This window comes from Xyrauchen texanus, chromosome 4 (genome assembly GCF_025860055.1).
Source record: "Xyrauchen texanus isolate HMW12.3.18 chromosome 4, RBS_HiC_50CHRs, whole genome shotgun sequence".
In the NCBI taxonomy this organism is placed as follows: Eukaryota; Metazoa; Chordata; class Actinopteri; order Cypriniformes; family Catostomidae; genus Xyrauchen; species Xyrauchen texanus.
Genome location: NC_068279.1, coordinates 47,842,596 through 48,130,953, shown reverse-complemented (window position 1 = coordinate 48,130,953; position 288,358 = coordinate 47,842,596). Strand labels below are relative to the sequence as shown.

Sequence of the window (288,358 nt, the reverse complement as noted above, 5' to 3'; positions counted from 1 at the left end):
GCTCCGCCCTCAGAGTCATCCATGACTCTGCCAGCCTCTGCTCGCCCCTCAGAGTCCTCCAGGGCTCCGCCTCTCAGGCCTCCCAGGGCCCTGCCTCTCGAGCCTCCCAGGGCCCCTCCTCTCGAGCCTCCCAGGGCTTGGCCTCTCAAGTCTCTCGAGCCTCCCAGGGCTCTACCCCTCGAGCCTCCCAGGGCTCCGTCTCTCGAGTCTTTCAGGGCTCCTCCCACTCTCAAGCCTCTCAGGGCTCCGTCTCTCGAGTCTTTCAGGGCTCCTCCCCCTCTCAAGCCTCTCAGGGCTTCGTCTCTCGAGTCTTTCAGGGCTCCTCCTCCTCTCAAGCCTCTCAGGGCTCCGTCTCTCGAGTCTTTCAGGGCTCCTCCTCCTCTCGAGCCTCCCAGGGCTCCGTCCCTTGAGTCTTTCAGGGCTCCTCCCCCTCTCGAGCCTCTCAGGGCTTTGTCTCTCGAGTCTTCCAGGGCTCCTCCTCCTCTCGAGCCTCTCAGAGCTCCGTCTCTCGAGTCTTCCAGGGCTCCTCCTCCTCTTGAGCCTCTCAGGGCTCCGTCTCTCGAGTCTTCCAGGGCTCCTCCTCCTCCTGAGCCTCTCAAGGCTCCGTCTCTCGAGTCTTTCAGGGCTCCCCCTCCCGAGCCTCCTACGGCTCTGCTCCCAGAGACTACAGAGCTTTCTAGGGCTCTGCCTCTCGAGCCTCCTACGGCTCCGCCTCTCGAGCCTCCTACGTCTCTGCCTCCAGAGCCTCCTACAGCTCCCCCTCCAGAGCCTCCTACGGCTCCACCCCCCGAGCCTCCTATGGCTCCGCCTCTCGGGCCTCCTACGGCTCTACTTCCAGAGCCTCCTACGGCTCTGCCCCCAGGGACTCCAGAGCCTTCTAGAGCTCCGCCTCCCGAGCCTCCTGCGACTCTGCCTCCCGAGCCTCCTGCGACTCTGCCTCCCGAGCCTCCTACGGCTCTACCCCCAGAGACGACAGAGCCTGCCAGGTCTTCGCCTCAGAAACCTCCCACGGCGCCACCTCCCTTGGCTCCGCCTCCAGAGCCTTCCAGGTCTTCGCCTCAGAAACCTCCCACGGCGCCACCTCCCTTGGCTCCGCCTCCAGAGCCTTCCAGGTCTTCGCCCCTAAAGCCTCCTTCGGCTCCACCTCCAGAGCCTTCCAGGTCTCTGCCTCTAGAGCCTCCCACGGCGCCACCGTCATTGGCTCCACCTCCTGAGCCTTCCAGGCCCCCGCCTCTAGAGCCTCCTACGGTGCCGCCTCCGTCGGCTCCACCGCCAGAGCCTTCCAGATCTCCGCCTCTAGAGCCTCCTGCGGCACCACCTCCCTCTACCCTGTCTCTCGGGCCCCCTATGGCACCGCCTCCTGAGCCCCCCGAGCCTTCCTCGGTGCCGCCTCCTCAGTCTCTCAGTGCCCCGCCTGCCGAGTCTCTCATGGCTCCGCCTTCCAGGGCTCCGTCTCCCAAGTCCTCCACGGCCCCGCCTTTCACGGCTTTGACCCCGGAAACCCTTCCTCACCTGGTTCTGCCAGCTCCCCCAGTAACCGTTCGTCTTCCCGGACTTCCTGACCCTCTTCCTGTCCTGTGGCCTTTTCCCTGGCCTCCTGACCCTCTTCCTGTCCTGTGGCCTTTCCCCTGGCCTCCTGACCCTCTTCCTGTCCTGTGGCCTCTTCCCTGGCCTCCTGACCCTGTTCCTGTCCCGTGGCCACCTCCCAGGTCTCCTAGCCTAGTCCCTGTCCTGTGGTCATCTTCCAGGCCCAGAGCCTTCCAGATCTCCGCCTCTAGAGCTTCCTGCAGCACCACCTCCCTCTGCCCTGTCTCTCGGGCCCCCTATGGCACCGCCTCCTGAGCCCCCCGAGCCTTCCTCGGCGCCGCCTCCTCAGTCTCTCAGTGCCATGCCTGCCGAGTCTCTCACGGCTCCGCCTTCCAGGGCTCCGTCTCCCAAGTCCTCCACGGCCCCGCCTTTCACGGCTTTGACCCCGGAAACCCTTCCTCACCTGGTTCTGCCAGCTCCCCCAGTAACCCTTCGTCTTCCCGGACTTCCTGACCCTCTTCCTGTCCTGTGGCCTTTCCCCTGGTCTCCTGACCCTCTTCCTGTCCTGTGGCCTTTCCCCTGGCCTCCTGACCCTCTTCCTGTCCTGTGGCCTCTTCCCTGGCCTCCTGACCCTGTTCCTGTCCCGTGGCCACCTCCCAGGTCTACTAGCCTAGTCCCTGTCCTGTGGTCATCTTCCAGGCCCCCGGACCCAGTCCCTGTCCTACAGTCGCCTTCCAGGCCCCCCGACCCTGTCTCTGCCCTATGGCTGCCCCCCAGATCTCCCGGCCACCCGCCTTTCCGCTATGTTCCCCATGACCTTGCCTTGTACTGCCCTACTGGCCCCGTGGACTGTTTAATTTCCCTTTGTGCCCTCGTGGACCTTCTTATTGCCCCTCGTTGCCCCCTTGGACTGCCTGTCTGCCCCTCGTTGCCCTCTTGGACTTCCTGCCTACCCTCTGTGCCCCTTGGACTGCCCTCATTTTGTTTTTGGGCTTTTGTGGGGTTTCTGTTCTGGGGTTTTGTTTGTTGGGATCGTCTGGTATCCGATCCCTTGAGGGGGGGCTATGTAACATTCACCTTGTCTCGTTTTTCCCTTACCTCTTCTGTGCCCATTTCGTCCCGTATTTAACTCCACAGTCCCTTTGTTAGCGTGCACGTTCCCTGTTATTAGTTTCACCTGCACCCGCCCCCTCTGGCTCTCGCGCTCGCTCATAATCACCAGAGTATTAGTTTCACCCGCACTCGTCCCAATCACTAGGTTATTCGTTTCACCTGCACCGCTCGTTTTTTCCCCTATATATATCACAACCCTTTCGTTTCATTCTTGTTGGTTATTGTTTCGTTTACCCCTTCGCTTTGCCAGCACTAGTTTCCCCTAGCTTCCCCTGTCTTTTCCTCTCGCTAGTCTCGTCTAGTTGTTTACTGATTTCCCAGACATGCACATATTGTCAAAATTGTGTGTTGTGCGTGGACACACACACATGCACACTCACAATGTTGATTTGACAATGCTGACAATGTATTTGCTCTACAATAATATATGTTTGTTTTGTTTTTTCAATACTCCTAAGGTTGTAGTGTTGCAGAATATAAACCATTATAGTGTTTTCTTTCAGACTAATTCAATTGTAATATGAGTATCAATTTATTTTAGGTACTGTAAATCCTTGCAGCAAAGTTAAAGATTTTCTGTATATCTATTGTTCCCCTTCTGTCACTCACTCGATGTTGTGTCGATTGTAGTGACACAAGGGGTCTCTTCCGAGAGCCTCATGTACCTCTGAACTTCAACTTGAGAAAAGGCCAATGTCAAGTTGGCAGACAGAATTTGCATCCCAGACATACGGGTATAAAGGGAGTTGGCAAGCGAATGCCTGACAGATTTTTTCTTCGGAGCTGAACGGTTGTGTGATCGGCGAGCTGTGTGACACACGACTGCTTCAGCCACCTCTGCAAGAGAGCTTGCTGTTGGATCTGACGATGCATTCCAGCGGCTTTCTCCTGTCTGCACGCCGTGCACAGCGCTTCTCTTATAAAAGATTTGACATCTCTGAAAGAGTTTATTTTCCTCTAAAATAGTTTGATTCTGGTAAAAGAGCAACATACACAAGCGAGAGTTGAACGTCCTTTTCAGGAGATGTCTCTTTAAAGATGCCCTTCTGCCGCTGTGTAGTTCCTGGATGCGGTCAATTTCTCTCCACTTCTGTCTGTTATAAAAGCTGTCTTGTGTGCCTGGCTGCGAACACACGCAGACAGTGTTTTATGAATGGTTTATGTTCTCAGTGCATAGTACGAGCTCAGGATGAGTGCGGCTCGCTTCGCAGCCAGCCGGCATTCTCCTTCGTGCCCCTGGAATTGGATAACGATTTCACTGCTGCATCGGAGAGCATCACAGCGGCGTCTGGTGCTGATGACTTCGGGTCCGCTCTGCCAGTCTGAGCCTGATGCACGGATGTCCGCAATGCTTTCCCGGGCTGCCGTGAGCGCGAGGCCGTCACCTGGCGGGACCGTCCGGTACTCCTCTCCAAGGCCTGTAGGACAACGTCGTCACTGACTGTGAAAGCCTACAGCGCCACTGGACAGGCCGCCTCCACCTTGCATGCCTTGGCTCTGCACATGGGTAGTCCTGATCCTGACGTGCTGCAGGAACTGCGCTCTGCCACCGACCTCGCTCTCAGAGCTACGAAGGTAGCACAGCACAAGCACTTGGGCAGGCAATGGCAACGTTGACAAAGCCCGCTTCTTCAATGCCCCCGTCTCCCAGTTCGTCTCCTCTTCGGCGATACTGTCGACGACTTCGCCCAGCAGTTCTCACCGGTGAAGAAACAGACAGAGGCCATCTCCCACATCACGCCGCGCCATCGTAGCGCAGGCCATCACCCGTCTGCTCGCCGTGGGCGTCCCCCTGCGAAAAAGCCAATGGCCGCTCCGCCTCAACTTGAGCCCAGTTCTCTGCGCCAGCATCGAACGCCCCGCAGGTGGCGTATGCCCCCCGTCTCCAGGACCCCCTCTAGGGTCTCTAAAACCCTTATGCGTTCCTGAGGCGGTGCACCCAGGGAGCCAGACGTTTCCGCCAGAGCTGGTAGCAAGACCACTCCATCCCCTGGTGGAGGGCCGGGAAGAGAATGGCGCGCGCCATTCTCACAGCACCCCAGCACCCAAACCTTGCCGTCCCGGCTCCCCGGACGCGGCCATCTCGTCTCCGGACCCACCACTGCCCAGCCCCAAAAGGCCAGCTGTTGAGTCTCGAGGACGTCCCGCTTTGTCTATAACCTGCCCCCTGCCAGATGCGCGGAGGGAGATAAGTGCTTTTGAGTTTTAAGACCACGACCAGGCTATGTGCCCAAGGATCCTACGACCCCCCTTCAGGGTTTAGGTTGTGAACCTGCAAGCAAAGCTGCCCCAAGAGGAGGCAGACCCAGCCTCTTCGTTGGTGTGTCGGTACGTGCTTTGCGTACCCATGTGGACTGCATGCAGGGCTCTAGATGCTCTGAGCAACACTTTGTCTGCTTTGGCGGATGGCGGAAAGGGAACGCCGTCTCCAAATAGAGGTTGGCTGGGCAACACTCAACACCTTTGCTAGGTTCTACAACCTCAGGGTTGAGTCGGTCTCGTCCCGTGTTTTGACAGGTCCGAGCCGGTAGAACTCGGTAATATGGAACAACCGACCAGGTGTTCCTCTTGTACCCTTCACCAAGCTGATCCAGTGCACCGTCTTTCCCAGGTGAGCCAGAAAGCTCTCGCTTCCTGGATGCTCTTCCTCCATAGCCCTCTGGCTTCAGATTCAGTGGAGGATTTCGCCACCAGACCCACCACGAGTTGAGTGCTCCGTTTTGGGCTTGGGCTCCTCAGGCATTGTTCCCGCTTCAGGCAACTCCCTGTGACGTATTTTCCACGGTACGGTCCCCCCACTGGCAGGTCCCACGTCTCCCTGGGGCAGTCCTCGCCGACCCCCAGTCGCCATGTCTGTAGCAACTCCTCCCTTGTCAGGCAGGATCTACCACTGCACCATGTCTATGGGTGGCTTGACAACCCCTGTATGTATTGACCACAAGTTACCTCCCCCCAGTTTGGGCAGGTCGTGGTCTCCGCTGGGCCTTTTCCCCTTGAAAGAATAGGAACAGGAAAGGACGCCTTCCCCGACGCATCTACAATCTAGCATTAAGATAGCCCCAGACACTTTTTAAATCTATGACGAGAAACATAGAGCGAGAAAAGGCGCGGCTGGCCGGCTGGATCCCATGCAAGTCATGTCGCCTGTTTCCGTACTGGTACGGGGAACCTAAGAGCGGTATATGACACCTTTTATTAGGGGCGTTGGGGAGGGTTAAGTGCAGCCAACCCAGCTGCTTCTAGCACGCAACAGCCTGCTTGCACCTGGCTTGGCAGCCATGTAACACGGGGTAGTGCAAGGCATTTTTAAGTGGGACCCCTTGTGTCACTACAATCGACACAACACATTGTTTTCCCCTTGCCACATCGCTATCTCTACCACTGTAAATGCGCTATAACCGTATTTTCGGCTCCCTTTATACCCGTATGTCCAGGGCGGGGCATGTCAAATTCTGTCTGCCAACTTGACATTGTTCTTCTCAAGTTCAAGTTCAGAGGTACACGAGGCTCTCAAAACAGACCTCTTGTGTCACTACAATCGACACAACATCTCGTTCCTTCCATTGGGGAAGGGAGGTTACAAGAGTATCCATGACGTACATGTGTATTACCACAACTCACAAATAGGTGGCTCTTTAAATTTAAAATGCTACTACAGAAGCCTTTATTCAGTGTGAAAACATGTAGGTAAGCCTATGCTAATTTTCATTATCATAATTTATATTTAAGTGTGCTGTAAATTTACTGAAAATCTATTGAAATCTATACGGGTCATTTTTGACCCAAACATCACAAATGTAATTATTTTTAAACATAACAGAAGGGTTAAATTGTCATTTTTACAGTCATTTAGTCATTTTCTATATGAGCTAACTAGGGCTGTCAATTGATTAAAAATTTTAATCGAATTAATTACATGGTGTCCCAATTAATTAATCGCGATTAATCGCGTATACAAATATTTGCTGAGAAAGCCCCTCATATAACAATAATTCAATACATAATGATGAAATAATTATACATAGTTATCTTTAAATATTAAAAATTATATATATATATATATATATATATATATATATATATATATATATAAAATAAAAAAATATTCAGATAATTAAAATGCATTCTCGAGTGACATTCTCTGCGCTGCTAAGCGCTACGGGGAACAACCCTAGCTGTGAACCGAGCTGAAGAATGTGTGCAACACGTCAATGAACATTGACCGGAATTTATAGCCTCGGCTGATGTAATCATTAGATGCACCTGCGGCCAGGCTATAAATGGATACATCACCAGGTGTCGTCAGAAACTCTTTTTTCAGAGCGATTCTGTTTCTGTGTGTTTCACAAACCCTGTCAAAACTTTCTTTCCTCTGTTAGGAGTTAGAATCAGTTAGGCAGTGTGCAGTGAACGTTGTTCTCTTTTCTCTTCTGTTTAGAAAATATTATATATATATATATTTCTAAAAAAGAAAGAAAAAAAGAGAGAATGATTGAAAGCCGCAAACGGTGCGTGTTCCCCTCGTCTCGCTCTATAGCTGAAGACGACACACATCAGTTTTTGCTCTGTTTGTTTGGGGGTAAGAGCACGCTGCTCTCGCGTTGCAGCAGGGTGGGTGCGAGCACTGCGATTTGCTTTAACAGGCAGAGTGCGTCGTGCTCGCCTCGCTTGCTTACGCATACACTCTCTCCCCTCAAAGCCTTGTAGGACAACCTCCACTTTAGTGGGAAGGGCTTTTTAAGCAGCAGGTCAGGCTGGTGCTGCTCTGCACACTATGCTGTTTAACAGGCGTACCAGGCTGACCTCCTGGACGACCTGAGTGTGGGTTCTGCGCTTGACGAGCAAGCCTCAGACCCGCCTCAGTCCTGACTGAAGGGAGGCTCAAAAGCAAAGCGTGGCGAGTCCTGCTCCTCCTCCCAGGGATTGGGGACAGTCTCGCCGCCCTCGCCAGCCCCCGAAGCAAGACCTCAGGACTATAAATTCTAGTAAGAGAAAACCCTGACGGTCTTGCGCCTAGATTAGGGGGTAGCTCCCCTCGGGACGGGGCGCATGCTTCACTTCACCCCTCCCGGTACCCCCTCGAAGCCCCTCCATTACCGCCACCTCTTGGTGTTTCGGGTTGCAGAGGCTTCCGTCAGAATTGTGTGTTTTCGCTGTTCCTGCACTTTATTCAGGACGTGAAACACTCGACAACCCCTAAACAGGAAGTGTTAAAATATAATACCCATCTCAGAGATCCTGGCAGCGTGGAAACTTCTGCTGGATATATTCTTTTCTGTGGGTCTTATAAGGGCGTCAGGATTTAATTCACTCGCCGCTTTTCCGTGTTTCAACGGCGTGTTCTCACTACCGTTTTATGTAAAAACAAAAAAACTCAATCTCCTGGTTTAAGGGGCCATGGTATGTGTTCCCCTTCCAGAGAGAGAGTTAGGTTATTACACTAAATACTTCCCGTTTCCCATGGAGGGTGAGGGGTGGCATCTGGCTTAGATCTTAAAGCTTGAACTACCCATGGGTGTTCAAGTCCAAGATGATGCCTGTCAAGACGGTCGTGTCTCAAGCCCTACAACTCGTTTGGCTGGTCACCATTGATCTTATGACGCACTTCTATACTTCATTTAGAAGTTCTTCCACATCATGGAAAGTTCCTGAGGTTCACTTCCGGGGGCGAAGTCTTCCAGGGTCAGGTTCTTTCACTCAGCCTAGCCCTTTTTACCCGCACATTCACAACGCATGATGTAGCGCTGGCTCCTTGCGACTCCGGGGCATCTGCATTCTGAATTATGTAGACGACTGGCTGATCCTAGCATAGTTCCAGGAACTGGCAGTTCAGCACAGGGACATCGTCTTAGCTCATCTGTTTCTCTGGGGTTGAGGCTCAACGCCAAGAAAAGCGTCCTCTCTCCCACTCAGAACACTGTCTATCGGGGCATCGTATGGAGTTCAATCACAATGCGGGCACAACTGTCTCCCGCTAGGATTGAGTCTATTCAGATCACCCTGAGCAAAGTCAGGCTAGGTCAAGGTTAAACTGTTATCAGTATCAATGATTTCCAGATCTCAGGGCGACCGCATCCACGGTGATCCCTCTGGACCTTCTGCTCATGAGACCGTTTTTGTTGTGGCCAAAAGCCAGGGGATTTCTTCCAAGGGCCAAAACCCCTAGGCTAAAAAGGGTTACGCGCCTCAGGCTTCGTTCCCTTTCTATGTAGTTCAGACCCCGGTTTTCTGCCTTGGGTCCCACTCTAGGTGCATCTTGTTGTCGCAGACTGCTAATAACAGACGCCTCCCTGACGGGTGGGGTAGCGGCCTTAAGTGGTCGTCCAGCTTAAGGGGATAGGAGGGTCGTCAGCTCGGTTGTCACAGTCACTGTATTTCTGGCCCTGAAATACCTCCTCCTGAGGCTGCCATGTCTTGGTGCGTGTGGACAATACAGCGGTAGCCTCTTACATAAATCATCAAGGAGACCCACGTTCTTGTCAGCTGTATTTCTGACATGTCGGATTCTCCTTAGGGCCCAGGGTAAGCTCCTGTCACTCAGGTCAGGTATATCCCTGGATGCCTGTATACGGGAGCAGATTTACGGTCCAGACAGAAAATACCAACGGGGGAGTTAAGAACTCCACCCTAAGGTAGTAGTTGCCCAGAGTTCGCCAGCAAGGGTTTTTGCCTCTTACTGATAGAATCGCGCTGGCCGAACAGGGCTTGGTTCTCGGAGCTCGACGGCTCGCCTTGGGCGATTCCGAACAGGAAGGATCTTCTATCTCAGGCACAGGGCAATATTTCACCCCTGCCCCGAATTGTGGAATCTTTCATGTTTGGCCCCTAAGGGTACCAACTGAGGGACACAGGGCTTTCTCCTGAGGTTATCGAGACCTTTTTAAATGCCTGCCTTTTTCCACTTGGAACAAGTTTGGGTGAGATCTTAGGGCAGAAGAGGACCTCTTCGCCTCTATGAATAGCGCAATGTCTCCTCTACTTCTCCCTGAAATCACCCAGCCCCCTTGGGTCTGGACGTTAAGACACATACATGACCCAGAATGCGTCTGTATGCATTTCTTTCCCCGGTTTCTTTGCTCCCGGGAGTCTTGGCGATGTTCACCAGCAATGGTCTTGCCTCCTATTAATGGCGCTGCGCTGGCCGAACAGGATATGTTTCTCGGAGCTAATTCCTCTCCTCGACGGCTCGCCTTGGCCGATTCCGAACAGGGAGGACCTTCTCATCCTTGGCCCGAATTGTGAAACCTTTCATGTCTGGCCCCTAAGGGTACCAAATGAGGTTCACAGGGTTTTCTCGAGATTATCGAGACCATTTTAAGTGCTAGGGCTCCCTCCACTTGGAACTGATCTGGGTAGATTTTACAGGGAAGAAGAGGACCTCTTTGCCTCTGTTGATAGCGTAATGTCTCCTCTACTTCTCCCCGAGTCGCCCAGCCCCCCCCCTCAGGAGGGGCTGATCGTAGTAACGCATACATAGCACAAATGCGCCTGCATGCATTTCCTTCTACTAAAGTTCTTATTACAGAACCAGCTTACTGCCAGTTTGCTTCAGTTCTGGATTTTCTGTAGAAAGAACTGTCAGCGGGCACTTGCCTCATCACTGCCAGGTTCTATGTGGCCACTGTGGTTTGCCACGGCTTGGTGGGCGGGGTACCCTCAAAGAGGCATCCTCATTATTGCCCGGGCCTACGAGGCGCGCGGTCAAGCTTCGCCAGTAGGTTTTAGGTCGCACTCTACCAGAGGGCTCTCCTCCTCTAAAACCTTGGCTAGAGGTCTCCCTCTGCAGAAAGTTTGTGATGTGGCAGGTTGTCCTCTCCGCACACATTCATCAGATTTTTATAGTTTGGATGTTTTGCCACTCCGGGCTCTTATGCCCTTGAGTCGACATCTCAAGCTCATGTCTGGACAAGTTTGTGATGCGGCAGGCTGGTCCTCTCCGCTCACATTCATCAGTTTTTATGACAAGTTTGTGTTGCGATAGGGTTCTCTTCACACACATTCATTGAACTTTATGGGCTAGATGCTTTGCTACTCTGGACTCTTATGTCCTTGAGTCGACATCTCAGCCCATGCCTAAACAAGTTTGTGATGCGGCAGGTTGTCCTCTCCGCACACATTCATTGGACTTTTTTAGTTTGGATGTTCTGCACTCCGGCACATTCATCAAACTTTATGGGTTAGATGCTTTGCTACTCCGGACTCTTATGTCCTTGAGTCGACATCTCAGCCCATGCCTAAACGAGTTTGTGATGCGGCAGGCTGGTCCTCTCCGCTCACATTCATCAGTTTTTATGACAAGTTTGTGTTGCGATAGCGTTCTCTTCGCACACATTCATCGAACTTTATGGGTTAGATGCTTTGCTACTCCGGGCTCTTATGCCCTTGAGTCGACATCTCAGCTCATGCCTGAACAAGTTTGTGATGCGGCAGGCTGGTCCTCTCCGCTCACATTCATCAGTTTTTATGACAAGTTTGTGTTGCGAAAGGGTTCTCTTTGCACACATTCATCGAACTTTATGGGTTAGATGCTTTGCTACTCCGGGCTCTTATGTCCTTGAGTCGACATCTCAAGCTCATGTCTGAGACCTCTCGCGTTTTTGTGAGTACACTGCACAACCGTAGGGGTCCGGACAGCCCCAAGTGCGGCGGCGTGGGTATTGTGTTCCCCGTAGCACTTAGCAGCACAGCATCGTAGTGAAGCTTTTTGTAAAGGGAACGTCTCGGTTTACATCTGTAACCCTTGTTCCCTGAAAAAAGTGGAACGAGATGCTGCGCTGCTTTGCCGCACTGGGACGTCCCAGGACTGCTCTTCAAAAAGAAGTATCTGACGACACCTGGTGACGTATCCATTTATAGCCTGGCCGCAGGTGCATCTAATGATTACATCAGCCGAGGCTATAAATTCTGGTCAATGTTCATTGACGTGTTGCACACATTATTCAGCTCGGTTCACAGCTAGGGTTGTTCCCCGTAGTGCTTAGCAGCGCAGCATCTTGTTCCGCTTTTTTCAGAAAACAAGGGTTACACATGTAACCCGAGACGTTTTTATTACTGACATTTAAAAAAATAAACATAAATAATCAAATAAACATAAAAAAAAAAAAACATGCCATGTCAGTGTTCAAATTTATATTCAAAAGGGAAGTGCTGTATACAAATTTTTTGACCTGAAGAAACAGGTTGTTTGGACTTTTCACCCTAAACAGAAGGGTTGATTCCAGGGGTGGGATCGGGTAGCAACTGCCACCATTAGAATAAGTATTACCTCCCCACTGTCATCTCAAATTGTAAAATATAAATTTGAGTATTTATTTATTTAATTTTTTTAAGGATTGCAAACTGGATGTGAGTGACACTGTCAGAGGGAAACCCAGTTCTTGTTTTTTTTTTCAACCACGACAATAAAGACAACATGGACAGATACAGGGAACAGTTAGGCTTAAAAATGAAATTCTCAGTTGTTTCCAACTGAGAAGTCTTCAGAGAATGATTAGAAATGATGCATTAATGCAAATATGATGTCAAAGTTATCCACAAAGGTAAAGTGTTAATGTCACTTTTTAATCTCATTAAAATGTTCTAAATAAAATTAAAATACAATTTATATCAAATCCTATAAATCTCTGTTAAATATTCATTGTCATGTGGTTAAGAGGAATATGTAATGCAATATATAGTAATTATAGAGGCCTGAGTTCATTCTTTATGATTAAACTTAAACTAGGAAACATTTATATCCATTCATATTATATTTTATTATTCCTGGTGCGCTGTATGGCCATTTCATCTCTGACTGCAATTATCTCTGTTTTCTATATACATTGTAGACTTGCAGACCAGTAGACAAAGCATTATGAGTGGGAGTGTGTGTGTGGGTTCTTGAATCTGTTTATCTGTCCTTTTAATGGATATCGCTGGCTTCACCTTGTGAATATATGGTGTGAAGTCCGTTTAATTTCAATGCTGTTTGTTAAACTCCCACCCACTCAACCAAACAACACCATTCCAGTCCAATAATTGACCAAAAAGTGTAAAATGAATCACATGCAAGCATACATTAAATTCACAAAATATTCTCAAAGCAATACAGATTTTGTTTCAAATTTAGAAGATGTACAGGACTGCATCTCAAAAAGTTTTGAAAAATGGGTTTGACCTACTGAACTTATAATGAACTCACCAAAAGTCAAATCAGTTTAATGTGATGTTGTGTAAATAAGAAAACGTCTAAAAATAACAACAAACACAGATGACACCAGCAGGAGCAATACTATCTTCATGTCAAAAATAAACAATGCAGAAAAGTCTCTATAAAGGGTAGATTTAGTGGTAAGTTTAGGGTTAGGAACCAATAAAAGTCAAAGGGATGTCCCACCATGATGTAAAAACAAATGCATTGGTTCACAAATATTTTTGTTGTTGTTGTTTTTTTGGGTGCAGTTTAATTTGTCCATTAGTGTGTTGCCATTATCCTGCTTGTTGCACATGAAGACATCAGATTATAGATTGGCTGGGGCATTCTTGCTGCATCAAACACACGCAGCCCATCTGCCCTATTCACAGAATCAAACCAAACCAGGGGTCGCTTAAAGAGACAGAGCAGCAAAGACATCAGGAAAGGAGTGGCATAAATTGTGCTTTATTCCTGGCAGTGGTGATTTCTCAGGGCCAGCAAAGCCTTCTCTGCTGGCATAGCATGTAATAAATATGAAGTATTGAAGTATTTTCAATTGCTTTCCACTCCTAATTCATCTACAAACGAATAGCAAAAAATTAAAATTTTATCCAATCAGAATTGATTCCTCGATGCTTATAAGCAAAGCATGCCCGAAGCCATGCTCCTTAGCCGAAGCAGCGCGTGAGTTTGATCTCCACACCGTCAGGCCTTTTTTTCATATTAGACCTCCTTGGTTCTAGCTTTCGTGTGTGGACGTGATTTTAAAATGTAAATTGGTATTATTAGTTGACTGCCATGTTATGTATGATAGGCATACGGTGTCTTATTCATTGTGAAACTTTGTTTTCTTAATGGCATGAATCGCACTGAAGGCCTAGACTTAAAATGCACGGGTTGCGGCTGATTCCTGGCAATTGCATTCAATGGATTATAACTTTTTTTATTTGTCATTTACCAATAAACATTTAGCGAATGCATTAAAGCAGTATCTATCAATCTATTAAATATTATTTATTGCCTAAATGTAACTCTATCTGTGAAATTCTGTACTGCACAAAAATCTGTGGCGCTGAATAAAAGTGGTCCATATGATTTATGCACTTACTGTGCATCTTACAAGTCTTCTGAAGATATTTAATAGCTTTATGTGAGGAGCAGACTGAAATTTAAAAGCCCATGAACTGGTAATCTTCCTTTCTGCTGTAGCTCTCAAATCAAATATGGAAAGGATTGTATTAGTCGTATTAAACTGATCTCACTTTAAATTCGGCAAACGTAGGTTGAAAGTTCTTCAGCTTAAATTGGTCTGTGCTCAATGAAATTTGAAGCACTGGCCCCAGTGGCCAAAGCAGGAAGTGTTATTGAGCATTTGGGCATGCGTTGGCTTTAGTTTCTGGGTAAAACGTCAACAGAGTGGCACAAAAGCGAGTTGTTTTTAGTTGTGAATGATATAATAAAGTGAAGAGGAATGCATATTTTACTAACCATATACCCCAACCCTAAACCTAACCATCAGTGGAGTAAAAATGTAATCTTGAATGGAAACTGCCACCTCTGAATCAAGCTGGTCATTGATTAGGTAAACATGATTAGTTCTTGGTTTCTGTTTGGTTGCAATATGTTGACTCACGTGGTCATATTGGTCTTATATGGACTACCAGTTCTTTTATGGACGTTTTATTACTAAACATCACTTAAACACAAATATATAAATATTTTAAGCAAATAATTGCTGAACTTTCTATAATTTCCTCATCGCTAATGTAATGATGGCTCCAAAAGACTTAACAGGTTGTCATTTTAGTTGTTTGTTTTTTTTTGTAGCTTGTGCCACAGTTCACTACCAAGTTAGTTTGCATGGAAAAATAGCACCTTGGACATTCTGCTAAATATCTCCCTTTAAATATCCCAATTTCATATAGGATATCAATGGACATTTTCTTTAAGGGGTCCCTTTAAAATCTATAAACATAAATGTATACTTTTAAGATCATATGTATCAATGTATGATCTCAAATCATAAACTAACCTCTATTCATCTGGCTGTAGCTTCATCTACCTTTAACCTTTGATGTCATATTTTTATTATATTTGCTGCATGAGACAGTTTCCCACTAACACACCCATAAATGACACCTAAATATTATTAATTCTCACTGTTAATCAAGGGTTTCCTGACCAGTTGTTACATGCATGATTTAACATTAACCTGAACATTAAAATCTTATTTTACACACAAATGTATTTTATATTACATACATGCTATCATATTACTAATTTATAAAAGAGGGTTTGTTTTTTAATACATAACAAAGCCACACTTTTCTACTATAGTTAGGCCTATAGTTAATATTTAGATTAAGTTTAGCTTCTAATAATAAGCAACTAATCCCAAAGCTAACAGTAAACTGTCACGTATCCGCTGGATTTCCTCTCCCTCACCGTCAGTCACTTGCTCTCACTCACCTGAGTTTCAATCACACACACCTTCTGCTCATTATCACCTCCTTTGGACCTGCACTTAAAAAGCACTCTCACCCTCAGTCAGCGTCTAGCCTTGTAATGAGGTACCTCGGAATTCCCTCTCGCTCAGCTGCAGTAAAAAAAGAAAAAAAAAGAAAAAATGGCTTCTCTGTGCTAATGACTTTTCTACAATCTGTTCTGGGAATTACTAGAGGAGTTATTTTGCGAATTTGGTAATAACACTTTATCTACTTACCTACATTATTCATCCCAGTTTGTCTACGATCTGTTCTGGATGTAACCAACATTTGACCCTGATAATACGGCTTTCTACTCCCCAGTGCCTATCTCACCTGTTTGTCTACGATCCTCTCCAGACACACAAGATAAGTGACTTTGTAATATTCAAGTTTACCGCATGTCTACTGAACTGTTTTAAAATGTACCTGTTCAACTACGTGCATCTCTGTATGCTCAGGAAATGTGACTTTGAGAACGTTGAGAATACTTTGTTTTTGGATATACTTACCTGCTCCAAGGTTTATGCACGTGACTCACCTGTGATCCTGTTTGATGTTTGAGCACATGTTATAGTAATCTACTCTTGTAGATTTGTGCCTTCTGCCTTGGTTCCCTGTCAGATCCTAGACTGCCTCCAAAGTCAGTGTACTATACCTGAACACTTACCTTGCCTGCTTTTTCAGTGTCCTGTCCAATAAACTTCTGCACCTGCGTCATCTCAAGCTTCTGAGTCTGGTCAATCCTGCTCCTTACTCTGAAAAATGAAGCCACTACATTCCTCCAGAGAACCAATGCCAGCTCTTGTTTGAAATGTATTCCCGGCGTTTCCCCACCGAGCGCTCCAGGATCGCCTACTTGATTTCCCGCCTGACTGGAAGAGCATTCTATCTGGGATCATGGAGGCTCGGTAACATACATGCTAGAAAAATTCCTAAGTCATTTTAAGTCATTACCTCCCTCAGGTGATTCTTCAGTGGCAGAGCAGCTTCATAGGATTTGCCAGAGAAGACGAATCTTCTTCTTCTTCTTCTTAACCTTTATTTAACTAGGAAAATCACATTGAGGTTAAAACCTCTTTTACAAGTGGGACCTAGTCAAGACAGGGTCAGATAGCAGGATTAAACAGATAACAAGCAACAAGGAACCAAACGCAACATCATCATTAGACAACAGCAAACACAGAAAAACAAGTCACCACGACACAATGTTATACAACACCGAAACACAGCATAACAACACAAACATATAGGTATTTCATAATACCCTACATGGTACTGTTCGCATAAATAACTACATTTGATCATAGGTTTAGTAAGGAGTTAAGTGGTGATAGAATTAGCAAAGCAGCTGCAATTATTATTATTATTCTATGTTTAAAATCATTTAGGGAGATGAGGGATTGTAGTTTGAGTTTAGTCTGTACATCATTCCAGGACCAAGGGCCGTAATGGAACAAGCTTAGCTTTCCAGCCTCTGTTCTAATAGCAGGCACTTTGTACTGTAGCCAGTTCTGTGACCTGAGATTATGACAACTTCGATATAATAAAAATTTCCTATTTAAATAATTTGGAAGTTTTCCTAAAATGACCTTATAAATTAAAATATACCAGTGTTCAAGCCTTCGCAGATGAAGAGATGACCATCCTACCAAACTATACAATATACAATGATGTGTCCTAAAACTAGAGTTAGTGACATATCTAAGAGCTGAATGATAAAGGTGGTCCAGTTTGGACAAAGTGGACAGAGAGGCAAACCTATAGATTGTATCCCTATAATCTATCTGTGACAGAAATAGGCCAGCAACTAGGCGTTTTCATGAAGCCAAGGAGAAACAGGACTTTAGCCTATACAGATAACCCAATATGAATTTTAATTTCTTTGCAAGATAATCAACATGGTATTTAAAATTAAGTTTTTTGTCCATCCAAATTCCCAGATATTTATAATTATCTACAGACTGGATACAGACTCCATCCCGTGAAGCGATGGAGAGAGGTGGCAACTTTAATCGCCCAGTATTAAAAACCATAACTTTAGTTTTATGTGGGTTTAACAGCAGCTTCAAATCTATTAGCTCATGTTGCAGTGTGTCAAAATCTGCTTGCACATTTGCGAAGGCCAACTCAGCTGTGGGGGCACAGGAGTACAGAACTGTATCATCTGCATAGAGATGATACTTACAAAATTTTTAATTATCACAAATATTATTGATATAAATTAGGAGAAGCAAGGGTCCCAAGACTGAACCTTGTGGAACACCCTTCGTAACAAAGACTGGGTTTGACAATTCATTTCCATTTTTAACCATTTGTGAACGATTGGACAAATAGCTATGAAACCATTTAACCGCATTACATCCAATGCCAGATCTCAGCAAGGTGTTAACAAGCAATGGATGGTCCACAGTATCAAAAGCCTTTGTGAGGTCTATGAACAGAGAAACACAAATACATTTTTTATCTATAGCCTCTTTTAGGTCATCCATGACTTTTAACGTGGCGGTTATTGTACTATGCCCTGACCAGAACCCAGATTGCATATCATTTAAAATGTTATGCGAGTGCAAGTATGATTTAAGTTGGATGGCAACTAATGACTCCAAAATTTTTGAAAGAACAGAAAGATTGGAGATAGGTCTGAAATTGTTCATACCGTATCGATCGCCAGCTTTGAATAGGGGTGTAATATAAGCTTGCTTCCAGATGGTTGGAACCTGGTTAAAACATAATATCATGTTAAAAATATAAGTAATAGGCTCAGCTATGACCGGAGCAGCCACCTTTAACAAAAAGGGATCCAGACCATCAGGTCCAGACGCCTTCTTAGGGTCTATTGAATTTAATAATTGCAGAACGTCTTGAACTTGAAATGCTTCAAAGTTAAATGAGAAAGCAGAGGATGAGGATGTACTAGATGTCAAAAAACATTTTGAACGATCAACTGAGATTGATGGAAGCTGCTGATCAAATAAATGACCTGCCTTCTCAAAATGATCATTAAAAGCATTTAATATGTTGTTTTTATCTGTGATAGTTACATTTCCAATATTCAATTGTTGTGGAAAGTCTGAAGCTTTTTTGTTCTGCAATACTTTAATTGTTTTCCAGAATTTAGATGGATTATTAAAATTATCATTAATTGAGGTAAGATAATAATTTGATTTAGAGGTCCGAATGGCTGAGGTACATTTATTTCTCAAAGTTCTGAAGAGTTGCCAATCTACATTACTCCTGGTCCTCCTAGCTAGGGACCACTGTTTATTTCTTAATTGAATTAACTGGGCTAGTTCTTGAGAAAACCAAGGATTATCCCTGTTCTTTATTCTATGCTTTTTGAAAGGAGCGTGTTTATTTGCGATCCATAGAAATTGTTGCTGAAAAAAGCAACAGCTTCATCTACGGTAGGAATCAGTATAACACGATCCCAATTTAGTCTTGCCAAATCAGATACAAATGCCTGCTCTGAGAAGTGTTTAAAATAGCGTCTTAAAACAGTGAGACCCTTAAGTTTAGGTGTTTTGATGTTTCTCACACATCCTATTACACAATGGTCACTCATATCATTTGCGAACACACCTATTGCTGTATATTTATGAGCCCTGTTGGTGAGAATGACATCCAACAGGGTGTCACTATTAGGTGGTTTTAGTCTGGTGGGGCTGTCAATAAGTTGTACTAAGTTTAAAGAATTACAGACCTGCTTAAAATGATCTGATTTGTCACTAAGCCAATCCCAATTTAAGTCACCAAATAAAATTATTTCGGAATTATTTAACCTAGACAACACTTCAGTTAGAGTCGACAATGTTTCATTAACAGCAGAAGGAGGCCTATAGCAACCGATGATAGTAAATGGAGCATTTGCTACCTTAATGTCTAAGGCAATAATTTCAAACTGTTTTGGGATTGACTGGGAAAATAAAACAGACGCAGGAAATTTTTGCGATACATAAATAGCTACACCACCTGCACGCCCTTTCCGATCTGTTCTATAAACATTATAACCACCAACACAAATAACATCATCAGGAACAGAGGGTTTAAGCCAAGTTTCAGAGATCACAACAATATCTGGATTAGCAGACATGAACCACGTTTTCAATAAATCCAGTTTAGGTAATAAACTTCTAGCGTTCATGTGTAGAAAACCAATTCCATGCCTATTAGCAAATTCAGTAGGCATTGAAAAATGATGTAAATTTAATGAATTGGACAGGGGGCCCGGGTTTACATTAACATTGCCAGAGACAAATAAAAGCAATAATATCAATGTTCGTGAAAGAGACTTATTAACATTTAAAGAAGATTTGTGATCCGAGGAAATCCTTGGGCAGCCGTAAGAAATAACTGTTTCAAACGCCAGCAAGGCATGAGGGAAAACGATCCTTATATGATCAATTATTAATACATTGAGAAGTTGATTTGTGGTAAAATTAGTCGCGAATTGCCGACTCAATGGAAGATCATAGACCTCCATAGAGAATGAACGATGTATACAGCAATGACATGACAGTGGCATACATGCAAGGCAAACAAATAAAATAAGTACGATCATAAATTTGACAGTCATTGTTAAAATCCAAAAATATCACATCCAACGTCCAGAGAGAAAAAAGGAAATCGCAGCAGAGGGTGAGAAGGGAGTGAAGCAGTCACCTGAGATTTATATCCAGCGCTAAGCCTCCAACGCCCCACGCCCGGAGTCAACACACAAATGCACAGCGGCCTTGGAACAGAAGGCGTAGTTGCTCTGACAGATCCTTTAAGTCCTGCGATCGAAATCCCGCGATGGGCCAGCTCAAAAGTAAGGTCTATCAGACAGATGAAAAAAAAAAGTCCTCCAACTCTTTTGCTGCTCGCACCATCATCAAAGCACCATCCTTGGAGTTGTTATGGGTGCACCCGGAATTTGCTTAGCCAGCTGACCCAGTCAGCGCACATTGTCACCCTGGCCGAACCCTCGACTGATGAAATTACTCCTTAATTTCAACAATAAAACTACAATTCGCCAACTCTCCAAAAGACCCTCAAGACATAAAAACGTTTAAAATTGCTTAAAACCCGAGAATAAACCCGAGACAGGACTCCCAAAAACAGACACGCACACCAAACTGCTATCGCACCGCCATCTTGATGCTTGATGATAAAGATGGAATGATCACCCCCAAGGAAAATTCCATCCCAGCGCTCTCCCCTTTCACAATGGATTATAGGAATCCTGGGCCAAAACCTGCATCCACGGCCCCTGCCTCCATGGTAACTCCTCTACATACATTCCTCATGTACACTGTGGGTTATGGTGGGAACCACGTGCCACCACCGCCCCCTGCTTTGGAGACCAGGTAATTTATTCCGTTATTACCTGCCCTCACTTCCAAGTTGAATGATCCCCCACTGATGTCAGTATGTGGAGCCATGAAGACCCTTCCTCACCAGTTATCAGTGACCCTGCCTGCCACGGTAAAAGAGCCGGTGCCCCTGCCTGCCACGGGAAAAAACCCAGTGCCAGTAGCCTCTACCGTCTCATTGCCAGTAGCCTTGACTGTTCCTGTAACAATGCTCCCTGTTGTCCGGAAGAAGAGGAGAAGGGCTCCTACTCCCAAGTCTCTGCCTATTTTTATGACCGAGGAGGTCGTCACCCAGTCGCTGCCAGTGCTCACGACCACTGAGGTCGTCCCCATTCGCTGCCAGTGCTCACTGCCACTGAGGTCGTCCCCAGGTCTCTGCCTGTGCCCACAACCACAGAGGTCATTCCCTAGTCTCTGCCTGTGCCCATGACCACAGAGGTAATTTCCTACTCTCTGCCAGTGCTCACGAACACTGAGGTCGTCCCGAGTCTCTGCCAGTGCTCACTGCCACTGAGATAGTTTCCGAGTCTCTGCCCACGACCACGGCGGTCGTCCCCAGTGGCTGCCAGTGCTCACGACCACGGAGATCATCCCCCAGTCACTGCCATGGTGGTCAGTTCCCTGTCATTAATGGCTCAGAATAAGGCTTTCTACTCCCCAGTGCCTATCTCACCTGTTTGTCTACAATCTTCTCCAGACACACAAGAGAAGTGGTGGTGGTGTAGTGGTCTAATGCACTAGACTGTTAATCAGAAGTTCGCTAGTTCGATCCCCACAGTCCCCACCATTGTGTCCTTGAGCAAGGCACTTAACTCCAGGTTGCTCCTGGGGGATTGTCCCTGTAACAAGGGCTCTGTAAGTCGCATTGGATAAAAGCGTCTGCCAAATGCATAAATGTAAATGTAAGTGACTTTGTGATTTTCAAGTTTATCGAATATCTACTGACCTGTTTGAAACTTGCCTGTTCAACTACGAGTGTTTCCATATGCTCAGGAAACGTGACTTTGAGAATGCTGAGAATACTTTGTGTTTGGATATACTTGCCTGCTCCACTGTTTATGCACGTGACTCACCCGTGAACGCACCTGGAAGGGCTTTTTGCAGTGAACAAGGCCAATTGCATGATTGTGTCGTGTGAGTTTAACTTGCTCAAGTCAGATATCAGCACCTCTGATTTGAAGAAACATATTTAGGTAAATTTCCTATTTCTGCTTACTAGATTCTGTGTGTCTATAGTGTAGCCAGTAATCTATCACTGAGATTATTGGGTTGCTGTGAGAGATTAGTGCAATTTTATCAATAGGGTTTATTGGAAAAAAGAGAGATGTCCTCGATGAAACTTTGAGTAGTTTTCTATATTTGGCCTGTGTTCATTACATAAATCACAATAGCAAGAGCACCACTTGTTGGTTGATCTAGATAAAATATAAAATATTTTATTTCCTGACGTCTGTAGCTGCATGCAAACAACATTTCCCATGCCTGCTCTAGGACATAATGTGCCAAGTGATACTGCTTATTTAGTATTTTTTTGCATTCCTTGCAATTTTTTAACATGTTTTATACACAACAATAACTCTCTGTCGGCATCATGGGAAATTTAGAGCCTACACATGAACTGATTTTAATGTAATTGTTTCATACATTATGATGGTGATAAGTGTATTGAAAATAACTTTATCTTTTCATTTCGGTTATCATGTCTCCCTTTTATTTCTTTGAATCCGATTCATGTAGTGTTTATCATAGATAAGTGATGTGTTTTAAAAGTTGGCATAGAGGGTTCATTATAATGGGGCATAGGTTTTGCAACTCAGTACTCACTACTCATGAGTACATTTAAATGATCTACTCTTTTACTCTTACATGAGTAGTTTTTAAGACGGCTACTTTTACTCTACTCGCACTACATTTTTTTTGGGAAGTAACAGTACTTCTACTTGAGTGTGATTCTTCAATACTCTTTCCACCCCTGGAACTTACCAGTGTGAGCACATGTTATAGTAATCTACTCTTGTAGATTTGTGCCTTCTGCTTTGGTTCCCTGTCTGATCCTAGACTGTCTCCAAAGATGGTGTTTTAAACCTGAACACTTACCTTACCTGCTTTTTCAGTGTCCTGTCAAATAAACTCCTGCACCTGGGTTCATCTCAAGCTTCTAATGATCATTACATAAACAAAATGTTTTTCAGTACAGAAGAAAATAGGATGTGCTATATGCAGCAATGATATTTCAGATTCATTTGGTATGTAATTGATTATTTATAATCAATCAGTAATCACAAAATGAACCATTATACATTTTTTTGACCATAGAATTGTGTAATCGACCTATCAGAGAGCCATGTAATAAAGACAAGAAATACAATGCTGCATGGAAATGATTAAACTAGGTCAGTTTAAAGGAATATTCTGTGTTCAATTAACGTTCAGCTTAATTGACAGCATTTGTGGCATAATGTTGATTACAACAAAACAGTTTTTGACTGCTCCCTAATTTAAAAAAAAGCAAAAAATCTGGGTTACAGTTAGAAACTTTAAGGAAGTGAATGGGGGTCATTCCGTAAACTTTAAAATACTGTTTCAAAAGTATAGACACAAGATGTACACAATATGTGTTAACATAATCAAAAGTGAGTTTAAATCACTTACCGTAATTTCCGGACTATAAGCCGCAACTTTTTTCCCACGCTTTGAACCTCGCGGCTTATACAATGACGCGGCTAATATATGGATTTTTCCCTCTTTCAAATTTTATAAAAAAAAAATTTAAAAAAACATTCTGTGACGTGCTCAGTTTTTTGGCGGCGTTAAGCTTTCATTAGACCAATGAAATTGCCGAACGGGTTAAGGTCAAAACAACTTTTTTTGTTTACTGTTTAGATTAAATCGAGCGCGCTCAAACTTCCCATCATTCTGATTATGGTAGTAATTTTGTCACCCTCACCATGGCAAAGACATGGAGAAACGCATATGATGCTGCTTTCAAGTTGAAGGCGATTGATCTTGCTGTTGAAAAGGAAATAGAGCTGCTGCACGGGAGCTTGGTCTTAATGAGTCGACGATAAGACGTTGGAAACAGCAGCGTGAGGAATTGACTCAGTGCAAAAAGACAACTAAATCTGAGGCTATTCAACTTCGACACCGAAGGAGATGACTTCAGAGGTTTCAGTGCACAGGACGAGGAAGATAGTGACCAATGACTTTCTTGGTAGGCTACTGTTTACTTCAAATGTTTTACTACAAGCGTGTGTGGCAGCGGGGGCGTGGTCAAGCGCCCGGGAGAGAAAAGCTGTAAGGGCGCTTACACCTGCGCTAAATTATGTCTAACACCGGTGTCTAATTTCAAGTGCCCTGCTTCACGTGTCCTTCTTGGGAAAACGGTCACACGGGCACCAGTGTGACAGTTTTCAGCAGGGCACATGATGTTCCAGGTAAGGCTTTTAATGGCCACAGCAATGTTTACAATCAATTTTATAAAGTTTCTCAATTCTTCTATGCGCCAACACTAGACTGACGTGTGTCACTCTCTCAGCTCTGTGGCTGCTGCCTTTTTATGCCGCTCTCCCCATGCTTACTGAAATTAGACTCCGGTGTTAGACATAATTTAGCTCAGGTGTAAGCGCCCTTACCGCTTTTCTCTCCCGGACGGGCGCTTGACCACGCCCCTGCTGCCACACCGTGTTTCGTTAAAGCCTATTTATTTTTGTTACAAGCCGTATTTCATTAAAGCCTGAGTAAAGTTCATTTGTTTCAATGTACCGGTAGGCACCTGCGGCTTATAGACAGGTGCGGCTTATTTATGTTTAAAATAATATTTTATTTAAAAATCAGTGGGTGCGGCTTATATTCAGGTGCGCTCAATAGTCCGGAAATTACGGTACTAAACTTCTCTTTGTACTGTGTTTCCATGATGATGTGACATCATAAGACACCTATAAAGATGATAGATTAAACCAATTTGAAGCACAAACAAAACACAAGTTTTAATAGAAGAATTAATTTAAGTGCTTTTATAAAATTATTAGCTTCACATTTCTGACTTTAAACCCCCCAATAAATGTAACCATTCACTTCCATTTTAAGCCTCACTGTAACCTCGATTTAAAGGGCCTTTTTTTTTTTTACTTTTAAATCTAAATGTTTGTCGTAATCAACATTATGTAACATGCTGCTGATTGAGCTTAACTTGTTTAGAACCCTGAATATTCCTTTTAAAATTTTGATTACCAAAAGAGTTTTGAAAAAGTAAATAAAGACCAAAGGAAGTACTGCATTCTGGCCAATACCCTGACTCAGTTAATAATCTATTTAATGTATACGGAGTGCTTTTTCAAAGGTCCATCTGATTTATTCCCACATGTAAACAGAGCCTTGGTTGCCCCATGTGTTCATCACTAATTTGATGCATACCTACTTGGAGATGCCTTCATCTCACTTTTTCTTGAAGTGAAATGCTTGGAGCCAAAAACAGTGCAGCCTGGCATGTCTTAACATGTACTTCAGAGCCCATCTCCCTCACTTCCTCTTAAGGCACTTCTTCCCTCCTATCTATCTATAATTCCACCACTCTTCCTCACCCCTGGCTGCATCCCATCCCTTCCAATTACAGGCATCCCACCGCCTTTAAATGCGCTCAGGGCAGACGGGAGGAGGCACAGAGGTCAGGCCACAGATGGAGAAGAGGTGGGGGAGAGAGAGAGAAGAAAGAAATGAAAATGTAAATGAAAATGTGAGACTGGAAAATATACGAGAGTTATTTGTGGCTTTGACAGGTCTGCAATTCCTTTGGAGCCTAAAAGTAAACGGTTTTACCAACCTCGTCTCACAGACAGGGGAGGGGGCTTGTGTCAAAGAACATTCCTGAAAATGGGAACTAAGTTCTTTTCAGTTGTTCCAGAGTAAAAATATTATTTTTAAATACTATTAACAGGTTAATACCATATTTCAATAAAAAAAAAAAATCTCAAAAGAACAAAAGTGAGGCATCTTTCTTTTTAGAAGAACAAGATGGTAAGCATGTGCTTTTCATTCTGAAGCAAACCCCTGAATCACTCATTCCTTTTCCTAAATGCATGTTGTGGATGTAGCCTACCGTAAATTGCATAAGAACTTTTGATCAACTACATAGACTATAATTAATAAATACACTATGAACGCATGGTTACTCAAGATGTTATTTACCGGCTTATCCTATTATGTGATGAATGCCCCTTCTAAGCTTTTATCATTTCCTCCTTTGTTGGCATTCAACTGATCATTGGTTGCATTTCCCAAAAGCATCATTAGCCAACTATGGTTGCAAGTTCCATCGTTACCAACATAATTAAACAATTTTGTATTTTCTGAAACTGTAGTACAACCAACATTTGCAGACATCATTGCTTCTTGTGGGGTTGGAACTACAGCTCTTTAACTGTGGTAGAAGCATAGTTTCTTATTAGTTTGCTGTGTGGACATAATTTGACTTTGTTGAGGCTTCTATACCTGTCATCACATATATACTGTATATTTCATTCTGTCAAGACTTTGACCACATTTACATTCACATAAGAAAACAACTCATTTGGGGCCTGGGTAGCTCAGCAAGTAAAGATGCTGACTACCCCCCCTGCTGTCACGAGTTTGAATTCAGGGTGTGCTGAGTGACTCCAGCCAGGTCTCCTAAGCAACCAAATTGGCCCGGTTGCTAGGGAGGGTAGAGTCACATGGGTTAACCTCCTCGTGGTCGGCATAATGTGGTTCTCGTTCTTGGTGGGGCGCGTGGTGTGTTGTACGTTGATGCCATGGAGAATAGCGTGAAGCCTCCACATGCACTATATCTCCGTAGTAGCATGCTCAACAAGCCACATGACAAGATGCGCAAATTGCTGGTCTCAGATAAAGAGGCAACTGAAATTCGTCCTCCACCACCCAAGAGTGATGCGAGTCACTACGCCACCTTGAGGACTTGGAGCGCATTCCTCACAAAGAAGAGCCAACCTCACAAATTGTCAGCGCCCAAGCCTGCCACAACGCCTGCCACATCCAACAAGTCTCTTCTTGAGAGCACCAATCATCTTGGCCAATGGAATTTGCATGCCACTCTCTGCCCCAGACATACGGGTATAAAAGGAGATTGCGTGCATCACTCATTCAGATTTGTTTTTCGGAGCCAAATGCTTGTGTGTTCGTCCTCTCACCTATTGCTACGTTGCTGGATTTTTTACGCCGCATATCAGCGGTCGAGTGTGGTGCTTCCCCTCGCCGTTAAAGGTCTGTGGGTGCTAAAAGTGTGGGGTGGGCTATAGGGATAAGGGCCAATCAGATACTGGGGAGTCAGAATGTGGCCTAACACCGGGATTGTCTTTTTTTTTCTTTTTGGCCGTCTGTCCTGGAAAAAAATAAAAATAAATGTTCCTGATGTAGTCACACATGTTAGCACTTGTGTACACTGTTCAAGATGAAGACACTGATCAAACGTGATCTAAACCGTGCTCCCATATTAATCTTTAGAAAGTCAGATTAAATCAGTTAGTTTGGACAAGTCAATTTATGTATAGGTCTCCCTCTCAAATCATGCAAAGGGAAGTGTGATTTATTGTAGTGAATCAGTTTGTTGAGAGTATTCATTTAAATGATGGTATTAAAGGACGATTCATTTGAGTTTCATGCAGAATACCCTTCGCATTTTTACTGTCTTCTTTTTGGTAGCAGAATATTTAGTTAAATGCTGCTCTTCACCACTGTTTTGATTAATTTATTTACATGGACGTTTATATTTATTTACAGACTGGTGTATCTGTTCAAATGCTGTTTAATACTGATATATGGTATATAATTATTTTTTTTTATTTATTTTTTTATAAAGATAATACTTCAATGCAGTTAGGCCCTACTGTTAATAGCTTGTAGTGCAGCTAACAATTTTGCTAAGAATGCTAGCATCAATTCAAAATAGATAAGTAAATACGTTTGTTAAACTCTCACGCCTGCTGGACCCCGTCCATTATACCTGGAATCTCTTCACTCCTCGCCTTCATATAGCCTCTGCGAGGCTCTTATCTGCGAGGGCAGAGGTGTGTTATCTGTACTTTTACTTAAGTATGGAAATTGACTACTTTTTCCATCACTGCTCCACCACCTGCTGAACGTCATTAATGACAGATCTATATTGTTGAACCAATGTAAATTAAACTATGGATGTGCAACATGGTTACTACTTTTTTGGGAAACAGTCGTGACTAGCTTGTTCATTTCTCAAACATCATATTAAGATACATTGTTGAAGTAGTGAGTTACATTTTGTCAAGTGACAGTGTTGTCAATTCCATCTGATAAGCAACTTTGGGCTTTTTTTTCATGTAGTCACTTATAAATATTGGACACTTATAAATGTCCTGTTATTAGAGGTTTTTCTCAGTTGTTTCAAAGTCTTCAGTGAAATATTGTTTTCAGATTCGATGCTGCTGGTTTTCGACTGAGAAGCAGAACTTTTATTAAATTATCTATACAATATATATTTTTAGGTCTTTGTGATTATATTCAGTTTCATGTGGCTGATTACAGCAAAGGCTAAACGCAGTAAAGCGCAGTAAAATTCTGTTTTCCCGCTGTGAGGAAGAGGCAGACGGGAAGTGCGGATCCAAACGCGGTTCTTTTATTGACAACAAAACACTGGAACCAAAATAAAGATCCAGAGGGGACAAATAAACTAAACACGGGATACATACAAAGAATGAACAGACAGCGAACATCTACGAGAGGGTAGGGTTATCCTCGAACGAACTTCACACAGCAGGGACCATGAACAAGGAACGTGAAACTTCAACATCCATGTGCAGTGCAAACAACGACCGACAAGGAAATGGAGGAACAAACAGGGTTTAAATACACAAGGACACAATAAAGACTAAACGAGACACAGGTGAGAACAATGAAGAGTGCAGGCAGTGAGGGAGGCCGGGAATTGTGGGAATTGTAGTTTTCTACAAGGACAGTGAGACTCGGGGCGGACAACAAGGAAAACGTGACATGGAATGTGATCAGTGAAGGGTGAAACGGAAAACACGGGGCAGACAACAAGGAATCGTGACACCCGCAATGTTGGTTACTGTTGATTCAGGACTTTATTAATTCCAGAAGAACTTGGCCTGTACATGCATTTTTTTGTGGGTACAATATACAATTTTGTACAAATATTTAAGGATACATTTATTGAAAATAAATTATTTTATATCAGCTACTGCACTGGTACTGTATATCACCCACTTTTAGCACAGAATACTGTCATTTTTAAAAAGAATGTTATTAACTGTTATTTTATTTTGTTCTAACCGGTTACATGTGGAATGCCAAAATAAGACTGATAATCAGGATACTATACCTACAGTTTTGAAAATGATTTTTATGTGGAAATATGGTGTGAACATACAATTCAAGTCAATTGAGTCTAAACTTTCAGTCTCTATGACGATAATGACTGCAAGCTCGACTGCACTTCCTAGCACATGATGCATGGCCAGGAAATGTAATCAAGCTTGAAATCATGATTGTGCCTAGAGACTGCTTATGTCAATATTTATAGTGAAAAAGGAGTTATATTTTGGTCCGTTCTCCCCTAAAACCGATACATTTTATAAGTGGTCAAACTTTTGATTTGATGGATGAAAAAATATATGGTTACAATGAAGGAGGACCCTGGTCACCTGAATAATATCTAGGCGCTAGAATGTCATAGACAATTTGGTGTGGGCACTTTTCACTTTGGTCGACAAAAGTAACTTCTTAGAACACCCTTGCACTGAGTTTAGTTTCTTCTGATAATGTAAAAACAAGATTGTCTTTATTTCTATGCAGTGTTGCAAACATCATACACCGTTGATAGTGTTGCTATTTACACAACTTCAATGTGCAGAGTAAAACCATTTATCACAGGCCTGTGAAGGACTTATGCAGGATTAAATGATGAATCACTTGTTCTAGAGTTACAAAGTTCAATGACATAAAGCTCAAACGTTGTTATACAGCACCACACAAACCTAGATAACACACCTGTACCTTCTGAGTCTGTTCCAACTCTTAAGACCACACTTTAGTGTCTAAGCTTTACAAAAGACTGAAATCTTCATAAACACATGTGTGTTGGGCCAGTAAAGACCTGCAAGCAAAGTGAAACATGAGCTGGTGACTCAGATGTGGACTGAAGGATTTAACAGTCTCACCATGGTGGTAACAGAGAAACACTCAAACACACAGTCCTGCATATACACAGAATGTTCACCATTATTTATGAATGTATCAAGGTAGAGAGTGGGGTTAAGTGCCTTATTCTGTTGAAGTGTAATTTGTCATGATGTTGTAAAAGTGCTGCAATGTACAGTTCTTTCTGTCTCTTTTGTCTTTCAATAATAATGATGATAATGAAAATGTAAAGGGAAGACACAGGGAACTTGATACTTTGACTCAAAGGTAAAACTTTTAATATCAAAACTCAATCAATCTTCAGTATCACACACATTAGCTTCAGTCAGTATGTTTCAGAGGGGTAGCTCTCTCTCGCTCTGTCTGCTGGAGGTGTCGCTCTTTAAAGCCGTTCTCCTTATGCTTACTGTAATTAGAGACATGTGTTAGACAATTTATCTCAGGTGGAAGCACCCTTACCACTTTCTCTCTCTTCGGACAGACATTTGACCATGCCCCTGCTGCAACATATCCCCACCGCCTGACTCAGGCCAGGGAGGCATCCGGCCTGCCTACCACTGCCCTATTTCTGGAAAGGAAATTGGCGGCAGCCATCTCCGCTCCCGGTCTGTAGACCACCTTGAACTTAAATGGTTGAAGAGCCAGATACCAGATAATCCATGCATTGGTGTCATTCATGCGGTGGAGCTATTGCAGTAGGGCGTGTTCCGAACATAGGGTGAAGGCCTGCCCCATCAGGTAGTATCGGAGAGTGAGGACCGCTCATTTGATGGCAAGACATTCTTTTTCTATGGTGCTGTACTTGGTTTCCCTCAATGAGAGCTTACGGCTAATGTACAGAACCGGGCGCTCCACCACCTGTTAGAGTACGGCCCCCAGCCCTCTGTCTGAACCGTCCATCTGTAAAACAAAAGGGAGAGAGAAATCGGGTGAATGTAAAAGCGGCCCCCCGCAAAGTGCGGCTTTAACGCCTGCTGACACTGCTCCATCCACTGGACCAGGTCTGGAGCTCCCTCTTTAGTGAGATCAGTCAGCAGGCTGATGATGTCCGAATAATTGGGTACGAATCTTCTATAATAGCCAGCCAGCCCCAGGGACTGTCTCACCTTTTTGGTCTTGGGCCTCGGGCAGGTCGCAATTGCCGCCATCTAATCAATTTGGGGACGCACCTGCCCCTGGCCCAAATGGAACCCCAGATACCATACATCCACCTGCCCAATCGTGCACTTCTTTGGATTTGCTATGTGTTCCACTAGTCACAGCGATCTCAAAACCGCCCCCCAGATGCTGCATGCACTGCTGCCAATCATTGCTGTAAATGATGATGTCAACTAGATAGGGAGTGGCTTAAGCTGAATGTGGTCTAAGGATTCAGTCCATGAGATGCTGAAACGTAGCCGGGGTCCAAAACAAACCAACCGGAAGTGTTCGAACGGTGTGGAAAAAGCATTTTTTTTCTCAGGACATTGGAGTTAAAGGGATCTGCCAATACCCCTATGTTAAGTCCAGCGTCGAGTAAAATTGAGCCGCGCCCAACCGATCGAGTAACTCGTCAATTCGAGGCATTGGATACGCGTCAAATTTAGACACCACATTCACTTTCCGATAGTCAACACAGAAACGGACCGAGCCATCGCTCTTCGGTCCCAGAACTACAGGGCTGGCCCAATCACTGAGCGACTCCTGTATTACGCCCATTTCGAGCATTGCCTCTAATTCCTCCCTAACAACCTTTTTCTTGTGCTCAGGGAGACGATAGGGCCGGCTACGAACCACCACACCTGGGGTGGTCTCGATCGATATGGTGTTCTACGAGGTTGATAACCATTCAATAATATTTTGCAGTTATATTTATGTGAGCACTCTAGATGGGACACACACTCTCTCTGCTGTCGTGCTTTCTGGACACTCTCTCCCCCTCTCTCGACACTTGGTGTCTCTTTAAACGTCTCTCTCCGTATCACTACAACAAGACACAGGTGTTAGAGATAATTACAAACCAGGTGACAAGCCTTACCACTCTTTCTCTACCGCAGACCAACACACGACCACACCCCCCCATGCCACACTTACCTAAACCTATGGTAGTATAGTAGAAAAAAAATCAATAGCCTTTCATAATTGTGCATGCACTTTGTGTAACATAATTAAAAAAAAAAATTACATTACATTTTCGTAATGAACAATGCCTGACAAATTGCATATACATCTTCATCATTATACCCCAGACGTTACATCCAAATTAACAACTTGCTTAGAAAGAAAGCGGTCTCTCAGGGGTTCAAATTTCTTTGTAGACGACAAAGAAAGCACAGTTGGTGATGTGAAAGATATGTTATGCTTTTGTCTTAATGCTTCTAGACAGCCTTCTGATGGAGAAATGCCTGACTTTCTATGGCACATATAAAAAAATCCTTTTGAGAGAAGTATTGAGAAGGAGGGTTCTATACATAAATAGTGTGGTGTCCTCGTGGGCACTGGCCAATGGCACCTCTCTAGCAGATATCTGTAGAGCAGCGTTCTGGGCGACACACAATACCTTTGCGAGATTCTACAATCTCTGAGTTGAGTCGGTTTTGTCTCGTGTTTTGTCAGGTATGAGCAAGTAGAACTCGGTAACACGGGACAGCTGACCGGGTGTACCGCTTGCACTAGCGCCTTTCCCCTCCACTGAAGCGAACACGTGCGCTTTTACCTCCAGGTGAGTCCACAAAAGCTTGCGCTCCCTGGATGATTGAGTGGAGGAATTCCCGATCAGACCCACTACGGGTACTAACTATTCTGAACTGGACAGGTTCTCCATAGGGTTTGGCCATCATGGATTAATCCCCCTGTGTGTATTTTCCGCGGTACTGTTACCCCGCCGGTGGACCCGTGTCTCCCTTGGGCAGTTCCTTCGGCCCCCCGGTTGCCATGTTTGTCTCAACTCCTCCCTTGCTAGGTAGGATCTACCACCGCACCTCTTCCACATGTCCACACAGGTGTTAGAGATAATTACAAACCAGGTGACAAGCCTTACCACTCTCTCTCTCTCTCCCACAGACCGACACACGACCACGCCCCCACATGCCACACTTACCTAATCCTATGGTAGTATAGAAGAAAAAAAAATCAATAACCTTTCCTAATTGTGCATGCACTTTGTGTAACATAATTACATTTTTTTTAACATTGCATTTTCGTAATGAACAATGCCTGACAAATTGCATATACATCTTCATCATTATACCCCAGACTTTACATCCAAATTAATAACTTGCTTAGAAAGAAAGGGGTCTCTCAGGGGTTCAAATTTCTTTGTAGACGACAAAGAAAGCACAGTTGGTGATGTGAAAGACATGTTATGCTTTTGTCTTAATGCTTCTAGACAGCATTCTGATGGAGAAATGCCTGACTTTCTCTGGCACATATAAAAAATCCTTTTGAGAGAAGTATTGAGAAGGAGGGTTCTATCCATAAATAGCTAACCCAGCTAAGATAGACCAGTTGTTGCGGGGGTCTCTTTTGACTGACATGTAAACTGACCATCTGCATCTCAAAGAACATCTTCCCACCTTTTTGGAACTACTGCAAGAAATACAAGATGATAAACAACAACTGACATGCAACTAAGTACTGGTGTAGCTAAAGTTATCTCGTTTGCATGCTACTAACCGCTTCAAATAAAACTTGAATCTCTTTTAAATATTTGATGCCGCGGGCCGTGCATTTTAGGTCTAGGCCTTCAGTACGATTCATGCCGTTAAGAAAACACAGTTTCACAATGAATAAGATCATACTGTATCATGTAATGCATTGCAGTAAACACTTTTTACATTTTCATGAGGGGTATAAAATAAAGGATCTCACTAAATCTTTTTATATTTCGGCTTAAAACAAGAAAAAAATATATATACGCTTGTTTCATGATATTCATGACACAAGTTTGCTTCTCAAGTGAATGTTTCTTATTTTAATCACGTTTAGATATTTGTACTGGAAAACAAGGCAAAAAATACGGATGAAGAATTACAATAAGGCTGAATTTGAAACATTAGCTAAATACATGAGTTATCATGAACTAACAATGAACAATACTTTTACAGCATTTATTAATCTTAGTTATTTTTAATGTTAACATTTATTAATATATACAAAAATAAATATAAATGCATGTTGACTACACTGAATTTATTTTTTAAACTTTAGTTAATTTGTATTTTTGTCTTGATCTTAACATTCTTTAAACAAGATATATTTACCTGACAAGAAAAATGACATCAGATATTACATCTTATTTTCAGAGAAATCGGACTAAATTTAGCAAACTTCATGCTTAAAACAAGAAAAAAATATATACCAATGGGATATGGGGGGAAAAAAGAGCTTGTTTCCTTTAAAGCTTTTCAGATTTCTGTTTTCATGTCGGAAATCATTCAAGTCAGACATCTTTGAAGTCGGTCACTTCTCATAGTTGCTGATGCAATGGGAAACCAGAAATGACTATCTCTAAAGCCTTTTAGAATTGCACCAATTTTATTGGCAGACAGTGCTTATCACTCCTCCCCCGATGTGCGCATCACATGAGCATATAGCTTAACACTCTGTGTACATTACGCAAGCATATAAATTGAAGCATGGCACTCATCAGATCAGAATTCCCTCCTTTATCTCTGCTTTGTTATCATATTCTGCACACCTTCACAGTGAGTGGATCGTTTTCTGCTTTCCTGTGGTGTTCCGAAGAACAAAATACACTGCACTTTGCCATTGAGCCTCCACATCTCAGGGAGTGGATTTTTTCTGCTCCCTGTGTTTCAGCAGACGTACAATCATTCACTTTGCCATTGAAACTGCACTTAACCAGCAAGTGGATTATATTCTGTTTACTGTTGTGCTTCAATGAAAAGCGCATCCTTTGAATGAAAGTGTTTCACAATGCTATTATATGTTGTGATTTCTGTATGTTACACAAGCATCTAAACTAGTTGTTTGCTTAACATCTTTTTCAAGATGGTGTTTCGCAAATGTTCCCCAACATGTTAGTTCACATACATGTTAGTTCATATATTCCCATGTCTGATGGGCACAAGTATTGTGTTATTTGCGTGGGCCAAGCTCACGCAGAGGTAGCCCTGTGAGACTAATTGCATTCAGTGTGAGCATTTGAAACTCAAGACGCTTTTCTCTCAGATTTCCTTCTTTCTGAAGGATGATGCTAGTGTCCTCTGCTCCCTCCATTATCCTTCTGTGGCTATCGAGGGAACACACGAGGGAGATGTGCGAGTACGGGATATAGAGCGCAGAGAGTTTGAGGATGATTTGTCACTTTGCATGCCACGCCGTCTTTATTTAAAACATCTGCGCTCATGGAGTATGATTCTTGATGACCTACAGGCCACTATTGGCGTGCATGGTGTGATCACGTTTGGCAGTTACAACAAAGATGGGGACACTATGCCAATTGCAGCATCTGAAGGTGAAGCCTGGTATCAGTCGGCCGATGAGTTCACTGATATTTCTCCCTGAGGGGATGAAAATTGTATGAAAATCTCTGACATTGAGCTGACCCTGGTTCTCTCTCAGGAAGTCGAGAAGCTCCAATTAGAGTTGCCCACTCCGAGTGTGGCTAAGCATTCTCGCCTCGATGATCAGTTTTACTCGAGATACATGAACAACTCACCAAATAGCAGCATTCGCTCTACTCTGCACGAATGCTTGTTAAGGGAGCCGCAGCCTTCACTATGCGTGACTGCCCTGAACAGTTGGGTTGTACTGATATTCCCCTGGTGGAAGAGGCAATAGTGACCCTCCTTTCCCACCTCTGCACCAGCATGGATCTAAGCCTGTAGACTAACATCTGCACTCTTAGGCAAAGCTGATGGAGCTGATGGGCAGGCTGGTTCAGCCCTGCACAACATGGCAGTCCTGCAGGCCCACAAGGCTGACCTGCTCAAGGATATGGATGCGAACGACTTGGAGCCCGAGTTGTGCCACTGACATAGTGCTCCGGGCTACCAAAGTCACTGTCCAAGCCATTGGCAGATTGATGGGTAGCCTAGTGTCTGCAGAGCATCAACCCTGGCTTAATTTGATGGAGAGATGCAACAAAGACTATACGGTGTTGCTCAGTGCCACAAAATTGTCCCTGAAGGACACAGGGGGGCTCCTGTGTCCTCTAGCCCCAGATTTGGACTAATGTTTGTCCTCTGGAAAGATTTGTGTCTACCTGAAAAACACATACTTTCATGTTCACATCGCCCCTTGGCGCAAGGCCATTCTTGTGATTCGACTGCTTACCAGTTAAAAGTCCTGAACTTAAATTTGTCTCTCACACATTCACAAAATGTGTCGATGCAATACTTGCTCCGCTGAGGCCGAGGTTTCTTTCTTAATAATGAAACTCGACTCGGCAACCATATCAGAGTGCCTGACCAAGGACTCAGTCGATCCTCCGGTGTTGAATTTCAATTTAGGTAGAGCTTTCCGCTGAAACACTTTCAGTGGGTGCTGGTGCTAATGGCTGATTTCCAAGCACTCCGGTTAAAACAAATAAGGCTGGGCATAGAAATGCATCTCCTCTTTGACTTCAAACTCTATAGACTTTCTGAAGTTCTGTTCTGTGGAATATGTGCAGCTGTGCTGTGTTCGGTTGTTACTATTGCTGTGGCAGACCTGTTTTAGATAAACAAACATGTTTTAGCTTGAACGCTCCATCTCACAAGCGGGGGCTGTGTATTCTGTTGCTCTTGTGCACTCATAAATGTGCACAGGAGAGCAAAGGTTGGTGAAGATTTTCACAAAATAATACATTCCTTTTGAAGCTTGAAGATATGGTCACCATAAAAAGTAATTGACAACTTTTTTTATGATGACTGACATATAATAACAATGACTGAATTTAAACAAACCGAACCTTGTTGTAAACACTGCAAACACTGCAAACAAAACACATATTTTTGTCTTGGTTTCCTGTAAAAAAATATTTTAATATACTTAAAACAAGATCAATTTACATGAGAAGTACAATTGCATAAGATATTTTGTCTTGTTTCCAGAGTATTTAGTGATGTTTATTGTAACATGAAAAAAACAAAACAAACCAACCAAAAAAAGAAAGAAAAGAAAACAATGGGATCTTTTTTTCCAATGGAGTAAGAAAGGAAACTTATTTACAGGGAAAACCTGTTTATTTTTCTTACCCCAATGGGTAATTTTTTTTTCTTGTTTTAAGCATAAACTCCTCTAAATTTCTTTAAAAACAGGACTTAACTCAGTGACGTTCTGCTTCACAAGTTTTGTTTTAAAGATGTTCTGACATTTTTTTTATTTAAGAGAAAATAAGACAAAAATACTGAAATTATGAGTATGCTCGATAAAAAATATTTATTTATTTATTTATTGCAGAGAAAAATTTTCCACTGAAAGGGATTAATCAATATATGGTTTACAAACTTGTGCCACCGCACATATTGTTAGAATTAAGGTGAAGGAGATCCCAGTCTCAAGCTGCTGAACATCTTCATCTACAATCCTGTACTGTAGATTCAATCAGGCAAAGAAACATATTCTTTAGAGACACAAGAGTGTGGCTCATGACAGCTTTATAGCCTTTGTTTCTCTCTCTCTCTCTCTTTGTCTTTCTCTCTTCCTCACCAAATCTCTGTCTCCCTATTTTAGATTCTCCCTGATCTCCACATGGTTCTCAGTACACCCTCATGTTCACTGGCGGCAGTGAGCAGTCACTCTGATATGCCTCGTTTTATGTTGGCTACCATTCAAAGAACAGTTGCTGCTGGGTAAAGCATGTGAGGCCAATGCCCTTCGATAGCAGGGCAACAGGCCTTGACATTGCTTTGGGGGGTACGAAGAGACTCTCTGTCTGTGTGTGTGTGTGTGTGTGTGTGTGTGTGTGTGTGTGTGTGTGTGTGTGTGTGTGTGTGTGTGTCCACACACAGCCAGCCAGCAGTCCCTACAAGGGAAATGGCTTAGTACACATACTTGATGATGTGTTTTGAAAATGTAAAAATGCAAAAAGGTTTCTATGAGGGTTAGGTTTAGGAGTAGGATTAGGGTGTAGAAATTAGTGTTAGATCCATACCAAATCTATAGAAGTCTATGGAAAGTCCACACAATGATATAAAACAAAACGTGTGTGTGTGTGTGTGTGTGTGTGTGTGTGTGTGTGTGTGTGTGTGTGTATGTGTGTGTGTGTGTGTGTGTGAAATTCATATTTCCCAACATGAAAGCTTTCTCACTTGAAGGGGAAATCGTGGTGGTGGGATGGAAAGGTAACAGTCTGCCATGGGCTCCTGGCATGTTGCTAGGAGACTCAGGGAGCTGCTCCTGAAACCCATATTATTCATCAAATATAAACCTTGCCATAAGCATACAGGTTTCTGTTGGGAGTCTAAACTGCTTAAAGCAGTACGACTGAAACACCTGTTTGCGTTTTAAAAATGATCTAATTTTTACCAAATGCATTCAATGAATTCAAATATATTTAGAGGCTTAAAAACACATAAGATGACGACGACAACATCTTTATCTTACAAAATGTTCAAAATCTTCTTTTCTTTTTAAAATGAAGGTTTACAAATTTAACATGGTCATATTATGAGGAAAATGTTATTTTGAATAAAAGTGTGTGCAAGCATACAAACATGAAATATTTCTCATGTTAGGTGGAAACATCAACAAGCACACTTCGATGATAAAGCATCACTGTGTCAACTCATTGTGAAGGATTCCATTACTTTACCTTTAAGTTACATTTTAAAATAAAATGAATTCAAAATTCTTTCATAATTTACTCTCTGTTTTACTATTTAATTTTGTTTTCAGAATGTTAGAGCTGTGGCTCAAAAATGAGAAAAGCACCATCAAATTATCATAATCCATAAAAGTAATCCATCTGTAATCTATTTGTGTGCTGTAGTCATGATCTTCCATGACATTATGATGGCTTTGTGTGATAATCATCATTCTCATCCTCTGCAATGCTCAAATCCTGCATTCATTATACATTCAAAAAATGTTGCCTCAAGAAGCGTTACAACAGCTTTGATGTCAGTGATGTCAAATGCCATTGGCTGTCTTGAGTCATGTGATCGACTGTGACATTCCTTCACAAAGAAGGAAGATTTTTAGCTTTTTTTTAGAAAAGTTTCACACTTTTCCTCAGACACACTTTTTTCCTCAGTAATTGTTTGCAATACTTTTATAGTTTTTTTGTTTTTGTTGATGTTGTTGTTTTTGTAAATAAATAATTGTATCTATACTTTTATCTGCTTATTACGTCTTTTCTATTTTTGAAAAGTGGTGAGGTTTAGGGTTTGGTTGGGGTCAAGTTTTCAAAACTATCTTGAGGCAAATCACTTAGTTCCAGGGAATGAGGAAGTGGGAGACTGCGTAGTCCATTCAAAATAACACAGTCTTTATTCACACACGATCCTCGCATTTCAGCGGAACACTCAAAAATCACAAACATGCACACACACACACAGTTTGAAGCTCTGTTCTCTCTCTCTTCCACTTTTATCTCTGTGTTACAGCTCACTGGGAATACAAACAGGTGTTAGCAAAGGTTTAAATCCTTAACCACTCAGCTTTCCCAGATCTCACTCTCCACAGATTGGCACTCGATCACACCTCTGCCTCCATATAGCCCCACCGACTGACTCAGGCTGGGGAACCATCCAGTCTGCTACCGAATGATCAGTCAGTGGGCTGGTGACATCTGAATATTTAGGTACAAACCTACGATAATAGCCAGCCTTGGATAAGCTACAATAGCTGCTAATTTATCAATTTGGGGACACACCTGTCCATGACCCAAATGGAAACCCAGATACCATACTTCCACCCATCCAATTGCACACGCCCGTCTCAGCGATCTCAGGACGGCTCTCAGCCTATGCAGCATGCCGGGGAAGGATTTTGTCCATGAGTCACAGAAACATAGCGAATGGAAGAGTAATGAATTGGTGTAAGCCAAAGGACTTACACCTGTGCAAACACCTGTTTGTATTTCCAGTGAACCGTGGTGGAGATAAAAGGGGAGGAGACGGCAGCAGGCGGGAGAGAGAGCTGGAGCGAGAGAGCAGGATTCATCAGCTCCCGGATCTGCCACCAAGTGGTCCTCTGCCAGCTGGACTGCCTCTTCCAGTGACACGGGATGGTGTTACTGGACCCACTCTGCCATTCCCTTTGGCAGACGGTCGATGAACTGCTACAGCATCACCAAGTTGATAACTCTATCTGTGAACACAGCACTGCAACAGCTGGCTGATCAGATCACAGACACAGAACAACAATACCCGGATTCAGTTATTATTATTTTTGGATTTTAACAAAGAAAATCTCACACGTGAACTGCCTGAATACAAACTGCACATTACATGCTCAACCAGAGACAGGAATATCCTGGATCATTGCTACACAATAATAAAGGATGCATATCACTCTGGCCCTAGAGCAGCTTTGGACACTCTGATCACTGTCTGGATCACCTTCTTCCAAACTACAGGCAGAAATTAAAATCAACCAAGCCAGTAGTAAGGACTACACAGAGATGGACCAATGAAGCAGAGAGGGAACTACAAGCCTGCTTCGATTTAACGGATTGGAGTGTTTTTGAGGCTGCAACCACAGACCTGGACTGGAGCTCACAGATACTGTTACATCATATATCAGTTTCTGTGAGGATATGTGCATTCCTACTAGCACTTATTTATCATTCAATAATGATAAACTGTGGTTTACAGGAAAACTCACACAGCTTCGTCATACCAAAGAGGATGCTTATAGGGATGGGGATAAAGTTTTGTGCAATCAGGCCAGAAACACGCTGAATAGGGATATCAGACTGTCTAAAAGAAGTTAATCTGAGAAGCTGAAAAACAAGTTTTCAGCTAACGACCCTGCATCAGTGTGGAGTGGTATGAAACAACTCACAAATTACAGGACTCCTACACCCAGCCCTATAGTGGACCAACAAATGGGTGACACCATGAATGTGTTCTACTGCAGATTTCAAAGGACCAATCCCACACCCGCTCTGACCTTCACTTCACACAAACTCCAACACTTCCTGCAACCCCCCTCCCCCCCTCCTTCTACTCAACATGCACTTAGGATCTGAGAAGATGATGTGTGCCAGGTTTTTCTGAAACAAAAGACGAGGAAGGCTTCAGGCACAGATGGCATCTCACCAGCTTGTCTTCGATCCTGTGCCAACCAACTGGCCCCAATCTTCACACAGATCTTCAATAGATCACTGGAGCAGTGTGAAGTCCCATGCTGCTTCATACGCTCAGTCATTGTCCCTGTCCCAAAGAAACCAAAAATCACCGGGCTTAATGACTACAGATCTGTCACCCTGACGTCTGTGGTCATGAAGTCATTCGAGAGACTGGTGTTGGCCCACATGAAGAACATCACTGGACCCTTTCTAGATCCCCTTCAATTTGCTTATTGAGCAAACAGGTCTGTGGATGATGCTTTCAACATGGGATTGTATCATATCCTGCAACATGACTGGAAAATCATGACAGACCAGGGACATTTGCAAGTATCCTTTTTGTGGATTTCAGTTTGACTTTCAACACCATAATCCCAGCTATACTCCAGAACAATTTCAACTCTATGTTCCCATGTCTGTCTGTTAGTGGATCACCAGCATTCTGACAGACAAGCAGCAGCTTGTGAGACAGGGGAAATTCACTTCCAGTTCAATCAGCACTGGTGCCCCCCCAGGGATGTGTACTGTCCCCAATACTCTTCTCCTTCTACACCAATGACTTCATCACCAAGGACCCCTCGGTCAAGCTCCTGAAGTTTGCAGATGCCACCACTGTTATCGGCCTCATCCTAGATGACGATGAGTCTGCATACAGAAGGGAGGCTGAACGGCTGGCTGCCTGGTGCAGTCATAACAACCTTGAGCTGAACACGCTCAAAATGGTGGAGATGAATGTGGACTTTAAATGTATATATACATTTTAAATATAGCGCCTTTTTAACCTTAGAGGTTACCAAAGCGTTTTACACTGTGTCCCATTGACCCATTCACCCATTCACACACACATTCACACTCATACACCAATGGCGGAAGAGCTGCCATGCAAGGCAGTAGCCTGCCATTGCGAGCAACTTGGGTTTCAGTGTCTTACCCAAGGACACTTCGGCATGTGGAGTACAACCGACAACCCTGCGATTAGCCGCCGACCCTCTCTACCACCTGAGCCACATCTGCTCCAAGGAGAAACACCCCAACATTGACCTCCCTCACCATTCTAAACACCACTGTGGCATCAGCGGGTTCATTCAGGTTCCTGGGCTCTACCATCTCACAGGACCTGAAGTGGGAGACACACATTGATTCCATTGTGAAAAAGGCCCAGCAGAGGTTGTACTTCCTTCGCCAGCTGAGGAAGTTCAACCTGCCACAGGCAGTGCTGATACAGTTCTACTCAGCAGTCATTGAGTCTGTCCTCTGCAATTCAGTAACTCTCTGGTTTGGTTCAGCTATGAAATTAGACATCAGAAGACTACAAAGGAAAGTTTGGTCTACTGAAAGGATTATTGGTTGCCCCTCCTTCAAGAACTATATAATTCAAGAGTGAGGAAAAAGGCTGGAATAATCACTCTGGACCCCACTCACCCTGCCCATTACCATTCTGAACTGTTGCCTTCTGGCCGACGTTTCAGAGCTTTGAGCACCAGACCAGTCAGGCACAGTAACGGTTATTTCCCTGAGGCTATCCATCTCATGAACAGATTCAATTGCCCCATTGAGAATAATTATGTTCAATACACAGTTTAGTCTTTATTATATTTATTCATCACACCTACCTCTTCTCTTCTGCTATTTCTGCCATTATATTTTCTTGAGAAAAAATAAATAAAAATTTGCACTGTACATAACAGATTTGTATTTTGCATTGTACATAACAGATAACAGATTTGTATTAGAATTGCACTATGGTGTATGTGTGTATCTATGTATGTGTGTGTCTGTGGTTGTATGTATATATGTGTATAATTCTTTTTTTATTATTATCTATATCTTGCTGTCATTTTTGTATTGTTGTGCACTGGAAGCTCCTGTCACCGAGACAAATTCTTTGTACATGTAAGCATACTTTGCAGTAAAGCTGATTCTGATTATTTGCACATAATTCAAGTCCCTTGACATGACTTTATAACCTATTCCACTTAAAAACAAATGGCATTTTCCATATTTCAAGCAGGTCAAATGCTTTATTTGTTTAAATTTGTAAGAAATTAAGAGCAGTAATTTAAAGACCCCATTTAATCACTTGATGAGTGCAATTTTCTTTGAAGTGTTGACATATCTCTTATTGAAACAGGGAGTTGTATTTATTTTTTTTAAGCCAATAGGATACATCCATCTTGCAAGATGAGTCATCAATATATTTGATCCATTTCCCCAGAACAGAAACACTACATTTTAAATATGTCTAAATCTGCTAAATCAATCTGATCAACTTTTAGAAGTACACTAGTATATAGATGACCTCACAGTTTTTTTTTTTTTTTTTTACTTTTTATTTATATTTTTCACAAAACATAACAAAAGAGACATTATCTGAGACAAGTGATAGAATAACAAGAGTAATACAGAGAAAAATCATAATTGTAATAAATAAAAATATTCTGTATATATATATATATATATATATATATGTATATATTCACATCTCAACAAACATGATGCAATACTATACAGCCATATAAATGATATAAAAAATTTATAAATAAAAAAATATATATAATAATAATATATATAAAAAAAAAAAAATAAAAAAAAAGTTATAGATTTAAATATTCTTTAACCATGTGCCACCTCTGATTAAAGAGGTCAGTTTTCAATTGTAGTGATGCAGTCATTTTTTCCATCATATAAATCTGTTTTAGTCTCTGTTTCCACTCAGATATAGTTGGTGATTTCACAGACTTCCAATTAGCAGTAATGTTTTTTTTTTGGCAATTAGTAGTAGTACCCATAAAATATATCTTTGGTCAGCATTGAACACATCAACTGATATAACACCCAGTAAGATAAACCGTACATCTGAAGGGAACTTCTCTTTTTACAATTTTCTCCATCTCTTCTTTAATATTTTTCCAATACGCAAGGATTACTGGACAGTCCCAAAATATGTGTATGGTCACCTGTTTTACCACATTGTCTCCAGCATAAAGCTGCAGAGGGGTCTTTTACAAACTTTGAAATAACCAGAGGAGTATGAAAATAACATATTTTAATTTTCCAGTCAAATTCCTTCCACTGTTGACTATTAATTCCCTTATGACACCTATAACAGAGTTTATCCCATAACTCCTCCTCTATTACTATATTTGCTTCTATTTCCCACTTTTCCTTAATATTATAAGTGTTTCCAACCCTGTCTATTGACAATCTTTTATAAAGATGAGAGACATGTTTTCCAACAGGGAGGCATTTTTCTGAAACTGTGATAAAATATTGTTCTATACCATTTGGGATTTTGCCAATTCTTTCTTTTTCCTTATGGTTTGTAATGTAATGCCTAATTTGCAAATATCTATAAAAATCACTTGGGGGAAGATCAACTTGTTCCTGAAGTTGTGTGAAGGACTTTAAGTGTGTATGTTCAAAGAGCTGATTAAGAATAAAGAGACCATTAATTGCCCATCTCCTAAAACCATGGTCACACATTGAAGGTGGAAAATCTGTATTACCCACTATGGGCATAGCTCGAGAAATTGTTCCAACATGCTTAAGCATTTTCTTTACCTCTGCCCATACCTTTATTGTATGTTTTATCCATTCATTTTCAATTTTCATTTTATTGACATGTTTTAGATCTATAAAGGGTAGGACCGACAATTGTACACCCTTAACTTCCCCTTGCTCTATTTGGGTCCACTTTGCGTCCTCATCTCCCCTGATCCAAGTCATAATTTCTGCTAGTTGAGCTACACAGTAATACAATTTTATATTTGGCAAAGCCAAACCTCCTTTATTTTTAGCCAAATTAAGTGTTTTAAATTTAATTCTGGGTCTTTTGTGTTGCCATATAAATTGAGAAATTAATTTGTCTAACATATTAAAAGTGGAAATTGGAACTCTTATGGGCAACGACTGGAACAGAAATAGGAAACGTGGGAGCAGGTTCATCCTTACGGTCTCAACTCCAAACTTCCAAACAGAGATAAAGGAAGAACTTCCCAACGAACTAGATCACTCCTTATTTGATTAATTAGCACCTCAAAAAGTCTTGTAGTTTCAGGTGTGATAATAATCCCCAAATCCTTGTTTAGACCAGTGAAATGACACCATCTTATTTAGTTGTTTAGGCCATATTCCTGATATCATCATTGCCTCTGATTTATTTTGATTAATTTTGTATCCAGAAATGTCTCCATAATCTTTTAGGCATTGCATTAGTCGAGGTATTGAAGTAAGGGGATGTTTTATAAAGAGCAGGATATCGTCAGCGAAAAGAGAAATTTTATGAACTTTCCCCCACCATACTCCACCCCCCCAATCTGGATATCCTGTCTTATTGCCTCCGCTAGAGGCAGGATACTGAGAGCAAAGAGAATGGGTGAGAGAGAATCACCCTGTCTTACGCCTCTCTCTATATCAAAAAAGTCAGAGCAATGTCCGTTCTTATACAACAGCCGAAACCAAAAGGTACATTTTTCACTGAAGCCCATCTCAATTAATGTTTGTTCTAAAAATTGCCAATCTACACTATCAAATGCTTTCTCAGCATCTAAGCTGAGAAGCATTGACGTTTGAGTATCCTATGCCATGAGTGACTCCAGGTTTAATGCTCTCCTTATATTATTTGTCCCTTGGCGACCTGAAATGAACCCCGTCTGATCTGGTTTTACTAGTTTCCTGATGTATTTTTGTACTCTAGTTGCTAAAATAGATGTTAATATTTTATAGTCCACACACAGGAGGCTAATAGGATGATAACTAGAACACTGCAGTGGATCTTTTCCTTCCTTATGCAGGACTGTGATGATAGCCTCAGACCATGACTCTGGAGGATTCCCTGAATTTAACACATAATTATATAACTTACATAATACCGGAGTGAGGTCATCAACAAACACTTTATAATATCCTGGCTTTTGACTGGCTTTTGTTATTTTTTAATTTAATAATTGTTTCTTTCACCTCCTTTTCTCTAATTGGCTCTACTAACGCAGAGGCTTCATCTGCCGTCAGCTTGTCTAATTTAAGATTTTTAAAGAAATCATGTATTTTTTCTTCTTTCAATTCCTGACGTTGACCCTTATATAATTGTTCATAATATTTGGCAAAGGTATTTGCTACTGCTTTTGGACTAGTTTCGACATCGTTGCAATGGGGTTGTTTAATTTTAGAAATTGTTCGACTAGCTTGTGCTTTCTGTAGTTGAAATGATAATAACCTGCTAGCCTTATTTCCCAATTCATAATATTTTCTATCGATAAACCTAAGGGCACCCTCTGCCTTATAGGTCAGAATCTCATCTAGCTTGGCTCTATTGTCTTTAAGTTTATTAAATACTTCTTGTTTTCCCCTTCGCTTATGTTCATTTTCCAATCTCTTAATTTCACTTTCTAATTCTACTTGTTTTTTAAGTCTGTCTTTCTTTAACTTTGATCCTATAGATATTATTTTTCCCCTTATTGTGGCTTTTCCTGCTTCCCATATAACCGTAGGTGAGACCATTCCATTGTCGTTCAAAGCAAAATATTCCATTATTGCTGACCTTATTTCTTCTCTTATATTAACATCTGTCAATAATGAAACATTAATTCTCCAATACTTCATACACGGCTCCAATCACAAATCAAGTGTCATTTGACCTCACAGTTAACAGATATGGGGCTCTATTTTCGAGATCTTGCTAGGCGCAGTGCTACGCTCAAGGACCATAAGCTACCTCTTTTCAAAATTTCCAGTAGAACTCTAATTTTAAGTGCAATTTTCATACCAGCAAAAGTGTAAATGGACGTGGGTGGGAGTGCATGCACATCTGTGGTTGTACGCGCACAATCTGTGGGTATATGTATGTTAACGAAGTGTCATAATGCTAGAAATAGGTTATTGCGCTAAGACGCCAGAGAAGCATGTATGTTGTCAGCGCAAGTCTTAAATCAATTCCATCTGCATTTGTAGTTTGGGCATTCCACCTGCAGATGATATCAAAGAGCTATCTATCACCTTTAATACTAACCACAATTTGTCTGTCAGAAGATCAATATGATTAATATAATAATTAAAATAATAATTTTAAGTTTATTTTGTATAGCACCTTTTCAAAGATACTTTATATACAGATCATATGTGCTACCAAATTTGTATGAACAGGTTTTCTTCATTTATATCAACGTTGCTTTACAGGGAATGGAATATACTGTATATTATGATGCAGATGTAGCAATAATCTGGAGAAGAACCTCACAATTAAACTGCACTTGACCAGCCCAGAAGTGCTTTGCGGAGGTGATTTCACCAACCCGCTTGTGCCTAGATGCTAAGTCTACATGCTTGCATGATAATATCAAAACTTCATGGCCATTCCCATTGACTTCGCACATATGCACTATTGCATAGTGCTGCGCTTAAGGCATAGCACTCTTAAAATGGGGCCCATGAAGTAAAAGTCACAAAACTCTTCAACACACAATTACCTCTTATCATTTTAAAAATAAATATACATATCCTTTCAACCTATCACACTTGTTTCTGCCCATGTAAACGTATTCTCTGCTCTGCTCTGCTGTGCCCTAGTAGATGGCAAGTGACAGTAGAGGTCAATAGCAGAAGAGAGATGAAGGCAAACTTGATTGAGGTTCCTCTTTATCTTAATTCTTTACACTTACGCTTTTGTTTCAAGGGCTTTGTTTACACCCAGCCCATTAATAAACTACTGGATCCTATCTCTTTCTCTGCAGGCAACACCCCCTTGAGCATTTTAAACAATAATGCCAAAGAACTGCAGTGTAACTCTTTCCTTTGTAAGCTTTTGTTATATGACTGACAGTGGGGTTGGGGATAATCAGTTGGTCTTGCTATCAAATCAGACTTGCCAAATAACGGGTTTGAATGTTTTTTCAAAGAGTCCAGTAATTTATGGTACTATTGTTTTTGCTGGTAGTATATATTTACAAAGCATTCTGTGTTAATATCAGGTTCACTGTAAAGGGCAGAAACTGATAATATCTAGTGTAGATATGTGCATATGACACCCTTTACCCACTCCCCAACATATTCATGCCTTTGGAAAGTGTGTGCTTATATGCATGACTCATATTTATTCTTTCCAGGAAGATAGCTTTAAAGCATGCCTATAATGTCAATAATGTTAGTTCCCCTTCTGTCGCTCTCTCCACGTTGTGTCGGAGAAGCGACACTAGGGGTCTCTCTTGAGCGCCGATATTCACCTCTGATCTTATTGAAAAGGGCCAATGGGAGTTGGCAGTCGGTATTTGCATACCCCGCCCCCGGACATACGGGTATTTAAGCGGGGCAAATACGGGAGTTAATTCAGAAAATTTCTTCGGAGCCGACGGTCTGTCTGCAGTTTGCTGCGAGTTACACGCCACTTAAACGTTCCTGTTTTCCTCTGACGATCTGCATGCTGTTGGATCTTGACGGCGCACAACAGCGGCTTTCTCCTTCTCAGTGCACGGCGTGCATTGTTGCCCCTGAGCGCTTCGACAGCGCAGACACGTACACACACTGTGTATTAAAAGAGTTTTTTACTAAAAGAGTAATTTTCTCTAAAAGAGCAAACACAGCGGCGTTGAACGTCCTTTTAAGGACGCGTCTTTTTCAAGATGCCTTTCCGCCCCTGTGTCGTTCCTGGATGCGGTTGAGTGCTCTCTGCTTCAGACGGCCACAGGCGCTGTCTCGTGTGTTTGGGCTGCGATCACACCGAGGCGGCGTTTGTGGATGGTTCATGTTCTCACTGCGAGAACATGACCATGACCACGTTGCGGTCGCGGCTCGCTTTCAACAGAAAGCAAGCCACCCCAGCTGCACCCCACATTGCTCCTTCTTCCCACGGGATTAAGGACGGTGCGGTTGGCGCTGGGGGCGATTTGGGGGCGGCAGCGGGTGCAATTTCGCCGGGTAGCCCCCCGCGAACCTCCCGTTCCCCGACACGCTCGCTGGTCTCCGTCCACGCTCGCGGCGATAGCGGCTCGCCTCACGGCCCGGCTGTCTATCCTCCCGAGTCCGAAGCAGATGAGCTCACTGCTGCATCGGAGAGTGCGGTGTCTGATGCCGAGGACTCCCCTGGACTGCCGCCTTCGGGCCAGCAGGCCCAGGCTGAGGCCGACGCTCAGATGTCCGACATGCTTGCCCGGGCCGCCTTGAGCGTGGGGTTGGACTGGAACCCTCCATCCTCCCCACAGCCTTCTCAGTTGGATGATTGGTTCCTAGGGGCAGCGCGCCGTTCGCGGCCTCGCATCCCCCCGGTCCCTTTCTTCCCGGAGGTGCATGATGAGCTGACGTCTACGTGGAGAGCCCCGCTCTCCGCTCGTCTAGGTGCCACCCGCTCCACTCTCTCCACCCTCGACAGCGGAGAGCGCCCCGGGTACGACGCGATTGATAGGGCAGGTTGATAGGGCAGTTGCGCACCATCTATGCCCCGGTAGCCCTACCTCCTGGCGGGGTCGCCCCGTACTCCCATCCAAGCCCTGTAGGACAACATCCTCGCTTAACGCGAAGGCCTACACTACGGCTGGACGCGCTGCCTCCGCCCTGCATGCGATGGCCCTCCTGCAAGTCCACCAGGCCAAAGCTCTCAGAAACATGCACGGGGTGGACCTGATCCTGATGTGCTGCAGGAACTGCGCTCAGCGACCGACCTCGCCCTGAGAGCGACGAAGGCCACAGCGCAGGCACTCGGACAGACGATGGCCACCCTAGTGGTCCAGGAACGCCATCTTTGGCTCAACCTGGTCGAGATGTGTGAGGCTGACAAAAACCGCTTCCTGGACGCACCTGTCTCCCAGATTGGCCTTTTCGGTGACACCGTCGAGGACTTCGCCCAACAGTTCTCCGCGGTGAAGAAGCAGACGGAGGCCATTTCGCACATCATGCCCCGCCGCAGACCTGCCGCTACGGGCCCTGACCCGTCTGCCCGCCGAGGGCGTCCCCCTGCGAGGAAACCAGCTCCTGCTCCGCCTCAACCCGGGCCCAGCTCTCAGCCCCAGCGTCGAGCACTCCGCAGGCGGCGCATGCCCCCTGTCTCACGAACCCCCTCCAGGACCCGGAAGGCTCCCAAGCGTTCCTGAGACAGCCGACCCAGAGCCGAAGATGTTAGCTCCGGAGGTGGTAAGACCGCTCCGTCCCCCGGTGGAGGGCCGAGAGGAGAATCCTTTGTTTTTTCATTTGCCACACCCCCTGACGGGGGCCACATTCTCAATAAAAGAGCTATTTCCTTTGCCTCTGGGTCACCTGGCCCGCAAATGCCGTTTTCACGGCAATGTGCTTTCAGATCACAACAGTCCTGGTACACCGGACGCGGCGATCCCGCCTTCCGCCTGCCCACAACTGTGCCCCGGTAAAGTAGTGCGCCTTCTTCCCAGGGCGCCCCACTCTGAGTCGGGCCCCTGGTCGATTCCTCCCCAGCCCTCCGGGTCCGCGGTTCAGCGGAGGAACTCGCCGACCCAAGCCCTGTACTGGTATAGGGTCTCCACAGGTAAAATAAGAAGGCCTCCTGTTCGGACTCCCCCTGTGTGTAATTCCACTGTTCTGTCCCCTTACGAGCAGACCCCCGTGTCCCTCTGGCAGTTACAGCTGCCTCGGTTGCCGTCCTGTAGCAACTCCCCCTTTCGAGGCTGGATTTACCACCGCACCATACTTTCCACACGAGCCCTAAGACGGCCGTGTGATGTGTCTACCACTTTTCCTCCACAAGAAAAAGGGCAGGTGTGGTCTCCCCAGGGTCTGGGTAAGACCCCCTTCCCTCTATGCGTGTAAGGGCCCCGGCCGTGATTGCTCTATGCGAGAAACATAGAGAGAAAAGAGGCCCAGCCAGGCTGGCCCGTTCCCATGTTGGCAAACATCGCCTTGTTCCCCTCCCAGGGTAACTAGAAGGACTCCGATGTTCTTATGGGGCATTGGGGAAGGGTACGTGCAGCCAGGTACAGACGATGCGTGGCACTGGATGAAATCCCTGCCCGCCTCTGTATCGGCAGTCCACGTACAAGGTTCAGCGCATGGTAAGATTGGAATGGGTCCCCTAGTGTCGCTTCTCCGACACAACGTGGAGAGACACGTTGTGTCTTTCCTCCGCCATGTCGCTGAACCGAGCCACCGTTGTGGCCGGACCATTTCCGGCTCCTCAGAAAAATCCTGAATGAACTCTCATATTTGCCCCGCTTAAATACCCGTATGTCCGGGGGCGGGGTATGCAAATTCCGACTGCCAACTCCCATTGGCCCTTTTCAATAAGATCAGAGGTGAATATCGGTGCTCAAGAGAGACCCCTAGTGTCGCTTCTCCGACACAACGTGTCGTTCCCTCCCTCAGGGAACGGAGGTTACATACGTAACCAAACGTTTCTGTTATGTATGACCTTGTCTTGTTTTACCGTTGCCCCTTTGTTTTCCATTTTTTGTCCCTTTGTTATTCCATAGTTTTCACTTTTGTCCCTTTTGTAGCTCCACAGTCTTGTTTTCCCTCGTGTTCACTGTTCATTGTTTTCACCTGCCCTTGTTAATTTGCCTTTTGGTTTCTGTTAATTACCTTGTCATCTAGTTTGTGTTCTGTTTGTTCATTGGCCCCTTTGTCCCATGTTTTTGTATTTATATCCTGGTTTTTGGTTCAGTCCTTGTCTGTCATTGAATGTTTGTGAGTGTAGTTAGCCTGGTCTGTGTTCCCTGCCCAAGTTCTCTATTCATGTTTATTATTTCCCCACTGAGGGTTTTCCTTTGTGTTTTGTTAATAATAAAGAAAGCTGCATTTGGATCCTCAACCTTCATCTGCCTTCATTGCCTTACACTCATGACAGAACGACAGACCACATATGGATCCAGCGGTACTACAGGCGAACTTCAGACTCCTCTGCCTGAAACAAGAGGACCGTCCTGTGGAGGACCACATCTGCGACTTCCTCGAGCTGGCGAGTGTCGCGGACTTCCCAGACTCCTCCCTGGTGGCTTTCTTCAGGGGCAATCTGAACAGTTCGCTTAAGGAGCGGTTGCCACCGGCGACGCGCGGCTGGACTCTCCTGGAATTCGTGGAGGAGACTTTGCTGGTCTGCGGCTCGTCACTCACTGTGGGCGTTGTTGAGGAGGACCCTGCCTCTCCTCCCGCAATGGTGACCCTCCAGTCGTCCATGGCTCGTCCTTTCACGCCTGCCCCACCTGCCAGCAAGCCAACCTCCACGCCTGCATTAATCCACGAACCAGCGTCGCCAGCTTGGTCCACTCCAGAGCCGGTGTGCCCAGCTTCCTCTGCTCCTGCACCAGTGCGCTCAACCTCGTCAGCCCGAAGGAGGAGGAGGAGAGCAGAAGCTTCTGCTCGCTACTCCACACCTTCCACGGCCAGCGAGCCAGAGCCCACGCCTGCCACGGCCAGCAAGCCAGAGCCCACGCCTGCCACGGCCAGCGAGCCAGAGCCCTCGTCTGCCCCGGTCTGCGAGCCAGAGACCTCGTCAGCTACGGTCAGCGAGCCAGAGCCCTCGCCTGCCCCGGTCTGCGACCCAGAGCCCTCATCAGCTACGGCCAGCGAGCCAGAGCCCACGCCTGCCGCGGCCAGCGAGCCAGAGCCCACGCCTGCCGCGGCCAGCGAGCCAGAGCCCACGCCTGCCCCGGTCTGCGAGCCAGAGCCCTCGTCAGCTATGGCCAGCGAGCCAGAGCCCACGCCTACCGCGGCCGGCAAGCCAGAGCCCACGCCAGCTACGGTCAGCGAGCCAGAGCCCTCGCCTGCCCCGGTCAGCGAGCCAGAGCCCTCGTCAGCTACGGTAAGCGAGCCAGAGCCCACGTCTGCCACGGCCAGCGAGCCAGAGCCCTCGTCAGCTACGGTCAGCGAGCCAGAGCCCTCGCCTGCCCCGGTCTGCAAGCCAGAGCCCTCGTCAGCTACGGTCACCCAGCCAGTACCTGTCACCTCAGAAGTCAGTGAGCCAGCGCCTGTAGCCTCGACCGTCCAAGAGCCAGTGCCAGTAGCCATGACCGTCCAAGAGCCAGCGCCTGTAGCCTCGACCGTCCCTGAGCCAGCACCTGTAGCCTCGACCGTCCCTGAGCCAGCGCCTGTTGCCTCGACCGTCCCTGAGCCAGCGCCTGTAGCCTAGACCGTCCCTGAGCCAGCGCCTGTAGCCTCGACCATCCAAGAGCCAGTGCTAGTGGCCATGACCGTCCAAGAGCCAGTACCCCCTGAGCTTTCCAGAGCTCCGCCTCTCGAGCCTTCCAGGGCTCCGCCTCTTAAGTCTTCCAGGGCTCTGCCTCTCGAGTCTCTCGAGCCTCCCAGGGCTCCGCCCCTCAAGTCACTCGAGTCTTCCAGGGCTCCGCCCCCATGCCTCTCGAGCCTTCCAGGGCTCCGCCTCTCAAGCCTCTCGAGCCTTCCAGGGCTCCGCCTCCAGAGCCTCTCGAGTCTTCTATGGCCTTTCTCCCCGAGCCTCCTGCGGCTCCCCCTCCAGAGCCTCCTACGGCTCCACCTCCCGGGCCTCCTACGGCTCTGCTCCCAGAGACTCCAGAGCTTTCTAGGGCTCCGCCTCTCGAGCCTCCTACGGCTCCTCTCTCAGAGACTTCTGAGCCTCCTACGGCTCCGCCTCCAGAGCCCCCTGAGCCTCCCACAGCTCCGCACCCTGAGGCCTCTGAGCCTCCAGAGCCTCCCTCAGCTCCACCTCCAGAGCCTCCCTCAGCTGAGCCTCCTACGGCTCCGTCTCCCGAGCCTCCTACAGCTCTGCCTCCCGAGCCTCCTACGGCTCCGCCCTCAGAGCCTCCCGAGCCTCCTACGGCTCCGCCCTCAGAGCCTCCTGAGCCCCCTACGGCTCCGCCTCCCGAGCCCCCTACGGCTCCGCCTCCCGAGCCTTCCAGGTCACCGCCTCTAGGGCCTCCTCCCAGGCCTCCTGACCCGGCCCCTGACCTGTGGCCTCCTCCCAGGGCCCCTGACCCTGTTCCTGACCTGTGGCCTCCTCCCAGGCCTTCTGACCCGGCCCCTGACCTGTGGCCTCCTCCTGGGCCCCCTGACCCAGTCCCTGACCTGTGGCCTCCTCCCAGGCCTCCTGAACCTATCCTTGCCCTGTGGCCAGCTCCCAGGCCTTCTGAATCTATCCTTGCCCGGTGGCCAGCTCCCAGGTCTCCTGAACCTATCCTTGCCCGGTGGCCAGCTCCCAGACCACCTGAACCTGTCCTTGCCCTCTGTGCCCCCCTGGACTGCCTGTCTGCCCCTCGTTGCCCCCCGGACTGCCTGTCTGCCCCTCGTTGCCCCCCAGGACTTCCTGCCTGCCCTCTGTGCCCCCTTGGACTTCCTGCCTGCCCTCTGTGCCCCATTGGACTTTCTGCCTGCCCTCTGTGCCCCATTGGACTTCCTGCCTGCCCTCTGTGCCCCGGTGCCATCATTTTGTTTTCTGTGGGTTCCTTTTTATTTTTGGTGTTTTTTCTTTTAGGATCGTCTGGGATCCGATCCTTAGAGGGGGGGCTATGTATGACCTTGTCTTGTTTTACCATTGCCCCTTTGTTTTCCATTTTTTGTCCCTTTGTTATTCCATAGTTTTCACTTTTGTCCCTTTTGTAGCTCCACAGTGGTGTTTTCCCTCGTGTTCACTGTTCATTGTTTTCACCTGCCCTTGTTAATTTGCCTTTTGGTTTCTGTTAATTACCTTGTCATCTAGTTTGTGTTCTGTTTGTTCATTGGCCCCTTTGTCCCATGTTTTTGTATTTATATCCTGGTTTTTGGTTCAGTCCTTGTCTGTCGTTGAATGTTTGTGAGTGTAGTTAGCCTGGTCTGTGTTCCCTGCCCGAGTTCTCTATTCATGTTTATTTCCCCACTGAGGGTTTTCCTTTGTGTTTTGTTAATAATAAAGAAAGCTGCATTTGGATCCTCAACCTTCATCTGTCTTCATTGCCTTACATTCATTGCCTTCCTATATTAATTGATTTTATTGTTCAGCCTGATCTCACAGTGAAATTGGAAACAGTAGGTTAACATTTCTTATGTTATAATCAAAATTTGAAACACTGCCCCCAATGGCCAAAGCGTTGCCTATTGTTGGCCGTTTAGGTATGTGAGCTCAATTCCAGATCTCCGCAAAAATGTCCACTTGAGATGCAAGTTGTGAAGCGAGCACTTTTCATCTGTACAGGGTGTACAGTGAAGGGTGATGCATATTTTATAAACTGTAAACCCCCACCCCAAACCTAAACATAACCATCAGCAAATTAAAAATGTATTGTTAGAGGGAACGTGCAATCACTGAATCATGCTCGTCACTGACTATGCAAATCCGATTACTTCCTGGTTTCAACGCTGCTGACGCAACATGCTTGCAGTCGCATCAAAATTGAAGTTAAACAAACTGGGGCAGATACAAAAATATCTGATGTGTGATGGCACTTGTCAATGAGTTGGCATAATATTGCCGATACTCGGGTACAGGAACTTTCGGATACAGAATGCCCACTTTCTGTGTGATCATGTTGTAGTGTTGGCTGCAAAAAAAATTGCTACTTCTCATACTTAGCCTTAAAAAATAGAGGGTTTTGGCAAACTTGTTGCCAACTTATCACACATTTGCCACTCATTATTTTCACATGCAAATGAGCTTTGCGGCAAACTCTTCATTGTCGCCAAAGGTTTGCTGCAGGTGAAGAGCTGCAAAATTCTCGCGAACAATTGTTGTGAAAATAATACGTGGGAAATTTGCAGCAAGTTTGTCACAACTAGGGTTAGTGATTGAAACAAACCTCTAAACCTATAAAAGTAACTTTGGCAAGTAAATCGTCCCACTCCATTTGTGGAATGGACATGAATGATACCTTGTTAAATGGTATCAACAATTATCAATTGTTAAATGAGGAATTGTCAAACCAAGCAAAAGTAAAATATGGAGTGCCACAGGGTTCACTTTTAGGGCCTCTGCTTATCTCCATGTATATGCTTCCCCTGGGAGATATTATCAGGAATCACTGAATATGTTTCCATTGCTATGCCGACGATACACAACTTCAAAACCTGATGAGATTTCACAATTCTCAAAATTTGTGAGTGTATCAATGAAATAAAAGATTGGATGGCCAGAAATATCCATATACTCAATTCTGACAAAACATAGGCACTAATTATGGGACCAAAAAAATTTAAAAATTAGCCACTACAATATAATTTTACTCTCGATGGATGTACTGTTACATCATCTTCAACAGCGATTAACTTAGGTGTTATATTTGATACCAATCTGTATTTGAAAATCAAATTACCAATGTTTGTAGAACAGCATTCTTCCACCAAAGAAATATTGCTAAATTAAGGCACACGCTCTCTGTTGCTGATGCCGAAGTGGGAATATCTCACATGGTCTTACCGAGTCTGTTCGGAAGCACGTCATGTGGAAGGGTCCCATGGTAGATCTTACCCGAAGGGGGAGGAGTTACTACAAACACTGTGACTGGGACAGAGAGGGGCCTCTGCCCAAGGAAGTCGTGGTTTACCAAAGGGGAAACCCTTTTGCCGAAAATGCATCACATGGTGTTATCAACAGGATAACCTACTCCAGTACAGGGCCTAATTGACACACACATACTGGGCCGGCGGTGAGTTCCCCAAAAACCCTCCAGCCATAGGGATAAGGAGGAAGGTCATCCAGGGTCCACACTTTTATGAATGCAACTGGGAGAAGGAGTGCACGTCTTCACCTCAAGGGAATTAAAAGGCGCTATAAACAATTAGTACACCTGGCCAGCTGTCCAGAGACTTTCCTGTTTGAACCTGACAATACACAGGATGAAACCGGCTCAACCCGGAGGTTGTAGAACCTCGCAAAGGTGTTAGGTGTTGCCCAGCCTGCTGCTCTGCAGATGTCTGCTAAAGAGGTCGCTACACTCCTGATAGAATGGGCACGAAGCCCCGCAGGGGGCGGCATGTCCTGGGCGTGATAAGCCATAGCAATGACGTCAATGACCCAGTGGGCGATCCTCTGTTTAGAGACATCGCTTCCTTTCCGCTGCCCACCAAAGCAGACAAAGAGGGTTCAGGGGGAGTGGAGGATTCCACTCCAGCCTGACACTCGCGGCTGCCCGGGCAAGCATGTCTGCCAGCTCTGCGTCAGCCTGCGACTGGACTACTACACCTAAGGTTGGGAGTCCAGTCGAGTCATCTGCGTCAGACATGACGAATCTGCTCTGCGATGCTGCAATCGACAGTTCATCCTCTTTTCGTGCCTCGAATTAAACCGCGAACCCACACTGAGACGGGCCCGGGGATCTCGTCCCAGAACTCAACCGGGGCATACGAGCGTCCTGGGGAATGGGATGTCCAAGGGGTGTTTCCCAGCGGAGAGGCTCCCATTGAAGTCCCGAGATCGCACCCAGTGCTAACCGACTCCGCCTCACACCCGTAGGTAGACGCACCGAGCCGGGGAGCCTCTGGGGTGGCTTTCCATCTGACGAAGGAAAGCCGTGACCGCAACGTAGCCATGGTCATACTCTCACAATGAGGGCATGAACCATCCACAAACTCCATCTCTGCGTGGATAGCACCCAAGCAAGTGAAAACGATCATGGCCATCAGAAGTGGAGAGATAGCGACCGCATCTAGGAATAACACACAAATGAAAAGGCATCTCGAAAAAGACACTTTCGTAAGTGCCACTCTTTTAGTAGGAAAATATATTTTTTAGAGCAAATATACAGTGAAATACAACCGCACGGCTCCGAAGAAGAAGTCTGAATGAGTGTTTGCATTCCAGCTCCTTTTATACCCGTATGTCCAGTGGAGTGGCATGCAAATTCCACTCGACAATTTTCATTGGCCTTTTCACAAAGATCAGAGATGTCTGGGGTTCCCAGGAGCGACCCATAGTGTTACTACATCGACACAATGTCGAGTGAGTGACAGAAGGGGAACTTTGAACTTTAAGGATTTACAGTACTTAAAATATACTGATACTAATATTACTTACATAATAATAAAGCAGAATCATGGTTCATATTCTGCACCAAATAAATAGTGAAAAAAAAGAACATACATTATATTATTGCACAGAAAATCATCAGCATTGTCAAATCAACATTGTGCAGTTGACCAACTACAAATAGTAAAGTCAGAGTGTGTGTGTGTGTGTGTGTGTGTGTGTGTGTGTGTGTGTGTGCGTGTGTGTGAGCGTGTATTTATCACCAAATGTCCCCGTAAGGATAGTAAAACCCGAAATTTTTGACCTTGTGGGGACATTTTGTCAGTCCCCATGAGGAAAACAGCTTATAAATCATACTAAATTATGTTTTTTGAAAATCTAAAAATGCAGAAAGTTTTCTGTGATGGTTAGGTTTAGGTATAGGGTTAGGGTCATGGGATAGAATATATAGTTTGTACAGTATAAAATCCATTATGTCTATGGAAAGTCCCCATAAAATATGGAAACACATCGTGTGTGTGTGTGTGTGTGTGAATGCACATTTTTGGCAGTATGTGCAAGTCTGTGTATAATATCTGCAAATATTAACCCTATAAACTGTGTGTATCATATTTCATAAACAATTTTAGAAAAACTTTAAATCATCAACATGATAAATATTTTGCGGAAACCCTATTTTATGCAGTGTATTAGATGTCTACTGCCTCCCAGTGAAAGTTTCTGTACTTCTGGAAGTAGAAGACCTTGAAAAATGGTCGCCTAAAATGATCACCATCATATTTTTATTCACATGTCTTTTTTAGGTGAAATCTTTGCTGTTCCCCTTCTGTCGCTCTCTCCACGTTGTGTCAGAGAAGCGACACTAGGGGTCTCTCTTGAGCGCCGATATTCACCTCTGGACTATGAAAAAAGGCCAATGAGAGTTGGCAACCAGTATTTGCATGTCCCGCCCCCGGACATACGGGTATTTAAGCGGCGCAAATACGGGAGTTCATTCAGAAAATTTCTTCGGAGCCGATGGTCGTGCATGAACTGCGAGTTACACACCAAGTTCCTGGTTAATCCTCTGACACTCTGCATGCTCTTGGATCTGACGGCGCATAACAGCGGCTTTCTCCTTCGTGCACGGCTGTGCATTCTTGCCCCTGGGCGCTTCGACAGCGCAGACAACTCGAAAGAGTTATTCTAAAAGAGTAATTTCGCTCTAAAGAGCAAAACACAGCGGCGTTGAACGTCCTTCTCAGGACGCGTCTTTTTAAAGACGATATTTCCGCCCCTGTGTAGTTTCTGGATGTGGTTGATGTCTCCCCACCGCTGACGGTCATAAAAACTGCCTTGCATTCCTGGGTTGCGATCACACGCAGGTAGCGTTTTTATGAATGGTCTATGTTTTCAGTGCGAGAACATAGCCATGACAGCATTGCGGTCGTAGGCTTTCTCTTGTAGTGAGAGAAAGCCGCTTCAGTCGCCCCCCGCGCCTCGCCTCCTTCCCACGGGATTGAGGAAGGCGCCGCGGGTGATGAAAACGATCTGGGGAAAATGACGGGCTCCGTTTCGCCGGGCGAACCCCCTCGAAACCCCCCGCCTCCCCGGCACACTTGCTTGTTTCTGTCCGAGCTCGGGATGAGCATTCTCTCCAATGGGTTATGTTTTCAGTGTGAGAACATAGCCGCGGCAGCGTTGCGATCTCTGCTTTCTCTTGTAGTGAGAGAGAGCCATCTCAGCTGCCCCCCGCGCCTCTCCTCCTTCCTACGGGATTGAGGCAGGCGCCGCGGGCGATGGAGAACGATCTGGGGAGAATAACGGGACGCTTTCGCCGGGTAAATCCTCCCGAAAACCTCCCGCCTCCCCGGCACGCTTGCCTGCTTCCCTCGAGCTCGGGATTAGTGCGGTCCGCTTAACGGCCTACGGTCCGGTCCCTCGAGCTCCCCAGCATTGGATGATGACATCACCGCTGCATCGGAGAGCGTAACAGCGGCGTCGGATGCGGATAACTCGCCTGGGCCGCCACCTTCGGGTCTCCGCCCAGTCTGAGCCTGACGCAAGAAGGTCCGCTATGCTTCCCCGGGCTTAAGCCGCTCACAGCCGCGCCCCCCCCTGGATTCCTTCCTGGACGTGCATGACGAGCTGAGCAAGCCCAGCTTCCTCGCTCCTCCGCTCTCGCTACCCTCGGTGGTAGAACGGTCCCAGACCGCTCCCCCCTGCATGCCATGGCCCCCTCCTGCAAGTCCACCGGGCCAGGGCACTTCAAAATCTGCACTTGGGTAGTCCTGTTCTTGACGTGCTGCAGGAACTGCACTCGAACAGGCGATGGCCACTCCGTGGTCCAGAAACGCAACGATGGACAGGCAGTACGGGAGGCAGACAAAGCACGCTTTCTCAAACGCCCCGTCTCCCAGCTCCGTCCATTCGGCGACACCACTTGACGACTTCGCCCAGCAGTCCTCAGTGGTGAAGAAACAGACGAAGGCTATTTTCAAGCAAAAAAGCATCCTGCCCTGCCGCAAACCTGCCGCCAGGGGCCATGCCCTGTCTGCTCGCCGAGGGCGTCCTCCTGCGGCTTTCAAGAAAGAAAGAAAGTGGTGCTCCGCCTCAACTAACAAGTGAGTGGGCCCAGCTCTCAGCCCCAGCGTTGAGCCCCCCGCAGAAGTTGGACGCCCATCGTCTCACGGACCCCCTTGAGGACCCAGAAGGCTCCCAGGCGCTCCTGAGATGACAGACCCAGAGACCGAGACGTTAGCTCCGGAGCTGGTAAGACCACTCCGTTGACCGGTGGAGGGCCGGGAGGAGAATTTTTTGTTAAATTCGTTACACTCTATAGAGCTATTTCCTTGTTGTCTCTGGGGTCACCTGGCCCGCAAATGCCGTTCTCACGGCACTCTGCTTTCAGGCCTCAACAGTCCCGGCTCCATGGATGCGGTGTCCCCACCTTCAGCCTCACGACTGTTCCCCGGCCGTCCGGTTCAGACGAGTCCAAAGGACGCCAGCATCAGACCTCCTCCTCAGTCACGAACCCGCCCCCTGCCGGGTGCGCGGAGCAAGGTAAGTGCTTTGAGTTTATTCTCAGCACCGGAGCCTCGGGACGCCACGTTGCCTCCCAACGCCGCGTTACCTGTTCCGCACCGCTGCGAAGCCCCGCCGGGTACGTCCAAAAAACTCGTCCCCTTGGTGCCCCTAGTGTGGAGCTTAGAGGCGTGGCTTTCACTGCCCAACCCGTCACGCTGGCTGCACCAGACCATTCGACTCGGTTACACAATTCAGTTTGCCAGGTCTCCGCCCCCCTTCGTGGGCGTACATTTTTCCGCAGTACACGGCCAACATGCCCATTCCCTGCATGAAGAAATCACCTCCCTTCTATTAAAGGACGCGATAGAGCCTGTCCCTCCAACCGAAATGCAGAAACAGCCCTTACTTTGTTGTACCCAAGAAAGGCGGCGGCTTACGACCGATCTTGGACCTGCGAGTTTTCAATCGCACCTTGTCCAAACTCCCGTTCAAAATGCTCCCCCAGAAACAAATTCTATCTGGCATCCGGCATCTAGATTGATCCGGCATCAGCGGTAGACCTGAAGGACGCGTACTTCCACGTCTCAATTTGCCCTCGACATCGACCCTTCCTACGGTTCGCGTTCGACGGCCAGGCGTATCAGTACAAAGTCCTCCCCTTCGGCCCGGTTCTTGCCCCGCTCCGAGTAGCCGGCATACGCATACTCAATTACCTCGACGACTGGCTCATACTGGCTCACTCTTGAGAGTTACTATGCGCACACAGAGACCAGGTGCTCAGGCACCTCAGCCGTTTGGGGCTTCAGGTCAACCGGGAAAAGAGCAAGCTCTCTCCGGTCCAGAGCATCTCTTTTCTTGGTCTGGAGTTAGACTCAGTCTCAATGACAGCACGTCTCTCCAACGAGCGTGCTCAGTCAGTGCTGAAATGCCTCGCTTCCTTCAAGCCAGGCGCCGTGGTCCCGCTAAAACGTTTCCAACAGCTCCTGGGGCATATGGCATCCTCCGCGGCGGCCGCGCCGCTGGGGTTGATGCATATGAGACCACTTCAGCACTGGCTCCAGACTCGAGTCCCGAGACGAGCATGGCACCGCGGCACACACAATGTAAAAGTTACTTCTGCCTGCCGCTAAACCTTCAAACCCTGGACAGACCTCTGCTTTCTAAGGGCAGGTGTACCCTTGCAGCAGGTGTCCCGACACGTTCTGGTCACAACCGACGCTTCTAAATTGGGTTGGGGCGCCGTGTGCGACGGGCGCGCAGCCGCAGGCCGGTGGAACTGAGGCCCGCTGCGCTGGCACATCAACTGCCTAGAGCTGCTGGCTGTATTTCTGGCCCTGCAGAAGTTTCTCCCGTTAACTCGGAACAAACACGTCCTAGTCAGGACAGACAGCACCACGGTCGTAGCCTACATAAACCGCCAAGGCAGAGTACGCTCCCCCCACATGTCACAGCTCGCCCGTCGTCTCCTCCTTTGGAGTCAGCAGCGACTGGAGTCACTGCGCGCCACTCACATCCCCGGCAACCTCAATGTGATAGCGGACATGCTGTCAAGACAAAGCTTGCCTGGCGGGGAGTGGAGGCTCCACCCCCAGACGGTCCAGCTGATTTGGGACCGGTTCAGCAAGGCTCAGGTAGACCTGTTTGCCTCCCAAGAAACCTCCCACTGCCCGTTCTGGTATGCCCGGACAGAGGCTCCCCTCGGGGCAGATGCGCTGGCACACAGCTGGCCCGCGGGGCTGCGCAAGTACGCATTTCCCCCAGTGAGCCTTCTTGCACAGGTGCTATGCAAGGTCAGGGAGGACGAGGAGCAAGTCATTCTGGTAGCCCCCTATTGGCCTACCCGGACTTGGTTTTCAGACCTACGCTCCTCACGACAGCCCTTCCCTGGCGAATTCCCCTGAGGAAGGACCTTCTTTCTCAGGGATCGGGCACGCTCTGGCACCCGCACCCAGACCTCTGGAACCTCCACGTCTGGCCCCTGGACAGGATGCGGAAGATCTAGCCGGTCTACCATCTACCATCGTAGATACAATCAGCCAAGCCAGAGCCCCCTCTACCAGGCATCTTTACGCCCTAAAGTGGCGTCTGTTCGCGGACTGGTGTTCTTCCCGAGCCGAAGACCCGCAGAAGTGCGCAGTTAGGTCAGTGCTCGTGTTTCTTCAGGAGAGGCTGGAGAGGAGGCTGTCCCCCTCCACCCTCAAGGTGTATGTCGCCGCTATCACAGCCCACCATGACACGGTAGACGGAAAGTCTCTTGGTAAGCACGACTTAATCGTCAGGTTCCTAAAAGGTGCCCGGAGGATAGCTCCCTCCCGGCCTAACCTGTTCCCCTCCTGGGATCTCTTGGTCGTCCTTACGGGACTCCAGAGACCCCCCTTCGAGCCGCTTGACTCAGTTGGACTCAGGGCCCTCTCTCTCAAGACCGCCCTGCTGATCGCGCTCGCTTCCATCAAGAGGGTCGGGGACCTGCATGCGTTCTCTGTTAGCGACGCTTGCCTGGAGTTCGGTCCGGCAGACACGTTCGTGATCCTAAGACCGCGACCGGGCTATGTGCCCAAGGTTCCTACCCCACCCTTCAGGGATCAGGTAGTGAACCTGCAAGCGCTGCCCCGGGAGGAGGCAGATCCAGCCCTTTCACTGCTGTGTCCAGTACGTGCCTTACGTATCTACCTGGACCGCACACAGAGCACTAGACGCTCTGAGCAGCTCTTCGTCTGCTCAGATGAAGACAGCAGAAAGGGAATGCTGTCTCCAAGCAGAGACTCGCCCACTGGGTTGTCGTTGCCATTTCCCTGGCTTATCACACCCAGGCCGTGCCCCCCCCTTTGCGGGTCCGAGCCCACTCCACCAGGAGTGTTGTGTCCTCATGGGCACTGGCTAGGGGCACTGCCCTAGCAGACATTTGTAGAGCAGCGGGCTGGGCAACACCTAACAGTTTCGCGAGATTCTACAATCTCCGAGTTGGGTCAGTATCGTCCCGTGTTCTCTCAGGTACCGAGCCCGTAAAACTCGGTGGCACGCTCACGATCTGACCGGGTGAATCGCTTGCACCTAGCGCCCTTTCCCCTAACCAGGGGAAACAGTGCGCCTTCATTCCCAGGAGATCTCAGGTTTGGGACACTGGTTGATTCCTCCCTAGCCCTCGCGGGTCGCAGTTCAGCGGAGGAACTCGCCGACCCAAGCCACTGCGGGTACCGTAAGCTACCCTGCACTGGTGTAGGTGCTCTGCAGGTAAGGCCTCCTTCGGACTCCCCCTGTGTGTAAAGCCACGGTTCTGTCCCCTCTGGCGAGCGGACTCCCGTGCTTCCCTTAGGCAGTCACGGCTGCCTCGGTTGCCGTGCTGTATGTTCCCCCCTCTATAGGCTGGATCCACCACCGCACCGACTTTTCCACATAGGCCCTAAGTCAGGCCTCTGATGGTTTTGCCACTTAAACTTGCCTCCCCTCTCGGGTAGGCGTGGCCTCCGCAGGGTCTTCTCCGCCCTGAATAAGGGCTAAGACCCCCTTCCCTCAATGCATGTAAGGTCCCCGGCCTAAGTTGCTCTATGCGAGAAACATAGAGAGAAAAGGACAGACAGAACGGGCTTGGCCCGTTCCCAGGTTGGCAGCCAGCACCTTGTTCCCCCTTCCGGGGTAACGATAAGGAATCCTAATGGCTTAAATGGGGCACTGGGGAAGGGTACGTGCAGCCTGATACAGTTGGTCGTCCTGCACGTAAGAATACCTGCTCGCTCCTGTATCAGCAGTTCACGTACACGGCTCAGCGCGTGGCGCTTTTATAAGTGGACCCCTAGTGTCGCTTCTCTGACACAACGTGGAGAGAGCGACAGAAGGGGAACGTCTAGGTTACGTAAACTCCGTTCCCCGATGGAGGGAACGAGACGTTGTGTCTCCCCTGCCACGTCGCTGAGCCGAGCCACTGTTGTGGCCGGACCATTTCCGGCTCCTCAGAAAAATCCTGAATGAACTCCCGTATTTGCGCCGCTTAAATACCCGTATGTCCGGTAGCGGACATGCAAATACTGGTTGCCAACTCTCATTGGCCTTTTTTCATAGTCCAGAGGTGAATATCGGCGCTCAAGAGAGACCCCTAGTGTCGCTTCTCTGACACAACGTCTCGTTCCCTCCATCGGGGAAAGGAGGTTACATACGTAACCTAGACGATTTTGATCAAGTAAATGTAACAATAATATTTATTAACGCTTTAAGGGAGCGAGAGAGAGAGTGAGAGCTACACCCTTCACTCAAGAGAAGCTTCAAGATAAGTGGCATTGAAACCGCTTATTAAAAGCATTTTGACCAAATTTAAGATTAAGTCTAGTTTTTTACTGTATTAAATTTAAACAGGTAAAAAAATTACTCTGACATAACAGGAGGGTTAAGGTAAATTTTTTAAGATATATCGCTTTGTAAATTAACAAAACTTACCTCCCTACCCTAACCCTGAAATCTAAACCTAACCAAGAGTGTCATAAAAAATATTGTGACATAAAAATGCAATTGCTGAAGCAACCATGTCATTTTGTGGTGCTTCTATGACTCTTTTGGCACACATGTCATCTTGGCCAGCAGCATGGTCTTCATGACTTGCAGGACATTTGCATCGCAAGTGCAAGTCTCTATCAGTTGACCTATTGCATTCGAACAAGCTTGTAAATGTAGTTGGTTATGCAATGCATGCATAACATACAGCAAAACTGATGTCTCTTTTTGAATTATTTACACACACACATAATATGCAGGCACAAACCTTCACCTTTTTTATATAAAATTATAGAAGTATACACAAACTTGTATAATATTGTCATATTTATATTCATATTTTGACAACTAAAGACCACTGTGTTGATTGATTGGACATCAGTATTCACAGAGCAAACTTCCTTCCCTAAGCTCTCTCCTATCAAAGAACACAAAGTATGTGTTAACAGACAAATTCAGTGATGTCGTCATGCTACAATGCCCCTAGGCAAAACAGGGCTCAATAGGTCTGCTGGCCTGGTCAAGCCAGTAGTTCAGATTTGTACTTGCTCTGCCAATATTTTTTCTGGCCCGACAACAGCATTTATGTTTGTCAGAAAGAAATATAATGTAATTTACTTCAATGATAATTTCTCTAAAAATAAAGAAAAACAAATAGTTAAAGGATTTATAAAGAGCTGGAAATTATAAAGCTGTAAAGTAACTCCATGACAGATATAAATTAACACACTATTTCAGGTAAATGATGGCATGCAGTGATTTTTTTTTAATCAACCCATTCTAACTAATGCTTCCAATACTATCAACAATCATTCTTGCAGATTCGATCAAATCTCATTTAAGCATCCCTTAAGCTGAAATACCACCAAATTGTAGGGATGATCCTGTAACTTGAATTTTTGATTTTCTGAAGGAAATGAGGTTGCCAGTGCAAAACTTGCCACCCTGCTGCTAGGGTGTGGTTGCCAGGGCATTGCTATGCAGTTGTTAAGGTTTTCTGAGGGTTTTTTATCCCGTTGCTAGGGAAAACAGTAAGTCAATTAAATAAAAGTTAATAGCACCTTTCCTCAAGAAGTCAAAAAAAATTTGAGGTATCATTAATTTACATAGCACAAACAATTTAATATTTGGAGTTAGGGGTTTGTTCAATCCCTTAGTATAAGCAACAGTTAGCATTGCTTTAGCAAGCATTACTAAAAAGAAGAGACTAAAATAAAAAGCATCGGCATAAAAGAAAATGTGAAAGATAGAAGCATGATAGTTACATGTTGCTTGTTTGTTAATTATGGTCCTTTTACTGCATATACAGTAATTTATCTACACGTCATACCATTCATAATTGCTGCTCTGCTGTGTATGTGCAGTGTGAGTGTAGTGCATTCACTCTCATAGAACTAATTAGTTACCATTTAATCTGTAGGGAAGTGCTGCCAGCCATCCCACAGATGCAATTATCTCCCCCTCACACACACACACACACATGTTGGTGCGGCTATCCTTATGAGGTCTCTCCATAGATATAATGATTTTTATAATGTACGAACTATAGATTCTATCCCCTAACACAACCCCTAAAACTACCCCTAAAAAAAAACATCTGCATTTTTACATTAAAAAAAACTTTTTGGAGCTTAAAAATTTAGCAAGCCGTTCACTTGTATTGTATGGACCTGCAGAGCTCAGATATTCTTCTAAAAATCTTCATTTGTGTTTAGCAGAAGAAAGAAAGTCATACACATCTGGGATGGCATGAGGGTGAGTCAAATTTTCTAAACTATTCCTTTAAGCAGCAATCAGTCTTCAAACAAGACGTGTTCCACAACTTTGGCTTTTGCTATTAATAAACCCAGATGCACAAATAATCTCAGACATCCAATATACAACAATCCTGACAGTTCACACAGGCCTCAGCAAGTGTAGGAAGAACTTGAGCCTGTGGCAATACAGAGCCCTCATTGCACTCAAGTAAAAAGACACTGATTCCTACCTTAGAAGCTGTTTCAAGTTCAAATGGAAGTTTGTGACAGGCTGAAGTTGTTTAAAACTATTTCTACCTATTAAATTACTGTAAGCACACACATACTGTGAAACCCAAACATATTTTGGACACACAAGTCACACTTAGGACTTAGGAGTGAATTGGGGGCCTGGGTAGCTGAGCAAGTAAAGACGCTGACTACCACACCTGGAGTCACAGGTTCGAATTCAGGGCGTGCTGAGGGACTCCAGTCAGGCTTCCTAAGCAACCATTTGGTCCGGTTGCTAGCGTGGGTAGAGTCACATGGGTTCCAGTCCAAGCCCACACTCACGGCAGCCTGGGCAAGCATGTCGGCCATCTGCGTGCTCGCCTCAGACTGGGCGGGCTGGCCCGAAGGCGGCAGCCCAGTCGAGTCTTCCGTGTCAGACGCCTGGATGCTCTCCGTTGCAGCGGCGATATCATCATCGAAGTCCAGGGGCTCAAGGGAGAATACCGGCTGGCTGTGAGGCGAGCTGCACTGATCCCGAGCTCGGACAGAAGTGAACGAGCATGCCGGGGGATAGGTGGTTTGTGGAGATTTACCCGGCGAAAACGAGCCCGTCGTTATCCTCATATTGCCAGCCGGGTTGTCCTCAATTCTGTGGGAAGACGGAATGATGCGGGGGGGGCAGCTGAAGTGGCATTCACCTTGAGGAAGGAGAGCCGCGACAGCAACGCTCCTATGGTCATGTTCTCGCAATGAGTAAATGAGCCATCCACGAACGCCGCCTCAGTGTGATCACTGCCCAGGCACACGAGGCAGCGTCTGTGGCCGTCGGTCTTGGAGAGAAATTGACCGCATCCAGGAACAACACCGGGGCGGAAAGGCATCTTGAATAAGACGCGTCCTGAAAAGGACTGTGTATTGATCTTTTGTGATTGGAAAGAAATTCAGTTAGGAGGAGAACACTCTTTTAACAGTGAGAAGCGCTGTTGAAGCGCCCAGGGGCATAGACTGCACAGCGTGCAGAGAGAGAGAACGCCAGCTGGAAATGCGCTGTAGATCCAACAGCAGTGCTTCTGGTGAAACAGTGAAACAGTGGTGAACTTCAGCTTGCTGTTGCACAACTGTTCGGCTCCGAAGAAAAATTCTGACTGGCACTCGCTGCCCCGCTTCCCTTTATACCCATATGTCCGGGGTGGGGCATGCAAATTCTCTCTGCCAACTTGACATTGGCCTTTTCTCAGGTTCAGAGGTACGTTTGGCGTCCCTGGAAGACCCCTTGTGTCACAGTGTCGAGTGACTGACAGAAGGGGAACAGAAGATTTCACTTTTCTTTAGCTAAAATTGGTCTCTGCTTATCAAAATTTGAAACAATGACCCAGTGGCAAAAGTGGCAAGAGTTCTTGGGCATATGGGCACATGTGAGCTCCATTTTACAGGTCAATTTTTTTCCACAGAGGTGTGCTAAAATACAGTTGTTTTCAGCTGTACAGACAGTAATACAGTGACGAGGAATGCTTATTTTATAAACTGTACCCCCAAATCTGATCCTAACCATCAATAGATTACAAATGCAATGTCACAGGGAAAATGCAACCTCTGAATCATGATCACTGATGTATACGTTATTATTTCCCACACTGTTGAGGCAATGCCACAGAGGAAGGTAAATACAGGAGCCAATGCAGAAGTGTCTGATAGGAGATTGAGAGTCGGCATAATGTGGCCGATCCTGGGGTACTGGAACTCTTGTGGAGGCGAGGGCATGTTCAAGCGTTTGTCTGGGGAGAAAGGAAGTGGTAAGGGTTTTCACCTGAGATGAATTGCTGGCAATTGTTTTTATATTGTTCACAGTGAGAGATGGCGGAAATAGAATGGGCCAGACCTCACAGTGAGGGAGAGAGAGAGAGAGAGACGAGCCTGCACTTGTAAGTATGTCAGTGCAGCCATCGTTTGAGTTGGAGTGTATGTCTGAAGCTTCACCGTTACGCAGAAAAGCAAACGTGTTTGTGTGTAAATAAATTTACCTTTGAGTTGGATTCACTGTCTGCCGCTTCCTCATTCCTCTAATCTGTTACAGTGTTTCTGTGTGATCATGTTGAAATGCATGAAATCCATGAGTGTTTTCGCAGATGGGAATGATTATTGTATAAAAACTTCAATTTAGGTTTGTTCCTCACTCAAAGCCATCACACAGCATCACCAATGCACAAATAGCATGAATTACTTTAATGATCATTGTTTTTATGATCCTTTTCTCATTTTCTGAGGTGCAACTCACTTTGTGTCCTGGCAAGCAAAAATAAAATGATAAAGTATTAAGTATATTCATTTTTTATTAAGTTAATTTTAAATATAGCTTCGGTTAAAGTATTGAAATCCTTTCAAAAGAGTTGAAAATGGCACCAGAGTCACATTTAAAATATGGACCAAGGACGATGTATTGGTGGTCCAGGTAAAAAGTTACTTGTTTTCTCAGTTTCAGTGCTGGCGTAGCTACGGTTTGGCTTTGTCGGGCAGTATCTAGGTTTGGTGTTTTAAGCTATTGTTAAAAAATGGACTGTTACAAATACAGTAGGTCTACAGATAATGCAAGGGCGATCAAGCTTTATATGGTATGTATTAAGAGAAGAAATATGCATCCATGCAGAATATTCTTTCAAGACAGGAATATGAAATGCATTCACTCTCTCTCCTCCAAAAATAAACTCTCTTTCTCTCTCTCTCTCTCTCTCTCACACACACACACACACACACACACACACCAGCATTGAGTAAAAACGTCTCGGGTTACATGTGTAACCCTTGTTCCCTGAAAAAAGCGGAACAAGATGCTGCGCTGCTAAGCACTACGGGGGAACAACCCTAGCTGTGAACCGAGCTGAATAATGTGTGCAACACGTCAATGAACATTGACCGGAATTTATAGCCTCGGCTGATGTAATCATTAGATGCACCTGCGGCCAGGCTATAAATGGATACGTCACCAGGTGTCGTCAGATACTTCTTTTTGAAGAGCAGTCCTGGGACGTCCCAGTGCGGCAAAGCAGCGCAGCATCTCGTTCCACTTTTTTCAGGGAACAAGGGTTACAGATGTAAACCGAGACGTTCCCTTTACAAAAAGCTTCACTATGATGTTGCGCTGCTAAGCGCTACGGGGAACGCAATACCCACGCCGCCGCACTTGGGGCTGTCCGGACCCCTACGGTTGTGCAGTGTACTCACAAAAACGCGAGAGGTCTCAGACACGAGCTTCAGATGTCGACTCAAGGGCATAAGAGCCCGGAGTAGCATAAACATCTAAACCATCCAATTTTGATGAATGTGTGCGGAGAGGACCAGCCTGCCGCATCACAAACTTGTTCAGGCATGAGCTGAGATGTCGACTCAAGGGCATAAGAGCCCGGAGTAGCAAAGCATCTAACCCATAAAGTTCGATGAATGTGTGCGAAGAGAACCTTGTCGCAACACAAACTTGTCATAAAAACTGATGAATGTGAGCGGAGAGGACCAGCCTGCCGCATCACAAACTTGTTCAGGCATGAGCTGAGATGTCGACTCAAGGACATAAGAGCCCAGAGTAGCAAAGCATCTAACCCATAAAGTTCGAAGAATGTGTGCGAAGAGAACCTTGTCACAACACAAACTTGTCATAAAAACTGATGAATGTGAGCGGAGAGGACCAGCCTGCCGCATCACAAACTTGTTCAGGCATGAGCTGAGATGTCGACTCATAAGAGCCCGGAGTAGCAAAGCATCTAACCCATAAAGTTCGATGAATGTGTGCGAAGAGAACCCTATCGCACCACAAACTTGTCATAAAAACTGATGAATGTGAGCGGAGAGGACCAGCCTGCCACATCACAAACTTGTTCAGGTATGAGCTGAGATGCCGACTCAAGGGCATAAGGGCCCGGAGTGCAGAACATCCAAACTAAAAGAGTCCAATGAATGTGTGCGGAGAGGACAACCTGCCGCATCACAAACTTGTTTAGGCATGGGCTGAGATGCCGACTCAAGGACATAAGAGTCCGGAGACTCTTAGATGAGGAGAGCCCTCTGATGAGTGCGCCCTGAAACCTACTGGCGAAGCTTGACCGCGTGCCTCGTAGGCCCGGGCATTAATGAGGACGCCTCTTTGAGGGCACCCCGCCCACCAAGCCGTGGCAAACCGCAGTGGCCACATAGAACCTGGCAGTGGCGAGGCAAGTGCCCGCTGACAGTTCTTTCTACAGAAAATCCAGAACTGAAACAAACTGGCAGTTAGCTGGTTCTGTAATAAGAACTTTAGTAGAAGGAAACGCATGCAGGCGCATTTGCGTTACTACGTTCAGCCCCTCCCAAGGGGGGGGGGTGACTGGGCGACTCGGGGAGAAGTAGAGGAGACATTGCGCTATCAACAGAGGCGAAGAGGTCCTCTTCTGCCCTGTAAAATCTACCCAGATCAGTTCCAAGTTGAGGGAGCCCTAGCACTTGAAATGGTCTCGATAATCTCAAGAGAAAACCCTGTGAACCTCATTCGGTACCCTTAGGGGCCAGACATGAAAGACGTTTCAAAATTCGGGCCAAGGATGAGAAGGTCCTCCCTGTTCGGAATCGCCCAAGGTGAGCCGTCGAGGAGAGGAATTAGCTCCGAGAAACATATCCTGTTCGGCCAGCGTGGCGCCATTAATAGGAGGCAAGACCCTTGCTGGTGAACATCGCCAAGACTCCCGGGAGCAGAGAAACCGGGGAAAGAAATACATACAGACGCATTCTGGATCATGTATGTGTCTTCACGTCCAGACCCAAGGGGGCTGGGTGATTTCAGGGAGAAGTAGAGGAGACGTTGAGCTATCCATAGAGGCGAAGAGGTCCTCTTCTGCCCTAAGATCTCACCCAAACTTGTTCCAAGTGGAAAAAGCCTGGCATTTAAAAAGGTCTCGATAACCTCAGGAGAAAGCCCTGTGTCCCTCAGTTGGTACCCTTAGGGGCCAAAAATGAAAGATTCCACAATTCGGGGCAGGGATGAAATACTGCCCTGTGCCTGAGATAGAAGATCCTTCCTGTTCGGAATCGCCCAAGGCAAGTCGTCGAGGGAAGAGATTAGCTCCGAGAACCAAGCCCTGTTCGGCCAGCGTGGTGCTATCAGTAAGAGGCAAAAACCCTTGCTGGCGAACTCTGGGCAACTACTACCTTAGGGTGGAGTTCTTAACTCCCCCGTTGGTATTTCCTGTCTGGACCGTAAATCTGCTCCCGTATACGGGCATCCGGGGATATAACTGACCTGAGTGACAGGAGCTTACCCTGGGCCCTAAGGAGAATAGGCGCGTAACCCTATTTAGCCCAGGGGTTTTGGCCCTTGGAAGAAATCCCCTGGCTTTTGGCCACAACAAAAACGGTCTCATGAGCAGAAGGTCCAGAGGGATCACCGTGGACCTGGAAATCATTGATACTGGTAACAGTGCAACCTTGACCTAGCCTGACTTTGCTCAGGGTGATCTGAATGGACTCAATCCTAGCGGGAGACAGTTGTGCCCGCATTGTGATTGAACTCCATACGATGCCCCGATAGACAGTGTTCTGAGTGGGAGAGAGGACGCTTTTCTTGGCGTTGAGCCTCAACCCCAGAGAAACAGATGAGCTAAGACGATGTCCCTGTGCTGAACTGCCAGTTCCTGGAACTGCGCTAGGATCAGCCAGTCGTCTACGTAATTCAGAATGCAGATGCCCCGGAGTCACAAGGAGCCAGCGCTACATCATGCATTGTGAATGTGCGGGTAAAAAGGGCTAGGCTGAGTGAAAGAACCTGACCCTGGAAGACTTCGCCCCCGGAAGTGAACCTCAGGAACTTTCCATGTTGTGGCAGAACTTCTACATGAAGTATAGAAGTGCATCATAAGATCGATGGTGACCAGCCAAACGAGTTGTAGGGCTTGAGATATGACCGTCTTGACAGGCATCATCTTGACTTGAACACCCACGGGTAGTTCAAGCTTTAAGATCTAAGCCAGACGCCACCCCTCACCCTCTATGGGAAACGGGAAGTATTTAGTGTAATAACCTAACTCTCTCTCTGGAAGGGGAACACATACCATGGCCCCTTTAACCAGGAGATTGAGTTTTTTTTTTTACAAAAAAAAAGAAATCCGGTTTACGGTAGTGAGAACACGCCGTTGAAACACGGAAAAGCAGCGAGAGAATTAAATCCTGACGCCCTTATAAGACCCACAGAAAAGAATATATCCGGCAGAAGTTTCCACGCTGCCAGGATCTCTGAGATGGGTATTATATTTTAACACTTCCTGTTGAGGGGTTGTCGGGAGTTTCGAGTCCTGAATAAAATGCAGGAACAGCGAAAACACCCAATTTTGACGGAAGCCTCTGCAACCCGAAACACCAAGAGGTGGCGGGAATGGAGGGGCTTCGAGGGGGTACCGGGAGGGGTGAAGTGAAGCACGCGCCCGTCCCGAGGGAGCTACCCCTAATCTAGGCGCAAGACCGTCAGGGTTTTCTCTTACTAGAATTTATAGTCCTGAGGTCTTGCTTCGGGGGCTGGCGAGGGCGGCGAGACTGTCCCCAATCCCTGGGAGGAGGAGCACGACTCGCCATGCTTTGCTTTTGAGCCGCCCTTCAGTCAGGACCGAGGTGGGTCTGAGGCTTGCTCGTCAAGCGCAGAACCCACACTCAGGTCGTCCAGGAGGTCAGCCTGGTACGCCTGAAAAACAGCATAGTGTGCAGAGCAGCACCAGCCTGACCTGCTGCTTGATAAGCCCTTCCCACTAACGTGGAGGTTGTCCTACAAGGCTTTGAGGGGAGAGAGGGCTTCTTAAGTGACGATGCCGAGCCCGGAGAGAGATAGCCCGCAAGCGTCTCTTCGACCGGCGGCATCACTGAATACCCCCGTGCCTCAGCACCCACGATAGTCGAATATAATGACGTCGAGGGTATGTGAACACGGGAAGAAAATATATATATATATTTTTTTTTTTTTTTAGGGGTTCTCCATGAGCGAAAAAGCTCTTCATGGAGGTTATCAAAGAAAGGAAAGGGGCCCATGAGGCATTCCCTTTCTTAGACTGGAAGATAAAATCTATCCCCTAATTTGGAGCGTTTGGGGGTGTCTTTTTCGAGTGGCCAGTCCAATCTGGCAGCCGCACAAGTAACAACATCGAGCAATTCCTCCGTAGATTTTTTTATCGCGGACGGAAAGCTCGGAGGCGGGAAGAGAATCGCGATCCACCACATGATCCGAAGAACGCGCTTCGAGATCATGTGAAGGACCAGCTGGGTTTGGGGAGAGAGTGAGAGAAAGGGGTCAACCCATCTCTTGCTCCTCAGCCAAATCCATGCACGAGCCCCACGAACGATCTTTTCGTGAGTGCTGACTCCCGGAAGCAAGCGAGGCGAGCACGACGCACTCTGCCTGTTAAAGCAAATCGCAGTGCTCGCACCCGCCCTGCTGCAACGCAGAGCAGCCTGCTCTTACCCCCAAACAAACAGCAAAAACTGATGTGTGTCCTCTTCAGCTATAGAGCGAGAAGAGGGAACATGCACCGCTTACGGCTTTCAGTCATTCTCTCTTTTTTTTTTTTTTTTAGAAATATATATATATATAATATTTTCTAAACAGAAGAGAAAAATAGAACAACGTTCACTGCACACTGCCTAACTGATTCTATCTCCTAACAGAGGAAAGAAAGTTTTGACAGGGTGTGTGAAACACACAGAAACAGAATCGCTCCGAAAAAAGAGTTTCTGATGACACCTGGTGACGTATCCATTTATAGCCTGGCCTCAGGTGCATCTAATGATTACATCAGCCGAGGCTATAAATTCCAGTCAATGTTCATTGACGTGCTCCACACATTATTCAGCTCGGCTCACAGCTAAAGCTGTTCCCCGTAGCGCTTAGCAGCGCAACATCGTAGTGAAGCTTTTTGTAAAGGGAACACTGAATACACTTAGAGTTTAGCCAAACAAGCCATTTGCACACCAATTGTTGTTTTTGTTTTCAGTGAAGGCAGAAAGACAGAAGGAGACCGCCCCTCTTCTTTCAGTCTCTCTCTCTCTCTCTCTCCCTTTCTACACAGACCCACCCTCCCTCCACTCCTCTACTCCTCCTGCTGAAGAACATGTGAATGGGGAGTTGGAATGAATTATTGAAAGAGTGAATGGAGTTAAGATTGAGAGGAAGGACAAAGAAAGTCCCCTAGATTCCACTGACATATGTGCTGTCACACATTTATATGCACATAGATAGACAAGAGATATAATAATTTTCAAGTCTCTTGACTTACACTGTCTCTTGACTTACACTGAAAAAATTTGAGTTGTGTTAATGAGTAAATATTCTTAAACCTGACAAGAAAAATGTTTAAGATAATTATGACTCATTTTAAAAAAAATGTATCTTGAAATTAAATGTATTTTGTGCCTTGGCATTGGCAGGTTTTTCTCCAGATACATTCTGGATCTCAGCCCAACCCTGTGCTCAAACCCCTGCGTTATGGACAGCAAGAAAAATATGAAAATTTGTTTATCTTGATGAGCTCCAGTTTATCCAGTGAACTTGTGAAATGCCAATTTGCGACAAAAAAAAAATGTCACCACAGACACGTAATTTTAGTGAGATCAAGCTGTACTGAGTCTTGAGTTATGCTTCAGTGTTTAATTCTTAGGGTTAGATTTGTTCAAATCCCTTACTCAAAGTACGAGTATTAATAGTAATAGTGCTGCTTGCATAGCCAAAAAAAAGGTCCCAAAATCATCAAACAACAGTAGAAAGGTAAAATGGAAAAACAAGCACAAAAATATGGGGCACCAGCCAAAGCAAACGCTGGTGTTCTCTTGGTATGCAGCACTTTTCCTGTGCTCCCCTTTCCCTCCTTGGGAGAGGAGTGTAGAGGAAGAGTCTACATAGGGTTGTTTAGGAGACATTTTCACTAGTTTTGATTTCATTTTCTTGTGATTAAATTGTAGAAGCTGTTGGAAAATTCAGCCAAACCAGCATCTGATGGCAGTTGGTTTTATATGGTTTCTATTTGGTCCAAGCTTGTCATTTGAAGTCTTTAGCTGGTCCAAGATGGTCTACATGGTTATTCAACTGTAATACCAGCTGATTTGGTTGAGGTCGGCATGGCATTGGTATGGTACTGCTTTTATTTTCAGCAAACTTAACATTTGTAAATATTTGTATGGACATAAAACGATTAAACAACTAAGACATAAACTGAACAATTTTCACAGACATCAAAATCAAAAGTAATAGTCAGTATCTGCTGTGGCCACCAGCTGCATTAAGTAATGCAGTGCATCTTCTCCTCCTCATAGACTGCACCAGATTTGCCAGTTCTTGCTGTGAGAAGTTACCTCACTGTTTCACCAAGGCACTTGCAAGTTCCCAGACATTTGTGGGGGGAACAGCCCTAGCCCTCACCCTCCGATCCAACAGGTCCCAGACGTAATCAATGGGATTGAGATCCGGGCTCTTCTTTGGCCATGGCAGAACAATGACATTCCTGTTTCGTAGGAAATCCATAGAGAATGAGCAGTATGGATGGTGGCATTGTCATGCTGAAGAGTCATGTCAGGATGAGCCTGCAGGAGGGGTAACACATGAGAGAGGAGGATGTCTTCCCTGTAACGCACAGCAATGAGATTGCCTGCAATGACAACAAGCTCAGTCCGATGATTCTGTGACACACTGCCCCAGACCATGACCTCCAAATCGATCCTGCTCCTGAGTACAGGTCTCTGTGTAATGGTCATTCCTTCAATGATAAACACGAGTCAGACCATCACCCCTGAGAGATAAAACTCGTCAGTGAAGAGTACTTTTTGCCAGTCTTGGCTGGTCCAGCGAAGGTGGGTTTTGTGCCCATAGGTGACGTTGTTGCAGGTGATGTCTGGTAAGGATCTGCCTTACAACATTTAAATACCTCAATGCCGACCCACTGTTTTCAAACACGCCAGCGGAACCCTTTGTCTGGGCAGTCAAAAGGGGAAGGAGAGCCGGCATTCTCATCAGACTAAGACATTGTGCAAATCGACCCCCGCAAGCCAGTATAAGTTCAGTCTCTGGAAAACAAGCTCTGCGAGCTGATCCCTTTCCAATGAGAGATGAGGGACTGCTGCATTATCTGCCTTACAGAAACTTGGATGTCAGCAGAGATTCCAGACTCAACCATCGAACCCATTCTCTGTGCACCAAGCGGACAGAGTGAAAGACCTCTCAGGTAAAAGCAGAGGTGGTGGGGTATGTTTTATGAGCATCAAATCCTGGTGTGATCAGAGAAACTTACATTCTATCAAGTCTTTCTGGTCTCCTGATCTGGAATTTCTCATGCTTCTGTGTCTATCATTCTGGCTACTGAGGGAATTTACAGCAGTCGTTATCACTGCTGTGTACATCCCCCACAAGCCCACACAGATTGGGCACTCATGGAACTATATGGGAGTATAAGGAAGCAGGAAACCGCACACCCTGAGGCCACGCTCATTGTGACCGGGGATTTTAACAAAGACAACCTCAAGTCAATAGCACCGAAATACTACAGACACATCAGTTTCAACACACAAGGGGACTGGGTTTTTGACTGTTGCTACTCTCCCGTATGGGATGGCAACAAATCCCTCCCCTGCCCACCATTTGGCAAATCAGACCAATCTTCCATTCTGCTTCTGCCCGCTTACAGGTAGAAACTGAAACAGGAGGCATCCACCCTCAGAACGATCCAGTGCTGGTCAGGGCAATCAGATTCTATCCTACAAGACGCGGACTGGGAGATGTCTGATGTCGACATCGAGGTCTACGTTAATAGCGTAACATGTTTCATCAGGAAGTGCGTAGATGATGTTGTACCGACTAAAACTATACAGATCTACCCTAACCAAAAAACATGGATTAATAGCGAAGTTCGTGCAGCACTTAATGTGCGGACCTCTGATTTTAATTCCAGGAATGCGGAGGAGCATAAACAAACCAGTTATGCACCCCATCAGAACAGCCAAACGCCAGTACAGTGACAAGATTTGATGGACAGTTCAACACTACCGACTCTAGAAGCATGTGGTAGGGAATTAATATAATTACAGACTTCAAAGGGAATAAAAACTCGTGAAAAACGTCATGAACTCTTCCTCTCTACCAGATGAGCTTAACACTTTTTATGCTAGTTTCGAGGGAAATAACAATGCCCTTGCGGAGAGAGCTCTCGTGGCTGAAGCTACAGAGGTTAGTTCACTCTCCATCTCTGTAGCGGATGTAACCCGATCCTTTCCGATGGGTGAATATCCGAATAAGCCGCGGGTCCATATGGCATTTTTGGCCACGTCATCAGAGTATACACAAACCAACTGGCTGGTGTTTTTATGGATATTTCCCTCTTCTTGTCTGTGGTCCCCACTTTGCTTTAAATCGTCCACCATTGTGTCTGTACCAAAGCAATCCAAAATCACTTGCTTAAATGACTGCGTCCTGTTGCTCTGACCCCCATAATCAGCAAATGCTTTGAGAGAATAATCAGAGATTACATCTACTGCCTGCCTCACTGCCTGCCTCACTGGACTCACTGCAGTTTGCATACAGCTACAGCCGCTCCACTGATGATGCCATTTCATCTACACTACACACTGCTCTATCCCACCTGGAAAAAAAGGAACACATATGTGAGAATGCTGTTTGTAGACTACAGCTCAGCATTCAACACCATAGTGCCCTCCAATCTTGATGTGAAACTCCGGGCTCTGGCCTTAAACAGCTCGCTGTGCAGCTGGATCCTGGACTTCCTGTCAAGCAGACATCACTAATCACTGACCCTCAACACTGGACCCTCGCAGGTCTGTGTTTTCAGCCCACTCCTGTATTCCCTGTACACACATGGCTGAGTGGCAACACACAGCTCCAATGCCATCATTAAGTTTGCAGATGATACAACGGTGGTAGATCTGATCACTGACAATGATGAAACAGCCTACAGAGAGGAGGTGCACACTCTGACACGCTAGTGTCAGGAGCACAACCTCTCCCTCAACGTCTGTAAGACCAAGGAGCTTGTGGTGGACTTCAGGAGAAAAGACAGAGAACACAGCCCCATCACCATCAATGTAGCACTGGTGGAGAAAGTCAGCAGCTTCAAGTTCCTCAGTGTCCACATCACAGAGGAACTCACATGGTCCGTCCACACTGAGACCATTGTGAAGAAGGCTCACCAGCGCCTCTTCTTCCTGTGACGGCTGAGGAAGTTTGGAATGAACCACCACATCCTCACATGGTTCTATGCCAGCACTGTAGAGAGCATCCTGACTGAATGCATCACCACCAGTAATGGCAACAGCATTGCCCTCAAACCCTGCAAAGAGTGGTGCAAACTGCCAGACACATCATCAGAGGTGAGCTTTCCTCCCTCCAGGACATGCTATATTCCAGGCAGTGTGTGAAAATAGCTAGGAGGATCATCAGAGACTCCAGCCATGGGCTGCTCTCACTGCTACCATCAGGCAGGCGGTATCGTAGCATCAGGACCCGCACCAGCCGACTTCATGACATCTTCTTCCCCCAAGTAATCAGACTTTGAACAGTTGATCTCTCACGATCAATATACATCAGCACTGCACTTTATTAATCTTATTAGTATCACACTGGACCGTCATAAATAATATTCTCTCTTAAGAACACTGGAAACTGACCATCAACTGACAGCCTGAATGTCAATACAGTGCAATAAAACCTACTGTATATTTTATACTGTATATATACTATTTTTATTGTATATTGTGTTCTATAATGTGTGTATTGTATACTGTACATTGTATATTATTATTTGTATATTGTGATGTGTGTAATTATGTGTACATTATACATAGAAATTGTGTTGTGTAAATCTGATGTTTATTGAAAATTGGTTTATGTCTCATCACTGTCATGACTGAAATGTTACTCGGAACTGCACCCAAGACTTTAACCCACTGTTGCACTTTTGTATATGGTTGAGTGGCAATAAAGTGATTTGATTCATTTTTATTTGAACAGGCCTACGAGCCCTCAGTCTAGCCCCTCTCAGCCTATTTTGGACTGTCTGAGCATTGATGGAGGGATTGTACGTTCCTGGTGTAACTCAGGCAGTTGTTGTTGCCATCTTGTGCTGGTGTTGTTACATGTGGTCTGCCACTGCGAGGACGATCAGCTGTCCTTCCTGTTTTCCTGTAGCGCTGTCTTAGGTACGGACATTGCAATTTATTGCCCTGGCCACATCTGCAGTCCTATGCCTCCATGCAGCATGCCTAGGCACATTCATGCAGATGAGCAGGGACCCTGAGCATCTTTCTTTTGGTGTTTTTCAGAGTCAGTAGAAAGGTCTTTCTAGTGTCCTAAGTTTTTATAACTGTGACCTTAATTGCTTACCGTCTGTAAGCTGTTATTGTCTTAACGACCATACCACAGGTGCATGTTCATTAATTGTTTATGGTTCATTGAACAAGCATGGAAAACATTGTTTAAACCCTCTACAATAAAGATCTGTAAAGTTATTTAGAATTTTCATCTTTAAAATACAGTGTCCTGAAAAAGAGACGTTTCTTTTTTGATGAGTTTATGTGTGTGTGTGTGTGTGTGTGTGTGTGTGTGTGTGTGTGTGTGTGTGCGTGTGTGTGTGTGTGTGTGTGTGTGTGTGTGTGTGTGTGTGTGTGTGTGTGTATACATAAACTGTATATATACATTTTATATACAATTTTATTGTGGAGAGGTTGCACTTTCATAGCTTAGGAGACTTAAAGGAATAGCTCACCCAAATATACAAATGTACTCATTCACTCACCCTCATGCCGTCCCAGATATGTATGACACTCTTTCTTCTGCTTAAATTAAGATTTTTAGAAGAAGATCTCAGCTCTGTAGGTCCATACAATGCAAGTGAATGGTGACCAAAACTTTGAAGCTCCAAAGAGCACTTGAAGGCAGAAAAAAGTAATCCATATGATCCCAGTGGTTACATTTATGTTGTCTGAAGTGATATAATCAGGTTTGGGTGAAAACAGATCAAATATAACTCATTTTTCACTGGGTATCTTGCCATTACTCTAGGTGTGATCATGACTTCAAGCTCAATTACACTTCCTAGCACATGACTCATGCACATAGCACTAAATTGCACTAGGAAGTATATAGTGCAATTTAATATCATGATCGCCAAGATTTATAGTGGATAAAAGGAGTTACATTTTGGTCTTTTCTCACATAAAACAGATTGGATCGCTTCAGAAGACATGGATTAAACCACTGAAGTCATATGGATTACATTTAAGTAGCCTTTATGTGCTTTTGGAGCTACAAAGTTCTGGCCACTATTACCTTGCATTGTATGGATCTACAGAGCTGAGATATTCTACTACTGACATACAGTAAGATATTAGATGCATACAATTTAAAATAATTTGATTTTGTAAGAATTTATTATGAAATTTGGAATGTTTGATTTCATATTGAAATCTCTAACTTTTCATAAATGACTTTGGCATCTTGACGAATCTGAGAAGAACCAGGATTTAGAAGCTTAAGCAAGTCTCAATTTGCTCTACATATAACCTTATAGCTGTCCAAGAGAAATAATTGGGATATTAAAGAGATCTTATTTATGATTTTCCATTCCAATACTATAGGTCTACACAAACAGCGGGGACCAGTTGAAGAGTGACCGACAGTAGAGAGAGAGACTGCCAAATGATTGAATTTGCAACTCAATTTTGTTTCCAAATGCACTGTCAAAACTCTGGGACACTAATGAGTTGCAATGTGGTTTGTTCACATGTGTTTGTCATCCAGGTAGCAGAGAGCGAGAGAGAGAAATGCACACTGACAAATACACATTGTTGCAGTGTTGCACACTACATTTATCCATTAAAGAACCAATGAAAGTGGTGGATGTATTAAGAGCCGTTCACTGCATCTCTGAGTGATAAAACTAACAGTTGTCGTCTCTCCTATGATCGCTAAACCGCCTTCGGTGCCGTCACCCTGTTCTCTCTCTCTTGTACTAACAGCACACACATACACGACCCCTCACAAACATACCCGCACACACATTTGGCGAACAGATAACTTGGCGATAGAGCCCAGATTTGTCCCTAAGTTATCGTACCAGTGAAGACACACATTAAACAGGCAGACGCCATTAACCAGTCTCTCCGACCACATATGCTCTGGAATGCTCTGGAAACCTTGTGTGACGTACTCTACACAAGAGCCACACATTTTGTGCACTCCTTCTATACTTACACACACACATACACACCTACACTACTCTTATGTATTATAGACTTACATGTTATCACATTTAATCATGTTACAGTTTAATATTTGGTTGGAAGTCAGAAGTTTATTGACTGCATTGAATTGATTATTAATTGATATTACTGCATCGTTAAATTTTGCTATACTTTAAAGAGAAGTGATTTGGTATTGTTCTGCATGCACCTGTGCCAAGGGCTGGCAGGGGATGTCAGTGCTTGGATTCAAGCCTTCATTGTTTACCTTTTAAATGTCGATGTTCTCCGGACTTCGGCTTTCCTAAGAGAACAATCCTATATTGAGACTGTTATACTGTTATTAGTCCCTGATTCCAGAGTGGTGCCTGGCAATATTAATACAGTACTGTATTAATATGTTATTGATTTTAATAATTAATAATTGTCTTTGATGGTTGATTTGAGGGATTAATAAGCTAATGTGTATTCTAAATAATGTTCTATTGATTTTAATAATTAATAATTGTATTTGATGGTTGTTGATTTGAGGGATTAATAAGATAATATGTTTTCTAATCAATGTTCTATTGATTTGAATAATTAATAATCATCTTTGATGATTATTAATTATTGCTAATAACCAAACCCGCTCCTGAACGAAGCCCCAAAATAATTAATCATTTTTTTTACATGTAGTTTTCATTTCAGTTTCTGTTAATGATGATTACACTGACTCCCTACTCTGTCGACTTAGTGGCCAGACATGATAAATCATTGCCAGAGTAGATGACATGAGGCGGCTTGAAAGCTTTAATCAGGCTCTTCTAATAGCCAGCCTGCTGTCAGTCACTAATTAGGTTTGTTTATGCATTTGTATTTGTGTGCGGCTTATGGAGACGGATGGAGTGAGGGTGGAGGGAGGGAAGGGTGTTGCTTGTCATCTCAGGCAGCCGCAGTCTGTGTTGTAGTGACAGCACAGTGACATGTCCTCCAGAAGAGGAGAGATAGGTATAGAAGTTTGAAATAGAGAAAGAATATTTTCCCAATAGTATCAGCCACCAGAGGCAATGAACATACAAGGAGAGGAGCGAAAAATAGAGATAAAATGTGTGTGTGTGTGTGTGTGTGTGTGTGTGTGTGTGTGTGTGTGTGTGTGTGTGTGTGTGTGTGTGTGTGTGTGTGTGTGTGTGTGCGAGAGAGAGAGAGAGGAGTTCCATTGGCAACTGCCAGCAAGAGAGATGAGCTCCTGATATAACATCACATTTTTGCCAGAGATTATATGTTTTTATGACTCAAATATTGTTTAAATAATTGTATACTACATTAAGAACACTAGAGGCATAAGACTATTAAGGTAAGACCTCTAAAAAGTCTTAGACCATCCTAAAAATATAAAATATAATCAACAAATCAAGCTAAATGCTAGCCAAGATAAGATTCCATGGCAATTAAAACTGTTGTTGAATCACAGACCTGTCAAAGGCCGAAGCATTTAAAAAAAAAATAAAGAGGAGCTGGAGATAATTTATCCAGCAGAAGTTAAATCTAGTAAAGAAAATAAGAAGATAAAAGATAAGGGCTTAAGAGAGAACCCAGAGGTTCTCCTCTCTGACTACAGTGGAGCAGAAGACAACAGAGTCTGCTTTAACCTGCTCTTCTTTACTGAAAACCCATCAGCCTGGCACATCACCCTCTGCTCTCCCATGACATGTAGCAGAAAAGGGGGTAGCAGCAAAGGCAGACAACTCAATCTGGAAGGCGAAGAAGAGATAAAGCTGACTGTGAACCTTTATGACAATGGTACATTCATGGTCCAGGGGACAGAGTCCAGCCTTAATGAATTTCACAGGAATTTCAGGCACTTTAAGATGGACTTTCAGAAGCTAAAGTCAAATCCTCAGGTGAACAGTAGTGCAGAAGGTTTGCCCAGTACTACATCATCCACCAGCACCAGCCCCTGCTCGAGCACCCCTCTAACAAAAAGACACACTGGCACTCCTGTCTCTCTCAAGATTAAGGCCCTGAGAGACAGCATTGATTAGTTGCAGGATTACTTATTGTTTAATGAGGAAACTACCAACTGCCTCTGCCAGCTCTAAATCCAGGCCAGCCACCCCAATATGCAACTACTTCAAAATCTCTGTTCTGCTGTCAGACAGCTGGAGGAGACCAACAACGGACTGCAGCAGGAGTTGAGGAGTGTGAAAGAGGAGGTGTTGAGAAGAGAACAGCACAGCCAGGAGCTGAGAAACCAGATACACAAGAACACAGCAAACTTCACAAACACAGCACAACATCAGCACTGTGTCAGCAAACAAACTTACAGCACCTCCACCCCTTCAACCCCTCTGGCTTCACTGAAAACCAATAGGAAAGACTGCAGCAGCAGGCAGAGCCATCCACCTACCACAACACCACTCAACAGAGAACAGAGGAGAAAGGACAATATTGTCATCTTCTGTGACTCCAGCAGCAACCACTTCAACCAGAAAAAACTGTTCCCAGGACTGTGAGGAAATTCTAATGTTCCACCACAGGCTTCGCTCTGAAACTGCTGAGAGAGGGTGAATTGGGCGCACCCTCTCATATCATACTGCACACCGGGACAAATGACCTCAGCATCAGAAGTGTGGATTTCAGCAAATTTGGTGTCTCTACCTCAAACCCTCTAGCCCTCAACTGCCCAAACTTGCACACCCATTTATGTTATAACCTTTGAACCGTGAGTCCTAGAAACAAAATTATTGTTTCTCTGATTCTTTGGCTCAAGATGATTCTATTGCACCATATGACAAGAAACATTTTCCACCATTTAGAATTTTCTGAAAAAACTACTTTTTCAAACTCGTCCTAGGCCGTAGGTCTGATTTGCACGTAAATTGGCCTTCTATTGGTCATCTAGAGGCATGCATGACAAAAAGCTATTCACAGAATTTTGATAAACCATACCGCTTTCGAAGGGCGCTTCATGAATTTGACGAAGAACGTGCAAAATTGAACTTGAGGTTGTATCTCCATAAAGCTTTAAGGGATTGGGATGGAACTTGGTACCTGTCATCACCATTAGGCCTTGAGGTTACCTGCAGCGTTTTGGCACACTGTCCCCTACTGGTCACGAGATATGAAAAAAGTACATTTATGCTTATAACTTCTGAAAAGTTTGTCATAAAATCATCAAATAGGTGTCATTAGATTCAGTGGGGTATAGCGAGTCCAGCGATATGAGAAATTCCTATGTCTGCCATTTTGGACGTCAGATATTTAGAATTTTCTGAAAAACCTTTTTCTAAATCGTCCTTGGCCGTTTCTCAGATTTGTACGAAAATTGGACGTCGGCCATTTTTAATTTAGGCATAAAATCTGTATTTTATGAACGACTTGGCGTATCGTTATGAAACTTGGTATGTGTCTTTGGCACCATGCACTGAAGGGACTCAATAAGCTTTGGGACAGATGATAATGACAGACGAAAAATGATAATGCTATTTCTAAAAATGCTAATAGCTATTGACTCCTTTTATTGACTCCTGTCATAAGACTTCCTGTCTGCCATTTTTAAATGTTTGAAAACCTACTTTTTCAAACTCCTCCTAGACTGTTTGTCCAATTTGCATAAAAATAGAACTGCATCATCTAGAGGCACTCACAACAAAAAGTTATTCACAGAATTTTGATAAACAATACCGTTTTCAACAAATTTCGATGAAGAATGCACAAAGTTGAACTTGAGGCTGTATCTCCATAATGCTTTAAGGGATTTGGACAAAACCGTGTCATCATCATTAGACCCTGAGGTGGCCTGCAGCGTTTTGGCACAAGGACCCCTGCTGGTCAGGAGATAGAAACATTGCTATTTTGGCTTTTAACTCTTGAACGCTTTCCTGCATGATAACCATCATGCCCAGATACTACCTGAGCAGTTTCAGAACAGCACCACATACTGGGCAAAATTTCTAAGAACTATCTATTTTTAGCAAATTTTTTAATATTTTTTTTATAATTGATTTTTCTAACTCTTCATACACTGTTCATTGGACTCCAACCAAAAACATGTCACAAAGCTTCTAAAGTGGCTCTCATGGTGCCGATAATTGGCTTGACCCTGGTTTCGCTCCTTGCAGCTATATTTCATTTTAATATTATTATTTTGTAATGCATTTTAGTTGGTTCACTATATTTGAAAACAATATTGGGTCGCAGAATCATATATTATTCTTTCTGGTGAATAGAAAATGTTGAATGTCTTCAATTAAAATAACATGCTACAACATTCAGGGTATGTTCTCTTCATCTTTTTTAGAGAAAAGCCCTTACCTTTATTTTTTAAACATAACAGATTATAGACCACAATAAGATCAACTACTTCATGGTGATGTCACAGCTTCCTTTCTCATATCACAGTCAAATAGTCATTAGTCTAAATAAGTCAACAAATCTTCTGATCAGAATTTATATTGAATTCCCTCCATACCGAATTTATATGGACAAATTACAGTCCTGCATGGTATGATGGCATTCATGTTCAGAAAATGATAGACACATTTTCTTACTCCAAATTTGGACTAGACAAGAAAAGTATCGATTTGTCAGTAAAAAATACATTGTCAAACATCAAGAATGGAATTATGATCATTGTTAAACATAGTGACCCTGCAAACCAGTACTCACAAACCACATACCATCAAACCCTTAACATGTACAAGTCACTACTAAAAAGGAAAAGAGCTGAACAAATGACAGCAAAGCTCAACAAGATCAAAGAGGCTGACAACAAAAGATAATTTTGGGAATAATGGAACAATTTAGATAAATAAATAAAAAGTCAAATCCATCTGAGCCCAAAACTCTGAACAGAACATTTCGGAAACCTCTATTCACAAAATGAACCAAACCTCAGCCAAAAACATTTGACCTCCCAACTAAATAATCTGGAAAGATCAATTAATCCATTTGGACACCCCCATATCATTAAATTAACTGACTGAAAAGATGAAATCCCTTAAAAATAAAACATCTTGTGGCTTGGATGAAATATATAACAAGATGCTGAAACATAGTAGCCCCAAACAGAAAGATGCTTTTCTTAATTTATTCAATATCTTATTAAAATCAGGACACTTTCCTGAGAATTGGAAGGAAAATCAAATAAGTGGACAAGTATAACCCAAATAACTACAGGAGCATTACAGTAACCAGCAACCCCAGGAAACTATTCTGTTGCATTATAAATACAAGTTTAGTGAATTTCATTCAAGAACACAAGACTCTAAAAAATGTCAAATTGGATTCATGCCTAAACAGAGAACAACTAATCATATCTACACAATCCACTCACTTACACAGAAATATGTTTAGCATACAAAACAAGGCAACATATTTGTCTTTTTCACTGACTTTAAAAAATCCTTTGATTCTGTTTGGCATAACAGACTCTTCCTTAAACTCATCCAGAGTATAATAGTAGGAAAGACATATGGTATCATAAAAGACATGTACAAAGACAATAAATGCTGTGTGAAGAATATTGACAAAAGGACCAATAATGTCAAGGCTCTAACCTCAGCTCAACTCTATTAATTATTTATATAAATGAATTGGCCACAACCCTTCAAAAGCCACCTTGCCCTACACTGGTCTTTAATGGCAGAGAAATCAAATACCTCCTTTACGCTGACGACCTCCTGCTGCTGTCAACTAATGAAGAGGGAATACATGAAAGCCTCTCGATTTTAGAATAATACAGCAGTGATTGGGACTTACCAATAAACAGGAAGTTCAAATTCATGATTTTTCAGAAAACAAATCATATTATGAACAATAAATGTATTTTTACCATTGGGGGGAACAATTTTCATCATGCCAACTGCTATAATTATTTGGATCTCACAATCTCTGCTTAGGGACAATTTGATTTGGCAATAAAAGATCTGACTGGCAAAGCCCGTAGGACATATTAGAGAATCATTATTTAAATTCAACCCCCACCCCCATTAAACTGTGGCTGAAAATCTTTGACAGCATCATCAGACCTATACTTCTATATGGCTGTGAAATCTGGAGCCCTAAATATAAATTAAATTATGAATCCTGGGATAAAAGCCCTGTTGAAAGTTTCCACCTAGAATTCTGCAAAAACATCCTGGGAAATCACAGAAATGCTCCAAGTCTGGGTTGTAGAGAATGCTCCAAGAACTGGACCGGTTTCCTCTCCTCTCCTCTCCGAAATCCAGAAGAGATAAGCTAAGTTCCGGTTCCAGTTGTCAGACACACCTCCAGATAACTACCATCACTGTGTCTTTACACACAGGGCAGGATAACAAGAGATTAACCCTATGCACTACTTAGTGGGAAAATATCAACTAAATTCATCCATCCAGTTCAGACAAATAGGATATACTTCTACAGAATCAAGACTGATTATGAATTGGTACCATATTTGTTCAATATTAAAGACTATCGACAAAGAAAGATACTGTCAAAGTATTGTCTGAGTGAGCACAGTCTGTCCGTAGAGACGGGTCGACACAGGCAGAGCTGGAGGCCTAGAGAGGACAGACTGTGTTCACACTGCACTGAAGGAGTCGTGGAGAATGAGCTGCACTTCCTCACTCACAGCAGTAAATATGAGACAGTTAGAAACACTTACTTTACACAAATAGCTCATGTTCTACCTAAATTCCAGGACATAATTGATTCAGACAAACTCTCATATCTTATGGAAGAGTAAGTCGTGTATTCAGCTGGCAGTGCTGTATGTGTCCTCCTGTCATCATATGAGGGAGAGAGGCTGACCCCTCGTGATATTACAGCTCTGTTTTAATTTCCTTTTTTCTTCCCTTTCTTGTTGCTCTCTGCATTGTACTTTGTCATGTGTTTGTATTTTATTTTATTATTGTATATTTTTATAGTTTGTATATTATTTATTTATTGTATATACAGGTACATATTTTTTAAGTTTGTAATACATGTATTACTTAATGCTTTAGCAACATTGTACACTGTATACAGTCATGCCAATAAAGTTAATAGAAAGAGTTTAGATGAGCTGCTGTTTAAAGATGAAAAGAAAGCCTGGATATTTTGTCATTCCAGTTCCAAAGTTGATTGTATCGATGAGAGCAAAAGAGCAGAGGAGAGGGAGAAGGAGGCAGGCAGGAATAGTAAGAAGGAAAAAGATGGAACATCAGCAGGAAATGGGTGTTGGGTATGTATGATCAGCTGCCAGTATTACTGACATTGCAGTTTATTATTTTTGATATAATAGTAGGGGTGTAAAAAGGCATCCATGCGATGAACATTCAACACATCGATTGTGGAATTGAATAATTGATTATAATGACTATAATAATACTCAGTGTGTTGAAAAGCCATTCATACAGTAACGTGCTGAGGCGATCAATGCAAATGGTAAACGCCCTCGACTGTGCCTTAAAAAAACATCAAGTTCGTTCACTTTTTCGAAGATTGCACGATACACAGGCGGGGACACACAGACTTGATCCATCCGAGGATACAATTTTGTATGAGTAAGTCATTTAGTTTTAATGACATTAGTTGACATGCTATTTTATATAAAAATATACATATTTTACTAGTGGGACTGTTTCCAGACTTGCCAGCCAGGATTCAGAGTATTGAAATATGACTCCTAATAAGCAAGTTTGAGTTACATTTAAATGCTGTTTCGGCTAAAGCAGGCATTTAAATTGTATTGTATGATATAAATATGATATGTAATATAATATAAAAATAATATGAATGTTTAGATTATATTTTAACTAGTGTTTATGCTGCTTCATTATAATTAACGAAGCTTGTGCTTGCAAATATGTGTTTGGCTGTAAAATGTGTAAAATGTGATGTAAATATGCCCATATTACAAAATCAGCATATTATAATGATTTCTGAAGGATCATATGACACTGAAGACAGTAATGATGTTTAAAATTAATCTTTGATCACAAGTTGCATTTTACAATATATTCAAATAGAAAACAGTTCTTTTAAATGGTAAAAAGAGTTCACAATATCACTGATTTTACTGTATTTTGGATCAAATAAATGCAGAATTGGTGAGCAGAAGAGACGTCTTTTAAACAAATGTGCAGGTCTAAAATGAAGTGAAGTCTTTATGTAAAGAAAATGTAGACCCTGAAGGACTGATGAGGATGGGGGAACGAGGGATTCAACCTCCTGGCGCCTCTCAGGAACCTGATGATCAGGTCATGCTTCCCTAAGGACTTACCATGCACTGTGTCATGGTGTGCTACTATACCGGCTACATACAACTTCAAGGTGGAGGGGGACAGCTGTCCCTCCAACCTCTCCTGCAGGAAGGAAAGCACCGGTCCGACTGTGCATCTCTAGGGGTCTTCACGTCAGGAAGAACACTACTTAGCAAACATGCCACTTCAAGGCATACAGGCTCCTCATAGAGGAAGCCTAGCCTGACTGATTGTGTCTATCACGGTGGGTAGTAGTAAACTGCCTTGATGGTTGATGTAGGCCACCGTTGTCATGTTGTCTGTCCGCGTCAACATGTGCTTGCCCTGGATCAAGGGCCAGAACCTCTGAAGAACGAGCAATATTGCCAACAATTTGAGTCAGTTGATGTGTCAACGTAGCCGTGGGCCCGTCCAGGAGCTGGTGGCTGCGTGCCCATTGCATACAGCGGCCCACCATCTTGGAGGTATCCGTCATAACCACAACGTGCCTGGAGACCTGTTCTAGGGGAACACCTGCCCGTAGAAATGTGAGGTCGGTCCAAGGGCTGAAGAGGCAGTGACAGACCGGTGTGATAGCCACACGATGTGTCCCGCAGCACCATGCCCATCTCGGGACTCGATTCTGGAGCCAGTGCTGAAGCGGTCTCATATGCATCAACCAGAGCGTTGTGGCCACCGCTGAGGATGCCATATGACCCAGGAGCCTCTGAAACAGTTTCAGTGGAGCCGCTGTCTGTGCACGCTTGTTCGGTTTCGGTTTGCATCGTCAGACATTACGGTTGCCACCCATCCTGTAAAATAAGGGATCATCATGTGTCACTCATACTGATATGTGTGTGTGTGTGTGTGTGTGTGTGTGTGTGTGTGTGTGTGTGTGTGTGTGTGTGTGTGTGTGTATACAGTATATCAATATATATATATTCAAATAGCTCTGCCTCTAATTTATCTTCACATATGGTGTGATGTTCGAGGGAGTTTGAGGGATGGTGTAAGAATGCCCAATAAACGTAAAAAAATAAGTAATTGAATTAGCTTGTTTTAAAGATTTAAAAGATTTTACATTAAAAACAGGACAACGTTTTTGTATGGGTACTTTTTAACTAATTAAAAGACTGATTAAAACCAAAGTCCCTTTTAGGGCAAGTCAGGTCAGGTCGGCTGCTATGTTCATAATGCCTTAGGGCAGCAATTTTTTATGGATACAAGTACAGTTCCTTCAGTATCTTCTTAAATGGGGAAAGACAGAAATATCCAAAATGGTTGGTGACCACAAGATCAAGAAAAAAAGCTGCCATATTCAGCATCATGATTTCTCCCATTCATAAGTCTATACCATTGGTCCATCTCATCCTGTACTGTCTCTGTTAAAACGCAAATATTTTCATGAAATCCAATCAATTTTGTCCTTCAACATGCAGTGTAAACACATTGCAATCTGTGTTGCACCAGATCAGACGTCCCTGACCACCTGCAAAGGCAGTTGAGTGATTGAATTTGACCCCATATGCACTTGCATTAGCACTGCCCACTTGTGATAAGATCACACAAGACTGATGTTAATAACAGGTGTGAATGAGGATAATGTCTGGAAAATGTGCCTTTTTCTTCATTGAGTTTATGTTGTGTGAGAGAGTACTCAGGCCCAGCAGGTCTTCAGTTGTCAGGGGAATAAGGATGGTTAAACAGCCTCTGTTAAGTATACAGTGGTCAGATGACTCAGGCACCTGCTGAAACGCTGGCCGCCAAACCAGACTCTACCAGCTGCTGCTACTCACTCCACTAAACACATAATCAACCGATCTCATACCAGCCAGAAGTCTGGTTTATTCATTACATATGCTGTTGATGGAGCAGGAAGTAAAGACAAAGTTTCTTCAATGGTTCTTTGCAACATCTTAGGTTGAGAAAAGAAACTTCTTCTCAGTTATATTGTTATGCTGTATAAGGCTCTTGATTCTTCACTAGGGCTGTTGAATAGTGGTGTTGCATTATAGGTTCTTCTTACATATTTGTTACTGAGTTTGATCTTCAATCATTTATGCTGCCATATTGTGAATTTCAGATGTTAGCTCTTACACAATTTCTTTTTTTTTTTTTTGGAGCACCTTAGGTCAAGCAAAGAATCTTTTCCTATCAAGAACCCTTTTCCACCGTATATTGTTCTTAAGTTGGCTATAGGGTTCTTTGATGATTACAAAATGTTTGATGTTTCATTATAGGTTATTCAGATAAGTGTATTTGTTTCTTAATGGGTTCCAATGCATGTTTTCTTAAGAACTAGAGAATTAAAGGTTCTTAGTAACACGTTACCTCAATATTACCTTCGCTAAAGGTTTATAAAGGGGTTTATTAAAGACAAATAAGTCATTTACAAATGCATTAATTTGTGGTTACAACCAGGTGGGGGGCATTGTATTATAAGGTTACATTTGTTAACATTAGTAAATGCATTAGGTATCATAAACTAACAATGACCAATATACAGTATATTTTTACAGTACTTAATATTCATAGTTAATGTTATTTTTTTTTTAAATAAATGTTCATTGTTAGTTCATGTTAGATCATAATATATGAACTAAATTTAGGACATATAACTTATCATTTAAATGAGTATTAGTATATGTTGCAATTAACATTAACCATGATTAATAAGTGGTGTAATTTTATTGTTCATTTATAGTTCATGCTAACTAATGCTGTTAACTAAGGTTAACAAAAGTAACCTTATTTTAAAGATTTACTACAATATGCATAAAAGGTTGACATTCATGCAATACCTGCAAATAAATGAGCAATTTTACCATATATGTTATAAATGCTTAATAACACTTAAATTCAAATTTAGTAATCCTTCTTATTATAGTGAGAATAAAAACCTCTTATAAAACCCCCCATATAATCTCACTACATTGTGACATAATTTATAAATTAGTGGATTAAATTGTATTAAAATATGTAAGAATCAGTGTATTTATTAAGCATTTAGAACATGTAATATAAAATGCTCATTATTTTGTATTTCATGAAAGTCGTTAATGTTGTTATAACAGAATATCAATGATGTATAATGCATTTGTAAATGACATATAAGTCATTAATGAACCCCTTTATAAACCTTTACCAAAGGGAACATTAATGTAAAAAGTTACCAAGTTCTTTGTGGAACCTAAAAATGTTCTCCTGTGGCACCAGGGTTAAAAGTAGTAATACTATAATAAGGTTTTAGAGCAAGCTAACATCTGTGGATACAGGCTCTAAGTCATGTGGTCTGAAACTAGTTAATTTTTGAAGCCCAAGTATGAATTTGTGGTTCTCATGGATAGCTGGGAGGATCTGTAAGTGTGATTAAGAAATTAAAGATAATACAAGCAAAAGGGAGAAATACAGAAGATCACCTACACAGATCTACCACACACAATCATGCATACACACTGAAAAGATAGAGGAACAAGGCAATACTGACAACTGTAATACAGAAGATGAATTGGACAATGAATTAAATGGTTCAGAAAGCTTCAGATGAATCCTCCTCAGACATCACAGAAAAAAACATGCACAAATACACAGACACCCGGGGGGGAGGCAGTCATCTCTGCTCAATCAGACAGGGGTGGCAATATGCCATGGGGTAAAAAGAGCACTACCCACACCCATCACATCCCATGCACTCTCTTACAACCTGGGGCTCTTTCCTGAATTAGCCCCCCATAGGGTAGAGAGAATTTAGAATAGGAGTAGGACTAGGACAGCTACACACACACATGCATTTTTGTGTCATTAAGTGTGTAAACACAAAGCGCAACATGGGCACTATATTTAGACAAGGTTCATGTACTGTATGTAAGAGCACAATCAGATATTCAGCTGCACACAAAACACTGTATAAGATAAAAATTGCATAAGAGGTCTTTTTAAAATCTCAAGTGTTTCTCCTAAAGAGAATTGACATCAAATGGAGAGCAAATGTTGTTGTTGCTTAAGTCTCCTGCTTCTCAGGTGTGCCTGATCTCATGACAATTACCTGACTGTGGTGACGTTTTTACAAAATGATATTAAACTCAAAAAAAGTTTGCTCCTTGTTGAGTTTAGTTACTTATAAGAGCTAGAGTAAAACAATTTTGTCATTTTTTTGTCACAACTTTATGAAAAATGGAAGTTCACTTAATCCATCTGCATTGGGACAACTTAAATGATTTTCGTTGAGCATAACCAGATTTGCATATGATGCCAGGTTCCCAAAATGCACCGCAGCATGAGTAAAAACTGTGAATGATTGTCTTAATATTTTCTTCTTATTCTTATAGTATTTTCACTGGTGTTGTTGTGTTTGTTATCCCTTTGGGTTTTGTGTCACATGAGTGCATTTTTTTCCAAATAAATGATTGTTGAGTGTCACTGTCATTGTGGTTTGTGTGCTACAAGCTTAATTAAGTTGCTTCAATGTTAAGTTGCCTAATTGACTAAGAAGTACATCTAACAAAATAAATGAGTTAGTAAAACAAGACTTGATCAAATTCAATTAAATTAGTTTTTAATGAAAATAAAATGTAATTGTTTGCAAAAGCATTCCTTAATATTAATAAGTATTAATACGTTTATTGAACAATTTTATTTTTCATTACACATATCACAGCTAATCTGAGGGGAAATGTCCAATTTGTGCCACTAAAAATTAGTCTTTTTCTCAAGCAGATGAGATTTTTCAGGTCATTTGTCTATCGATCTTTAAATCAACAAAAGCGACCTCCCCACCCTAAACCTTAACCGAACCGAAATTGTCATAAAAGCAAATGTGTGATGAAAATAACATTTCATAGAAAAGGTTATTCCATCACAATAAAATCATGCTAGCATGCTAATTTTTTATGTCTTGTGGCTATACTTTTGAAAAAGTGAGTATTATAACATTCAAAAATTGTCCACATTCACTTCCATTGTAAGTGCCTCACTGTTACCCAGATTTTAGCTTTTTTTTAAAGAAAAGGAGGGGCAAGTCAAAATTAACTTTTGTGCATTCACAAATGCTGTCGATTGAGCTTAACTTGTATTGAACCAAGAATATTCCTTTAAACAAGCTTGTAAATGTAGTTGGTAATACATGTATCACCTTACAAGTCATGTAAGTATAGTAAATGTGTTTCATATTCATATTCATAAGGTAGCATTGTGTAAGGAACAGGGCAGTGTGTTTTTTATTTAAATTTTGTATTTATTTTTGGTCCAGGAAAGAAAGTCATTCGGGTTTGGAACAACAATTGGGTGGGTGAATGATGACAGACTTTACATTTTTGGGTGAATTTTCTTGCACAGATCTCTGATAAAAACACAACAAACCTGCTTGCAAATCTGAAGTCACTGGAAGTTGATGAGTGTGTGTGTGTATGTGTGTGTGTGTGTGTATGTGTGTGTGTGTGTGTGTGTGTGTGTGTGTGTGTGTGTGTGTGTGTGTGTGTGTGTGTGTCTGAGACATTTTAGCCAAAGTCTGAGCCATGTGCTATACCCCTCTGGAGTCAGCCAGGGAGGGAGGTAGAAACAAAGGATTAAATTATAAAGAATGAACTGCAGGTGTGAATGTCTGAAGATATTTCTTTGAAATTGCAATATTTTACTTTAAAAGAAGAATTTAGGTTTACCGCTTAAATAGCAGACTTTGGGAGAGAAATTAGGAAAATACATTGTAATAAGGGACATCTGGTTATATTTTAAGATAGTCCTGGGCTGGCTCTGAAATCTGTTTGGAGGGGTCATGTTGAAAAAAACTGTTTTACAGTGGAAGGGAATGGGACCAATCTTTACAAATTGAAATACTCACTGTTTCAAACAATGCCATAACCATATCTTTAACAATGGGGCGGATAAAACCACTTTGGGGGTGAGGGGTTGCGGGTGTCCTCGGTCCTTTAAAAGACTAAATATGGTAAATGTAATAATTTTCTGAATAAAGGCTTTTTAAATGTGACCAAACTTTGATATTTTTTTTATTTAAAATGATATGTTTTTAACTTCACACAGTACAAGACAAACACTGTGTAAGCATTGCTAGCAATTTGCCAATTTCAGTAATTTCTTCTTTCTTTTTTGTGCTGAATCAAAGAAAAGTCAAATATAATTCAAATTTATTTTAATATGAATTTAAAATTTGATATGACGTCAGCTTGCTTGCAAAAAGAAAATACGTAAAATGATTTACTCTCCCCAAGTTGTCCCTTTCCTTCCAGTAGAATCTTAAAACAATCTTTTCTTCAAGAATTCTATCGATGCTCTTTTACATACAAAAACACTTTATATTGATCATTGCTGTCAAGGCCCAAAGATGAAAAAAAAAAAATAATAATTAAAAACCATAAAAGTAGTCCATACAACACTATGCTTTTCTATGGCCCCAGAAAGCTTGACTACTTTTATGATTCTTTTATACTGAACCTTTTATAAATATTTATAGTATTTGTCCTTTTTGAAGCTTGACAGCCTCTGCTCACTATAAACTGTTATTCTATGGAATAGAGCTATGTATTGTAGAATTGAATTATGACAGTACCCCCCTGATGTCCCTTGTGGAGAACCAAACCTTCTGCCTGGTCCGAAACTGGGGAGTGTCTGATCGCCAGGGATTTTTTCTCGAATTATGGAATTATGGCTCGCTGGATGTGGACATGAGTGGTGTTCCAGACCCTCTCACTCTTCTGGAACCAGTGGTCGACTGCCGGGACTTCTGAAAGCTCTCCCAACCAGGGAAACAGTGGAGGTTGGAATCAAAGGACACACTGAAAGGTTTGAGACCAGTGGAAGGGTGCCAGAGGGAGTTCTGGGCATACTCTGCCCATGGAAGGTATCCAGTCTTGTTGAAGATCGTGGCAGTATGTTCGGAGGAATCATCCAACCTCCTGGATCATCCTCTCTGACTGGCCATTGTTTTGTGGATGATACCCTGAAGAGAAGCTGATAGCAACACCTAGGAGGTTGAAAAAGACCTTCCACTCTCTGGATATGAACTGAAGACTGCGGTTGGACACTATGTCTTCCGGTGGGCCATAATTCCGGAAGACATGATTGAACAGAGCTTCCGCTGTCTCTAGAGCAATGAGCAGTCCTTTCAGAGGCACCAATTGACAGGGTTTAGGGAAGTGGTCCACTGCTACTAGCACGCATGTTTGTCCTACAGATGGGGGAAAAGTCAGTGATAGGCGTTGTAGCACTGGTAAAGGTAGTAGTTTGCCTCCAAGTAGGCGATGGGGCTCTTTAGCCATAGTAGAGTCTGGACAGGCACGGACAAAGTTGTGGACATTGCAGGAGAGTTGAGGCCAGCAGTACTTTTTTATGTGTGAGAGTGTGGGAATCTCCAGGATGTTTAGAACCAGGAGAAGAATGTAGCCAGTCAAGAAGTTGGTTCCAGAGAGGTGCTGTAACATAGGTGCATCCAGGAGGGCATTCCACTGGAACAGGGTCATTAGTGGTGGCCAGAGCGATCTGCTTATCAATTTCCCACTATATCGAGTTAACAAGAATGGATGGAGGAAGGATGGTTTCAGGCTCCAAGGTGGAAAGCTCTGGAGAATGAAGCCTGGAGAGAGTATTGGCACTCATCATATCGTGCTCCTTCAAGCCAGTGGCGCCATTCCTCAAGGGATAACTTAATGGCCAGTAACTCCCTGTTCCCTATGTCATAGTTACGCTCTGCTGCAGAATAATTTCTCAAGTAAAAGGCACATGGATGGAGCTTGGGAGGATTGCCTTGCCTCTGGGACAGAACAGCGCCAATGACGGTGGTGGAGGCGCTGACTTCCACGACGAAGGGTAGTTTTGGGTCTTGATGCCTGAGGATAGGCACCAAACTGAATGCTTTTCTGAGCTGCTGGAAGGATTCTTTGGCTTTGGTTTGCCAAGGAAGGTGCTTGGACTTGCAGGTCATGGTTTCACGAAGCTGCCGAAACAGATCCTCCTTAGAGAGCGCTGGTGATGACTGGTTTGATCCCACTGGGTTCATTTCGAGGTCTAGTCTTCTGTTAGGCAGATGATAACATAGAAGAGTGGAGAGAACCAAATGGTTTGGAGGTTTATTCAAAACAACTGAGATCAGTGGAACAATCAAAAGTTAAGTAATACACAGATGATGGAATTTAACAGCGTTGAAGATAAATGCTTTCAAAGGAAGAAAGTCACTACAATGGAAAGCAGTGCAGTCTAACAAGTCCAAGATTAGACTAAACAATGAGTCTCGTCTCAGCAGAGTATATATAGGGATGATAATTAAGGTGGATTGAGAACACGTGTATGATTAGAAGGCTGGAGTGTTGGGTCTTCATGTATTGGCATACTTCCAGTTTAAGCACTGCCCACCAGGGACTAAAAACAAATCGTTTTTTATTTCAGTTCAATCTGAGCACAAACTTTTTTTATTCATTCTGGGTCAGAAGTTCCAGAGTCTCCTTTCCAAAAAATGACTGAACAAAATAAATGGTTAATAACTTTATTTTTAAAATGACAGTACTCTGTGATAAGGGGTGGGTGAAATACCAACAGTAGTGTTACCAGATCTCACAAGAGAAACAAGCGATCTGGTCTGGAAAAACATTTTTCTCCTGTGTGGTGGATTTATCGGCATAGAAATCATAACAAGCAGGTAATTAACAGTTAAGTTATCAGTTGCTTCTGAGTCAAAACACAACATGCATCATATCTAACAATAATTCAGTGAGGAAACAACAGAGAAATTTACTTTTTACCACCAACAATGTTTTTATTGCATCTGGATTAGCCGTGCATATACAGTATATGTAGTAATTATACACAGTCTTCATGCACAGAATGCAACATCCACAATTAGGCAAAGAAATGTGTGATGCAGAAGTTTCCTTCAGAATTAAAGCACATGTTAATTTTTTTCGTGCAACGTGAAGTGGCGTAGTACCAAATATTACTGTGGTAAACCCTTTTGCCTTTAGTTTCATGAAAAAAATGTACCGGTTCTAGCCATTTAAAAATAACGATTTCAATCCGGAACAATTGAAAATCACTTTGTTGCAGACAGAGGTGCACAGGTTAATCAGTATATCATGTAACAACGTTTTGTTCAAAAGTTACCAGGCTGCTCCAACAAGCACCTTTGAGGAAGAACAAGTAGAAAACTATTTAATTTGCCAAAGTGTGTGTGGCGAGTGGAGCAGCAAGTTTGATACAGCAAGCTAAGATGCCAGGTCATGGGACTACGCCACCCAGGGAACTCTTAACACAAGACCAAAAATGTAAAAGTTTCGTTCTACATGTAATAAGGACAAGAGACGTGGATTCCAATACCAAAAGATAAATACTTTATTTAAAAACACAAAAAAATTTATAAAATCAGGGAGGATTCAATCCAGTAGTGCTGCAATACTTGGTAATTGAACATGCAGTATTTAAGTAGTCACATGTCTCATTGAGAGGAACATCACCAATAAAGGTGGAAAAGGTAGAAACTGCCACTCTACCTTGGGCACACAGCTCCTGCAAACAAAAAAACTAATTGAAATCTCACAATAAAATCAAGACCTCATTACAAAATTGGGGGACACTTTAACTGATCCAGGACATAGAGCAGCTATGGCATGTGTACACAAAATAATATAATTCTACAAAAAGGGGTTGGGCTCAGATGGTCTAAATGTATTCATCACTGTATACAAGCCACAGAATACGAGGAACACATAAACCATGGAGGACTCTTCGAAGATGTTGGAATAATGACATATGGTGTTTTTACCACATGATTTAACTTCATTCATGAGTGATGAATGGTAATGAATGATGATGAATGGAAAACTGGTGTCGCATGCTTTTGGTTGCTGCCATCTGACCTGGAAATATAAAATTCCATTCGCAAAATGTCCTAGAATTTGAACATTATAGATATCACATAGCACTTTTTACAGTGCATCCACCTCTGACTCAGCATTACTTATTGTACTGAACTTATTGTACTGTATATGAGAGTCATTTATATGGTTTTAAAAATAACAACATGAATGGGTTGCATTGTATAAGATAAATGGATTTGATTTTGCAGTACTGTTACTTAAAGGGGTAGTTCACCCAAAAATGAAAATTTTGGGATGGCTTAATGGTGAGTAAATTATGAATTATTATTTTGGGGTAAACTATTCCTTTAAGAAGTATTTTATTGGATGACTTTTACTTAAGTAATACATTTGTGTGTTATCTGTACTTTTACTTAAGTATGGTAAAAGAGTACTTTTCCCACAATTGTTAAGTGTGCGGAAACGACCCAAATTTAAGTAGTTATTTGCTTTTAATCTCCCCCTTCCGTATGGTTCCTAAGTTTCATATTCAAAAATGATGAGTCAAGACGCATGATGAGTCAAGACCCATGTCCACACGTGCACATTTTCGTTTGAAAATACATAAATTTTGTTACGTTTAGGCCTCTCATTAACACTAGAGTGGTATTTTTCTCCAGTTTCGAAAAAGCTCTCCATAACAACACTTTAAAAAAAAAAAAAGCAGTTGTTTAAACAAAAAAAAACTGGCAGCTGTGGTTGCCAGATTAATTATGTAAAAAATAAAAATACAGTTAAAATGTAAACAACTTTACAGAACAACCTGTAAATTTTACAGTTAAAAACTGTTGTTTTTACAATATATGTTACGTTGCAGTTCAGTCATTTATATTATTAAATGATAAACTTTAATATATGAACCTTCTGAAACTGTACAAATCTGCTTTTCACTTTATTATGTATTATTAATCACCGTAGTATTTACAGAAGGGCACACGATGAGATGAAGTTCATCAATAGTGTCCCTTGCAGGAGCAACCACCAATAAACATGTAGCAACAGTGCTCAGCGTCACTCACACAAATACCATCAGGGTAACACATGTGAAATTAATATTATGCAATAAACATTAACAAATCTATGCTAGAGGTGGGGGACTCGAGTTACATGACTTGACTTGACTCTGACTTGAGTCGCAAATTTAAGGACTTTTGACTTGCTTGACTAAACGAAGAAAATGACTTGACTTAGACTTGAGAACCTGCGACTCGAGACTTGACTTGACCTGCATGACTCGACAATGACTTGAATGTTGTTTATTATTATTATTTTCAATAACTTATTATAAACTGTAATGAAATGTGTTTAAAAAAATATTGTGACATAAATTAATTCATATGCAAAAATGTAAGCCTGTCAGCACCACTCGATCTGCATCTGCGCAGTTAACGCTGCGCTCACAATGTGCCGAAATGACAGATGATTGTCGAGTTCCAAAAATAATCTTCTTTGGATATAAAGATTTCGAATTGGACCGTGTGAATAAAAAAAGATTTGCCAGATGCACAATATGCAACGCAGAAATATCAGATACAACCACCACAACCTCGAATTTCATCAGACATTTCAAAAACCACAAGGAAACACATTTAATTATGCAGAAAGATTAATATGAAAAATTACTATTCAAATATTTGAGGGTTGTCAGTAAATAAAAATTATTCACGATTAATCTCATATTTTGCAGCACGATAAGTTTGAAATGACCCGACATTGCCTCTAAATGTGTGTGCCTTTTCTAAACCTTCTCAACAGTCAACAATATACATAACCATTTGTTGGCAATATAAAAACATAACAGGCAGATTTGTAGTCACACTTTATTTAAAACTTGACAAGTAGTATAAAATATACAGAATGACTTGTGATTAAATCAAGTGCTCTCATAGTGATTATGACTTATGAAGACTTTAATTAAAGCCCTTAAATGCAATACTTTTTTGACTATTTTATATAAATGTATCTTTGAAGGGAACTGACTGTCTTCAGAAAAATGTAGATGGCATAAAATGTCTTTCCATCTTACCTCCATTTAATGCCTAGTGAAGTATTGTTTATAAGAGCAGGGCTGCTTTGTATACAGGCATTACCAGGTTAACAGCTATATTTCTGCTGCATAAGCGCCACCTACTGTCAGAGAGCAAATTTGCATTTTCATTCAACCCGTCTGTTGTTTTTGTTAGATCAATGTGAAAAGACTTGCTTGATTTGTCTGCACTACACTTGAGACTTGATTTGAGACTTGATGGTTAAGACTTGAGACTTGCTTGTGACTTGAACATGTGTGACTTGCTCCCACTTCTAGTAATGGGTCACGCAGGGAATTCTGGGAACACTTGATTACAGATTTTTATTGTAATTTTAACAATAATTTACTGTAAAAAGTACATATACTCTCTTGTTCAACAGTATACATTTTAACTGTTATTTATGTCATACTGAAAATCATACTTTTTATATCTAAACATATATATTTTTTACAGCATTTTACCATAAAACTACATGTATTGCCTTTTTAAATATTTTTAAAAAATTCTACATATATTTTACGGTAACTCCTCGTTAACCAATTCGTTTTTATTGTATAATTTTTAGTCTTTTACTGATAAAATTATAGAAATCTTTTTGCAGTGAAACTGTGTTTCAAGCAAAAATGGTTTATCGGGTACTTTTTAAAAACTTTTTGCAAATTGACAACCCTAAAGCCCAAAGTATACTTCGGTCAGTGACTGCGCAGAGACCGACTTTTCTAACCGCACATCTTTGAATGCACAGAATGCACATGCGCCTGTAATCATTTGCACTAATTAATGTGTCCACAAGTTAGCAATACTCACATTTGAGCCATTGCTGTCACAAAAAAATGCAACAACCGTGGATGTGCGCATCAAGAGCGCATGTGTGAGGAAGTCAGGAGAAACCTGTATTTGTTTAAATCGAGTCAGAAAGAATATAAATACACCTTTATGGGGCTAAACTCCTAAAAAAAAAAAAAGACTGGTGCTCCATTGCAGTACAGCACATGCATCAAACACTTGTGTATGCACACAGTCAGATGGAGTATATATTGAAAGCTTGCATTTGACTGTGTGCAGACTCTGAGCATTCGTGTCAAAATCAACATATACTTTTGGCTTAAGTGCCCATTCACTTCCATTCTATGTAAAAAAGCAGCCCGGACATTCAGCAAAATATCTCTTTTTTTTTCTCTATGGAAGAAAGAAAGTCATGAGGAAGAGTAACTAATGACAGAATTGTCCAGATGCCTATAACAAAGAAACATCAACCTACAACTGGCTTACTTGATGATTGTTTCGTTATGTTAATCTGGGATAGGAGGAAGTATTTTTAACATCCAAAAAAATTATACACTTCACAACACCCCAGATGTTCTGCTGCAAATCAAAATTAATTTAATCACACAAATTCAGTAATTTTTCTTTATGTGTCTTGATAACTTAAGGAGAGAGACTTCCATAAAACTCTCACATTCACTTGCTCAAAAAGTCTCTCAAAGGGTTGGATCGAATGAAATTCTTCAATCTAGTTTCTAGAAGAGGGAATAAAATTCCATTCAGACTTTGAGTACTTTGTGAATGCCATTGTGTTTTAAGAGCTGTGAGAGCCTCATTTTTTTTAACTTTATTTCTTTTCTGACTTCTCTTTGCTTCTCTCCCTCTCTATCTCTCTCTTTGCTCTTTATTTAATTTTAAATTCAGTTAAATCGGCTCTTTAAATGACAGGCCGCGTGAGTAAACTTCTCTGGATCTTCATAAAGGGTTGGTGGGGGTCAGCGGGCATAAAGAGGGTGTTTTTGTGTGTGTGTGTGTGGGGGGGTTAAGGTGGAGGCAAACTTAAGTCAACATTGTGGTATTTTCCCAAAGATGCATATCTGCCCTGAACAAACATGCTGAGTATTTGTAGAAATTCAGCATCCAGCTAAAGCTGCATGGGGACAATTGGCTTTTTCTATTTGCCATGCTGCAAAGCTCCACAGGGGGTTTTAATTGAGTGGTTTACATTATACAGTTAGACTCACAATGAGAGGTGCCTTCGGGTGGAAATAAATGAAAGGATAAGATACTGAAAATGAGAACAGCTCACAGAAAACCAAAAAGCTGTTAAGCTTATATTGTAAATACAGGCATTAATAAACAAGGGTAAGGCGTGTAAGATTCAGTATTTTTTCCATTCCCAATGTAATAAGTAAGCCATTTGTAGGTTGATTTCCCGAAAAGTCTAACACATGTGGCTCTTTGGCGCTATCAAAACATTGCTCTGTTTGTTTCAACAACCCAACCAGTCTGACATAGCAACATTGGCTTAACGGATAAAATAACACAACGTTTTCAACAAGGCATGTTAGTTTTTACAGTACAGACAGCAACAAATGAATCTCTGAACTTTATAAGGAATTAAAAGAAAATCAAAATAAATCAAATTAAAAAAATGATGAGGGACAATACCACAATAATACAATTCTAATTTACTGTTAAATTGCTACATGAGCAAATGGTTCCTAATTACTTAAAATATTGTTATTTCAACTTGTCATCTTTAAGTTTATTTCATATTTGAAAGAGCAAATATTCCTACCAAAATATGGAGCCATTTTACCTTACTAAAAACACTTATTCACCATTAGTAATCTATGAAAATGTTCCATTAGAAACCTATACATATAGTTCAGCAAGATTGAATGGTCATCGGCATTATTTTATGATATACACTGTGAATGACCATCTGTGATGAAGATCTGAAATGTGTTTTTGAAGAGAACTTTAGGTAACTACAGTAGGACTAGTTAAGTTGGGACACCACTCAAACCATTCTGTTGACATCAACGTGTCAAGGAAAGTGAAAACACGTGCTGCATTTTTGACATAAAACATATATTAGAGCATTCTATATTAAAATAAGTATGAAGGGCATATTAATACCAGTATGAATAGGTTTGTTTATTAAGCATTTATAGCATGTAATGCTCTCTATAGGGCAAGATATAAGGATAAAAGTTCCCTTTTAATGCATAGTGTTATAACTGCATATAAATGATTTATAATGCATTTATAAACAAAGTATTAGTCAATTATGAACCACTTTATAAGCATGTAATAAAGGGAACATTAAAGTAAAATGCACTTATGTTATTTAACGACAATTGCTGCATTAGTAGGGAGAATTGGGAATTGGCATTTAAATATCAATACAAACATCTGATATTAAAGTATGTATAAGTGTGTTTATTAAGCATTTATAACATGTAAGATAAAATTCATTCTATATGTCAAGTTTGGATTCAAGTCTTTTTTTATGCATGTTGCTATAACCGCATATAAATAATTTCTAATACATTTTTATACAACTTATTAGTCAATTATGAACCCCTTTAGAAACATTTAACAAAGGGAACATGAAAGTAAAATAACACTTACTAAAATATTATGATGTTGTCTATGAACAATTGCTGCTTTAGTATGGAGAATTAGGAATTGGCATATAAATATCAATAAAAAACATATGTTTTGCAAAATGCCTTATATGACTATAAATGTATTATTTTCTCATGAGAGTAAAAGTAATAGGCTGCTACAAACAAAACTCTTTAAACTATAACCATCACCATTAACATCATATTTATTGTTATTTAGTTACTCATTAAAACATATACATATATATACAATATGCAGGAAAACAGACAACTGCAATTTACATATTACCTTAAAAATTGAAAAGAAACAGAAAAAAGACCAAAAAAAAAAGAAAGAAAACAATGACCTCTACAAGTTGCCATAATGACCATCTAACATTGTTTTCAGGTTTTCGAGGTCAACTTAAGCATTTTTCTAAAGAGTACAAGATTGCCTAATACACAGCAAAAAGAAAATATTTTACATGTGCAATACCATTATTCTGTTTTCTATTTGTTATCCATTTAACATCAAAAGGTTTCCTCTCTTAGCTGTGTGTCATACCAGTGTTGAAGCAATCCTATGGGCATTTCAATCCAAAGTGAGACATGGAAAATGCTGTAAACCTGATATACAAGTAATAAATGAATCAGACAGATCATACCAGAGTATCAGTGTGGTGAAGGGGCATGGGTAGACTTGGGGGAGGTGTTGGACCATTTTAAGAAGGCTTGAAAAGATACGGCCATCACTGAATCTCCCTGAAACATCATCTAAAAGGATTGGCCCCCTTTTTCTTGGTTCCAAAGAAGCCAGCAGGCAACATGCTTACAAAGACCAAATTTCAAAGCACTGTAGTATCTCTCAATGACAATAGAATTACCTTCCCCGAGGTTGACGAGGTCTACCATATGGACTAGGGTCAGGAAAAGACACTAGATCGTATACAGTAATGAGGGCATTTTATAAGGAGCAGGAATAATTATTTCTAACATAGAAGGAATGAGACCCCCCAGAGAAGAAAATAAGACAGTAAGGGTAGGAGCGAAGCATTGAAAATGAATGAACTGAATAGCCATCACATAGTGCATAGAGATATAAAGGAATACTGAGGTATGGATTGAAAAATAGCATCAGTACTGGTACACCATCAATTAATCTTAAATCTCCCAAACTTCATATACCATCCTACAGTATGTTCAGTGTGATAGTCCTAATTGTCTGTGTGTGTGTGTGTGTGTGTGTGTGTGTGTGTGTGTGTGTGTGTGTGTGTGTGTGTGTGTGTGTGTGTGTGTGTGTGTGTGTGTGTGTGTGTGTGTGTTTTATACAAAAAGAGAACAATTTTCCTGACAAAGAAACACTGATTTATTCTGTCTCCATATAAAAAATTATAAGTCTTGTTTCATTATCCTCATACTGGTAGATTTCTCAAGTTCTGCTTCTTCAAGTCAACGCAGCTACGAACGTTCCGAAACGGTTCGAAATGTCTGAGTGAATGGAACGCCAGGATGGGACAGGCCCACTGCATCCCTTAGATTCCCCAAGTTCATCTGTGCAGTGGACGGAGAGGCATTGGAGATGAGAACCCGTTCCTCCGGTGGTCCCCGAGGAACCTGCTCCACCCGTGGTCTTGCTCGGAGAGAGATCCACATCTGAAAAAAAACAAATAAATGTCAGTATGTTGATGGTTATAGACATGTATTGATGGCTTCATACAGCAGTCTGGGCCTTGAAAAGTGGTACGGTTTTATAATATCTTGTGTAATGATCAGTGATTGACCACCGTTTCAGCCAAGACAATAAATCGGCCACCATTTTGCCATTTCGAGATCATCAACCATGTCCACTAGGTTGATTAACAGAGGTTTTTGTCTCCCCACTTTGTCAGTTCCAAATTGTACTGACAGCTTTTTCAATGTATAGTAAAATATTTTATTTAATAAGTTATTTTTTAGTAAAAAAAATAATTGAGTAGATGTTGTAATAATTAAATTGTATACATCAGAATTATACCGGCAATCGGGCCACCATGCTTTCTAAATATCGGTATCAGCAGTGAATATTTTAAGCCTATTGCCGATTTTGAACAATATTGACGATTATTGGCAAAACAACATATTAACTTAAAAATCACAAAAATTTTATTTATTCTTTGACAATGCTTTCCAATTGGCAAAAATTATGCCCATTGCCCAAAAATCAGCCGATTAATCAGCCTTGATGATATATTTGTTGACAGATGATCATTCAAGCTTGTCTAATTAAGTGATTATTTTCCAAAATCTACAGACAGCTTTTTCATCATATATTCATGATTTCTGTAATTCCATGCACGTCTTATGTTGTATAATCAAATTACATTATGCATTGACCATTGTCCAATATGTGTCTATCAATATCAGCATCAGCACTGGTAATAAAAATTATAATAAAAAATTATAAAAAACTCATTAGTCGACCACTAATATCGTGTATAGAAGCACTGGCCTTTAGGCCATATGTGTGAATAGTTTGACATTGTGTATTTGAAAGTTGTGACCTTTAATAAAATACAGCAAAAGTGTTTTATTGCATAAGCCTTGCAACAACAATTAAACCTTTTCCAATTCTGAACCCTTGATCAGATTTGGCCTGATCCATTTCTGTTCCATCAATCCAGATGCATTAGCATTGGTTTAGGAGCTATTCACTCCTGTTCACCCGTACAAAACAGAGTGACCCCTCAGTCAAGGAGTCACAAAGCTCTGGGGAAACTGACCTTTGGCCCTGTTTGACCTAATATACCTGCACAATGACCCTGCCAAAGCACTGACCCAGGCGTCTCCAAAGTCTCACCCCCCTGCCCATCCTCCCCATCTTATTCGTTGCAAGAAAACAAAATCCATAAACAGGTTTATAAGGGTCATATCTAAAATGTCTATACAACGAGTGATAGAGAAAAATGACATCACAAAATACTGTATTCGTTACTTTTTAATCAGTCTTCTTCGCTATGAGCCAAAAAAGAAGTTTGAAACAGCTAAGCAAAGACATACTGTTTCATCCATACATTCAGACCCGCTGGGGGAAGCGTTTAGAGGTACATTTAAACATGAAGACGCTCAAGACAACATGTAAGTTATCAACAACTTCATGCCTCATTCTATGAGTAGAATTCACACGAGATTAATGACCCGAGACATGTAATAGTGTTGCACTTCAATAAACCTTTCTGATTATTTCATTTCTTTATAAGTTTACTTTCACAGGACATTTATTTCTTATTATAAGACAAATTACTACTTTATTTATACAAATAACAACTATTTCACCTTGATTATCAGTATTACATATGTGTGTATATATTTGCTACTCAAGGTGGCACTGTTGTTTCAGTGATTGATTTGATAAACATTTTACATTGTCAATGATGAACAGTATGACATGTTTATTGCCATAAGGAAATGAACTGATATTAATACTGATATAAGTTGTATGTCTATTTAGACTCGATAAGTGCCTGTCTTGAAATGTCTTGAAAATGCTTTGAAAAGGGTTAACCGACACCGGTAATAACTGCTGACATATGAAAGATGTTTGAGTGAAAATTTGAAAGCTTCAGGCTAAACATTTTCTGTATAAATGATTAAAAACCAAAAGGTGTTACAAATATTCTGCTCTCTTCTACAGATGAACAATTACACACACACTAACTTGAACACACAGGGCCATTTTGCGAGACAGGGCACCTAGTCTCGCCTTTGAGCCTGTCTGGGCCACAACTGCAGAAAAATGGCGAGATGTGGGGAAAGTTCAATAACCCGACCCCATCCCCCAAACCCTCAGGTCAGGGGGATAAAAAGAAAGGAAGAAAGCACCCAGAGAGGGGAAGACATGGTGAAAGGCAAATGTGGGACTGATCTTGAGGATTAAATCATTGCAATGTCATTTTGCGATGTCATGATGGTGCATGGTGTCTTAAATGATTACACGGTAACACTTTACAAAAAGTAATTGTGAAACAATATTTTATTTCACAGCATTATTGAATCTGTATTTATAAATGAACTATTATTCATATTTAGTTCATATACAACTCTTACTGTAATGTGAAGATTTTATAAGTATATATAAAAATGTACATTAACCAAAATGTATATACTCTGTAAAAGTATTTTTCGTTCTTTAGTCATGTTGACTATTGCATAAACTAATGTTTACATACACAACCGTATTGTAAAGTGTTACAGATTACACTATTATATATGGGGGCTATTTGAATGGGTGTAGATATTCACACATATCCAAAGAGCACCCCATCTCCATGTGCCTTAGGCACTAACACACATACACTCTCTTTCTCACGAACACACACAGTCTTTTTCCCTTGTCTTGTGTCCTGCAGATTCCTGCCAATAGTCTGTGGTAGCTGGGCACAGCAGGCTGCGCTACGGCCTGGAAAAGCAGCCAAGCGTTCCCCTGATGCGCGCACACACTCACACACACACTTTAAGGTGCCGGCTGCTACCCCCAACACACACAATGCAATCTGACAACTGTCCAGCCCCAAGCCACACACACACAGGCGAACACAGCTATGTATTTAAGAGGGCCGGTGTCTATCTTAAAACACACCTTGGAGTATACACATAACACACTCAGATTTAAAAAGCATTTTTTTTCCTGATAAAAAAGGGTAAACATGCCCTTCACAACAACAACTACAAAACTGTATAATTATTAGTGTTAATGCTGTATATTAAGATTGGTCTTTAAAAATGTCATTATCATGAATTATAATATAAAATATGAGATGCCAGGAAAACGTTCCTTCTAACTTTGAAGCCTTTTCATTTATTTATTTATTGGAATTAAGCCAGGGATACTTGATTCCCTCAGACGTTTGCACTCAAAGTCAAAGTCCTGTTCGTTTCAAGTTACGCATTTAGAAAACAGGTCCAATGACATATCATTTTAAGGTTTTTCTCAATTAAACATCACAATTTAAAGGAACAGTTTACTCAAAAATAAAAATAAATTCTCTCATTTACTCACCTTCATGCAATCCCAGATGTGTATGACTTTCTTTCTTCTGCTGAACACAAAAAAAGATTTTTAGAAGAATATTTCAGCTCTGTAGGTCCATACAGTGCAAGTGAATGGTGACCAAAATGTAAAGCTCCAAAAAGCACATAAAGGCAGCATAAAGGTAAATCATGTGACTCCAGTGTTTTAATCCATGTATTGAGAAGCAATCCAATCGATTCTGGGTGAGAACAGACCAAAATGTAACTCCTTTGTCACTATTAAAATTTATTTCCAGCTTGATTACACTTCCTAGCGCCATCTAGTGCTCTGTACATATGTCAAGCACTAAGAAGTGCAAATGAGCTTATAATCATGATGGTGCCTAGAGACGGCAATGGTAAGATGCACAGTCCACTGGCACCATATGGATTACTTTTAAGTTGTCTTTATTTACTTTTTGGAGCTTCAAAGTTCTGGTCACCATTCACTTGCATTGTATGGGCCTACAGAGTTGAGATATTCTTCTAAAAACCTTTGTTTGTGTTCTGCAGAAGAGAAAAGTCTTACACCATCATACAAAGTCATCCCACATCTGGGATGGCATGAGAAATTTCTATATTTTTTGTGAAATTTCAAATGTGTGTATTGCACAAAACAAGCTGGTGGAGTTGAACACAATATCAGTGAAATAAGAAGGCTTCATTGGAATTTTAAGACAAATTAAAAGGAACGTAAAAAATAACAATAATCATTTTTGGAACAGTGGAACACAAACAAAAAAGAGCACTAATCAAAAGAACAAAACAACTAAGATCTGCAAAGACATTTCGATGTGTCTGTGTGAGAAAGTGTTACCATGTCAACATGTTTGTCAAAGCGACCTGTTGTGCAGCAGCAAAAGGCTCTTTCCCACACCGCATAATTCCTTGCATCTGTTCCCAGTTTCTTTTCCCCTTTGTCACTCTGCTGTGAACTCTCACCTTTAAGGGAAAAAAATGCTTGTGGCTTCTAGGAAAAGTCGACTCTCAAGGGCTGATCTGGAAGTACCTTTTCTTTTTACAACTGCACTGATCCAAAAATTGCAAGCTCGACACTTGATCTACAAGGTGGCTCTTTAATTGCTTTTTGCAAGAGAATTGGCAAAAAGAGGGTGTTCTAGCTTTGAATAGATTTATAAAAAGTTTAAAAAAAAATAAGAAAAAGTGTGTGATACAATGCTAAATAAATTGGCATCCTCCTTGTGCCCTTTTAGATACATTGTTGTCTGTCAGTGAAAAGAACATCAAAATGTATTTCTGTCATTATGAACAAGAGATGATCTCAGCTTAAATTCCCCTCCCTGCTGGAGTCTGGGAGAAGGTTTGAATTCTCTCTCTTTCTCTCTCTCCCACTCTCGGGTAACACAACCCTCCCTTTCCTCCACAGGGCCACAACACATACTTGGGAAACTAATACACACATCAGCAACACGGCAAAGTGATTTACTGCTACAACACATAAATCTCTGGCGAGTCCATCTCCTGTCTGACACCTCAACTGAGGAAATTACATAAACGTCTGTTTATATTTTCAAACATTAAGATTAAAATGAATTGCTTTACAGTAATTGTGTACATTTATTAAGCATTTGTATTTATTGTAAATAATACAAAAATATTATTATTATAATTATTATTGTTATTTACAAAATAAAAATACTTATTAAAATGTAAACAATTATTTTAATTTTTTTAATTTAAATTAAATTTTATAATTCATTTATTTGTCAGATACTTTCTTAATAGTATTTATTTTTAATAATACTAGTATGTAGATTGACTCTTAAAAACACTAAAATCAACTCTGTTTTGTTTGGTTTGTGGGAGTCTGAGTGGTATGATTGTTATATGCCCAGGGGCTCATAAAATCTTTTTCAAGATTAGAAGCAGATTGTTAAAGTGAGAGGGAAGGAAGAAAAAGAAAAAAAAGAAAGAAAAATGAGAGATACTGGCAGTGGTTTAAACACTTCTTCAGCATATAAATTCCACATCAAAATCAATAATAATGTCGGTCAGCATTTTAAACCCACATATTTAACATGAACAGTATCAATCAAATATCATTATGCTGTTAAAATACCAATAAACAACACAAAAGCTGCCGGCTTGGTCATTTTTAAGTAGTCAGTATGTATAGTAGTACATGGAAATCAAATAAAGCATCTAAAACAGTTTCTTTCTCTCTTCTAGGAGTTAGCAGCTCTAAGGTCACAACCCACTTGTTATTTCTCCCCAAAATGAATTACGACTGCCAGACTACAACCTGCGTCCCAAATGACATAACTCCCCCTAGCTGTCCAGGATCACTTTCAGACATGCACACAGCCAACAAGAGGCCTGAAGATTCTGCGCAACAGGACAATTTGGAGAACACTAAATTTGACAAAGGAGAAAACTGCATTTTTACACAGAAAAAAAGCAAACCAAAGATACCTGCTTGCTAATACCTTCCTGCTATTAATTTATGCCTGAAGAGCTTATTATGAAGACCATAATATTTGCCATTTAACTGACTCTTAAAAAGTCTTAAGGCCAACCTTTAGGTTTAATATTGATACTCAAATCCTTATAATTCCACTCTCTAAAGCATTTCCTGCATTACTAGCTTAAATACATCAAGAATGGCAATACATTCAGGATTCTGGGGGACCAAATGTAACAATTTAAGCATCAACTATTGAAAAGCACATCGGTAGACAACTTACTTGAAGACTTATGTATTTGGGGGTTAAGGCCCTGAAATAAATATGCTTATTATTTGAAACCAATCATTGATGAATTGGTGAATATATACATTGTAGAGGAAGTCAATAAGAAGCACATCATTGACAGATTGGGAGCATTGGCTGCCCTGAGCTGTTTTTCCATTTGACACCAAATGTGAATCATGGCTCTGTTCTGATTGTTCGAAACTGAATAAAAGAACAAATTAAGGCATGCAAGGAGCATAATAAAAATGACTAATGTTTTGCAACTTGTACCCAAAAGAAGTGTCAATAACATAATGTCTATAATACCCAGCCATCAAAAAGAGGGAATTACACTCTTTGTCTTTGTCTAAAAAATACTCCCTGTTTGGTGACCTGTCAGTACACTCCATAGATATATTAAAGAATATTTTAATAATGATTCTGAGCACATAAGAGGTATAAACACGTTTGTAGAATGTGATTTACCAAGAGAAATGTAACACATGCAATGAAAGGGGCCTTAACCATGACACTTGCGGTTTACCATCACAACACCTATAGAAAACCTCAAACAGCTCCAACTGGTAACAAATCTATAATCAGACGTTAACATTAAAAAAGCTGATCATTGATTGATTCAGCATTATCAAGCCAGCGTGTGACTAAAAACACAGAGAGAATGTAGAAAAGAAAGAAACAACATAGATAAGCAGAGAGAGAGAGACGTGTGTTCCTACTACTAATAGTATGCGTGTATTGATTGTGTATTGAAAAAGTATTGATCTGAATGCTTTACTCTCTTTACTTTGAATGATTACTTTGTGTATAGTTGTATATGGTCTGTATTTATTGTCCTCATGTGTATTTATTGTCTATAACATGTGTGGCTTTGTGGTTGCAGATATGTTTCTTAAAGGTGAAAAATTGCGCCGTGGTTTCTAGAGAAACTGCATTTCATATTTCTTTCTTCTCTGCAAAGGAAAAATTACACTAAAAATGACTCATGCTCAAGAATGCAGTAGTGCGTGTGCTCCCAATCTTGCGTGGTCTTCTCACTTGCTATGTTATTTATCATGGCCACAAAGAAGAGCTAAAGGAGATTCATGAACAGTCCAGTGGGGGTCATTACTACCATTTGCAACACACGCTTCAGGGGCCCGATGGGAAATCCTCAGCAGCAACAGCTGTAGTGACTGATCACAACTGAAACTCTTTCAAATGCAGATATGCAACAGTTATGTATAATGTATTTACACTTACTGTACACCATCACATCTTAGTTAAAGAATTTGGTATGGTTAAGATTGGGAAATATAGCATGTTGGGTGACTCCAGTCAGGCTTCCTAAGCAACCAATTGACCCGGTTGCTAGGGTGGGTAGTCACGTTGGGTTAAGCTCCTTGTGGTCGCTATAATGTGGCTCTCGCTCTCAGTGGGGTGTGTGATGAGTTGTTTGTGGATGCCGCGGAGAATAGTGTGATCCTCCACATGTGCTAAGTCGCCGCGTTAACGCGCTCAATAAGCCAGGTGTTAAGATGCGCGAATTGAAGATTATATTTATCAAATATAACTGTTCTATTCTCAAATATATAAAACAAAATTTTATTTTTATTTAAATATATATATATATATTATCTATCTATCTATCTATCTATCTATATATATATATATATATATATATATATACTTAAAAATCTATTTGATATATATATACTGTATATATATTATCAGGAAGTGGAAGCTACATCAAGCCACCCTGACATTACCACATAGCCACAGAGGCTACTGACCGCTTTAAAGAAGTTACAGATTTGAACACCAGTCTCCCATATAAAGTCACAAAAGCACAAAATAGGCCAATAATGACCACCTGAAAGTACCTATCGGGTTTGTTGAAAAGCATAATTGTGACACAATTGCAATGTGAGAAATATATTGTGAACAGATGAGACCACACTAGTGCTTTAAGCCAAAACACTGCCCACTATACCTGAAGAGAAATGTGCTGGTGCTCTAACATCCCGCATGCATGGAGCTGATGTTTATTTTTTAAACAAAAAGGATAGATGGTGCAAAATACAAAGAAATACTGCAAAAGAAACCGCTTCTGCTAAAACCCTGGCAGAGAGTTCAATGGACAATGATCACCAGCACAAGCCAAATTAAAACTGGTTCAAGAACAAATATAAGTAGACTGCAGCCCAGTCAAAGCCTGGATGTTAATTAAATAATAATAAATTAAACAAATACTGCACACAAGTATTTGTCAATCCTGAACAACCATGAGAAAGTCTATCAGGAAAATAGCCCAAAAGCACATCCGAAAACTGTGCTGGTATGTGCATACTACTTTCAGCTAGAAATAAAAATCTTACCAAATATTAAAAATATTTATCAGATTCTCTCATTTGACTACATATTCCATGTTGTTGTTTTATTCACCTTGGATTTATGCAAATAAATATATTAAATGAACCAGTCAAGTTTAAATTCAAATATGTAAAATGTGTCAAATCACACATACGTGGCCCCCCCAAAAAAAGCATTTAAAGAAGCTTTAGGCTACTAGAGATTGCAGCTGAATGTGTGTCTGTTCAATTATATAAGGTCATATATATTATGTACAAACATTTTATTTGTGTTGATTATATGAGAACAGCACAACCTAAATAAAAAGACAGACTATCCAAAATATTTCCAATTCTTCAGCGTTACATAGTGAACTAATGCTTTATATTTAATCTTATACGCTGTAAAAAGACAGATAACCTATAAAAGAAGGCTTCATGTGCCAACATTTAAACAAACGTCTTTATTCATGAAAAAAAAAAAAGTCATTTTAAGGGTAAGATCAAAGAGAAATAGCTCCTGAAGTTAACAACTGCATATTTTCTTTTACCACTGTGTAATTCATTTCAATGCCTTGAAATTATTTAAAGGCTCATAAATAAATTACTGTACCCTATAAATCCATATTAACAATTTCCTATATTAAGCACCTTGGTAACCTTAATAAAATGACAAGATTAATTCCTATTCTTTTAAAAGTTGAGTGTTACAGGCCAGTAAAAATGATCTCTTTTAGCATTTTTAACAGTCCCCTTGCGTTCTGCAGTGCAATGCATCCGATGCAATTTCACAAGCCGCAAACACCTTGTAACCCTTCTCTCATCTCTGCTCTCTATGCCACTCAAATGAAAATCTGTCAAGGCTTGTGATTTGTGCTAACTAGCTATCGATCGCACCAGCGCGACGTGCGTTTACAGCTCCGGGGGCTGAATGCGAGACGGAGATTGAAAAAGACAGAAAACGCGCATTTGGTGGGGGAAAGGAAAGGAGGGAAATGCTGAAAGAAAAAAAATACAATGTTTTGCATTTGATTTACATCGAACGCGCAGACAGATGCGCGTCAAATCCATTTGGCTATGTGGTGGTGGATGCGTTCACTTGTCTATAACGCGAAATAAGCGACGAGAGATTGGGATGGTGTGCTTGACAACACGGAATGTTAAACAATAGGCCTTGACTTGAGGTTGCCTTCTCTTAATGCCCCCTTGCACACACACACCCGCAGTTAGCCCGAACAAAGGGGCACATAATGCTCACCGGGGGCGAACTATTAACGTGTGTGAATGCGCACTCCGGCCGTGGCGATTCAATTATGTGTGTTCGTCCCGCTGCCTTTTCAGTATAGACAATTACCGTTTCATACACTAATTAAACTGAAGGACAAGTGCCAAGAGGAAACACACACCACATATATAAGCTCATGATTGAATTACATTGCTTATGTAAACGAGCAAGAAATTATTTTTATAAGTGTTACAACAGGTCTATCACGAAACTTTATAAACGAATTGATTCGAATTAGAATTGGTCATTCACCAGCAAACACATAATTAAAAAGGACATAATTATTAATAATAATAATGCAGTTTAATATTTTAGCTTTATGCAAATTGAATTTAATGTGTTACATTTTTTACATAACATCAATATAACATTTTTAACAATTTGTTTATCTAGTCATAAAAATACTGCAACTCTGCGAAATTATAATTAACATTATAAACTTGTAAATGTATGAAAAATTAAGAAACTATTTTAACAGTCAATTGGCATGCCGAAGTGCGGCTGAGGAAATGCCATATCCTACTAATTCAGCTCTTGTTAAATTAATTAATTAAAATAAAATAATAACAAAAACATTTCTAATAATTCACATCATAATAACAATAGGAAAGGGAACATCCAGTGGCTCTCTGTTATTATGAGTGAAAAATCGAGATGAAGAGCGACAGGAAAATATTTCTTTAACTTTCGCGACTCTTTTGAAACCCGTCTTTGTGGTTTCTGTGGACGCATAAAATTGCAGAAATCCCTAAATTAATGTTCATGTTGAAGCTGAAAGTTCGTCGTCGATAATGGCTAAGCTTTTTAAACAAAGACTCTATTAAATGCCTTTAAATAAAACAGTGATAACCTTTTTCTTTCTTTTGGTTATTTGTACTCAGTTTTTACAACATTTTAGTAGCCTAATTTAAACCTCAACAAATCCGTTCTTGAAGATTATTTCCACATTTCTGGTGTTCTTTAAATTTCAAAACAAAGTCCTACTTCCATTTAAAATCTATATAACTAATAACGAAAATTAGACAAATACTCAAAAAAAAGTAATTATCTTTGCATAAAATATTAATCATATGAAGGAGAACATTCTTAGTGTGTGTATGGGGGGACTTAGAGAGAGTGTGGTTGAGAGAGTGTGAGAGAGAGAGAGGTGGGGGAAACTTAGAGGTATTTCTTTGAATTTATGCCAAAGAAATCTTGTTGTTGATAGGAGAAGCTGCTCAGTTTAAATGTAACAAATATCACCACTTCACACACTGCATGTTGTTTAACTCAGTAGTATAATAATAAATATTCACCTTCTTTGATGGTTCCCTGCGCTTTGTTTTTCCCCCACACAGCCACAGACTTCTCCTCCTCTGAATCTTCAAGCAGAGACTTGTCACTGGGCACATACCAGGTGGCATGCTGCTCAGCCATGAGTGTGTCCAGGTCAATTGTGCCCACAGAACCCTTCTCAGCATCTGGGCTACAGCTAGCAAGCTCTCCATCTTCGTTCTGCCCACTGCAGTCACTACCTTTTTTGTTGTTTTTTACAGCTAAAGGCTGGTCCTCTGAAATGCTGAATTGCTGCCGCTGAAGCTGGATCTGAGCTTGCAGAATCTCTAGAGGGTGAATTTCATCCTGGCCAGACGTACTGGAGGGTGTGCAGACTTGCTCTATGCCCGGTGTGCCCGGATGGCCTACTACACCAAAGCCATCCGAAGTTGAGGTAGTGTGATTGGAAAGGCCCAAGCCTTGCCCTTTCTGCCCACATATTAGTCCATTGTCCCTTTGCAACTTGGGCGAGCCTAACAGAGGGCTGCAGCCAGCCTTCACAGAGGCTGGAGCGTCTGAGCTTGACACCTCATCCTCATTGCAGTAATGTGTACCAATGTCCTCAGTAAAGTCCATGCGAGGTGAACAGCCATCAGACTTTGATACACTCAGGATGCCACTGTCAAGAGATGATAAAAGGTCGGCCTGATCTCCCAGTATCAGATCGCCCCCCTTTCCCCATGAGGGAGAGTTGTGGGGCTTGTCTTGAGGTGTGCCTGAACTTCTCTCCTTGATGCCAGCTGCTGGGGCCACCTGCTGGCCAGGACTTACAACAGGGTTATTGTTGTCAGAGGGGAAAAAAATGCCAGGGCTCACATGGCCACTGTCTCTTTTTCTCCTCCCTCTCCCTCTCCCACTCCCTGCTGTCGCTTTCCCCTCACTGCAAGGCGTAGCGTCCATATTGTAATTTGGGGAGAGGGTGCTGGCTTCCCCCTGAACCAACTGATTTTGACCTGCTGGTTTAAGGTTGCTATTTCCAGCACCAGGCATCTGCCCACTTTGGGGGGCAGAAATGTTTGGAAAATATTCGGTTCCAGCATTACCAGTGCCATTAACTGAGCCATTATTAATTTCCTGCTCTGTCTGACTCAGCTTTCGTTGCCCTTCCCCCTGAGTCTTCTTGTTAAATGTCACATTGAGGTTAGGAGCCCCCAGGCTGGCAATCATGTTCTGACAGGCAGTAGAGAGGGCTGCCAGGCAGCTCTGTCCAAAAACATTGTCCTTACCACTCGTTTTGCTAAAATTCCCTAAGGAGAGTCCTCCAAGTTTGCTGACTGATGAACGCTGGCTAGTGGGAAAGTCTGACTGTGATGTAAAACTCCCTGGTGAGGTGCTCACCCCTTGAGAGTTGTTATGAGGGGCTCCCTGTCGATTAGAACCTCCATAGGAAAAAGAGGGTGGACCACCCATCGGTGGCCCAGAAAAGTCATTGGGGCGCCTTTCTGATGGTGTACTGGGCAATCCCACACCTGTGCTGGGTGACTGCATCTGTGAGAGGTTCCCCATACCACTGTTGAACTGTGAGTGGATGTTAGGTGAATGTAACGGCTGCACATGCCCCTCCCCCGGTATCCTCATAGAGTCCTGCAAGCTCATTCCATTCACACCGTGTCTAAACATTATGCCAGGACCATTTTGCTGCATTTCATGAGCCCCCACCTCTCCACCTGGACCCAAGCGATGGCCCAGCATTTCCCCGGGTGGATGTGACCCAGGAAACCACCCACTCTCCAAAGTCATGTGCAGGTTCCTTCCATCAAAGTTCATCATCCTCCCACCGTTCTCTCTTTCCAAACTTGATTGGGGCATGCCTCCCACAGGGCCGCCATGTTCTAGGGGCCCTTGAGGAACATCACTGTGGTGACCCAGCTGCTGCAGATTGGGTTGTCTCATCCTCTGCTGCTGACTTCGTGAGGCTATTTGCTTGATCATCAATGCTGCATTTTGCTGCTGCTGCACTGACTGCTGCTCAGGCCCTGCATGCTGCAGCGATGGGCCTGGTGTAAAGCTATCTGTCACAGGGGGGGTGAACTCTCCAGGCAGGCCAGGGTAAGCTGATGGAGAGAGGTGATTCTCCATACCAGGTGGGTTATGCATGCTACCGTTCCAATTGCCACAGCCCTCCCCGCTGTGTGCGGTATTGGGGAAATCAAATCTGGGCCTCTTAGCTATATTTAAATAAGGAGAATCAAAGTGTTGCAGCCTTTGATTGGAAGGCTGCTGAGGAGGAGGAGGCTGCTGCTGCATATTGAACATGGGGTCGACATAGCTATGCATCCCTCTGTTCTCTGGTCTGTGAATAGGGTATTCAAACTGATTATGCTGGCTAGGCATTATGACGCCGCCCTCCTGCATACTGGTATTGCTGGACCCTGTCTCTAATTGTGGAGGTCTTGGGAGAGATGCAGAGCAAATGTTCTGTCGGCCAATCAAGCTGGGCTGCTGGTGCATGTGAGGATGCCTGGCACTGGGCTCTATGCCCACTGGCATTTTGCATCCACCCCCAAAACGTTCAAAGAACACACTGTGCTGGGTGGAAGGCTGCTGGTGATGGGGGGCATGGGGGTGTCCTTTAGCAATGCTCTGCATTCCAGGAGCACGAGACAAGCCAGGGTTTCCAGAAAAACTGGGACCAGGCACCTGCCCCCCAAAATGGGAAAGCTGAGAGTCTGAATTAGAGGGGGAGAACACAGACACTTCAAAATTTCCAGAGGACGGCTTATTAGAATAGTTGTAGTCCAGACCTTCAACACCACCTGGTGGGGGCATTCGCCTGGGCTCCAGATTGTGATTTTCTGATGAGGAGGATGATGAAGCAAGGCCATGGAAGGAAGCAGCGCGATTAGGTGATTGGTCCAAGGGGAGACATGGGGCAGGGACAGGGTGATTTCCACTGGAGGGTCCATGGTGCTGAAAATCAGGCATGGAGCCTGGCCTTTGTTGCTGCTGGGACTGCTGCTGAGAGAAACCATCTGCTGGCTGTCCCTCAGAGAGAGGGTCAAAACCCTCTGTGAATCCCATACCACTGGTGTATCCTATCATCCTACCACCATGTAAGCAGGAGGACCCAGGTTCAGGTCCCCCAAAATTTCCCCCAAAGTGTTGATGGTGTTGATGTGATTGTGCTTGATGTCCATGGGGGAGATTATGAGGTTGAGCATTAAAATATCCATGCATTGAGGCCTGCTGTTGCTGCTGGAGATTTCCTGCATGCAATTCTGAGTGTCCTCGCTGAAATCCACCATACTGTTCTCCTCCATTCATGTTCATGTTCATCTCAATCACAGGAGGCTCGTTAAGTGGGCCCATACCAGGCTCAACTGTCCCTTGAGGGCCTCCAGCATGAAAACCTGGGCTCTTGTAATGGGAGCTCATGCTTACTCTTGGCTGGTTAAAGTTTTTCTCAGTGTGGCCAGAATTTCTGTTATTAATCTGTGGACCAAATTGTTCCAGCCCAAACATACTTCCCACGATCAATCCTGCATGACAGCGCTTGACTGGCTCCACACAGCAGTCTCTGCCGTTTTTATTTTTTTTTTCTTCTTCTTACTTTGGCAAACTCAAGTAATATAATACATGGAAAAAATCAAATAATGTAAAATCGCCATCAATTAAAATAATGATTGTGTTGAAAACCCAGTAACTAATAATTAATTGTTAAGAAGCCCATTATAAATTAACATAAAATAAAATGCACTTCAAAAGCGGTCTAGTTAATAACGGTCTAAGTTAACAATTTGTTTCATATGTTTTGCTTTGATTTTAAAAAGTAATATAATAATAATAGTAATAATAATAATAGTAGTGGTAACAGATAAGCAAAAACTGAATTAACTATAAAAGATAGTTCTGTCTTTAGGATTAGGTCCAATAAACGTATTTTTATGCGACTTTTTTTCTAAAGCACCGCAAAGTAAGGATTTGATAAAAAAATAAATAACACCCTTAACGCAAAAAATTCCCTAATCAAATTAGACGACACATATAACAAATATATTGACCGTTCCGATAAACCATTGTCCGCAGATTATATTTCCTGAGGTAAATATTCATTTCTGTTTAAAAATAAATTTTGAACGCATATCAGAGTAACATTGTGTCCTCATGAAATCCAGAACAGCGTATTAGTAGGTATCCTCTTTCCTTTCAAATGCGTCCGACTGTTTAAAATTGCATGAATTGAAATAAAATAGTTCCCTTGGGTAGGACTGGACAAGCGATTAAACCGAAGTCAAAGAAAGAACAAAGTCCCGTGTATCAATGAGTGAACCAGTCTTTGTGAGACCGTCTTTTTGAGCTCCAAGCGATTCAGGCAGCACATGCACTATCCAAAGCCCGCCACTACAGAGCTGCTTGGCAACACAGTCCCATCGGTCCTGCTCATTTTCCGCGTAATCGAGCAGCTTGACTGTAATTTCAATTACAGCCAACACTTCCACGCGCACATTTAGAATCCTCTTCCAATCGAACCAGTTTTGAGCTTTGCTCCACTCCAGCTGGAAACGATTCGCTCATAGATCACATACTGATGTCCGATGCGCTCAGCACTGCGCGCACCGAGCGCGACAACCAGCAACAAGTTTTGCATTTCTGCAAGATACTCCGCTGCAAAGATCAGCCAATCGCATGCGTGCCGAGGGAGGGACGATCTCTTAAGGTAGTCCAGGGATTTGTCAGTTCGTGTTACGAGAGGAGATTGTCATCCGCTTGAAAGAAGAAGAGAATAGAAGAAAAAACATTTAGTTTGTAAGATCCAGATCAGATCATACCTCGAGTGATTACGCATTTAACAATATGATTTACAGTTGCAACTGATTGAACTGATCTGTCTGTTTCATGATGCTTTGTCTCTTGTTGTAGACTTTTTGACAAGTGTCCATGTGAAAACAGAAAGTTGGCTTGCATTCTAAATGTTCAATCGCAGGAACAGAGCCTCAGTCCATCCAAAAATGCTTAACAAAAGCGCAAAGGCGCGGCATAATCACCACCCCGAGTTTGTATTGTTAATGCACTCAAACAGCGAATTATCATTTCCATTTAAATTTACTGATCATTTTCCATAATTCTGTTTACGTTAGAAATTAATCCAATTAGGTTTATTGGCGGTGGTTGACGCGTAGTTGCGCACATAATAAAGAAGGGGGTGATTATTATTTAATTTATGTTAATTATTATTATTTTTATTTTTTTTAACAGGCTTTGGCGTATGCGTAGTACATATTAACCGATCAGGTATATTGTGATATAATAGGCGTTTTATGTATCCAAGCATGGACATGGCAATATCACATCAGCCTACATTTCAGCAAAAGTTCTAAGTTGTATTAACTCTAATTGATAAAACAGCACTAGCTACACAACATCATACTTAAAGTATCATGAAAAGTATTCGAATCACGTTCCCACATTTTAGTTTGTATTTTAACTTTGACGATTAGCCTAACTTTCAAATGAACCATTTCAAATGCATCGCCCTATTTAGAGATCTTGATTTCCAGTTACATTCTCAGTCACTTCCTTCATCAATGTTACATCTGAAATCTCATTAAAAGGCTATGCGTTAAAATACTAAATGTTATTTATACATATTAATCTTAATATGTAAAGATCATTTAGTTATCTCATTCCACCTGATCCCAAACAATCCCATTTTTGATCAGTTTTACCCAAAATAAATGTTATCAAATAAGAAAAACGGTTTGCTCCGAGGGGGTATCCTTGCACATATTACTACAAGCATTTGATACTCAAATGATCTTTGGTTTCATCCTAAAAACACTTACTTTGAATTAGAAATAAACACAAAATGTAAAGAAATGAGTCATTAGTGACAATAGCCGAAATGTAAAACATATTATTCTGTTAATGTATGTGTATATATATACATACATATAATGTCACGAATATGAACTCGCAATGCAATAGGAGTTGGTTAAGACACTCGTAAAATAAATGCTGTTCTTGATGAGATTGGCTCTCATTCTTAGGCAATAAGTCTCCTATGAGGCTCGTTTGTAAAGCGCTTTCGCAGTCGATATTCGGCCAAAAAGACACAGTGCCATCTAGCGATTCAGAAATGCCATGCAATGCGTTAGTGAACAAAACAGAGAGAGCTTGATGACAAAAAGTGAGCTCCTCGGAAATAACCACATGTGATCATCGCAACACCTAAACCCATAAATATTCTTCAAAATGTCTGAATAGACATTTGATAAGGGATAGATTAAATAAAAGGGTTCGAAACTATTAAAAACTGCTATTGATTCCTTGTGTTTTATAGTGCATCTTTATAAAATATGTGATCAAAAACGTTGACTGAAATATATTTAACTTAAATTTAGTGGGCATTTCAAATCTTTGAAATCATTAGTAGTATAGACAAAGATTGACAGGGTTCTGGAAAATGATACACTTCCACTGTATTTTCTGCTTGATGGAATCTCTCACAACCTGTTTAGCAAGTCAGTTATACACTACATATTCTCTAATTCAATTATATTGTATTATACTATATTACAGAGTAAAGGGGGGCATCAAATTGGGAATATAGGAGACAAACTTTAAATAACCATCACATGGCTACATTCAATGTGTTGATTTGGAATTGAGAATGTTGTTTTGTACCAGGATTTAATCAGCGCCAAATGACAAAGCAGTCAAAGCCAGTGTGACAAGCTGTTGAGGAAATAGAGAGGAAGGCATGGGTGGGCGGATGGAAGAAAGAATGGGAGAGAACATGATGAAGTCAGAAACAGAAGAACAACAGAACTACAGTTTTTTTGTTTTTTTTTCCATTGTTATATGACAGTAAGGAATGTGGCAAAATAAGGGAAGGACTGAAAGAATATGACTGAGAAAAAATAGAAATGCAAAAATGCAATTAAATTCATCAACATCTTAAGAACTAGGTGCAATAAAACATGGAGAAATGAAAAGAAAAGTTGAACTCTACCCATTTTAAAAGTAACGATTATAGAACAGGTGATGGAGAAACTGTCATCAAATAAATTGTAAAAAATGTTTATTGGTAAAATAGAAAGAGAATAGAGAATAGAAACATGCTGGTGTCACATGTCATTGTAATAACTACAACAGTTGCATTACTGTAAATGTCTTTGGCACATTGTTAACAAACACATCCTAAATAAAATAAAATAGATAATTAAACAAAACAAAGGGATTTTTGAATGTGTAGAAGAGCACAAAAGGTGAAAGTCCCCTGAACAAGTAAACATTTGAGGATTTTGAAGGTCTTCGAGGATCTGAAGTGCTTCTTCATAGCTTTCTTGAAATAAAGTTTTGTTTCCTTTTTAGTGTACTTATACACCTTTTGGTTTATGACATATATTTTATTTAAAAATAAATAAATACAATCTATTGATTTCACATTCAAAACTTTGTGTTTCTTTGAATTGTGAGTTTAATTTGATGAAGTTAAAGTTTTTTTTAATTATTAATGTAATTTTTTTAAATTATGAATAAAAAAGTTATTCAAAAAATGACAATTTATGGCAAATATTGTATTCACAGTGTCAGCTTCACAATGTTATGGGAAAATTATAACAGGGAGATGAAAAGTGGGAAAGTAAACAATCAAAACAAATAACTTGTTTTTAACAAAATATTTATTTTTTTCACCTTTTTTATGTTAACATGAAAGTTAGCTCAATTGAATATTAACTTTTTATTTCAGAACTTTATTTCAGACAAATATGGTAAATACTTTCATGCATAAAGTTGAGACCGTTATCTCATTATATGGCCCCAAACCTATTTTGACACTTAAAAATGTAACATGTAAAAATACATGAATATCATTGGAATAGATTGAATAAAATTCAAACCATCTGCATGGAAATGCAAACAGACATTTTCTCAGTACTAACTTAGCTATCTCAGCCATTTTTCCCAATTGTTTTTAATCAGCTGGACTCTGATTGTGATTTTAGTTGTAAGATGTAATTTACCCTCATGTTTAGACAGGTAGGCAGCTTATCACATTAATAAAGCACATGTTCCAAGTCTGACAACCACAAAGTGTAGGCCTACTAATACATTGTTTATTCATTTTGATTAGCCTATTTCACAAAAATGGCCGCCGAGACCGGAAGTAGGGTAAACTATTTTCCGGTGAACGCGCTAGCAGCAGCAGTCGGAGAACAATGGCGGAATCTAAAAGCAGTTAGACATGTTGCGCACCTTAATGTTTCAACTCGAAAAAGAAACAACCCTATTTATCATTTCACAGCTTTCCTTGCGATGAAATGTTGAAAAGGCGTTGGATATGGGCTATACGAAGAGAGGAGGGGCCGACGTTCACAGTGAGGAAAGGCAGTACTTTTTTGTGTGCTAAGCACTTCACGGAGGACGAAGTCTGTGTTAGAGAGTCCGGTCGTAAGTATCTTACACCGCAGGCCGTACCTTCTCGGTTTTCCTGGAACAACTGGGGAGAAGTTAAATTACGCCACACACTGACGGCAAAAAGAGGTGTCTGTTGTGTACTCGAAGAAGCAGAAGTGGAAAGTGCTGATGCCGCGCTGCTGGTGCAGGAGCACGATTACGACAGCCGCGCTCCCCCGGGTGAGTGTAAAATGTAATATCATTAGTGTAAAATTAGTTTTTTATTATTTATTTGCCTTAATTTCATTATTTCATGTTTAGATAAAATAGCAAAGTTAAATTAAATTTACTGTAAAGATGTACAATTCTTAGTTTCATTCATGGTGATGACATGAAAATGAGCCATAATCTAGTGTAAGATTGCTGCACTCTCCTGGACAACTAAATAACATGATTTTTTTTTAAAGCCACTAGATATCACACATACAATCAGACATCATTTCTATTTATTTATTGATTTTGTGGGTGAAGATTGGTATAGTAAGTGTCATCAAGTGCAATGCCATTTTAATGAATGTAACATTGTTTTGTTTTTTCTAACTATAGCTGCTGACGTTACTATTGATACTGAGACAAGTAGAATTTATCTTGGTTATCAAAAAATATACCATTCATCATTAGCTAAATCCAGTATGTATTTACCTTAAGTTGATGTGGTTCCTCACGCTTTCTTAACGACCTATAACATCTGGCCCTAATTACCACTGTCCCTGCAATAATATTTGAGACTGAAGTGTCCAAATACACACAAACATGGTTAAAACTCGGTTTTTTTATTACACCACTTTGAAATTCATCGATAAAACCAACAAAAGGTAAATCGCCTATCGTAAATAATACATACCTTGGTAATCAAAAATAAATTGCTCAAAAAAGAATTTGTAACCTTTGTCCAATTTTGATCGTTTCACATCTCCCTGAAAAATGTCAACAAAACGGACAACATCGGATATATGTACTTTTGGCAAGTACATGAATGACTGAGAAAAAACACGCTGTTCACAGTCCATTTTGCGAAGAATGTCCAAGAATGAATGGGGATCGTAGAGAGCGGCGACGCAACCGGAAAAATCGTTACCCTACTTCCGGTTGCGGTCGCCATTTTGTGAAATAGGCCTATTGCCACATGTAATATAGGTCTAAGGTGTCCCCAGAATTAGACGGTGGGCCGAGGGCCCGTATCTGCTTTACTTTTCGAAATGGATGATCCCCATGGAGGGAGAACCTGAATTTGTAAAGTTGGGACGGTTGTTTTATTCTCAACGATATGAAAAGTGTTGCCACTCCCATTTATTGCACATTTTCCCCCGAAATCATAATGCACGACCGTAAATATGCAGGCAAACGCGGTTGCTTACTATATCAGTCGAGCCAATAGCGTGGCAAGATACTGACATATGATTTTATTAACCAATCAGATGTAGCTTATTTAGAACAGCTGTTACACGGAAGATCAGGGTTGCCAGATTGGGCGGTTTCCCGCCCAATTGGGCGGTTTTGCAATCTTTTTGCGGGCAAAAATGGGTTTGGGCGGGTGGATAAAAATTGGGCTGGTTTCGGATCAGTTCGGTGGGTTTTTGTAGCCGAAACATCGGTACTTCAGATCCTTCTTTCGGCGACTATCTGTTCAGTAGCCTACTCTCACTCACTCACTCACACACACACACACACACACACACACACACACACCCCACACCACACCCACTACAGGTCTGGCTGACGTGCCCCCTAAACTCACAACAGACACTCCCTCCCTTCAGCTCACGTCAGGCACGCCGGCACCTCCCCTCAAACACACTTTTGTGTGTTTGTTCTATTATGCACATTTATGTAATTTATATTACTGTAAAACATAGTACTTTCTTAACCCTTGTGCATCCTTGTGGACATTTTTGGCTTTTTCAGTTTTTTTTTTTTTTATAACGTTGTCTGTGTTAATGCTAACTGCATAACATTTTCCACAGGTGTGAATTTTTATTGGAATTTTAATATTTCACCCTATTTTCTTTAAAAAAATATTTTTTGCACTAGTTACACAAAATACTCCCTCTTAGCGTCGTTTTGGACAAAAATGGCACATTGAAACCCATTAAAACTGCGATTTTTAATCCCAGTGCCATTTAACTATAAAATTATGCAATCTTGTTTAACATGCTTTCATTATGTTGGCAAGGCTTCAAAATTTACATTTTAAATATTTTTTATCAGATCGTGCCATTTTTTCAGGTTTGGCATATCATCACTTTTGTTGTTGTTTTCTGCTGTTTTTGGCTTATGCATATTATAGAGCCAATTAGATACATTATGAATATATAATTGTGTGAGTGTGTTGGTATGGATTTCAGAGTGTGGTTTGTATGTGTCTGAGGCTCTAATAATAAAAATAAAAAAAATGCTGTTTAGCATTTATTAAATTGAAAATAATTATAATTATTATATTTTTTATAAAAAACAACAGTGGCATTATGTAAACAAACCGGCATTCTGAAAATAAATGAATGTTTGGTAATTATGATTAGAACTGATGCTGGTTAAAATATAAGTCAGTGAAAGTAGAAAAAATATTATTCTATAATATTTTTATGACACTTTTTGACATGGCCATTTTTGTCCATTATGGACCTAAGTGTTAGCTTTTTTTTAAATCTGATACTGCATAAAAAATATGAAAGCATCAAAATGAATGCTGTTGTTAATCATTGACATATCCGAGGCTCTAATAATCAAAGAAAAAAAATTCTGCTTAGCATCTATTAAATTGAAAATAATTACTATTTTTAATTTTTTCCTAAAAAAACAACAGTGGCATTATGTAAACAAACCAGCGTTTAAAGGGTTAAAATTCTAAAAATGAATGAATGAATGTTTGGTCATTATGATTAGAGCTGATGCTGGTTAAAAAAATTATTTCAGTGAAAGTGGAAAAAAATATAAATCTATAATATTTTTATGACAGTTTTTGGACATGGCCATTTTTGTCCATAATTAACCTATGTGTAACTTTTTTTAATTGATGCACAAGGGTTAAATGTATACTACTGTCTACACTGTACCGAATGTCTTAAACTGCACCACCTATCTATACAATATAATACTGCACTGTATGTCTTTTACTGCACCTCCTGTCTATACAATATAATACTGCACTGTATGTCTTTTACTGCACCTCCTGTCTATACAATATAATACTGCACTGTATGTCTTTTACTGCACCTCCTGTCTATACAATATAATACTGCACTGTATGTCTTTTACTGCACCTCCTGTCTATACAATATAATACTGCACTGTATGTCTTTTACTGCACCTCCTGTCTATACAATATAATACTGCACTGTATGTCTTTTACTGCACCTCCTGTCTATACAATATAATACTGCACTGTATGTCTTTTACTGCACCTCCTGTCTATACAATATAATACTGCACTGTATGTCTTTTACTGCACCTCCTGTCTATACAATATAATACCAACCTTAATTTGCAGTTTCTTCAACTAATACTGCCTTCTCTCTTCTCCTTTGTGCTCGTTCTATCTTCGTGATATTTGTGAAATGGCTGTAGCACTCCCTGTGGTAGCCAATGTTAGCTGGTTTGACTAACTGGTTTGTAGGTTCCTGGCTTTGTAACTTGTATGCCTGTACTGCCTCTTCTGCTATAATACTTTCTCTGCATTCAAGGTCTTTCCACAGAAACACCGATTTAATAAATTTCTCCCAACTTATGTCTGTGAAGGGAATGGTGGGTCCTTTTCCCTCACATATATGCATGCAGCACTTCATGTTTTTGCCATTTCTTCCACAGTAAAAATGTGCGGGAAAAAAAGTATTGTCTGGCTCGTTTTTATCATAGACATAATAAATACATAGACGCCCAATTGCCCACTGGAGCGTACGTCAAAGGTGCCGCCACATTGCGGAGGGCAACTTTCCCATAAAGTTCATAGCGGGAATTGAGAAAAATGTGTTTCATGTGCTGCTTGGGGCTGTACAAATCGCCACACAATTGAAAACGGGTCTCGAGGAATTACCTTTCACAAGCAAGACTGAACATTTGTTTCTGGTTGTATTTGGCCATTATATAATTAGTAAATAATTCGAAATTTCAAAATACTACTGTTATTGTGTCATGAAATGTAGTTTTAATAGTTTTTCAGTCGACAATGTAGTTGTCTAAAGCTCAAATCTATGGTTTATTCATAAAGATAGAGCCTATTTAAAATTTTGATCTGATGTTTTCGGAGTGAGAGATCCAGGAGCTCAGCGCTCATGTACCCCACCTGGAACAGCCTTACCTCGGCTAGTGCTTCTGACGTTTGCCGCTGGATCTGATGGCTAGTGGTTAAACATGAGATATAATTCGTCTTGTGTATATCTAACGAGCGATCTTTGGTCTCAATCTATAATTTGTTCCTTGGCAAATAGTTTTGGCTGAGGGAAAAGTGAAGTTTCATAACTTTATATTTAGAATATTTTAACGTTGTATCCTATGGTTTTTATAATGTTGTGTTTCCAAGCAATACCATGGATCAAATGTGTGAAATCAGAACGGTATATTTATTAAAGATTACAACAAAATGACAGGACATCATATGACAAAAGATGGTTACATAAAATAAAAACAGTGAAAATGCATAACGTTACCTCTACATTCACATTTTGTGTCAAACTGAATATGTAGCATAAGTGGGCAAAATGAGTTAACAAGTTCAATCTTTCCTGGGCTAAAAGCACTTCTCGAAAAGATGTGCACAGACAGCAACTTCATATCAGCGGGCCAGTGTGTTGACAAACGCGTCACCAACACCGACACTTTCCCACGCACGCTATTGGATGAAGGCAGCAAATACGTCATGCATGTCGGACCCCACACATAGCCGCCTGCTCTATTCGCCGGGAAAATAACCTGGAGAAAGTTACCGATATTTTAGTAATGTGCAAAGTATGTGAGTGGCAACAATTTTTATTTGCTTTGTTGAGAATTGTAGTGGTTATATATAAAAAAAACTGGGTAATCCATCCCCAGAGATCGTCTGAAAACACGAAATCTCCCCTCGGCCCACCGTCTAAATGTGTCTGTGAAGTTTCAGCTCAAAATACCCCACGGATCATTTATTATCCCATGTTGTAAATGCCTCTTTTTGAGTGGAATCAAAAGCGCGCTGTTTTCGTGTGTCACTTTAAATGCAAATGAGCTGCTGCTCCCCGCCCACGACATAGCTCTGGTCTCCGTGAATACAATCAGAGACAATGGTAACTTTAGCTGCATTAGCCATGAATTCAGCTAACAATCACATTCGGAAAGGTGATTTGCAAACATTCACAAAATATAAAGTGTGATAGTTTCATCTTCAGGATATAAAGCTGGAACACGAACAGCTGTTACTAATCCATGCTTGAGAATCACATTTTTGAAACCAGGCCGGTGTAAAATGATTTGCAGAAACACATATGAATTTGTGTATGTTTTGGGGGCACATTTCCTTCAAAAACAAAACTTGACTACTGTGGCTGTGATGCCGGGAGTACATGAAGACTCTTATGTTCACTTTTACAGCCAACAACAGAACACTTATGACGCTTACGAAGCTGAGACATTATTCTTCTCACTGTAGCTGCTACAGCGTGGAAAAAAATGCCGGACTGTGTGTAGATCACTCAGGGGAGGATCTATGATAATAAGGTAAAGTCCATCACCAGTCGTGGGCGAGGCCTGCTATAACGTGACGTCACTTTAGAGCAGAAACGAAAACCGTACATTTTGACACTGTTTTTGATTAATAGAAATATGAAAAAGAGGAGTGGGTGGACTTTTAACATTGTAAAAAGTTGTGTACTGCCGACCCACATTTATGTACAAACACCATGTAAAAGTTAATTATAGGTCCCCTTTAAAATAAATGCCACTTGTTTTGATGTTGTTATCTAATAAAATGACATTCATAATTTTTCCATCACCTATCTCCTGGTACAATAAGTCATTCAGTTCAAATCGTTGTCTTGGAGGCCACCGTTTGGCCAAGTTTAATTTGAAGTTACATATATTCATGTTTTCGTCTGACATGCTTTCGACTGTAATTTAATAAATCAATAGTGGCACACTACAACGCTTAAGATCTTGTTCTTGTACATGAGTTGCCTGTTTTAAAAACTGATGACATCCACAGAGAAAGATCCTTTCAAGCATTTTTGCTTTCCTCCTTTGCAGAGAGGATATTGGGCAACGCAGCCCTCTCTCTGAAGAATATCAAATCCTGTCAGTCAGTAGTGGCCAGTTTAGAGCTATAGTTCAAGGGTTTAAGCAGCATCTGTCATCCAGAGGAAAATGACTGTTCAAAGAGGGGAGTAAAGGGAATGGTGCAAGTCTTTGATAGTACAATTACAATTCATCAATGTAGAGTCAATGTAGAGTAGTTATACATTGGCCCAAAAAAGTACAGTTGGTTACAAATAATTGTAAAATAAAAATCATTTATTTGCAGATATATTTTGTTATCAAATGCAATGAAAGTGGTTTCAGTGTCCAAATACCTTTTTGGGTTTACTGTGTGAAGGGCTTTAGGGATTTTACACTGGGTGGCAGTTAGTGGGGCTCCAAATGACATTAAACTACAAACTATCCAAAGAACTGAACTGTTTGGAAATACTTTAGAAACCACCTTTCTAAAGTAGTTGGAACTTAATTTAATTTTTGTTTCATATTCTGTTCCCCTACCATTCAGGAAACGTTCTCTGGGCCCTCGGTCTGTCCTGTATAGGACTGCAGGAAGTGCCTTGTACATCACAGCACTAATACAGAGGACCAAATATAGTTCCACCGGGGCAGGCTGAGGGCCTGAGGTGGACAAGTTCAGAATCTGCCATTTACAGTTCTGTTGACTACTGTAATGAGTGTGTAAATTACAGTGACTTTTAAAGACTCTAGTTAATTTTTAGTTGGGGGTTCAAAGCTAAACCGGTGGGTCAGAACTTCCCAACCCCTCCGTAATTCGCACCCTGGCTGTAACTAGTAGGTCCAGTCAGCTGAGGAAAATAAATTTTCTTGTTTTAATTCCAATTTGAAATGTATTATAAATAATACACTTTTTTAAATAAAAATATAACGTGACGCCTCCTTTTGGTGTTTCGATATTAGAATGGCTCTTGACATACAACACATAGGCCATGTTATTCATGTTCATAATATTAATGTGACTTTGTGAGTTTAGGCAGAATTAAATAGTATAATAGAAATGTCTTTATGTCAAATTCTGTCCAATAAAGAGGTTTTAAAGAACTACAATATGTTGCAGCAAGAGCAGTCATGTGACATAATATCAAGTACTGATTTTGTATATAAAGGTTCCCTTTATTAACATTCATTTTCTGCATTTACATTCATGTAATTGGGGGTTGAAAGGAAGGCAATAATACTATTATTCTGTGTTCGCTAATTCTTAGAATAGTTTTGGGCAGGTGTTTTCTGTTGCTGTTCATCTACATTCCACTTTTGGGAAAAAAAAAAAAAGCAAGCCCTCCATCTGAATGACTGTTGTACAGCAGATTTCTGTGTGACAGAGGTTGCTCTGCCAGTCAAGGGACAGCAATGATGCAAGCCAGTAGATCTGTGATGCCAGACTGAGCATTCTTCCTGCTTGTTTTATGTCAGTTTTGCAGCTCTTATCATTCTGAGCACTGGGATGTACTGTATATGACTCTGTATATGAATATGATCTGACCACAGCTGGCCAACAGTTGGGATATATTTACAAGATTAGCAAAAATCCACGCACTTAACAGAATAATGTTGTACCCTTTATTTACATTATTGAATTATGAAAAATTGTGTTATTGTGCACATAAAATCCTATTCAACCAAACACAGTAAAAAGGAAATTTGGTTGAATATTTGAAATAAGGAAAATTATGGAAAATGAAATGAAAACAAAAAATTGTAATAATGATCAAATTAATAGTAGTGTAAAAACCAAAACAATTATATTTTGCAATTTGAATTAATGAACTATTTTACTTTTAGATACATTTGTGTAAGGGTAACTGAGAAAAAAGGATAGCCTGAACAAAACCTGCCTTTTCATAAATATCCAAAAAAAAAAGGTGGTTATGGTTAAAGGGATAGTTCACCCAAAAAATGAAAATCCTCTCATCATTTACTCACCCTCATGCCATCCCAGATGTGTGTGACTTTCTTTCATCTGCAGAACCCAAACAAAGGTTTTTAGAAGAATATCTCAGCTCTGTGAATTGTGACCAGAACTTTGAATCTTCAAGCACATAAAGGTAGCATAAAAGTAATCCATAAAACTCCAGTGGTTAAATGTCATCAGAAATGATATATGTGTGTGAGAAACAGATCAATATTTAAGTAATTTTCTACTATAAATTTCCACTTTCACTTTTACATTATTCTTTTATTTTTTGGCGATTCACATTTTTTTGTGCATATTGCCACCTACTGGGCAGGGAGGAGAATTTATAGTACAATCAAATGACTTAAATATTGATCTGTTTCTCACCCACACATATCATATCGATTCACATGACATGGATTTATTTATGGATTACAATTATTCTGCCTTTTTATTTGCTTTTTGGAGCTTCAAAGTTCTGGCCATCATTCACTTGCATTCACTATGGACCTACATATCTAAAATATTCTTACAAATCTTAATTTGTGTTCTGCAGAGGAAAGAAAGCCATACACCTCTGGAATGGCATGAGGATGAGTAAATGATGAGACAATTTTCATTCTTGGGTGAACTATCCCTATAAAGCCCATAAAAAAGATATTGGAATTACTTTCAACTCAGCAACTGAAAACATGTACATTATAGATGAAGAGTATCATGTAATTGATTAAAGAGATATTTTTAATGTAACATTTTACAGAGAGAGAGAGAGAGAAAATGCATACAGTAGATTTGCTTTAAATATGGGCTTTCTGACAAGCTTCTTTTTCTTTATCATATTAATAATGATGATTAAGAGGCATCAAAATGTCAACAAAAATGTCCAATGTTCCAGAATTGTTTTTCCAAACAGCCCCAATTTTGAAGCTTGGATAAAGGTGCTCAAGAGGGGAGGGGACATATTATAATCCAAGATAAGAATTACTGAGTGAAAAGCTGCATGTACAATGAGGGAGAGAAAGTGTACACAGAAAAGTGCTTTGGATAGTTTGAATAAGAGAGTGTTCCACTGGTGAGGTTCATTGCACATGAACAATCTGATGATCACCACAGCGGGTAGTGCACAAACATTCACAAATAAATTCCTAAACAGCAAAGGCATAAGTTCAAACATGATCAAATCTTCAGATAATGAAAATATGAGTAATGCTCGCCCATGCTTACAGGCTACCATCAAGTCTTGATGATATTCTGGTCCCTAGATTTGGCTCAGGTCCTTCAAAATAAATCGGAGATTTAATGGAAATTAATAGAGCATGCTTGCATTAGCACAAACCACAAATGAAACAAGGACACATAAATGAGAGTTTAAATTTAATCAGACCTTAATATTTGCACATATTTATCACACGCACATGCATGCATGCACAGAATGTTAAAACCACAGCTTTAATTCAGATTCAGAAGTACATTTAAAACAACACTTTTATTCCTATTAACATTTAACAGTTGATTTCTGAAATTATCTCAAACTTTTGATTAAATTTGATATCTTCTATAAACCAGTCCCAGTACATAACTTGCCCTTTATTCAGGCTATTTATTCAAAACTTCAGTACTATATGATACCATAAAAATTTTTTGCGAGTAACATTTTACTGATTTATTCTCTTGTAAACAGGAATGTAAAACATATAAAAAGCACAGAATGTATTATCGAAGGAGTACATTTTATAGCAAGCATTTGTAGAGTTCAATAGAATCACATTAAATAATGTTAATAAATCAGATGACATTTTTAACATTAAACTATACGTTAAAAACAAAATGTATAACGAATCTAACAAGTTTGAAAAAACATAATTTGGAGGATTCAAAGTTTCTCTGAAGTCATTATTGCTCCCATTTTATCTGAAAAAGAATTGCTTGAGAAGACATGTCGACAACTGACATTAATGCTACACATTTCAAAATTTTATATAAAATGCAACCAATTTCCTTCTTTTTAGCAGCATTACCTTACAACAGATCAGGGGAAAAATTACTTTGAGGATTGGCGGCATTTTTAATGACTTCTCTGTTGACTGCATTAAGGCAACACAGATGTCAGACGGTGAGGTAAATGTTAAGAATGGACAGACAGTAGAGCAGACACAGGAAAATATCTTAAGCCAGGGGGAAAAACTAAGGCAGGGCAAGTCAGTACAAGTGTGTAGGAACCCGTTCAGAGGTTAGTAACGTTAAAGCAACAGTACCACGATAAGCACAACACTGGGTATTTTTTAACTTTTGGTAACAGTTTTGTACGTAGTGGTTTGCATTGCCTCACTATACCTTTAATCATCCATTATGAAAATTAACCATGTACAGTAACACTATAGTATCTGTAGTAAAATTACAGTAATTATACCATTGACCATGTTTTTACTACTGTAATCATGATATTTGTGGTAAAAACTAGTTAAAAATACAGGATAACAAAAACTATGATGATAATAATAATAATAATAATAATAATAATAATAATAAAACATTAGTTTTTCTATAGTAACATCATGATTTTTATGGTTTTTAAAACCATGGTTCTTCCTATAAAAAACGGTTACTTCAGGTTTCCTATAGTGAAACCATGGTTTATTTTCTTAATAAGTTTTTTTTTTTTTTTTCTCGTGGCGGTGGAAACCATGGTTTTAAAAACCATCCTTGTACCACAATTTAATAAAATACAATTTTGTTACTATAGTAAAACTGTAGTAAGCATGATTTGTAGAAGCATAGTTTTGGTTTACATGTTTCGTTATGCAGTGGCAGTTCTAGCTTGTATGGCGCCCTGGTTGAACCCCCCCTTCAGTACCCCCTGGGCCGCCCCCAGCAAGAGACCCGTGTTGCCCCTAACAAGATGCCGCCCTGGGTACTGCCCGAGTTGCCCATGCCTAAATCCGCCACTGTCATTATGGTTTTGTTGAAATATAGTGAATGTAAAACCATGGTAAATTATGATGATTGTGACTGTGGTGATTACTATGTTTTAGTACAAATACCATTTATGGTTACTAAAATTAACAATGGTTTTACTACTGTAAGGAATGGGTAAATGTATTGCAAGGAAACACAAAACTATATTTACTCCCTATCCTCTATTTTGGGGGTTTATCTGCCAGCCATTTTGTGTGCGCGTGGGTGCATTATCTCCAAAAAAGTTTGTTAAAACATGACTCTAAGGGACTACTGCAAGCAAAAGCATCAGAAAACTGGTTGTTTTTAAACTTAAACTGTGCCTTAAAAGTATTTCATAGAATAGTTCACCCCAAAAATGAAAAGCTTCGTCATCGTTTACTCACCCTCATATTGTTCCGATCCGGTGCTATTATTATTATTATTATCATTCTGACACAAAAGTGTCTCAATTACACTGCCAAGCTCCAAAAGAGAAACATGAAAATATAATAAAAGTAGTCCATTTGACTTCCAAAGTCATCCAATATCGTAAACTTTGTGTGAGTAAGCGAGACATGCAAATCCATCCATAAATGGCTAATGAGAAACTTATCACTACAAAGTAATTCACACCTGGGAGTATTTGTGAGTATTTGTGTGTTCTTTGGAGCGAGGTGTGTTGGTAAACGACTGGTACTGCAAGTTCTCAATATTAGCTCTTAATATAGTCCAAGGCAGGAAAAGACAAGAGCAGAGGAAGCTAACTGTCAGGTTTGGCCCTGAGGGAAACGTCCGGAAAACTGCTTCCATTGAGCAAATGAATGAATAAGAAAAAAAAAAAATCAGAACCTCAGTTTTAGAATCTGCCAAAACGACAGCCTGCCAAACATCGAGAGTTGTTTTTCTTTCATAGACAAACTTTAAACTGCTTCTAGAATGATCCTGATTGCATTTAGGTTTCTGTGCTTGAGCATTTGTGATGAAGGCACTTGGGGAAATTTTTCTCTAAATCTAAAATATCAGTTACATAGTTAATATAGTGTCCATGATTGAGTATATCTAATGGGACTGGTTCTATTGATTGACTTTCCTGAACCGTTCTCTTTCCTGATTTAGAGAAAGACGGGTCAGAGTGGCTATGGATGTGGACTGGTTTGCCGTTCCTCAACCGTCTCTGTGGTCATGGTGGGAATGTCGGTCTCATTCATCAGCAGCGCTAGTTCCTCGCACTTGACCTTGTTTGCGAAGCTGAGAAAAAGAAACGATAGAAAGAGGCATGTTAAAAGAGAAGAGAGGAACATCTTGAACATCTTTAAGCTGTAACTCCTTTTACAGGCACCATGTGTATCCTATGTTTCATTTTTGTGTTTGGAAAGAGTAATACGGCCTTAACTACAGATCATATTTGTATATGGAGTTGCCTTAAACATCTAATAAGAAGTTCTCTTTTCCATTCAATGTAAGAATATAGTGACTAGGGGCTGTCAATTGGTTATTTAAGTAGTTCATACCACGTGTGCACTATATTCCAAGTCTTCCTAAGCCAAACAATAGCTCTGTGTGAGGAACAGGCCAAAACTTACAGAAATATTGCAAACCATGTTTGACGAAAATTATGTCTCGTAACAGATCATACCACGCCACATTTTGATATGAGGAAGCGCAAATTCGATTTTACAGGTACAATGAAGAGAAAGACCTTCTGTTCTAGACCCGTGCTGGTATTCAGTAATACGGCATACCACGTTAATGAACATGCACGGTTATATTATCGTGGATACTTCAAAATAACGTAAAGACAGACATCTCCTGGTGCAAATCACAATAACAGAAGACGTCCATCTCACATCTCACTCGCGCTATTGATCACGTCATTAACAACTACACTCACCGACCAATTTATTAAGAACACCTGAACACCTGCATATGCATGTGATTATCTAATCAGCCAATCGTCTGGCAGATCATGCAGATGTGGATCAGGAGCTTCAGTTAAAATCCTGATTCACACCAACCATCAGAATGGGGAACATTTTTTATCTCAGTGATTTAGACCTTGGCATGATTGTTGATGCCAGATGGGCTGGTTTGAGTATTTCTGTAACAGCTGATCTCCTGGGATTTTCACACACAACAGTCTCTACAATTTACTCAGAATGGTGCCAAAAACAAAAACATCCAGTGAGTGGCAGTTCTGTGGACAGAAACACCTTGTTGATGACAGAGGTCAAAGGAGAATGGACAGACTGGTTTGAGCTAACAGAAAGGTGAGGTTAACTCATAACACCTCTGTATAATTGGAATCAGCAGAATAGCGTCTACGAATGCACATGTCGAACATTGAGGCGGATGGGCTACAACAACAGAAGGACCAAAGTGTTCTTAATAAAGTGATCAGTGAGTGTAGTTGTTCAGTTCAGTTCTGTAAATACATACTGTGTGGAATTTATAAAAATGCGGTTGTCACTCCAGTAATTTACCAAACTTTGGGTGTACAGAAGAATGGCCATCTGACAGCCTAATTTAGCTGCAGTGTGTACATGGCCTTTATAACAGCCTGCAAGACAATAGAACATAATAGAAGTCAAAGAAGTGTAAGATTGGTACCCCTTGCTTATGACCCTCGCTGATGTAAGCAACGGGAGCCATTCAAAATAAAGGCATTCAAACGGTCCAGAAAAGTAGTATTTGGAATGAAATCAGGGTGAGTATATTATTATTATTTATTTGTAAAAACATTTTACGTTTCACAAAAATCCATGAATTGTTTCCAATGTAAACCTAAATGCATTTCAAAATTCATATTAGACTACAGGAGGAAATACCACACACTTTCTGGTCTACCCTTAGTAAAACACACAGCACTGTAAAATGCAAAGCTTTCACATGTAAATGAAGCAGTATGGAAATTCAAAGGCTTTTTTTCTAATATCTTTGTGTAAATACATGTAGAAGGAACTGATTTTACTTCAGGACCAGCAGCTCAAGTCCAGACAACTTCAAGAAGCCAATTAGTGGCTGAAATTGGTGGAGCTCTGAGAGAATTCTTAAACAGACAATCTTTAATAACACCTGAGCAGTAAGCAGAAGGAATGAGCCCCTCCGTCCTTCATTTGCAATCAAGGCACAGGTGCTTTTCAAGCACACAATTCCATTTGTATGTTAATGAGCCCTCGAGGAAGTTGAAGCACACATGCACGGCCACATATAACAGAGCAAGCACAGACTTCATATGATGGAACCCCAGTAAACCGTCGACAGATACTGTTTTCACACAATCAGATATTTGGATGGTGTCAATGACAATTTATTATTTTCCAGGTAATGGACCAGAACTTCAGCCAATCATCCATTCAATCTCCAGCGTACAGCAACTCCTCGCTGAAACAGTTACATTGCTTTGTAAAGGGCTTTGAATATTATAGGTGGAATCCTCAATGTGATTGGATACATGCATGAATTCCCTCTTGTTGCTTGTTAAAAGATGTTGAAGAAAAGGGGCGGCAAAAGCGAGTGAAATGGTGTCCTAAACACACAAGATTTTTAAGGTGAATTTTGGATGGAGGTTAAACATAGTAAAATGTACCTATATAAAATTAAACCTAACCAATAGTGTCCTAAAAGCAAATGCGACATGAAAAGCAAATTTTCTGAAGCAACCACGTCATCTTGTGTTCGCTTCTATGACTCTTTCGTCTCACGTTTCAACTCACGTGCTTGGCTGGGCTTGGACCACACTCTCAGATGAGCTATGCAAGCTAATCACATTGAAATAAAGAGTATAAATGTAATGCAAGCGTTAAAATGTCTTTTTTTAAATGATGCATTGGAGTAAAAACATTTCAAAATCATAACAGTGTGTGAGTAATAGTGTGAAATACACTAGTAATGTTCATTCTATGAGACTAGGTTGTCAAAGTCAGGGTGGGGGAAAAAAGTTACTAGGTACAAGTTTCCAGGGGCCGTATTCCAGAAACATCCCAACTCTACAATCCATGGTAATTTCAGTTAGGATTTGCATCTGAATTGGCAAAATAAAATAAAAGTTTCTTTAATATGGCCCCAGGTTGCTAAAATAAATGTTTCGAAAGAAGAACCAGTTGCTTTCATTTTCATGATACATGTCATCACATCTTTAAAAGACATTCAGAGTTTGAGCCACACTGAAGTAAATGGGATATTCTCAAGCACAATTGTATATTTCAGTACTATATACACATGAAAAAGTCAGTGACATTGGAAAGAAATTCTGACCTCAAAGTCTACACCCACCATTTCATTCTTTCTTTCCGATTCTTTATCTCTTCTTACCCTCTCAATCTTACTTTCTTCCAGCAATTAATTATTTGTCAGTGGATGGCAGAAGATTATTTGGACTGCACTTCAAGAAACGTGCAAGCACGTAAGGTTCAGATAATTCTATTTTGTTCAGTTTGAATAGATATTCAAGGGTGGTCCTAGGCAAACGATCAGAGGCCAGTGTGCAAAATCGGGCTTTTTACAAGCATGAAACCTATTCAAAGCCAAGAAAGAGTTGGGCTGGATAGCAAATGAAAAGCACCCTTTACTATTCTAAAATGTGAATAGAAAATAGTAATAATAAAGAATGAGCAGGTGTGTCCAAACGTTTGACAACAGTGTTCATATAGTCAAACCTTTGTTGAAAAACCTCTAGTTAACCCAGCTTTTCAACCAGCATGTGCATTTCCTAGGAATTCAGTGTGGTCTGTTCACTAACATAAAGAGAATGATCGTTCGCCAGTGCAGCCCATTACCAAATTAAAAACACAAACACACAGTGAGTGCACCCTTTCTACAAAGGTAATAGCCGTTAGTACATTGAATGCACATCGCCAGAACCGTATAATACTCAGACAATTGAAAAGTGCTGTTACAACAACGCATGTGAAAATCCCACACCTGCCGTTGAACACAACCACCAATAGAACTTACACAGCATTTCTTGACGTTACACTGGATGTAGCTAGTCCTCTACTGCCTTTGTGCCATGCACTGACCCCTTTTTACGTGTCTAAATATAAAACAATAGAATTAGCTAACAAGGGGCATGATAATCAGCTATTTCCTGTTGTTTTATGAATGAATGAATGAATGAATTCAGAAACGTGATCCATCAGATTTACAATGTAAGACAATGTTATAAAACAGAGATATTTGCACATCAATGCATGCTAGATATAAGCAACAAACTAATGGCTCTATGTTGAATGGTTCTGGCTGCCATTCAGTTTGCGGCAGCTGCTTGCTGAACGGCCAGGTCCTTCAGTCTCTACGTGCACCCGCTGGGTCCCACTCGGATGAAGTCTCCATTCTCTGAACAGTAAATCCACTCCAGTGTTTATTATGCCTGGGACATGTGTTGTCCTAACCCTGCCCCCCACCCTAATCTGAGCCTGTAAGGCTGATTAGCCTGCCAGGAACAACTCGGGACACCTTTCTCCCATTGTGCGAACTTTCAGGCAGTAAAAAAATGCATACTGCACTAATTGTACAAACTTTTTATTGTGGTAAACAAAATATTAAAATCGCAAAAATTAACGCAATAAATGTCACAGTGGCAGATACTGAAATGGAGAGAGAGAGAGGGAGAGCAGTGGTGGCTAGTGGTTTTCAAAAGAGGGGAAACACAGATGTTGGTCCAAAAAAAAAAAGTGTACTCCCATATTTTTCATTTGTATTATTGTTATTATTTTATTCTTCCTTATTATTCTCCACTAAGGCAACTTAAATGTCAAGTCTGCTCTCCTTTTGTTTTTGGAGGAAAAGGTACATTTTGATTTGACTGATTTCTCCAAAGTCAACAACAGTTAGCAGTGTCTGCAATTTTGCCCCCAAAACCAGCCATGTTGCCACTTGCCAATCTCAAAAAACTATTAACTAGTGAACTTACTCAAATGTATGTAATGTGTAAATTTGTGTGTGAATGCACAAACCTCCTCCAGTTCTCTCTGGGTCTCCTCTTCCATCCTTCTGATGTCATCCATGTTGAGCTCCACCCACTTATCAATCCAGCAGAAAAGCTGTCGGTGGAAGTTGGTGAAGATTCTCTTCTCTTGCTGACAATTGAGAGCAAAAACCACATAAATACCTTATCATTCCATAGAAATGTAACCCTAACACAGGGTTGGGAGTTAATTCCAAAAATAATCTATTCTTCAATTGTAAAAATACTTCAAACAGTTTCACTGTGTAGGCGAAATGGTGCTTGCAACCTTTTTTGCTGTAGTTCTTCAGAATACAGGCGCATCTGCTCCGTAAACCTTCCTTCAAATGTATCATATGGGACTGAAACATTGCATACTGGGATGTACATATAGACCCATATTGTTTTTATACAATAGACTGATAAAGAGAAAATGTCAAGATGTTTTGTCGTTCATCATAAATAGTGTAAAAAATGCTTTGTCTTTTATCTTGCACTGCATAATGAGATTTAAGTTTACCTTTCTTTTTTTCTCTCCCATTTTCACCCCAATGTGGAATGCCCAATTCCCAATACGCTCTAAGTCCTCGTGGTGTCGTAGTGCCTCGCCTCAATCTGGGTGGCGGCCTCCGCGTCTGAGACATCAATCCATGCAACTTATCACGTGGCTTGTTGAGCGCGTTACTGCGGAGACCTGGTGACTGGAGGCTTCACCACATGCCCCATAGAGAGCGAGAACCACATTATAGCGACCACGAGGAGGTTACCACATGTGACTCTACTGTCCCTAGCAACCGGGCCAATTTGTTGCTTAGGAAGTCTGACTAGAGTCACTCAGCATGCCCTGGATTTGAACTTGCGACTCCAGGTGTGTTAGACAGCGTCTTTACTTGCTGAGCTAATCAGGCCCCACCTCTTATTTGTAAAAATCCAGATAATGAGTCTATAATGCACTCTTGGAATTGATTCCATCGATTTATAGTTGGAGTTGATTCCAAAATATCTGGAATAAAACAGCCCAACATTTACTTATTTCTCTTCAGGTTTATACATTTACAATTACTTTTTGCTTAGAAATTTAGCTTTAAAAATGTACAGAGGTACAAAAGTCCTTGTTCTAACAATAAATAATTTCCATAGAACATGGACAGAATCAGAATGAAAGATAAATGCAAGATAAAAAGATATATATATATATATATATATAAATAAATGCACGTAACATGTTGATTTGTGTGGGAGGAAAGGTTATTTTGCACTGCTAAAACATTTTTTTTTTTGCGGTTCACATTAAAAATGTGAGATTCATGGCGAAAAACAAAAAACATGACATTAATTGCGATCTTTTGAAAGTTCTATTTTCAGTAAAAATTTTATCATTTTAATAGCCTTGTTTAGGGACACTAAGGTGTTAAAATAGCATTACTTTAAATGTATCTATGAGGTTGTGAGATCTTACCTTGTGAATAAAGCCTTCTACTCTGTTCTGTAGGCCCCACCATTTAAATTTGACCGTCACCAGCTTGTAGGCACACATTCGTGGGCAGTCAGGGTTATTAACCAGTTCCTTCTGTTTGTTTCAAACAAAAATAATGAAGTTGTGAAGACTCTGCACATATTGAATCTAACTTAAATATTACTGCAGTAAAGAGGTTCTAAAATAGCTATCCAATGGTATGGTTCCTTTTCTAGGAACTCTCAACAATTCGGAGCAGAAAATTCTTTACAAATACTATTTACATAAAAAATATATACACGGCTTATTTTTATAACCTGTATATAAGGTTTTATAATATCATCATTGCACTTAAAAGATTATTCAGGGTTCAATACAAATGAAGTTCAATAAACAGCATTTGTGGCATAATGTTGATTACCACACAATACATTTTGATTTGCCCATCCTTTTCTTTAAACAAAAGGAAAAATGGAAGTTACAGTGTGGCACTTACAATGGAAGTGAATGGGGCCAATTTCTGAATGTTAAAATCCTCACCGTTTCAAAGGTTTAGCCACATACAGTAGCCTATTTTTGTAAACACAATTTTAGTGTGATAAAATCACTTATTACTTCACGGCTCTCTGAAATTGGAAAAATGGCTCCATCTAGCAATCAGATATTGTTCTGTAACAACTGCACATCTGGGACATATCAGACTACTCATCTAGGTTCTGCAAGCCGCTTCTCGGTTCACACGTGCAATCTCTACAAGTAAGCTAATAAATTAATTTTAACTCAAATCAATGTTTCTTGTGCATTTATTTATTTATTTACTTATTTATTTATTTGGCAAGCAGTCTTGTAATAGGCTGAATAATGAGGAGTCAGATGGTCATTTTTACAAAGTAAACACCAACAGAACTCTCAAGCAAACCGGAGGTTGATTTCAGCTGTTCAGCGATTTCTTCTCACATAATTACAAAATTTCAGCGCAAACCACTGACTGTACACCATCCCTTACTTACTAACCTTTTCTGCGTAAAGTTATAGCAAATTTTGCCATGACAATGTAATTTCAACAAATCCTAAAACCCCAAAATGACTGGAAACATTACCATTTAAACAACTTTACAGTTCAAATAATACACAAAATAAATTTATTATTTAACAGAAGAATTAATGCAAGTGCTTTATAAAATTATAAGTTTCACATTTCTACCTTTAAACCCTCCAAAATTAGGCCACATTCACTTCCACTGCCTCACTGTAACTTTGATTTTTGCATTTTTAAAGAGTATTGATGAGATAAAAGTCATTTTTATGGAATCAACATTATGCCACAAATGCTGTCGATTGAGCTTAAATGTGCACTTAATGACTTTTTGTTTGTGTCATCTTGGAATTTCAGTGACACTACGTGGTGTGGAAGCAGCATTCTACAAAATCAATAGTTTTCAGTTACAGATGCCATTGTAGAAATTCACTATTCACAATCAGCTATGATTCATTTATTCCAAGAGTGAAAGTGTCCAATAACAAGACGGTTACTGAGATTAAGCGAGTAGTATTCAGCTGGTCATCTGATTTTAAAATGGCAGGACCCATGTAAAATAAAAGGGCTTTTTTTTTTTTTTAACCCTAATTTGGAATGCCCAATTCCCACCACTCACGGTGGCATGGTTATTCACCTCAATCCGGGTTGCAGAGGACAAGACTCAGTTACCTCCGCTTCTGAGACCATCAATCTGTGCATCTTATCACGTGGCTCGTTACCCATAACACTGCAGAGACTCCGCATGTGGAGGCTCATGCTACTCTCCGCGATCCATGCAGAACTTACCATGCACCCCACTGAGAGTGAGAACCACTAATTGTGACTACGAGGAGGTTACCCCAAGTGACTCTACCCTCTCTAGCAACCGGACCAATTTGGTTGCTAAGGAGACCTAGCTGGAGTCACTCAGCACACCCTGGATTCAAACTCATGACTCCAGGGGTGGTAGACAGATTTGAAAACTTATTTGATTTTTTATAGAATAAAAATATACTTTAGATGAGTATACAAGTAATTGTTTTGTGCGAATTGCATTTTTAATGTGTTTTTATATATCTACATGCATCTGATAAAAAAATTAGTATCATGTAATTGACCCACATACTGTACATAAGCCACACTTAGGAAAATGTATGACACCCCATTGCATTAGATATTACTTAGTGGGCATCCTGGGACAACGTTGTCAGTTGTCTCCCCATCCTTACCTTCCAATTTGGCCCCAGTGGTCCTCTGCCTGTCTTGACTGACTTGAAAATAGCTGGATCCTCATCGGCCTTGTAGTCCTGCATATTAACACAAAGCAATGGACCTTGCCATGAGTTTGAAAAATATAAACTTGGTGAATGACACTCTAATGAATAACATCAATGAGTTTAAAATAAACCTTCACCTCTGAGCGATCACATTCTTTTCACAAGGACATATCTTAAAATTTGGAAGGCTGATTCAGAAAAAAAAAAAGCATTTATTTGCAACTCTAAATGCAATTTTTAAACCCTTAGTGAGCAGGGAATATGTCAAGACTTGAGTCATGTACGCCCATATAGACTTAAGCCTAATAGAACCCAAGTCATTAAAAATGATTAGAGGACAGATGCAGTGAGGTAAGGAGAGGTTGAGAAAAGACAAGGAACAAAAACTCGACTTAATTAACCTGAGAGCTGGAGAAATGGGGAGAGCTACGGGTAAAATAAACAGACGAAAAGCATTTCATTTTAACTAGACCCCCAGGGCCATGCAATTGTAAATAAATCATGATTTGCTTCCAGCAAAATAACAACTTCTCAGTTTCTGTATGGTTAGTGAAGCAAACAAGCATCGAGGGCTTGAGCGCGCACAGACACACATATTCGACAGTCGCACAAAGAGCAAACCAACTTGTTTAATGCCAAGTGTGCTGTCCGGAAGCCAAGGCGTGATGATACAGTAACAATGCTTGGTGTGAATTCATGTAAAGCAGGGGTTTGTTTGTGTGCCAGGCCATATAAGCCCTTAATTACTCGAACCCAATGCGTGGATCTCAGCACAACGCCTGCAGTGATGCCTGAGGCCAGAGCTTGGTAAGGTCCAAAGACACAGACAGGCAGCACACCAGAGAAAACTGCTTCATTAGAGCGTAATCCCTCTTTCCTCTCACACAAACACTCTTAACTAGCTAATCAATGAAGGAGAGCAGCACTACATTATTAAAGTGCTTTTCCAACTTTTACGCACATTCCTCAAACTGAAGAACTCGTTCATTTGGTCTTGCTTCCTCATTTACCTTCACAGATGATATTGAATGCATTTGATGTCATAATTGGTAATGAGGTTGTGGGTGAACAGTAATTTTACCATGGGTATGTGGTGATCTTAGGCACAATGTGGAGTGTGGTAAAATTACTGTAACACACTCTTGATTGGCTTATTAGTTTAATTACATGACATCCAGTATGGTTAATAAATTGGTTAATAAATTGGTTAATATTAGCAAGAATGATGTCACACTACACTGTAAAAAATATAAGGTAAGAATATATTTAAAAAGACAATGCATTTAGTTTACAGTAAAAAATTAAATAATTGTTTAATATATATATGTATATATATATATATATATATATATATATATATATATATATATATATATATATATATATATATATATATATATATATATATATAAAAATGTAAAAAGTATGATTTTCTGTATAATTGACAGTAAATATGTATATTATGTTTAACAAGAGAGTACATGTACTTTTTACAGTAAATTATTGTTAAAATTACGGTAAAAAAAACAATAATCGGGCGTTCCTAGAATTCCCTGCGTGAATTAATTTCACTATATTTTATGTGAATAGTTGTTTCTTCTTATTTGTAGTTTAGTTAAGGTTTATTAAATTATTTTAATTTCACATGTGTTACCCTGATGGTGTTTAGTGTTTGTGTGAGCGACACGGAGCACTGTCGCTACAAGTTTATTGGTTATTGCTCCTGCAAGGGACACTATTGATGAACTTCATCTCATTATGTGCCCTTTTGTAATTACTACAGTGATTAACAATACCTTATGAAGTGAAAAGCAGAAGTTTACAGTCTCAGAAGGTTAATATATCAAGTTTAATTATTTAATAATACAAACAATCATAATGCACCGTAAAATATACAGTTCACAATTACATCCCGTAAAGCCTGAAACATGGTTAACATATTTTTTAAGGTGAATTTAACAGGAAATTTTTACAGTGTACGTAAATGCATCAGAACAGCTTTGATTTGGGGGAAGCAGGAAATAGGTTAATATTACGGACGTGCAGACGGAATTTATATATACACTCACATGAGCAACTCGTATGGCAACTCATATCATTTGTTGTAGTGTTGTTAATGTTTTGTTCACTGTAATAAACTGCGCGATGCTCACACAGCTGAAATTTCACTTACTGTAGGTGGTACTACAAGCTTGAATCTCACAGGAAAGGATTGTGATTAAATGCGTATTTTTTGTCAAATTAATCGCACGTTATTAACGTGTTAAATCGAAAGCCCTATTATATTATATATATATATACCCCGTGACCCGACCTCGAATAAGTGGTTGAAGATGGATGGATGGATGGATATATATATATATATATATATATTCACACATATACACACACACATATATATATACATATATATATATATATATATATATATATATATATATATATACACATACACACACACACACACACACACACACACATATATATATATATACACACACACACACACACACACACACATATATATATATATATATATATATTACACACACACAAATACTATACACACAACAGTTATTTCCGGTCCTCGAATCTAATTGGACGAGTGACGTTCCACGAGCACTGATGGTCTGACACCAGCACTCGAACGCTTCACTGTGTAAGAGCAGTGCATATGTGTTAAGAGTTACTATATAAGTGTCTCTTACATGTATTCTTTTTTTTTTTGGACATTACATACGTTAGCCAGCAGGTGGTAGCAAAAGATCATTTTTGTGTGTAATATGAGCGTCATGTTCACTGTTGTCTTTTATTTTTGTGCTTTTATGTTGAAGTTTAGTTTAGTTCCTGTTTCCTGTTTGGGTTTTTGTAGTCCTTTTTTAGTTTCTTTTATTCTGTCATGTTCACTGTTGTCTTTTATTTTTGTGCTTTTATGTTGAAGTTTAGTTCCTGTTTCCTGTTTGGTTTTTGTAGTCCTTTGTAGTTTCTTTTAATGATTGGTTTTCCCCTGATTGTTTCTCCTTCCCTGATTGTTGCCCCAGGTGTCCCTCATTCCCTTGTTTGTTCCTTTGTGTATTTAAACCCTGCTGTTTCTCCATGTTGAACTGCTAGATGATGGATCTAGCAGTTCAACAAGCCAACTACCGGCTGCTCTGCCTAAAGCAAGAGGACCGACCGGTGGAAGACCACATCCACGACTTCCTGAACCTGGCGAGTATCTCGGATTTCCCGGACTCCTCTCTGGTGGTCTTCTTCAGGGACAACCTGCAGAGTTTGCTGAAGGAGCGGTTGCCGCAGGCGACGCGCGGCTGGACTCTCCGTGACTCCCTGGAGGCGACTTTGCTGGTCTGCGGCTCGCGGTTCACCGTGGGCGTCGTTGAGGACCCTACCTCTCCACCCACGGCGGTGACCCTCCAGTCGTCCCTAGCGCTCCCCGTCATGCCAGCCCCACCTGTCAGCGAGCAAACCCCCACGCCAGTCGCTTTCCATAAGCCAGCGCAGTCAACTTCGTCTGCCCGGAGGAGGAAGAGAAGACGGGCTTCCGCCTCCCGGCCCACGCCTGCCCCGGCCGGCGAGCCTGAGCCCACGCCTGCCACGGCCTGCGAGCCTGAGCCCACGTCAGCCACGGTCAGCGAGCCTGAGCCCAAACCAGCCACAGCCAGCGAGCCTGAAGCCATGCCGACCACGAACAGCGCTCCAGCGTTGCCAGTCTCATCTGCCTGGAGGAAGAGGAGAAAGGGAAAGGCCTTTGCTCCCCAGCCTCTGCCTGCTGCAGCTCCGTCCCCAGAACCCCCCGCGGCTCTGCCCTCAGCGTCCAGCGAGCCCAAGCTAGCGCACACCACGGTCAACCAGCCAATGCCCACAGGCTCAAACGTCAGTGAGCCAGAGCCTATAGCCTCAGACGTCAGTGAGCCAGCGCCTGTAGCCTCGACCGTCTCTGAGCCAGCGCCAGTGGCCTCGACCGTCCCAGAGCCAGCGGCCTCGACCGTCCCAGAGCCAGCGCCAGTGGCCTCGACCATCCAAGAGCCAGCGCCAGTGGCCATGACCGTCCAAGAGCCAGCGCCAGTGGCCATGACCGTCCAAGGGCCACCCAGGACTCCGCCTCTCAAGTCTCTCGAGCCTCCCAGGGCTCCGCCTCTCAAGTCTCTCGAGCCTCCCAGGGCTCTGCCTCTCAAGTCTCTCAGGGCTCCGCCCCTCGAGTCTTCCTTGGCTCCGCCGCTCGAGCCTTCTAGGGCTCCGCCTACCGAGCATCCTACGGCGCAACGTCCCTCGGCTCCACCTTCAGAACCTTCCAGGCCTCCGCCTCTAGAGCCTCCTACGGCGCCACCTCCCTCGGCTCCGCCTTCAGAGCCTTCCAGGTCTCCGCCTCTAGAGCCTACTACGGCTCCGCCTCCCGAGCCTTCCACGGCTCCGCCTCCCGAGCCTCCTACAGTGCCACATCCCTCGGCTCCGCCTTCTGAGCCTCCCTCAGCTCCACCTCCGGAGCCTCCCACGGCTCCGCCCCCTGAGCCTCCAGAGCTTTCCATGGTTCTGCCTCCCTCGGTTCCGCCTCCCTCGGCCCCGCCTCCTGAGTCTCCCTCGGCTCCGCCTCCTGAACCTCCCACAGCTCCGTCTCTTGAGCCACCTTCGTATCCGCCTCCCAAGGCCCCGTCTACAGAGCCTTCCATGGTCCCGCCAACCACGGCTCCGCCTCCGGAGCCTCCCTCGGCTCAGCCTGCCTCTGCTCCGCCCACAGTGTCTCCCACGGCTCTGCCTGCCTCTGCTCCGCCCCCAGGGTCTCCTGCGGCCCTGCCTTCACCTCCATCGGCGCCGCCACCCAAGTCTTCGACTGCTCCGCCTCAGAAGTCCTCCTTGGCTCCGCCTCACACGGCTCCGCCAGCCTCCCCAGTGGCCACGCCTCCTCCCAAGCCCCCGAACCCGACCTTGCCCTGCCCCTGGGACTTCCTGCCTGCACTCTGTGCCCCCTTGGACTGCCCTCTTGCCCCCCCTTGGACAGTCTGTCTGCCCGCCCGTTGTGCCCCCTTGGTCTGTCTGTCTGCCCCTTGTGCCCCCTTGGTCTGTCTGTTTGCCCCTGGTGCCCTCATTTTGTGGGTTTTTTGTCATTTATTTTTGTTTTAGGATCGTCTGGAATCCGATCCTTTGAGGGGGGATTCTGTCATGTTCACTGTTGTCTTTTATTTTTGTGCTTTTATGTTGAAGTTTAGGTTAGTTCCTGTTTCCTGTTTGGGTTTTTGTAGTCCTTTGTAGTTTCTTTTTATGATTGGTTTTCCCCTGATTGTTTCTCCTTCCCTGATTGTTGCCCCAGGTGTCCCTCATTCCCTTGTTTGTTCCTTTGTGTATTTAAACCCTGCTGTTTCTCCATTCCCCTGTCGGTCCTTGAATGATGTTTGTTGATGTTTGCTCACGTTTGCCCTCGATGTTTATGGATGTTAGTTCTATGTTACCTTGCCTTCCGTGGATGTGTTCTCAATCTGTGTAACCCCTGGATGTTCTTTCGTGTTTTTGGTTTGATTTTCCCATTGTGGACTTTTCATTTGTTCCTGTGTTTGTCTGGTTCTTGCCTAATAAACCGCATTTAGATCCTTACCTCCCGACTGCCTTCTCCTGCCTTCCTTACAATCGTAACAATGAGCCAGTTCGGTGACATGAAGTGAATCCGCATCAGTCATTGCTTACACACAACAGCTCTTCATGATCGTTTGTATTAATACTACACAACTAAAGCTAGAAAATAGCTTTAAACTCCTTTAAACAATCAACTTAAGCATTAAGGCTCATCACAGCTGAGAGACACAACAGACTGATTAATTACACAATCTGAAGGTGCTTACCTCTTACTGGAGTTTCCACATTGGAGAAAAAGTACTGTTCAAAATGGCAGAGAAGACCACGGTTTCTATAGTGAATGACTCTTGCACACTGGCTACCGTGAAATGGGGAGTAATACCCCCGCTTGGACGGCTATTTTTCCACTGAGAAAGCTGATCTCCAGAAAGCTGACAGCATCTCTGCCTGGGAGTGGCAACAGGTGATCGCACACACTCCATCTCTCTCTCTCTCTCTCACACACACACACACACGCTCTCTCTCTCTCACTCTCTCTCTCTCTCTCTCGCATGCTCACTCACTCACTCACTCACTCTCTCTCTCTCTCTCTCTCTCTCTCTCGCTCACGCTCACTCACTATCACCCATCCTTGTTTATCCAATAACTTGTTAGAAACAGCACAAGCCATGATACTATTTCTAAAATTAAGTTTTTTTTTATTAGTAACAGAGGCTTGGACGCATCATTTTGTTTGAACCAGCAATGGCAGATTCTGATCCATCGTGTAATAAAGTAGTTCCATGCACAGATGCGTTTTTATGACCATTTATTTTAAATTGAGTTGTTCATTGAACTGTTGTATATAAGCAATATCACAATACCTGTGGCTGAATCACAGCAGTGCTGATGTAGGGCCATATAGCACTCTTGCTTTATATTTATATATTTATTTTTTACCCCAAGTCATGTCAAAACACTGCATGTTGGAATGCATGAAGCCTTAAAAGAAACGTAATTCTATTATGTGAGATTGAGATTGCTAAAACAAAGTTTAATGTAGGACAAGTGTAAATGGGAGATGTATAAACAGACATGTGCCATCTCATTTAAAGTCAGTTTCTGCTACAGAACTGCATAATGAGTGCTGTGTTTTCCAACAAGCTCCCACATTTTATTGTGACAGACAACGCATTGCATCACAGATCAGCCTCAAGGGGCAGAGCAATGCAGCTTACTGACCATTCTGTCAGTTGTGCCTCCACATTCAAGTCAGTCTCTCTGCTAAAAAGCACCTCTCACAAAAATGTTCAGAACCATCATATTTTACTAAATTCTACTGAATTTCACTCGTTTCTATTATTTAGCTAAAATACCAAAGTGACATGCAAAGTGAACAGCTTTATTTACTTGCCTAAGACAATTTTTATGCGAAAAGGCCAGAATTACTCAGTCTCATTTTCTATTTCTATCAGGGAAAAGAAAACAAGTGAGTGTCCCACCTCCATGAAACAGTGTACTTACACCAGGGGCTACTTGTTCTCTATCAGCAATGTCAATGGGTGTGACCTCCACAGACCTCCATGTAGAACTGTCCAGTTTATGAACCTGTTATTAAGGATTTCAAGCATTTATGATCAAACCAATAGATACAGTATGTCCTCTAACCATACAATGAAAACATGTATAATGTAGTTTACTCCCCACCCATATGACCACTGAATGCACACAACCACACTTACATTCTCTAGTGTTCCGAGGTCAGGTTTGTGCCAGGTCTCAATCTTGATAAAGAAATCGTCTTTCATGTACTCATTCTAGGAGGAAACAGGGCATGTAAAGCTTTTCTTATGTCTACAGGCTACTGTACCATAAATCACTGTAGGTCTACTTCCATTCAATATAAAATATTACATAATACATTTAAACATTCCTAAAGAGATCATTTCTAAAGGAGCAAACATGTTACATCCAATAAATGTAACACTTCATTGCAACAGCACAAAGAAAGATGTCTGCTGTTGTGCACTTACCGTTACAACTGTGGACGACAGGGAGAATATACAAGAGAAGAAACACATATGATTAGCTGATCCACAAATTACCTCTCGTAAAAACTGTTGACTTGTGACGAAGTGCCAAAGGGATAGTTAATCCAAAAAAGAAAATGATCTCAACATTTACTCACCCTCATGCTATCCCAGATGTGTATGACTTTCTTTCTTCCAAAGAACACAAGATTTTTATAAGAATCGTTCAGCTCTGTAGGTCCTCACAATGCAAGTGAATCGTGGCCAGACATTTGAAACGAAAAATGCATTTTGAAAAAAGCACAGAAAGGCAACAAAAAAAAAATGTCATCCATAAGACTCCAGTGGTTAAATCCATGTCTTCAGAAACAATTAAAAAAGTATTCCAATAAAGAGGTGTGGGTGAGAAACAGATCCTTGTAGAAGTCCTTTTATACTATAAATGTCCACTTTCACATTGTTCTTCCTTTGATTTTGGCATTTTGCTTTATTCAAGCATATGGCAGGCTGCAGGAGAATTTATAGTAAAAAGAAAAACACTTACATATTTGTGGCAGCGGGGGCGTGGTCAAGCGTCCGTCTGGAGAGAGAGAAAGCGGTAAGGGTGCTTACACCTGAGCTAAATTAAGTCTAACACCTGTCTCTAATTCCAGTGAGCATGGGGAGAGCGGCATATAAACGGCCACGTCCCCGCCAGAAAGCGGGAGAGAATGACATGAGTGACCAGTGACTGCCGTGCTTTGTTAAATGTTTATTGTGAACCTGAAGAGCTATTATTGTACAGCTGTAAGCGATGCAGCGTGTCCATTAAAAAGCCTCACCTGTGAGTGGAGCAACTCGCCTTCCGTGTCCTCCTTTCCGTTGACCTTTACAATATTATATTGCTTTAGAAGACATGGATTTATCTGCTAGAGTCGTATGGTTAACTTTTATACTGCCTTTATGTGTGTGTTTGTTTTTTTAGTGTCCAAGTTCTGATCACCATTAAATTTAATTGTATGGGCCAACAGAGCAGAGAGATTCTTTGAAAAACCTTCATTTGTGTTCAGCAGAAGAAAGAAAGCCATGCACATCTGGGATATCACGAGGGCGAGTATATGATGGGAGCATTTTCATTTTGGGTTAACTATTCCTTTAAAGGGACAGTTCATCCAAAAATGAAAATTCTCTCTGACTTGAATTATATAGAAGTAATCTCACGTTCTCCACTCGGTTGAGACATCCAGGAAAAGCACACAAATGCACAATTGAGAGTAAAGAAACAGATTAATACAGATACCAATACCAAAACCAATCAAGCTACTGTACAGCATTCCTCCTTCTCACTTGTAAACAGCACCGCTCTTCCGGCTGTGATGCAGTTGCCTCAGTTCTCGCGCGTTTCAAATGCCAATGCGATTTCGTCACACGCACGTAACGCTGCTGACCGGTAACATGATTTAGACGTCAAAAAATTACTTTAAAATTTATATTTTTCACACCAAAAGAGAACGCATCACTTTAGAAGGCATTCATTTAAACGCTGGAGTCATATGGATGATGTTTATGCTTATTTTTGGAGCTTTAAAAGAGAAATCTACATTCACTTGCATTAAGGACCTAGTGAGCTGAGATATTTTTCAAATTTTTTTCAAATGTGTTCTGGTGAAGAAGAACATCATACACACCTGAGATATTATGAGGGTGAATTAATAATGAGAGAATTTTCATTTTTGGGTGAACTATCCCTTTAATATCCAGTAAATTTGCAGCAAACAAAACAATGTGCTGCAAATTATTGCCAGAAGTTTGCAGCTCGTGTGGTCGTGGCGAACTTGCTACAAACCTTTGGCAACAATGTACAATTTACCACTACTGGCAACCACTTTTATAGCAATCCTGTGGCAACAAATGAAGAGTTTGGCCCAAAGCTCATTTGCATGTAAAAATAATGAGTGACAAATTTGCGACATGTTTGCCACGGAGGTTGGCAAACTCTAGATTGTTGTAGGTTTATAGCTCCCCTAAGAGATTCAAGTACATCAATAAATCTATATTTTTAAGTAATGTTGATGTTGTGAATTTAAATTCTTAAAGCCTATAAACTGAAACATGGTTTCCTGTGCATCATACGATGGAATAAACAATAAGCTTCTTTAAATGGTTAGTTCTGTACTCACTTGTCCTGCAGTAAGGGAAGGCATTCCAGGCTTTTTCATGGAAGACCAGAGAGCCTTCTGGAGCAATCACCTTTACAAAACCTGGTACTTTACTGGACAGCAGAATGTACAGAATGAAAAAGCTTATATGAAGTTTGCACTATACTGTAAGTATTAACCAGGGTTGTAGCCACCATATTCAGATGGATTTAAAAACAAATAAGGGTTTTTTAGAGGTTGATTTTTGACTAATTATATTTGCCCCTCCACTCTCATCCTGAATATGGTAACATCCTTGGTAGTCACTTAAAAATGTACGTAAAAAATATTGCATGGGCGTTGTACAAGTACCTCTTTAGATGGTAGATTTTGTGTGTGTATTGCCCTTTCTCGCCATCTTTCTCATATGGTTCATTCTTCAATATTTCTATACCCTCTCCTCCACCAGTCTCTTTCTTACTGGCTTCTGCCACTGAGTACAGCTGCCCCACTTGGTACTGAAACAAATCCGATACCACAAATTGCTAAATCTGAGTATTAATTTACATTTATGCATTTGGCAGATGCTTTTATCCAAAGCGACTTACAGTGCACTTATTACAGGGACAATCCCCCCGGAGCAACCTGGAGTTAAGTGCCTTGCTCAAGGACACAATGGTGGTGGCTGTGGGGTTTGAACCAGCGACCTTCTGATTACAAGTTATGTGGTTTAGCCCACCACGCTACCACCACCAGCATTGAATACTCAATGCTTGCGGAATATCTACATACTGCAAAAATAGTATGACTAGTAAGCCATTCCAAACACACCCATATTTCTATTTAAAATCCAAATATCAGCTATATAATTTCGGACTTAGCACTGAGAACTTAAGACACTAAGTTGCAGTAATCTTTTGAATTACAGCGGTTCTTATTAATAATATTAATCGTATCCTCATAGCTTAATATAGCAAAATGCTTTCAGTCCAAATATGGGGCTACTTCAGCCATTCACCTTCATTTGTTCAGAAATTTTTGGGAGCTTACCATTAAAATGCACAAAAAAAAAAAAAAAAGAAAAAAAAAAATTGTAAGAGAGAAAGACATACAGGTTTGAAGTGACAAGAGGATAAATGAAAAAATTACAAGAACATTTACATTTTGGGGTGAACTGTTGCTTTATGTAAAAGAGAGGAAATTCTTAAGCAAGCAAACAACATAAGCATGTACATTACGCAACAGACTTGTGAGGATCTCAGTCCAGGCTTGCAAAAGAGATTACTTTCTGAATGATACACACACACACACAATCTCACAAATGTGAGTACACCCCTCACATTTTTGTAAATATTTGATTATATATTTTCATGTGACAACACTGAAGAAATGACACTTTGCTACAATGTAAAGAAGTGAGTGTACAGCTTGTATAACAGTGTACATTTGCTGTCCCCTCAAAATAACTCAATACACAGCCATTAATGTCTAAACCACTGGCAACAAAAGTGAGTACACCCCTAAGTGAAAATGTCCAAATTGGGCCCAAAGTGTCAATATTTTGTGTGGCCACCATTATTTTCCAGCACTGCTTTAGCCCTGTTGGACATGGAGTTCACCAGATGTTCACAGGATGCCACTGGAGTCCTCTTCCACTCCTCCAAGATAACATCACAGAGCTGGTGGATGTTAGAGATCTTGTGCTCCTCCACCTTCCGTTTGAGGATGCCCCACAGATGCTCAATAGGGTTTAGGTCTGGACCATCACATTCACCCTCAGCTTCTTTAGCAAGGCAGTGGTCGTCTTGGAGGTGTGTTTGTGGTCGTTATCATACTGGAATACTGCCCTGCGGCCCAGTCTCCGAAGGAAGGGGATCATGCGCTGCTTCAGTATGTCACAGTTAGCGTTGCAACGGAATGAGATTTTCACGGTATGATAACAGTCTCAGAAATTATCACGGTTTCACGGTATTACACAATTACTATTATCAGTGAAAACAGAAGGGTTATTTATTTTTTTATTTTTTTGAGCAAACACTATATTATAATTGAAACTTGAAACCATTTATTTTATTGAAGTATGTGTAAAAAAAAGTCTCCCTTTTGAAAATAAAATAAAGCTAACAGAATTATAATAAACAGAATTATAAACATGATAAAAAATAGCATGTAACTATAACATGTTATCTAACTAAAGCATGTTAGTTTATATGTTAAATGAACTACTAAATGAAAAATAACATCAGCTGTGTGAGCTTTTTAAATAATGTCCTATGATTATTAACAGTTATCATATTCTGTAGGTGTGCGACAACGAGGCCAGACTGCTTTTGTCTGTACCTTTATCTCAGTGCTTGTCACATGACACCGGGGAGGGAAAATGGCTAATTGGGCCCAATTTGGACATTTTCACTTAGGGGTGTACTCACTTTTGTTGCCAGCGGTTTAGATATTAATGGCTGTGTGTTGAGTTATTTTGAGGGGACAGCAAATTTACACTGTTATACAAGCTGCACACTCACTGCTTTACATTGTATGAATAATATATATATATATATATATATATATATATATATATATATATATATATATAAACCATGAAACTGTTTTACCTCATTAAGGGTTTGATAGTTTTGTGACTTTTCAAAGATGCAGCTGTATCAACTCGGCAGTTTTGAAAAATTTGATTATTCTCCTTAAACACACAATTATATTAGGGAGATAATAATTTTAATTATTTTACCATCTTGTCACTTAAGGGAACAGTACATCCCAATGATCATTCTCTCATTATCTACTTACCCATACCCATCCTTACCCTTATGCTGTCTCAAACTCATATGAGTTTCTTTCTTCTGAAAAACACAAGCAAAGATATTTTGATAGCTGTCAAGTATGTTTATATCCATACAATGCAAGTCAATGGGGTCCAAAAAGTTTAAGCTCCAAAAAAGGATATAAAGGCAGCATTTATTGCATATCTTCTGAAGCGATACAATGGGTTTTGTGAGAGAAACAAACCAAAATGAAGTCCTTATTCACTTTAGATCTTCACATCTGCAGTATCCTTGGTGTATTCATGACAGAAGCTGGATTACACGTCTTTGCACTTGATACATGCGCATAGCAACCTACATGCACTTTGCGTACGTACACGCTGTAGAGCACTCTGCGTACAGTGTGCATAAAGTATGGATTACTTTTATGCTTCCTGTTTTGTGCTTGAAAGTTTTGGACCCCACTGACTTACATTGTATGGACATAAACGCATCATAAATCTATCAAAATATCTTTGTGTGCATTCCATAGAACCAAGAAAGTCACAAGAGTTTGAGACAGCATGATGTTGAGTAAATAATGAGAAAATTATCATTTTTATAATATTCCTTTAAAACTAGTTTGCTTCCTAAATACTTTGTTATATAAATACCCTAAAATGCTACTCAAGCAGAAATTTTAAGTAATAATAAACTCACCTCTTCAACGGTGCATGGCAAGACAACACGGCTGAAACAGAAAGATTGTTCAGAGATTTACATACAGAAAAAAATAAACAATGTATTTGTAACAGAAAATATAATTAAAATATCTCACGAATACAACAAAAACATTCCGTGTTTAAGATGTGAGTAACTGATGAACATAAGAGACATATAAAGACAATGGGGTATTAAAGGGTACCAAAAAATATATTTAATCTGAATTAAAAACTATGTAAAAAGGGCAATGTTATAGGTGGTATCATAACTAAGAATCTTCAGCATAATAAGCTTTTAATAATAAATAAAAAGCAAAATATTCCCCATGAAATGGTTTGAAGTGCTCATTTCTCTTTTCTGTGTTGACGTACAATATTTCCAATTGAACTGGAAGTTATGGCAGAACATTTTAACACACACACTTTACTTTTTCTTTTCTTTCTTTTTTGTAAATAGCCAATAGGATTTAGTTATGTCCAAGGCTGGACTGGTAATCTGGCATACCGGGCATTTTCCCAGTGGGCTGACACACTTTTGGGCAAATCAAGGGAGGACTGGCCATCAGGAGAACCGAGGGGTCCGGTGGGTCGGCCGCAAAACGGGCCGAATGGCCGCAATAAGCATAAATGAGCCGCCACGTTATGCAGAACGGACCGCAAAACGGCGCCGCGATATGCAGACAGCGAACAGCCCCCCCAAACAACTCTTGGCTCAGTTGGGCCAGTTGCTGTGTAAAACCCCTGATTTCTCTTCCCAGTCAAGCCCTGGTTATGTCACTACCATGAGCCACGATTTACCACAAAAAAAATATTAATTTCATGAGGACTGTAGAAGGAGAGTTCAATGTCAATTCCACAACCAACTTCCTCTGCCCTAGCACACTTATCACCATAAGATGAGGAGAACAAAAATTGCATAAAATTAAATTGGTTGTTGTATGTGTTCTGCAAGTTTCAACATGCAGAAGTGTGAATGAGATTTGTATCTTGAGCGCGAGTGGAAGATTTTCAGTGAATAACAACTTGAATATTTATAAATAACAAGTCTCTGAAAAAGAGCAATTATGTGTGGTAATTATGTGTCCCTAAAATAAAATTTTCTCATCATTTACATAATTAAAAGTAAAAAAGGAAGTCAATTTTGTTCTGTTTCTCATCGACACCAATCAAATTGCTTCAGAAAACATGGTTTTAACCACTGGAGTCGTATGGCTTTTTGGAGCTTCAAAGTCTGGGCCAATATTCACTTGCATTGTATGGACCTACAGAGCTGAAATTTTCTTCTAAAAAGCTTTGTTTGTGTTCTGCAGAAGAGAGAAAGTCGTACACATTTGGAATGGCATGAGGGTGAGTAAATGATGAGAGAATTTTCATTTTGGGGAGAACTATTCCTTTAAGTGAATGCAATATTTATCCATTATTGCACATGTATTGTGTCAAGCAGTCCAGTAAATTAGGTCAGTGGTTCTCAACTGGTGAGTCACAACCTATTTCTGTTCCGATTGGGTTGGGTAGAGCAGTGAAAAACAATGCTAAATGATCATAATAAATGTGACTATCCATATTCATGCCATGCATAGCTAAGATATAAAAATAAAGTTTCCCCTATGTTTTGTTGAGCAAAACATACAGGACTTTTGGCAGGTAAGTGTCTAATGCAGAAGAAACTTCTCCAGTTCTTTAGTTTCCATTTAATTCCTGTGTGTTAGAATAATTTGTTACTGCAAGTGACGTGTGACCATGCATCCATGCACATGCTCTACTCGCTCCCTGTTCCCAAAGCTAACGCTTCTTTTAAGATAAATTGCAAAGCAAAATGCAAACAAATATGTCCCAACTCATAATGATATACATACACTGATTTACTGATACAATCTTGGTTTACTACAATAAAATATTAGAGCAGATTAGTACCTGGAACATCATGTAGTGGGGTGAAAACTTATGAACATAACTATTTATACCTAATTGATCATTATATATTTAATTCAATTATTGTTACCTGAGGGGCTAAGACACCCCTGAACTTTCCAAAGTTTAGTAGTCCTGCTCTATGGTATGATGTTGGCATGACATGTTTTTCTTTCTTCCAACATATAATGTTCCTTAAATTTCTCGCTCTTCACAACAGGTTACATTTTTGCGATTTAAAAAAAAATATTAACTAGTGCCGACCGATATTATCGGCCGATATTAGCCTTTCACCGATACATTGGTATCAGCGTATATGTTTAACCGATATGCGCAGATATGAAAACTTTTTTTCAGAACATATAATGCAGAAAACAATGCTTTAGAATTGGTGTCATAATGTAGTTTGTCCAGCAGAGCGCGCTCTGACTCCATTGTTTACAGAGCTGAGCTGACGGTGGCTCTGCAGACAGGGCGGAGTTAAGCAGTGCGGAGTTGAGCAGTGTCTTCTCGGTAAGTTGCTAACTAGTTTGTGAAATACATACTGGAAAAGTTCAACAATGACCCATCATTTTCCCTTTTCAATATAACTAATATAATGTTAACCCTGTCCCTGACAACCATGTTTATCACATCTGTTTGCTATGTTAGCCAGCTATAGTTTGTCTGTGCAGTAAATAATGTAGCAGATTGAAAGGAGCATCTTTTTGCAGCTCAGCAGACAAAGCTGCGGTGGTGGATTGTGTCTGTTGAGTGTTGATTTCACGCTACATTGTTACCTAGTTGGTGATATGCAATGCTGGAAAGTAAATATACAATGTCCATCTTTTACTCTCTGTGACCACAAGCTTATAGCTAACCACGTAGCTACTTTCATCGTGTGGGAGACCCAGGTTTCGGATCAAGCGTTAAAGCTAAAAATGTAAGATTTTTTTGTTAGCAAAATTTCATTTATGATCAAGTATACCAACAATCAGTCTTTCAAAACATGTATTTGCATACCCCAATTCACTAAGGTAATAATTATTTATATTTAAGAGCTGTCGGGACAGATTTGGCAGGAAATTGCTTACCTTAGTGAATTGCTTTCCATCAGTCGTCTGTACGTGTTACGTCATGTCCATAAATAAAGAATGTCTGGAGCTACTACAGCATGTGTGTATGTGCAGTGAAAGGTTTGTTGGTAGTTTGAAGCTGAAAGCTTGTAGCATAAACAAACGTGCAACACTGACCATGGATCGTTCCAAAAGGCAACCCTCTGGAGAATAACCCATTTTCAAAATAAAGAAACTGAGAAGAGTCTGCGAGCAAAAAGGGGAAAGCGACAGAGCCTGTAATGAAACACAAATCAACATCGGCTTCGCTTTTTCTGAAAGGATTTAGACCCAGAGATGCAATTTTTCTAGCTGGACAGGGAAGATATTTTATTGGTCCTAAAAAACAACAACTTTATGCTGGTAACAACCCCAGTCTCTAAACCAGTTACTACTTTGGTCTATTTGCCCGCTAGCAAAGTTATAATAATTCCCACCATTTGACCTTATCTGATATGACAAGCAATCGTTATGTTGAATGTCAGCGTTGCCTAACTTTTGTAACGTTAGTTATTTTAAAACAATTGTTTTCAACATGTCAAATCAACAGCGGAAGATATGCTACTTACCTGCTAATAAGACATATTTTCAGATGTCTTTTTCTTCCTTTCATTTATTCAGTTTATTTATTAAGGGGAGGGGGCGAATTTTGTTGTCGTTAGTGACATTCGCTTCTATACGTTGATCACCTGTAACCATGGATACACCGGTACTCCTCAAACCATCAGATTCATCTGTGCAGAAGACTAGAGCCCAAGCCCGACTGACGAAATTACCAAAACAATGTTCCTCCGCAAAAAACTTGTAGTTCTATATGTAAACTGCTAGAGGGCCAAAGGTTACATAGTGTAGCTTCAAAACCAGGAAGTAATCTTGTTCTCATAATCAGTGACGAGTGCGAGAGTTTGCATTTCCCTCTAACATAAAATTTTTACTCCGCTGATGGTTTAGATTTGGGGGTAAAGTTTATAAAATACGCATTCCTCTTCACTGAATTACAGCCTGTACAGCTGAAAACAACTCGCTTTTGATGCCCATTTGTGGACATTTCATACGGAAAATGGAGCTCACACTTGCCCATGCACCCAACAACACTTTCCGCTTTGGCCACTGGGAGCAGTGTTTCAAATTTCAGTGATCACAGACCGATTTTAGCTAAAGAAAAAATGTCAACCTACGGTTTCAGATTTCATTGTGAGATCAGATTGGCTTTTCCTAAAATCTCCAGTCCAACTCATCCATTATTATTATTATTATTACCATCATCATCATGTTCTTTGACTAAATTATTTGGCAAAAAATTATATTTTACTACAGAAATCATTTCAAGCATTTAAACAAGTATAGAGATCAAACTATATTCTTCCAAAACAAAACAAATTCAGTTGTATACAAATTTTGACTAGTATGGAAAGAGCAAAAATAATTGGCCCTTACAGTGAGGATAAGCAAGGATTTTAAGAACAATATTGAGGGATAAACCTGAGTTTGTAGATCCAAGTGTATATAAATGTATCCATCGATTAAAAAAAAAAAAAAAAAAAAAGAAGAGAAAAGTGAATTGAATAAGAGGAGAAATTGGTCTTTTTTAATTCAAATAGGTTTTAGAATATTTTCCACTGTGGTTGCCATTTTCATGTCCAAAAATCGAATTGAAGGAATATTCCAATGTTAGAACATAATGCGTTCAATACAGGGTTAAACAGATCTTCAAACGTATGAAACACTCTAGTACCTCACATATTGAAAAAGAGAATATCAATTCTGGAGAATAAAGTTACTTATTGGCACATTAAATAGAACGGCGGTTAGAACTCGCGAAATGGTTTTATACTGACTGAGTATAGCAGAGTACGCGAAAGTTATCATCACCTGCATTTCTTGAGTTTGCTGTCAAAGCCGGTAGGCCAGACCTGAGTTCACCCAACCGCATCCTACTCATCATCACTCTCACGCAACATGCAAAAGTCCATTCAAACTCTGTAAAGACTGCAGCCGCACAGGTAGAGCGCAGTAAAAGCCGTTCAATCAAAGGCGAACCAACAAAACCGATAAACAAACAAAGTTTAAAAACTGAAATGTAACACTCACTATTCCTTGACGAGCACCATCTTCACCTCCGCGGCTGCGCGACGCCACTGACGTCACATGCATTTATAAACGCTCTGCCTCTCCCCGCCTACCGAGTTGCGGTTTTTTCTTCTTCATTATGTAAAGTGCTACATTTAATAGGCAATACTTTACCCTTTATTTAAGAGGTTCGACGTACAAACGACGAAACATCATCATATATCCCAAAACACTAAATATCAACAAAAACTACCACAATACTTTCTTAAGCACACTGTTTGTCACTATGCACTGCAAAATGTTCCTGATCCATGAGATCATCTGCGTATAATGAATAAAGTTTGATTTAGAGGCATTTTGATTAAATATATATTTAATATGTGTGTGTGTGTGTGTGTGTGTGTGTGTGTGTGTGTGTGTGTGTGTGTGTGTGTGTGTGGCTAATGGAAATCCCCCTGAAATTTCTAACATTTATTTTGAGGCAAAATACTTATTTGTTATTTTCAGTTTTGTTCATGGTGATTAAATAAAAATATATTAATAACTGTGTGTGTGTGTGTGTGTGTGTGTGTGTGTGTGTGTGTGTGTGTGTGTGTGTGTGTGTGTGTGTGTGTGTGTTTCTTTTTTTTTTACAATTTTACTCAAAACAGCCATTTGTTATTATTCACTTTCAGCAAAAAAAAGCTAATTTGCTTTAAGGTGTGGATTTAGCCTTGTTGTACCTTACAGGTTACCCTTTTCCCCTTATTTAAATGGTTCAACATACAAATATTGACAATTTCAAGGAAAATCAGAGTAAAAAAAACATTGGATGACAGGAATACATACAAAATGGAAAACTAATTTAACCAAACAAATGGATGTAAACAAAGTATTAAAAATTAGAAATTGTATATATATATATATATATATATATATATATATATATATATATATATATATATAAATGATGTATAATTACTTCATGGTGTTTGGACATTTTGACAATGGAGTTACCCAAATAGTAAATGTCTTGAAGAAAGCTATGAGAAAATTAAATTACATTAAATACACAAAAAGTCAGTTCTTAAACAAAAATTGTGTCCTTGCATGAGAGAGCTGTGATATGTTAAATGTGTTGTCATTCATTTCATTTTTTTTTTTTTACAAAGGCAGGCGAACTCGAAGCCATTTAATTCACGTGTTAGGGAGCTGGTTGTGTTGTAGGGTTTATTTTCTTTGTTGGATTTAAGATGTGGAACTCTAAAGAACAAGCTGTTTCTTTTTTATTAAGAAGATTATTGTGAGCATAAAACAGAGATTCCTTTGTAAATGGACACGTCACCATGTGGCGCAGGAACAGTGTTTGGTTTTCTTGTCATTCATGCCCCCCCCTTCACTCAGGCACAGGACAAAACACAGTACTATCACTACAGTATGTGGGGCACATGCGTACACTTCATTTTCATGTTGTTATCGTTGTCGTCAATGTTTTTCCATTGATAAAAAAGTCATCAGTTAAAAACTATTGAAATCTGTACAATATTAGTGGAGTGGTGGTGGCGTAGTGGTTAAAGCACAGGGCTGTTAATCAGAAGGTCAGAGGTTCTAACCCCATGGCCACCACCACTGTGTCCTTGAGCAAGACACTTAACTCCAGGTTGTTCTGGGGGATTGTCCTTGTAATAATTGCACTGTAAGTCGCTTTGGATAAAAGCGTCTCCCAAATGCATAAATGTAAATATTAAATCTACTGTGTCAACTGTATTCTGTAAAGAAACTAATGCTGTAAATGCACTTAGCTATCCCAGACTATTTACCTTAGTCTTGTTTATACCTAACTCAAATATAAAAAAATACTCACTCTAGAGCCTTTATAAAATTCATGCTTATACAGGGGAGCTTTACAGCTTAGATCAACAAGGCAGTTTGGAAACTACTCATTACCCCATGAGGCTAGGTAAGGGCAACAGTGCTGCAGCCTTGTAATACGGAATTAACAGATTTTCTAATTCTTTGTATTAACATATCTTAAACATTCACAGTAGGATTAGCGGTTACTATGCAGGCAATGGAGAATTTACAATTATTTAAGTACCAAGACAGTCTGGTGCACTCAAACACACACACGATGAGAGAAAGAAAGCCCATTGCTATGTTCAGAATAGCACAATACAATTCTGCATTATATAATTTACAGTATGTACTGTATACTGTGCAGTTTAAGCACATTCTCAGTATGCATGGAATACCCAGAGAAACATACATTTGTCATAATGTGCAAGGTACAACAGAGCACACAAAAGTGTTTTAAAATGCAAAATTGGTATTTTATTTCAAATGTAGCCATTGGTTATGAGCATAATAGTATTGATACGAGAGTATGGGTAAGAAATGTGGATGATAGTTGAACTTTTACTTTTATAAAGGATCCAAAAATGCACTTCTCTCTTAAAGGAATGTGTTGGGTTCAGTACAAGTTCATAATGTTGAATACCACAGAAACTGATTTCGACTCCTTCCACGTTTATCTAAAAAACAAACAAATTAAAATAAAATCTGGTTACAGCACATACAATGGAAGCTCATTGGTCCAGTTCATTAACATTAAAGGACACACTGTTTTAAAAATATAGCAACAAGACAAAATATTATAGGCCTACATGCTAACATGATTTTAGTGAGATAAAATCACCTAAACTTATCAGTGTGAAGCCAAAACAGCGTTCTTTCACATACTTCTGTGCAAATATTCAAAATATCGAAAAGCACTGCCACGATGATGCAATACCGGTAAACAATTTAAGTGATTTTATCACACTAAAATCATTTAGAACAGATATTTAATCACATTAAAATAACTTTAATATGTATGATGTTTACGTCTTGTGGCTATCCTTTTGAAACAGGCCCCATGCACTTCCGTTGTACTGTAAGTGCCTTACTGTAACTGTTATATTTGGTGGAATTCAACATTTAGCTACAAATACTTGTTTTGAACCTGGAACATTCCTTTAAGAAGTAACACTTGTCCTGTCATAGTCCAATTGCTGATATTTTATTTAGTAACTAGTTCGAGAAAGTTAAAATACAAACAAACAATAATAATAACCCTGTCCAGTTGAACGGGTAGCCCATATGAACTGCTGGCTCCTCTGAACACTCTATATACAGTATCTTCTGTGAACGCCATTTAAGAGGGCTGGACATGCATGAACACTTCGGAGGCTGCAGCGAGTGTCCGTCACAGAGTGCCAGCTGGCAGAAACTCCTGCATCAGGCCCACCACACCTTCAGATGTCACTGCACTGGTGAATTCCTCATGTGGTCTTTGAGAGAAAGGTTTTGGAATGTGACATCGTTGTTCATACTAATATCACCTTTTACTTTCGATAATAATATTCTCTAAATGTTAAGTGTTAATTTCAATACATCACAGCAAAATGAGTTTGTTTGGCTAAGGAATGCTGGAGATCTGTTACTGGGTCTGTAAAGAATTTGTACATAAATGGTTGAAAAACAAAAGCTTTTCGGTGGCTAAGATAAGATCTAAGAATCTGGAATGTTCTGAAGATGTCCTTTAATCCTGAATGTCCTGCAGATAGTTTCCAATAAATTTGTTTGCAAATTGGGCATGACTTGGCTTGCTATGGGCTGGCATCCTGCCAGGTTGGCAAAAATGCAAGCCTCCTATTCTGCACAGGGCATTGCAGATGTGGGTTATCAACCACCAGACATCACTCATGGAAGGGGCAGCTATACTACAGCACACTTGGTCTGCCGAACACAGAGAATCAAGTCAACAAATTAAAAGGAATCATGTTATTTGAATCAATGTTCAAATTATATTAGCTTTTCATTCAAGCAGCTGATGCGGGAAATAGGGAGTGAGGGATATCATGATTATATATTATTTTATATTACATTTATAATACATTTTGTAGGTCTTATAAGTCAAAATATATGATTTGGATTTATTAATGATAATTGTGTAATCTATCACAAGAAAGACAATCACAGAGAGATTTACTTTTGATACACAATTTTATCCACAAGAGGGCAATGTAGACTTTCATTGGGTCAACCTCCAGCTGAACACATCTAGGTGCTCACAATAACTGTGAATTAAAGAGGTCAAAACACATACTGTACTGTACACTCTCAAAACATTCATTCAATAACATTCAAAGTTTAGTTTCAGCAGCATATACATTTAAAGACATTATAGCCAAGGGGATTAGCAAATGGGTTATAAAACCAGGTAAGAGGTGATGTGAGAGGTCAGAGGTAAAAAGAAAATATATATACACATGTATATTTAATCATTCTATGTGAAAAAGTTACTTCTAAACTTTTATGTAATTTTATTTCCACACCACATACTCAAAGGCCAACTGCTATTATTATTATTATTATTATTATTACTATTATGTCTCAGGTGTAGCTATTATTGTGTATTAACAAGACTGTGCATTAACATTCTAGTCTCAGCTGTGACGTAGCACTACAAAACCATCTTACCATCATATAAACACAATTATGTCACAAAAAGCTGAGGCTATGCATAAATGACAAATTACAATGTACTGTAAATCATAATAGCCAGCAATGACATGCACGGCAAAAATTATACCGTAAGGCGTATAGCTTGTCACTGGGGCACTACCCTCAAAGTTAAACTCACTGCACCTTTTTTTTTGTAACTTTTTCATGTAATTTAGAATGTATTTGTACCTTATCTGTTAAATCAAGGTACATATTAGAAACTTAAATGTGTATATTATTACCTTAAGGTGTAAAGGTTAATTGGGTGTTCCTTTGAGTGTACTGTCCCAGTGACATCCTGTTGTACCCCTTAAGGTGACATTTTTGTTGCACTTCATTTTACACTATGTGTACTTTCAGTGTACTTACCCAAGAAATTACTGAATAATATTAGGTAACTACATGTACTTGATAAGGGGTAAGGTTAGAGTTGGGGTTAGGTATATTGTAAGTGCCTAGTAATTATGTAGCTGTTGTAATTATATAGTAATGTAGAATTAAATCTACTGTGTCAACTGTATTCTGTAAAGAAACTAATGCTGTAAATGCACTTAGCTATCCCAGACTATTTACCTTAGTCTTGATTATACCTAACTCAAATATAAAAAAAATACTCACTCTAGAGCCTTTATAAAATTCATGCTTATACAGGGGATACTCAAATATAAAAACATCTATAAATGTCTTACTTTCTGGCTTAAGAGTAGCAAGTGAAGCAGACAACTTTGAATTAAGTTGACTGATACATGCTTCCATCACGCCATGAACATGATCCAAGGCACAAAAATAAAGTCTGCGTCTCAAATCCACTTCAGCACCCTCATCTTGCCACCAGATGTCTCTGTCTCCTGATTACTGATCACATGGGACCACATTCGTAGCACCTGTTGCTCATTCTCTAATCTCTAAGAGTTTGTTTGTGTGTATACAGTAGAGTATATACTCAGTTCTCACTAGCATTCATTGCTGTATGTTTCTGCGCTACAATTTCTGAGCGGTTATCCCTGTTACTCCAGATTCCTGCCTGGATTTTGATCTTGTCTCCCATACTGGTTTAGTTTATCCTTCTTTGGACTGGTGAACTTTTGCTGTGTTTTAGGATTAGATCTTAATAAAGTACTCCGCACATGGATCCAACCCCTTCACCTGTTCTCTGATTTACACTGCATAGCTCTGTTTTATAACTGATGTCGGTATCAGTTGTTTCTTCAAACTACAAATACAATTAGGTTTCTATTTACCCTGTCAACTGTTGTACTAATGCCAATTGTTTCCCAGAGAGTGCAGAACTAATCTTCACTGCAGAGATGCCATGCACATTCGGCAGCTGAAGATACAGGTTTTTAATGCCAAGCTAAAAGCACTCATGATGCTGTTTTTGTTTGCACTTCTTTTGGACTGGTGCTTGATATTTTTGAGCTTTTGTACTGTTTAAGAATTTCATATTTGTCTTTTGATTTACCATGTTGTTATTAAAGTACTCAAAAGCACATGGATCTAACCCCTTAGCTTCCGTCATCTGACTTACAGAATTCATTACAGACACAGATCCAGTGGAAAATGCTGTTCTTGCCTCTCAAGCTCTCTGTCACCATGTGGAGTTAGTAAGGCTCTCCATCCTTATGGAGGTGATCCTCAAAGTTGTCCAGTCCACCAACCAGCAGACCGCACCTGTAACAGCTGCTACCGCCCTGCCAACAGAGCTGCCACTTGCACTCCCACCTCTTCAGGTAACCCCCATTTGGCACTGCCAGAAATATTTTATGGATGTTTGGATCAATGTTGAGGCTTTCTTTTGCAATGCTCCATTGAATGTATATTTCTCAGCAACCCCAATCTAAGGTGGCATTTATCACTTCTCTGTTGACTGGCTCTAGAGTGGGCTACAGCAGTCTGGGAGAATAATAGAGAGCTCCTCTGTTCGCTGGAACTTTTCACGTCCCTCTTCAAAGCAGTAATTGACCATTTGACCAAGAGGTGGGGAGCACTTACTAAACATTAAGCAAGTTTGGACCGTCTTTTAGGACCCCAGCTGCTCGGAGTGTTTGGGTAGATTAAATGTTAAAAGTTTTATTTAGCAATGGATAGTGCATTACAGTCTAAGCTTGCCTGCCAAGATGAAAATCTCTCCTTGGACCAACTATACAACTGTCAATTAAGATAATGTTTTCAGAGACTGCAGACCCTCTTACAACCACAGCACATCCATTTAATCTCTCCAAGTGATCACTGGCTTTGAGCCAATGCAAGTGGGAAGAGCTTGTTTGAGTGTTGAGGAGCAACAATGCAGTAGGCGTCAGGGCTTATGCTTGCGGTGAAGCTGGTCATTTCCTCGCATCCTGCCCTAATCTCCCTAACACTCCTACTAAACCCAAAGCGATAAGTACCCAGGCATCTGTCATGCTAGAAAATAGACATTTGTCTGTTCCATGCAACATTCAATGGAAATGTAAAGACCATATCAATCTCTCCACTATTTGATACAGGATTGGCTGTAAATGTCAATGACAATGAACTTGTAAAACACTCTATCTACCATTTCTTGTGTGCCTCCTTTTTGTGTTTCATTGGCTAGATGGCCAATCCCTGTGCTCCGGTACAATCCAACTTTACACTGTCCCCTTCACTCAAAACAAATTGGAGCCTTGCACTTTGAAGAGATTCAACTTCTGGTTACTCACTCTCCTGAGAATCCGCTTGTTTTAGGTTTTCCATGGCTCTCCAAACAAAACCTGGAAATCTCTTAGAGTTAGGGGCAGATTTGGAGAAGGGGTTTCCTTTGTCACCAGTCATGCTTATGTCATGAGGATCTTGCTCCCTGCCACTCCGTCTGTAATGTAAATTCAGTGGATGATTGTAAGGATAACATACCAGGTAATGCCCTTTGGGCTTGCCAGCTCACCTTCAGTGTTCCAATCATTTGTCAATGACATCTTCAAAGATAAGATTAATGGATGGGTAATCGTTTACAGTATATTGATGATATCCTGATCTATTCTCCCTCGCTCTGGTCTCACACCCAGCATGTATGGCAGGTTCTTTAGTGGCTTATCAACAATCAGTTGAATGCCAAGGCAAAGAAGAGTGAATTTCACAAAGATACCATCTCATTTCTAGGGTACATTCTAACTCCACAAGGTGTAACTATGGACAACACTAAGGTGCAAGCAGTACAGAACTGGCCTCAACCCAAGTCTACTAAAGAGCTGCAACACTTTCTTGGCTTTACTAACTTTAGCTCCATTGCAGTACCACTTAAATCTCTTTAAAGGGCCAACCCAGGGAATTAAAATGGTCAGAAACTGGCCCCAAGCCTTCGAGAATCAGAAAATGTGCTTCACAAATGTGCCCATTCTAAAACACCCCTACCACATTGCCCTTTGTTGTCGAGGCAGATGCTTCATAATTTGGAATTGGAGTTCTGTCCCAGAGACATGGATCTCCACCAAAAACTATAACCCCTGCAGTTATATTCTATTACCCCCAGGTACATGTGTCCATTTAAAATCTTCAGTTACTGGCTAATTCTCATTTTTTCCCCACCTTTCATGTGTCTCTGCTCAAACCTGCAGCTCAGGAGGGCCTCAATGCACACCAGGATTCCTCACTACACCTCTACTTATGATTAACGGAGACTCTGTCTTCCTGGTCAGAGCTTTGTTGGGCTCATGTCAGAGGGAGTGCAGAATGCAATACTTGGTGGACTGGGAGGGGTATGGACCAGAGTAAAGTTTTTGGGTTTCAGCAGAGGACATTCATATCTCCTCCCTCATTTCCGACATTCACAGGGACAAACCATGCTGACCATCACCAAGACATCCTGGTAGACACGTATTTTTTTCCCCCACCCGTATTCCGGCAACTCCCACTAGTGATATAATTAGATGTCAAATGATTGGACGAAAGTTGTCTATACGTCACCAGCTTGACGACGCCTTCTGATTGGACGGTTATCTTATGTGGTTAAGAACGAAAACAGTTGGAAGACAATTTATGTTCCATATCTTATATTGAGCTCAGCTGGATGGAATATACTGAATAGTAAATAGGTTGTATATCAGCTGTATAGGGCAAAAGAGAGTAAACACACACACACACACACACACACACACGTTCATACCCTGGAAAATTCATACATGCATGTGATACTTTTATCTTGTCTAATGTTAACCAATTAAAATTTGCATTGAACTTCGAACTTAGTGGTAGGTTGTTTTTCTGCAAGTTATGCGATATTATGTCTCTCTGTTTACTATGGGTATATGAAAGGCTTCTCAACTGGCCAATCACAGACCACTTGTAAGTAGCTCTTAGTGGGTTTAGTGTTTCTACACTTCAGTTTCTGAATGTTTATCCTTTATTTTTGGATATTTCTGCCTATTTTGATCTTGTCTCTTGTATTGGATTTGTTTACCTTTCTTTTGGACTGGTGAACTTCTCAACTTTGTGAAAGACTTGAAAAATATCTAAATATGATGACTTGTTAAGCAGGTCAAGATTTTACAACATCAGGATTGAGGAAATTTAAGGCAGTCAAACGACTTTGTTCATTGCACAGATGCTTCAATATGTCCTTAAACACGGCACTGAACCTGTTATCGATCATGCTCACCATACTTTCCTCATTACCTAGAGGGTGGAGCAAGGAAACGAGAATGCATAAAATAAAGAAAAAAGCAGCGGTAAAAATCTACAGTGAGGCACTTACAATGAAAGTGAATGAGGCAAATGTTTAGCGCGTCTAAAGGCAAAAATGTGAAGCCAATAATTTTACAAAAGCACTTACATACATTTGTGTGTTGTTTGAGCTGTGACGTTATTTAAATTTGAACTTTTACAGCTGTTTCAGGGGTTTACAGCATTAGGCCTATGTCATTGTAATGCTGTTGTACAGTTGTAAAACTTTATACACAAAAGACTAGTGAGTGATTTGATCAGTTAAAACATGTTAACATGACTCACGTTGTTTACGTCTTTTGGCTAAAATTTGAAACGGATTATTTTAACTTTTACGTATTGGCCCGATTCAATTTCAAACTGTAACACAGATTTGTGGTTTTATTGATGAAAAGGAGAGACAGATCGATATAATGGTTTGTGGTAATCAACATTATTCCACAAATGCTGTCGACTGAGCTCGTATTGAACCCTGAATATTCCTCAAAGATTAGACAGAGAAAATACAATGTTTTAATAGTGCCACTCTTACGCCGGTTTCACACTGCACGCGTTAGCAGCGCGTATTTTTTTCGGCGCCCATGTTAACAGATTAGAGCATTCACATCGCACGCAGAGGCGGCGAGGCAGCGCGTAGGAGGAGCAGAGCTGGAGCAGCAGTGCCGCTGATCGTTTCGGCGTCCTGTCTATTTTTGCCGCGCGGCTTACGCTGAATTAAAGTGACAATGCATTGATCATGGCAAAAATACACAGCAGTTACCAAAAGCGCATTGATGATATCTATTGTGTTTTAAACAGTCAATCAAATGACCTTCATCAATTTAAAAAGAAAACAAATGTCCAAAAACAAACTTGTTGCCCAAACTACAAAAACAAGTTTAAATAATGTATACTGCCAGTTTAGTTTAAGTTAGATTAATTTAATGTATGCACTATATATATATATATATATATATATATATATATATATATATATATATATATATATATATATATATATAGTGCATATACACTGTCATAAACATTGTCATAAGGATGCCATGCTGATATCATGCTGACAATCAAAAACAAAAGCACGTGGTGTCTCCTTCGTCGGTTCATGGAGTGAACCCAAAGTCTGCGTCTTTTCCGTAGTCTTCGTAATAGCAAATACAGCGCAATGGCCTTCCTTCTATCAACAACTCGCACTACACGGTCAACAAAAACAAAGATGAACCAAAAGTTATATAATATTATATTAATATTATTATAATAATATAATATAAATGTATTTGAAAACGAAATAAAGCAATGCCAACTTACCCATAGCCTACTTTGTCTGTAAACACGCCGCGCGCGTCAAACGCTGCCAGTATGAAAGCAAAACGCGCGTGTCCTGCTTCCGCTCACCATACGCACTGCTAACGCGTGCAGTGTGAAACCGGCGTTATGTGCAATTGTTGAGAATCGGTTCCTTTCTATCTTTACATATTTAAAGGGGTCATGACATGGGTTTTTTTATTGTATTATTATGTTCCCTTAGGTGCAATTATAGTATTAATATATTTTTTTTTAAGAAAAACTTTTAAAATCTAGTGATTTATGACCTTTTCCCACCCTGTTTCTCATCCTCTGATTCAAACAGTCTGTTTTGGGGGCGTTTTCCATTTAAGACTTCAGTGTTAACGCCCACTGTTATGATTGGCTAACGTCAGTGCCTATGTATCAATTATTGACGCTCCCAGCCAGAACAATATGCAAGTGAACTAAGTAAAAACACTGTGATTATTCATAATGAATGAAATTGCGCTTTAAAAAGTAGTTTAAAGTTTAAAATAGATTACTTACAGTTTGATGCCGTCGTTGTTCCCAGAATAGTCGGCACGGACTTATCTTTGAGCAACAGTTTTCTGGCAAAGCCAGCATCATATTGAGATTTGTTCTCAAAACAGTCATCCTTAAAATGTACAGAACAAACGCTTAAGTTAACACTGCAGTGACTGGGACGTCCGCAAAAAATAAACTCCATCCATTTTTCCCTGACGTCTGGATCTTTCGGCAGCTTATTCAGAGGTTTTGTTTGACCACAGCCAGGAACAGCACATCTGTGTGGCATCGTAATTTTCCTGTGCACAAGTACTCTCTGTCAGAGCTCGCTGTCCATCGACTGAACACTTGTGAGGCGACGGCGATACTGAAATGAGCGTGAGTTGTCTTGCGCTTAAAGCGTAGTTATCTTGTGCTGGAGGCGGTCATATGCAAACGCTGGTACGTCACTTCTAACCATGAATCCAGAACGAGCTGTATTTTGAGCTTGATTAAATAAATGTTTCGTTTAGAATGGGGAGGACGTCTTAAAATATTAAACTTGCAGGACGTTTTAATGATACAAAGACCTCTTATATACCAAAAGATCAAGGCAAATTTGGTTTCTCATGTCATGACCCCTTTAAAGGATAAAAAAAATACAAGAATATAGATTCATGCTACAATAACATTTGTAAATGGACAAAAATGTATGCAGTCTTTATTTACCCAATACAATATTGTGCAGTGTTTGTTAATATACATTCATTAAAAAAAGAGAAAAAAACTATACAAATGTACAGTTTCCTAATGTACATCCCCATGCATTTGACCCTAGACCATAAAAACAACTTAAAAAGATATGCAAGTGTATTATGTACAAGCAAACACTGGACACAAGGACAATTGTTACAGAGCGTATAACTGTGCGTAGTCTTTTTTTTTTTTTCAATGTAAAAAAAAAATTACATTCACCATAAATAATGACATTTAAATGGACTCTTTAAAATTGTGGAAGACAAGGCTTTGTCCTCTTCAAAAATACATACTTCCATTCGCACAAATATGCAGGCTACAAATGAATTATGAAATTGAGGATTAATGTTGGTCACATAAGATGCAAATGATGGCCATAGAACCATTAACAATACTAAACAGTTTTGCAGGTACATTTCCAGGTCACGTCTGTTTGTTAAAAACACCAGAAAAATTGGAGGTTCTGCATCTGAATTCCTTCGTAAACGGGACACAGAATGTTTGCCTGGTGCTAGTGGCCATCCTTAGTCTTTCTTTCTACCACTTGCCCCGCTTGCTCCAGTCTTTAGGGGTGAAATGCAAACATTTAGGGTCAATGCGGAGGTGCCGTTTGTGCATGGCCCGCTCATGACCGTCCACTATGTCTTCTGATAGGGTGAGGATATACTGACCCTGCAAGAGAGGGTGAAATCAATCACACTGAACGGATCCCACTTAAAATGTATGTTAGCAATACATCTATGAATATTTCTCTTTCATCACATGAAGGTGAAATCTGAAAATGAGGAAGGAAGCATCTTTTACCTTATAATAATTGATGAGGTTGAGGTATTGAAGAGTTGATATCACATCCTCTTTCTTGACACTGGTGATCTCACTAATTTCACTGAGAAAAACAAAAATAGTCATTTATTACAACATAACTAAGGATTTAAATGTTTTAATCAAATGAATTGCATGACATACCAATAAATTAAACACTATTAAATGGCATATCATTATTTGCAGAGAAGGCCCCCAAATAACGAATTCAATATGAAAAAACAAATACTGTATTGTAGGGCCAATAAAAAAAAATATATAAATTCAGATCGAAATATACTACGTTATTGTGGCAGACGAGTAAAGCATGGATTCGACAATACAAAAAGTAGCTTTAAAAGTCACTATGTTGTTTATTCTGAGATCATTCAACATCTTGAGATGCGTTCTGTTGTTCTTTGCCCAGCAGTCAAGAACATGTCCTGGGTTGTGTTCCACTTCACGTTTAATATCCACTCGCTAACTCCCCAAAGCACCTTTCACTCGGGGGAATTCCCACCGCCATTTTGGAAGTACGTTCCACTTCGTTAATTGAGCGAGGGAAGTTTCTGTTGACAGACCCTCAACCCCTCGATTTTGACAGAGCCTTCTCTGAAGTACGCTTCAGGCAGATCCATATCGCTCAATGCAACTCAATTGTGACGTGACAGCAGATTGCACTTCACCAACCCCAAAAATCACTAAATAATTCCACAAATTGACATCAGCCTTCAACATGCTCCAAGTGATCAAGGTTTAAGGGTGTTCCAGTTAAACCAATTGCAAGTCTTCCACCAATAGGACCAGTGGACACTTGCGCAACATAAGCGGTGATGTACATCCGAGTCCATGAGATGGAGTAAAATTTGCGAGGGAAGGGGATAATTTTTTTAAAAATGGAACAAAGCCGTTTGACACATTTTTCATTCTGTGGTAGTGCCGCTTGTGAGGCGCGCTTATTGCCATCTGCTGACGTGGCTTGTAAAAAAAACAACATTTTATTTATTCCTCCGATGCTAGCAAAATACATACTTTTATAACAGGATTTACGTATGGGTCAGGAGGTGTGGTTAATTGCGTACATTTTTGAATGCATTATTTTTAAGTAATCGCAGTAAATTAATACATTAAATAGACTAAATGTAACATTACAAAAAACATACAGATGCCTACAAATTGATTTATTTAAAAGTTCTACTCAATAAAAAGAAAAACACAATTTAGAACTGATTTTTGGTGTCATCAACAGCACTGATATTAATAATCATTTTAATTTTAGCCCATTTTATATGGACTAAAATGGCATACAATTTTAGTCAACAAAAATAATAATAGCTGATAAAAATGTCCAGTAATATTATTCTTAGACTATTTTACATGTATTTCTCTCCACAAAAATAACAATAGGTGATGTCTACATTCAAATTTACAAAATGTAAGATTTTTTTTACTTTGTTATCCTTCAATTAATCCCGTCATCAATGAATATTTTCAATATTTAAATTAACACTGGACACATACTTGATGGTGATCTGTGGTCGTTCTCCATTCTCTGATTTGAGGTTCATAAGGATCTCCAGTATGGTCTGAGACCAGTATGAGCGGTAGGAAAGCAAACCCAGATCAGACAGAGGCTTCTCAGGTGTACCAGTCTTACCTTCCACCTTCGAGAGCTCATAACCTGAAAGACAGACATTAATTTTTAAGATTGTGATGAAGTGAAAAAAATCTAGTCCTTAAAAATTTTGCAAATTACTCACTGAACTCTATTAATAGCTTGCCATAGCCTCGTCTCTGGTAAGGAGGTAAAGTCAGAATACAGGCCACGTTATAGTCTTCTGTTGATTCCTTTTCCTTCATTGATTGGAAAACCAGAACACTGTTAAATACACTAGGCTTACAGTCTCAATACAAAAGAGGGAACAAGCTAAAATGTGGAGCCGCAATGTACCTTGGAGAAGTAGCCGACTATGTGGAAGCCCTTAGAGTCATACTCTGTCATAACATAGAAGAGGAACGGATCTGTGTCATAGTACAGGGTCTTATGGTCCAGGAAGCATTTGGCCAATAAACACAAATTTTGGGAATATGACTGTAGTGAAAAAGAGTCACAGAATTAGCAGATCAAACCACTGAATTCAAACAATCAACATGTTTATTCTGTCATCATTTACTCATATCGTTCCAACCCTGTATGATTGTCCTTCTTCTTTAGAGCACAAGAGATATTTTAACATATATATTTTGCAGAATGTTCTAGCTGCTCTTTTTCATACAATGAAAAGATACAGTGGCTGTCAAGCTCTTAAAACTACAAAAAATAGTGTTTGTAACAAAGGTTAGTAACAAAAAGTGTTCAAGCAACAACATTCAAATAAGCAGTATTCAACCCATTTTGACATTATTAGCCTTGGAATAAGTTACTGTTAAGCTAAACTCTACTTATCTTTACACACTACATTTGACTTTTTAAAAACATACTACAAATTACCCACCTTGTTTTTCCTGCCATCAATTTCAAAAAAGGAGATTGTTCCTTTGCGATAAATCTCATTTCCTGGGGGATGCCGAAGGTTGCATTTTGTCTGTAAAGATTATAGACAGATGTGGGATGGGAGTTAGTAACAGTTGTTTTGAGTTGCTTAGAGACAAAGCATTTGGACACTTAAAAGAATAGTTCACCCAAAAATGACAATTCTCTCATGTTATCCCAGATGTGTGATTTTCTTTCTTCTGCAGAACACAAAGATTTTTAGAAGAATATTTCAGCTCTGTTGCTCCATACAATGCAAGTGAATGGTGGTTAGAACTTTGAAGCTCCAAAAAGCACATAAAGTCAGCATAACCGTAATCCATAAGACTCCAGTGTTTAAATTCATGTCTTCAGATGCGATCCAATCGGTTTGAGGTGAGAACAGACCTAAGTGTTTTTGATGATCATTTTCACTATAAATCTGGACATCAGCAGTCTCCTTGGTGATCATGATTTCAAGCCTGATTACACTTCTCCTAGCACCATCTAGCGTTCTGTGCATTCATCAAACACTAGGAAGTGTAACCAAGCTTGAAATAATGACCATGCCAAGAGACTGCAATGGCTAGATGTATAGTGAAAAAGGAGTTATATTTTGGCCCGTTCTCCCCCAAAATCTATTAGATTGCTTCAGAAGGCATTGATTAAGCCACTGGAGTCTTCTGTATTACATTTATGCTGCCTCTATGTGCTTTTTGGAGCTTCAAATTTCTGTTCACCATTCACTTGCATGGACCTACAGAGCTGAAATATTCTTCTAAAAATCTTTGTTCAGCAGAAGAAAGTCATACACATCTGGGATGGAGTAGATGAGAGAATTAAAAATTTTCAGTGAACTATTTCTATACACTAGCTTTAAAAATGTATGAATGTACTTGCATCAAAAACAAAATATCAAACCAAGTTGCATTTGCAAACAAATGATGCCAGAGCTTTTCTCAGTACTATGTTCTTTTCTAATCTGAACTGGTGTCAAGGTGATTTTTTTTTTTTCAATGCATGTATGAAAGTCATGTAGTTCATCACATTCAATTTGGCCATGTTTCACTAACGTTTGACAACCAGAAAGAGGCCAAATATTTATTTGTACAGTATCTGATGTTTTATCATTTTAAACCTACAATAAAAAAATTATTGGGTTTCTACGTTCTTTGGACCACATAGTGTACTTTTTAGAGCCACTGTATAAACAGTCCTGAAACGGGTCTTACCAAGTGCCTCTGGAGACATTTGAGGCTTTTGAGGTACTTGAGACAGAATTCACAGAGGTAGAGGATGGGAAGTGTGGTGAGCTCCTGTGGGTATGGAGAAAAGTACCAGGGCTTCAGCCTGTGTCTGCCCAGCTCAATACAGTCTATGTTCTTCATTCGTGTGACAATGTCATCGTGACTGCGGTCCGACACCAAGCTCCCAGTCATGCGTGGGGCAGAGGGGATTCCATCAGAACTGTCCTGTGAATCCTAAGACCAAAGAGTAGAGTTAGGGAGATGATTGATGTTGTAACAGCAATAAATGACAAAACTGAATGTGGTATACATCCAAAAATCTCTGCACTTCATTATATACGTAGAAAGTCTAATGGGCCTTGAGTAGTCTTTTTGTAGTCAATTGTTGTGTACAGTTGAAGTCAGAAGTTTACATACACTTAGGGTTGTCATTAAAACAAAATTTTTAACCCCTCCACAGATTTAAAATGAACAAACTATAGTTTTGGCAAGTTGTTTATGACTTTGTTCATGACACAAGAAATATGAACAAAAATTGCTTACAGACAGATTGACTCACTTAATTGACCATATCACAATTCCAGTGGGTCAGAAGTGAATATACAATAAGTTAATTGTGCCTTTAAGCAGCTTGGAAAATTCCAGAAAATTATGTCAAGCCTTTAGGCAATTAGCCAATTCGCTTTTGATAGGCTAATTGCCTAATTGGATTCAATTGGGGGCGTACCTGTGGATGTATTTTAAGGTCAACCTTCAAACTCAGTGCCTCTTTCCTTGATATCTTTGTGCAACTTGTGGCGTGTATGCCATGCACATATCAATGCTGCCCTGGAATTGGAGCATATCATCCAATCATCCCTGGAATGTGGGCGCAGATTGGCCCCACCTGCGAACAATCACCTGGAGCGGATTTAAATGCCAGCGGAAGAGGAAGACGGTGAGCCATGACTCCAGAGAATACCAATAACCCTCTTCTCTGTCTCGCTTAAATCTGAGGGTCCAGCAATGAGTGAAGGCCAATCAGAGCATGGAATTCGGGAAAGCTACACTGCACACGGAATTCACAGGCACAGAGACCACGGCACGCCCTCCTCGCCCCAGCACCGAAGACACAACGCACCAAGTTTCATTCCTTCAGTATTGTTTGCGGTGTCAATAAAACACCCCATTCGTGACATTGCTTTAGAGAATTGTCTGTCTATGCCTCATTCATCCTGCCACAACCTCCACAAGACTGGTTCAACTTTGGGAGCAATTTCTAAATGCCTGAAGGTGCCATGTTCAACTGTACAAACTATAGTACGCAAGTATAAAAACCACGGGACCACGCAGCCAATATACCGCTCAGGAAGGAGACACATTCTATTTCTGAACGTTCTGAGATGAACGTAGTTTGGTGCAAAAAGTGCAAATCAATCCCAGAACAACAGCAAAGGACCTTGTGAAGATGCTGGAGGAAACAGGTAGACAAGTATCTATATCCACAGTAAAACTAGTCCTATATCGACATAACCTGAAAGGCTGCTCAGCAAGGAAGAAGCCACTGCTCCAAAACCACCATAAAAAAACAGACTACAGTACAGAAAATAGATAGCATCATGAGGAAGGAAAATTATGTGGAAATTGTGAAGCCACATCTGAAGACATCAGCTAGGAAGTTAAAGCTTGGTCGCAAATGGGTCTTCCAAATGGACAATGACCCCAAGCATACCTCCGATGTTGTTGCAAAATGGCTTAAGGACAACAAAGTCAAGGTATTGGAGTGGCTATCACCCTGGCCTCAATCCGATTGAAAATGTATGGGCAGAACTGAAAAACTGTGTGCGAGCAAGGAGGCCTACAAACCTGACTCATTTACACCAGTTCTGTCTGGAGGAATGGACCAAAATTCCAGCAACTTATTGTGAGAAGCTTGTGAGAAGGCTACCCAAAACATTTGATCCAAGTTGAACAATTTAAAGACAATACTACCAAATACTAACAAAGTGTATGTAAACTTCTGACCCACTGGGAATGTGATGAAAGAAATAAAAGCTGAAATAAATCATTCTCTCTACTATTATTCTGACATTTCACATTTAAAAAATAAATTAGTGATCCTAACTGACCTTAGAAAGTGAATGTTTTCTACGATTAAATGTCAGGAATTGTGAAAAACTGAGTTTAGATGTATTTGGATAAGCTGTATGTAAACTTCTGACCTCAACTGAATGTGTTAGCAATGTTGCTCCCAAAAGCTACTCAAACTATGACATTTATTAACTAAAAAAATTAAATAAGTGCAAAAACGTTTCATGTTTCATCAGATCACAATTAATTGCTCCTGTATGTTTTCAACAGTGGTGCTTTTACATTTCAAACACTGTCAGAGGTTAGGTTCAATTATAGGTTGATTGCTACAAAGTCCAGCCCATTTGACAGTTTGAATAATTAAAGAGAAGCCATGCTTCCGGGCATGACAAAAATGCATTGAAGGCTTAAAAGAGATAGTTCACCCAAAAATGAAAATTCTCTCATCATTTATTCATCCTCATGCCATCCCAGATGTGTATGACTTACTTTCTTCTGCACAACACAAAAAATACCTTTTGAAGAATATTTCAGCTCTGTAGGTCTATACAATGCAAGTGAATGGTGGCCATAAATTTGAGGATCCAAAAACAAAATAAAGGCAGCATAAAAGTAATCACTAAGACTCCAGTGGTTAAATTCACGTCTTCAGGAACAATATTATAGGTGTGGGTGAGAAACAGATTAATAGTTAAGTCTTTCTTAAGTTTTTTTTTTAAATAAATCCTCCTTCCTGCCCAATAGGTGGTGATATACACAAAGAATGTGAATCACCAAAAACAAAAGAAGAATGTGAAAGTGGAGATTTATAGTAAATATAGAATCTGTTCCTTACCCACACTCACCATATCGCATGGATTTAACCACTGCAGTCTTATGGATTACTTGTATGCTGATTTATGTGCTTTTTGGAGATTCAAAGTTCTAGTACCATTCATTTGCATTGAATGCATCTACAGAGCTGAATTAGGACTTCTTAAAATCTTTGTTTGTGTTCAGCAGAAGAAAGAAAGTCATACACATCTGGGATGGCATGAGGGTGAGTAAATGATGAGAGTATTTTCATTTTTGGTTTAAGTTGGCGAACCTTCAACTTAATTGTAATATATATATATACATTATTTTGACATGTATTTATCTTGTCATTGGTCACATTTCTGATTACATTTTAGAAAAAATTAAGCTTCTTGTGCAGCCTCTTAGTGGCAATTGCTAGGCAAGCAATCAAGTAATGAATAGTACTTAAGAATATAAAATTATTTATGTACACTCACGTATGATACGTTAAGAAGTTAAAAGCTTAATGAATGCTTTTTATTCCATTGGAGCAAATCACCTAATCTGCGCTACCATTTTGAGATCAAATAACCAGCTGAATACTTCTCACTTATATTATTATATTATATTACACATTGCTGGAATAAATAAAATACTGCTGACGGTGAATAGCGTAAATAAAACTATTGCATTGGCATGATGCTGAATCTACACTGCTAGGTGTTAGCACAAAATTACTGAGTGCACCTTTAACACTGTTTGGAATTACTTATAACCTGAATTAAAAAACCCCAAAAGTTAATGGCTACGTACTTGTGAATTTAGCGATTAAGGTCACTGACACCTGAGTTTCATTGCATTTACAAGATTCAGAGGATTCTCAACAAAATATCTGGAGTCTAAGCTTCACACCATTCACTGAAACCCCTACGCCTCCAATTTAGTAGACACACAACAAAGGCAATGTGAAGTAAATGAGCCGGACCTCTCCTGGCAGCAAATAGATGGTGGAGCTGCGAGGGCTGTTATTCTGGAACACCTTTACCATCTGACAGAAAAACACAAGGGGTTGCAAAGCTTTGGGACATTTGATTTTAGAATGAAAGAAGACAGGTGAAAGTACACAAATATCAGCATTTTTTGTATTTATTTTAAAGAGAAACTAAACATTTGAAGTATTAGATTTTTAGGGGACATTTAGAAATCAAATAACAACACTCTTGTGATTTATGTTCGTATATATTCATTTAACTTAAGTGAAAATGTAGTCTGTGTTTAAATGCTATGTGGGGTGAAATAAACCCTCACATTTCACTGGTTATATGATGTAAACACTGATTTGGAGCGATCATCCATCCATCCATCCATCCATCCATGTATCTATCTGATAAACATGTACATCTAAACATAGGCCAGCCCAGCACCTTTCTCAATAAAAACAGATTTATGCAAAGTGACAGGGTATGCTACCCTATGGCAACCACTTCTAGGCAAATAACATTGAAATGTGAAGATACAAATGTTAGATTAGCAAAACATATGATATAAACGCAGGATTTAACAATTCAAACAGATTTAACCAGCTAAGAAAGCATTTATAAGGTGAGCTGCAAGGCCTACCTCATCTGTCCCGCCACAATTTTTCCGTTTTCTCCCCGGCTGAGAAGGAATAATACGACGAGCTGTGCCATTCTTCCAAGAGAGAAGGGGGTGTACCAAAACAGGTTTGATTTCCAAAATGACATTCCAAAATAAAGACACAAGACAAGAAATGGGCCAGCTCTTTAGTTACCGCAAACTAACTACTGAACTTCGATTGAATTTGAAAGACAATCTTTAATTTACTGTGGTGAAAGAGGTGAGTTGCTCATGTTCTTCTCTGGACTTGTTGCTGAAGGAGGCATCTCTCATTGCTGGATAGACCGCGGCCTGATTCGCATCTGCAGAAGCAGGAATTGAGGGCACAGGAGTCGCTGCAGTCACTTGTGTTGCCAAAGAGACTGATTCTACTTTTCTCTTCTGAAAGAGCAATCAGAAACATGATGGATAATTGTTTTCTCCAAACAGAAAATTAGTGCAAATTTCTTCAAAGCAAATGAATTCACAATGTAAACCTTCAGCTGCTTACCTCATGTAAAAAAACAGACAGGCGGTAATGAGTTTGATGGTAATGAAAAAGGTGTTGAAATTGTTACATACAGAAAATAATAAAATGAACAGATTTTAGGAGTAACAAAACATGCAATTTTAAACGTTCCCTTCAAAAACATTAACTATAAACCAATGCTGTCGAAGTGAAAGCGTTATTAACGCGTTAACGCAACATTTGTTTAACGGCACAATTTTTTTTAATGCCATTAACATGTAATATGACTCTTTGAATAAACCGTAGTTCATGAGAAGCGAGTCAATTCGCACAAACGCCGCTAATGTCTAATGCATTGAAGTCGGGAAAACAGATGGTGGGAGACATTATGCCGATACCTGCGGCAAGACAGCTGCCATTTGAACACCAGCCTTGCACTGCGAGGCGTGCGGCAAAAGATGCAAGGCGTGGTGCGAGCGTGAAATGGTCGTGTTCCGCGACCCCTACTGGGTCCTTGAATAACGTATAACATGCCAGTAAAGGCAGCCGGTGGAGTTTCTGGTGCCCCCCTAGGGAGTTGGTGCCCAACACAGACTTCATAATGTGTATAGGTAACGGCGGTACTGATTAGCAGCTAAAGGAAACTCTGCTGCTGTCTCCAAGGTTCTGTCACAGTGTCTCTGTTTGATAGTGCTTTAGTGCAGAAGTTGGAAACATTGATGGAACCCTGCAGGTAATCTACACAGTCACTGTAAATGGGTTAACCCAATTTATGTTACAATTGTGACATATATTGCATCATAAAACACTTACAATTACTAGATTTTGTACATAATTTGAATTGAGTTGTGTTCATTTTCTGTTGTGTTGTGTTCATTTTCTGTTGTGTTGGTGGGGTAGGTTTTGTGTGGATGACTGAAAAATACATTGGGATGAAGCATATTTTGTCCAATCATTTTCATAAAGATATTATGCGATTAAATATTTTAATCGTTTGACAGCCCTACTATAAAAATATCATCTTGACAGTACCAGTAAAACTTTGGTCACACTTGTTTGAATGGTTGAAACTTGCAGACAAATATAAATTGGGAGGTTGTGCCTATATCTGTAATGTTTTAATGAATGAGTTGCATCCAGCATACATGGAAGAGCCTTCAGTACTGGACAGTATTAAAGCATCCCAGCATGCAACTCATGAAGTTGGTTGAAAGTATGCAGAGCTGCAATCCAAATAAAGAAGTTCAAATAAGTGTTTCTATTTGTTTTTACATTTTTGGTCTAAGTAATTCCCATATATCCATTTGTGCTAAATCATAGTAGGGCTGTTAACAGGGCTGATAAACTAAATTCAAATTTTTCCACTGAAATGTTACCATAATATGAATTATATTCAAATTTTAAAGACATCATTTAAAATAATGTGAAAAATCTAAAAGACATCTGATTTTTAAATTAATGTTGTCTCCTGCATCCACAAGCACTGTTATAGTGATTGTTTATTGCAAAGAAATATCTGGCTGTTAACTAATGAAAGTGTCCAATAGCAGAGCAGTTACTTTGTTGGCCACTTCTATTAAAATTCATGTAATATTTGCCTTTTTTTGCCAATGTGTGAACAGCTTGTAACGTAATTAAAGCCTGTAGACTGATATTAATGTGAAGGTAGCGGGTCACTTTTGCTGGGAAAATCCAAAGGATGTGACATTTATGCGTGCTCCCGAGAGCCTTGCCTCAGACAATAATAGCTTCTCTTCTGCCATTAAACAGTGACAACAACCTGCAACACTAGGTAACGTTAACTTAGAGATGGAATCCAGCAAACGGCCAGCTCCCAGCACAACACTGACTCCTACACAAACTCAGATTAAGCCCAAAAAAAAATCAAATGTATCTTCTGAATCCCATCTGGCTAAGCTGGAACGTGATCGTGGTTGAGGAACGTGATAGTGGTCAAGCGAAAACTAGAGTGAACATCGGCATTTGATTCCTGGAGGGAACTTCGTTTGGTTTTGGGGATCAAAACCAACCCTGAATTGGTGTTCTTCTTATTGGACAGGTAAGCTTACATAACTGCAAAGCATGTGAAAAATCTAGCTAACAGCAAAGCTGGCTAGCTAGCTAACGCCGACATAGGCTATCGTATAAATGCAGTCAATGTTTCATGCAAAGAAAAGTGATTACTTCAAACTACAGTCTCGCATAGTCAGACCTATATCCACACTTTGTTTTAGCCCTGCTCCAGCACCGTAGAGTCAAATACAATATACAGTCTCAATGTTTGTAGTAAAAGAATCATAACTGTGTAATTTTAATTATGCTACCGCATGATGCCAGTGAATCACGTTCAGTCTCTTTGTATGTTACGTCATTGTTTTGGTCGATCCTCGTTCGCTCGCATCCCTATGGAGTGTGTGCACGAGTGCGAGCACAAGCAACAGGTAGCTGGCTGCAGTTCACTTAATGGCCACAGGTGTCATTACTAATAAGGGTTTCTGAATCTTAAATACTGCACTTTAAGTTAAAAAAAATTATAGACAAATTATATAACAGAATCCCAGTCAAAGAGATTAATCTAAGAGAAAAATATATACATTCTATGAAATATCATACAGGTCTATAAATATATACATATTTACTTTAGACACCCATATTTTTAATTGAATGTATGTTATAACAGCAATCACATGATTAAGGTTCCCCATCTCTGAAATCTCAATTTAAAAAATGCCATTTTGAGCGTGCAGAATTTTGGCACATATATAACTCCATATTTTATAAGATTAATTATATGACTGAACTCTTCATCTTACATGAGTGGTCATGATTTTGTATGTTTTAAAATATTCAGTTCTTTAGAATTAAAACTTTATAAATGAGAAAAAAAAAATATTACTGAGTGCACCTTTAACCAGTACGGTAAGTAAAAATGTTAAATGAGAAAAGTAATGCTTCAATAGAAGGTTCTGTATTAACTAAGTGCACAGTAGTCTATACCAGTGAAATAATACCACCACAAACTCAAGCTTCATAATACCAGCCGTACCACAGTGTTTTCATTACATACAGTTGTATGTACAGTACGTTACTAATGATTATGCAGCGAGATGCTAATAAGAGAGCAATGCATAGTCAAGACACAACCGGCAAAGTCCTTGACCTCGGAACATGTCCTTCTTTTACTAAACGCAAGATGGACGTCTTTGAATTGAGTCATGTCTCGCTGTTTTTTCAGCGTCTCATGTGGTAACAATGCAGTTTTTGAGATGCTGTGTCAATTTACAAGGACATTTTACAGAATGAAACTGCTTTGCACACATTAAAAATTAGACTGTTCATTTTAGCATTCGAGTGTGCATTTGTATCTAAATTGAGATGAATATTTTAATTTTGATTTGACAGCCTTATTTTATAGTTTTGATGACTTCACTATTATTCTAAAATAGTAATCATTTGAAAACAGAGATAATAAAGTACAAGTGTCCAATGCTTTAAATCTGGGATGTCGATTTAACACGTTAATACAGAGCGATTAATTGCATCAAAAAAATAACGTGTTAAAAAAATTTATGAAATTAATCATGTCCCCGGATTGTAATAAGGAATATTCCTGCCATCAGAGCAATTCAAGCTTGAAGTACCACCAGTTTTCAGCAGGGGAACAGGGTTGGGAGGGTTACTTTTGAAAATGTATTCCATTACCTATTGCAACCTATTGCGTTAGATTACTCAAGGTCAGTAATGTATTCTAAATACTTTGGATTACTTTATTTTTTCACTTGTTTTGACTAAATAAAAATCTGCAAGTACAGTAAAACAAAATACACATGTTCAAAATACATTCACTGAAAAAACTAAATATCTTATGCAGTGTTGTATCTAAAACAAGATAAAATTAACTTGATCTAGTTTTATGGATTTTTTGATATTTTTAACCTGAAAACAATACAAAAATTATCATCAAGAATACTATTTTTGCTCTAATATCAAAGGTCTTTCTAAACAAAAGAAAATTATGATCTAACGTGAATTTTCTTGCTAAAAAAATATTATTGTGCATTTTAATTTATATACCCCTGCTTTCCAAATTGCAATGTAAATTTAGACGAGGCAAAAATTGCATCCCTCACAATTGTTGGAAAGTGTGACATGAGCTAAATTCAGCCCATTCATTTTGAGCACTTGCTTGAGAGATTGAGTTTTATTTGTGTACAATGGGCGGGTTTGTCTGTACCGGTGTGGGGAGGGTTTTGCCTCTTGAAGGAGCTGAAGCAGACTGAACGCCGAGATCTAGACTCTTCCTCTGAATTTGAACAGAAAGGAAGAGAAGATGGTAAAGGATTGCATAGCATGAAAACAATTGTGTATGACAACTCTTCACAATGAAAGTCAACCACTGAGGTGGGGATGTGACACAAATGATACATCAAAGAAATCCAATCACTGTCAGCAGATTTAAAATGATAGCATATCTCTGTAATGACAGATTTGAAATGTAAAGGGAATGACAAAGTAAATGGAGGACTAATTCTCTTACCACATCTCTTTCTGGGGAGCTGGGACGAGACCCAGACAGACCATTCTTTGTAGGGGTCTTGGCTTCCTTGGGAAACTGGAGCTTCTTCAAGTCCAGCCGGTCTGGATTAACCCATTCGTCCAGTCGCTTATTGACTATATGACAAACAAAACAAAACAAAAAAAAACATTTTAGTTCAATGTTCACTTTGAAATGAAAGGCTGAACATCAAATTGAATCACATATTAAAAGACCAATTATGTTCTGGTGGAAAGAATGAATAAACAGCCATATGTATTGAGTTGTCAGGTGATTGTTTAATACTCACAGTCAATATAGTGGACATAATAGAGCTTTCTCCCAGGAATCTCTTTGACACTGAGAATTTCAGCCAATGCTTTGAAGAGATAAAACACTAAATTACACATAGATGCACACAGTTAAAATTTAAAGGGATAGTTCACCCAAAAATACTCTCATCATCTACTCACCCTCATGCCATCCCAGATCTGACTGACTTTCTTTCTTCTGCTGAACACAAACAAAACATTTTTAGAAGAATATCTCAGATCTGTAGGTCCTCACAATGTAAGTGAATGGTGGCCAGAAATGTGAAGCTCATAAAAGCACATAAAGACAGCATAAAAGTAATCCACAAGACTCCAGTAGTTAAATCCATGTCTTCAGAAGCGATATAATATGTGTGTGTGAAAAACAGATCAGTAATTTAGTCATTTTATACAATAAATCTACACTTTAACTTCCACATTCTTCTTCTTTTGTTTTTGGCGATTTGTATTCTTCATGCATATCGCCACCTACTGGGCAGAGAGGAGAATTTACAGGACTAAACTATTGGTCTGTTTCTCACCCACACCTATCATATTGCTTCAGAAGACAAAACCACTTGTTGTATGAATTACTTTAATGCTGCCTTTATGCCCTTTTTGTAGCTTCAAAGTTCTGGCCACAATTTACTTGCATTGAATGGATCTTGAGAGCTGAAATATTTTTCCAAAAATCTTGGAATTCTGCAGAAGAAATTAAGTCATACACATCTGGAATGGCATGAGGATGAGTAAATGGAGAATTAATTTCCATTTTCGGGTGAACTATCCTTTCAATCGGATCATCTGATAACCAAAAAAAACAAATAAAAAACATTTGGAATTTGCATGTTTCTCCTCCTGGATATGTGGGTTTATGGAAAATGGTACCTGGATTATTTCTGGTCCAAGGTGGTCTAACAGCCATAACCAATTTGACAAAGATGATAAACCAATACAAATATATTTATGTAATAAATGGCACTCTCATTATTACTAATGACATGCGTTGATATCAGCAGCGCATCACACACAGGTTTGCTCTCTCACCAACAAAATAGTACAAATCGTTTTTCGAACATGTACCATGACACATATCATGTTTTCTGGACATGCACCACAGTATTCTTTGAAGTAACTTGGAGTGCCATGTTAATTACATTCTAAATGAATGTGGCATTCATTCATTGTCGTGGTATGCATCAAGTACCAAGGCTTTACCATCATCATCATCATCATCATCATCATCATCATCATCATCATCATCATACCATCATGCTACCGCCACAGTACGTTTTTGTAAGGGTGATAACTTGGAAGTCTGCTCCTAGTCAAGTTAGGAGGCAGGTTAACACCTGAGTGTAATGTCTTAAGCAGTGACATGTACGTGAGCGTAGCTGCGAGTCTTTTGTTTACATTGTACACGCAGCTCTCGGCTGATACTCACGCCATTCGTCTTCATTTTCTTGATTTTTTCGCAGCACGGGAAGACGACAGCCTTCGACGACATCAACCTATCAGAACATAATGCACTCATAAACTACACCGACCAAGAACAACTGCGAAAATGTGATTTAATTAGTAAATAAAACAGACAGTCGGCTACTCACCGAGGGGTCCGCCATCGTTGTACGCCTTCAGCACACAGAATTGTGGGCAAATACACAACTCCGTTCGTGTTCGTGTTGTCCGCCAGGCGGCGCTTGAACCCTAATTGAACCAGATATTGAACCGCACTCAAATCTTAGGATGTTTTTTGTTCCGTTGGAGACGTTTGTATGCAAAAGTATACGCGTTTAAACGTATTAATTCAAAGGATTCATACCTGACATACAAATGCAAAAGGAAATCCTTATCCAGTAATCTCAAACGACTGTGATTGATCCATCCTCACCAGCGCTGAGAAAAGTAACATGTACCACGTGACAACTACACTTTAGGCGAACCCAATCGAAAGTGATCATCCCTATGCCCTACTCACTACACAGGACAAAGCTCTTGATGTGGGAGCTCTAAAGAGAGCATGGCATTACAGTTTGAATGTACCCTTCACTAAAAGTCTTGTAGAAGGGCCCTTTATGGAGTAAAACTTTAAAAAAAAAAAACTTTCTTACTTCTTTTTGGAACGACTGTGGTTCTAGTGGCGTACCCATCCCGAAGTGCACTTCAAGGGCGCAAAAATGCCGTTTGGATATTCCCTGTGTGAAAATGGGCGAACGAGAGGTGTGTAGGCTGTGGGCAATAATTTACACCTGAATAATGATACTAAGAAACTTGATAATGTATAAACTGAAATTACACCGTGAAGAGTTGAAATAATCAAGTATTATTGAGGCCCTTGTCTGCACAGCTACGCCTCGCCCATTTCAAATGACCATACGGTGTTGCTGGCAAAAGCGGTTGTGTTGCTGTAATGATTACATGACAAAAACGTATATATATATATATTATCTATCTGTCTTAGATAGTGAGTAAAATGAATATTTTTGTTTTATTCTATAAAGTAATGACAACTTTTCTCCCAAATTCCAAATAAAAATTTTGTCAATTAGAGGATATATTTGCAGAAAATGACAACTGGTCAAAATAACAAAGAAGATGCTGTTTTCAGACCTCGAATAATGCAAAAAAAAAAAAAAACAAAAAGGTTCCCTATCGAGAGGTCTCTCCTATTGCGTAAGTAGCTTATGCTATGGGAAAACTCAGTTTCTCGAGCAATATTGAAGTCTTTATGTAAAACGCATTGCAGCTGCACAGCAGACAGCGATGAGCGAGGCAGCTCGGTCATTGGCTGTGCCGCGGCAACTGCTCGAACCAATGGCGGGGCGACTCGCGTTCGCGCGCTCAGAGCCTGCCGAAATTAGCATAGGCAGGCTATATAATGGGCACCCCGTCATGCGAGTTCCTTTAGATTTAATCTCCTTCAGCGAAGACCTTCTCTTCGCTGGATCCTCCGGATTGTTGGAGTCTTTCGCCACCGTTGACAAGCTTACAGCGGGACTGCTAAGAGGACGCCGGTGCCTTCAGCCGCCTTCGAAACCTTCTGCTACGCCATCCGGCGCGCATCGCATATCCTTTACTGCAAGCGCTCGCCCCCGCAACGCTTTTAAAAGTAAAAGAGTAATTTTCCAAGGCGTTGTTTCAAATGCCTTCAGCCTGCGCCTCGTGCAGGGGCCCTCTTCACGACAGAGATCGGCACATCATCTGCACTCGCTGCCTGGGTCTGGACCACGCAGAAGCTTCACTCATTCAGGGCGGATGCCCCGAATGCGACTCCTTGGGCCTCGCCGAGCTGCGCGCTCGCTTTGCCGTTTTCACCGCAAACGAGCCGGCTTCCACCATGCTGCCACCTCCGTTCGAGACGCGCAAGAAAAAGCGCCGCTCACAGAGGCTGCCAGAGCACGCCGACTTCGGTGACGTCACACCGGCCCAGTCCCCGCGTGCATCACCGCTACCAGAAATCTCCCCGCCGCCAGTCCATTTCACGAGAGCGGACCTGCACCCCTCCAACAAAGCGGTGGGTCTCGTCTCGTTCGGCACATCAGGGGACGACGATGGAAAGGATGACAGCCTCTCTCTTGACGCTGCATCCGACGACTGGCCGAGTCCATGCTGGTGCCCGCGCTCGTGTCCGCTGATGTCGATGGCGCGGGGTCGAACAAGCCCGGGCACCAGCATGGACTCGGAAATCGTCCGTATCCTGTCAAAAGCCGTGGAAGACCTCAGGCTCGACTGGTCTTCCCCGGAAGAACCCGCCCGCAGCCGGCTGGACGAGTGGTTCCTGCAGGGGCGCCGGCAGGCCCCCCGACAGAGACCCTCTCCTTTCTTCCCTGAGGTCCACTACGAGCTCACAAAGTCGTGGAAAGCCCCGCACTCTGCTCGCCTTAAGCCTTCTTTTTCTTCCTTGCTCTCCTCAGTGGACGGCGCGAGAGAAAGAGGCTACGAGGCAACTCCGTCCCTCGAGGAGACCGTGGCCAACCATCTATGCCCACCTTCCACCGCTGGATGGAAGGCCACAGCTTCTCACCCCTCGAAGCCCTGCAGAACCACCTCAGCTCTCGCCGGTCGCGCATATGCCGCCGCCGGCCAAGCTGCGTCAGCGCTGCATTCGATGGCGGTCCTACAAGTTTTTCAGGCCAAACTCCTCCGCACCATGGACGAGTCTGGACCTGAACCCGAGGCTTTCAAGGACCTGCGCAACGCTACGGATGTAGCCCTGCAAGCCACAAAGGCCACCGCCCAATCCATCGGCCGGGCCATGGCTAATTTGACCGTCCTTGAGCGCCATCTGTGGCTAACGCTAACGGAGATGAAGGACGCGGATAAGGCACCATTTCTTGATGCACCTGTCACTCCAAGTGGCCTGTTCGGACCGGCGCTGAGAGAATTCACTGAGCGCTTCACTGAGGCTCGGAAGGATTCGCAAGCTATGCATCACTTCCTGCCCAAGCGCTCCAGCTCGTCTCAGAAACCGCCCCAGCAGCAGCAACGAGCCAGGGCAGAGCCGCCCGTCTCCCAGCCGAAGAGCAGACCTGAAAAGGACGCTCGACGCCGCTCGCGTTCCGCTGGCCGAAGAAAGCTGCACGAGCAACGAGGTCCTCGGCCCAGAATCACTTTGAACACGGAGCCTCGTAAGTCTTCCTAGCAACAGGAAGAAAAAGAGAGAGTACGTGTCTCGCAAAAGCCGGACCGCTCTCTCTCAAACATCTAAAACATTACCCAGTCCCCTTACAGGCGGCTGGAAATGTCTATACAGCAGTCAATGGGCCAGTCATAAAACTCGCTCACCTGCAATCAAACGCCGTTTTTACGGCGACACACAGAAATCACGAAAAGAATCATTTTCTGCTTGTGTCACTAAGGGTTCACATGTCCACACTAAAGTGCGCATTCCCACATATCAATACTGTCCAAACAGTGCCAAATACCTCCCCAGTTCAGGCTGGATGTCCCAAAAATGTAGATCGTGTGCCTATTGTCATGTATGCACCACTACACACAAGCACTGTTCCCACAGTTATAAACACTTCCCCAGTAAAAACGGGAAATACTATAAGTGTAGCGCGCGTGCCTGCTGTACTGCACGCACCCCTACACACAGCTACCCATACAGTTTCAAACAGCTCTCTATTTCATGCCACAAGCATCACAGATGCAATGCGCGAGCAAAGAAACTCCCCGCTAAATGCGGAAAGCTTTATGAATGTGGCGCGCGTGCCTATTATGATGTATGCACCCCCACCCCAAAACACTGTTCATACAGTTTCAAGCATCTCTCCGACTCATGCTGTGAGCATCTCGGAGATAGCGCACGTGCCTGTACTCTCACACGCACCCCTGCACTCGGTACTCAATAAGGCTGCTCAGCGCGCAACTGCGCCTCTGAGAGCCGTAGACTCTGTGTTAGCACAAAGCGATTTGCCGGTGGGGCCCATACGTCACTGCGACACGCCCCCAGCCAGCATTCAGCCCATATCTGTGCGAGCAGAAGCCTGGGAAAAAAATCCCCGACATGCCGAAATGGGTTTTGAACATAATAAAACACGGATACTCACTTCAGTTCGCGCGCTCTCTATTCGACGCCTTGCAACATCGTTCAGAACGGGCGCGCACGCCCCCGTCAAACGATTTCAAAGAATGCTCGGTCTCATGGCCTCGGCATCAGCTGTACTCCAGCTAGGATTGTTGCACATGCGTCCTCTCCAGCGCTGGCTCAAGAGCCGTGTCCCCACTCACGCATGGCGCTCGGGCCACTTTTTGATCAGAGCGAATCACGGCTGTATAAAAGCCCTGATGCCCTGGAAAGCCATCAACTGGTATCAAACCGGCGTGAGTCTGGGCGTGAGTACGCGGAGAAAAATGATCATGACAGATACCTCCAAAATAGGATGGGGGGCCCTTTACGAGGGCAGGCCTGTCTCCGGGTTTTGGTCAAACCCAGAAAAGCGCCTACACATAAACTGTCTGGAAATGAAAGCGGTCGCCTTGGCTCTCAGAGCCCTGCTTCCGTACCTAAAAAACGAACACGTCCTGGTGGACAACATGACGGTAGTTTCGTATATAAATCGCCAAGGTGGACTCAGGTCGAGCTCCCTGCACTCTATGGCCAGGGAGCTCATCCTATGGTCACAACACCACCTGTGCTCGCTAAGGGCAGCGCACGTGCCAGGTGTCCTGAACCAAGGAGCGGACATGCTATCCAGAGACAAGGTTCTCCCAGGAGAATGGTCTCTCCACCCTCTGACGGTTCAGTGGTTATGGCAAACCTTTGGCGAGGCAGAGGTCGACCTCTTCGCCTCCAAGGAAAACGTGCACTGCCCTCTCTTCTTCTCAAAAAGCACGGACACGCTCGCCCAAGTTTGGCCAAGCCGCCCCTTGTATGCTTTTCCCCCGATCGCGATGCTACCTCAGGTCATCAGTCGGATCAGGGAGGTGAAATGTGCAGTGCTCCTGGTAGCCCCACTCTGGAAAAACCAGACGTGGTTTCCAGAACTGATACTGATGATGCAATCTGCCCCATGGTCGATTCCGCTGAGGCAAGACCTCCTCGGACAGGCCAGCGGGATGATTCTTCATCCCCGCCCCAATCTGTGGGCCCTCCATGCATGGCCCCTCAACGGGTTCCCGAGAACCTCCCCAGTGGAGTTTTGAGAACCGTTACTGAGGCGCGAGCGCCCTCTACGAGGCGCTTGTATGCCCGAAAGTGGAAAGTGTTCAGTGACTGGTGTGATACCAAGAGTTTGAACCCCAAAACGTGCGAGATACCAAGTGTACTCGCCTTTTTGCAGGAGCTGCTGGAGGCGGGCCGCACACCCTCCACGCTCAAAGTCTATGTGGCTGCCATAGCGGAGTCACACAATCCTGATAAAGGACATTCATTAGGGAAAAACGATCTGATCGTTCGTTTCCTAAGAGGCGCTAGGAGGATGAACCCTCCTCGCCCACCTTCGGTGCCGATCTGGGACCTGGCCACGGTCCTGGACGCACTGAAGGGTGCCCCGTTCGAACCTCTCCGAACCGTGCACCTTAAGCAGCTCTCGCTCAAAACCGCGCACTTGCTGGCGCTCGCTTCAGTTAAAAGAGTGGGTGACCTGCACGCGCTGTCATCAAGCGCTGCTTGCCTGGAATTTGAACCTAACGACTGCAGAGTTGTCCTTAGGCCAAAGCACGGGTATATTCCTAAAGTGCTCTCTACACCCTTCAGAGCACAGGCGATATCTCTGGCAGTGCTATCGTTCCCAGCAGACGAAGGTGACGCAAATTTACTCTGCCCGGTCAGGGCGCTCAGAGTATATTTGGAACGTTCTGCCCGGTTCAGACAGACGGAACAATTATTCGTATGCTTTGGCGGCCGAACTAAGGGTCTCGCTGTCTCAAAGCAAAGAATATCGTGCTGGATAGTGGATGCTATAGCGCTGGCTTATGAAGCCAAGGGCCTTCAATGCCCCTCAGGCATCAGAGTTCACTCTACGAGGAGCATGGCCTCCTCGTGGGCGTGGTCGAGTGGGATACCCATTGAAGATATTTGTGCGGCGGCAGGCTGGGCCTACAGGTCCCCTCATTGCATTCCAACATTCTATCAGCCTGACCATAGAATGGAATAGAGTGTGTGTATGCTGGGCATCGCCTCCTCCCTTATAAGGTCCGTCTCTGACCGACTTAGAGGATTTATTATGCGTACCAGTACATAAAAAGCTCAGTACATAAGATGTGCGCTTGTGTTTGTACAAAGAGCGCCCCGCCTTGGGCAAGGACGCTCTGTAATATCCCAGTATATAGCTCGCCGTTGGCTGGCTCGGGGAATAATCACTTTGCTTTAAAGCTCAGGCACCTGCCTCTGGTTTTATAGAGCGAAGTCAGCACGCACGGCGTTTTACATGGTGTTCCCATAGCGTAAGCTACTTACGCAATAGGAGAGACCTCTCGATAGGGAACGACTCGGTTACTAGCGTAACCTCGGTTCCCTGAGAGGAGGGAACGAGTATTGCGTGAGCTGCCGTGCTTGTGCTTGGTCAGTTCGCTTCAGTCGATTGAACCTAAAGGAACTTCGCATGACGGGTGCCCATTATATAGCCTGCCTATGCTAATTTCGGCAGGCTCTGAGCGCTGAGCGGCGTAGCGCCCATTGGTCGCAGCGTTCAGAGTCGCCCCGTCATTGGTTCGAGCAGTTGCCGCGGCACAGCCAATGACCGAGCTGCCTCGCTCATCGCTGTCTGCTGTGCAGCTGCAATGCGTTTTACATAAAGACTTCAATATTTCTCGAGAAATGGAGTTTTCCCATAGCGTAAGCTACTTACGCAATACTCGTTCCCTCCTCTCAGGGAACCGAGTTTACGCTAGTAACCAAGTCGTTTATATTCATTTTTAAATAACACAATACTACAACATTTTATTTTAGTGAATATTTATACCATGATCAATGGAAACATGTAAACGCTTCACGCTGCCACCCCCACCCCCAACTTTCAAGAAAAATCTACGTCCTTGCATGCATGCCCAGTACTGTGTACCTAAATACTTTACAGCAATTTTACCTTATTAATTAAACACTTCACACAAACAGTAAGCACAATATCCTCTGAGAAGTTTGACTCATTACAGCATGAAAACCAATGTAAGCAGCACTCCACTCCGATCATGGCAAGTTGTTTCAGTAATATTGTCTTGTTTTCTGGTGTTATATCATCATTGACTAGATCTAGTCTTAAATCTGGAACTCTTTCAAATCCGGGGTACAATGGCTCACATCTCAGTGGCGGCGCGATTAACTGCTTCTCCATCGTGTAAATGGGACGGAGATGGGTCACTCAAAGAGTGACTCACAAAGGTAAATTGGACCTCCCTCATATTATTACACACTCCCTTGGATGAAAAATAACCCCACACATGGATCGTCTCAGGATGCTTCACTGTTGGCACGACACAGGACTCTTGGTAGCGTTCACCTTTTCTTCTCCGGACTAACGGGTTTAGTCCCAAAACTGTTGGAAGGGGGATTCATCAGAGAAAATATCTTTGCACCAGTCTTCTGCTGTCCAATCCTTGTACTTCCTGCAGAATTTCAGTCTGTCGTTGTTGTTCTTCTTGGAGAGATGTGGATTCTTTGTTGCCCTTCTTGACACCAGGCCATTGTCCAAAGTCTTTGCCTTACTGTGCATGCAGATGCACACACACCAACCTGCTGCCAATATTGAGCAAGGTCTGCACTGGTGGTGACACGATTCCATAACTGACTCCTCAGGAGGAGATGGTCCTGGTGCTTGCTGGACACTCTGGGATGTCCTTAAGCCTTCTTCACTGCAGTTGAACCTCTCTCCTTGAAGTTCTTGATGATCCGGTAAATGGTTCTGTGGCAGGGCGGAGGGCGGGGCCGGTCGTGATTCTAGAGGGTGGAGGAGTGACCGAGGAACATGCTACGGCGTATCGGAGAACTTTCAAGTGTTTTTTTTTTTCATCTCTCTCTCCTCTCTCTCTCTTTCTGCCACTTTGCGATGGCCTTTTCCCTCTCGTTTAAATTTTACAGTGTTTTTTGGGGGGTACTACACTGTTACAGGAAGGAACCCCCATTTTTATTATTTCTGCTTCCCTCCCCTTGTCCCCTCCCTCATCCAGGTAGACGGGGATGAACTGCTGGCAGACGGGGCAAAAGGCACACCCCTCCCCAGGGAAAGGGGGGGGGGTACTTCATACCAGGGGCTCCCCAGCCTGAGAGAACGAGGGAGGAATGTGGCAGGGCGGAGGGCGGAGCCAGTCGTGATTCTACACACCCGGTCCCTTATCAGGCTAATCAAGCCTCTGAGAGGGATAAAGGCCGACTGCGGAGGATGGTGCGGGAGAGCGAGATCGTTTACGGACATGTCCGTCGTGTGTGTTTGTGTCTTTTTAAGTTTGCATGTAATGCAGATAATTTTGATGCAAAGCAATGATGGCTGCATGTCTTTCTTTAGAGGTAACCATTGCTAACAAGAACACAATGATTGGAAGCATTTCTTCCCTCATTTTATAGCAATCAGTCTGCTCTTATAATCCAATCGGAATGATAGAGTGATTTCACCTGACTAGTACTCGTTCACACTTTCCCAGATGCTGCTGATATGATTAGCAAAATTATGTTAGCTGGTCATTTTGTGCCAGGGCCAAAAAACAGTGACATTTGGGTTTTTGTGATAAAGGCCAATGAAGCTTTTTGCAATTATTTAAAATGTATCTGGAATCTAGAATCAACACCACAACAACTGAAGCAGAAACATTTGCGAAACACAAAATTGATGCCACCGCCAATACTTTTGGCCACGGCTGTAGAATAATGTTCATTCTATGAGACCAGGTTGCGGATATCATGATGGTGAGTAAATAATGAGAGAATTTTCTTTTTTTGAGTGAACTATCCCTTTAAATGCAACAGAACTTAATAATTTTTTTGTGAACTAACTTTCTAATTGGTGTTCAAAAAGGCTAGCAACTGTACTGTTGCCTATACACCATTCATTGAATTTAGACTTCATTGAATGTCTTCATATTTAGGCATTTATAATAAATAAAAGGAATATTCTATGTTCAATACATTCAATTTATTGATTAAACATTCCATTGTGTTATAATGTAAAATATAAAAGCAAATGATCTGCAGAGAATTTGTAAGACACTTTTATGTTTAAGAGTTTCATTTGTAATTAATTAATTATTTGTTTCATTACAATTGTACTGTTGATCTTAGTTTATTCAAGTTCATCATTCCAAACTTTGCCAAAGTTCTTTAAACTCTCTCAACACTCAATGACAGCAGTGAGCTGAGTTTCCGCTAAGTCTGCAGCACATTGCGGTTTCCTCTGCTAAATTATGTCACCACAATGTATCCTTTTCAACACTTGAGGTGCATACGCAAACATCTTAATTTATGCAGGCTAAACTGCATTTAACACCATAGTCTTTCAATGAGACGTTATAAGTACAAGACTACAAAAACATGAACTTTGAGATTTATCTATGCTGAGTCTTTATAAAATATATCAGTCTGTCTGTATGTCCACAAAAAGAGTGACAGATAGATGCATCAGAAACTAAATGTATACTAAAAAATAAAACAAAAGCCTCACAATGTTTGAAAGTGTAATAATAACTACAGAATGATGGAAATAATATGTTAGAAATGTATTTGTGTTGGTGTTAACACTGAAAACAATCAAAGCTAAATAGAGAAAAGAGAAGTTCCACACTCTGCTGAATGTCACAGAATGAAAAACATACAATTAAAAGTCTTACAATCCTGTCACAACACAATAGTGTTGTTTTAATATCAACTGGGCATATCTGTATGTGTACTGACATGTTCTAGGTTATTAAAGACCCCATGATATACACATTTTGCAGCTTTTAATCCTTTATGTTAGCTTTTAGGTAATCTATAAGCTAGTGTACTTGTAAAAGTTGACAAAACTACTGGGAAAATGAACTAAACATACTGCTGACATATCTTGTATACAGAGACATATTGTACACATTTTTGTCCAATAAAATACTAAGTTGCAATAGAAAGTCTCAAACAAGGGCGCCTGCAGCTGTACATCCATACACACTGTGCGCTCCGACTGACCTGAGGAATATTTACTCTCAGAATATTTCATCAATCATTTCTGTTGTGTGTTTAAAAGAACTAACAATGCCCAATTTGCGAATGAATAATTATTTAGAGTCGGTTCTTTTCAGTGAATTGGCCAAACAGTCTTGCGAAGCGGTCTGAATCTATTTGTGATTCAGTACAATTCGTTCGGTCTGCTCTTTCACTGAATCATTTGGAGCGGTTTCTCACACAGTAAAACAGCTTCTGGATATTTACAGAGAACAAACAGCACTTGATACAGTGCATTTTTTTACCTACAGTCACTGAAACAAAAGGCTGTCTTGTTGAGAGAAAACTTTGAGAAACTTCAGCTAGTGCTGTGTCACGTGAACAAGGGGCTGTTCAAACTGTACGTGTTTTTGCGTCCGCACGCCCTGTTTTTAAAACGTTTTCCATATAAACATTCTGTAGCCGGTGAGGAGGTCACCAGTAGAGGGCGTGGCCAGTTAGGCAATGAGAGGGTTTTTAAGCAGGCGCCCGAAAGTAGACATGGAGATGGGGTCCATGTTTATGCATTGAAGTGTGTTGTCCGATAGCGCTTCATTGTTTGCTTTTGCATGGACATGATCTGGGTGAGCAGATGCAAACATTGTGGATGGTCTGGAAGGCCATTGGTCACGCCCGATCTCATTTCATCTTGGCAGTTAAATATGGAGATAGCTGTGTTTCAGGTAATCGTAGAGTTTTTTTTTTATATAACTGATATATTTGAGCATTGTTTTGTATTTTAATGGAATTAAAATAAAATAGAGTTGTGGTTATGTATGAAGTGTATTGTTAATTGTGTTTTTGTTTATGGTGGTTTTTCTTTTTAGGTTTAAGTTGATCGCTGTTCTTCTTGTGTTTTTTTGCGAGTCTCGTTTCCTTGCTGGCCCGTCCTTGTATGTGCGCGCTGTGTGCCTCCAGCGCTGGTATCTTTAATGGTTATTGTAAACGGGACTGGCTCGTGGGGCGTTTGATGTTTTTGTTTGTTTGTTTGTTAGTCTATACCTTCCCAGCCTCGTGTTGCCAGCCAACCTCCATACTCTCGATGCTTTGAAACACGTGAACTTTTCATTTGTATGTGGTTTATGTTTGCTGTGGAATTCATTTGGTTTGGAGTAGGTTTCCTGGTAAACCGGTTATATATTTTATGTGATTTTTGATTTCGTTTCTTTAATTTGCATGATTCTGCATGAAGCTTGGGTTTTGTTGATGTTTATGGAGTGTAGATTGGCTATTAATATTTGAGTGGGAATGAGTTTGTTGTATGTTTGTTTGTTCATTACATGTGTTTATTGGTATCTTAGGTTCATTTATTTGCATTAATAAATTACTATTTTTGTGATAGACCTGAGTGTCCAATAAGGGTTTGTTTTTTTGGGTCACCATGGCTTAAGGAAAAATCCTTAAGTTCCAATTTGGCGTAGTCGGCAGGGTCGACCAATTTTTTTGTGATATTTAAGGCTGGGAAGTGGATAGTTGTTTGTTTTTTGTGGTAGGAAGAACAGCGATCAGCTTGGAGGACGATTGCTTTTGACGACAGTGTGTTGGCCTGCTGCAGTTATGGCGGAGGAGCTGCGGCAACTACAAGAGCAGTTGGAGCAACTGCATGTAGAAAATGAAAGACTAAGACGGCAGCCACAAACTGGAGGTCTAGTGGGTGTTGTATCAAGATCAGCCTCCGAAGGTAATGGACAACGGAGAGAACCAGCTATATATTTGCCTAGAGAAAGAAAGTGTTCTAAATTCTCTGGTAAAGTGTCCCTTGGCTCTCCTCTTCTGGAAGATTGGATTGAGGAGGTGGAGAGTTGTATTAGGGGGAGACACATGTCTGAACTAGACAAAGCCATGTTTGTTAATGATCATTTAGAGGGGGAGGCTCGGACGGAAATTAAGTTTAGGCCTCGGGATGTTAAAGAGGATTCTGCTCAGGTGTTTTTAGTGTTGCGTGAACTGTATTGCTTTTCTTTTTCCTATGTTATTTTGCAACAGCAGTTTTTTGACAGAAAACAGAAGGAGGGGGAATCTTTTCAAGAGTTTTCCCATGCATTAATGGATCTTATGGACAAGGTACGAAAAGCTAATCCTACTGCTGTGTCTGACTATCAGGTGGTTTTGCGAGATCAGTTTTGTGAAAATGTTCAAGACCATACCCTTCGTAGAGAACTAAAAAGGTTGGTGAGGCAGAATTCTTTGTTAACTCTCCTTGATCTATGCAAAGAGGCAATCGTTGGGTGGAGGAGGGACAGCCACAAAGAAATAGGCCCGGTAGAGTAGTAGCCCCTCACTCATTTGAAACTCAAGTTATTGCTACGTGTGAAGAGAATCGAGGGATTAGTTCTGAATTTGCAAGTTGAAAGATATGGTACTACGACAGCAAGCACAATTGGATTTGATTCTTAAAACTTTAAATACTGCAGAAGGGGTTGCAAGTAATGTTACTAGAATCCCCAGAAATAATAGATTTCGCTGAACACCTGATGACCACTTTGTATCAAATGTAATCAAGCTGGTCATATAGCTAGATATTGTGCTGCTAATATTCAAATTAGGTCCTTGCCTGCTTCGGGTTCTAGTGTTCAGGCAGGTGCCGAGTCTGTCTCATTGGCGGAAAACTAGAACCCTCCAGGGTGCAGAGCCACACACTGGAGATGAGGATAGTAGGCTCAGAAGTTGATTCTCAAGCTTTTTCTGGTTTGCTAGGGTCTTGTCCTACAGTGAACAGTGTTCTTCTTGTGTTTTTTTGCGTGTCTCATTTCCTCGCTGGCCCGTCCTTGTATGTGCACGCTCTGTGCCTCCAGCGCTGGTATCTTTAATGGTTATTGTAAACGGGACTGGCTCGTGGGGCGTTTGATGTTTTTGTTTGTTTGTTTGTTAGTCTATACCTTCCCAGCCTCCTGTTGCCAGCCAACCTCCATACTCTCGATGCTTTGAAACACGTGAACTTTTCATTTGTATGTGGTTTATGTTTGCTGTGGAATTCATTTGGTTTGGAGTAGGTTTCCTGGTAAACCGGTTATATATTTGATGTGATTTGTGTGTGATTCGTTTCTTTAATTTGCATGATTCTGCATGAAGCTTGGGTTTTGTTGATGTTTATGGAGTGTAGATTGGCTATTAATATTTGAGTGGGAATGAGTTTGTTGTATGTTTGTTTGTTCATTACATGTGTTTATTGGTATCTTAGGTTTATTTATTTGCATTAATAAATTACTATTTTTGTGATAGACCTGAGTGTCTAATAAGGGTTTTTTTTATGTTTGTTTTTTTGGGTCACCTTGGCTTAAGGAAAAATCCTTAAGTTACAATTCGCTAGATGGATGTCTTTTGAAAACTGCGTCACGTTTTTAGACACGGTGTCAAGTTACAAAGAATTTCTTCAACTGATAAAAATGCATGTCAAGACACCTGCTTTCTGCTCTATTCGTTGTGGTGCTATTTGCATTTTTAGCGTGAAAACGCGTCTGTCTGAACGGTTACTGGAAGAAATGCTTTAGCCAATAGTTATATGAATGCTACTCATCCTCAAGAAAAATCTCACAGGGCAGCATGCCCCCGAACCCCCTAGATATTAGGTTTATTAGGCAGATTTCTGTGCGTACGCTCAGATGAAATCCTGCAGGCAACCCTGCATGGTAGAGCTGCATCGTGACACAAACTGAAGGCTATTGGCTATTAAAAAAAAAACACACAATAGAAAAAGCCCATTGAAAAATCCCGCCCAAATCAACACAGGAAAGAAAATTCCGTTCATCTAACAATTTCATGGGGTATTTAATTACTATTTCTCGAATGTCGTTGGAAGATCTCATTCAATAAATGCAGGCAGTCTGTACGTGCACAGACTTTCTTTCTTCTCATAAAGCTTCATGGCCGCCGGTCAGTTTGTGGAACAGCTCTTCATTCAGGGTGTCACTCTTGTTTCGACTCCTTGTGGACATGAAGATGTAGCCGCCGATGTACTCGTGGGTAATCTTACAATCTGCTGTCACACAGCTAAAGGCGATGTTCACGTTCCCATCAAACTCAATGGCAACCTGGTACAGATAGAAGAGCCATTTATTATTTTTACATTGAGATATTTCAGTCCGAGAGAGGAACCAGAAAAGAGTCATACCTTGCGATTTGGGGACTATGAAGGAGCTATCGTTCTTCAAAAAGTGACAAATCTTATGAATATAGAGTAGAGAAGTATGTATCGATACTTCCGGTACTGATGTTGTATCAAAAATATCGATCCTCGATATCGAAAACGTTGATTCTAAAATTATAATTGAATATTATGAATATTAACAACAATAAAAAAAATTACTTGAATTATGATGAAAAATAATATTTTAAATTACCCATTTTATCCCAAGAAATCGCAAAAAAACTCAATTTAATAGAAACGTCGGTATTGGTATCGGTATCAATGATATTGCACTTGAAATTATTGGTATCGGATCGAAAAGAAAATAAGCAGTATCGCCCATTCCTTAGATGAAGAGAGGAAAGGCAGATTACCTGTTTGATGTCCCAGTTGACATTCCATTGCCTCATGGTGTTATATCTCCAAGTTTTCACTATGTCTCCCACACTCAGGTCAATTCGGATTAAACGATTATTGGCGATGCCAAGCACCTCATCCTTACGGCAACCCTTAAACCTGCATTTGTGTGGAAAGAAATAGTTTTGTACAGAACATTTTTTATCAGATTTAATGTGTCAATTGTAAATGAAATGTATTTAATAACTATCAATAATAATCAATGATCAGGACATGGTAATGTTTTGCTGTGTGGTGATTTCATGATTGTACATAATCAAAATATATATTGTTTACAAAACAGTAAAAATTGTGATTTCTTTGCCAAAGGGAACTGCAAAAGTAACTAAATTGTGTAATTTTTTGAAGAAAATAAAGCTCAAGTATTGTGTTGTAGGTGGTTGCCATGGTGTTATGTGGTTGCTAAGGTGTTGTGGGTGGTTACTAAGGCGTTGCTAGGGTGTTCTGGGTAGTTGCCTGGTGGTTGCTTACTGGCCCAAGTCTGGACTAGAAAATTTGGACTAGATTCGACGAGTCTATGTGGTTTTAAGAAATAGTCCCCCGTTCGTACTGTTTGGGTCAAATTTGCCCTGCCATAGGAAATAAATGAGAGAGACTATAACACAGTGCAGTTTTTATTTTGATTTGTCAAATAAAAATCAATAAATCAGACACAATATAACAAATTCACATCCACATAAAACATTCACAATGCAGAACATTTGAGACTATAACAGAGCATTATATTTGTATTTTGTCAAATGAAAATCCATCAACCGCAATGCAGAACACACACACACACACACACACACACACACACACACACACACACACACACACACACACACACACACACACATACACACACACATGTTGGTGCAGCTATCATTATGAGGAGTCTCCATAGACATAATGATTTTTATACTGTACGAACTATACTGTAACTAAAGATTCTATCCCCTAACCCTACCCCTAAACCTAACCCTTACATTTTAAAAAAAACTTAGATTAGGATGTTTTTTAAGCCATTTGAATTATGTAAACACTGGAAATTCCACATAAACCACATTTATATCATAATACCCTTGTAATTACCTAAAAAACCTTTGTAACCTCAAAAAAAGTCCTTGTAAACCACATAAACCTGCCACAAACACACACACTTCAAGGTCAAATCAAAATTTTAGTCTGACCCCACTGTAAGAAAGTTTACGCTTAGGTGTGGGAGATGCACAGGGCTGGACTGGTAATCTGGCATACCAGCATTTTCCCGGTGGGCCGGCGCACTTTGTGGGCAATCAGGAGCAGAATGGACATCGGGAGAACCTAGCGTGCCGGTGGGTCGGCAGCGAAACGTGCTGAATGGGCCGCGATAAGCTAAAATAAGCTGTTGCGTTATTCAGAACGGACCCCAAAACGGCGCCACGATATGCAGAAAAGGACAGCAACTCAACAACTTTTGGCTCACCAAGACACCCCCACCCCCCCCGCTCAACAACTTTTGGGCCAGTTGACATGTAAAATCCCAGGCCGATTTCTCTTCCCAGTCCAGCCTTGGAGATGCACACCATGGTCAGTTATGACTGTTGACAGGTAATGTGGCATTATCAACTACACCCTTTAACACAAGTGGTTTAAAAAAAGAATAGCTACAATTTTACAAATAATTGACTTTTATAATGTCTAAATATAGTATATCCAATGCATAACTTGTGATAATATCTAGAAATTAAGTTTGTTACAACAAAGAGATCAGCCAGTGCATTAGGGTTGCGCAGTTAACCGGTACTAACGAAGTACCGCGATACCAAAAAATAAAAACCGCAAGATATAATCGTGTTGCTAATTTAGGTACCATATTATACTGTAGTATGCTGTCATTGGCAAAATGATACGAGATGTGACAAATATGAGAAGAAATCAATGACAGATTGAAAATAAATAAAAAAATACCTCTGGATATGGCCAAGTGTGATCATAAAACAGCAAAAGGATGTAATTGAATTAAATAATATACAGCCGCATGAGCTGCACGCTACAGAATGAACAAGAGGTGCCTTTTCTCGATTCAAATGGATGCGTGAAATTGAAGACAGAAAAATATAACTACTGTATAAAAATTAGGGCTGTCGATTTAACACATTAATTCAGTGCAATTAATTATATAATATATAATAATATGGAAATAAAAAAAAATAATGTATACTAAAGCCACTTTTTGGATTGTCTTTTTGGTAACACTTTACAAGAATTTTTTAATTCATTAATATTAGTTATCATGAACAAACAATTAACAATATATTGTTTACAGTGTATTTGTTAATATTAGTTAAAAAAATACAATTTGTATTTTGTTTGTATTAATATATGTTGAAAATGAGTAAAAGCTGTAAAAGAATTGCACATTGTTAGTTCATGTTAACTAATGTTAATAACTAATGTTAACAAATGGAACCTTAATGTAGAGTGTTACTGTCTTTGTTAATGCTTTACTCGTGTGCCACAGTGATGTAATGCATTTTATTTATCTATATTATAATTTTTTATAATATATATATTATTTATAATGTTTTTAAAATAACTAAATAATTCATTGCAAAATAATGAACAGCAACAAGGAAGAAACATTTGAAAACCAGATTGAGAATCATATTTATATCAATAAAAGGTGTCGGCTCAACTTAACTCTCACAATAAAATAATGTGTATGTATTAAAATTTAAGTTTAATATTTAAGATAGAAGAGATACCCGGAGGAATGGCGCTGAGCCTTATGAAGAAAAGGCTGTCTGTCACGTTAATAAACCAATCAGGTCAGAGTAAACTGTTCAAGGACTACCTCATTTGATTGGCTACAAGAAGCAGGTAGACCTGCCTTCCCTCTCACACTTGCAAAACTCTTTTCAGTGAGAAACTTGTGCCAAAAGTGTGCTCACAACAAAAGGGAGATGGAACGGGGTATATCAGATTATTTCTGGAAAGTTTATGCCACAAACACAAGTCATTTACACATTTGCAGTAGTTTATTTTACACATACAGACTGATTCTACATGGTGAATCCGTTTAGCTGTTCTTTAAACCATTTCTTTGCTTGCATATCGCTGATTGCAGGCTTGCAGGTTTTAGTCCATTTCTTTTTTCTTTTTTTTTCTCCCCAATTTGGAATGCCCAATTCCCAATGCGCTCTAAGTCCTCGTGGTGGCGTAGTGACTTGCCTCAATCCGGGTGGCGGAGGACGAATCTCAGTTGCCTCTGTGTCTGAGACCATCAACCCGTGCATCTTATCACATGGCTTGTTGAGCATGTTACCGCAGAGATATAGCGCCATCCATGCACAACTCACCATGTGCCCCATCGAGAGTGCCTCACATTATAGCGATCAATGACCCCATGTGATTCTAACCTTCCTAGCAACCGGGCCAATTTGGTTGCTTCGGAGACCCGGCTAGAATCGCTCAGCACGCCCTGGGATTCCAACTAGCGAACTCCAGGGTTAGTAGCCAGCGTCTTTACCACTTTTAGTCCTTTTAGGGGCTAGACAGACTAGGTCACTCTAATGCAATGCATTAATATTCTTTTATATTTAATATAATATACTTTTGTATTGAAATTTAAAAAAACAAAAAAACATGACGAGTGAGTAAATGATGATCGAATTTCCATTTTTTTGGGTGAACTACTCTTTTAAAATATTTTAAACTCTGCATGCTAAACTCACCTGACCACAATATAAGAGAGCCCAAATTCAGGCAGCGCTTGCCAGATCTGAAGAAACCTCTGAACAGCATCTGTTAATGAGAGCTGTGCTACTTTCTGATAGGCTTCCAGGATCCTCGGCGTGAGCTGAACAATTAGAGTAAGAGAGAGAGAAAAATAAAGAGAAGCCAAATTAAGAGATGATATGTCAAAGTAAATAGTAATCCTGTAACTGACCAGTTCATATTAAGACTGTGGTACCTGCTTGGGTTTGTACTTCTTCTGGTATCGTGGAGAGACCAGACTGTGTGTATTGATGCTGTCATCAGTCTGAGCTGTGTTATTACTAGGTGTGGTATTCTGCATGGCCAGGAAAGACTGGATACTCTGCACCTCACTGGAGAACGAGCTGTCTGCTAAAGTCTTGCCTTCCGAGGCCAAACGACATGCTGCCATCCATCGACTGTACTGCTGTTCCTACAGAATAAGACAAAGACCTTTTTTATGTAGTTTTTATAGTACTGTGATATACATTATATATATATATATATATATATATATATATATATATATATATATATGAGAATCTGCCACTTCTTCACATCCCAAAGACACTCTCTTGGACTGAGATCTGGTGTTTGTGTAGGCCTTGGCATACACTAAAATGACTTAACTGTAATTTTCATGGAATCAATATGTAATGATGTATGCTTTGTTACATGACATGTTAGCCTGCTGTAAGTAGCCATTAGACAGGCTGGGATGCTCATGATAAGCAACAATACTCTTAACAATACTTCTAGGCTGTGGCATTTTGTTTTCCATTCCTACACCATTACAGCACCACTGGCCTGAACCACTGACACAAGACATGATAGATCCACGGATTCATGATATTTATGCCCAATTCTGGCTCTGTATCTGCATGAAACAAATTTCCTGAAAAAGGACAATAAAGTATACAAACAAACAAACAAAAAAAAAACAAGAAACCCCAGGAGATCAGCAATTTCTGTCTAGCACCAACAATCAGTACATGTTCTAATAAATTGACATCAAAATTTCAAATTTAAATAATTTTCTTTACCCATTGTTGGTGTTAGGTTTGATGTCAGTCATCCACTGCATAAGATCATTTTATATCGCATGAGGAGGGCTACAACAACAAATTTCATTGCATGAGGAGCCTTTGTCAGTGACATCACTTTGCAGTAGCAAAAGTACTATTTGTATGAACAAAAACTATTTGAAAAATAGTGGAGGCTAAAGAGGGATCTGAAGTGGGAAAACGTTGAGCATGGAAGCATTTATGTTAAATATTTCAAAGAATGTCATGGACATATGGCCAGGTTGCCATGTCAAGCGCTACAGTTCAGAATTCTTGCATTTAGAAAGATGTGGTGTATTCGATAAATCAGAGAAATTCTCATGATTAAAACTCAAAAATAGTTTTCGTTTGCAGCCCTACATTTAAGCTGTTCTTAACATATCACTGACTTACCTTCTCACAGCGCAGGTAGACTTCATTCATGCCCTCTGGCCCCGGGATCAGGAGCCTGATACAAAACTTCTGCCCGGCAACACTCACATCAGGGGCCACCTCACAACCTGTGAAGATGAGAGAGTCATACTGTGTCTGTGCATGCCATGTGCAAACAGATGCTAGTATACATGTGTGAGAAATCACCTTTAAGGTTCATCTGTTGAATTGGCTCTTTACAGCTCTCCTCTTTACTCTTGTAGTAGGAGATGGTTGTATCCTTGAACGTAAACCAGAATTGCTTATATCCTTTCAGGGTCAGCCTCTTCGGCCTGAGAGAATATGAAAACACAGAAGAAACATAAACTGTATCACCACAAACATTAAGTGTGTATTTGAGAGGATGGCTGGGGTTTGTATCTTACCTAAATATTTTCAGGTAGTCATGTAGTTCTGGTGCTGCCATTGTTTCCTGTGTGTACACATTACATGGAACATAGGTTGATAGCTCATTTCTGATGACCCATATGTGTAAGTGAAAGATGGCGTAAGTGTAAGTCGGCTGGCGTGAAAATCAAGCCAAATGAATCGTTTTAGCAGCAAAAACTATGAACTCGTTTGATTACTTATGCATAAGGTAGACCAGGGCTTATTGGCAGATGGGGATTTTGGCTCAAGAGCTATATCAAGGTTTGAGTGAAAAGTCAAATTACACAAATGTGTGTTTTCTTTAGCAATGGTTTTCCATGTTGGTTTCAAAGACCTAGTTCTGAAGTCAAGATATAAACATTGGAACAAAAAATCTAAAGCAAAACAGTTTTGCAGGAATATAATATGAAAGCATGTGATTGGTTCGTGATTGGCTTGATGCGATTTGAATATTGGCCTTGTTAAAGTGTGTTAAAGTAAATAACATGTTTATACTGTGAAACTAACCAACATGTCATCAGCACTGTTCTCTCCTTCGATCTTCACCTCCAGACACTGAAGAGCCGAATCTAGATCTTCCATAGCAGTACACGACGCCACAAACTGCTCCGTCAGTGACACTTTCCCAATGTGGTACTAATGTGATCACTCACACAAAGATCATACTGTCCATTATATACACATAAAGCCCAAGTATATATAGATTATTGTTCATGTGTATGAGAAGCAGACACCTGCTCTCCATCACTTTACCTGTAAAGCAGCAAAGACCATCATCTCCTCCTCTGTGCATTCAATCTCCTCCAGCAGAATGGCCCATCTAGCTTGCTCGTACAGCTGCGTCAGACGCACAGCGTCACTCTGGCATAGAGATTCACATGTTTCTCTTTCATTCATTTTTATTAGGAGAAAAAAGACCAAAGGGCCATCTTTACATTATTAACAGGAAAAACAAACCCTGATGTACGCATCATGCCAGGAATATAAACTGGAGCACAGAGCCATTTCATAAGAAATTTATTTTTCAGGGTCGTGATTTTGTCTCTTGTGCTCTGGATGCCAAAATCTTTGCTTCATTGTTGATTTTGCACACCTTAACAGTGAGTGGATTGCTTTCCTGGATTATCTCCCTGCTCGTGCTCTTACGGACAACGTATCCTTTTAACAATTCTGGGTTTGATGTTATGCATTATGTTGAATCGTGTGCTTCTTTCAGTGAAAAGAAACTAAAAGAGCCTTTTGCTTAATGACTTGTTTATAAAGATGGCGTTTTGCAAACGTTTCCACAAGTACATGAAGAGAAACCGACGGGCTGGCGGCATAGCGCTGTTTTACAGCGGCGCTCGTTGAGACCGATTGCATTCACTGTGAACGCATGAAATACAAGATGATTTGCTCTCAGCTGGCTTTTGTTCTGAATCCCTCTCCACCAGCTATACTCCTTCTGCGGCTTCCAGAGAAGCACACAAGGGAAGAGAGTCACCGGCTCAGGCCTTGTGTCTCTCCTCTTCTCCATCTATAGCGGCTCTGCCTGCCCAGTACAGCTGAGATGATCATGCTGGCGCATGACATGATCACGTCTGGTGGAGGGGGCTGACTGATTGGGGTACTGTAATGCTGACGTTAATCCATGCAGTGCTTGTTGAGATTGAATGAGTTCATAGCAAGCACATAACACTCAAAGTGCTACGCTCTCACCTTGCGTCTGTGGAAGCTGACGCTGGTCCCCACTCCTTCCTATATCTAGCGAGGACTGTAGAGCTTGGAGAATTTGTGAATGTTTTACGATGGCTTGAGACTGCATCTCTCCTCTTCTCCATCTCCAGCAGCCTCGACCTGTTCAGTGCATCTGTGGCGGTTTGTGGCTCTCTCTCGATCACAGTGGTAAAGATGTCAGGGATATCAAAATATAAGTGAGGTGCTTACCTTATTTTCCCCTGCAGTCAGAAAAACGTAACAAAATGGCCTCTGAGACTACGTTACTTGAAGTTTCTCGCTTGAGCCTTACAAAAAAATAAGAGATAATGGTGTGAACCATGTTGGTGCGCCTCCGAGTTTTGCCACCGGTGCCATTTGTCCAGAGCAGCATCAAAACCACTATGCAGTAAGAGTTCATGTCTCTGGCACTGCTACTTTGTGGTGAATTATAAATATGCCATGCCACAAATTAGCACTTGGGCAACAAAGACCACTACACAGGAAATTGGCAGGTCTATTGGTGGCTCTGTGTCTTTTTAGTGACACCCCTGGCTAAATATGCCAGGAACTCGCTTCTTACTTTCCCCACGTTTGTGAGCCGGGAACAAAAAGATGTTCACAACAATGTTACGGTTTGTGCTGTTGTTGGCTCCATGTCAAATGTTTGTCAAGTTACAATAGTAGTTGTGGACCTCGCTGCAAATAAGGTCAAATTATAAAAAAAGCATTTCCAGCTCCCAATTTACAGTAATGCATGACAGCTCCATGTGGTGGAGGGAAACCCTGCTGTTGGTTGTGCCGGAGTGATCCAACCACCCTTGGTTCCTGGAGTTGGTGAAGCTGTTAGATGGCCCAACCCCCCCACATGGAAAATTACACTGAGTAAGATCTGCTCTCACAGGGATGAGGAACGATCTGGAATCCTCAGCCTGAGTTGTGAAAGCTTCATGTCTGGTCCCTGAATGGAGTTCGTCTGACACCGATGGATTGTCACAGCAAGTGCTTGACATCATATTATAGGCAAGAGCCCCCTCTATGAGTGATGAGTTTTCACTCACTGGTGTTCCTTCCAAAGTGAGGACCCAGTGCGGGACCCTGTGCATTGCCTGTGCATAAAAATGCTTATCTTCTTACATGAGTGTTTCGATGCAGGGCTGACTCAAAGTGTATGTTGCTACTTTAGCAGCAGGCCACGCCCCCTTGGGTGATTTGTTTGTGGGCAAACCCCCATTGGTTGTTAAATTTGTATGAGGTGTGAGATGGCAGAGGCCCTCTCCAAGAAAAGATATGCTCACTGGGTTATCAACGTTGTTGCGCTACACTCCACGAGAAGCATGGCCTACTCCTGGGCTTGGGCAAAGGGTGTGTCCCCATAGGCCTGGCTGCAGGCTGGGCTTCCCTTAACACCTTTCCATCTCTCTCTTCCCAGATCTTTGCTGTGAAGCAGAGTTGATTTTTTATGTTCACAGTAACATTATGTTTTGGCTGTTGTTCTTATGTCCATGCCATTTTCTGTCTCTTCTCATGTGAAGAGCAATGTTTAATGCTCTACTTCCCTGTTGGCTAGTGGCTTTACTTATTTTGTTGGTCTATGACTGTTTTGAGTTCATTTCCCCACTGTGGTGCGGATGGAACAATTGTGTTTCACTACATATTATGGCCAGTGTCATTATTATATTTCTAATCAGGCTTGGTTACTGAGTTTTCCTCTCTTCCTCCTTGTTGCTCAATATGAAGTTGAAACAATGTCAGCGTCTTTCAACTGCCCTAATGGCTTGTTGGCGTCGAAGTGACCGAAGTTACTGGCGAACGTACTGGTAACGACAGTAACCCTGGTTCCCTGAAAGGAGGTAACTAGACACTGCATCAGTCACCGCACTACTGATTTACTACACTCTCTTCCCTTCAGTTAAAATCCTAATGAAATGATGCTGTGCTCCAGTTTCTACGCCCGTGGTGACACGTGCATCAGGGGTGGCGTGTCAAGTGCCATCTGCCAATAGACTGGTATGATTCTAAAGGACTTCAGAGATCATCACTCCTGGGAGGATTTTCCCATAGCATCAGCTTCTGAAGCACCGTCTCTTTCCCTCCTTTCAGTGAACCATGATTACATTCATAACCAGTGTGTTATCTTTTTTTTTTGACACAAAGAACAAACATATTGCCAGTTAATAATGTGATGTGATGCTGATTGCTATTTAAAGCTATTTTTGCCATATTTTGCAACATGTATATAGCTAAAATACTCAACAATAATAAAATGATATGGGCAGCAATAATGAGCAATACATATTAATGCCTACCTGTGGTATGACATCATGAAATATGTAGTATTTGAAACGCAGAAGGAGTTTATCATTATCTTTAATCCCCTGTTGTAGGAGTGAACGGGATGAGTCCAACCACCTGAGAAGAGATTACCACACAAATGCAACTTTCCAGTGTAATCGAAATGCATTTTACAAAATATTCATGGCAGGGACAGAAATTAACCAGGGCTCATGTCAAAAGTCCAGCAAAAGTGACAAAAATGCCCCAGATATTCAAAATGTGGGGGCAAAAATGTTTATTAAATTCTATCAAACATATGTCATTGCGTAGATATACCATGGCCTTCTTTGAAGTAACTTGGAATACCATTTAAATATGTTCTCAATGGTAAACATTCAATCATCGTACTGCTATAGTGCTTTTTGTAAGGGTGGGATGGAACCATGGGTGTGGACCCTCAAGTGAATTAAGTCACTTTTCACTGCTATTAGCACATTGGCTTACCTGCTGTTAACTTGTGCTTTCTCCACTATATTTGTCGAGCGGTACATCTTAGTAATGGTTTCTGGTGCTGGTGCAGGCTGACTGACGGACAGCGTCTTGTACACAGCCTCAGTTTCAGGTGACTCAGCAAAAAAAGCAGGCATGCCATTGGCAAGCTTTAGGATTGTGCCTGTAATAGCACAAATGAGCAAATCTAAACACTTAAGGCACACAGTAACATTTTAACAGCAGACCTGCTTACAATGACCTTATACTATTTTGATGCATCTGAAATCTACGTGTTTGAAATAATATCAGGTGCTAACACTATGGCGAACTATAGTCTATATTAGGAATGTATACATGAACTAACAATAGTTCATGGTACTAGATACAAAGTACTTTTTTATATCACCTGACTAAGTTCAGTTAAGTGGGCTCAAGTGTTTGTTTTTCATTTAAGTGTATGATTAGGAATACAAATGTACAGGCATTACTCACTTGAAGGAAGTGGTGCGCATGTGATGTCATACATCTCTTCCTCAGCATCTTTATCTTTCTTTTTCTTCTTCGCTTCCACTGGCCACAGGAGAGATAGTTCCTCTGGATGGCGAATGTCTTAAACGAAAGACAACATAATCAGTCACCTCCAAGTGTAACGTGCAATATTTTTCATGTCAAAGCATCTCAAGATATGTTTTGCCGTGGTTCAGAAAAGCTATGTGGATCCAACCCTGACACTGACCAGCCCTGAAGTTCAAATTATTAAATTTCGTCTTTTTAACGGATTTTCTCCAGCAATTTAGGCTTGAAAAATACTCATTTTTTCCAAAGGGATTTCAGAGAAACCGTCACAAAAGAGCTCTAAGCCAAACCAACCAGCTCTGAGTTGATTCACAACATTACAAATTTGATTGAAAGCCAAAAAATTATTTGAATATCAGACAAAAAAGTCTTTAATGAGGGCATGAACTACAAAACCACGCCGTGGTCAATAAACAAGGTGTAGATGGTCCACTCGTTAGCAAATAAAGAAACAATGCAAAACTAAAGTCTTTCAGGAAGTGTATCAGCTGTTGGCCGCACACGGCTAACACCGAACCTACCAACAGTGTAGGGAAAAGTAAAAAAAAATTTTTAAGTGACTACAGAACCATCAAGGAAAACTGGAAGTGGTTCGACAAATGGATGCTATCTAAACAGCGAGCAATGGGAGGGAGAGTGCCCTGGACTGGCGTTGATCCACGATGGAGGATGTATGTTTTGTTACGTTAATTCTATATTCTGCTTGAAAGCTTCACTTTATTTAGTTGACCAGCTACTGGAAGCTTGTTTCTAAAACAACCAGGCCAATTTAACTGTTACACTTGTGTAAAATCACCATGCAACAACTGCTTTATGCAGCACAATGAGCTAGTAGCTAACAGCTAGCAGTAGTGTTATTGTTTTGGTCAGTTTGTGTCATGTTTAAAATGATATCACGGCAGTAGAGGAGGCGTACCTATGACGATTAGCCTATAAATCCACCCACGTTGAGGCGGCACTATACAGCAGTGGAAAAACAAGCTCAGAAAAGTAAAGCAAGTAGAGTTGAGGCGAGTCGAACCATAACGTGGAAATGTGGAAAATTTCAAGAGCAGTGGAAAAGTGCCATTTGATTAAGCAAAAATTTTGATTAACCCATAAGTGCAAGTGTGTGGATAATTGTGTGTATCTGCTTAATGGTAATTTAGGTAAATTTTTAGATGTACACTAGCATTGCTTGCAATGCACTGACCATGCATTCACAACTGAGTTTGCTTACTTGTCTGGAGTATGTTTGTGGCCTTATACAAATAAACAGACTCTTAATCTCATCTCATCACTTACTCAGGAGTTTGCAGATGCCTATGACAGTACGGAACACAGGGTTGGAGAAGCAGGCTCTTAGCCGGAGCGTTGTGCCATTGGGCAAACCCAACCGCAGAGGCTTGTGCTGGGGCGTGAGGCAGAGTCGGGCATCTGCATGAATCCCACATTTATCCAGCGTCCAGGACGGCTTCAACAACCACTGTTGTTTCTGTTCCCACCATAGAGCATGATCGGACCAATCCTTCTTTATTTCTACAAATGATAAAATAGGAATAATTCTGTTTTTTTCTTTCAAACCTGGAGTACAAAAGGACATATTTTTTAAATCTCCAAGCTTTGTTTTTTTTATACAATGTAACACTGTAGCTGTCAACCTCCAAAAAGGACTAAATGGTACAATAACAGTAGTCCATATGACTCCTATACTTCACGTCTTTTGAACACATACAGCGTTTTTTTATGAGGAACACGCTGAAAACTTCAGTCATTTTTCACTTATTTTACTTATCTTTATTTCAGCCTGTTCACTGATTCAGTTCATGATACACGAAATAACTTCTTTGTTTGCATGCAGCTAGAAGTGGAGTACACTTGACACCATAGAAGAAGTTTGAGATGTATTCTTGTAGCTCAACTAAGAGCTAAGGTCGTGTGTGTGTGTGTGTTTGAGTAAAATTTACATTTTTGTTTTATTCTATAAAGTACTGACAACACCCCCAGATCATCACCAATCCTCCACCAAATTTCACAGTGGGTGCAAGACACTGTTAGGTCTCCGTCTAACCATTAGATGACCAGGTTGAGGATCGGTAATGATCTGGGGGTGCTTCAGCAAGGCTGGAATTGGGCAGATTTGTCTTTGTGAAGGACGCATGAATCAAGCCAAGTACAAGGTTATCCTGGAAGAAAACATGCTTCCTTCTGCTCTGACAATGTTCCCCAACTTTCTTTTGTTTGAGGATTGTTTTTTTCCAGCAGGACAATGCTCCATGCCACACACCCAGGTCAATCACGGTGTGGGTGGAGGACCACTGGTTCAAGACTCTGTCATGGCCAGCCCATTCTCCAGACCTGAACCCCATTGAAAACCTCTGGAATATGATCAAGAGGAAGATGGATGGCCACAAGCCATCAAACAAATCTGAGCTGCTTGAATTTTTGCGGCAGGAGTGGCATAAAGTCACTCAATAGCAATGTAAAAGACTGGTAGAGAGCATGCCAAGATGCATTAAAGAGAAAGAGATTTATTCCACCAAATATTGATTTCTGGACTCTTCATAAGTTTAAACATTAGTATGGTGTTGTTTAAAAATGTATATAAACTTTAAAATATTAAAAAGGTCTGAAAACACTTTTTTGTTATTTTGACCAATTGTCATTCTTTGCAAATAAATGCTCTAAATGACAATATTTGCATTTGTAGTTTGGGAGAAATGTTGTCAGTACTTTGTAGAATAGAACAAAAATATAAATTTTACTCAAACACATACCTATAAATAGTAAATCTAGAGAAACTGATAATGTTGCAGTGGTCTCTTAATTTTTTTCCAGAGCCGATCAGCCACAACATTAAAACCACTTACTTAATATTGTGTAGGTCGCCCTCGTGCCGCCAAAATAATAGCATTCTGAGATGATATTCTTCTCACCACAATTGTACAGAGTGGTTATCTGAGTTACCGTAGACTTTGTCAGTTCAAACCAGTCTGGCCATTCTCTGTTGTCCTCACTAATCAACAAGGTGTTTCCATCCACAGAACTGCCGCTCACTGGATGTTTTTGTTTTTGGCACCATTTGGAGTAAATTCTAGACACTGTTGTGTGTGAAAATCCCAGGAGATCAGCAGTTACAGAAATACTCAAACCAGTCCATCTGGCACCAACAATGATGCAGAGGTCCAAATCACTGAGATTCAAATTTTCCCCATTCTGATTGTTGATGTGAACATTAACTGAAGCTCCTGACCCGTATCTGCATGATTTTATGCACTGCACTGCTGCCACAGGATTGGCTGATTAGATAATTGCATGGATGACTGCTGGTGCCAGAAGAGCTGGTAGATAACCGCTCTGTATAATAGCATCTAAGAATGGCGCTGTAAGAGGGGGACCTACACAATAGAGGTGTATATATACTGTATATGAATTTATTGTATAATTATTTCTATTAAATGCATATAGCTATTTTAATCAACTTTTCAAACTCAAATTAGTTTTTGTGTTTTTATTGTCTTATTGAATGTGCAATCATATAAGTACTTATGTACATGTTGATTACAAATTATAACTTTTAATGGAAAACAAATGCTGTATAGGTTGCAATAAGACAGAGGGCCCAGAGATCAAAGTTGTCAAAGGGCCCCGAGGGTCAGAGACATTGCAAAAAACAAAACAAAAAAAATCTATAAATAACCAAAATTAAAAAGACAACCATCAGAAACTCACGTGACTTTTCCACAACTTTGAGGATGACTCCACCAATATGCAGATCTGAGGTGACACTGATTTTAAGAGGTGGGGCCTCCGGTCCCAGTTCCTTTACAATGATGGACAGGTCCCACGCTGCCATTCTGTTTAAACAGAGATGACATAGAATGTCATGCTTCCACAATCTCAGCTATTTACCTTTTCTATAGCTCTATCAAAGATCACAATATAAACTCCAGAGGAGAATCAAACATGCAATATAAGAAGAAAGTGCAATTTTAAACTATTGCTTTTGTCAAAAATCAATTGCAGATATTCAGGACAATCTCCAATATAGTACCTATTTTAGGTACTATAATGTAATTTTAATTTGGTCTATCAATTATAGTAATATAAGGGCATAACTAGATAAGGAAAGTTTGTGAAGACAAACTTTAATGTTGGCTTGACAAATCCTTATATAAAAGTTTAAATAAGTTTTAAAAGCCTTGTAGAAGTTCAAAGGTTGTTGGCTTTGTGTACTGTGAATAATCTGAATATATTATTACATATATTAAGATAGATATCTGTACAGTATAAAGATTGATAGACAGACAGACAGACACAGCTAGACATTTCATCTCAACTACCCAGATGTGATTTCCTACAGTATCAATCTCTCACGAACTACAGCTGAGGACTTTAATTAAAATAGTTAAAGAAGCATGCTGTGCAAGTGATGTGATCAGAGTCCTTTGTCTTGCTTTCAATATACTCATACTGGAAAGATTCGCAAATAGTCTTATAAGCCACATATAAAAATAAAACAAACTCTGTTTAATTCACATATTTGTGCTCCAAGTCTCTACATTTTTGAGATTAGTCAATAATTAATTCAATAAATCAACATGAGAACCAGACAAAGAGTCTGTCTACAATTTACCCTGACTAGACCTAAAGGCCCAAACCTCCCTTCACTGCTCACACTTAGCATCATTCTGAACATCCTACCCTTCCTTTCAACTTTCTGCATTTCTTACCTCGTATGGTTGTGGTTCCAAAATTTCAAGCGATTTATAGGCTACGCCCTTGGTTTTTGCCACTTTCTATCTTTCTCTCTCAAAAACTTGTGAGACGTGTGTTGTCACTTCCTCTTGCCTCTCTTTCTTTCTCAGTTGAGGTTTCGTCCCATCGCTGAAGGAGAATCGATGTTCTGTTTTTGAAACTGATTTCTTAAGTATTCGGCTGACCATAAATTGGTTTCTCTTCCTCTTCCTGTGATGGAGATTGGAGATGCTCTCCTAATACAAAACAAAGCCATGCATGCATGCAGATACAGATTTGTATCTCCTTTTGGACATACTCCATTCACATTGATAAAAATGTGTCAGAATTTAACAGAATATTAGTTCTGTACAAACAGAATTGTACTCATCACATGGATGGCAATTAGATCTTGGAGACTTTTGTAGAGCTCTTTCCTTACTTAATACATTCATTTTACTAAAAAAAAACTGCGTTGACACTGCAGCATATCAATTTGTTTAATATTTTTAGTATATATATTAGCTCTCTGCTGGGTGGATTTTGTAGACATGCAGATCAGTTGCCTCAAATCAAAATGGGGACCAGATCAAAGATCTTATACTGGCAAACCTTTAATGTGTAGTCATTTACACCTTAAGTTTTAAAACTAAAGAAATGATTAACACTAAAAAGATGTAAACTCAAATGAGACACCAGTCATATCAGTGACCTAAACAAAGCTTAAGTTTAATTCTAGCAATGGAAGGTCACCCCGTTGCCGCCATGCTGAGGCACAACCAGCTTTGTGTTGCAATTTGATTGGGTTCTGTTATGTTGTGTTAATGCAATGAGAAACCGCTTGAGGGCGCTGTTGGAAAAGGATTGTGATTTTGTGATTTAAGTAAAATAAAAGCTAAAAAGAAGATAGTCGCATGTTTCTCTGACAATACTCCTTTTTACAAGTGTAGTATACCACAGGTTCTCAAAAAAAAAAGTTTGTCTCCATGCCAACAATTGTGTCAGTGTTATGTCCAAGACTACCAATGCTGGGTAGATAACTTAATAATGTCAAAAAACAAAACAAAAACAAAAATATCCCAAAGGTTGCCACAAAAGCAAATGCAAATTCATGTAAAAACATTTTAAATAAAAAAGCAAACTTTACTGCACTAATGCAATTGGTTCGGCATTTATGTGTAGTTTACCACTCCATCTTCAGTGTAATTATTAGCTTATGGCTATCAGGTCTGTGTGCAATTCCCAACTTTAAAATACGTTTCCATTCGTTAACATTGTTAATGCATAAGTTATCAATAACAAACAATTAACAATATATTTTTTACTGCATTTATTAATTTAATTAAAAAAAATGGTTAATTGTTAGTTCATTGTGAATTAACTAATGTTATAAAAACATTTTTAATTTTAAAAATGTATTAGTTCATGTTGAAATTAACATTAACTAAGATTAATAAATGCTGTAAAAGTATTGTTCATTGTTAAAGTTAACTCTCTTGCAGTCTTGTCAAGTGACCAATGAGCTTCTTTTGCTGAAGAAACAAGACGTCATGCTGATCAAAACTTTTTCAGCAATCGCAATCACAGCTTTATATCATCACAAACGACAACTGTAATAGATATTTTGTCACCAAGAGTTTTTCTGGAGTTCTTCTACATTAAAATGACTAATAAAAACATTATAAAAGATATATATATATATATATATATATTCTAATTAAAAATAATTTACTGTAGTTACCTGATTAATATGTAATCCATAAAAAAAGTAACTATAATCTGATTATGAGTAACTGATTTTTGTAATCTGATGACATAATCCAGGTCACATATGTATAATACGTTACCGCCTAGCATTGAAGACCTTGTATCCAGTGGGTCTAGGTTTGGCTGGCTAGCATGCTCAGTCTTGTTAGCACCCGGTAGATGCTGTAACTACTGTACAATTTTTGGACCAAAAACACTTTTTCTCCATTGACTGCCATTCAAAAGTAGCTGTGTATTCTGACAATATGTTTTGTAGGCAGCATGTAAATGCAGCAACCAAATGTTTTAAAGACTTAAATCAGTAACCTTAAAATGCTACTCGCTTAATCTCAGTAACCGTCCTGTTATTGGACACTTTAACTCATGGTTTAAAGTAATCATGACTGACCGTGAACAGTGAATTTCTACAATGGAAGTGGTAACTGAAAACTTTTGCATTTTAATGATAACCTAGGTGTCAGTGGGCTTGTATACATGGACTTCAGAAAGCTGTTAAGTGCGAGAAAGCTGCTTAAGTCTTGAAAGCGATGTTCTTGTTTACATGCACTGTGTTAGTAGCTTTCTCTGTAGGCTACTACTTTTATGCGGCTCGGTCAACGCAATTTCTCAGTAACTCTAGTTTAAATAACAAGCATGGCACCTGAAGAAGATTTTGCTATTTTCAATCTCTGGTGCTTCATTTTATTTCCTGATTTACATTTACATTTATGCATTTGGCAGACGCTTTTATCCAAAGCGACTTACAGAGCACTTATTACAGGGACAATCCCCCTGGAGCAACCTGGAGTTAAGTGCCTTGCTCAAGGATACAATGGTGGTGGCTGTGGGGATCGAACCAGAGTCCTTCTGATTACCAGTTATGTGCTTTAGACCACTCCACCACCACTAATATCCTGATATTACAGAGTTGTTGCTGTGTTTGTTTCATGAACTTCCCACAGTGGGTTTTCCCACATACAGCAAACTCTGGGATTGCCCCAATGTAACTGAGCGCAGATATGCGGATCTGAGGGACAGTAGTTGTTTGGATGTGATTTTCCCTTTTCCCACGGTACTAACAGAAATTTTAAATTTCTTTCCACTGTGTTGACTTGTTAATACGATGTAGGGCTACATTCAATGACGTAAGTAATCCGGTCTGTTCCACGCATATTTGCACTCTTAGGTGAAATATTATGGCTTTATCTAAAAGGTGATTGGCTATTTTAATTATCAGGCGGTACTTTAATTCTAGAACTGCCATATTCAGCATTATGATTTTCTCCTAGTCTCATCCTCATCCAAAAGAAAGATGCCCAGGATCCCTGCTCATCTGTGTGAATGTGCCTTAGGCATGCTGCATGGAGGCATGAGGACTGCAGATGTGGCCAGGGCAATAAATTGTAATGTCCGTACTGTGAGACGCCTAAGATAGCGCTACAAGGAGGCAGGAAGGACAGCTGATCATCCTCGCAGTGGCAGACCATGTATAACAACACCCGAACAGGATCGGTGCATCCGAATATCACACCTGCGGGACAGGTAGAGGATGGAAACAACAACAGCCCAAGTTACACCAGGAATGCACAATCCCTCCATCAGTATTCAGACTGTCCGCAATAGGCTGAGAATGGCTGGACTGAGGGCTTGTAGTAAGGCAGGTTCTTACCAGAAATCACCAGCAACAACATTGCCTATGGGCACAAACCCACCTTCGCTGGACCAGAAGGACTGGCAAAAAAGTTATCTTCACTGATGAGTTGCGCTTTTGTCTCTCTAGGGGTGATGTTCGGACTCGCGTTTATCGTCGAAGGGATGAGAGCTACACCGAGGCCTGTACTCTGGAGCGGGATCGATTTGGAGGTGAAGGGTCTGTCGTGGTCTGGGGCGATGTGTCACAGCATCATCGGACTGAGCTCGTTGTCATTGCAGGTAATCGCAATGCTGTGCATTACAGGGAAGACATCCTCCTCTGTAAATCTGAAATGACCCTCCAGCATGACAATGCTACCAGCCTGTGTGTGATTTCAAGACAGGTATGTCAGTGTTCTGCCATGGCCAGCAAAGAGCCCGTATCTCAATCCCACTGAGCACGTCTGGGACCTGTTGGATCAGAGGGTGAGGGCTAGGGCCATTCCACCCAGAAATGTCCGGGAACTTGCAAGTGTCTTGGTGGAAGAGTGGGGTAACATCTCACAGCAAGAACTGGCAAATCTGGTGCCATCCATGAGGAGATGCACTGAAGTACTTAATGCAGCTGGTTGCCACACCAGATACTGACTGTTACTTCTGATTTTGGCAGTATATTTTCTACAGCATTTGTTAATCTTAGTTAATAAAACAATTTTTATTGTTGGTACATAATGCATTAATGTTAACAAATAAAAAACATAGTTGAACAACGTATTAGTAGTACAAGTTGAAATTAAGATTAATAAATGCTGTAAAGGTATTGTTCATTGTTAGTTCATGTTAACTAATGTTTTTAACTAATGCTAACAATTGGAACATTATTGTAATGATGTCTGTTCTTCTCTTTTAAGGAAAGTTTGAGGCCCACCCAAAAGTAGTTTCCTGCCCTTGATTGAAAAATTAGAGGTGATTGATAATTCTATGAAGCATCTTGTGTCTACAGCATAAATAGTGACAAGAACTCAGATTATATATTGCAGTTCATGCTACTGACAGAACTGCTGGAAACCTGGTGAGGCCATCAAGACTGGTTGACATTAAAAGGTCTCTTCAATAGACCACACTCCCCAAACATCATAGGTTTAAATGTCACCAGTACGTTCTTTACACAGGACAACAAGTTTGTCTAAATAAGAAGGTAGCTGTGCTGCTGCGAACATTTCAAATGGTGATGCCACATTGCTGTCACGTGACCTAAATTCATTCCTTAAAGACAGTGTTAAAAAATCTTGAAGTTCTTCAGCACGTATTATGAAGTGTGCACTGTATGCAAATTTTCTATGCACAGAACACCAGGATCATTTACACCCTTTGCCAAAATGTGCAGCATGCAACTGACGACACTGCAAGGAATAATGCATCACATCACACAGTGCAACATGCTACATTTATCATTCAATTTCCAGTGTAACATATCAACCTAAAGTTACATCAGTTACATAATCTTTTTGTTTACTCTTTTGTTTTGGCCATTTTTTCACAAAACTGCAAAATATGTTTTTATTTCAAATACAATAAAACATTTGACCACAGCCAATGAGATCATGATTAAATATAGAAATGATTTAATGTTTGGTATTGAGCGCATTGAGCAGAAGATAGACAAGAATATGTTGAGTTACACGGACTCCACACAATTCATGGATCCAGAACTTTATTTAACTAATGTTGCATTTCAATATGATGCTGAAATCACAGCCAGTTACTTGATCGCAAACTATGAACTGAAGCCAAATAGGTGGGAGACATTTTTTCTCTAACGAACCCCCTCAGCTATTAAACCCCACCAAACAGAAGTACATTATATAATACAATAATAGCGATGCATTCAGATTCAGAAATGGACATATCTCTAGCAGGCCTACAAATTTTAAGATTAAGTACTGTTGAGGAGTTAACGGTCAAGATCCCCCTACCCACCCTCCTCCAACACAGCAAAAACTGACATATGACTTGGATGGATGTGCATTCAGTGCTATTTAGAGGAAATTATGGCAAATACTTCCCAAAAAATAAAATACAAATGATTTCCTTTAGGAAATTTGGTGGTTCAAATCCACTTCTCTTGTAATGTAGTATTGTCACTAAGGCTAGATGCTCTCAATAATATGTTTTGTTTTATGAACAATGAAATATCTGAAAGCTATTAACCTGGACAAACACTAGTAATGCAGTACTGAATATAGACCAATTGTGTCACATCTTTAATAAATCCAATTAAGGCATTATACAAACAAACAAAAACACATTCACATTCCTTTAAAGAAAAGTGGGAGGAGAAGGGATGGGGTGCATTTTAAATTTGATGAAGAAAATTATTCGCTTGGAATGCTGTCACTTCCTTTGACCTCGTCTGTTGTTGTTCTGTAGATGAATATTGTCCTGCTTATCTTCTGGTTCTTCTGATCACCGAATGGCTATTAGCCCAACATCTATCAGTTTCTGAATTTTCTGAGCAATGACGGGGTTCTTCAGATGACTGGACAAACATAGAAAAAGAATATGTAAGCCAAGATCTAGAAATTATATAAGAATTTCAAGAATATTCTGAAATCAGTCAAGAAAATGTCTGTCAGTATTCACCCCAAAATTATAAATAAATTATATTAAGGGCTTTAACGCATTAATTTGTTGCAATTATATAAAAAAAAAAATTACGCGTTAAAATATCAACGCCATTAAACATGCCTCCATACCCATGCGAAAATGTATTTTCCCACCATCAGAGCAATTCAAGCTTGAAAAACATGCAATTACATGTTTTTTCAAGCCACATCAGTGGGGGAGAGTCGGCATGCCTGAACAAAGCTCACTAAAATATATAAATATATATATTAAACGGTGCTCTGGATGAACCGTGCTCATCTAGCAGTCTAATATCTCGAGTAACCACCGCACATCCGGGGATAAATACGTACAGTTGAAGTCAGAATTTCACATACACCTTAGCCAAAAACATTTTAATTCAGTTTTTTCAAAATTTCTGACATTTAATCGTAGAAAACCTTCGCTGTCTTAGATCAGTTAGGGTCACTACTTTATTTTAAGAATGTGAAATAAAAGTAGAGAGAATGATTCATTTCAGCTTTTATTTCTTTCATCACATTCCCAGCAGGTCAGAAGTTTACCTACACTTTGTTAGTATTTGGTAGTATTGCCTTAAAATTGTTTAACTTGGGTCAAACATTTCGGGTAGCCTTCCACAAGCTTCTCACAATACGTTGCTGGAAATTTGGAACATCCCTCCAGACAGAACTGGTGTAACCCGAGTCAGGTTTGTAGACCTCCTTGCTTGTACATGCTTTTTCAGTTCTGCCCACAAATTTTCTGTCAGATCGAGGTCAGGGCTTTGTTGTGGCCACTTCAATACTCTACTACTTAGGGACACTCTTTGATGTTCTTAAGCCATATTGCCACAACTTTGGAGGTATGCTTGGGGTCATTGTCCATTTGGAAAATCCATTGGAGATTGAGCTTTAACTTCCTAGCTGAAGTCTTGAGATGTTGCTTCAATATATCCACATAATTTTGCTTCCTCATGATGCCATCTATTTTGTGAAGTGCACCAGTCCATCCTGTAGCAAAGCACCTCCACAACATGATGCTGCCACCCCCATGCTTCACTGTTGGAATGGATTCTTCGGCTTGCAAGCCTCAACCTTTTTCCTCCAAACATAACAATGGTCATCATGGCCAAATAGTTACATTTTATTTTTATCAGCCCAGAGGACATTTCCCCAAAAAGTAAGAACTTTGTCCCCATGTGCACTTGCAAACTGTAATCTGACTTTTTTTTATGGTAGTTTTTGGAGCAGTGGCTTCTTCCTTGCTGAGCAGCCTTAGATGCTTTGTCGATATAGGACTCATTTTACTGTGGATATACACTCACCTAAAGGATTATTAGGAACACCATACTAATACTGTGTTTGACCCCCTTTCGCCTTCAGAACTGCATTAATTCTACGTGGCAGTGATTCAACAAGGTGCTGAAAGCATTCTTTAGAAATGTTGGCCCATATTGATAGGATAGCATCTTGCAGTTGATGGAGATTTGTGGGATGCACATCCAGGGCACGAAGCTCCCGTTCCACCACATCCCAAAGATGCTCTATTGGGTTGAGATCTGGTGACTGTGGGGGCCATTTTAGTACAGTGAACTCATTGTCATGTTCAAGAAACCAATTTGAAATGATTCAAGCTTTGTGACATGGTGCATTATCCTGCTGGAAGTAGCCATCAGAGGATGGGTACATGGTGGCCATAAAGGGATGGACATGGTCAGAAACAATGCTCAGGTAGGCCGTGGCATTTAAACGATGCCCAATTGACACTAAGGGGCCTAAAGTGTGCCAAGAAAACATCCCCCACACCATTACACCACCACCACCAGCCTGCACAGTGGTAACAAGGCATGATGGATCCATGTTCTCATTCTGTTTACGCCAAATTCTGACTCTATCATCTGAATGTCTCAACAGAAATCGAGACTCAGACCAGGCAACATTTTTCCAGTCTTCAACTGCCCAATTTTGGTGAGCTCTTGCAAATTGTAGCCTCTTTTTCCTATTTGTAGTGGAGATGAGTGGTACCCGGTGGGGTCTTCTGCTGTTGTAGCCCATCCGCCTCAAGGTTGTGCGTGTTGTGGCTTCATAAATGCTTTGCTGCATACCTCGGTTGTAACGAGTGGTTATTTCAGTCAAAGTTGCTCTTCTATCAGCTTGAATCAGTCGGCCCACTCTCCTCTGTCCTCTAGCATCAGCAAGGCATTTTCGCCCACAGGACTGCCGCATACTGGATGATTTTCCCTTTTCACACCATTCTTTGTAAACCCTAGAAATGGTTGTGCATGAAAATCCCAGTAACTGAGCAGATTGTGAAATACTCAGACCGGCCCGTCTGGCACCAACAACCATGCCACGCTCAAAATTGCTTAAATCACCTTTCTTTCCCATTCTGACATTCAGTTTGGAGTTCAGGAGATTGTCTTGACCAGGACCACACCCCTAAATGCATTGAAGCAACTGCCATGTGATTGGTTGATTAGATAATTGCATTAATGAGAAATTGAACAGGTGTTCCTAATAATCCTTTAGGTGAGTGTAGATACTTGTCTACACGTTTCCTCAGCATCTTCACAAGGTCCTTTGCTGTTGTTCTGGAATTGATTTGCACTTTTTTCACCAAACTACGTTAATCTCTAGGAGACAGAATTTGTCTCCTTCCGGAGCGGTATGATGGCTGCGTGGTCCAATGGTGTTTATACTTGCGTACAATTGTTTGTACAGATGAATGTAGTACCTTCAGGTGTTTGTAAATTGCTCCCAAGAATGAACCAGTCTTGTGCAACTTGGCTGATTTATTTAAATTTTTCCATGATGTCAAGTAGAGGCACAGAATTTGAAGGAAAGGCCTTAAAATACATTCACAGGTACACCTCCTACCAGAAGCAAACTGTCTAAAGGCTTGGCATAATTTTGTGGAATTTTCCAAGCTGCTTAAAGGCACAGTTAACTTGTATGTAAACTTCTGACCCACTGGAATTGTGATCTGACTGTAAACAATTGTTTGAAAAATGTCTTGTTATTTTGGGGTGACCTGGACTTGTTTGTGAAATTTAGAAATGACAAAAATGCAGAAAAATTCTTAAATCGTTTGTCGTACTCGCTGAGGGCTTGAGGGTCTTTCTGCATCTGCTCCAAGATCATACGCATGGCTGGATCACTCATGATCTGCTGCACCTCTGGATCGGACATGGCCCTCCGCTTCACATCCTCAGGACTGTCGTTACGCATCGACTGGCTCACCATGCAGCGCTGCAGACCCTCTGTCGCCTCCTGCAGGATGGGAAGGGAAAAACAAAGGCCAACAACATCAGCCATCTGGGGTCTACCTGCACAAGCACAATCCCATCACTTAAATGACCAGAGATAGCACTGTCCCCAAACAGCAAAGTTCTTGCATACCTTGGAGTTGGAGTCAAGCTCTAGTGCTTTCTGGTAAACATCCATTGCTTTTGAGAAGTCCTTCATGGCTTCCAGTGCTGCACCCTTGCGTGTGTAACCCTTAACTAAGTGTAATAAGAGTGGACAGGTGTAAAAGGTGTGCGTGCAGAAAACATTCACTTATTTGTTGTCACAGAGAAGTTGAGGGGACAAAATGTACACCACTTACTGAAGTTGGGCTCCAATTTGATGCACTCCTCACAATCCTGAGAAACAAAAAAATGAGAGTTAGTCAAAGCATTTCTTGCACCCAGGTTACTCAATCTATAGCCCCAATGCAAAATAATTTCAGCGCTTGTGACTTTATCTGAAGAGAACGTAAAGAGACAAAGACTGAGTGTGGTTAAATAATGGATAACCTTCACAACTTATGTCATTGTCCTCGTCGGTTGCAATAAAAACAACGAACATAGAAGTTACAATCAATTTACCAGTTCTTTTGATTAATCTGTTAAAATGATCGACAAACAAGTCTGAATCAAACGTGTCTGAAATTGGTCTGATTCATAGAAATGACTAAACCATTTGGACAAAACCAACTCTGAAAGATAACTTAAATGCTTGTGCATTCAGTACAGAAAGTGGATGACTTGGATTACATTTCTTTGGTGAAAAAATGCAAACCTTCTTGTTCACAGGTGCGAGACGCTGAAGCGTTGCTGTGGTTATCACTTGACAATCATCGCAATTTCAGGAGTAAATAATGTACATTATTCCGTACAAATTTCTGGGGATTTACTCCCACAATCAAATGTGTCCGTCACTGGGAAAACTTTGCAGTGTGTGCGAAGCCAATGATTGCAAACAACTTGTGAGTCCATGTATATGTGTGACAGTACCTTGAGGGCAAGTGGGAATTCCAGTAGTTTGGTGTAGCAGGCAGCTCTGTTGCTGAAGAGCTTGGCATCAAATGGGTTTCTCTTGATGGCCTCAGAGTAATGTTTCATGGCTAAAGGATAGTCACCTACGACACACAATCACAATTCACTCGCAACCAAATTATTTTGACTGTACTTTGTGTACTAATCTATCTGAACTTCCTGTTTAAGGAGTGAATTTATTTCATAAACTCACCCTTCTGAAAGGCATCATTGCCCTTGTTTTTCTCTTCCAAAGCCAAATCTGGATTGATGTAGGCCTGTTTCTCCTGTTCCTTCAAAATTTTCTCTGCCTGCAAGGTAGCAGAAGTCACAATTACTCGGACACTTTCAGCAAGCACTCAAACATAAAATCATGTTCAAATTGTGAGAGTGTATGCTTTGAGTTTCAAGAGTCACGGAAACATACAAAGACCTCATTTCACCACAAAATTTAAATAAGAAATTATATATGTAAAGTAAATGAAGCCCACTTAAAGCCCGTTACAATTGTTTTTTTTTTAGCATTTTATGACAATTAAGCACATTTCCTACCAAATTCCCTTTAATATAATGTGAAAAAATCTCATTCTCATTACAAAAATTCTCTCCCTATTTACTCATCCTCATGCCATCCCAAATGTGTATGACTTTCTTTTTAGAAGAATATTTCAGCTCTGTGGGTCCATACAATGCAAGTAAATGGTGGCCAGAACTTTTAAGCTCCAAAAAGCACATAAAAGGCAGCATAAAATGTAACCATATGACGGTTAAATCCATGTCTTCAGAAGCGATAAAGGATTTTGGGTGAGAATAAACCAAAATGTAAATTATTTTCACTGTACATCTTGCCATTGCAGTCTCTAGTTACGATCATGATTTCAAGCTCGATTACACTTAAGTTCTTAAGGCACTAGAACATGTAAACAAGCTTGAAACTATGAATGTCAATGAGACTCTGGATGCCAAGATTTATAGTAAAAACAGAGCTCATATATATACATAGGCCTGTTCTCATTTACATTTATGCATTTGGCAGATGCTTTTATCCAAAGCGACTTACAGTGCACTTATTACAGGGACAATCCCCCCAGAGCAACCTGGATTTAAGTGCCTTGCTCAAGGACACAATGGTGGTGGCTGTGGATATCGAACCAGCAACCTTCTGATTACCAGTTACGTGCGTTATGTGCAAAATCGATTAGGATCCTTCTGAAGACATGGATTAAACTATAGAAGCCTTATGGATTACTTTTATGCTGACTTTGTGCTTTTTGGAGCTGAGAAATTTTTCCAAAAATCGTAGTTTGCATTCTGCATAAGAAAGAATGTCATACACATTTGGGTAAAAGGTGAGTAAAAGAGTTTTCATTTTTGGGTAAACTGACCAAAAAACCTTAAAGGGATATTCTCATTAACGGCTCTCTTCATATTCTAATTAGTGTAGTACAGTATTGTTACCATTACAGTAATAAATGTACAATAATTTGTACGATAGTTTCTATTAAAAGCAGCATAGTTTAAAATAAATACAACAAATACTACCATGATGTATAAATACTTTACAACTACAATAAATATATAATTATTGTTTTCACATTACACTAAAGAGAACTGGGGAAGAAAACATGCATAATTGTCATGGAAGTCATGCCACCATGAAAACCATCTTAAATATTCATAAATTGAGAAGTACAATTTTCTTTACACTAAAAAGATAACTTCTTATTTCTTTTTGATTTTAAGGTAAAATATAACCCGGGCATGTTCTTGACAGGTTTTGTCAGTCACCAACCTAACTGAAAAGATACATGTATAGTGATACATTTAAATCACTGACATTTTTTTGTAAATCTCACTTACCTGTTGCAATTTCTGGAGGACGTCAGGTGTGCGATGCTCTGTCAGACTCTTATTGAAGAACTGGATAGCCTCCTTGTACTTCTCCTGTTTAAAGTAGGAGTTACCGATCCTGGCATATACCCTGCAGACAGATAAATTGAAAGAGATCTGTATACAGCTCTATATTATAGTGCAAGATATTGTATCAAAGTAACCAGTTTAATTTCACAAGACAACCACAAATTAATATTAATTTTACTGGGTGAGGATGAAATTCTGTGAATTATTATTTTAATAATTGTGTGCACACTAACAGCACTCACTTAGCAATTTGCCTGTAGTCTTCCCGGTTCTCTCTGCCCAACTCAATGGCCTTCTCACAAAGCTCTCTACATTTCTCAAACGCTCCCTTTTCAAAATAAACAGCTGAAAGAGATAAATACATATTTCAGAATGATTTAATCTCAATTCATTTCAATATCTACTGACACACTGGAGTACATTTGATTCACATGATGTTAAAAACATTTGAATTAAAAACTTATGCTTAAATTTGTACCTGCTTGGTTGGACAAATAGGTCATGTTGGAGGGATCATGCTTAAGAGCCTCTTCATAGTGCTTCAGTGCATTGGCAAAATCTTTCTGCTTATATGCTGCGTTTCCCAGCTCCTTCTCCTTCAAGGCCTGAAGGAACATAGTCAGGGTTATGTTAAGCCACTTCAGACAGAGCACTAGATCTATGCCAAACCACATGTGCTTTGCCCATCAGTACCATTCTCTTGTTCTCGGGAAGGTCTTCCTCTTTGGGAGGGGGCGGAGCCGTCTCTTTGGGTTTAGGGCGAGGGGGCGGAGTCGGTTCCTCTTCATCCACACCAGACAGATCGAGCCCCAGCAGCACTGACAGAGTGGTCATCACACGAGGGTCCTGCAGTTTCCTAACATTCAGAACAACAAATTAAGGAAATTAACATTTTATAACAAGAGACCAGCTCACAATGTGATAAAACAGTTATAAAATAAGTATGAGTGAGTGTAATAATGGCTACTGTGGAAATAAAACTGTACAGTAAGTCAGTGTGATACTAGAGTCTTGTCCGTGTTTATTTTAATTGTAAATTATCCCTTATGTCAAGCAGCCTGAGACAAAAGTGGAACAAAAATGGAACAGCAGAGAGACACGGAGCACCTACGTGCCAAGCTCTGACGGTTTGTTTCGGAGCTGCTCCAGCAGCTCCTTGTAGCTGGGGTCAGAAAGCAGCGCTCTGGTTCGAGAGTCACCCTCCAGCTTCTCATACAAGTTGGGAATAGAAAATGGGTTCATCATCTTCCTCTCTAAAAAGATGATGACACAACATCAGTTATACTCACAGTGAATGTTTGAAGATGAGCCATGCTATTGTAACATAACAGCTTTTCACACCTCCACATATATTTATCCAAATAATCTTAAGATCATCTTTTGATTTTACCAAACACTTTGGTGCAAGTCATACAAAGACAGCACACAAATTTTACAGACAGAGTTCCCATATTTTTTGACCAATTCATTTCAATGATCATTTGAAAATTATGATTAATGGATAACGACTTTTAAATGTTGTACCATTTTATTGAAATTGCTCTCACAAATTACAATTACTAGGTGACGAAATATTTTAGAGTGGAGCATAACTAGAAGCATATATATTCATTATAGAAATTCCCAAGGCAAAATCACGCTGAAAGTGAATATTTGCCACAAACAAAACTCAAAATTATCCATTCCTATAGATCTATTCACACTAGGAAGGAAATGTGACTTTCTAAAGGTAGGTTTTGCCCATCCTGTAGGTTTTTACTTCCTTTTGGGTCAAGTGTCTAGAGTAGTATTCTAATCAGTGAGTGGTTGGACACTCGGCAAAAAATTGGACTCATTTTACAAACAACTCCACAAACATGTTTTTTATTTATCATTTCTAATGGTTCATAAATATTGTATCTTATGATAATGTACATGTTAATCTATTAATGAACATTGTTTCTTTATTCTCCCTTTTTAGTTGACCTAACATTGAAAGCATTTAATTCAGGTTCTGTTTGCTCAATCTACCTAAAAAAAAAAAAAAAAATCTTAATTCATTCCATTATGTCACAAAGTACAAGGGAAAATATTTTTTTATCTATCATACTATACAGATCTGAAATGTAGGTGGCACTTTAATGCAGTGAATGCATTAAAAACTGTGATATTAAAATAAGGATCGTATATAGGCCTATACATGATGTATTGTAATGAGATTTTTTTAGATCCATACTTTTAAAAGTAGGCATACTGATGAAACACTGGCTACCTAGTGAACACACACTAGGGTTGCCACAGACACGTGCTTGAAACACACTTTATTATAGTTTTAAGAACAAATGACAGAAAAGCCGTATATGCGCATGTCTGACACGCTGTTTGTTCGGAGGGGAGTTCTTTTCCTCTATACGGTCCAGTAAAATAACAATTTTGAGAATTACCATAAAGGCTCTAGAAAATAAAAAATTTGTGGACGTTAATAATTTTGTCATGACAACAAGCGGGCCACAAAAAGATGGTTTGCGGGCCACCTGTTGAGTACCATGGGACAAAAAGCTCAATCTAGGTGTCGTTGGAAAGCTGAGATCCTCATTGATAACATTTCATTATAAATAGCTGATAACTTGCCAGTGATAAGGTAAAAGCTTATACTGAGTTTTGGTAACTTTCTTACAGAAGCAGTGAATGGCGCAGACATGAGACATTTGTCTTTGTTGTCTTAGAGACATAACGTGATTCTTTTGATAATCATTCAAACTGTGGTGTTAGGGCGACTAAAACTGTACATTCACATTCCTGAGAGAGCCTTCATATGATATAGGACTTGTCTATTGAAGTGCTATGTGAAAAACGCTTCCGTTCAAACGCATATTTCGACCACCTCTAGGTGGCGCTAATTTGTGATGTGAAGATTTATGGCTTTATTTTTGTTATGTTATGAAACAATTAGTATAAGTATTCTTTAAACAGTTCAGATTTAAGCTTTCAAATGGTACCACATTTGGGTGTCACACGTAATCAGGGACTTGTATAACTAAAGCGTAATGACCTGTCTATTTTCATACTACACCAACGGTACCTAGCACATGACAGCTGTACGATTGTTTTTAACAGTTCAACTCTACTATGGTCTCTCTACATTATCTGTCCCTATCATGTCTTAAAGCATGTGAATGCAAGCGTTTTTTTTCACTTTGCTCTCTGAGTGAATGGACCTTTTGCGATTAGTTTTGCCTTTTCATTTAGTTCTTAGTGTGAACAGGCCTTTACTTACTGCAAAAACATTTTATCATCCATCCACGTTTTAGAAAATCTTAGTCAACAAAAACAAATATTCTTTACCTGCTAACCGTGCTTCCATCTTCTGAAGTCCTTCCTTGAGCTGCTGATTGGACGGCTCCTGACGTAACCCCTCCTGATATGTCGATTTGGCATCCTCAAGTCGCCCAAGAAATTCCAAAGCAGCAGCTTTTCTTGAGTAACCCTTAAAAAAAAAAAAAAAAAAGGAAAACAAAACAAATATAAAATAAAGATTTTAGCTCTGTGAAGTATGCCCTTCCGTCAGGGTTCACACACTTTGACTAATGAATTTCCATAACCTTTCTAGTCATTTGTAATAACTGGATACAGATATTTAAAAATATTTAGAATCAGACCAATTTGCTAAAGCACACTAGGCTTTGAGAATGCAAAATAATTTTGAACATTGCAATAGGCCAGGATATGATGTCATGCACTAAGGCTTTTAATAAATAATAAAGAAAATAAATTATATGATATTTAAAATGTTAGAATATACCAATTAATCACTTTCCAATGAAAACATGTAACTTTGAAACATGTCTCCTTAGAATTGAGCCAAGAAGTCAGTGTGTGTGATGTTTCGATCTTCTATTGGTTACACGTTTTCTCGTGTCAAAGTCAGTCATACACAGGGTTCCCACTGTTTTCAAGCCACAATTTTCCAGGACATTTTATGTGCCCAACAAGTGTAAAATTTAAGCAAAAACACATGTACATTTAAATCTAGCTTTTATTTTGCCGTTTCTGTGTGTTTTTGACAGAAGTTTCTCACCTCCATTAAAGATGTTCAACATCTCTTCAAAAATTTTAAACAATTTAAAAATATTGAATGTAGCTTTATACTCTCAAAGACATCATTTGTGAGGCAAAATGTGTGTGTGAAAACACTTTGGTGTGAAGTTGGAGCCGAGGTTGTGCGTTGACGTCACTTTGTAGACTAAAATGTATTCGGCAGCCTGACGATGTCCCGTCGACGTGCGGAAACATCAGTCAATTTTACACATAGCTTTTTCTACTCTTTTCTCTCCAAGTTGAACAAGGTAGACTCACATGCCGATGCTGAAGTAAACAAACATGCCCCTCTCATTCAGTCAATCGGTACAAGTACCAGGTCATTCAGGTTGTTTATGAATGAGATGTTTCACTAATGCCACTTCTTTGCATGAAGCAAGGAATACGATTGGTCGTAGCTGTAACCAATCAAGAGTTCTGCCTCAGTTGCACAATGATTGCAAAGCTCACGATTGGCTGCTGCTATAATCAATCATGAGGGTGTAAGCGCCCTTAACCGCTGATGTTGTTTCCCAATGTGCAATACAAATTTGAGGTTTTTGACAGCTATTCAGAGTCAGATCGTTACCATGTTTTTGTGCTTGTGAAGGAAACCTTGCTAGCAACAGTCAAATGGTTATATTAATATTCATTCTATCATTTTTGGGTATACTATCGCTTAAGGGTATTAGCAGCAAGAATGAGAAAAAAAGATAATGGCAACAATAACAACTGACCTTGCCCCAGTCTGGCTTAATCTTTATGGTTTGGTAGGCATCTTTCAGGGCATTGTCATAATCGCCCTTCTTGGCATAGGCAGCAGAACGATTGCTGAAGAGGACGTGATTGGAGGGATCTAATGACAGAGCCTCCGTGTAGCACCTAACTGCTTCATCGACATTCCCTGCACTCAGTGCCTTGTTACCCTGATCTTTCAGCTGTGATACCTGTGAAAAGAGAGGAATAGATTATTCAAAATCTGTCCCATTATATCAGGAAAAGAACAGCAGTGCTATTCAGTGAAGACACAAATGTAATTTCTCCACTTCAGGTTTTGAGGTAGGGTGGAAGATTCGAATAACGGCCTAAAATGCGGTCTGTATGGATGCAGAAGACTTGGAATATCGCACAGGAGTCATAATGTGGACTACTTATCTGGAACTTTTTGGAGCTTGACACTTTCACTTTTATTGTACGGAAAAGCACAGCCTAGCCTCTAAATATTCCAATTAACATCTCTACTTGCGTTTCAGAAATACAATTGACACACACTGTGCTCAGTAGCAGCCTAGCATATGTTGTCAAGACTCCACATAAATGTATCTGACAGCTGATGCCCCATATAGTGCATAATATATGTAATGTGCTGCGAGATCTGTAAAATCCTGAACGATTACTTTTGTGTGCAACAGATGCATGTTATCCCACCAACAGTCCAAAAGTGACTCGAAATTTAATGATTATTACAAGATCTAAAAAACACATGAGTCTCAGTCTCTATACTGAATGAATGATGGTCCGCCCTTCACACAAACACACAGAAGTCTCTAGAACTGGCACGAGCTCATGCTAACCTGCTACCTAATGGTGCAGATCGCCCCGTTAAATGAATCTGCATTAATAACAAAGATTTGTATCTAAGCTAAAAATTATCAATATCCCCAAGAAAACGTTCTCAGTGGAGAAATAACAGGTTACAACGCGACGCGTGCAACATTCAGCTGGCTGCTAACTGTTAGCCAGCTAGCTGAGAATCCCTTACAAATCATTGTTGCGGTTTAAATTATGCATGTTTTCATAATTAAAAAGGACATTCATCTTTAAACATGGTTTACTTCGCGTGACGGTTGCTCAAACTCTGCTAGCTCTTTTTCAAAGTATGACATTAACACTCTGAAATAGTTACTTACTTTCTCCATCGCGTGGGCACGAGATTCCAGAAGCTACTAAAGACACTAGCGTTGCCCCGCCTCTCCGGTTACGATCAATGACGCCGGAGATCTGGGTTGCCAGATGTTGCAACTTAAACCCACCGGAAACCGTTTTGTACGTGTAGGTGTGACGTCTAGCTGGCAATTAATTGAAGTATAATTACATTCTAAAATGTATTATTCTGTATGCCAAATTCTTAATTCATAAACAAAAATTTGCTAAATTATTCTAGATCTTTTAATTAATATCTATCATCAAATCTCTTAATCGTATAAAGTATTAAAAACCAAAGATTTCCTAAAAATTAGGAGAATTATTTCAAGAAGATCTAAAGTAACTACTTGCTTTTCTGTGTATACGTATGTGCACTGCATTTGATGAAGGACACTCTTCTTGGCCAGGTAGTCCTTTGCATGCGAGTATGAATAGATTTCAGAAACGCGGGCATTGTCATAACAACAAAAACAACCACGAAAATAGTCTTCTCTACTTAAAAGGTTTTGTTAAACAAGCACCAGTTAAGTGCAAGGAACAACTTTCTTGGTGTATAGTAGGCTTAGGCTATATTGTAGACTGCACGATCCATCAGACTCGCTGTTCTCTGATGCTATTTTGTATTTATTTGTATTCAGTTTTTGAAATTGATGTGTCCTCAGTTGCCTAGGCATCATTGGATTTTAAAGTGTCCAGTTCTCCTCACTTCAGAATTTTGCCAGAAATAGTAGTTCATCTGGGTATATTGTTTCTGTTTTATGAACACTGAGGATTTGGACATACTGCTCCATTGGCATAGGCCTACTGTTTTTTGAAAACTACATGGGTATTCGGACACTGCGTATGGGCAGTTGTCGTCTGTAGTTCAGCTGTTCAGTTGTTTCTCTGTTGATATACTTTCAGTTAAACCTTCTTGTATAACTCATATATTTTTATTAGAATATTGATTTGTATGGATAATTGTATTTTGTCTTTTTTTGTATTTGTTTATTACTGATCCTTAAATTGTTGAAAAATATTGTTCAATAAAGAAATTATTTCTAAAAACTTAATTTGACATGATATATTCCTGTTTATAGAAAATTATTCATAATTTATTCAAATAACGTTTGGGAGATTAAAAAAAATAAATAAAAAAAATCGCTTTTTAGGCTAAATTATATTTTAGGCATATAGAAAGTTCTGGCACGAACTGTTAAATTTACAAATCGATTCGTACTATCTGGCAACCACACTGAAAGCGCTATAGGAAGTAGTATTAGCGTTACGTTTCCCACCGCAGTAGCAGCGCTCCTGTCTCTGATTGGATAACTTTTGTCAAACGGCTGATGTGAAAAAGAAATGGGAATGTTCCAGATTTAATCTCATGTGTTTGTGGAACATTTGTTCTTTTCCCACTAATAATTCAGAAGAATAAATTCGAATAACATAACTTTTTAGAATTCCGATAAATTTATCAAACAAAATATATTCAAATTGAATACATGCTCAAGTTCACATGTATACACATCTATATTTGTATAATTATTCACATTTGGTCCTAGATTAAAAAAAAAACAAAACAAACAAAAAAAAAAAAACAAATACAATATATGGGGGTAATACTTTATAAAATATTTTTATAGATCTTATCATGTATCATATGTGCTCTACTCTAGAGTCATACACATTCTACTCGTCCCAAACAGATTATTCAAAATACAGCGATAAATGATCGTTTGATATGTTATAAAAGATGGTAAATTTATGTCATTACTTTTATTGGTCAACTCTGTGCAGTCCACCCATTTATTTTTCATTTATAAATAAAACTGGGGTCTGGAAAGCAATAGGCTCCCTAAAGATGCTTCAAAGTGTAAAAAAATGTATTGAGAATATTTTCATAAGGTAATTTCTAATCCACAAGTTCCCTCACAGCACCACCATTAATTTAATTTAACATTATCATTAATATTGATTATTATTAATATATTCAACTATTATTTCAGGTATATTTTAGTTATAATGTCCATTTTGCTTACATAAGAAGAAATTGGTCTCTTAGCCAATGCTGTTAATTATACAGAAGACATTAAGCTAGATTAATGGCCACCAGCTGCATTAAGTACTGCGGTGCATCTCCTCCTCATGGACGGCACCAGATTTGCCAGTTCTTGATTTGAGATGTTACCCCACTCTTCCACAAAGGCACTTGCAAGTTCCCGGACATTTCTGGGTGGAATGACCTTATCCCTCACCCTCTGATCCCACAGGTCCCAGACGTGCACAATGGGATTGAGATCCGGGCTATTCTCTGGTCATGGCGGAACACTGACATTCCTGTCTTGCAGGAAATCACGCACAGAACGAGCAGTATGGCTGGTGGCATTGTCATGCTGGAGGGTCATGTCAGGATGAGCCTGCAGGAAGGGTACCACATGAGGGAGGAGAATGTCTTCCCTGGGATTGCCTACAGTGACAACAAGCTCAGTCCGATGATGCTGTGACAAACCGCCCCAGACCATGAAGGGCCCTCCACCTCCAAATCGATCCTGCTCCAAAGTACAGGCCTTATGTATTGCTCATTCCTTCAATGATAAACGTGAGTCCGACCATCACCTCTGCTGAGATAAAACCGCGACTCGTCAGTGAAGAGCACTTTTTGCCAGTCCTGTCTGGTCCAGCGAAGGTGGGTTTGTGCCCATAGGCGACGTTGTTGCTGGTGATGTCTGGTAAGGACCTGACTTACAACAGGTCTACAAGACCTCAGTCCAGCCTCTCTCAGCCTATTGCAGACAGTCTGAGCACTGATGGAGGGATTGTGCGTTCCTGGTGTAAATTGTAGTTGCACGTTCACGCAGATTAGCAGGCATCTTTCTTTTGGTGTTTTTCACAGTTAGTAGAAAGGTCTCTTTAGTGTTCTAAGTTTTTGTAACTGTGACTTTAATTGCCTACGTCTATAAGCTGTTAGTTTACAAGTATTTACACTGATTTGTATATCACGAGTTAAAATCTTTAAGACTACCGGAAGTTCAGCCAGAGAGCGCATATTAACGAGAGAGAACGCGCACAGTATCCCAGCCTACACTGGATGGAGGCAGTGTATCGTATCAAAAGCATATTTTTGCTATTATTATCAGTGATGCTGTCTTCACTGTAAGTGTCCATTGAGATGAGCTGAGCTACTCCAGACAATTAATTATTGTTTGTCTGAAATAAAATTATTTTACTTATCAAATATCATACATGGGAATCGCTGGCATGTTCACGCGAAAACTGGTGCATATGCGACAGCGCTGTTTACAACTGAGAAGGAGGAATGCTGTACAGAAGTTTTGTTGGTTTTGGTTTAGATCTGTTTTTATCTGTTTCTTTACTCACAATGATGCATTTGTATGCTTATCCTGGATGTCTCAACCGAGAGAAAAATGTGACTGTAACCGGGTTAATGGAAAGGACGAGGCGAGAACCGGCTTGATAATATAAATAATATTTAATGAATAACTGAACCAAAAGACAAACACACACACAGGTGTTGGACAGCTGCCCATAACTCTTTGTTGCACTGCCATCTCCGGTCGGCCTTTATCCCTCTCGGAGGCTTGATTAGACTGATTAGGGGCCAGGTGTGCAGCATCATGACCTGGCCCCACCCTCCGCCCTACCACATTCCTCCCTCGTTCTCTCAGGTCGGGGAGCCCCAGGCATGACGTACACCCCCCCCCTTTTCCCAGGGGGAGGGGGCGTGCCATTCTGGCTCCGTCTGAGAGAAAAACAACTTACTCGCCAGTTCTCCGATATGCCGTAGCTTGGTCTTCGACCAGTCCTCCACCCTCTGGCGGACGACAGGCGTACCTCCCCTTGCGGTCGGCGGCTGTTCCTCCACTTCCAGGTGGCCGGGCTCCTCCATCCCCCAGTGAATGGCCTGCTCCGTTGGGGTAGATGGTAGTGGCGAGGACTATACTACGGCGCATCCCTCCTCCTTCCCGGGTTTTGGCACCAGTTTAATGGGGTTAATGGAAAGGAGGAGGTAAGAACCAGCTTTATAATATAAATAATATTTAATAAAAAACTGAACCAAAAGACGAACACACACAGGTGTTGGACAGCTGCCTGTAACTCTCACTCTCTCCTTCGCACTGCTGTGGTCTGCCTTTATCCCTCTCTGAGGCTTTATTAGCCTGATTATTAGCCTCACACTGCCACAGTGACAAATACATCCGTAACAAGCCAACACAAATATGTCATACAAGGACCACGTGAACTCAGCGCTCTCATGAATGTGTATACTGCTGCTGACAGGAAGCGATGCTTTATATATGCTATATGCTATATATATATATATAACGTTAAATATTAATCTTTTTTGCACCAAAAGCAATCGTATCACTTTAGACATTAATTTAACCACTGGAGTTGTATGGATGATGTCTGTTTTGATTGGAGTTTCAAAAGATCACCATCCACTTGCATTTTAAGGATCTACTGAACTAGGATATTTTTCTATTTTCCTTCAAATGTGTTCTGCTGAAAAAAGAAAGTCATACACACCTGGGATGGCATGGGGTTGAGTATATAATGAGAGAATATCCATTTTTGGGTGAACTATCCCTTTAAAGTCAGCTTGAGATGTTTCTGGTCTCTGGTCTACTAACAACTCTGGTTTTAGCAACAGTAACATTACAATAACAATATATATTAAGTAAATGTTTATACCAGTGGAGCTTTGCTAAAATAAAGTATGGTACAGGTTATTCATCGTTGATGAAGTCTACTTGAGCTCACAGCTGATTGGTCCATGCTGTCTGTGAGTCATTTAGTCCATGTGCACACTGCAACTAAATACGTTGTAAGTTCACCATTTAGTGCTTAATAGTGTTTTGCACGCACACAGTTCAGTAATTTATGGGAGTGACCATCGCATTCTACTACTGAATTAACTCCCAAAAAATTCAGGTAGTGACAACCGCATTTTCATAAAATCCTTATAGTGTGTACAGAACAACTAGTTGTTAATGATTAATAACTAGTTGTTAGTGATTAATAGTGTGAGATGTGTCCGTCTTCTTAATGGTGCAAATCATCAAAAGGTATGTATCTTAATTTCATAATTTCTTCCAGTCTCTCTCTCCACAGTAGTTTCTCTCATCAGCCCTGTGGTCTCGGTGTGACTCATACATTTTTCACCTTATTCAACCCTGCCCCATTTCAGCGCTCCACTCTACCAGGTTTTATTTAAACGTTTTTGCTATGGTTATCACTATAATCACAATTGCGGGTGTCAGTCCTGTATTACATACACACATGAAATGAAAATTTTGGGGATTCACTCCTGCATTTAAATGCGGTTGTCACTCCTGAATCTAGTAGTAGTGTCTACATGACCTTAGCATATTCACTTCAAGGCTTTCAGTGTTGACAGCCTCAAGCTGCTGTGTCCCTGCTATGTTTGACAGAACCGTTCATGTCTTGAAGGCAATCGCCCAGTTATCTAAAGTCTCTAGAGTGCCGCATGCGCCGTTCACACACTGTGTGTGGTGATGTGGCCGCGGCCGAGCAAAGTCTATTGAGAGCGAGGCCAGGAGAGGAAGAACTGTGAGGATTGACACCTGTGGGAAATTCTCTCTAACAGCTGTTCGGCATTACAATGAGAGCTGGAGAGGGATAGAAAGGGAGTCCAGACCGCCAGAGGGGAAGAGAGAGAGAGAGACGCAGGCAGCAGTGATCGCGTGTGCATTTATTTAGGTTGTGCTGAAAAAAAACTTATGTGTGATGCTGAAAAGTGTGTAGTAATAAAGACTCACGTGGATTGTTAATCCGGCTCCCTCTTCCTCCTTAATAACGAGAGCAAGATACCTTTCAAGATACCACTGTGTTTATTTGGAGTCCTACAAAAACCCTATATCTACCCCTACACCTAAACTTACCACTTAATCTGACCCTAAACCAAACCTAGTAGCAGCCAATGAGACTCTTGGAAGACTTAGGTTGCCAGGGTGTTACATTCTAGACACAGCCGACAGAATTCCTCTTCAAAGTTGGAGCCATACAAGGTTAGCAAAACAATGCATAACGCAGCAGTACACTGACGAGGAGACAAGAGATCTGCTGCCATAGTAAAAAAAAAAACACACACACAGGCTTGTCTCGTTTGGAAGTCTGCATCCTCCGGAGGTCGAATATGTCGCATGCGTCATCGAGGCTGTCTCCTTTCGTAAAAACCGAGTAGGACAATTCGAATGCAGCCTTCGAATGCGACCTTCTTTCACAGAAATTTGGAGGATGCTTGAGGTGTATCCTTCGTGGGCACTCATAACCCACAATGCTTTGCTTCAACAAAAATGTCTAAAAAAAAATAACGCCCTTTTGTAAATATAATCTTCAAACGCAAAGAATGTTAATTCCAAGTTGAAGTAGGCCTACCTCAGTAGACGGGTGCAGAGTATATAATATGTATAATTACATTAATATTTAATTAAAATAAAGCATCAGACTAAAAGTACACTTGTAAAATATATTTTCTTTTCTCTTTACATCATTATAACTCTCCTAAATTTTACCTCATACATTGAAGCTTGATGAATAAAACTTGTTTTAATTAAAAAATACAAATGTAAACTGTATTTTGTATACACCGAAGGGACTTTTTTCCCCTCAAAGTGCCCACAATAATTTTTTCTTATTAAAGGTTTTACTTTTAATGAAATGAAATGCAATTTTGAAACATATGTATATAATCATGATGACTCACATTAGATGATGACTCATCTACTAGTAACCTTATAAAAACGTTTTTAGAGGGTCCACCTCATGGAGGCTGCCAAGTTAGGATCACATGACCACCAGACTGCTACTCCCTTAATCTCAGTAACCGCCCTGCTATTGGACACTTTCACTCGTGGATTAGTCATGGGTGACTAAATAGTGATTTTCTACAATGGCATCTTTAACTGAAACTATTGCGTTTGAATGTTGCCCCTAAGTGTCAGTGTAATTCCAAGAGGACATGAACAAAAATTTGCTGAGTTTACCTGTAATACTTCCTGAAACAACGCCTCTATAGTGTATTTATTTTCTTAGTGACCGATGCCATGCACTGTTCACAGTCAGACATTATTAAATTATTCTACAATAGAAAGTGTCCAATAACAGGGATCATCAAGATGAAGAGAGTGATATCCAGTTGGTCAATTGATCACACAACATGTCAGCCCTGTTAAGTGTGCAATTGATGTTGAAAAGACAAATGTGACGTCCATTTGACATCCACACACTGATGTCCTATTCTCGACCACCAAAATAAGGACGCAAAATTAATAAAATGTAAGAAAAGTCTTATTCATCAAGCTTCAATTCAAAAATACAAATGGGACTACAGTTCATGTAAAGCAAAGATTGAAAAAACTATGGACTATGATGGAAAAAAGATGATGATATATGGATATATGGATGATAGGCTTAGATTCATAGATGGATCCATAGATGGATTAAGATAGATGGATGATGTAGATAAATGCTAGTGTATACCTATTCTGAATCTGAACAGATCAATTGCTGTCCGGCTCTTTTGGCATCCCATACACCCAAATCTGTCGGGAGAAGACCGGAGAAACAACTTCATGTGTTTTTTATATCAGCCTGATGATGGTTTTGACTGCTGTACAGCACCTGGATGTAGATGGAGCAACATGTATCACTCATTTTAAGACATTATAAAGTATAGCATAAATTATAAGATTTTCAGCAACCAATCGTACTAACATAGCAATCCACAAAGTAACTCTTATCAGTTCAATGAACTATTTGAAAAATGTAAAAAGAAAACTGAAAAATTAGACTAAATGTTCTGAAATTGTGTTATTTTGGTCGTCAAACAAATAGATAATTAAGATTTTGGAGTTGTTTTGGTCCGTGTACGTTGCATTAAAAATAAAGAAAAATGAGAAAGGGGTTGAAAATGGATAAATGGCTTGAATATTTGATTTACACATGAGGGAAATACTTCAGAATATTCCAGTGGTGTGCCAAAGAAGTAGGTAGATGCGAGGTATATTAATATTTCTGAAATAATCAGATGTACGTTGCTTGAAACTGAGAAAATAATCTAAGATGGTGGAGAGATTCCAATGCTATAGTGCATTTTGCTTGATCGTGCACAGAGCACACGTAAAATCATGGGAGCTGCCATTTTAGAAGTTAACGCACCTTCTTATTAGTCCAAACACAAACGGTAAAATTAAAATGATCCCTTTGACATTTCAAAACCATAGCATAACAATAGTAATTCCATACTTAAGCGACATCTAAAATTCTTCTTTTCACATTGCCACAGCTAGCTTCAACATTCATATTATGCAGGCTACACTGTTAAATATTTTGTCGTCAAAAAACAGTAAAGAACTGGCAGCAGGGTTGCCAGTAAGTTACTGTAAAATGAACAGTGTCTTGCTGATGCTGAAATTAACAGTTAGATACTGTTTTTACAGCTACAGTATACAACTGTAATTTAGCAGCATAGCTGTCAAATTACATACTATCTACTGTTGTTGAAATAACAGCTATGTTCCCAGCATGCACTGTGGCATGAAAAAATTACTTTTAGTCTAAGTTACTTGTATTTTAATGTTCACCACAATTGTCACATTGTGTTTAACGTATATGTTTCAAAATGTCACTATAGCTTTCACCAATATGATATCATGATTTTAAATGTTCAGTTTCCCCTAATGCTTTGCACAGTACAGCTATTTACTGTAATACTTGTCACTTCACATTGAGCCCGCTCTTGATCTCCCAGAATGCAATATTTTTAACAGTAAACTACTATATTTAAGAATCACAGTAGATTGCTGTGGGAATTTGGCTGCAAATTTACAGCAATTCTTTACAGTGTACATTAGCTTTCACTGGCGGGGAATTAGCATACACAAAAAGTACCAAAAATAGGCAATGCATAAAGTCACATTTCATTAAAACACGTGGTCTTAAGTTTAACTGAAGTTTTATATTTCATGAGATGTCAAAACATTTATCGACCTGATAAAATTGACAGAAAGAGAGCTGGACACGAGTTCACGTTAATGTGAAAGGTCTTTTTTCCAGTATTTGGTTCGTTTTAGGATTCTCGAGGTGTTCTAGCAAACATACACAAATAATGTATCTAACATTTATTTAAACATTTTCTATATCAAAATTTTTACAAATCATCAGTTTCTAAACTAATATAATTCTTAACCCTTTTCCCGGCAGCGTTTTTTAAAAAAAGTTGCCAGCCACCGCCAGGGTTTTTGACGATTTTCGCTAAATTTTAATGGCCCGCAGAATATTTTCTTCCATGAATATATGAAGATGCTATATATCAAAATAATGATCTGGGCCTCTGCTTTTAGGCAAAAAAAATGATTTTATTTTATCTTCATTTGTTCTTTTTTTATTGCGACTTGAACAGAGGTCGGTTTTGTCAAAAAACAACATTTCAGACAAAAAGCTGAGAAAAAGGCATGTTTATGTTTGATATTTTGAGCTTCTCAATACTCCATTTCTTCATGTTTGAGACGATCGCAGTCTGTTTCTTTGATCAAAGAGTTGCGTACTCTTTCAAAACATGCGCAGGGGTCTTCCTTACCGTATAACACCTAAAACACGGAAACCCGGAAAATTCCGTGTTTGGCGGGGAAGCGTTTTTTCATAAAACACGGAAAATTCCGTGTTTGGCGGGGAAAGAGTTACGATTTTTCAGCCATTTATTCTTATAATTTCTTTCTTAATTCAATTATTCAAATTATGGCTCTAACATCACCACCATAAGTGTATAGTATAGGCAGGCGGACTATATCAGTTAAATGTACTTAATCATCTAGAGCCATGAAATTTCAGGGTCAGAGTATCCAAACTTCTTCTCAATCCACAGTTAGATGGCTTCTTGCAGAAGGCATAACTTGGAGATCGGTGTGTCCAATGTGCTATTCTTAGTCTGAACATGGAGACTGTGAACATTTCCCTTGGAGTCAGACAACATCTTAATAATGCGACCCATCATCCAAGAATGCACTGGAATCAACCATCTGGACAATACCTCAGTTTTTCTTCAGTATGGACCATCGTGTCATTCCTGCATGAGAGGTAAATATTCCAGTGTTCACCTATCCCATAAAAGATCCACGATATATTGAATTTGTCTCCATCTACGCCTTGCATAGGTATCGTCTCTCTTGAACACACCTGGAGATAAAGCTGTTTGTGGCAGACCCTACTAAGGAGGAAACAGGATCCAGAGTGAACAATACACATACTTTAATGTTCAACTTAAACACAACATAAAACTTGGCTTTTCAACAGAACACAAAACATTGACACGCACACACACACACACACACACAGCGGCTGCATGTGTCTCTCTCTCTCTCTTTCTCACTGGCATCTCCGTCTCCTGCCACACTACTCCTTGTCACATAGGTTGTTTTCTTATTAGCAACAGGTGTTTAGGGGGCAAGGGTTCAAGGTCATTAGGGTCATCTGAAATTTTGGCAATGGGCCTATCATTGATAATTGATTCCACGTCGCACAACATTGTATCATCAAATACTTGCTGTTTAAGCACGGATTCCAGAACTTTACTTACTATGCAAATCTGATGTTCCCAGGCACCGTCGTGGTGAGATGCACCAGATGAACTGAATTCCTCTCTTTAGCATCTCTACTTTGATCATGGACTGATTCGAATTTTGCAGTGCTTCACGCAAATCTCTTTCAGCTCCTACGAAATTTGTTCAGTTATCTGAATGGATAACTGACACGTGCCTTCTTCTGCTAATAAATTGGAAAAAAGCATTAATGCTTGCATCTGTGTCCAAGGGCAACTTCTAAATGGACTGCTCTAATGGTAAGGCAGGTAAAAAGTATGCTGTAACCTTTGACCATATTACATCTTCTTCTAACCTAGAATGGTCTTAAGTAATTGTGACAAGGAGGAAGGCGTGTACAGGCCGTGAGGAGACATGCCTGGCACCGAGTTGCCTAATCAGCGGGAGGGAGATAATGGAAGAGCCAGTGATGCCAGAGAGAGACAGAGAAGCCATGTGTGCCTCTCTCTCTCTCTCTCTCTCTCTCTCTCTCTCTCTCTCTCTCTCTCTAGTGTTAGGTTGAACAGGCCATTCACTTTGTGGTTTCAGTAGAAAACTAGGTCCTTTGATCCAGTTTTCACTTCTTCATCAGCTGGGTTTTCCGTAGAGCTTACGTATCTCAATTGAGAGGGTTTAGAAGCCTCTTTAATGAGTGAAATGGGGTTTGCAACAATCGTCTTGAATCATGTGGAGTCAGTATTTCAGGATGGTGGTACTGTTGGTCCAAAAGTTTGACTCTTCAAGATGAATCTGAAGTTCTTGCTTCAACATCCTGTCCATTTTGACCACGATGGCTGCTGTCAACTGCATTCTTGGGATAGTAATTTGCTTGAGAGGTTCCACTCTGGACTTTCCCATCATGAATTCACAACTCCTTTGATCATGTTCCTGTATACATTTTAACTAGCATCTCCAAAGTGGTGAAACATGATTGATGCTTCTGCTCACACTGAATTTTGAAAGCTTCTGCAAATCTGCTAGCCAGGACAGCCTCTTAGCTTGTTTCTCAGAAATTTCCTCATCTCATCCTACTTTCTCTCTGCACAGGTCATGTAGTATGAGTTTTGCTGGTAGCAAAAATGGTGCTAAGAACCCAAGAGGATCATAAACAGAGCCCTCAACTGACGATATGCCTCTTCCGTTGAGTGGTTTACTTTGCACTTCAGTCTTGAAATGAAATGTGTCTCTCTGTACACCATCGAAATCCCAAAACTCTTTCCATGGGAAGTATTTCACTGTCCAGATCCAAGTCCTTCACTTCAGTGGAATGTGCATCTTCATGAATGGATGAGAGTATGGCACTGCCATTACTAGCTGGCTGACGTCTTCACCAACATTTTCAACCTCTCCTTGGCCCAGGCCATTGTCCCCACCTGCTTCAAAACAGCCACCTTTGTACCAGTACCAAAGCATTCTGCTGCAGTGGCCCTCAACGACTTCCGCCACGTTGCTCTTACTCCCATCATAGCGAAGTATTTTGAGAGGCTGGTCCTCTCCCACCTGAATACATGTCTGCCCCCAACACTGGACCCATATCAGTTCACCTACAAACACAACAGAGGGTGCTATCGCCTCAGCAATTCACCATGCCCTGACTCACATAACACGTATGTCAGGATGCTATTCATTGATTTCAGTTCTGTCTTCAACATCTAGAATCCCTTGGATGGGATCTACTGTGATCCCATCCAAGCTGATCTTGGCATTAGCCCCTCCCTCTGCAACTGGACCCTGGACTTTCTCACTAACAGACCACAGTCTGTTAGGATAAGCAACCACAAATCATCCACCCTCACTTTGAACACTGGTGCACCACAGGGCTGTGTGCTGAGTCCAATCCTCTACTCCCTCTTCACCCTCGACTGCGTACCTGTGTATGGCTCCAACTCCATAATCAAGTTTGCAGATGACACCACGTGGTAGGTCTGATCAGCGGCGACGATGAGACAGCCTACAGGGAAGAGGTACAGCACCTGGTAGTGTGGTGTGCCAACAATAATCTCACACTCAACACCCAGAAGACCAAGGAACTGATTGTGGACTACCGGCGGACTAGGAAAGGACACACACACACACTCCCATCTACATTGATCGGGACAAAGTGGAGCGAGTGACAAGCTTCAAGTTCCTGGGTGTCCATATCTCTGAGGATCTTTCCTGGAAATTTCCCATCTGGGAGACGTTATAGGTGTCTTCGCTGTCGCACCAGCAGACTCAAGAACAGTTTCTTTCCCTCAGCTGTCAGCCTACTGAACTGTAAACTCAGGCGCTGAACATTACATCCCACACAAACTTCATATTTGTATTTTATTTATTTATTTATATATATTTATTATTTTATTTTATTGTTTTCGCACATTCCCTTGCACATTTCTTGCACATAACGTCTACCTCCTGATGCTGCTTGCGCTGTTATGGGCACCGGCCATATACATATATTTACACATTCACATACTTATACCTCATTCTGTACAATGCACCTTCAGTTTATGCTTCTTTATTTGCACCTTGTACTGTAGTATAGACATTTCATCATAACTTTGCACTCAAAAACCCATATTGTATATTGTATATACTTACATATTTCTCTCTCTCTCTCTCTCTCTCTCTCTCTCTCTCTCTCTCTCTATATATATATATATATATATATATATATACATACTATATATACATATTGCTATTTGCACTTCTGGTTAGATGCTAACTGCATTTCACTGGCTCTGTACTTCTATTTTGCACAATGACAATAAAGTTGAATCTAATCATCTAATCTAAAACTAGTCCACTATGTCTCTGATATCTCTTTTAAGAGTGATTGCTTGATCTTCAGTTGCTAGTGATTTAAGGCAATCATCAACGTAGAAATTCCTGAAGGGCATCTGAGCTGCTTCTGGAGTTTCACAGGTTGGTGCTGAGTATGGCTGCTGCGTGGCAAGCTCCGATCCAATATTGCAGTTTTCTTTTTGTTTCTTTTTTTGTCTACAATTCTTATGTTTTTTCTTGATGTCGTCTTGATGTTGTCTGCCTTATTGTCTATGATAGCCAAACACTTTGGACATTGGTTCTGCAATAGCACAATGAAAACCAGACTTTAAATGCCTCAATTCAGATGGCATTCCAGGCAGCGTTATCAGACCACGTGCGAACAAACTGGCTGGTGTTTTACGGACATTTTCAACCTTTCCCTCTCCTTGTCTGTGGTCCCCACATGCTTTAAAATGTCCTCCATTGTGCCTGTACCAAAGCAATGCAAAATCACTTTTTGAAATAACTGGTATCTTGTTGCTCTGACCCCCATAATCAGCAAATGCTTTGAGAGATTAATCAGAGATTACATCTGCTCTGTGCTGCCTGCCTCACTGGACTTTGCTTACAGTCTGCTTACCGCAACAACCGCTTCACTTATGATGCCATTGCATCTACACTACACACTGCTCTCTCACACCTGGAAAAAAGGAACACATTTGTGAGAATGCTGTTTGTAGACTACAGCTCAGCATTCAACACCATAGTGCCCTCCAAGCGTGACATGAGCTTAACAGCTCTGGGCTTAAACAGCTCACTGTGCAGCTGGATCCTGGACTTCCTGTCAGATAGATGCCAGGTGATTAGAATGGGCAGCAACATCTCCTCATTAGTGACCCTCAACACTGGAGCCTCGCAGGTCTGTGTTATCAGCCCTCTCCTGTATTCCCTGTACACACATGACTGTGTGGCAACACACAGCACCAATGCCATAATTAAGTTTGCTGACGATATGGCGGTGGTAGGTCTGGCACTGACAATGATGAAACAGCATACAGAGAGGAGGTGCGCACACTGACACGCTGGTGTCAGGAGCACAACCTCTCCCTCAATGTCAGTAAGACCAAGGAGCTTGTGGTGTACTTCAGGAGAAAAGACATAGAACACAGCCCCATCACCATCAATAGATCACCGGTGGAGAGAGTCAGCAGCTTCAAGTTCAAACATCACTGAGGAGCTCACATGATCCGTCCACACTGAGGCCGTTGTGAAGAAGGCTCACCAGCGCCTCTTCTTCCTGAGATGGCTGAGGAAGTTTGTAATGAACCACCACATCCTCACACCGTTCTACTCCAGCACTGTAGAGAGCATTCTAACAGGCTGCGTCACCGCCTGGTACGACAACAGCACTGCCCTCAACCGCAAAGCCCAGCAAAGGGTGGTGCAAACTGCCAGACACATCATCGGAGGTGAGCTTCCCACCCTCTAGGACATCTATACCAGGTGGTGTGTGAAAAAAGCTCGGAGGATCATCAGAGACTCCAGCTACCTGAGCCATGGACTGCTCTTACTGCTATCATCATGCAGGCGGTAACGCAGCACCGATTCATGACAGCTTCTTTCCCCAAGCAACCAGACTTCTGAACCCTTGATCTTTCATGATCAGCACTACACTTTACTAATTTCACACTGGACTGTCATAAATTATATTCTCTCTTAACAACACACTGCCAACTGACTATCAACCGACAGCCTGAATGTCAATACAGCACAATACAACCTACTGTATATTAAAGAAAACATTTTGTATACTGTGTATTCTATATTTTGTGTATGTGAATTCTGTATTGTGTGTATTGTATACTTTACATTATTATTATTATTATTTGTATATTGTGTTGTGTGTAATTATGTATATATTAGATATGTAAATTGTGTTGTGAAAATCTGATGTTTGTTGTAAATTGGTATAGGTCTCATCACTGTCATGACTGCTGTATTGCTCGGAACTGCAGCCAAGACTTTCACCCACTGTTGCACTTGTGAATATGGTTGAGTGACAATAAGGTGATTTGACTGAGTGGTTCCATTAGTTCCATCTTCTGCTGTTCTTCAAAGAGCATAACATGAACAACTTACTGAAGATGTTGCACCGAACAGGTGTATGCACATCCTGTACTCCACTTAATTTTGATCTATGTGGTCCTCTACGTTGTATGAACTGTAAGATTAATGACTAATGTCTTTTAAGCCCATCCTGTATTTACTGCAAAGGTTCACATAGATGCAATTGGCCTTGTTAGTTGGCTGATGAAGGGATTTTTTGGCAATGAATTGATAGTCGATGTACTCCATTTCAAGAGTGTAGTCCATCATTAGACCGAGGTGATGCAGGCATTGATCAGTGAGGTGCATCGCAGTTCAATCTGGCTGGTAATTTCGGTGAGGTCTATCCTAAATCCAAGGTTCAGGCAATGGCATATATTTAGTGTTGGCATCAGTTCATCCTCTGAAGTCCATCGTAATAGATGGAAGTGATGTTTGACTAGCACCGGCAGCTATAAGTCATCATACAGGGACACGTAGCAGTGGAGTCCAACACGAAGCAGGAATGGAGCTGGGTTTAGCCGGTTTTGGTGATCTCAGGATAGGAGTCCCTAGGCATAGATGCCATTCAATTTATTGCAGTTATAGATCATGATCACTGTTTGTGGATTCGGAATACCTAACTAAAGCAGCCTAATTGTGAGTTGATGGATAAATTAGGTGTATGCATGGCTAAATAGATGAGTTTTTGGTCTAGACTTAAACTGAGTGAGTGTGTCTGCATCTCGAATAGTGTTAGGGAGACTATTCCATAGTTTAGGAGCCAAATATGAAAAGGATCTACCTCCTTTTGTGGATTTTGATATTCTAGGAAATTTTAATATGCCATAATTTTGCAATCTTAATGAACTTGATGGTATATAGTGTGTTAGAAGGTCACTTAAGTACTGCGGAGCTAGACCATTCAAAGCTTTGTACATAGTTAACAGAATTTAAAAATGAATATGAAAATTAACAGGTAGCCAATGTATTGATGATAAAATGGTGCTAATATGATCATATTTCTTCAGTGGCATGTACTACTTCAGGACTTCTTGGCATCTTTGTCATAATTTCAGGATAATCAGGATTAAACTACTTTGTCAGCAAATCCAATGTCTTCACTGCATATGGTCTGTCGTTTCTGAAAATGTATCACTTTTCAAAGTGCCATGGCCTTATGAGCATTCACTCCAATCAGTATCCCCACTTCAGCTTCAATATGTGGAAGACAAACTTCATGCAGGTAAGGCCCTTTCTGGATATCCTATTGTTCAGGAATGTTGCCTTTCTTCACAGATAAGTGTTGACACAATTGCTGTCACCAGCCCTGGTATATCCACGAGTTTCCTGACCCAATGAGAGAATAGCAGTAGAAGCTGTAAGGCTATTATCTTCAGACTTCTCGCTCACAATATCTTCTTGATTGATGACATGTAGGATACCTGGATGCTTCGATGAGCAATCTGGGCATGACATTCTTTTCTTGCAGTCTTTGCACTGATGTCCTTGGGTCAGACATCTGAAACAGAGAATTTTACTCTTTAGAAACTGAATTCTATCCTTGTATTCTTGTTCTTTAAGCTTATTGCAGTATGTTCCTTGCTACAGAACAAACAAGATTTTTGGAAGGCATGAACAGACTTCTCTGTACTCTGCCTCATCTGTTGTGTGCTTTCTATTTTGTCTCTTCCAGCTGGTGAAACATTTGTGGTGAAACAACTGCCTTGAAGCCACTCTTCTTCAAGCTCTTCCTCTCTGGAGACCTGGACTTTCCCTTTCTCTCATCTTTAACATCATGGATACCACAGAAGAGTGGGTCATTCATAACTTCAGCATTTAAGTCAATAAATTCCACCAAATCTTCAAATGGGGCTCTTCTTCCATTCCATTGATGGATATCAAATGCTGTGTTTCCCCAGTGTTCTCTAATTTTGAAAGGAAGTTTTGAAATGACCATCCTCAAGTTTGTTGGATTCTCCACCTCATGGTGTTTCTACATCCAACTAGAAACAAGGCATAGATCTTCATAGCCTTACTGTCTTCTATCTTGATCTGTGGCTATTTTAGAGCTTTCTCAATGTAAGCCATGATTATCTTCAGATCATTACCATAATGTTGCTGGAGGAAATATTTAGCCTCTTTGTATCTCCTCACAGGACTCCTATGTTCACAGGTGTGAACAAGAGCTTGTGGTTCTCCACGTGTGAACTGTTCTAGATAGTACAACGTGCCCTTTGGGCTGTTTGTTTTGTTCTCGATTGCATGCTCAAAGGCCCTCATGAAATATGTATTGACAAGAAGACCTCCAGAGAATACTGGCACATCTCTTTGAGGTAACTAAGACAAGCTCTGCTGCTTGACCAGAAACTCAGTTATTTCATTTTGGCATTGCATCGCTTGGTAGTCGTGTGTTAGCATTTATTTAAAAAAACAAATGTTATCAAAAATGTATTTGGTTAATTTCTGTGTGAATACATAGGCTATACTTCCGGTGTGCTGGACACTGGTAGTGTGTAGGTCCTTAAACTTTTGGCAAGCAGGTGACCTGAGGCTAACCTGTTTTGAAAGCATACGAGACTCTGTAACTTTGACCCTATTACAGTCAGAAAGGCAGGAGCCTTCGCCATGCTGCTGGAGGATCAGGATTTTAAGTTCTTTCTGCAAATGTTCCACCATATCATGCCGCATTTGGACCTCCTCTATGCCAAACTCTAGAAGGACATAGATTCAGTCCATATCAAGGGGAGCATCCAGCAGTTCCAGCAAGTCATACAAAAGATCAGGCAGTAGCTGTATTCCTTTTCCTATTTTTGTTGTTGTTGTTGTTGTTATTATTATTATTATGCTAACTTCTCTTTCTCCTTTGCAGAAATTCTCTCCATTAAATGGTTTACCAAATCAGTGTAGGTGGTTCTCAGCCAGCAAAGAGGTGCAAATGTGAACCAAGGGATCTCAAGAGGTGTTTAATGATTGAGTATTAAACTATATTTAACTTGACACAGTGACCGTCTAGGTTACATATGTAACCTCCGTTCCCTGATGGAGGGAATGAGACGGGTCTCTGAAGGCCCGTGAAGACCACTGAGAGATCCCAGGCGGGGAACAGGCTTGGCCGGGAAGGATTTAACCTCCGGGCGCCTCTTAGGAACCTGATGATCAAGTCGTGCTTACCCAAAGACTTGCCATCTACTGCGTCGTGGTGGGCCGCGATAGCAACAACATACATCTTCAAGGTGGATGGGGACAGCCTCCCCTCCAACCTCTCCTGCAGGATTAGGAGCACTGACCTAACTGCGCACCTCTGTGGGTCTTCAGCCCGGGAAGAACACCAATTTGCGAACAAGTGCCACTTCAGGGTGTAAAGTTGCCTGGTAGAGGGGGCTTTTGCTTGGCTTATCGTGTCTATGACGGCAGGTGGTAGACCAGCTAGATATTCCGCGTCCCGTCCAGGGGCCAGACGTGGAGTTTCCAGAGTTCTGGATGTGGGTGCCAGAGCGTGCCCCGTCCCTGAGAAGGAAGGTCCTTCCTCAGGGGAATTTGCCAGGGAGGGGCTGTTGCGAGGAGTACGAGGTCCGAGAACCAGGCCCGGGTGGGCCAGTAAGGAGCCACTAGGGTGACTTGCTCCTCGTCCTCCCTGACCTTGCACAGCACCTGTGCAAGAAGGCTCATTGGGGGAAATGCGTACTTGCGTAGCCTCGAGGTCCAGCTGTGTGCCAGCATGTCTGCCCCGAGGGGAGCCTCTGTTCGGGCATACCAGAGCAGGCAATGGGAGGTCACTTGGGAGGTAAACATACTTTTTTGTAAAGACTTAATATATTATTTAAATACTGTTTGTACCTCCAACAACTCCAAAGCATTGAAAACCATTACACTATGTAATGAATATAATGTCTTGGCATTATTGTAAAATATATCTGTAGTATTGTGTACTATTGTGAAATGGATTGCTGTGAACTGTATGCCAATGAATGACTTATGATCAATAATATGGTAGTAAACAATACATTGTATTCTAAAGCCGCTTTTTGAATGGTCTTATCAATGATTAACTCTTCTGCTATATATATATAATTTTTTTATATTTAAAGATAACTATGTATAATTGTTTCATCATTATATACTGAATTATTGTTATATGAGGGGCTCGTAATGTAATTCATTCGATAAAAATTGTAATCGATTGACAGCCATAATATATAAATATATATATGTCTTTAACTTCAGGATATATTCTTTGCTACAACATTTAAGCAATAATATTTTTAAATCATCAGGGACAAACACGTGAGAAGAAATGTACAAATGCCCAAAGAAGGTAAAATTGGACAGGAGGTATTTATTTTCATCAAAAATGACAACCTCATTTGTATACACTATAAAAACTATAGTCAAAGTACAGAATACAAAGTACAAAATACACATGTTAAAAATGCATTCTCTGAAAAACCTAAATATCTTATGCAGTGTTGTTTCTAAAACAAGATCAATCAAATCTATCTTGTTTTAAGGATTTTTAGATATTTTTACAGGAAAACAATACATAAATTATTATCAAGAATATGATTTTTGCCCTAATATCAAAGGTCTTACTAGCAAAAAAGAAATTATGATCCATCATGAATTTGCATGATAATAAAATATGATCGTGCCTGCTAAAGTGCATGAAAAATGGCTAGAAATATCATTTTAGCTTAGCGTAAAGCTGACAATATACACAAGGTTTATTTCTGTTTATTCTGCTCCAAACTTCCTTCAAACGTACTTCTTGAACGTAACTGTATTATAATTACCAGTGATCTAAATTGTAACTGTAGTGGAATACAGTTACTTCTATTTTGTATTTTAAATACGTAATCTCGTAACATATATTCCGTTACTCCCCAACCCTGGTAGTAGATTGTGTCACGGAGCTACTATTCACAGATAAAAAAAAAATTCTTTATGTGACAAATTCTGACATGCTATCACTTGGCTTGAAACCATCGTCATCTTCGTCTTGGTGTTCATACTCATCTTCTTGTCATTGAGATCCATTTTCTCACATCGAACATAAACTGCTGAAAATGTTCAATATTAAACTGAAACAAATTAAACCTTATCAGTAACATTTCAGCATTCAACTCATTAAACTCACTTAAGATCAGGCTAAGGACATTCAGTTTTCTTTCAACTGATCTCATTCATTGTGTGTGTTAAATGTGTCAATATACTTTTTCTTACATTTAATCCAACTGATTTTCTGTAGACTTTGATGTGGGCTTTGGTGCTCTCTTGTGGCCATCTGGAAGCACTTCAGAATGTACAGAGTCAGCCACCATTCATCTTCTTTAGAAAGCCAATATTAACAAAAACTGTTACAATTATCTCAAACTGCCACAGTCTCTTAGTCCTCTAAATATGCATCAAATTACACTTGTGAAAGGACTTACTCAATGTATAACATGCATTCAACAAAGGCAATAAAGACTCTTTTATATATCTTTTATATAAATTAAATAGGCTTCTTCACATTACTTTAGTTTTTACACATGATAGACCTTCACGGTAACTTTAAATCCTTTGATTACAGTCTTTCCAACATTCGCTGAGGATCGTGAACTTCGTTGAATGTATTTAGTGAAGCCAAGTTGCATACAAACACAAACATCCCTCAGCATTCATCCCAGTTTTTGACTTTGTGTTGTACCAATATTCTTTCTTTCTTGTCTCGGCCAAAGAATCTGACTCGAAAATAAGCTTGAAAATAAAGCATTGTTCTTCATAACCAGTCAATAAGGAAACAGAGCAAACCAATACAGCATAGAAGGGGGATGTTCTAGCAAAGAAACACAAATAATATCTAAACATTTTCTATATAAAAAACTTTTACAAATCAACAGGGGTGGAAAGAGTACTGAAAAATCATACTCAAGTAGAAGTACTGTTACTTCCTGTAGTGATATCTAGTTGGGAAGATCACTACTGAATTAGCCATGCCCCTAGGCCAGGGGATGTTAGTGGCAATTGGAAAATAAAGTTCAGTTACTTACATGCAGCTGGTGTGTGTGATCCAATTCTGTGTCTCCGCTCATCCACAACACAACATGGTGTCAGAAGTGGGTCAAACAGTCTCCAACAAAGATTAAAGCATCCAAAACATTAAAGAGAACTGCTAGAGAGCTGGAAAAGAAAGTAATACTGACATTTTGTGCTGTTTTCAGAGGAAAATAAGTACAACTAGCAAGCAAGCTAATCGGTACACTAATCTACTGTGTAACAAGTTCAGAGCAGGGGAGGGGTGTGGTTGCAACCTTGGTGAGTGAGAGAAAAAGGCAGAGAGGACACAGAGAGAGTAAATCTGATCGGAGGCTGAATAAAGAGCTCATATATAAAAAGTTCTGTAAAAAACAAACAAACAAAAAAACCTAGCAAGAGAAAATGGATGAATCACCTGCACCTGTGTCTTCATATCAAATCAGACCTCCTGAACCATTTGATTTTATAAAACCGAACGACTTTGAAAGATGGCTCAGATGCTTTGAAAGGTTCAGAGTTGCAAGTAACCTAGCACAAGCATCAGCTGTGCATCAAATTAACACACTGATTTATTGCATGGGAGACAAAGCTGATGAACGTGCAAACTATGACACTGTGCAGAGCAAATTCAAAGAATACTTAACAGGAAAAATAAATGTGATCTATGAGAGAGCGAAGTTCAACTCCAGAAAACAAGAGCCGGATGAGCCTGTCAATGACTTTATTACAGCACTGTATTCACTTTCCGAGTGCTGCGCTTTTGGAGCACTGAGAGACAGGAACAGAATCATTGTTGGATTGAAAGACACCAAACTGTCAGACCGCCTTCAGCTGCAAGCAAACCTAACTATGGAGAAAGCTTTTACCATGGCCAGACATAGTGAAATGGGGAGGAAACATCAGGCTGAACTCAGGCAGGAAGAGGATGAAGATCAAAAGTTAGATGCTGTGCAAACAGAAAAGTATAGTCAGAAGTCATTCAAAAAGCCAAATAAATTAGGAAAGGGAGAGCTCATCTTAGACAGCTGAAAAACGATAAGGAAAAATCAAAGAAATTATCCAGCTGCTCAAGGTGTGGAAAAGCAACATATCATGGAAAGGATCTCTGCCCAGCCACAGTTGATATATGCCACCAGTGCAGCAGGAAAGGCCACTACATGAGCCAATGCTTCTCAAAGACAATATTGCATGAGGTCCATGAAGATTGTGATTCAGACGAGGGAACAGCATTTTTAGGAGCTCTCGGTTCAAGTACTCAAGGTTGGTGCACAACTATTCAGATGCTAAATCAACGAGTGAAAATGAAGATGGACACCGGGGCAGACGTAATAGCCGTATCTGAATCTATCCTCACACTACTGGCATCAAACCGAAACATCAGTCTAAAGAAAACAAAGAAAGTGCTGATGGGACCTGGGGAAAATATACTGGATGTGAAAGCAGTGTTCTCCACCATTATCACAAAAAATGAAAAACATGTAGAGGAAGACATCTATGTGGCCAAAAATCTCTTCACACCACTCCTGGGAAGACATGCTATTGAAAAGCTCAACCTCCTTGCAAGGATTGATAGTATCACAGAAAATCAGTGGCAAAAGAAATACACAGAACTCTTCACAGGCTTAAGTGAACTAAAAGATGAATAGTGTATCAAGCTACAGCCCAATACTACACCTTACTCAGTCAATGCAGCAAGATGGGTCCCTGTTCCTTTAATAGATAAAGTCAAGGATGAGTTATCCAGGATGGAGAAGCTCTACATCATTAAGGTTGAGGGCCCAAGCGACTGGTGTTCTGGTATGGTTCCAGTTCTCAAGCCAGACAACACGGTGAGAATGTGTGTTGACTTGTGTTGAAACTGAACAAGGTTGATAGACGAGAGAAATTCAAACCTCAGTTGACCACACAATGGGTCAGCTAGGAAGAGCAAAAATCTTTAATTACGGCATTAAATCGTTACTCTTTTAAGAGGCTTCCTTTTGGAATATCCAGTGCCCCAGAGTTGTTCCAGATGAGAATGTGTCAGATTTTGGAGGGACTAGATGGAGTTGTGTGTCATATAGATGACATCCTCATCTATGGAAGGTCTCATGAGGAGACATGGCAATGAAGAAGCTGAAAATGGCCGGTGTAATGCTGAACAAAAAGAAGAGTGGATTTGCCAAGACAGAAGTCAAGTTCCTGGGCCACAAGCTTTCTTCAGACGGATTAAAGCCAGACCCAGAAAAATTAGCAGCTGTTAAAAACATGCGTGAGCCAACAAATATATCAGAAGTACATCGTTTTTTTTGGGAATGATGAACAAACTGTGCAAGTTCATTCCAGACCTCACAGAAAAAACAAAGCCATTGCATGACCTCCTTTCACAGAGAAACCTCTGGACATGGGATGATCTAGAGCAAAAGCCATATGCACTGCTAAAGAATGAGCTAACCAAAACCCCAACATTAGCTTTCTTTGATCCAAGCAGTGAAACCAAGATTGCAGCTGATGCATCCTCCTTTGGTCTTGGAGGAGTGATCTACCAAAATTGTGATGCTTCATGGAAACCAATAGCATATGCTTCCAGAGCACTAACACCAAATGAACAGAGATATGCTCAGATAAAGGAGACATTTGCTCTTGTCTGGTTCAGCGGTTATCTCGTAGGAAAGCATTTCCTTCTTGAAACAGACCATAAACCACTTCTGAGTTTGTTAAGCACAAAACATCTGGATGACTTACCTCCAAGGCTGCAGATGTTCCAAATGAGTCTCATGAGATATTTCTATGAGATCAGCCATGTTCCAGGGAAACAGTTTACAACAAAAGACACATTGTCCAGGTTGCCCTGTGTAAGCGATGTGACTGATGCTGACACAGCTCTCATGGAAGACACTGATATCTACCTTGCCCAAATAGGTAAAAGCTTCCCTATATCCCAAAGCCGGTTAGACAACCTCCACCAGGAGCTAAATAAAGACCCCATTTGCAGCCAGGTAATGAGATTCCATGAATACGGATGGCCGAGAACACCAGATGCCAAAGACAATGGCACAAGGTTGATTATTCCAGCTTGACTCCAAAGGTCTATCCTGCAGCAAATTCACCTGGCACACCAAGGAATCGAGAAATGTCACCAAAGAGCAAGACATTCTGTGTGGTGGCCAGGTCTAAGTACACAGTTACGAGCTGTGGTGCAATAATGTGCAGAAAGGCCTCCATAAATGGCACTGAACCATTACAGCCTACAGACTTCCCTTCATATCCTTAGCAGAGAGCTGCTACTGACCTTTTTGAGCTAAAAGGACAAAAGTACCTTCTCACAGTTGACTACTATTCAAGAGATGTTGATGTTGTTAAGTTATTATCAACGTCCTCTGGAGCCATAAGAGAACATCTCAAAGCTGTGTTTTCAAGGAAAGGGGTGCCTGAGGTATTGATCTCGGACAACTGGGCACAGTACAGCAGCACAGACTTTCATGAGTTTGCCAAAGACTATGATTTCAAGCACTTGACAAGCAGCCCAAGGTATCCACAAGGAAACGGAGAAGCTGAAGATGCAATGGAGAATGAAAGAGCTGTACAAACAGTCGAAAAGCTCTTGGGAAAAGCAACAGATCCATTTAAAGCTTTGCTTGTCTACTGTTCCACTCCAATTGCAAATGGCTACAGTCCAGCCAAACTGTCAATGTGCAGAAGACTGAGAACAAGCCTACCAATGTGGCCAACACTTCTTATACCAAAACTCTCAGACACCAAAAAAGTGAGGCAGTTTGAATTCACTCAGCATGCTCATGTGAAACACACACATGGCAAGAGACACAGAGCCAGATCTCTTTCACCACTCAAACCTGAGGACTCAATTTGGATTAGGGACCAATCTGTCACTGGGAAGGTGACCCAACAGCATGCTCCAAGGTCATTTGTCATTAAGACCTCACAGGGGAAAATCAGACGCAACCGACAAGCTCTGGTTTGTCTCCATTAAACCATGGTGGACGGTGGACCCACAGTCCACCATCCAGTTCCAAATCCACAGTCTGAGATACCTACTCAACATGGAATTTATACAAGGTCAGGACGTCAGTCTGTCCCACCAAGATGAATGGACCTTTAGTTAATGGCCAGTGACCACAGAGGCAGAATAATCCTCTCACTGTGCCAGGAGTGCTAAGGTAGTCTACCCTGACCTCCCTAGAGAGAGAAAAACAAGTTTCATGTTAAAAAGAGGAAAAAGAGAAATGTGAATGCTTATGCTGAAATGAGAATGACTTTAAAATGTAAGTGTATAATGGTTCCAGAACTATTTAAGAGAAGTAATGCTCGATTAATGTTAGAATAATATTTCAATGAAGGACTGAGAAATTGTAAAAATGTTTATGGTATTTTTATTGCCATAACAAGAAAATAAATTTGTTCAGTAAGTTCATTGTTTTGGGGAAGGGGAGATCTAGATGGGAAGATCGCTACTGACTTAGTCCCGCCCCTAGGCCAGGGGATGTTACTGGCAATTGGAAAATAAAGTTCAGTTACTTAACTGCAGCTGTGTGTGATCCCGTTCTGTGTCTCCGCTCATCCACAACACAACACTTCCCAAAAAAATGTAGTGTGAGTAGAGTAAAAGTAGCTGTCCTAAAAAACTACTCAAGTAAGAGTAAAAGAGTAGCTAATTTAAAAGTATTTATGAGTAGTGAGTATTGAGTACTGAGTTGCAAAACCTATTCCCCATTATAATGAACACTGTATGCCAACTTTTAAAATACATCACTTATTTATGATAAATATTACATGAATCTGATTCCAAAAAATAAAAGGGAGTCATGATAACAGAAATGAAAAGGTGAAAAAGTTATTTTCAATACACTGTTTTATACCTTTATGAATTAAAATGGTAATCAATGACATTAAAATCAGTTTATGTGTAGGGTCTAAATTTCCCTTAATGCCAACAGAGCGTTATTGTTGTTCATAAAACATGTTCAAACAATGCAAGGAATGCAAAACAAAATCTGGAAGGAACCAGGGTGTCCATGATGCTGGGCAGAGCCAGCAAAGGAGTACACTAGGTGTGCATAAGGGTAGGAATGGAATCAAGGTCTACTAACTTGGCGAGAGCTGGCTCAGGGGTGGTCAAGGCTACAGGTGTCAGCAGTGGGATGGTCGAGGCTACGGGTTTTGGTTGTGGCATGGTCGAGGCTACAGGCATTGGCTCTGGGATGGTCAAGTGTACAGGCATGGTGAATTCTGGGAGATGTAGTCTGGGGAAACATTTCAAAATAAGAGTCCTAGGACTCATTACGACTACACTACTAAAGCTAGGATAAAGCTTTAAATGGCTTTAAACTAACAACTTCAGCATTAAGGCTCATCACATCTGAGAGACACAATAGACTTATTAATTACAAAAATTCAAGGTGCTTACCTCTTACTGGTAAAAGTTTTTTGTTTTCTGCAAAAACTTGTTAGAAACAGCCCAAACCCTGATACTAGTTCTAAAGTGATATTTTTGAATTACTAACGCTTGGACGCATAATTTGGTTTGGAGATTCTGATCCATTGCGTAAGAATGTAGTTCCATGCACAAATGCGTTTTATATGACCTTACTCTTACCAATTTTTTAAAACGTTCTTGTTCATTGAACTGTTATATACAAGCAATATCACACTCGGTTTGATATAGCAATTGTGTATATATATATTTCATAAAACATAAAACATATATACCAATCAGCCAAAATATAGTGTAGGTCCCCTTCGTGCCACAAAACAGATCTGACCTGTCGAGGCATGGACTTTACAGGACCTGTGAAGGTGTCATATGGTATCTGGGGAATTTGGAGGCCAAGTCAATATCTTGAACTCTTTGTCATTTACATTTTTATTTATTTATTTTATCCAAAGCGACTTACAAAAGAGGAAAATATAAGAAAATTATCTTAAGGAGACAGTGGTATGAAAAGTGCCATACTACAAAGTTTCACTAGCATCAGAATGGTATTCAAAACAGATTAAATTGTTTTGAGCTAACTAAATACTACTACTGTTCCATTCACCTCGAAGAAGCTTATGCTATTGGATATACGACACATTCCAGCGGCTTTCTCTCCTTCTGCATGCCTAATGCAGATTACACCCCTGGGCACTTCGACAGCGCTACTAAGAGAGTATATTCCTTCTTCCGGGGGAAAGCCACTACAGACCCCCCCCCCATGCTGTGCCCTCTACCTACGGGTATGAGGCTGGCCAGGCCGGCGCTGGAGGCGATTTGGGAATTCAATGTGCACTGTCCCGCCGGGTAAATCTCAGAGGACCTCCCATTCCCCAGCATGCTCGTTTGTCCCCGTTGAGTTCCGAGATGAGACCAGCTCGCCTCATGGCCACCTTAACATCTCTTTCGAGGTTCTTCAGCAGGATGAGTTTTCAATCACTGCAACGGAGTGCGCACAGACGATGTCAGACGCTGAGGACTCGACTGGGCTTCCACCTTCGGATCTGCCCACCTAGACTGAGGCTGACACAGAGCTGACCGCTATGCGAGAACGCCGGCTCTTTTTCCCCTTTTCCTTCTGTGTTTCCGCAGCTGGGCAGCCCATACAAAGGGCTCCGTTGGCGTGTTTGTAAATTGCGGGTCAGCATTGAGGAATTTGAAGTCCGGCGAGTAATTGCCGAACCAATGTCCAAAAGCATTTGTCTGTCGTATACAATAAGGCAGACAACATCCAAGACAAAAAAAAACTGCAGTGTTGTTTCGGAGCTTGCAACGCAGCAGCCTTACTCGGCGCCATCTTGAGTTCTAAAGCTCAAGTGTCCTTGGGGATAAGTGTTCAAAGAAAGGGGGAATCTGGTGTCTTCAAGGTGCAATAGGGATCTGTGTACATTTAAATGTAGTTATTTAGCAGAGGCTTTTATCCAAAGCGACTTACTAATGAGGAACATAACAAGCAATTTGTCATACAAAAGTCAACAATATCTGCAGTGTTGCACTGCCAAGTTCTTACAGTGGCTAAAGAAGTAAAGGTTTTTTTTAAAAAAAAATGAATTGTTAAATAGGAAGTACACTTAATATGGATTGGTTAAGTGCTCACGGAACAGATGTGTTTTCAGCTGACGCGACGCATGCTCTATTCATCGGCGTCACATCTAATTCGCTCTAGGGGAGGTCAGGCGGTGCATGCAATTTGGCTGGTACACTAACTGCTCTGCTCCAGGACCTGCGAGGACACCAGTGTGTGTACACAAGGATATAGAAGCAGGATCACTTAGGAGAAGTGCACTCCACATTTCTATGGCAATTGTGATGAGGCTATATTCACACCAGGGGTACCTCATCATCTGCTGCTCAAACGAGGCTTCTTAAATTGCATCCCTCCTCTCTCCTGTCCACTCCCATTATGAGCCTGGCTGAGGGATGGCCCTAAGAGGTGGGGCGGTGAAGAAGACTTGTTCTATACTATAAAGTACAATGTAATATCTCACTGAGCAAGTCTCAACCTACCAAGCTCCTCTTATAAAGGAAAAATAAGAAGTTGTGTTCAATCAAACATGTACCTTCCCTTAAATGTTATACGTAGCATATTAATTAGAAGATGTTCTAAGAGCCATATCTGCTCAAAAACTGCATCATTTCCCCCGACTATGGCAGTAATAGACCAAAGTGTTAAAGATAGAGGCCTAGATCTAGTGCCAATTGCATTTAGTGCATAACGGTGAATGGTCTTTATCGATTTTGTTTGAAATTTGTGGAGTGATAGTATAATACAAAGGATCTAAGGAGTCTAAGTCCAAGGAGTATTTTGTAATGAATTCCCGCCTTTCTGCAAATATTTTTCCAATTATATTTTATCTAAATTATTTATTCCACTAGAGTCCAGTGAATATAAAACAAAGTATGCCTTTAAAAGCTGAGTATTCAGTAGGGAAAGGTCTATGTCGCCGAACGCTGGTATATCTGTATGAGACTTCGGAGATATGGAATTAACAAAATGCAGAATCTTGAATTATCCACAGAAATGTCCACTTTCAAACCCAAATTGCTCCTGGAGTTGGTTTAATGATATCAAGATTTTGTCCTTGTGGTGGTTTGCATTATAGATCTGCATTTGAGTCACTTAAATAATAATAAATAAATATTCTGTGCTGAAAAGCATAATCAAATTAATGAATAACACCTAACTTGGTCAAAACTAAATGGGTGTTGTTTTAAAGCTTAGAAGCTGGGCTTTGTAATGCATATAGACATTATAACTCTTAACAGTTGCTTTTTAAAATGCGATTATTTACTGTTCAACATACTGTCAAACATACAGTCAAAATATCATACAGATCGGAAAGGTCTCACATATAATACAATAAACATGGTTTCACTCGCAAACAAAATATATAGAGAGTAAAAGCCCTGAGAAAAAGCAGAGAAGTTTTTAAAAGATGTGGGTGTTTTTGTCATATATTTGCTTAACTGTGACACAATCACTGATCAGTGAATATGATGCATAGATCTTAAAATAATCTTGAAAAGAAAGACATTTCGGTTTTTGAAAAACAAATTTGAGGCTGACAGCTTACTCTGTTTAAACTTGCCTGGTTTAGTCGCTGACTCCCACAGCTCCCACATGGCATAGCATTTTACTCTGTTTCTGTATTTGAGTTTCCCAATAGATTATATAATTCAGTTATTTTGCTTAATCTAATTAGTTTGGGGCGGCACGGTGGTGCAGCGGTTAGCACTGTCGCCTCACAGCAAGAAGGTTGTGGGTTCAAACCCTGGTTGCTCCGGCCTTTCTGTGTGGAGTTTGCATGTTCTCCCCGTGTCTGCGTGGGTTCTCTCCGGGTACTCTGGCTTCCTCCCACCATGCAGGCTAGATTAATTGGTGTCTCCAAAAAAATTGCCCTAGGTGTGGATGTGAGTGTGAGTGTGAGTGTGAGTGTATGTCTGTCTATGTGTGGCCCTGTGATGGACTGGCGACCTGTCCAGGGTGTCCCCTGCCTTTCGCCCAATGTTAGCTGGGATAGGCTCCAGCCCCCTGCGACCCTGTACACAGGATAAGCGGTTGACGATGGATGGATGGATGGATAATTAGTTTGGATGTATTGATTGTACAGGGTTTTAGTGTGATAGGGGGTTAGCAGATGTTAGTGAAACTTCAGGACCAAAGCTCTGGACCGGCTGAGAAAGGGAATTGGTTTTCTTTGCTCAACTTGTGGATTTGCAGGACTTTCTAATGGTTAATGAGTTTTAGATATTTCCAGAATTTGATTGTAGGTCCTCGTGGTTGCACGGTTAGTCACCTCAATCTGGGTGGCGGAGGACAAGTCTCAGTTTGAGACTGAGTCAATCCGTGGGTCTTATCACATGGCTCGTTGTGCATGACAACGCAGAGACTCACAGTATGTGGAGGCTCATGCTACTCGCCGCTATCCACGCACAACTTACCACGCTCACCATTGAGAGCGAGAACCCCTAATCATGACCGCGAGGGGGTTACCCCATGTAAGTTACTCTACCCTCCCTAGTAACTGGGCCAATTTAGTTGCTTAGGAGACCTGGCTGGAGTCACTCAGCACACCCTGGATTCAAACTCATGACTCAAGGGGTGGTAGTCTAGTCATATATATATGTTTCTTATGCACCAAACTCTATATTGACATAAATGAAAAAAGAAAAGAAAAACTTTCTCTGCTGGCTCAAGGGAGGTTCAATAATATTTGAATAATTATCACTGTGTTTTAGAATATTTGCTCTGTGTAGTTGTAGTTACAAGTATCTGACAGCAGGTGTCTGTCTCTGCATTTAGAACTAAAAAAACGAACCGCAAAACAGAGCAGAAATGCTTTTCCCACTCTGTCTGTCCTGTTTTTCACTATGTTTGTGCTTGTGTGGCTGAGTTTGTATATGTATATGTATACACCTATGTGCAAGTGCTGCATAGTCCCGTATTTTAAAGACATTTGCTGACCTGAACTGATTGTCTCATGTAACTATCATTGTAAAATGAGACATTGATTTCTCCTCTATCTGCAATTGTAAACACATTGCACATCTGTACATTTTAATCACTTATCTTGTGATTAATTATGCAAGATATTTTGTTTTGAATTGTATTATGACAATACAATGGTATTTTGACTGTTCATTTAGAAAAATAAACATTTGTAGACCATTAATTAAAAATAAGTTTTAACTGTAAATAGTAATAACACTGTTAGACCATTTATTAACTCATTTCAGATTTTTAACCCTAAGAGTTAAAGTAGGTTTACTCCACCATGCATTTTACAGTGGTAAACCCACAACTCCTACATTACAGAAACTCTTCTAAATCTCAGCATAAAAGAACATTAAATACTTACAAATCTCCCCCTTTATTCATCTTGCACAAAAACACATAAAATTGAACTTCATTTTAACATTTACTCTCCCCATCATGTCTCATGCAAAGCATGCTGAGGGAAAAATCCATGGAAAATACTGTAAATTTACAGTTCACTACTGTTTTTTTGTATTATTAAATATTAAAAACCTCAAATATGACTGGAACTTCATCCAGCCTTCACCATATCAGAGTGCACATAAAAGCTGGATGTTTGCCAAGCGATGTGTCTCAATAATGTTACTCTGTGGGTAAGTGGTTAGTGCACATGCTTCATATTGAGCTGTGATGCTAGTTTGGGTGACATGGGTTTGAATCTGGCTTGGACATTTTCCCAATCCTGTTACACCCTCTTTCTCCCCATAAATTAATGATGTCTTTGTACTCTCTACTCTAATAGAACTAGCAAAATATATATTATAAAACGAAATATTCTGATGAAAATGTGAGGGTGGTTGCCAGAGCATTGCTATGCGGTTGCTAATGGCTACAAATTAAATATAGCATTCTCTTCTTTAATATACTGTAAGTCTAGGGGATTTTTGTTTGGCTATTTTATTATCCACTAGGCGAAAAGACAAGATATGCACCAAAGTTAAACATTTAAAGGTTTGTTCAAATTACTAACTCAAAGTATGAGCAATAGAAATGGTTATGCTTGCTTTAGCAAAGCACAACTAAAAAACATGTCACTCACATGATTACATTTACTGGCACTCTTATTGTCTCTAAGGACGCCACTCCTTAGAAATGTCTCTCTCAGTGTGTGTGTGTGTGTGTGTGTGTGTGTGTGTGTGTGGAACCTCTTTTTCACATTGACGTGATTGAGGGTGACAGACTGAAGAGAGAGAGAGAGTCACTGTAATGCAGAGGAGCTGTGAAATCAGAGCTGGGAGGTAAACCTATGATCTCACTGCACGGGGATCAGTCATTAAAACCAGCAGAAACCTGCTCTGCTCCAAAACAGTCCTGCTACTGCTTGGGTAGAAATTCTCACAGTCTTTAAATAGTAGCAAGATCAGACCAGTTTTAGAATTATATGTGGATCCGTAATTATTAAAAAGCCCTAAATGTAACCATTTATGCAATGGACATGAAGGATTCCTCAAATCATCTGGCTTGTTGAGGAGAGGTGGGCTATTACTTTTCTGACTTGTGATTTTGCACCTGGTAGATGATACAACGTGCAAAGCAAACCCATAGATTTATATCAAAGGATGGACCCAAACTATATCCTGAGACCAGCATATCATAGAGACTGGGGTTGGGGTCTTTTGACTTGGGCTACCTAGAATTACCATCAAGCAACCATCGAGAACACCTTTGAAACCACTAGCAGCAGCATAGCAATAGCCTGGCAACCTCCCAGAACACACCATCATCGTGGTCGCCAGCTTTGCACAGGTAAAAATCAGTGTTGGGTAAGTTATTAAAAAATTATCTACTTCCTATAGTCCTATACTCAGCAACACATGTTTCTCCCTTTCAATGAATTGCTAGGGGGCCCTTTAGCTGTCATAGAAATGGAAACAGACATATAATTGAACATCATTTATGTTTTATATTTATTGTACATAAATGTATAAACTTAATTAAGCAATTAATTCTAAATAAAATCTTGTAATTTGATTACAAGAATTTAAAATGTAATATGTTATAATACATTGTAATTGGTAAGCACTACTCATATTTTCTTCATATTTAATTATTATTTTTTTTTTAGTTCTGATAAACATCTCTCACTCTTTTTATGGTGTTATATGAACACTTGTCCTGGGGTCATCCCCATGTCAGCATGTTGCAGACATTTTGGTTAAAACTAAATTTTTATCACCCATAATGGTAATGTGAACTGAAAGTGTGTTATTTAATGGAGTCTCTTGAACGTAGAAGGTCTGGGGTCAATTTTACTGAAAATGTTTTAGTAGCCTATCGTCTGTGGAAATTTTTTTTTTTTTTTTTTTTGTTGGCAAGTCCAAATGCAAATGTGAGATCATTTCATGTTCAACTTTCTCTTGACTGATGAAGTTACGCGCCAGCTTATCTTGCCCCATTCTTGCAATCTTGGCTTTGCTCGCTCCTTTCCACCAGATGACATGCCATCTGTTTTTGCTGTCCTGTTGCATGACTTCTCTCTCTCTGGTGCCTTGCTGTTGTTGATTTAATTTGTTTCCTTGTCTGACCACGGTGTGTAAATGTCGGTACTATGGTATGTGATGTTATCAGTTGGTTCAACCATTGTACTTTTTATATATCATAGTATTGAATGATAAACCTACTTAATATACAATGTTATTTACATGGTTCACCAAGTTAAATCAAATAATACAATGGTCTTACAATCATGGCAATACCATCATACATTTTTGTGCCTGTTTTGCTTAAGAACTACAGTAGATCTGTTTGTCTCTGCCTAAAAAAAAATAATTATGAATGAATGCATATGTGCAAGTGAGTGTATGCATGTGTGTTTATATGTGTTAAGGATCCAGGAATGTTAAAGTATGCATGCATAGGGAAATATGAACACAATTTTTTTAGTGGTGCACAGATAAGGAAATATGAGGCCGATGCAGAACTCAAACTCAACACAGTAACTGATTGCGTGGAGCAGTGCACGCTTATTAATTTTGCGTAATGCATGTCCCAGGCAAAATAAACACGGGAGCAGATTTACTGTAGGGAGAATTGAGACTTCACCCGCAAGTGTTGAACCAGGCATGAGCTCGAGGTCTCTTCTGGTTCTCTCTCGTGAATCATGTGAATCTAGTGCCACTTAATGTCACATGTGTAAATAACATCTGTCTCACAACAACACTGTGCTCTCCAAACCAAGTCAAACCATTAAAAGGGCCACTGGATAAATATAATAATTTTTGTGGAAATTCCAACATTCTAGTCACAAAAGGGAAACAACATTACATTACAAACACAGTGCAATTTATACCATCCAGCTGTGAAGATGCACTGTATTTCCAAGGACCTGAAAAATAATTTAAAGGAGCATTCAAAGGTAAGACCCATACAAAAATGATGTTAGCTAGGAAAGCCAAAAATAGTCATAAGTGTTCCCCAATTTTGCCACCATTCCATTTTTGATTGTTTTGGCAGGAGCAGGAACAGCCAGAATTACGGTACACCGGACGCCTACTGTCGAAACTTTCATTGACTTCTCATTTCCATCACAACTTCAGTTGAAACACTAAAATTGTTCTCTGAAATGTTCATGTTGTAATGACAACTGTAATTGGAACAGCATTTCTTTTCTTTTTTTTTTTTTTAAATCCAGATTGTACACATGATTACCAAATGAATTGAAAATGTTATACATTTCTTCGGGGAAAAGGGCAATGGATAATTTATCTGATATTGATACTTATTATAAATGTGTCAAGAAGTTAAAAAGTTGAAAACCCAGTAGAAAGTAGGAATAAGTAAATCAAGACACACTAAAAAGGTTCAAATCTATTGTTATCTATTCTTTACATTTACATTTATGCATTTGGCAGACGCTTTTATCCAAAGCAACTTACAGTGCACTTATTACAGGGACAATCCCCCCAGAGCAACCTGGAGTTAAGTGCCTTGCTCAAGGACACAATGGTGTTGGCCGTGGGGAACGAACCCACAACCTTCTGATTAACAGTTATGTGCTGTAGCCCACTACACCACCATGCACACTTATACCTGTATCAATGATTAATACCAATATAATCAAATTAACTCTTTTTTAATAATAATAAATAACATGTACATATTTAAATAAATAAAATAAATGATGATCAACCAGTTTCTTGCAAGTTCTTTGAGGAAAAGCATAACATAAATATATATTTTAATGATTTTTTTAATGTTTGTTGTAATGTATCATGGAATATAATATAATTGTGATTAATCACAAAAAAACTTTTTATTTTTATTTTTTATAATCGATTCACAGCCCTAGTAATATCATTGATGTCTAAAAGAAATAAAAAGACACATTAAAGAGATCACAATTGTGATTCCTTTATTTCCTATGGATGTATTTGTGTTTATGTTGTACTGAATGTATGTGTGTGTGTGTGTGTGTGTGTGTTTGAGAGTGAGAGAGAGATGGAGAGAGTCTTTCACAGCCCAGTGCACAGCTAAATTGCCTGCAGAAGAAACGACAGCAAGAGGCTATGCCAAAGGCAGAGGAAGTGGCACACGCTGATGAGGGCTGTGGAGAGATAGACGGGTAGAGTGTGTGAAAGATAAATATGTGTATGGGGAGGAAAGACAGGTAGCATGGTTAAGAACAGGAGTGCAAAATAAAATTATAAAGGGTGTGCAGGGATGCATGAGAATTGGACAAAAGAGAGAAAGTGGCTCTGTTCCAAAACCTAGTAAGCTACCTTGCCGTGCAATGCCCATAGTAGCAGCATCCAAATGGAGCCACATAAGAGATTCCATTCTCATAACCAGACATTGGACATTCAGGGCTGGGAGGGCTATTTTTAAAAAGTATTCCGCTTCAAAGAATGCATGGTGTAAAATGCTATTTTTAATGTATTCCATTAGATAAATCAAGGTCAGCATCATAATCTAAAAACTTTGTATTACTTCTTCATCAGTGGCTGATTTTCTCACTGGTTTTGTCTATAATATTCACGAACCAGTGAATAACAAATTTAAATGTACAGTAAGGCAAAATATACTCATTAAAAAAATAAATTAAAAAACACATTCTCTAAAAAACTAAAACTAAATATATTCTGCAGTGTTGTTTCACATAAATGTATCTTGTTTTATGGATTTTTTATTTTGTTTGAATTTTTAAGAGGTGTATTAACAAGTGCATGAAAGGGCCAAAAATAGCATAGCATAAAGCTAAATGATCACATCACAATATACGCAACTATTTCTGCTGCTCTAAACTTACTACACAACATCATAGAGTGTAGGCCTATACAACGACATCTTTACCTGATCATATGTGGATTCTGGATATAGAATGAGGCTGAAAATATATTATTTGTAGCTTTGTATATGATGCTAAATGCTACATTGGTTAGCATTTATCATATAAGCATTCGCCATTCTTGTAAAAATACCAAAACTACATAAACATTATAATTGTGTATTTAATGGATTCATGTTTCATCTGTCAAAGCATTTCTGTTTTTTGTAGAAACATGCTGTATTTTCTCTATTTAGCCCCCAAAGGAAAGTTCTCCTTACCAAAAGTTCTTGCAAAACTTGCTACAAATTTTCTGAGCTTTGAGCAAATGAGCTTTGCAGCAAACACTTCACTGTCGCCAAAGGTTTGCTTCAGGTTCACCACTACCAATGAAGAGCTGTAAACTTCTGGCAAACATTTGCTGCAAATTGCAAGGTCATTTGCTTGTGGAAATAATGAGTGGGACATTTGCGGCAAGTTTGGGCCAATTTGACAGAACTCTAGATTTAGTTGTAAGGGCCAATGACACCATATCCACATTTTCACTCATAACAGTGTAAAAGTGCCCTCTGTCTGCTTGTTTAAAGAGAGTGTTTCACCACTGTTCAAACACTCCTAAGATCGCATCACCCTTACAAAAAAATCTATAGTTCTGGCAAACATTCTGCAAACTGAAGTTTACAGCTCTTCACTGCAATCCAAAAAACGTTGCGATATTTATTTTACCCAATAGCTGGGTTAAACATATTGGGTCATACTGTTGGGTTATTCCTAACGTTTATTGGGTTGTTTCTATAATAACGCACCCAGTTGGGTTAAAACTGGTCTCGCGAGGACATTTTAAATTTCAACGGTCGACCAGTACCACTGCCAACAGAAGATACAGAGGTAAGTTAATAATATCACGTTATATGAACGCTTTTCGTTTTCTTTATCAACATACAATAATAGCTGATTAATTAAATAATTTCCCCTTAATTTCGGGTCTGCTGTATTGCTGCTCACTTGGCTACCGACATAACACTTGCTATAAAGCCAGCCTATTTTAAAATGTGGCATAGAAACTATTAATTGGGATGCTCCCCCTCAATTTCCGTGTTTGTCCCGACACTTTTTTAAAAGTAATACATAATATTTTGTATATTTGGCCGATGCGCGAATAAATTTTAAGACACTTCGGCTTTTAGACTCATTATCCGGTGTTGCAGACACTGCGTTTTTTCATCAACTGAAAGAAAAGTATATTGTAATTTTTACAGTGTAACATTAAAATACTTCAAAGCGGAAATATTAAACATTTTATCTAGAAAGTTATATCTGCAAGGCACTAAATTATATAATACACAAATTGGACTCAACAAGATATTACACCATGGATCGGCAACCATTTTGACATGGAGTGCCATTTTTTATTTACTAGTCAATGGCTGTGCTGATGAAGTATTTGTAGTGGTGCTTTCCTTATTACACACTTTTATAGTGTTTAGCTTCCCATTCAGCTGATGAAAACACACTGCATAATCATGAGGAATGATATATATCATAGATTGAAATGCAGGTGCGGAAATTTCTATAAATGTAGTCTACTTCTCTCTCGTCGTTGCTGGCGTCCCAATGATTACCCCTCCACGTGCCGATGCTGGCACGTGTGCAAAAGGTTGCCGACCCCTGTGTTACACAATAGCCAGCATCTACATGACATTGGGTGATAGCCTAATCAGAAGCCACTTTTCAGATATTTCTGTACCCCTGAATTCACGACGGTTATTAGTTTTTTCACGTTGTGACATTTATCACTTTTATAGTGACTTTTTAATGCCAAAAAGCAGCAACATTTTGATGGTGTTCTTTTACCATTGCAGGAAGTTGCCTGGCTCGTTTTGTGATCGCCTCGTTAATGAAGCCCATTGCTTGAAATTGAAATTACAAGTTGTTAATTCACTTTATATTAATGATTTTTTTAAATAGCATGTGATGGATTCACATGTGAGGGAAACACTTCAGAAGTGGAACCTTGAAACATGAGCCATGTCACCTTGAAACACCGCCAAGCCAGAGTCAGCTCCAGGCCATGTCACCGCCATGCCAGGGTCAGCTTCAGGCCATGTCACCACCACGCCAGAGTCAGCTTCAGGCCATATCACCGTCACGCCAGAGTCAGCTCTGGGCCATGTCACTGCCACGTCAGAGTCAGCTTCAGGCCATGTCACAGCCATACCTCAGCCTGCGCCATGTCACAGCCACACCTCAGCCTGCTCCAGGCCATGTCACTGTCATGCCAGAGTCAGCTCCAGGCCATGTCACTGTCAAGCCAGAGTCAGCTCCAGGCCATGTCACAGCCACGCCAGATTCAGCTTCAGGCCATGTCACTGTAACGCCAGAGTCAGCTCCATGCCATGTCACAGCCACACCTCAGCCTGCTCCATGCCATGTCACAGCCACGCCTCAGCCTGCTCCCTGCCATGTCACAGCCAAATCCCTACGACTCCACCTTGGCTCCGCCCCTTGAGCATCTCATGCCCCCCCAGACTCTGCCTTGATCCCATCTCTCCACGCCTCAAGACAAGGTCCCTACATAAGACTGGACTTATGTTATGTTTATTCTGTTTTTGTTCATGTGTTGGGGCATTGGGAGTCACCCCTTAGAGGAGGGGATATGTCATGTTTATTCTGTTGGTTCCTGTTTTTTCGTGTCTTTTATTTTGAAAAGTTAGTCCTTTTCATGTTCCTCTTCCTTGTCTAGTCATGTGATTATCCTGTTCCCGCCATGTTTCATGTGTTTTTTTTCTCATTGGTTCCTTTGTTTATTAGTCTTGTCTTGTTATTGGTTCATGGTTCAAGTCAAGATTTAATCAAGTCATGTTTTGTTTGTGTCAAGTCTAATTTAGTCATGTTTATGTCTCATGTTTCTAGTCACTTTTGTTTAATACACTGCACTTGGGTTTGTCACTCCATCGTCTTCGTCCTTGCCATCAACTTTACACCATTGCCTACTTATGTATTACTTATTTATTTGTGGTGGTTCTTGTAAATTGAAACATGATTGTAAGTAACTTAATGATAAAAAGGAAGTAAATTGCACAATTGTAACCATTTACTTAATTAATGAAAATGTTTGCAACTTTTAATTTAATGGAAATAAAGCATTTTCAAGATATTTGTAACTTGTGCATTATAATTTATTTACACAGCAATAATAATAATAATAATGTTAGTACCAATAATACTAGGATGGTTAAAGCAACATTTTGCAACGCTGAGTCAAGCGGCTCGAAGGGGGGTCTCTGGAGGCCCGTAAGGATGACCGAGAGATCCCAGGAGGGGAACAGGTTAGGCCGGGAGGGAGTTATCCTCCGGGCACCTTTTAGGAACCTGACGATTAAGTCGTGCTTACCAAGAGACTTGCCGTCTACCGACATACACCTTGAGGGTGGAGGGGGACAGCCTCCTCTCCAGCCTCTCCTGAAGAAACATGAGCACTGACCTAACTGCACACTTCTGCGTGTCTTCGGCTCGGGAAGAACACCAGTCCGCGAACAGACGCCACTTTAGAGTGTAGAGATGCCTGGTAGAGGGGGCTCTGGCTTGATTGATTGTATCTATGACGGTCGGTGGTAGGCCGGCTAGATCTTCCGCATCCCGTCCAAGGGCCAGACGTGGAGGTTCCAGAGGTCTGGGTGCGGGTGCCAGAGCGTGCCCCGTCCCTGAGAAAGAAGGTCCTTCCTCAGGGGAATTCGCCAGGGAGGGGTTGTCGTGAAGAACGTGAGGTCCGAAAACCAAGACCGGGTAGGCCAGTAAGGGGCTACCAGAATGACTTGCTCCTCGTCCTCCCTGACCTTGCATAGCACCTGTGCAAGAAGGCTCACTGGGGGGAATGCGTACTTGTGCAGCCCCGCAGGCCAGCTGTGTGCCAACGCGTCTGCCCCGAGGGGAGCCTCTGTCCTGGCATACCAGAGCGGGCAGTGGGAGGTTTCTTGGGAGGCAAACAGGTCTACCTGAGCCTTGCCGAACCGGTCCCAAATCAGCTGGACCGACTGGGGGTGGAGCCTCCACTCTCCACCAGGCAAGCTTTGTCTTGACAGTGCGTCCGCTATCACATTGAGGTTGCCAGGGATGTGAGTGGCGCGCAGTGACTTGAGTCGCTGCTGACTCCAAAGGAGGAGACGACGGGCGAGCTGTGACATGTGGAGGGAGCGTACTCCGCCTTGGCGGTTTATGTAGGCTATGACCGTGGTGCTGTCTGTCCTGACTAGGACGTGTTTGTTCCGAATTAATGGGAGAAACTTCTGCAGGGCCAGAAAAACAGCCAGCAGCTCTAGGCAGTTGATGTGCCAGCGCAGCGGGCCTCGGTTCCACCGGCCTGCGGCTGCGTGCCCGTTGCATACGGCGCCCCAACCCAATTTGGAGGCGTCGGTTGTGACCAGAACGCATCGGGACACCTGCTGCAAGGGTACTCCTGCCCTTAGGAAGCAGAGGTCTGTCCAGGGTTTGAAGGTTTGGTGGCAGGCAGAGGTAACTTTTATGTTGTGCGTGCTGTGGCGCCATGCTTGTCTCGGGACTCGAGTCCAGAGCCAGTGCTGAAGTGGTCTCATATGCATCAACCCCAGTGGCGCGGCCACCGCGGAGGATGCCATATGCCCCAGGAGCTGTTGGAAACGTTTTAGCGGGACCATGGCGCCTGGCTTGAAGGAAGCGAGGCATTTCAGCACTGACTGAGCACGCTCGTTGGAGAGACGTGCTGTCATTGGGACTGAGTCTAACTCCAGACCGAGAAAAGAGATGCTCTGGACCGGGGAGAGCTTGCTGAGTTGACCTGAAACCCCAAACAGCTGAGGTGGCTGAGCACCTGGTCTCTGTGTGCGCATAGTAACTCTCGGGAGTGGGCCAGTATGAGCCAGTCGTCGAGGTAATTGAGTATGCGTATGCCGGCTTCTCGGAGCAGGGCAAGAGCTGCCTCTGCGACTTTCGTGAAGACGCGAGGGGACAGAGACAGGCCGAAGGGGAGGACTTTGTACTGATACGCCTGGCCGTCGAACGCGAACCTTAGGAAGGCACGGTGTCGAGGGCGAATTGAGACGTGGAAGTACGCGTCCTTCAGGTCTACCGCTGCGAACCAATCTAGATGCCGGACGCCAGATAGAATTTGTTTCTGGGTGAGCATTTTGAACGGGAGTTTGGACAAGGTCCGATTGAAAACTTGCAGGTCCAAGATCGGTCGTAAGCCGCCTCCTTTCTTGGGTACAACGAAGTAAGGGCTGTAGAAACCCTTCTTCGTTTCGGTTGGAGGGACAGGCTCTATCGCGTCCTTTAATAGAAGGGAGTCGATTTCTTCGCGCAGGGAGAGGGCATGTTGGCCGTGTACTGTGGAAAAATGTACACCCACGAAGGGGGGCGGAGACCTGGCAAACTGAATTGCGTCGAATGGTCCGGTGCAGCCAGCGTGACGGGTTGGGCAGTGGAAGCCACGCCTCTAAACTCCATGCTAGGGGCACCAAGGGGACAGGTTTTTTGGACGTACCCGGCGGGGCTTCGCAGCGGTGCGGAACAGGTAACGCGGCGTCGGGAGGCAACGTGGCGTCCCGAGGCTCTGGTGCTGAGAATAAACTCAAAGCACTTACCTTGCTCCGCGCACCCGGCGGGGGGGCGGGTTCGTGACTGAGGAGGAGGTCTGATGTTGGCGTCCGAACCGGCCGGCTGGGGAACAGTCATGGCGCTGAAGGCGGGGACACCGCGTCCATGGAGCCGGGACTGTTGAGGCCTGAAAGCAGAGTGCCGTGAGAACGGCATTTGCGGGCCATGTGCCCCAGAGACAAAGGAAATAGCTCTTTTATTGAGAATTTGGGTACCGCAGCCCGTGTTAGGGGGTGCGGCAAATGAAAAAACAAAGGATTCTCCTCCCGGCCCTCCACTGGGGGACGGAGCGGTCTTACCACCTCCGGAGCTAACGTCTTGGGCTCTGGGTGCGTTGTCTCAGGAGCGCCTGGGATCCTTCCGGGTCCTCGAGGGGGTCCGTGAGACAGGGGGCATGCGCTTCCCATGGTTTGCTCTACGCAGGGGCTGAGAACTGGGCCAGGGTTGAGGCGGAGCAGGGGCTTGCCTTCTGGCCGTGGGAGGACGCCCTCGGCGAGCAGACGGGGCATGGGCCGTGGCGGCAGGCTTGCGGCGAGGCATGATGTGAGAGATGGCCTCCGTCTGCTTCTTCACCATGGAGAACTGCTGGGCAATGTCCTCGACGGTGTCGCCGAAGAGGCCGAACTGGGAGACAGGGGCGTTGAGGAAGCGAGTCTTGTCGGCTTCACGCATCTCGACCATGTTCAGCCACAGTTGACGTTCCTGGACCACTAGCGTGGCCATCGCCTGCCCGAGCGCTTGCGCTGTGACCTTCGTCGCTCTCAGGGCGAGGTCGGTCGCTGAGCGCAGTTCCTGCAGCGTGTCGGGATCAGGGCCACCCCCGTGCATGTCGCATAGTGCCTTGGCTTGGTGGACCTGCAGGAGACCCACGGCATGCAGGGTGGAAGCGGCGCGTTCGGTGGCGCTGTAGGCCTTCGCTGTCAGCGAGGAGGTTGCTCTACAGGTCCAGGAAGGAAGTACGGGGCGACCTCGCCAGGTGGTAGGGGTACCGGGGCATAGTTGGATCGCAACCGCCCTATCCACCTGGGGAATCGCCTCGTACCCATGGCGCGCTCTGCCGTCGAGGGTGGCGAGGGCGGACGAGCCTGTGGCGATGTGACGAGTGGAGAGGGGTGCTCTCCACGAAGACGTCAGCTCGTCATGCACTTCCGGGAAAAACGGGACCGGGGTGGGGCGAGGCTGTGAGCGGCCTTAAAAGGACGTTCAACGCCGCTGTGTTTTGCTCTTTTAGAGGAAATTACTCTTTTAAATAAAATCACTCTTTTAGGGAAAAAACTCGTGAGAGTTTTTAAATCTGCACTGTCGATGCGCCCAGGGGCAGGAATGCACAGCCGTGCAAACAGGAGACAGCCGCTGTTGTGCGCCGTAGAATCCAACAGCATGCAGCAAAGGGATAACAGGAACTCGGTGTGTACACGCAGCAGTTGCAAACACGACCATCGGCTCCGAAGTAATTTTCTGAATGAACTCCCGTATTTGCGCCGCTTAAATACCCGTATGTCCGGGGGTGGGACATGCAAATACTGGTTGCCAACTCTCATTGGCCTTTTTTCATAGTCCAGAGGTGAATATCGGCGCTCAAGAGAGACCCCTAGTGTCACTTCTCTGACACAACGTGGAGAGAGCGACAGAAGGGGAACTAATCTTTTCAAAAATCTATACACTTTTTGAATGTAACTGTATTAAAATTGGAATTGTAATAAAATACTTTCACTGATATTTTGTATTTTAAACACGTTATGTGATTCCATGAATTCCGTTACTCCTCAACCCCAGTCCTTATTGCAGCAAACCATCATGAAGTACTGTCTGACTGACAGTATAGCGATTAATCACAGTTCATATTGTTTCTACATTTCACTTAGGGCTGTAATATATTATACCACAATTAAAGACTGGTATGGTAAAAATCTATACTCTCTATACTATCATTTATCATAAGTATATACAAATTTTGCTTCATCCACCATCGTTATTGCATCTTAGAAGGCAGCATGATTATTATTGCCTTAGCTTTTAGAAAGGCCTTCATTTCCAGAGCGCACTTATGAAGCCTTAAAATGCTGCCTTCAGTATTGGCAACTCTCTAATCCCTATAAAGGGATTAATGGAATGGAGGAGGCAAGAACCGGCTTGACGATATAAATAATATTTTAATACGAAATGTAAACAAAAAGACAAACACATAAAGTTGTCGAACAGCTATCCGTAAATCTCTCTCTGTCTCGCACTTCAGTCTCCAGTCTGCCTTTATCCCTCTCTGAGGCTTGATTAGCCTGATTAGGGGCCGGGTGTGTGGAATCACGACCCAAAGCCACATTCCTCCCTTGTTCTCTCAGGCCGGGGAGCCCCCAGCATGACGTACATCCCAGTTGAAGAGAGAGAGGAGAGAGAGAGAGAGAGAAAAAAAAACACTTACTCAATGGTTCTCCGGCCATGCCACAATCCCAAACCAATTCTCCACTATTTTACATCAATTTGTAGTGTGAGTAGTGTGAGTAGTGCATATGTTTTCTTTGAAAATGCAACAAAAAGAAGTGTTCTACGAGTACCCGGATGATTCACTTTATCAACCTTCAAAATGGAGAGTAAAATGTTGGACACTTCATGAACTCAGCGCTGGATGCATTGCTAGTCTGAAAAAACAATTTTAAATGCTGGTGAATGTGGCAACTAGTGAAACTTCAGTGAAGACAGCACCTTATAAATGTGAGCTGAATGCTTTACAATCACCCCACGATGTGAATGTACATTGTTTGTTTTAAAAGTGTTGAACTTAGGTTGGCTAACCCACTAAAGCTAGCAGCAACTCATTGCATGCATTTGACGCGTCACTTCCGTCAGCTGTTAAATGCTGAATGCTTCCGTGTAGTAAAAAAAGTTCTTTGAAAATTGAGTGCATGGTGTGTATGGTAAGTGCGTAGAGTATAATGCATCATTTGGGACACAGCTTTGGTTTTGGAACAGAGCAAGTGAGTGCAGTTGTAGAAACAGGAAGTTAGGTGCCTGTGGACAGGAAAGGGGATGAGGTCAATTAGAAAGATGAGAAACATTAAAAAGGATGACTCTGGGGTGAGACAGAGAGAGAGAGAGTGAGAGACTCTGTCGGTGTGATTTCGATTGATTTATTCCATCTGCAGCGATGTCCAGACAGCTGTGTCCATGTGGGAATAGACGGAGGATTAGGGCACTGGTTCGTGTAATTAATGGCTCATGTGCGCCAGCGAGAGGGAGATCAACACTAAATCAAAGCAGTGAATGTGCAAGTGTGTGTGTGTGTGTTTTTGTGTTACACATAGGAGAGAGGGTCAATACTAAATCACTGCAGTGTAAAAACAGTGATAGGGTTTAGAAAGATGGAGATATTGTGTGTGTTGTGTTACTGTGTTTCAGTCACTGAGATGAGAAATTAGACAGATTTTCAGTTTTTACATTGCTTGCAAAGCAGCATTGCATTGATATTCCTCATGTTTCTTCTTCTTCTTCTCCATAATTTTTTGCAACTCAAGGGATAGTTCACCCAAAAATCATAATTCATTCATCATCTCAAACTTGTTTTACTTACTTTCTTCTGCGGAACACAAACAAAGATAATGCATGTGAGTCAATAGGGTCCATAACTTTCAAGATCCAAAAAGGACATAAATGCTGCATTAAAGTAATCCATACATGAGTAGCTTACTCTACATCTTCTGAAGCAATACTCTAACAGACCAAATTAAAGTCCTTATTCACCTTAAATCTTGAAATATTCCCGAATGTACAAAAACTCAACACGTAACTCAGTTTGCATTTTCAAATTAACACAACTGGGCATGAAAACCTGGCAACACTCTCTGGTTCGTGTACAGGTTTAAAAATGCAACACTTATACCATGAGACAACACAAACTGCCCATATGTGGTATGCATACATAGATAGATACATAATAACGTATGCTGTGTGAACCACTCTTAAGGCCAGAAACATATTTTATGCAAAAATACAGAAGCAAATGTATGCATGCACACGTACATGAGCTCTTGCATTATTGTTGCAGTAAGACACCTGAATACTTAAGGATGCATTTGATTTACAGTACCTTCAAATTATGTG

At 41.1% G+C, this 288,358-nt stretch overlaps 5 protein-coding genes across 7 annotated transcripts; all 5 read right to left on the bottom strand.

Annotated features, from left to right (window-relative positions):
- Positions 1 to 107,334: 107,334 nt before the first annotated feature.
- Positions 107,335 to 123,283, bottom strand: LOC127635615 (transcriptional activator MN1-like). Its single transcript, XM_052115761.1, has 2 exons — positions 118,720 to 123,283; positions 107,335 to 107,708 (listed from the first exon to the last, which is right to left on the bottom strand). The coding sequence occupies exons 1-2, from the start codon at positions 122,198 to 122,200 to the stop codon at positions 107,500 to 107,502; spliced, it is 3,690 nt and encodes a 1,229-aa protein (XP_051971721.1). The 5' UTR covers positions 122,201 to 123,283; the 3' UTR covers positions 107,335 to 107,499.
- Positions 123,284 to 136,633: 13,350 nt separating this feature from the next.
- On the bottom strand, positions 136,634 to 166,194 carry LOC127643329 (phosphatidylinositol transfer protein beta isoform). The gene is made up of 11 exons (XM_052126027.1): positions 166,164 to 166,194; positions 161,066 to 161,096; positions 157,962 to 158,107; positions 157,632 to 157,723; positions 155,476 to 155,483; positions 155,185 to 155,259; positions 154,967 to 155,050; positions 147,851 to 147,928; positions 145,607 to 145,717; positions 144,158 to 144,280; positions 136,634 to 139,451 (listed from the first exon to the last, which is right to left on the bottom strand). Exons 1-11 carry the CDS (start codon positions 166,181 to 166,183, stop codon positions 139,404 to 139,406), a joined length of 816 nt encoding a protein of 271 aa, XP_051981987.1. The 5' UTR covers positions 166,184 to 166,194; the 3' UTR covers positions 136,634 to 139,403.
- Positions 166,195 to 177,842: 11,648 nt separating this feature from the next.
- LOC127643108 (histone acetyltransferase KAT5-like) lies at positions 177,843 to 193,904 on the bottom strand. Of its 3 annotated transcripts, none has more exons than XM_052125681.1 (15): positions 193,830 to 193,904; positions 193,667 to 193,733; positions 192,222 to 192,290; positions 191,915 to 192,048; positions 191,612 to 191,680; positions 187,137 to 187,310; positions 186,912 to 186,983; positions 186,277 to 186,339; positions 182,430 to 182,678; positions 181,181 to 181,270; positions 180,637 to 180,777; positions 180,446 to 180,539; positions 180,207 to 180,366; positions 178,689 to 178,770; positions 177,843 to 178,556 (listed from the first exon to the last, which is right to left on the bottom strand). In XM_052125681.1, the coding sequence occupies exons 1-15, from the start codon at positions 193,842 to 193,844 to the stop codon at positions 178,422 to 178,424; spliced, it is 1,614 nt and encodes a 537-aa protein (XP_051981641.1). In that variant the 5' UTR covers positions 193,845 to 193,904; the 3' UTR covers positions 177,843 to 178,421. The 3 variants fall into 3 exon arrangements, with proteins under 3 accessions (XP_051981641.1, XP_051981642.1, XP_051981643.1); XM_052125682.1 differs by having other exon boundaries at positions 187,137 to 187,307; XM_052125683.1 differs by lacking the exon at positions 191,612 to 191,680.
- Positions 193,905 to 207,603: 13,699 nt separating this feature from the next.
- Positions 207,604 to 223,808, bottom strand: LOC127642918 (fermitin family homolog 3-like). The gene is made up of 15 exons (XM_052125365.1): positions 223,708 to 223,808; positions 222,707 to 222,831; positions 220,280 to 220,513; positions 218,912 to 219,028; positions 218,432 to 218,600; positions 217,960 to 218,062; positions 214,709 to 214,816; positions 214,463 to 214,591; positions 213,952 to 213,998; positions 213,734 to 213,858; positions 213,548 to 213,654; positions 212,308 to 212,523; positions 212,069 to 212,193; positions 208,328 to 208,469; positions 207,604 to 207,858 (listed from the first exon to the last, which is right to left on the bottom strand). The coding sequence occupies exons 2-15, from the start codon at positions 222,828 to 222,830 to the stop codon at positions 207,679 to 207,681; spliced, it is 1,926 nt and encodes a 641-aa protein (XP_051981325.1). The 5' UTR covers position 222,831; positions 223,708 to 223,808; the 3' UTR covers positions 207,604 to 207,678.
- Positions 223,809 to 228,595: 4,787 nt separating this feature from the next.
- Positions 228,596 to 241,973, bottom strand: LOC127639386 (stress-induced-phosphoprotein 1-like). The gene is made up of 14 exons (XM_052121371.1): positions 241,898 to 241,973; positions 240,725 to 240,934; positions 239,256 to 239,397; positions 237,043 to 237,184; positions 236,625 to 236,787; positions 236,410 to 236,536; positions 236,174 to 236,276; positions 235,872 to 235,992; positions 234,226 to 234,322; positions 233,991 to 234,115; positions 233,321 to 233,357; positions 233,113 to 233,216; positions 232,811 to 232,983; positions 228,596 to 229,628 (listed from the first exon to the last, which is right to left on the bottom strand). Exons 1-14 carry the CDS (start codon positions 241,904 to 241,906, stop codon positions 229,556 to 229,558), a joined length of 1,626 nt encoding a protein of 541 aa, XP_051977331.1. The 5' UTR covers positions 241,907 to 241,973; the 3' UTR covers positions 228,596 to 229,555.
- Positions 241,974 to 288,358: the final 46,385 nt, after the last annotated feature.

Coding starts and splice junctions, on each gene's coding strand:
- LOC127635615 (XM_052115761.1), bottom strand. CDS start 122,200: ATGTTTGGGCTGGAACAATTTGGTCCACAGATTAATAACAGAAATTCT. Junction 107,709..118,719: donor GCAGGGAACCATCAAAGAAG/GTGAATATTTAT, acceptor GTTTTTTTTCAG/ATGTGGATCTCTCTCCGAGC.
- LOC127643329 (XM_052126027.1), bottom strand. CDS start 166,183: ATGGTGCTCGTCAAGGAATA. Junction 157,724..157,961: donor AAAATCTACCATCTAAAGAG/GTACTTGTACAA, acceptor TCTGCTGTCCAG/TAAAGTACCAGGTTTTGTAA. Junction 145,718..147,850: donor CACTGGGGCCAAATTGGAAG/GTAAGGATGGGG, acceptor TGAAACAAACAG/AAGGAACTGGTTAATAACCC.
- LOC127643108 (XM_052125681.1), bottom strand. Junction 180,778..181,180: donor TTGATGGCAGGAAAAACAAG/GTGGGTAATTTG, acceptor TTTTCACTACAG/TCATATTCCCAAAATTTGTG. Junction 180,540..180,636: donor TAGTCGGCTACTTCTCCAAG/GTACATTGCGGC, acceptor CAATCAATGAAG/GAAAAGGAATCAACAGAAGA.
- LOC127642918 (XM_052125365.1), bottom strand. CDS start 222,830: ATGGCAGCGTGGGACCTGTCCATCATTGTAAAGGAACTGGGACCGGAG. Junction 218,601..218,911: donor ATGCGCACCACTTCCTTCAA/GTGAGTAATGCC, acceptor GTGCTATTACAG/GCACAATCCTAAAGCTTGCC. Junction 213,655..213,733: donor TCAACAGATGAACCTTAAAG/GTGATTTCTCAC, acceptor TCATCTTCACAG/GTTGTGAGGTGGCCCCTGAT.
- LOC127639386 (XM_052121371.1), bottom strand. Junction 236,788..237,042: donor AAACCGTCAGAGCTTGGCAC/GTAGGTGCTCCG, acceptor TCTGAATGTTAG/GAAACTGCAGGACCCTCGTG. Junction 236,277..236,409: donor CTATTTGTCCAACCAAGCAG/GTACAAATTTAA, acceptor TATCTCTTTCAG/CTGTTTATTTTGAAAAGGGA.